The sequence below is a fragment of the Rattus norvegicus genome, chromosome 3 (assembly GCF_036323735.1).
Source record: "Rattus norvegicus strain BN/NHsdMcwi chromosome 3, GRCr8, whole genome shotgun sequence".
Taxonomy (NCBI): Eukaryota; Metazoa; Chordata; class Mammalia; order Rodentia; family Muridae; genus Rattus; species Rattus norvegicus.
The window spans coordinates 177,569,610-177,856,874 of NC_086021.1; the positions used below are offsets into that span (position 1 = coordinate 177,569,610).

The window sequence follows — 287,265 nt, forward strand, 5'->3', positions numbered from 1 at the left end:
AAATCTGATCAGTATGACTCTGTGAAGTTTCCAGAGCCTAATCACACCTTTTACAAGCACAAAGACAAAATTTTTCTCCCAAAATACTGTGTTCCTTTTATCTCCTTTTCTTTTCTCTCCCAGGGCATCCTTTCCCTTATCTCTCGCTTCCTCGGATCCAAGGTCCTTGGAAGGGCCTCTTTTCTTAGGTGCACCTTTTCTCTTTGAGCTCTTTAATCTTTTATTCCGCTCTGTTTCTGACATGCTGTCCTGTAACTCCTCTAATGCCCCTTGTCCTGCTATTACTGTTGGGCAGCATTTCTCATCTTCTAGGCACGACTTCTGACTGTGCCTAGCGGCAGCCGCAAAATCAAAAACCAAAAGAGAAAGAATGAGCGCTGCCAAAACGATAACAAAAGCTTCCACCGCATCTTCTAATAGGGGAGAGAGATGAGAGAGATCAAGACCAAACATGCCTCTCAGAGCCTACCTGTGTCCTGCAGTTCTGGACCCTCTTCGAGAGCGGAGGCTCTCCTCGGTGCCAGTGATGGTGAGGCGTTTTTCCCAGGTTTCGGCACCAAATATCGCGCACCCAACGTCTCGCCAGCAAGAACGACGCGTGGACACCAGGATCCTTCTGCAGCAAAGCGTTTATTGCATCTTGAAGAGGAGAGACCGGGGCCCAGAAAGGCGCTGCTTATAAAATCCTAGCACGGCGCCCACGCCTGATTGGTCGCTTACCCATGATCTCACTGGCACGCCCCGAGGTGGGCAAAGACTTGGAGCAAACACACTCTTGCACATGCGCACACAGCTAGTTTTTGGGCTGGCACAGCGGAAGCCAGCGCCATCTTGTGATGGCGAATGTTATTGAGGCTTTCCACAGTATAACTGTCACTTTGCTACTGTTAGAAATATTAGTGTAAATATCTGTGTCCTCCTATGGTCTTAGGGGATCCCTGGGAAAGTGTGGTTCCATCCCCCAAAATGGATCACAATCCACAGATTGAGAACCACTGATCTGCTGATCTAGAGTGCCTGGCCACCCAAGGTCCCCTCAAGTGTATGGGGTGTGTGTGGAGGGAGTGGGGAGGTGGTGGTTGCCTTGCCAGGTCTGCATGAAAGGTCAGCAAAACATACCAGAGATAGGCATGTGAAGGACAGGTCCTTCTGGGTGCCAGAAAGGGGCTTCTCTCCTGTCCACCTTGAAGCTCCACTCACCCAGTTGAGTCCCAAGCTAAGGTAGGACTGGAGCTTGTTCAAACTGGAACCCAGAGCAGCTGGGTGACATCTTGACACTCAGCTTCAGAGGTAATGGTTTGTATATGCTCAGCCCAGGGAGTGGCACTATTAGAAGGCGTGGCCTTGTTGGAGTAGGTGTGGCCTTGCTGGAGTAGGTGTGGCCTTGTTGGAGTAGATGTGTTACTGTGGGTGCCGGCTTTAATACCCTAGCTGCCTGGAAGCCAGTATTCTCCTAGCAGCCTTCAGATGAAGATGTAGGACTCTCAGCTCCTCCTGCACCATGCCTGCCTGGACGCTGCCATGCTCCTACCTTGATGATACTAGACTGAACCTCTGAACCTGTAAGCCAGCCCCAGCTAAATGTTGTTCTTATAAGAGTTGCCTTGGTCATGGCGTCCATTCACAGCAGTAGAACCCTAACTAAGACAGTAGTCCATAGCTGATCACAGGACTCAGATCTGAGTCCACCAATGAGCATCTCCCACTAAGACTGGCCAGGGGAGACTCTGGCTGGTAAATGCCACATAAATAATGAGGTAACCTATGCTCAGGTCATTGTGCCCGAGGAGTAAACCTGAGCAAACGTGACATGTGCAGTCCAGTGAGGGACACTGGAAAGGCTCAGAGGACCAACTCCAATGGCGATCCCAGTTCTGGCTCTGAGGGGAGCCTGTGAGTGTTTGTCAGTAGCTACCCCTTCCCTTCTCTGTAGCTTTCTGCTGGGAAACTCATTGGCCCCTCCCCTTTCCATCCACCCTGAGTTCTGATTGGTTCCTTCACAGAGTCCATTTTCTTGTGTGGTCATTGGTTCTCAAGCGTGACCTTGAGCAGTCAAACAGTGTGCCTCTGGTCTCTGGGATGGGAACCTGAAGAGGGACAATCTCTGGGTGCCAAGAGCCTTATGGAGGATGCTGGGAATGCGCAGTGGAAAGCGAGAGTCACAGATGGCTCAGTTAGAGTCGTGAGTGAACCGTGAGGCTTATGGGTCATCCAGCCTATCGAGATACGGCCTGGCTGTGTAGTCTAGTCTGGCCTCAAACTCACCATCCTCCTACTTCAGCCCCCTGAATGCTAGGGTGCCAGGCATGCACCACCACAGCTCCGAAGCTGGATTTTATTGTGCTTTCTGTGCACACAAAGCTGCAGCCAGGCGGCCATCGTTGACTACAACCCCAACGCCCCACCCCACTGCAGGTTTCTAGGCCACTGTCTGCTCTTCCTTTTGCCTCACAGAGCTGACAAGCCTCTTCCGTTGTGGTCTATGTGCCCAGCTTCCTGCCAGGGTCCAGGGCACCTCAGTGCCATTAATCACTGTTGGTTGGATTCATGAGACATAATGTTCATCCTCTGGAACTTTCCATCTCATTAGGAATGAGGCACAACGTATGACTCCAAATGAGATGTGAGACAGGCTGTGACCGGTGCCACCGGTACCTCCGTGGCAGTTAATGATGCCATCATCAATCCTCTTCAACTTCACCGAGGAAGCTTTCTCTTTCTTTTAAAAGGTTCGTTTATTCTTACTCTTTCACACAGCTGAGTATCTTGTCTTGTTCACCCTGTGCGCGCCTGGTGCACACGGAGGTCAGAAGAGGGCATCGGGTCCCCTAGAACTGGAGGTATAGATGGTCGTGAGCTGTCGTGTGGGTGCTGGGAACGGAACCTGGGTCGGCAGCAGCCAGAGCAGTAAATGCTTTAATCTCTGAGTCTTTGCCCTAGACCATGCAAAGCCTTTCTTGCTGTCCTAAGTGAATGGGCTTCATAGCAGGTGATAGACAAGCCCTGGAGAACCAGCCAGGGGCAGGCCCTTCGAGTGTGAATTGACATCATACAGGAAATCGGTGTGGCAGGCCCCAACGACGGGTGTATTAAAATACTTTTGGTTGCACACTGCAAAAAGAGAGTTTGCGGGTCTGCAGAGAGATGTCAATAGCCCTCGGCTTCTCTCGCTCTCCACCCAGATTCCTCTGTGATGGCTCCTAACCCCGACTCCGGCTCCCCTCTGCCTGGGAGCAATGAAGTTGCATCATTGGTAGGAAAGGGCTGTGCTTCCTCCTCCCTCCCTAGTTCAAACATCCGTCCTGGAACCAGCTTGTGTGGGTGTGTCAGGTTGGCCCAAGTTTAGGTTTTGGCAATGTACTTCCCAGCTGAGGTTGAGCCCAAATGCTAATTCCCAAAGACACCATGGCCACTTGCAGGAAACATAAATGGCCGTGGGCACTTGTATGTCAGAATCAAGGTTAATGGTGTCTCCATCGGTGAGGCTGGATGAGGCAATCCAAGCAAGGACGATGACTTTGTGGCACAGTGGCCCAGGTTCCCTGATGTTGTGGCTCTGCGCTGCCTGGGGCCCTCTTCTTACTCCTCAGTCAGCATAGCTTCTGTCCAGCTGCCGTTTGGGATGAAGGGTAGAGAGGAGAGGGGAGGAGGAGCACGTCCCCTCCCTTCATAGCCATCTGTGGAGCAGGATGTAAATCTCCTGGTCATTCCTGGTGGCTGACCCCGTGAACTCAGAGACCTACAGGGAGATGGTGGGGAGACACAAGGGGAATGAGTAGCCACATCTAACCCGAGTTCTGCACTGTAGTGGCCATTCCTGGCTGTCGACTTGACTATATCCGGAATGAACTACAATCCAGAATTGGAGGACTCACCTTTAATCCTGATCTTGAGGCTGGGAGACACAAGCTTCTGACCTGGATCTTGGCATGGAGATCTTGAGGCATAGTGACCATGAAAAGTTTAGGCCCAGGCAAGGTAGTGCACGCCTTTAATCCCAGGAGACTAAGGCAAGGAGATCTCTGAGTTCAAGGCCAGCCTGGGACAAAACAAGTCCCAGATCCAGGCGTGGTTGTACACACTTATCACTGGGACACACCTTCTATGGATGACCTACATAAGGACATTGGAAGAAGGAAGATGACCTCTTCTTCAACACTTGCATTGGCTTGCCAGCACACGTGTTGGAATCTACTTGTGCAGAAGACCGGCTGAAACAACCAGCCTCGTGGGACTGAGCAACTACTGGATTCTTGGACTTCCCTCCACAGATGCCCATTGTTGGGTTAGGTGGACTGCAGACTGTTAAATCATCATGGTACATTCCCTTACTATAGAGAGAGACATTCCATAAGTTCTGTGACTCCTGACTAATAATGCACTGTAGGCAATAGAGCTCAAAGAGAGGGGAGCTGGGAGTAGCTCAGGACAAGGGCCTTCAGTAGGCAAGACAGTGACAAGAGTCTGAGTCCCTGACTAGGACACTTCTCTGCTGTGGGTCCAACAAGGCCCAGGAGAACCCGCTTAACACTGGGATCCTGTGAAGGCCTCTAGCGAGGTCAAAGAAGGAATTAAGTTTCACAACATGCAACATCTAGGGTCTCATGAAAGAGATGGGGAGGACCTGGTCCAGAGAATTGAGGGGAACTCAGGGAGCGTGGCACCTCCAAATGCCTCCTGAGTGCCAGGCCAGCTTACAATCACAGGGGCAAGCTGATATGAGGAAGGGATGGAGACACACTCTGGGTTACGATGTAGCATTTGTAAGGGGAGCTTGCTGCTGGGTTCTCGGCTGCCCTGGAGCCTGCATGGGGCCCTCAGATACATGGTTTGTGTGGATTTTTCACTCCATTTCCCTGAAAGCTCTGGAGTTGCTCCAGGGCGTGAATATTTTCTTAGATTTTTTTTCTTTCTTTTTTTCGGAGCTGGGGACCGAACCCAGGGCCTTGTGCTTCCTAGGCAAGCGCTCTACCACTGAGCTAAATCCCCAACCCTTTTCTTAGATTTTTAAGAACTGACTGAAATGATAAATATCGGTACCCGGCACACAGTAGGTTTTATTTTTGGTTTGGTTTGCAGAACCTCCTATATACAACATAGTGTGCTATCAGACCTTTGTGAAAGAAAAGGTCTCAGTCTCTTTCCACGGAGTCGGGGCTGCTGATCCCCTGACAGCGCAGGAGGGGGGGCAATTGCATTGTTGGTCTCGATGTTTATGGTCCCCAACTGAATGCATGCTGTGCACCAAGTTCTGTGCCAGCCAAGTCCTTTCATGTCTTCTGACACTTCAACAGGCAGTGCCACTACTTAATAATTCACTCATTAATTTAAAACAGAAGCTGGCAAGGTGTGGTTTGTGGTCTGGACGCCCCCCCCCCACGCCATTTGTTTCTTTAATTAAATTTTATTGGCACACAACCACAGCCATTCATTCATGCACATACGTTTAATCTTCCTGCAACAGACCACATGGCCCACCAAAAATACATCCTTTCCAGAAAAAGTGCAGTGATTTAGAGGATGCATTCGAAGAACGGCTTCGTGTTAGGACTGAAATCACTTGGGGTGGGGAGAGGGTTATCTCCTGTAAGTCACTGTGGGGAAATAGAGGCTTGTTCTGCTGGATTAGATCTGGGCTTCAGGATGACCAGTCTGGCTGCTGCCTGGAGAGAGAGAGGCTAGGGGTGGAGGCCGGGGCTTCTGGGAGGATTCCGATGGCATAACCTGGGCTGGAGAAGCCAGGTTAGAAAACCACAGGGGGATGGAAGAGAAGCAGCGAGTGGCTACCGTATCCGTGAATTTAATCAAAGCTCTGACCTTGTTCCTGATAGAGAGTTTTGAGGATGAAGGACTCATAGCTATAGAGGCCTCAGCCTATCATGGTGGGAGGCCGAGGCTAAGCTGAGTTGATCAGTCCCATCATGGCTGACCTCCAGAGACCAGGGAATGTCAGAACCTGGCTGGCTGCCTTCTTCCCCCTCTTGCCGCACCGACCACAGGTGGTGATGCCCAGTGAGCAGGAGTCTTTTCTCTTCACTTAATCCTTACTAGAAATGCCTTTGTAGACATCCCAGAAGCAGTGAGCCTTGCCAATCTCCCGGGCGACTCTAAGTCCTCTCATTCAGACAATGAAGATTAAGTGTGGCAGTGGCCATTTGCCTCTCACATGGGCAGAGGGAGAGGGACCAGAGAAAGCACCCGAACTTGGATGTGATTAGAAATGCCTTTCGTGGGGCTAGGAAGTGAGGATGGGGTGAGGTGACATGGGAAGGAGGAGAAAGAGAAAGAAGAGAGGAGGAGAGCTGGTGGGATAACGATCCCCCAATTCCCCCCCAACACTACCTAAGACAGCGGAAAGATCCCAGTCCTGTTACGTTGGGGACTTTTGGGGGGTTTCTCCACGGGTGTGCTGTGCTATAGGGACAGACAGCGGCAAAGGGAGGAGGGAGGTTCTGATCTCTCTAGTCCTGAGCTATTCGTGGGGAAGCTCAGAGCTCTGCCTGTATGCGCAAGCCCCCATTCCTGGGCAGCTCCAGCCTTATCTTTGAGCATCCTGCAAGCCACAGCCAGAGAGCAGGGATCCAGCGCATTAGCTCAGCTCCTGGGGGGCCCCAGACACAAGACCCTGAAACAGGGAGAGAACTGTCTCTCTCACGTCAAAGGTCCCAGGAGAGCTGAGGCTGTCACTCTTGCCAAGGGTTGACATCTGTCACACTGATGAGACCTGTTTTGGTGTCTCACATCCCAGCTGTTTTGTGCTCTGCGGCATGGCTGGGGGTGGGGCTGGGCGCATCACCACGGGGCTGTGTTTCTGGAATTGGTTCCCTCTGTGGGCTCATATGAGCCCGTGCCAGCTGGAGGAGGACTGGGCTGGCCTTGCTGGCCCCTGGGGACCATTTTCGGGGTTCTTGGCTCCCAAGAGGCAGGCCAAACTCAACCTGGGACAGATGGCTGGTGGGCGGTGCCTGCGTGCTGGAGATGTTTGGCTCCTCAAAGAAGTCCGCTCGCTTCTCCTCCAGACAGGCACGCAGCCCAAGACTCACGTTTCTCTCCTGGGTCCTCACAGCAGGCAGCTTCCTCCAGAGGGAGGAAGGGCGCGCATGTTTTCTGGGACAAAGGTTCTTCTTGCTCTCTGGCTTGATCTGTAATTTTTGTGATCTTTTATGGCTGGGAAGAATGGTAAAAGCCTGAGCCCCCACCTCCCCCGGGCGACCCTCCGCCCCCCCCCCGCCCTCCCCCGCCCTACTAGCTGCTTCCACCTGGGTCTTGGTGGGTGAGACCTGTGCTTGCTCTGAGTGGGAACAATTGAGAAGCAAGTGACTGATTTTTGTCATATTACCTTAGGCACAAAAGGGAAACCTTTGGCTTCGGGAGGAATAAGGACGCCCAGAGAAGCAACTGTGAAGGCTAGGGTTGTGACTCTTGGCAGTGTGCTTGCCTGGAATGCACAACGCCCCGGTTTAATCCCTACAGCACTTAAACCAGGCATGGTGGCATAGTGGCTGGTGAGCCTTGGATGCAGGAGATTTTGTTTTAATGAATCGATAACCAGACAGATACATCAGCAGTGGTTTGGGAGAGAGGAGCCAGGAGAGATTGCAGTAGTGTGGTTAGGGAGCTTTGAGGGAGGCCAGGGAGGGCTTCCCTGAGGAAGTGACGCTTAAAACAAGAAGAGTTGGTTCTGGTCAGAGCGGGGGTGACGGGAAGAATGGCGAGCATGGTGGCCCTGGGGCTCAGGACTCCAGAAATGAGCAATGAAGTGGGCTGGTAGTGTTTGGGAACCCAGGGGACTGGGGCTGATTTTAAACACCAGCTGTTTACATGGTGGCCTTGGGCACAGAGGAGCCTCAGTTTGTAATAGTTACTGTATGAGTAACTGGCCACTGTCTGAGTTACTTTTCTATTACTGTGACAGAACACTATGACCAAGGCAATTTATGAAAGGAATCGTTGGGTTGGGCTTATGGTTTCAGAGGGCTGGAGTCCATGATGGTGAAGCAAAAATATGGTGGCAGGATCATCTGAGAGGTCACATCTGGATCTGAAAGCAGGAGGGAACACAGAGAACGGTACCAGTCTTTGAAACCTGAAACCTTCCACAATGACACACCTCCTCCAACCAGACCACACCTCCTCATCCTTCCCAAACGGTTCCACCAACTGGGGACCAAGCATTCAAACATGCCCATGGGAGCCATTCTCCTTCAAAACACTACAGTCACCCTTCCCTTACAGAGCGTTAAGGACAGAGATGAAGGCTCATGTCCCTGATCACTGGCTCCAGGGAGTTGTATAGGACTCCATCTTCTTGGCAACTGTCAGGGAAGAGGCTTGGCTCCATTCTACAGAGGAGGAAACTTGAGACTCAGCTTGGTGACGGAGTCTGTGTTTTAATAGCCTACACAGCTACTCACAGTCTCCAGGCCTTACTTTTCCCCAGCTCAGGGTGACCCGGTAACCCTAGACTGCTCCCAGCAGAACCCCAGGAGTAAACCTTAGCACCCCTTCCCTTCCAGACGCTGTTTTCCTCTCCCCGTTTCTATGAGTACACAGGCTGGTATTTCCATCTTGCAGCAGATGGAGGTGGGGGTGGCCCTGGGCACTGGGATGGAGCCGGCCCTGCTGCCAGGCTGGCGGCCCAGCAGATGCTCTCCAGCCCGGAGGCGGGGGAGGCACCGCCCACGTCCCTGCTCCCTCCTCTGAGGCAGTTTGGAGCAGGATGGTTTTCCTAGCACGTAAATGTCATTTCCTTCGTGCCTTCCTTTTTTATCCTTGAGATGGAATCGGCTGCTATCTCCAAATGCACATGCTGGCTTCATCCCGCAAACGCCACCACAGGCGACTCCTCCGCGAGGCTCCACGGCAGAGGACCTGTGAGGCAGAGCACTGAGGGCTGAGCCCACATTGCCACCGCAGGTGTCTCCTGGGTCCTACTGCATGGGTGGGTGCTTTGGTGGCTTTGCGTGGGAAATCCCATTCTGGGCACGGACTCAAGCTTCCCCAGATGAGCTAGGTTTAGGAAACGAGTCAGAAAGGGGCTCCTGGCATGGTGGGTGGGTCTGCCCAGCCCCTCTTGAAGATAGGGCTTCAGGGCCCTGGGGGGCATTTACTGATGGTGGCTGCCCCGCCTTAACCAAGTCTCTTAGGTGGGGAATGAGCCTGGCTAATCAACTTATTCTATCCTATAATCAGGTGGGTGATTCTAATGTAAGAAAAGCCGGGGCTGGGGATTTAGCTCAGTGGTTAGAGCGCTTACCTAGGAAGCCCAAGGCCCTGGGTTCGGTCCCCAGCTCCGAAAAAAAGAACCAAAAAAAAAAAAAAAAAGAAAAGAAAAGAAAAGAAAAGCCAAGATACAGCTCAGTGGGAAGAGCGCTTGCCTGGCTGGCATGAAATCCCGGGTACCATCTTCAGCATGGGCGTGCAACGCTAATGGAGACCAGTAGAGGGCGCCAATGTCAGTGAGGAGATAAGGGGACACATGACTGGAGGTAGAGAGCTGGAGATGAGCGCTCTGGAAAGGAGGACGACCCCACCTAGGCAGTGGTGACACCCTGAAGGTGGAGACTAGACCACAAAGCTCAAAATGTGCCTGGGGACCTAGCAAACTGACATCTTTCCTCAGACTAGCAGCTGCTGCCTCGCTCTCCTGTAATGATCTGTATGGAGGGGTCTGGAAGCTCGACTTCGGTGGTAAGGAAATGGAAGACAGATTCACAGATACGTGTACAAGAAAACTGGGGGTGGGGGACTCGGTGGGGGGGCTGTGCACACTCTGACAGAACCCCACCAGCCACCTCGACCTGCAAGCTGGAAGTGTACGGTGTCGAGTTACCTAAATTTGCAGGGAAGGTCTCTGTAGGGGAGTCGTCTGGGGATATAACGTCCCAGGGGAAACTGCAACTTCTAGTTTTTTTCCTACACTGGTTGTGGTGGTTTGAATATGCTTGACCCATAGGGAGTGGTACTGTAAGGAGGTGTCGCCTTGTTGGAGGAAGTGTGTCACTGTGGGGGCGGGCTTTGAGGTCTCCCCGATGCTTAGACTCTACCCACTGTGGAAGAGAGCTTCCTCCTAGCTGCCTGAGGATGTCAACCTCTCCTGTTGGTTTCCTTCGAATCAAGACGCACAACTCTCAGTTCCTCCCCCTGCTCCATGCCTGCCTGTACGCTGCCGTGCTTCCTGCTATGAGGACAATGGACTAAAACTCTGACTCTGTAAGTCAGCTCCAAGGAAATGTTTGCCTTTACAAGAGTTGCCATGGTCATGGTGTCTCTTCACAGCTACTAGACACTAAGACGCTGGTCAGTATCCATAAACACTGATAATTGGACCAAGGGAAATCTTACCTTTCCCAAGCCTGACCCAGGGGAAAGGCTTTGCCAATGTTCCACTGGACACAAGGCCTTGGTTGGTGACATGGGCCTGCCTGTGTCAACAATACATAGTCAACCAGGGATACCTTGGCTTCCATACCTGCCCTCCTCCCCTTCCTCTTTCCTTCTTCCCTTTCTTTACTCCTCTACTTGTTCCCCTTCCTCCTCCCCTTCCCCTTTTCTCCTCCCCTTTCTTTTTTCCTCCTCTCCCCCTCTCCTCTCTCCTCCTCCCCTTTCTTCCTCCCTCCCTCCTTCCTTTTCCCATCCTCTCCCTTCCCCTTCCCCTTCCCCTTTCTTCTTCCCTCCCTCCTCCCCTCCCTCCTCTTCTAACTCCCAAAGCTGGATTACAGTTGTGACAACTTTTCTAGTGGTAACAGGAAGCCAGGACAGCTGCCTGACCAGCTCTCCATCCCCACCCAGCCTGGTCCTTGTGCTCTGGGGCCCCAGTGCAGGCACGAGGCATGATCAACCCTGTTAGAACATTTGTGTCACTGTGAGTGGGCTTTGAGGACCAGTCCCCACCACCCATGTAATATACACATACACATACACATACACATACACATACACATACACATACACATACACATACACATACACATACACATACACATATACATATGAGCACGTGCCGTGGAACACATGTGAAGATGTGAAGGAAGGTCAGAGGACAATTTGCAGGAGTCGGTTTTCTCCTTCTGCCACTTGGGTCTTTGGTTCAGTGGCAAGCACCTTTACCTGCGGGGCCATCTCAGCAGCCCCCCAACCCCTTTTCTTTTTAACGGGCTCAGCCTCAGGTGGTTTGTTATAGCAATGGCAAATGCTTCCCATCTGGAGCTTAGTTGTAACACCAGGAGAGATGTGTAAATTGGAGAGGAATGGAGGGGCTCAGGAGGATGCTAGGGTGTGGCCACGGGAAACAGATTCACTCCAAGTTCATGCTTAAGACTTAACACGTGGTTTAGGCCGTGTCCTACTTTACCAATGTTCTAAATTTTCTTAGTATTATTTTTGCACATTTCAAATAAGGCAGAAAACCCTTGAGGCTATTGTTAACTATGAAATTCAGACCTGCATTTTATAAGGCCCTTCTTTTTATTGATTTGTTTGTTTGTTTCTCAGACAGCAGCGGCGCCCTAGTAGCTGAGGCTGGCCTGGAACGCAGGCTCCTCCTGCCCCATCCTCCTGGATGCTATGGCTATGGACATGTCCCTGGTGGAAGTCATTTTTCTTCCAGTACCAGCTACAGAGAGCCCAGGGCACTGACTCTGCACACCTGGGGAATGTGGACTCGGAAGCCAACACTGCCTGTCCCCACAGACCACTCACTGCTACGTTCACTTAGGAGTCTGAACTGCAGGAAAGGCGTAAATCTTTATAAATGTCTCTCTGTCTCTCTCTTCAGAGGCGGCTCACTGGGGAATCAAGGTTCCACTCCGGAGCTAAAGAGGAGCCGCAGGCAGCCAGAGCCTTCATCCGAGCTGCTGTGATCTTCTGCCTGATTCAATCAAAGGCTCCCTGAGGGGAGGTTTGATGCCAGGAATCAAATTCAAGTAGATGGATGGGGACCTCTGAGAATGCAGGCTGGGAAGAGACAGGGGTAGGAACTCCACCAGCAGCCACTAGCACCACTGACTGCTTGTTGGTTCTGGTGAATTCTTTATCACATTCTGTGTGTGTGTGTGTGTGTGTGTGTGTGTGTGTGTGTGTGTGTGTGCGTGTGTGCGTGTGTGCATGTGTGTGCACACTCATGTTCCCTGGCATGCTTGTGGAGGTCAGAGGACAATTTGTGGGAGTTGATGTTCTCCTTTCACCTTATGTGTCCCGGGGATTGAACTCAGAGGATCCAGCTTGGCCGCAAACACCCTTACTCACTGAGCCATCTTGCCGGACTGGTGAATTCTTGGGCCCTTATCCTGGCCAAGGACTTCATAATGGCAGAGCCCCTGTCTGAAGGGGGCTCCTGAAGGAGAGACACCACGCCCAGCAGCCCGCTAAAGTAACTGTGATCCTAACTGCATTGCGACTTCCAGAAACAGGTCTGACTGAGGAGGAGGAAGGTCGTTGTTCTGTTAGAGGTGATGAGAGAAGCTGAGGGGACGATGGTGGCTCTGGGAAGGGCTCTTCTGTGAGCCGAGAGGAAATGAAGAGCTCCTGTCTCGTTATCAACACAGGAACTTTCTAGATAGAGGGACTAGATAGTGCCCAGTCACTCTGTGGCTGCTTTGACTCTGGTCCCTGACATATTGGGTCTCAGTGTCTCACAGTTGCCCTGTGAGTCAAGAGGGTGGTGGCCTGTGGGTGTGTGTGTGGGGGGAGTTAGAGTAAAGATAGGGGAAAGAATGGGAGTGGGATCTATTGCCTCAGACAAGCAGATATTAGCAGAGTCTTTTCCAGAATCCCCAGACAGTTACATAGGGTCACTGGGCATCCTTCATTATGAAGTGGCAGAGCACCCAGCAAGGGACCAGTCCCTGTCAATCATAGCCCATGGCACAGGCTGGTCTCTTGCCCCAATGTGACCCAGCAGGACCTAAGATCAGGAGAAAGCAGGGATCAGCTCTCTGGGCCTGCAGAGAAAACATCACACGTAAGGGGACAGGGGCCTAGCAAATTAGACTTCAGCCTAAAGTACAACAAGGACACCCACAGCAGTGGTGGCTGTCCCTAGAGGGCCAACCCCAGGCCAGGCTCCCCTGAGAAGGTTGCCTGTGTGACTTTGTGGAGAGAAATCTGCACTTCCAGGCTGTGTGGGAAAGGTACGTTCGCCCTCTGGTGGCCACTCAGAGGAAGCGCGCGTCCTTCCAAGTATGGCGGTCCCCTGTCTGTGGTTAAGTGGCAGATCCACAGCCCTTCTGGGATCACCAAGGTTTGGGAGACTACAAATGCTGTAGCCTTAACCAGGCCAGGCACCTACTGTGTGCCGAGTTCTCCCACCTCTGCCAGTTCCGTCCCTCTTGTCTGTTCACTTTAAAGGATGGACCTGTTTGCCCAGCACCACCAGGACAGGAAGGGCAGAGTCTACGGCAACCTCTGTTGAGGCTGCGCATCCAGGCTTCGATCTGCAGGACCTCAGCCAGGGGAGGTTGCTTCCACTGTGAAGATTACTTCTTTTTCATTGTGTGTACATGTTTCTCTTCAGACAAAATGTCTTCGAGTTCTCTTGTGTCCATGGATGGAGTTCGGGGACCATAGAAACTGAATGTAAAAACCATCGTCTCTACACACTTTCCCTGTCTGTGCCCACCAGATGGGCAGGGATGTGGGGGCACCCAGAAGGCAGGAGGCTCCTACTGCATCCTCCTAGGCTAAGGAAGGGGTGGGGTGGAATTGGTTAGAGGATGTTTGTCCCCAAAGCTTGTCACTGTCCTAACTGACTTCTAATGAGCTCACATTCTGCATAAATCAGCTTTTGTTTAGATCTGGGGTTGTCTTTGTTTTGACACCTAATCAGGACATCTCTCTCCAGGTTGGCAGCCTGCTTTATTTTGTAAGAGGTTTTATTCTCCCTTCATTGTTGCTGTTGTTGAAAGGAGTTGTCAAAGTCGTGGTGAATGTTAGTTTCCTGTCCCCTGAAGTGTTACTTTGGTGTTGACTGCTCATGGTGGAGACCTTGCCCTGACTCCTTCAGGGGCCTTAAGACTGCCGGTCTGGAACTAGGACCACTCAAGGACAGACAAGCAGAAGCAACTTATGGGGCTGCATCCATGGTCGGGCTTGGGCCCAAGATGTTCCAAAAGATGAGACTTAATGACGGAACGACTAGCAACACCTCTAGGTTACAGGGGTCTCCCAGAAACCCTTGGCCTGGTCCAGGAGGACCCTGGCACATCTGAATGGTGTCTTCTGCTGTTCTTAGTCCTCTCTTCCCTCTACCACCCTCTCCAGACACCCTCCCCCTCCAGACACCCTCCTCAATCCAGACACCCTCCCCCCTCCAGACACCCTCCCCCCTCCAGACACCCTCCCCCCCTCCAGACACCCTCCCCCCTCCAGACACCCTCCCCCCTCCAGACACCCTCCCCCCTCCAGACACCCTCCCCCCTCCAGACACCCTCCCCGTTCCAGAACCCCTTATCCCGCCCCCTTCTCTTTAATTACGCACGCACTCTCTCCTCTTATCCTTATTTCTTTATTTCGAGACAAGATCTCATTATGTATCCCCAGGTGACCTCAAAATTGCAATCTTCCTGCCTCAGCCTCCAGAGTGTGGAAGACAAGTACATGCAGAATACCTGCAGCCCAGCCCTCCCTATTTTGATGGCTCCGACTTCCAGACCCACCACAAGCACCTGTGCAAATACAATCCCAGGTGGCCCGGTGACATCGCAGTCTACTTGAAGGGCCACGGAGCCCAGCCTGCACCACCTGGTCCCACTGCTTGTTGGAGCGAACACGGTTGTCGTGGATAAAGCTTCAGCCATCACTTTGTTGTCCGCGGCCCCTTTCCCTTCATGGCTGTAGACTGAGTCTTGTGACAGGACCACACGCTCCCTAAATCTGTAGTCTGCACTTTTATTAAGTGCCACATGAGGAACAGGCTGAGGCCCCTCCCCCATCCAGGAACCCAAAGCCTCCCCTGCGAGGCTGTTGAACTCTTCTGCTACCAGCTATGGTCCAGCCCCAGAGGTGCAGGGAAGCCCACTAACTTCCACACCCTGTGGTGAATTCCAAACCCAGAAAATGAAGTCACCAAGTATTGTCTAAGAGAGGGGAGGAGGTCATCCAGGGTCAGGTGGTCCCTGCAGGCTCCCCAGCTGGGAATTTGGCCAGCAGGCAGCCTTGCAGGACTATGGAGTTGGGGTAGAAGTCACTTTTCCTTTCTGCCTCAGGCCACCTCAGCAGCTGCGTGTCCAGAAGTCACATCCTTTCTGCTCACAAAATGCTGCAGTCCTGGCTGGTGTGACATTGGCCCATATTCTGTAAATATTAGCATTTTTATTCAAGTATTACTCTAGCTCCTTTAGCTCTGTGTGCTGGCCGCCTGTGGCTTTTGGACAGAAAGCCACTGATTGGCCTTTCCCCCTTTCGAGTGTTTGGAGTTGAATTTAACCCCATGAAGTTCAAACTCACCCAGGCACATCCTCAAATGCTGTTCTCCACCCCTCCAATGTCCTCCAATGTCCTGGTAAAGTTCACTCGCTTGTGGTATGCAGGAGGCAGGCAGGAGGATGTGTCCAAGTGCCTGTGTGTGGCAGAGCAGTGCTGGAAACCATCCAAACACAGCCACAGGTGACAGAGTGCCTTGGACACAGTGGCAGCCCAACCACAGACCAGCTACACACATTCCCAGAGGCAGATCCTAAAGATCATTTCAGATGGCATAGAGCAGAGAATGGGGGTCTCTGTGTGCTCACATACATACATGGGCATGCACATGCTCACACACCTGCACACACACATGCATGTACACACCCACCTGCACACACATGCATGTACACACATGCACACACACATGCATGTACACACATGTATACACCCACCTGCACACACATGCATGTACACACACATGCATGCACACACGTGTACACACATACCTGCACATAACTGCATACATATGCAGCACACACACATACCTGCACACATACATGTACACACACACACATACACACGCATGCACACACGCACACCCCTACACACACATGCTCTCTATGTTGAAAGGCAAAGCTATACTTCAGGACTTGCTTCCTCTATGGTGGGGAGCAGAATCCACTCACAGGGCTTTATCTGTCCTGCTTTGTCTCTGAATAAATCAACCAGGCCCAGACACAGTGGCACAGTGACATGGGGCAGTGATCTGTGAGCTGGAGGCAGTGAGACAGGAGGATTGCAAGTTTGAAGCTGGGAAGTGAAGGGAAGAAGGGGAGAGAAAGGCGAACCATGGGTACTAGGAATTCCCTGGAGCCCCAAGCAGAACTGAATTCTTTTATTTTTATTACGTTTATTTATTGTGTATGAGTGGGGGCTTATATGGGCCACACAGTGTATGTGGAGATCAGAGGGCAGCCTGTGAGCTCTCTCCTCCCACCAAGTGGGACCTGGGATCAAACTTGGGTTGTCATGTTTGGCAGTTTACCCACTAGCCTCACATCTCTCTAGAGCTGTGCTGTGTGGGTCTGTGGGAAGGAAGCCAAGGCTACCCTTCCGGGAGCAAGAGAGCACTGAGGTCATTTAGAGGGTCCACGCCCCCTCCCCCAGCCTGGGGACAAGGGAACTGTGGGACTTCCAAACCAAGAGCTGTCTCTAGAGCCAGGCATGGCGTGCCCATTTGGTCTAAAAGCACCTTTAAACCCAGAGCCTGGAGGCAGAAGCAGGCAGATCTCTGAGTTCAAGACCAGCCTGGTTTATATAGCAAGTTTCAGGTCAGCCAGTCCCAATCAATCAATCGATTAGCAAAAAAATAAGCAAACAAACAAAGTATTAGTGGTCATCATGAGGGGCTTCCTTGTACCAGAGAGCAAGCCAAGCTCCCACAATGCCCTGCATGGTGCAGGCTCTGTTTAACACCCCTAACCTCCTCCTCAAAGCTGCACCTCAAACGTTCCCTTTGAGTTCTGAGCTATGTGACGCTCCCTCTGCCACTTGGCACTAAGGGTACTTTGCTGTACCCTTAGCTCGGGTCTCTGTCCCTCAGGGAAGCCCCTGTGGACACCTGGAAGTGTCATCCTTAAGGCTCAATTCTCTCTCTCCTGCCCTGCCCACCCTCACTTGGAGCCGCCTGAAAAGATATCCACCCCTGGCCCATCTCCTGCACTAAAAGTCAGCTCCATTGACCAACAGCATTGGTCAGCAACGTTCAACATTGTGTCCTTGAGCCTAGGAGAGGGAGAGGCCTGGGAGACACTCAGTGAAGAGGGGGAGAACCCATGAACTAGTACAGCACCATGTTACACAGTCAAAGCTGGTCAGAGACTTGGACCATGGAGCCGGTTCCTAGGACCCACTTTAGAAAAACGCCAAATGCTCGCCTTCGTGCTGGGAGCACTGGGTTCCATCCCCAACCCTGCAGGAAGCGGGTGTGGTGGCTGCATGAGAGGCCTGCAAATGACAATCTCTGAAGCTTCCCTGTGGCAAAGCAGAGGTGTGCGGTTGGGGCAGGAGCATGGCAGTGAGGTAGAGTTATCCAGAAGCTGCCTGCCACAGCAGGGGGAAAACATTGAATCAAGACAGCCACACAGCTCATTCCTCCCCTGGATGGTGACAAAGTTCCACACTTGCCTGGGACTTTCTTCAGTCATTTTGTAGTACGCCTTCTTCCAGAAGGCTTGGCTATGTGGACAGGGGACACGACGATGCTGCTGCTGGTCAGTAGATAGGTAGGGATGTCTGTGACCCGGCCGGGTTGGCTTGGCACCAGATAAATGCAGCTGCCTGTGTGGTTGTGGGAGCTGGGCTCATCTGCCTGATTGCAGCATCTCTGACAGCCAGGAAAGCTATCATCATGGATTATGGCAGTCTCTGTGGCCATTCATGACCATGAAAGGCCGCATAGCTCCTGAGAGTCATCAGGAGAGCAAGCCGTTCTTGTAACAGCCTCACCCGCTGTCCCCTGCCCTTCCCCAGCCACCCACCCCGCAGCCACTCACCACACACACCAAGTCCCCTTATGGCCTCAACAGGAACAGGAAACAGAACTGGTCCTCAACAGTGCCCCCTAATGGTGTCGAGAACCAGTGCAGGCCTGGCTCCCTGCAAGCGAAGAGCTTGGTTCTCAATCTTCCTATCAGTGCAACCCTTTAGTACCATGCCTCATATTGTGGTGACACACCCCCCCAACACACACACACACACACACACACACACACACACACACACACACACCACACACACATATGGACACAGACACACCATAAAATTATTTTGGTTGCTACATCAGAACTATAATTTTGCTGCTTTTATGAATTGCAGTGTGTATATATGTGTGTGTGTGTGTGTGTGTGTGTGTGTGTGTGTGTATCTATGTTTTCCAGTGGTCTTGGGTGACCCCTGTAGAAAGGTCACTTGACACACCCCCAGGGGTCACAACCCTCAGGTTGAAGAACACAGAGTTAGGACAACTCTGAAACTCTAGAACTGACTCCTGCTGGGGAGAGCTCAGAGCCTCAGTTTACTTACTGAGCCCGTGAGAGCGATAGGGCAGTATCTGAAAGTCTCAACCATCATAAGGTATATGGTATAATACTTGTAAGCCTAGCTTTCCTGTTGGCTTTCGAGACCAGTTCTTTCTAAGTTGTCTAGACCAGTCTCGAATTCACTCAGTAGGCCTTAAACATGCAATGCTCCTGCCTCCGAATCTGGAGGAACTTGGATGACAGACCCATGCCACCACCATGCTTGGTTGTGAAATAGAATCAGGTCCATGTGTTGATGGTTTACTGGGTCCCATATTTTCCTCAGGCCGATGGGAGCCTGACCGTGGACTAACTGACGGCTCTTTCTGCCTTGTGAGTTATTTCTAATCCAGGCGTCTCAGCGCATGCGCCTCCACACATGTACAAGCTCCGGCATGTAGCGCTTGTGGTCGGACGATTGAAGTTACTCATAGTCCGAGCATCTGGAAAAGTTTAAATCTATCGCATCGTAGGCACTAGCGGGACCCGGCCAGATGCGTAACTTCCTGTGGTATGCTGCGACCCTCCAGGCAGGCCACAGCCTTGCGACACCAGGCACAAAGTGGCATCAGGATTTTCCACTAGACAGTCCAATTCTCTGGCAGCCAGCTTGGAGATCTTCTTATTCTCAGAGCCTTGGGACAGGTCTGTGGAGAACTGCCAAGTGCCTTGGGAAACCCAAGATGTCTGGGTTAAAGGCAGAGGGAGTCCCTCCACTCTCTCCCTGGGCTTCATCTGTCTCTGATGTCTCTTGGTTTCTAAACCTCCAAGCAGATTGTGAGCCAGCACACTTGGATGTATGGTTAGGCGCTAGAAAACAGTGGGCCTGTGGGAACTGGCTGGGCTCACTCTGGCTGAAAGCACAGGGGTCAGGGATCAGCCTTCAGGGGTCAGGAGTCAGCCTTCAGGAGTATGTCAGGACTTGCTTGCGGGGTGTGGGGATGTTGTACTGGAAAGTTGACTGTAAGGATCTAACCTCCCACACCTGCAGGAGTTGGAGCCTGGGGCTGGGTGGGGGATCAGCAAGGCCACCTGAAGGGACAGGTAAGAACTGGGAGGGGTCAGAAAAGGCTGGAGCCCTGAGGTTAAGCTCCTTAACTTGCCTGATGGCCAGCAGCCACCATCCAGGGTCTGCAGGAAAAAGTGAAGTCTGTCACAGAGCTCAGACGCTGAAGAAAGATACCAAGAGCTGAAAGGTGCCCTCACCTCTGTCCCTGCCAGTCAGTAAGCCAGCCCTAGAATGCCCACCTCTCCCAAAAGCTTTCCTTGGCCCATGCCAACCAGAATCTGTGCAAGGAAGAGAGTTCTGGAATCCTGATCCCAGTGACCTCACACCATCCTTGGAAGATAAATGGTGGGGAGTAGATTGGGACGGTCACTCCTGACTTAACGCTCACTTTAGATGTAGACACAGTGTCTGTAAGACAAGGACATGCTGTAGGAGGGGCCAGCACACCTAGGTCAAAGTGACTACCTGCAGTCTAAGGCGAGTGCCACCTGTCTGAGACCTCATGGTTTAAGTGGAATATAAACTGATCGCCCGCAGGAGGCTGCGATGCTACTCCATGGGAGAGCATGAGCAAGCATGCACGAGGCCCTGGGTTCGAATACCACCACTGCAAAGTCAAAACAAACGAAGAGACAAAACCTCACTGCCCACGGACAGTTTAGCTCAGTGGCTGTGCTATAAGCAATCGATCAATGAAGCAGTCATTTCTCAGCACTGTTTTCTAGATGTGGGGCTGGGGAGATGCGCTGGCTTGGTGGACAAAGTGCTTGCCGCAAAACTGTAATGGCGTGAGTTCGAATCTCCAGTGTCTAGGAAAACAAAAAGAGCCAGGTGTGGTGGCATGAACCTTTAACCCTAGAGCTGGGAGCCAGAGACTGGGGAATCTTCAGAGCCGGCTAGACGGCCAACCTACGTAACTGGTGAGCTCGAGGGTCAGTGAGAGACACTGTCTCCAAAACAAACAAAACAAACAAGGAGAAGGCGTGACATCTGGCCTCCACATGTGTGAATGACAGGTGATCACCCTCTCTCACCCACCCACACCTGAAGTGAATTGGCTGGAGCACCCAAGAAGCTGTGGGCTCAGCACAGTCGGAATTCTTACCAATTGGCCAACATGGGTGAATGTGTACCTAGGTGAATGGCTCTGCCCCTGGGGACCAGGCAGCTTGGGCAGGGCCACTCTGGAGTAGATATCAGGCCTGTGAGCTTTAAGCTGGCCAAGCCAAGGGTAGACACTTCCCTTTTGGCCTCTAACCCTTCCCAGCACAAGCTGCCATGTCTGTCTCGCCTTGCGCGGTGGAACATTCTGGAACTGCTGCGAGCTGTGAGTCTGTGTTCAGAGCCGTGGCCCTCTCTTTGTGTCTGTGACCATGAAACTGCAGCAGCTTCTCCACAGGCTGCCGTTCTTGTGGCTCACACTCCACTCATCTCCTGAAGGCTCTCCCAGAGCTTGTGACAAGTTGATAAGAGGACAACCATGGTGGCCAGCTTCCTCGATGGTCCTGGCCATCCTATCTCCCAGTGTCTGCTCGGCACAGGGATGGCCAGCTGAGGGCACTGGATGGTGAAGTCACATGCTCTCGATACGTCATCTTGCTCTCTTTGGTCATCTACTCGGAAGCTGTTTTCCACTGCCCAGTGGGGACTTCTAATCAACTGAGGATGTCATCTTAGAAGAGGACCCCAGCCAAGGTGACCCTTCTGAACACTGTGGTCCCAGGTGACAGGTTGGCCACGTCCTGAGACCCGGTTCCAGCTGCTTAGCTCATCGATCTCAGCCTCCTGGTTCAGAGGAACAGTGAGGTAACTGGCCGGGATTTGTCCTTTCAAGTCATGACCTTCCGAGGGCATTTGTTACACAGCAGTAGATGGCTAATACAGGAGTAACCAGGGCAGTGCCCAGACAAGGAGAGAGAGAGAGTGTGCCCAAGGAAGGAGTTGCTCTAGGGGAAAGAAAGGAGAGAGGACATAGTAAGGTGGGACTTGGAACTTCTTGTTTCTCTGCATGTACGCGTGCATGTGTGTTGGTGCATGTGTATGTGCTGATGCATATGTGTGTTGGTGCATATGTGTGTGTTGGTGCATGTGTGTGTGCTGGTACATGTGTGTGTGCTGGTACATGTGTGTGTGCTGCTGTATATGTGTATTGGTGCATGTGTATGTGTTGATGCATGTGCATGTAAATATGGAGGTCAGAGGTCAATGCTGGTATCCTCCTTTATTTCTCTTCACTTTAGTTTCTGAGACAAGATCTCTCACTAAATGTAGTTCACCGATGGGCTAACTGGTTGTCTATAACAGCCCTGGGATGACCTGACTCTTTTTTTTTTTTAAGATGTATTTATTTATTATCTAAGAGTACACTGTAGCTGTCTTCAGACACACCAGAAGAGGACATTGGATCTCATTATAGATGGTTGTGAGCCACCATGTGGTTGCTGGGACTTGAACTCAGAACCTTTGCTCTTAACTACTGAGCCATCCCTCCAGCTCGAGCTGGCTCTTTATATGGGGGCTAAAGATCCAAACTCAGGTCCCCTTGCTTGTACAGCAAGCACTTTTCCGACTGAGCCATTGTCCCAGGCGGTACTGAATTGTGGGCTGAGACAAGATCTCTTTATGAACCCTTAACTGTCCTGAAACTCGCCACATTGGCCAGGCTGACCCCGAACTCACAGACATCCTCCTGGCTCTGCCTCCCAGAGACTAAAATGAAAAGCATGAGACACCATGCTTGGTTCCCATGGCTTTCTCTTTTGAGACAGGATCTTCTCCTGGTAGCTGAGGTTGTTCTGTATAACCAACCCAAGCTTGCCTCAAACTCACCGTCCTCCTGCCTCAGCCTCCTGAGTGCTGGGATTACAAGCGTGAGTCACCGTACACGACAGAACAGTAATCAGCAAGGGACAGCCTTGCCGAGAAGGCAGAGGACAGCAGGTTAAAAGGTTGGAAGGAGATGGTGGAGGGAGAGATGTTGGACCACCTTCCAGGCAGAGGGGTGAGCAGGAACAAGGCCCTCAGGCAGGTATCCACAGCAGCACTGATCAGGGCGGAGGCCCAAGCGGGCAGAGTAGGCGAAGGGGCAGGTGTAAGATAGGAGGCCAGGGAGGAGCAAGGGGCTGTGCCCAGAGGTCCAGAAAACTTGGGTGATGCTCACAGATCTCATGAAGTAGGGTAGACACCATGCCCACCCCCCTTTGAGAGATAAACTGAGGCCCACAGAGATACCATGAGTTGCTCAGGGACATGGAATCCACATGTAGTGGGACCTGCCATCTTCCAGCTGAAGTTTGGTGGCATGGGACTATTTCCTCTGGAGAATCAGAAAGCCCCTTGGGCCCTGGGTCTGGACAAGGACCTGAAGAGTCCACCCTGAAGGTCAGGGCTTAGACGGTGCACTGAGCATGGCCAATGTCTCTGGCTGCTATGCAGAATAGGTTCAGGGTTCTGAGGGCAAAGGTCAACAATGAGGGACGCCTGGACCTCCAACAGCACAGGAATAGCCGAGACCCACTTGGCAGCCAAGTGTAGCAGCCTTGGTCTTAGCTGCCCACAGTCACACATGAGTCACCGCAGGCAGCCTGGTATGCTCTGCCTGGGACATGTTGTTCCTTGGGGACCACAGTCTATAGCCCCATCATGACTGTGGCCATCCAGACCCAGCGAGTGGAAAAACGCAGTGGTCTGAGGGAGGTCCTCCTGGCACAACTGCACGCTGCCCGCATTCACTCCGAGCCTCCTGCCAACCTCATGGGAGCTGGTGGGTTTTTTAAAGCCAGCAAAGCATTCTGGGGCAACCCGAGGCCCTGGCAGGAGAGTTCTACAGTCTGCCTTCAGTACAAAACCAGGGTATTGGGTGACATTGTTGAATGCGGTCTTAGTGCTAGACATGATGCAGATGTTCCAGCTGTCACATCTGGTCTTAACCACGGTGCCTCTGTGACAGTCCACTCTCCAAGTCAGGGAAACTGAGGTATCACGGGTTAAATAACAGGAGCACCGTTAGGAAGCAGATCTCAAACGAGTCTCTACAGCTCTGTAGCCCAGGCTGGCCTTGAACTTACGAGCCTTCTGCCTCAGCTTCCCAAATAGCTGGGAGTACAGACCTGATACTCCAGGCCCACCCATGGCTTTCACAAGGAGTGATACGGCTGTGAGCTGCATTAGGATACCAGTCTAGCCGCCCGCTCAGAAAACAATGACTTCCCTGGGTTTCCTTATTGGGCGTGGTGAGGGGTCGATTGTAGGAGGATGAGTGACCCCCCCCCCAGACAGCCGCACTATTGGAAAGCCTCACCCCAACATGGATGACGACTTTCCCACAGCTGCACAGATGGAGCCCCGCGCCCCCAACACTTGCACTCAGTTAACCAGCCATGCTCCGTATGATCTCCATCCCCCAAGGCCGTGAGAACAGGAGGCCACGTGCAGCTGAGGGAAGCGTGGGAGGAGCAGCTGGAACCTCAGGAGGTGGTCTAAGGACCCTCTTCCGTGAGGGACAGTCAGCCAGGCAGGCTGTAAGGGTCTCTCCCGGGAAGTCCACACGTCTGTGGTGACCATGGTGGTGGCTGTCCCCCTCAGAATCGGCTGTCCACAACTTCATATCTGAGTACACACATGAGGGCTAATTGTCATGTCCTTCTCTGGAAACAGAACCTTTCTTTTACTAACTCTGTGTCGTGTATTGCTACAAATATGGAGCACCAGCCTTTTTTGCAGGTGGGGGGGCAGTGAGGTGTGAGTGGAAGTCACCAGAGGGGGCCTTGGTAAAGCCTTCTATGGAGTGCCCCTGTCACTGGAAGCTCAGCCCTGGTGTTTCTTCTTCCTGCCTGGAATGCCGAGGCGATGGCTGGAGCTACGGCATTCATCTTGGGCAATGACGTCACTGAGCATGGGGCCTGTCTGTGTGGAGGATGAGTGTGGAGAATGAATGACATCACACTGGGAGGCGAGTGACATCACATTGGGAGATGATGACATCATATTGGGGGATTAATGACATCACATTGGGAGATGAGTGACATCACATTAAGAGATGAGTGACATTGGGAGGTGATGACATCACATTGCGAGATGAGTGATATCACATTGGGAGATGACAACACATTGGGAAATTACTGGCATCACATTGGGAGATGATGACATCATATCAGGACATTAATGACATCACACTGGGAGATGAGTGAAATCACATTGGGGCATTAATGACATCACATTGGAAGATGAATGACATCACATTTGGAAATGAATGACATTACATTGGTGCATTAATGACATCACATTGGGACATTAATAACATCACATTGGGACATTAATGACATCACATTGGGACATTAATGACATCACATTGGGAGATTAGTGACATCACATTGGGACATTAATGACATCACATTGGGACATTAATGACATCACATTGGGACATTAATGACATCACATTGGAAGATGAATGACATCACATTTGGAAATGAATGACATTACATTGGTGCATTAATGATATCACATTGGGACATTAATAACATCACATTGGGACATTAATGACATCACATTGGGACATTAATGACATCACATTGGGACATTAATGACATCACATTGGGAGATTAGTGACATCACATTGGGACATTAATGACATCACACTGGGGCATTAAAGGCATCACAGTCCTACTGTGTCAGAACTGAATACCTTCTACAGAGAGGAAATTGGCTCTTCACTCTTTAAGCCTGTGCTTGGGTGGTCTGCTCTAATCAAACTCCACTGTGCGAAGGTGCATGTCATGAAGGAAGATTCCTGAGGCTGTCCGGCCCACCCCTGAGGAACCGAACCCTGCTGGAGGCCACAGAAAGGAGCTAAGTCCCCCCTCTGTCACTCCAGGAGGATACACTGCCCTGGGAGTCCCTTGGAGAACGAAAGCATAGGTGGGCCCCACTTGAACCTTCCTCTTGTAGATACAAAGAGAAACCAAGTGAATGGCTTATGGCTGCTCTGCTTGCTGGGGAGTTCCTAGCCAATACAGAAAGGCAGGGTTAGCCTGTGTCAGGAGGGACCATGGCGCTGGGCCTCCATCCCACGATGGCAGAAACTTCGCCTCACAGACAGAGTGCCTATTGGGGAGTGTTTAGAATGTAAAGAGCAAACACACAGTAGGTGCTTGAGAAATGCACACAGTAGGCATGGAGGAAATATATTCTCCCAAAGTACAGTCAAGGAAAAATGTCAAGAGGGGAATTGTTAGCCCTTAGGGCCAGGGCAGGAGGCCTCTCATGGGGCCTAGGCTTCCTTCTCGGAACTCCAGGAGCCTCGGTTGACATTTCAGGGATAAGGCCAGCTATGCCGGAAGTGGCCCGTCCATGGCGCCAGGGACAGGCCACAGAACCAGAGGAGTCCCCGGGGACAGGGAGCGTGTGGGCAGGCCTGGGGAGGTTCGCCTAGAAGGGGAGCCATGGAGCCAGCCCAGGCACAGGGTGTGAGAGGGAAGGGAAAGGCAGCACCCAGAGATATCAGCCTCAGTGGTCAGGGGCCCCATGGATGATGGTGTCTTTCTGATGAGAAATTCGGGATCAGGGACACCTTGATAGCCTTTCACCTCTCGGTGATCTTGTCTAGAAAGCAGAGTCTATAAAACTCCCCCTGCGGAGGGAGCTGTGGCAGTTAAGGGAAATGATGCTTGGTGACACCTCCAACAAGACAAAGCAGGATGTGTGCCCATGCATGACCGACACCTGTGGTCGGTATGTCACCAGTGGCTTCTGTGCCATCTGCACGTGTGATCTCCGTACTATGCCTGCATTACTGTGAAATCCTGGAGGCCATCCTGTGTCCCCCAGGGCACCGGGGAGGGGTCCTCTCTGCCGACTGCTTCTCTCTGGCTATATCATGGAAAATAATAAACCACCCAAAGAAAGCAAGCCCAAGCTAGATGCCCTCCTCAAGTCAGCTGCGGCTGCCAGATGGCACGGTGCTCCTGTCAGAGACGGCCTCGGGGATAGCCTCTGCCCATTCCCACACCGTCCAGAAACAAGACACCTCTTGAACTGATTAAGTTGTGGCCAGAGCACCGTGACATCACTTGGGGTTTGGGTGTCCGTCTCGCCGCTGCAGGGGGATGGGTTCTGGTTTTGGAGGCGGGCAGGGGCTGCTATCATGCCTGTGGTCTGGAGTCATCACATTGCAATCAGGTTCAGTCAACTCATGTCACCGGTCAGGGTCCTGACGTAGATACTAATCCGTCTCGCATGTCCGGTGTCCCGTGCCAGTCACTGGGACTCATGCTCCTTCCTGAGAGGCCAGTGCTGATGTGACTTTTTACTGTCATTCCAAGTGTCCAGACCTGTGGATCTTACTTAGCTGGGGGTAATTGGCCAGTCAGATACCACATGGGGCGGGGAGGATGTGAGTACCTTCTCCTGTCAGGTGGGGGTCAAGGGTTTGACCAGGCAACTTACATGTCTGAGAGAAGGGTCACCCCAAGTACTGTGTGCATGGAGCGGCCCCTTGCTCATGGTTTGCTGCATGCTGGTCCTATTGTGCCAGGAAGAGGAAGATGGGATGAGATGCTAGGGTCCCCTTGAGGTGCCCTGGCAGATGCCAAGGTCCCTCGCAGACTCACATTCTAATGGAGGATACATTTTTTTTAAAAAAAGATTTATTTATTTTGTGTATATGAGCACACTGTCACTCTCTTCAGACACACCAGAAGAGGACATGAGATCTCATTACAGATGGTTGTGAGCCACCACGTGGTTGCTGGGAATTGAACTCAGGACCTCTGGAAGAGCAGTCAGTGCTCTTAACCACTGAGCCATCTCTCCAGCCAGAGGCTACAGCTTTTAAAAAACTTTATTATTCTTTGTGAATTTCACACCATGCACCCCAATCCTACCCATCTCCCCATCCCTCCCTACCCACCCTACTCCCTTGCAACCTCCCCCACAAAAGAAAAAAAAATCTCATGTTGGAACCTGTAGTGTGCCACAGGGCATCCCTGTGTTCACACTTCTTTGCTTGCAAACATTCATTGCAGTGAGTCATTGGTCTGGTTCAAGGACTCTGGCTTCTCTGCACTATCAATACTAGATCCTCACTGAGACTCCTCTCAGATATCCTGCTGTTGCCCTGTGTCATGGAGATCCTGCAGCTTTGGATCTGCAGGATTGGCCCCTTCAGGAGCTCATCCGTGGGGTAGAAGTTGAGGTGGGCCAACTCACAGACCTGGACCTGAAGCCTGAGAGGTATCTAAGCTGGTCAGCCAGCCAGCTCTCCCACACCCACACCACCAGGGTGAGCTCTCCCACACTGCCCCAGCAAGCTCATCCAATGCCTCAGCTGGCAAGGGCCAGACCAGCTCTCCCACTCTTATGACCTTGGGGCTTGCTCACTGCAACAGGGCCAGCTCTGCTGTGCTGCCCAGGTCAGGTGCAGGGCCTGCTCTCCCAAGATGCAGCAGGTGAGGGGCAGGGCCTCCTCTCCTGCTCTCACGGTCCCAGGCCAGTTCTCCCACCTGCCACAGGTAGCGGAGGGGTGGGTATCTCTCCCTTGTCCACACCATCACAGGACAGACAAGTGGCAAGACCATCCTCCCACACTCACACCCTCAGGGGCCCAGCTCATTCACAACTCCCACAACCAGCGACTACAGGTTTTAAGAAGTGGAGGAGGCAAGAGATAGAATGTAATTGTTAGAATGGGAAGTCAGGTCCCAGGGTTACAAATGGCTGCGAGCTGCCATGTGGTTGCTGGGAATCGAACCCCAGGTCCTCTAGAAGAGCAGCAAGTGCTCTTAACCCTTGAGCCATCTCTCCAGATCCTCAAGACATTTTCGGTTGCCATGCTGTGCGGGTAAGCATGTCCTTGACGTCAGCCAGGTTGAGCTAAGACACTGTGGGGCCCCTACATTCTGCCCAGGATGTCAATGGCATTGAGGCAGGGAGACAGAGGTTCAAAGAAATAGCATGTTGGGGGAGGGGAAGCGGATGGAGAAGGAACGGTCCTATGGCTTAGACCTCAGACAACCTTAGACCTCTGATTCTGTTAATACAGGAAGCCCCTTGAGGCTCGGATGCAAGATGCTCATATTCTGAGTGACGTGAACAGAGTCCCTCTGCAGCTGTCTGAGGGCCATGGGGACCATGGGGGCCCAATGGGGGCAGCAATCAGTTTGGGGGAGTGCTGGTCTTGACATGGCAAATGAGAGAGTGAGGCAGAGTTCAGAATTCAGATCCGAGGTACACTGAGAAACTGGGGGCCAGGAGATTTGCTAATGGAGATGGGGAAGGGAGAGAGGGAAGGAGGGGAGAGAGGGAGGGAGAGAGGGAAAGGGAGAGGGAGAGGGAGAGGGAGAGGGAGAGGGAGAGGGAGAGGGAGAGGGAGAGGGAGAGAGAGAGAGAGAGAGAGAGAGAGAGAGAGAGAGAGAGAGAGAGAGAGAGAGAACAGGTTTCAAAGGGCAGCAGGAAGCCTGTGGCTCATTCAGGGCCTCTGGTCCCTGTGAGGAGTGTGTGCTGTGACAGAGTCACCACGGAAGTCAGAGGAAGGAGAGGGTATGCATGGGTGACATGCCACGGACCCAGAGACTTTTTCAGAGGTTTGTAGCTGATGAAAAGGCAGCCGTCATCCTGGAGTAACTGTCACTTTCAGAGTCCAGCCGTTCGACTTCCAAATTGGCCGTGTTACGAGTACGCATGTGATTCCAATATGAAGAGTGGCCCAGGCTTCCAGAATCTTCCCCACAGGTGTGCTTCCCGTGCTGGGGGGAGGAGCAGCTTACTCTGACAGCCTACCCTTCCCCCACACTATTCAGAGATTCTCAACCATCTCTTTTCTTTGAACTTGGATTCTATAAATGAGGTCTGCAGGGACCAGGGGGCGGGCGCGCACGTGGGTGGGAGAAAAGGGGGTTCCACACTTGGCTCCACAATCCCTCACCACCCCATTCTTGGGAGTGTGGACTTCAGAATCCTGAGTGAGTCGGGCTGTAGGGGCAAATTCAAGGTAAGCGTGTAGGGCAGGGTGGGTGCTCTGAGACACCGCGGCATCTACCGATGCTCAGCGGATTCTAGAAAGCAGGAAACAAACAAATCTCCCTTCTGCTAGTGTGACTTCGCTTCCATGACAGCAGTCTCGTGGACACGAAGGTCAGCTGGGGCCATTTGTCTGTGTTCGTGCTGCCTGAGAAGAGCCACACATATAGTACCACCCAGCCATTCCACGGAAGGATTAGATGCTTTTGACTTGGTGCTTAGCAGCGGGAGCCCGCGGCATGTGAGAGAATAGTTAAAAAAAAAATCGGTTTTTGAGATTTTAAGTTTTCATTACCTAACAACATCTGAACAGCAGGGTGCCAAGCCAAGAGAAACCGGAAGAGAACAGAACTTCCGGGGCGGGCCAGTGTCCTGCATGGCACATTTTGTCCCACATTACCCAGGGGGCCCTGCGTGCTCCTCTTTCCATTGGCTGGAAAGTGAGTGCTGTCCTGTGCAAACCCTAAGAGCCAGAGTGGGGCCCAGAGCAGGGCCTGAGGGTGTGGATGGTGGCCGCCAGGCCTGCCCCTGCGCACTTTGCCCCCGGGAAGGAGTCTCATTTGTTTGCACCCCGTCAGTTAATCTTGCTGGTGGCGGCACCAGCAGTTATGGATCATATCCCAACGTTTTCTTTGGCTCACAGCCTCCTCTTGAAGGTGAAGTTTAGCAAGGCGCGCAGGGGCTCCTGCTGGTTCCCTGGGGTCCTGGTAGAGGTGTGCAGCATGAAGAAAGCTTACTTTTCTGACTTTTAAAAACAGCCAGGCCCATTCCCTCTCTAACTTAGCCTTTGTTTTTAAATGCAATTTAGAATGGGTCAGAGTCTTTCCCCTGGCCTAGCCTTTTCCTGTGGGCCTAGCTAACATCCTGGCACCTTGCCTCCCGGTGATCCTAGGTGGCTCGGCATCTTCCCTAGCTCCCCCTCCCCCACCCTTCCTCTACTAAGGCCCATCACCTTCCACTGTTGGGAGCTGATGAGTAAGCGTCCACGAGGGCTGTGTCCGTTCACCAACAGCTCCCTATAGCACCTTCCCTCAGTGAATAGTAGGAGAGGGTATGAGAGGAACCCAGGGTAAAAAGAACAGTTTGTCACATGCTCCAGAACAGACATGGATGGTGTCACCTTCTTGGGTTCCAGTGAGGAGGGGAGGAAGCTAGTGGACTTCTTGCTAGGCCATTTCTAGACTTCCTTCAGCATGGGCATTATCGTGCAGACAAGGGGAGGTTGAGCCTTTTTCCGTAATGAGCTTGAACGCCAGCTCCGCTATTGGCCTCCCTGAGCCTCAGTTTTCCTCCCTGTTAATGGGGTTCACAGGAGACTGTGGATGCAAACACGCACAAGTAGATGAGGTAAAAATAAGAACATTGAGTCCTGGACCAGAATATGCTCGACTCAGAGCCCTGGAACCTGGAGGCCCTCTGGTGGCCACAGGAACTTCTCAGATGATGCATGCTGTGCTCACACGGACAAGGCAAGTCCTTGGGCCTCTGAGTATGACCAACCACGACAGCACTGGGTGTCCACAGAGGCAGCTCCACGGTGGAGAACCAGAGAGGGCTTATTGTGAGGGACCAGCAGCATACTAATGTCAGAGCCGTGGCCACCACTTTGTGATTGGGTCCTTGATGGGAAGGGGTCCCAGGTGCCATGAGATGGGACAGGAGCTCTACTGAGTCATCTGGGCCCTGTCCCCAAGGATTCCTGAGCTCAGCAGCTCCTGAGACTCTCTCCCCAGCCCTCCATCAGTATCCCAACTCAGGCCTGTGATGTCATAGGAAGGCTGTTCCAGAGGTCTGTGGTGTGCTCAGGGGAGCCACAAATGAGGGGCTATTTTTAACTAGGAGAGAGAGGAGTGGGGGTTTCGCCTAGTGGCTGGAGAAACTTTGGCGTCATCTTAAGGTTGCCTGCGGGGCAAGGCTTTCCCCATCATGGCATCCTTCCTGGCCTTATAAGGTTTTCACGATTCAGGCCAAACAGTTCCAGGAGACTGGGGTAGCTCACTGGGGAAGGGTGCTTGTCATGCAAGCTTGGGGACCTGAGTTCAAATCCCTAGCTGGATGTGTCTGGAACTCCAGTGCTGTGAGGGGTGGAGACAGGAGGATGGCTTGAACTTATTGAATCTCTGGATTCAAGGGAAGATCCTGTCTCGAGGGAATAAGGACGTGATAGAACAAGACACCCCAGGTCCTCCTGTGGCCTCCACACACATGCACACACAGGTGCATGTACACACGTGTGCACACATGTACAGAAGCACTATACCTCTCTTTCTCTTTCTCCCCCTCTCTCCCTTCCTCACTCCCTCCCTGTCTCCCTCTCTTCTCCTCTCTCCCCTCTGTATCTGTTTCCTCCTCTCAGAATGGTCTGCAGCATCTGTCCCATTGGTCAAACCTTGTTCATGTTAACACATCCAGAGACAGATGAGGCCTCTCTCACACGATAGTATACCGCATACACTGGGGGTAATTCCACTGAAAAGAGAGGGAGGGAAGGCCTGTGGAGAGCAGTCGCCTCCTCTGCTCCAGGCAGGCAGAGGAGAAGAAATGGAGACCTCTGCCACAGACACAGAGCTGCTAAGGAAGAGCGAGCAGTCCATCCTGGCACAAAAGATGGTGATCAAGTTAGACGTCTGGAAGACAGAGGCGATGGGGGTCTCAGAGTGGAGAATGAGAAGGTGTAACTGAGAAAGCAGAACAGTCACGACAGAGACAAGTCCAGGAGTTCTAACCTTAGGATGATGAGAATTTCCAGAAGAAGAATCAAGGGAGTTGACCAAAGACATGCATGTTCACACATGCACACATGTTCACACATACAAGTGGATACACACAAAGACATGTACACATATACATACATGTTCACATGCACATGGATACAACAAACATGTGTACATGTGCATGCACATGCACACACAGGCACATGTACACACATGTGCACACATGTACAGAAGCACTCACACACATTCACATACTATGTCAGAGCTGGAGTCTTCTGATTTCTGTTCCACCCAGTGCCAGTCACAGCCCAGTAACAACGGAGAATAGAGGGCCCATAGTCACCCCTGTCTAAAGTAATCCTGTCACAAGTGGTCAGCTACATAGGACTGAGAATCAGCCTCTCACCAGATTTGCCTCAGCTTGAATGCCAGAAAGCAAAGACACCTTCCATGTTCTGAGGGAGAAATATTTTCAATGAGGGTTCTTACTGGAGCAAAATAATGGTGTTCTCCTCAGACACTGAAGGATCTGAAAATTCACAAGCCGTGTTGAGAGAGCTTCCCTAGCAAGTGTGTTTGTGTCCCCAAAAGCCACCTCAAAAGGTGAACTGCTGTGGGTGACACGTCCGTGGGAGAGGTGGAGGATCCAGACAGGAGCTTGGTTGCTCTCCCTTGAAGGTGAGGAACCACATTTCCCTCAGTGGGTCCATTCGCACCCAAATTCATCAGTGAATACTATTTAGTTGGCCCTTTGGCAAATGCAACTTTTTGGTTTTCAACTTTTGAGAGCCAATCTACTGACAACTCAAAGGTTTAGTTTTGCATTCCAGACCAGCACAGTGAGATGAGCAGCTGACAGAACATTTATTTACTTCTTGTAGGCTCTGCTTTGCTCTGATCACATGGTGCAGGCAAGAGAGACACCTCTGGCTTCCGTGAGTACATGCAGTTACGTAATGCATCACACACGCACATGCACACACACATGCATTCATGCACACACAAATGCACATACACATGCATGCACACACAAACACACACATGTACTCATGCACACACGCACACATATATATCACACATGGAAATGTACACACGCACACACAAATGCACACAATGCACACACACATACACACGCACTCGTGTACACACATGCACACACATTGCATGCGCACGTATCACACATGGACATATAAAAAGAATGTGTGTTTTTCCTCTTTATTATAAGGTGTTTCGCCCACGCATGTGATATTGTCATTGTTTTTGGAAACAGTTGCTTTTCCAAAATCAAATATTAATTTTACATATGCCGAAAGACCTCTGGGCAACAGAGAGCTGGAATTGAGGACTCTGGCAAAGGCTTTGTGGTGAGGTGGCACAGAAGTTTGGAGTCACCCCTAACAGCTACTTAGCCAGGTCACCCTCTGTTCTGTGGCTCAAGTGTCCCTCACTGTCTCAGGACCAGTTTCCCTGGCAAGGAACCATTGCAATGGAGAACCTTGGCAGATGTGGTGTTACAAGGGGAGCACAGGATGCCTGGGCAGTGACTGGGTTCGCCTGTCCCCTCCCAGGAGTAAGGGGTGGAAGGTGGGCCCAAGGACAGAGGATACTGCAGACAGTAAACCATCGTTGACACTGGTCAAAACACATCAAGGAGATCAAGACCATGAGATCTTTTCCACACTCCCCCTTTGACTGTCCTTTGGTCTGCAATCTTTCTGTCTCCTGGCACCTGGAGTTCCTGGCCATCACCCCTGTCTCCTGCCCTGCCTGGGGTCCCAGTGGGGCTCCCTCGGCATCTCTGTGAGTCATGCTGGGCTGCCTTCACTATCTGGGGAACCCAAGATCCATCCCCTAATTTGCTCCAGCTGTGTCTCTGTGAGGCTGAGGTCATCCAATCTGGCACAGGAGGAAGGCCCCGGCTTGTTGTGTCTTTGTTTCATTCAAATGGCTGGGACGGTGACTCACCCGGCTTCTCTCTCTAAACCAGGCCACCGTCCGGGAGCCGTGTTTTTGATTATAGACGCTGCCCTCAAAAATACACTCACATCACTTTTGAAACATCCTCCAGCACCACAGAACTCGGCTCTGATGGGGAAAGGATGGTGAGGGGACGGTAGCCACGGCTGGGGGTGTGCCCAACCACTGCCTGTGATGCAGTCCTCCTATGCTTGTCAGAGACTTTGGCCTGAATAAGAGTGGGGACAGTGACCCAGGCCAGTGATGGACATGATGATGATGGTGGTGGTGGTGGTGGTGATGATGATGATGGTGGTGATGATGATGGTGGTGGTGATGATGGTGATGATGGTGGTGATGGTGGTGGTGGTGGTGACGATGATAATCATGACAGTCATCATTACCATCAATATCATCAACATTGACCACCACACCAAACGCTCACTCTGGACCATGCATTATCAAGCCCTCCCGGGGGCCATGATCAGCCCCGAGGCAGAAGGTGGGAACCCATGAAGTGCAGGGAGTGAAGGTCGTGAACAGGTGTGTGAATGGGACATGTGGTCAGCAGTTCATGGGGGTAAAAGCTGGCAGGTAGAGGGTGGCTGGCTACAGAGAGGAGGGCAGCATAAAGGTTTGTGGAGAGCCATTACCTGTGTATGGGCTACAGCTTGGCTGTGACTGTGTCTGAGGAAATGAGTAGAGCAGGGATCAGTGGCGGCCCAACACCCGCAGGCTCCAGGACAGAACAGGGCAAACAGTGCATTCCCTCTCCAGACGGCCATGGAGAACAGAGGAGCATCCATCCAGGTGATGAGGGCTGGGGGCCGGGGACCTTCACTGGGAATCGGAGCTCATGCTGAGGGGGGAGCTGAGGGGGTGACATGACACAGGAGGCTTTGCTGGTGGTGCTTGTAGGGAATCTGTCACGTGCAGTCTGGTGTCTGAGTGGTGGCTTCTGTAGCTAGGCAGGAGGACTCAGCAGCCATAGCCTACCAGGGGGTGGTATCTCCTAGCACTGGTGACCCATGGCCCTCCACGTGGTGTCTGGGTATTGACCAGTTACCTATGGTTGGGGACGTCTCCATCTGAAAACAGAAAACCCAGGTGTCCCCAGGCCAGAACTACTTTGCAATACATCCTTGTGGAAAATTCCACAGCACAGAACTTTTGCACACAAAGGTACAAACAAAACACAAAACAAAACCGCTCCGTGCAAATTCCCTTCAGGCTGGGTGTATAAGTGTGCAAGAAGTTTGCACTTGGGGCTTAGATGGATGCCCCATTCCCAAGAGATCTCATTATTAATATGCAAATATCCCAGAGCCCCAGCAGGCCGCAAGGACGAGGGAGATTGCACTATTCCTTTCAGTGTTGGCCATCACAGGGGCCCACTAACTAGGGGCCTAAGATTCTCCCTGCTGGAGGTCCGAAGCCAAAAGCAGGGTATCCCCAAACCATGCTCCCCTCACAACAGAATGTCAGCTTCTTTAGCCACCCACCCCCTCTGTCATTTCTTAGAGATGGCACCCAGGGCCTCACGAGAGCCAGGCAAGCACTCACCCTCTTAAACTATCGAAGGCTCCCTTTGTTCTTTGAGACACGGTGCCCAGCTGACCATGAACTCCTTCTTTCTGCCTCAGTGTCAGAGGAGCTGAGAGGAGGGCCTGCAACACCATGCCTGGCCCTCAGTAGCTTGTGGCTGCGGAGTTCCTGCCTCTGCCTTTGTCTATGTCCCCTCTCTCCATTAGGCTGCTCATCATGGGATTTGGTTTGTCTGAATGACCCAGGAGGGCCTCCCCTGAGGCGTGTATCACACACCCAAGATCCCTTCTCCAGACAAGTCACCTCCGTGGGTCCCCAGTGAGTGTGGGGAGCAGGAGGAGTCATCATCCAACTCACTTCACACAGTGCTGTGCACTCCCCTTCTAAGGAGGGCAACTGTCACTTATTCAGCCACTCATTCACCCATTAATTCCCCTTCACTCATTTATCTTCATTCATTCACTCACTCACTCATTCATCCTTACTTACTCTTACATTCATTTTTATTTATCCATTCATTCATTTATCATCATTCATACACCTTCACTCAGTTGTTTATCTTCATTCATTTACTCACTCATTCACTCATTCATTCATCCTTACTCATTCATACATTCATTTTTATTTATCTGTTCATTTATCATCATTCATACACCTTCACTCAGTTGTTTATCTTCATTCATTTACTCACTCATTCACTCATTCATTCATCCTTACTCATTCATACATTCATTTTTATTTATCTGTTCATTTATCATCATTCATACACCTTCACTCAGTTGTTTATCTTCATTCATTCATTCATTCACTCAGTCACTCATCTTCACTCATTCATTCATTCATCTTCATTCATTTGCTTATCTTCATTCATTCATTCATTCACTCATTCATTCATCTTCACTCATTTGCTTATTTCATTCATTCATTCATTCATCCATTCATCCTCACTCACTCATTCATCCAGCCCACACTGATGGGGCTTCTATCATTTCCCATGTGTAAGGCGAGGCTCTGTGGGGGAGATGACCCTGGTGGTGACACAATGCAGATGGGCTGCAGGAGAAGACATAGAGGAGCTGGAGCAGAGGCGTGGCTCCTAGTTGGGGAGGGCAGAGTCCTGCTTTCTGAAGAGGTGACAGGCAGGCTGTATCCTGAGGGCTGGACAGAAGTAGCCACGGTAACAGTCTGTCCAGTACACTTTCCGTCTCTGCATGCCGGTGCCTTGAATGGAGCTCACACAAGACATGGCGAAGATGTCCCATGGACATGCGTGTGGAGTGCCCCATGCCCCACTGCCCATAGGGCCCAGCGTCTCTATCTAAGGAGCCGTCTGTCCCTCCTCAGTTATGGCACACTGTCACCAAGAGAGATCCAGAGCCCGTGGGTCAAAGTGTCTGTGCCCTTTAAAACAGAGTGAAAATCTAAAAGTTTTAATATAGAGTTTAAAATTTTAATTGTTTGTTTAAAAAGAGGAAAGAAAAAGAAAAAAATACACTGTGTAGACAAAAATAAAGCCTGTCTCTGAGGCCAGTGCAGGCTAGGTAGGGTCTGTCCACAGCCTTCAGGGCAGCAGACAGGGGCACAGGAGAAGGAGATGTTCATTCTAGAGAGAGGGAACTGGGGAGAGAGGTTGGGTGACAGCTGGGAACAGACTCTGGTGTGGTTCTGAAGTTGAAGCATGGCAGACGCATCAGAAGGACAAGGCTAGAAGACAGTGACAACCTGAAACCCCTCCGCTCCCGCTCTGCTCCCTGTGAGCCATGAGCAGTCCCTGTTGTCCCCTGAGGCTGTTCCACTACCCTCTTGGGTCTCACCTTTGAACTCAATGCCATTTCTTCACCAAGTGTCCTGGGGGTGAGAGTGACTCTGGGGACAGAACACACAGCTCTGGGATCCAAAGGGATCCAGGCCAGGAGAAAGGTTATCCTGTGGCTGGAACCTGAGGAGGGACAGGGCAGACCTGGGGAGCCTCTGTGCACGGCTCCCCTTGTGTCCCAGCTATCTCCTCTAGGGGGCAGCAGGACTCCACCAGAGGCCTTCCTCCAGCATCCCAGAGGCCGGCTGTCACTTCTCATCTAGGACTAGAGAGCCTCCAAGTTCAAGTTTAGCATGAAACGTACTGTCAGCACATGCTGGATAACCGAGCCCCAAGGATGCTTCTCTCACATTGGTGTGTGTGGAAGCTCCCTGACAGGCAGGCTTGCTGTCACTGTGGATCATAAGGCCTGACAGTGAAATCCACTTGGGGACACAGGTGTCTCCACAGACACAGAGGCTGTCCCTCACAGCAGGTCTGGAATTAGGTACATGGGTGTCCCCACAGACACGGAGGCTGTTTCCACATCTTGGGACTGGGAAGGAAGTCTGTTTTCAAGGTCACTCTTACGTTCTGCCAGAGACAGGTGCTGAGGCCGTCCATCCCCACCCCCTCCCGCAAACAAACTTCCTTGACCCATTTGTCTCCCCTGCTTCATTCCCTGGATTGTTTATGTGTATGTCTGTGGGGTGGGTATGTACTGGGGACCCAGCACATGCTAACCAAATTCTCTGCCACTGACCACAAGCATAGTCCTCTCACCAGTTTTTATTTTATTTTTATTTTTTTTTATAGATTTAGTTATTTATTATTTATGAGTACACTGTTGCTGTCTTCAGACACACCAGAAGAGGGCATCGGGTCCCATTACAGAGGCTGTGAGCCACCATGTGGTTGCTGGGAATTGAACTCAGGACCTCTGGAAGAGCAGTCAGTGCTCTTAACTGCTGAGCCATCTCTCCAGCCCCCGCCCCTTTTTTTTTCTTTTTGATTTCAAGATAGAGTCTCACAACGTCTCCCGTGTTGGTCTTGATTTCATTCTGCTGCTCAGGTTGGCTTTGAACTTCCAATCCTCCTGTCTCCGTCTCTGAGGAGATGGGATGACAGACCTATGCCTCCACAAATAGCATCCTTCTAGTTTTTAATGTGGTTATGAAGGAAGTCCTTGGTTGTGCTTCAGGTAAACCTTAAGGATGTCTGGGTCTCCCAGGCCACTCCCCCTAACTCCCCAGAGTGGTCAGGGTGAGGAGGTGGCTCAGCAAGTTTGGTGACGCCTCTCATCTAGCTGTGTGGTCATGGGGTGTGTCCCCTGAGCTACCTGCTTGCCTGGGTAGTGAGAAAGGCCTCCACTTCAGGCTGTCTATGAGCCTCAGTGACAGGCAGAGTCTGGTGGCGGCTGTACCTTCCCTGACCACTCACCCCTGTGGCTCCTTCTTCCATGATGCCTGCTGCTCATCTCCGTACCTCCTGGGCACAAAGACTATACCCACAGCTGTGTCCAAACCCCTGCTCTGGGCACATGCTTATAGTTGGTTCATATCTGTGGCACTCATGGATAGATGCGTCTGGACTTGTGGTTGGGGCATAGTAGCATCCATCACCTGACACCCAAGAGACATCCAGACCTTTGCCCCTGAACTCACAAGCTGACAGACACTGCTGATGTCTGAGCTCTCAGGGTGAGGGTGATCATGGCTATGAATGCAGGGGGTGGGGTTACAGCAGATGCATTCAGGAGGCGGGGCTACAGCAGGTGCATTCAGGAGGCGGAGCTACAGCGGGAACATTTAGGAGGGGGTGGGGCTACAGCAGGTGCATTCAGGAGGCGGGGCTACAGCAGGAACATTCAGGGGGTGGGGCTACAGCAGGTGCATTCATGTTTCTGGCGAACCTGACTGTCCCTCCCTTACAAACTGTGGGTCAGCTTCAGACTGGCCAATGGGGGCTGTGGTTCACAGCATGCTGGGCTTTTATGACATTGACATTACAAAGCTTGGAGTCTCCAACACTAGTCCTGAACCACATTCTACTCCAAAGGGTCACAGAGATCAAGCATGCTGGGCAAGTCTGTCTCTGAGGTCCCTGGGCGACAGTCACTGTGGTCTTCAGCATTTGTGATTTTTTTTTTTTTTTAGGTAATCCTATAAAGTAATGAGTTCCATTGTGACATCTTCCATGCATGTTCTTACTCGTTATATTTTATTCTTACTCCCCTTCCCCATTACCCTCTCATCTCTCCCTGCCTCTCCTCTGTGGACACCAATATCTTAAGCAGTCTGAGAAGTCGGGGGGCTGCTTTGAACCCATCCCAAAGACAACCAAGCCATAAACTTGTCTCCCTCAACATCCATGAGCGTGCTCCATGACACAGCCAACCCAATCAAATATTAATTTGTGCAACAATTGGAGTGACTGGGGGCTGCGGGTGTGGCTTAGCTGATCAAGTGCTTGCCTCACATGCATGAAGCACCCCCCCCCCGTGTTTGATCCCTAGACTGCATAGACAGTTGTGGTGCTGGGTGCCCCACATCTGTAATCCCAGAACTGACAGCAAGAGGATCAGGAGTTCAGCAAGAGGATCAGGAGTTCAAAGTCAGCCTTAGCTGCATAGTGAGTTTGAGGTTGGTCTGGGTGATGAGATGCTGGCCCAGGAAGAATAGAGGAACAGAGGGAATAAGAGGAGAAATTGGAGCGCTTGCCTAGTGAGCGCAAGGCCCTGGGTTTGGTCCCCAGCTCCGGAAAAAAAGAAAAAAGAAAAAGAAAAAAAAGAGGAGAAATTGGAGCATGTGGGTGTGGCAGTAGGTGGCGATTTGCACAAAGGCAGCAAGGCAGTTAAGGAGTTACAAACGCTGTGTTTGAAGGCCTAAGGAGCTGCTCACTTGTCCTCTGAGGTGAGAGGGTGAGGAAGAGAGGAGCCACTGGGAGGGCTGCGGGAAGTAGCTCACCAGGCAGATTGCTCCGGGTCTGTTCCTCAGAGAATGCAAATGCAAGGCAGTGACCCTGAGAAGGTGGAGGAAGAGTGGGGTTGTGAAGGGGAGGGGAGGGAAGGAATGAAAGGGGAGGGCCTCCGGAAGAATCCAGAGCAGAGGACACGGAGGAGAATCTGTACGTTTGTAGCACATTTACAGCTTGATGTTCCTCTGTAACTTCCAGGGGTGCGGGCAGGAAGGACAGCACCCTGGGAGACTTAAGCAGCCGGGGTCACGGGTCACAGGACAGCCCTGAAGCCCCCAGTTCCTGCTGGGAGGAGCAGAAGTTCAGGGAAGCCCCTGAGGTAGGAACGGTGGAGGGTCAGAGTATCCCAGGTTCCAGGGGTGTGCAGATTTGGATGCTAGAGAGAACACCGTGAAGAGCTGAGGTTCCACTGAAGGTGGCAGTCTGAGTGACGTCAGTGCTTGCATTTAGGATGTCACCTCGGACCTTGTCAGAAGGTCCTCTGGCCGCTTCAGACCTTCTGCTGACATCAGAAAATCTAGCAGTATCTTAGGAAGGCTCCAGGGTGACTGCTGTACCCTGAATTGAGAGACCCCCCAGTGTTATCTTCAGAGCGCAGACATTCTGGGTAAGAGGAAGTTGAGAAACAGAGCCGGGGTGTGGGAGGGACCCCTCTGATGATGATATCACGAAGCATTAGGCAAGAGCAGAGCTGGAAAAAGGACTCAGGTGACAATCCTGACCTGCAGTCCAGACAGGAATGGAAGAAAAACCACCATGCCTCCCCCAGAGCCCCAGGAGCCCTGAGGCTGCTTCAGAGCTGGCAGAGACCTCCCCAAAGATGTCCCCATAGTTCCCCAAACCCGTGGATCTTCCACAGGAAGAGAGTGTGAGTGTGATCACTGATCACAGGTGATTTGGAGAGGTACTCGGGCTGCCCAGGTGTGTCCTGTGTGATCATAACACCATCAGCCAAAGACTGGCTGCTGAGGCACGTTGCTGGCTTAGAAGATGGAGTAACATGGGAGCTCCGTTCCAAGGGCAGCTCTCTTATTTCCTAAGAGGCAGAAAGGGGTCCTCTCTGGAGTCCAGGCATCTCCACAAACCCCACTTCGGACTTCTGATCCCCAGAACTGCGACTGTAAATTTTTGACGCTTTAAGCACTACATTTTCTACGACTGTCTCCAAGGCCTGTAGAGTCAGGTGAGGATTGGGGTGGGGTAGGCTCGGGAGCTGCTGGATCTCAGTTAGAGGAGAGTGTGGGGTCTTCTCACCATGGGTTCTAGGAGGCAGTAGGCAGAAGACAGCATTTTAGGAAGGAAAAGATGCAGCCAGTAGCGTCTCTGGGACTCGTGGAAGAGGGGGAGGGAGAATTTGACAGCCTACTATGAGAAGGATGAAAAGCAAAGAGATGGGGTGAGACCGAGCCTTGGAGATGGGAGGCTATGGCGTCCAGGATCTCAGTTTGAGCTCTTAAAGGACATCCCAACTTAGTCTCGTCAGGGTGGGCCTCAAGAAGGGCCAGGGTTGTTCAGAAGACCCGTGGATACTCAGAGGCCCTGGGGACCACTGGCAGTATGTGCAGGGTAACTGGAAATTGAGAGCCTGGGTTTCTGGGAGCCCCTGAGGTTTCAGGGGCAGGCTGCGGTGTTGGCATGCGGCCTGCAGCGGGCGCTGTGGAGTCCCCGCCGCGGCCGCATCTCTCACCTTATCAATCTCCCTCCTTGGGGAAGTTCCAGTTTCACATTTGTCTGGTAAACAGCAGCTGGCTGCCCGCCCTACCTTTACCTGTCCCCTAGGAGTCATTGAGCTACAGCAGAGAGTGCTTTACAGGCCAGAGGGCCTCAGGTGACTACAGGCTGCCGGGAGCAGATGACGGCTTGGCAGCTCAGGGACCCGAGGGAGTCACATCGTTATTGCTTTCTGCAGTGAAGGGAGCTGGCTCTTGCCAGAAAACAACTGCTGTGCAACCAGAAATGAACACACCAAGCCCCACGGGGCAGAGGGAAGGCCTCTCTTGAGATCATTGTTTGGTTTTGAAAAAATGGGTTAGGTAGTAGGAAGTGATTAATTTTTCTGTGGCTGTCTGCTTCTTGTGCATGCCGAACGAAGCTGGTTATGATGTCTGTTTATTCATCCCCTATCCCCCTCATGCACTGATGTTAGCTGGGCTTGGAGAGGCATTCCTGAGCCCAGGCAAGCACTGCCCTCCTCTCCTGGGATCCACAAGGTGAAACAGTCAAAAAGCAAGCTGACACGCAATACCAGCGCTTTCTATGCAGGCAGGCGCACCCACACTGGCTCAGCATGCGGGACCTTGCGGCTGGGGAGGAAGAGCCAGGAGCGCTTCCGGAATTAGGAAGAGAGCACTTCCGGTACTAAGAAAGGAGAACCCAGACGGGGAGATGTAGTCAGAGAGCAGGGGAGGAAAGCTGTGTGAGTGGAGATTGGGAGGAGGGAAGATGGCTGAGCGTGTCGCCTAGGCTCCAGATCTAAACGCTAAGACCCATGAGGTGCTTTGCCTGTAGGCAGAAGGGGATACGAGGTGTCTTGAAACTTGGACTGGCTCTGCTGTGGACAGGATGGGTGGGAAATGTTGGGGGAAACTTGAGGCACCCTGTCATCCAGGCAGATGAGGGGAGGTCTCTGGGCACTGAGGGAGAAGGTGACAAACTCTTCAGAGACAGAGCGGCAGAACTTGCTGATTCATGGGAACTGGTGCCGTGGGGGTTCGGGGCGACCGCCATATTGTTCCTTAAGCAACTGTTTAGATGGGGTTGCTGCAGGCTGGTGGTGGGCAGAGGGAGGGGGCGGAGACCAGGAATCAGAGAATCTCAGGCATGTTAACTAGAAGTGCCCTGTGGCGGGCACAGTGAAGTGCAGTTATGCAGATGGATCCACATCTGGAATCTTGGAAAGGGGTCTGTACTGCTGTGTCCAAGGTAATCCTGGGGAGCCTGGCCTTATGTGGCCTTGTGTCACCAGGAGCCAAGGCCCTGAAACAGAGTCTTGTGGGTCTGCACTGCTCCTCGTGGGACGCTGGAGGGAACTTGGCAAATCTGTCATAGAGGTTCGGTTTATGGTCTCTGCAGAGTGTCATGATGTGCTGTGCAATTTCTGAGTATAGAACCTGCAGGGGATAAAAAGGAATTCTTAAAGAAGTCGGGCTAGGGCAGTCTCCTTGGCTGTACTTCTAGGTTGGGCCATGTACACACAACCCTACTTCTGTGTGCTACCAGGAGGTGGGGCAGGTGGGCTAAGAGGGTGGGAAAGTTTTGTCCAAACTTCATGTTTCCACCACAAAATGTCACCAGGGTTACAGGCCAGTCCCCTCCACCTCCTCATTCACTTTCATTTACTTGAGACTCTTGTGGTTCTGTCTTCTGTTAGAGATTCAACCTATGTGCTTCCTTCTGGTTTATGACCCCAAAGAGGCTGCACCGGCATCTGTCCTACTTTCTCCCCGAAGCCTTCTGAAGCCCCCACTTGTTACCAACCCAGAGCTATGCTTCCCCTGCCCTAATGCTGCTGCGTGTGGCAAGTGACCTCTGCAGACTGCTGTCACCTCAGGTGGCTCCAGTGTGTGCCTTCTTTACATCGTGGGAGTTTTGAAGAGTGGATAGTCTCATCTTTGGCTCTTATGGCCTAGTTAAAAAGCCAAACAAACCCAAACCCCTGTTACGTTTTTTCGGGATCTCGAGGTAAATGAGCTCCCAGCAGGGGCTCAAGGCTCAGTGATGAAGCCCAAAATCTGCCTGGTGAGGCTGTAGGAAACAGACAGCAATCATAAGCCAGTGTCTGTCAGAGTCCTGACACTTGGAAGGTGGCAACTATTGTTCCTGTTTCACATCAGGGGAAACTGAGGAATGGGGCAAATTTATGTGTGCCAGGTAAAGCTTGCACGGTGGTGTAGGAAGGCTTCTACTTTGAGTGGGTGTAGTCTTGTCCCTGTCCTTGGCTGCTGATGCTGGGCATGGAAGGGCTTCAGGAGTTGGGGAAAACTGTTATAGCAAATATTGTAAGGGGTACAGCCAGCGAGGGGTGTGAGCTGCTGGGCAGGTGCTGGGTGTGTGGTGGTGGAGGTGGGGGCTTCCTACCCGTTCAAACCATGTGATTCATTCTGGAGAGCATGTGTTAGTGGTGTCCACACCAGCTACAGGGAGCCATGTGCTCACCAGGAAACTTCTGGAATCTAGACCTTCTAGGTTGCGGGACTCTTTGAGGGCTTCTGGTCTAAGTCACCAGAGGGGCCTGGGACCTCTCAGGTTAAGTGTTTGCAGCCACAGGGACCTATACAACTCCTGTCAGGGTTTGGCATTCCAGTCCACATGGTCCTGCTGGTTGCAGGCATCGGAAGGGGTGGAAGTGAGGTCTAGAGCATCCCAAGTGCACATCGTGTTTGGGTAGAGAGAGCCCTGGAGGTGCAGCCCCCAGAACTTCAGAGCACAGCTCTCAAGGGTGGATGACAGTTGAGTAATATTAAGATTTTAAGAAATAGCAAACCCACCTTTCTTGGGTGCTTTAACTCTTAAAAGGAGAAAAGCTATTTTGAGGAGGAAGGTAGCTAGAAAGTCCTGGAACTTTCTGGAATATATGTTTTTAGGTTTGATTATGACATCCTCTCCTCCAGTAATTCTTGTTAAATGATCAAACAGAAAGTCCCTATCCCTCGTCTGACTGCTTCCAAATGACTTCAGGTACCCAGGGCTTCCTGGAAGTTGGCCCAAGACTGACTCTTTTTTTTCTTTTTTTCTTTTTTTCGGAGCTGGGGACCGAACCCAGGGCCTTGCAGTTGCTAGGCAAGCGCTCTACCACTGAGCCAAATCCCCAACCCCCCAAGACTGACTCTTAAGTCCGATCCTGCCTGTGACCCTAAAAAGAGGGGCAGATCATAGCAGAGACTGAATGGGGAGGATGGGGCAGATCTTAGTTGACCTTGAGACTCTCACTTGGGTGAGCCTTTCTGAGCCAGTGTTCCTGCAACACAGGGCCAGCGGACCCCTCCTGAGCTTATACTCCATGTACACCTACTGAAACTTCCCTTGCTGTCGGAACCCCACTCCTAAGGCCACGCTAACTCGCCCCCCAGAGAAGCAGACACACCCAAGTTAAAGTTGCTCTCAACTGTTTATTGCTAAGCTGTCATCATACAAGCTGTATAAAAATACTTTACATATAGCAAAAATAAACTGCATGAGACTGGAGATTAAAATCGTTTTTGCATAGGAATGTGATCTATTCCGACTCCTCAGACAGTTGGGATTTTCCCAAACCCTGGCCTTCAGACCCCACTGGGGCAACCTCCTGGAATCGGACGATTGTGAGACTCCTGTGAGGGCTGACAAATGACAGGGGGACAGGGGTTCTCTGATGTCTAGGATGCTCCCGCACAATGCTCTGGCCAACCAGAACGCTGGGCTCTTACTCACAGGACATCACTGTCTGCATCCAGTTCATCTAAAGCCTGAGAAAGCAGGGACATTTAGTCCCATCTGCCCCAGGGCTGCACAGAGACGGCATTAACCCTATGACTCCAGTTTCCGGGACTCCACTGCGATCTCAGAGGGGGCCTGCTCAGGGAAGCACCACTCTTAGCCCATTATCAGAGTTAGCTGTAAACAAACTGAATTAGACAAGAACGGTGGCCCTCTGTCAAGGCACGGGGAAGCTGGCTGTAGGGGAAGGTGATGGTGCCTTATTTAAACAGCTGGCTAGACTGGAGGAAAACTTCGAGTTCTGCAGCTGGCTGGTTTGGGTCCATGAAGTTGATGCCCAGGGTCGGGAGACACCAGTGGTGAGGATGTGTCAGGTTCCTCCAGGCTTCCCGGCCAGCAAAGAGCTCAGGAATACTTACCCTAGCCTGGCCGCCTGTGTGTCTTTTCTGAAGCGCCAGATGAATACAGTTGTTAAATAGCCCCGCCCCCTTTCCTGCCATGGTCTGTCAAATGCTGGGCACTGTGGTACGAAAATAAACCAGTTCAGCCTCCCTTAGGTTCTGAGTGATAATTAAAACACATTGGCTTCCGGCCTCTCGGTATGACGGTGTCACCGGCAGCGGGCCGTGGCTGGTGGTGTCTGGTGGTGATGAATGACCAGGCTGCTACGTGTGAACAAGCCATCCCAGGTCTTGGGAGGAACCAGCTTACTCTGTCCATGGCTCCGATGTGCTGGGAAAATGGTGGCCGTTCTTTGGGCGCTGCACATCGGTCACCTGTGAGGACTCCACGTGGTTGGCTCTGTCTGTATCGGTTTGCCTGTAGGATCTTGTCGATAGAAAGACAGAGTTCTGTGGCTTTAAATCACAACCACCAATTAAACCCTTTGTGCACACTTCTCAGGGACAGCTCTGGCTTGAGGACGAAGGAGTAGGCACCTTTCTCAAGCTAGGAAAAGATGTTCTCTTCTACAGAGTCTCCTCCCCTCCCATCCCGAGGTCTTGACAGGACCCGAGGTGAGTCTTTGGATTTGTTTTCCGGAATGAAAAAATAAATCAAGAATATACCATTTCTCTTACAGAAAATGAAGACATAGATGAGAAAAAGACATCTGGCCATTTATAAATATGTCCTAACTCCAACAGGGGGTGAGATATTTTAAGGGCAGATTAAAAAGCATCAAAATACAAGTAAGAAAATAGAATTTAATACCATACTCATCTGGGTGGATAGATATATGTCCCAGCAGTGGTGTCTTTGTACAACCAGGAAGATCTGTGGACTTTGACGAGAAAGCGTCACCTTTAGCAACACGGAACTGTCGGAGCGCCACCCTAACGGCACCACGGATGTGGCAAGGACACACTTCCACCCCTCTGACCCACGTGCGGTTCACTCGTCTTCACTGCTGCGGCATCTTCTCTCACTCGCTTAGATCAGACTGCATCTTCCCATCCCTCCCTGCGACGTTTCCCCTGGAGTCTGTAACTGACCAAACCTTCTTGATTGCTGTCTGCTGCTCATACACGTTCTCTGGCCTGTTTGTCTGGTAATAAATGCTCTCCTTCCTTGGCTGATGGGGGTATTTGTTTATGAGCAAGTAAGCTTCTGAGGCTATCGAGCTAAGACAGTATAAGGGGACGAGCACTGTACACATGTGCGTAAATGCACACACACACACACACACACACACACACACACACACACAGGTATAGGAGTCTTCCTCGCTGACACGTCTAGAAGACTAATGGGAACTGAGTTAGCCCTTTGTCACAGGACAAAGCCTGTGGACAGTGCAGCTGAGTTACCGACTACAATTGCAGGAAGGCACTTGGGTAAAACTTGGAGATATCTGAGGAAGGGCCTGATTCCCTCATGTGCAAAGTGTGGCTCTCGGCCAGGGCAAGTGCGAACTAATCACTCACCAAACCCTCATTACCCTTCCCCAGAGAAGCCAGCCTTGCTCCAGTCAGAAGCTGCTGTCCGTAAAGGGCCAGCAGAACGTTTCTTGTTTAGCAGGAAGTACTCAGAATCACAGAGGCTTAGTGCTCAACTTCTTGAGGACATTCTGGGTTCAAAGGAGAATTCTGCTCAGGTCTATGCATAGGGTCGGTGGATGAAAGCCCAGCGCTGCTGCTATGGGAGAGACACACTTTTCAACTTCAAGCTGAATCCTAGGCATGGGGTATCTGTCTGGAGAGGCCGCTATGGCTGGCCCAGCTCCCAAGATTTATTTTCGGGTGGCCTTGTCAAGAGAGCGAGTGGGGGTATAAGAAACCAACCATGGGGTTGGGGATTTAGCTCAGTGGTAGACCGCTCGCCTAGCAAGCGCAAGGCCCTGGGTTAGGTCCCCAGCTCTGAAAAAAAAAAAAAAAAAAAAAAGAAACCAATCATGGCTATTTAGTCACTGTGGCTTGCTTCTCGGGTCCTCTGCCTAGCAGACAAAGCCGAGAAAGTCACTTTACAAAGATGCCCAACAGAGATATCTGGGGAAAAGGCAGGGGGAGAAGAAAACTGCACCAGGGGAGGAAGACCATGAAGGACTGCCCAAAGCAGGGAGAGTGTGTGGATTCCACAGGACACACAACCTGGTCAAGCAGGGCTTGATCACACTAAGGCATACGCTGGCGTGGATCCACTTGACTTACAGCACATGCAGCGAGCGCTTTGCAGTCTATGGAGGCTTTAAATGGATTCAGGTTAAAACAAAAAACTGGGGTGAAGCCAGCACTTTCCTGCTTTGAGTTTAGGGCAGAGGGAGATTTCAGCCCCTTTGTTCTGTTTGGTGGTGGTCATGAAAAACACCTGTAGGTTTTGACTAGTTTTGGTGGTCTTAGCTCCTTAACAGTCAATGCAAGAACCCAGAAGAAGGTTCTCTTGACTTCTGGGTGGAGGAGGTGGAGAGGGGAACCTTCAGAAACATTGTGCTCAACAGGCAGCCCAGGCTGGATCCCACCAGAGGTCTGGTGCAGGCAGCAGGGTTAGGGAGTAGCTGGCCAAGAGGGAGTAGCTGGGTGAGAGGGAGTAGCTGGACGAGGGAGGGCGCAGCCGGGCAGCCTCTTTGGTTGGCTCTTCGAAGCAGAGGAAAACACAACAAAGGCCCAGAAGCTAGCAAACACGTACATGTGTTATAACTTAAGGCTGAGAAGGTGGAACAGGTGGTCCTGTCAGGGTCAAGGCAGTTTGACTTTGGAAAGAGAAAATTCAAAATGAAGCTTTGGTATGGCCCAGCTGGTGCATAGATGACTGTCCAGTTCAGCTCCTACAGAGACCGGGCGGGACTCTTGGGCCATGCGCTTTTGGTTGCTCTGTCTGAAGACCCTTCTCGATGGAGCCATGTCTGTGGGGTACCATGGTTCCTCCGGTTCTCCCGCCAGCGCAGCCCCCAGGTCTCGGGCTCAGCATCCTGGTGAGTTGAGAGTGAGGCTTTGGTCAGCAGGCAGTTGCTTTTCTTGTCCAGTCACCGTGGACATCAGCTAAGATGCTCTTCGAGAGGCAGCAGGCTCCCAGGCTCCAACACCAACTGCCTGCACTGCGCACGTGCAGTGTTCCAGTCAGAGACGGCGGGAGGAGACAGAAGGGGTCCAAAGTAGAAGGCGTCGTGCGATACTGTTTGCTTCTAGGTCTGATTTCGGGAGGGAGGTCCCGAAAACTCCTTCCTGATGATTTCATTAACTAGAAGAGGGGAAGAGAATTTTTAAAAAAAGACGTGAGCTGACACCCAGACTGGTCATCCAATTAGATGCTACTTTCTGCATCTTTCCTTGTGAAGATCATGTATCCATTTTAATACAAATGCCTACCTACACAGTGACGTACCGCTGTCCCACCCAAGTGTCCCAGCTTGCTCCTGTGGTAATATGTTCCGCTCTCTCCATTTCTGTCCCTTAGTTCACGTACTTAAGCCACTGTGGGTTACCAAACTGCTTCTGTGATTACCTCAAAGCACCTAGCATGTGAACCTATCACATCCGATGAGAAACAAAACCCCTTAAAACCCCAAATCCAGAGCCCTTTAAAAAACAGAGGGGGTGGGGAGCTGGGGACTCAACAGTCATAGCTAACTGGATGCCCGCTTAAATAAAACTTCTATTTTTTGCAGGCATAACCAGGGGTCCTCCAGTGCTCAAAGACTATGCATCAAGGCTCCTGGACTGGAGAGGTCCACAGAGGGGATTGGGAGCCAGTCTCCTTTCCCAGTCAATATGTGGTCCTAGTAGGAACTGTAGGCATGACGCCAGCCCCTGGCATGGAGAAGCGATCTAGCCTACGCCAACTGGGCGGCTCCTCTGAGGTGTGAGTTACTGAAATGAGGTGGGAGATCCTAGCACAGAGGATCTGGCCCATGGTTCCTCCTAGCACCCCAGAGATCAGCACCAGCACACACAGGAGGCTGTGCAGCCCATCCCCAGAGCAAATGTACATCTTTGGTCAACTGAGCCAAGCAAGGGTGCAAAGGGATCCCCTCCTCATGGCCGCGCCTTAGTTTCTCCTCTGAGCTGTTGTCTGAGGCTTTGAGATTGAAACAGTGTTTCCGGCAGAGAAGCCTCCAGAGAGACTGGCCCTCAATCCGGGATCTAGGAGGACTGAGGTTCTTCCTCCTGGGAGGCCCCTGCCTCAGTGAGTCTGTGACACCATGTCAACAGGGATGTGGGTTGGTACAGTTTTAAAGGACAGACGTATCCAGGTTTGTCTCTGAGCTGGACTGGCCCTGTGCCTCTGCTGGTCTGTGACTCAGGGTGGGTGCCTATCTTTACAATGAGACTCCCAGCAGCACGGTCATGTATCACCCTTCTGCTTTCTGTTACATTTAACTGGTGTGCTGGGGGTGAGGTAAAGGATGTGTGGTGGCAGGCAAGTAGAGCTCAGGGGACAAACCACTGATGTCTGTCCTCTCCTCCCACCCTGTGGGCCATCAGGCCTGAAGCAAACACCTTTACCCACCCAGCCGAGCCATCTCACTGGCTGTTTTTGCTTTTAACTTTTTGGGGGTGGGGAGATGGGTCGTGGACACGTATGCTAAGCACTTATGATGTAGACTATGCCGGCCCTGAACGACAGATGGGCAATCCTCCTGCCTCGGTGCTGGGATTACAGGCATGCACCGCCGAGTGGACTTGGAAGAGTTGCTGTGAAGATGCTAACCGTGGGGTGGGTTGAGTGAGTCTGCTGCACTGCACTGGACAGCTGATAGCAGTCACAGTCAGGAGCACACTGGCCTGCCCTCAGTGCTTTGCATGGGAAGGTTGGGCTCAGCTCAGTGTTCCTCAAGTACCTGCTGGAGTCAGGGTCGGGGTCAGAATGCCACTTGTGACATAACTTGATGGCGAGCTTGGCTGTGCTGATATAACCGTTACACGCCTCAGTTTCTCAACCTATAAACTGGATCCAAAAATATTACTGCTTCCTAGCCCTGTGAGCGTGGGGACATCATCCAGTGAACAGTTACAGTGCCCAGGATGGAACAGGTGTGGGCTTGCAGAACAGGTCGCCAGGTGTGTCCGGTATGTTCAAGAGTGAACCCTGGAACCTCAGTGTTACAAACATTTCCCAGACGTTAAATAGCTCTGCTAACAGGCCTCCGGGGGCTGGACTCGTAGGTCAGCTGACTGGACCATGTGGGAGGGGACTCTACTGCTGTGTTCCAGGTGCCAGCTTAGTCCCTGGGGACCCAGAATGCAGCGTGCCACCCCAGCTCTGCCCCTGCATCCCTGCCAGGGCCCAGTGAGCTGGTGGCCCCACAGCCCAGGTTTGCTAAAAATATGTTATAGGCATTGCTTTGGGCCCCGTGTGCCCTCACCAGGGGTCTGCTCCCTCACCAAGGGTCCACTCCCTCAGAGGAGTGTGGGACCGGAAGGCTGGAAAACCTCTAGCAGCCAGAGAGAAGTGGTGCTGCCTTCTCTTGAGGCAAGGTGTTTCCTACCAGTGGGAAGCTAGCTTCCAACCACATCTTGAGTATTCAGTCAGTGATTCCCATGTCAGGCCATTAACACTGGAGGCTGGTAAGTGAGGTTGTTACCAAGTTGAAACGCTTCTAGCAACCTCTCTGGTGCTGGCTTTTTTCCCCCCTAAAATCCCTCTTGTACCTCTGGCTATAGGCAAGAAACTTCTAGAACACATACCAACCAGATGATGGCAATCCCATTGTTCTACCTTAGGCTAAAAACCTGGGCTCCAAGTTCTGAGGGGCTCTGTTCAACCTCTTCATCCAGTGTCCCCCTCATGGGCCACTAGGGGAGGGGACAGCCCTTTGAATGTAGTCCATGATGCTCACGATGACTTTGTCCTTTATCTTCCCATTAGGAAGGAGAGTCCCCAACGCAGCCCTGCCACCACCTTCTTCCTCTGTCTTCTGTCCACCTTCCTCACCCTCTCTTCACCATGGTTAAATTCTCCTATTTCTAAAACCCCTGCTCTGGGCCAACCCCCTACCTGCTTTCCAGAGTCTCTCTTAGGATCCTGAGGTCTGTCCCTTTGTGCCTCACTTCCTACCACTGTCTGGGCATGCATGGTCCCAGCTTCCACCCTTCCAATGCTCACCACCAGAAGCCTCCGGTCCCCCACAAGGCTGATGCCATCCCTGCCTCTTCCACAGTTTATATCTTCCGCCCATGCCATCCACAGCCCGGACGGAAGGCTCCTCACAGCAGCTGTGCTTGCCGTCCTGTCCCTTCCTTTCCTGGCAACTTGCTATTGCCCTGTGTACCTGGCTGTATCCTGTACCTGGGATGTAGAAGTACCCAGTACTGGCATGGGGGACACAGATCTTCAAAAGGGATAGACACGTCAGGTCCCACGTCAAGAGTTGGGTATGGCTCCCAAGGGTGACTTGGAGGTCAGATTCTCTTTTATTTATCCCATGAATCCTCCGAATATCTCCCCTCCGCTAGCTAACCCCTTCCTCCTCCTACCTTGGACCATGAGTCCTCACATGGCCCTACCTGCTGTCCATATCTAACTTCCTATCTGTCCTGGTTCCAATGCTACCTGTTCCTGACCTCATCAGAAGTCAGCATGGAACCCAAGTCTCACAGATTGGGCCGTGTATAGAACTGTGTTGGGGGGCTGGGGGCTGTTACTGGCCTAGAAATCTTATCTACAAAAGAACGATCATTCAGATTTTCTGACGATGGTGGGACTATTAATTCTCACCTCAGCCCTATTAGCATAACCACTCTGTCGATACATGCTGTACAGGCTGGCAGTCTCTCACTGCCACAGGCAAAGATTTGAACCCAGAGCCCACTGTGTTAACTCATTGAATCTGCAGCCCTCATGGCTGGCCAAAAATAAATTGTTCTGTGAGGTAGAGCATTCACCTCTTTTTGTCTCTGGAGCCCCAGCATCCTTGCTGTATTTCGTGCAGGAAAAGGCCCGGTACCTTCTGAGTGAGAGTGGTCAGGGTCTGAAGCAGGTTGGTCTGCCAGGAAGCACCACATTCTAAGAACGTGGGTCGGGGGAGGACAGCCAGGCATAGAACTGCCAGCCCACTGAGGAGGACCATGTCTCTAACTTCAGTGTGACTTCAAGTCTGACCCCTGAGGCTGCCACCAGGAAAGATGGACAGATTCTAAATGCATCAAAACCATTGCATTTTCAGTATCACTGACGGTTGTTCATATACAAAGAGACACTAAGGACGCAAATCAATAAAAATGGCTACAGACATTAAAAAGCCCATGCCAGGGCCCAGCCGATACGTTTGGTAAAAGACTAGGTACTGTTTTCATATTTGTGGGTGCTGGGTCTTCTCTCAACTGTTGAGACAGCTATAGGCAAATCAGCATCGATGTATCTCGATAAAACTTTATTGACAAAACAAGATTGGGGCCGGATCAAGCCTCCCCACCATAGTTTGCCAATGGCAGACAGGTAAAGCCTACCTGGGGGTTCATCAATCTGGAGAAGCCAGAGCTATTACTTAAGAATTAACCTGGGTTGGTTTAGCGGTTAAAGTTCCAGAGCAGTGGGTCTCAACCTTCCTAACCCTGAGACCCTTTAACGCACTTCCTCATGTTATGGTGACCTCCAACCATAAAATTATTTTGTTGCTACTTCGTAACTGTAATTTTGCTACTGCTATGAATCGTATGCAGAAACGAGTGACCTGCAGCCCCTGTGGGAGTCATGACCCACAGGTCGAGAGCTGCTGTTCTAGATGCTAGAGTGGACTTATCCGAGGAATTCATCAGGACATTCAGGCATCTCCTCGCTGGCCTCCTGACTTTAACTGAGCACCAGGCTCTCAAACTTCAGTTTGCAGATGGAAGGTCACCCCTCTGTAGAGGTGCAAGGCAAGGGGCTCTCAGGGGTTCTGATTACCACCCACCCCTTTAGTCGCCAACTCTGGAATGGCACCTACAGGAAGGAACAGGGAGACCCTATTGTGTCTCTTCCAAACCTCATCTGTTTTCTACCACTGGGTCAAACTGTAGCCAGAGAGCCCCTCCTGCAGTCAGGACAGGAAGCTGGAGGCTAGATTCTGGGTCTGGAATGACCTCCCCATACCCAACCTCCAACTGGCTCCTCGGCTGTGCCCAGGTCAGGAAGGCATCCCATCTGCTGAAGTCCCGAGAGTCTTCTCTAGAGCTCTGGGCCTGAAGCACTGGCCTTCCCTGTCGCTCAACCCAGAGATGTTATCTGGGGACATAGTGATGGGACTTACTTTCTGCAGAAATGTCCTCACACCTTTTCTGAGTCCCCCATCCTGGGACGCCTAAGAACTTTCTAGAACATAGCCAGGCCATCCATGCAGGCTCAGTGGAAAGGACAGAATCTGTGATAGGTCAAGGGCCAGACCTAGTGAGGGGTCTGAGGGAGGCTGGGGGTTGGATCAACCGCCAAGTTCTCAGGCTCAAGAAGCACCATGCACCCTTGAGGGCCTCATCGATCTGAGCATAAAGTATCTGCATTTTTTAATCGGTCTGATTCCTGGGCCACAGTGGATGCTGGTCTAGGGAGGGCTGGTGCAGTGAATACCCTTGACCACAACGAAGTTTGAATCCTTGCCGTTAGGTGGGACGTACACCCCGCTTTCCCATAAAGGGCTCACTGTAGTGCCAGGATGCCTTTTTCTTCTGGGACATGAGGGTCTGAGCTGTCAGCTCCTCTGTGGACTTCTACTCACTATTTTGGTTGTGTTGTTGTTGTTTAGACTGTCTTTTCGAGACAGTTTCTCTGTGTAGCCCTGGCTGTCCTGAAACTCACTCTGTAGACCAGGCTGGCCTCAAAGTCGCAGAGCTCTACCTGCCTCTGCGTCCCCAGTGCTGGGATTAAAGGTGTGCACCACCACTGCCCAGCTTCTTCACTGCTTTTGACTGGGAATTTAGCGACTGTGCCAAGGACATCTGGACCTTGCCCAAGAGGTAAAGGGTGCTGCTTCCACTGAGAAAAAGAAATGGAAACCACCCATGGCCCAGCACCCGATATAGTGGCAACGTAATGGCCCAGAGAGCTCAGTGGTACCAGCTGTGACGTCTGGCTGCTCACATAGCAAGGGCATGGGAAAATCAACTTTCGCCTTAACCCATGGTGACCATATTGTCAAAGAGCCTACCAAGCTTGTCCCAGCCAGTCTGATTTGGCCACCTGACCCTTTCATGCAGCCCCAGAGGCCAGAGTCAGTGAAGCTGGATGGAGAGGGGAGGAGCCAAACAAGGGCATTGTGTACTCTGGGAAAGCCACACTCTCGCTCCCGGTCACGGGTCAGGTCAGTGCACATTAGCAATAACTTAAAGGCCAACCCCTTAAGCCATGGCTAACATGAAACATTTCCTGGCTGGCTTCCTGGGGCTTCTACGTAATTCAGAGCCCACACTCCTAAATGAAAGCTGAGTATGCACAGTATTGTCTCAGAACGACTGGCCCTGAAGGCCACTCCTGTAGGGTACAGGGGTCCCCCAGGACAGCATGCAAACCCTGGCGTTCACCCCACCCCCACCTCACAGACTGAGAATCTGGAGTTGTCCCACCCTCGAGAGCAGGAGGGACAGTTGGCCAATGAGAAAAGAGGGTCTCGGGGTTGGCACATCCTCTGTGACTTAACAGTGAGCTCAAGGTGAGAAAACACAGCTGGAGACCCCAGGGAGAAGTAGAAGAATCATTACCTTTCACTTTGATTTCTCGGATCAAAGACCAGTCACTCGGTCTCATAATATGTTTTGTATCCAGCTAAGGTGTGTGTCTATCAACTCTGAAAGAGATGTGCAAAACCGTTTTTGAGAAGAAAAGGAAAAGTTACCTTTGAACTCTATCATGCTTCCAATTTGTTTCCAGCTACACAACCCAGCATGGAACCTCACCCCTGGACTGGAGTTTCAGGCCGGTTCTGTATTTGTTACCTTAACTACCGGACCTGGATGAACCCAGCAGCTGAGGTCAGTGCGAAGCACTGAGCCCAGGGACTTTTATGCAAAGAAGGGGTGGCAGTCTCTGAGGCAAAATACTTGAGCAAGATGAGGGGTTGGGCATGCCTCTACGCAATACTGGAGGCCTCTTGCCTATCGCTGGGGCCTGTCTCAGAGACGAAATGAAGTTGGCTTCCTCTAAAGCCCAGAAAAAAGGAATCCCAGGAAGAACCCATCTACTGTGACATCCTTCTCCAAAGATAGCAGCTCAGAGATCAAACATACATTCCTAAAAAGTCCCCCAAAGTTACTCACGCCAAAGCCTTTTGCCCTTCAGAGCGATGGAGACCCCTGAAGAGGATGGGCTTGTCTTTGGGGTTTTTTGTTGTTTTGTTGTTTGTTTGTTTTTTAACCCAGCTGTTGTGTTCTCTCTTCACTCAAGCTTTCAGTGCCCTGTCCTCCCTGTCCTGTCTGGAGAGTTCACATAGGCCTGAGGCCCCTTTGATGCAGAGAACTTTGGGTTCTCTGAGGTCTTTTGTTTCCGGGAGATGGGGGTTCCCCTTCCCCTACTAAGCTGGAATCTACTCTCAAGGAGAGTTGGGACTCCCTGGGGCCTCATCCAAGGGAGGAGAGTTTTTCAGTGTTTACAGCCAGACTTCAACTTCCAGTGGAGGTGAGGTTGGTTCCCAGCTGACCTGGGACTGTAGGGTTCTTGTCTTTTTGCTCTCTAAGTGATGTGGGGACCCTGCCTCTCACCGACTCTCCTGAGATACAGATGGCTGCTATCCAGGGTTTGAGGCAGCTGTGACTGGCTTTCCCTGTCTGCTCCCCCAGAATCCAGAGCAAGCGTTATCAGGCCATTCCTTGGTTAAAATAGAATTCTCCCTCCAGTGGCCACATTAGCTGTTTAAAGCCCTGGCCAGCACCTCTGAGCCACACACTTAGGATGTCTTCGGTATAGCTCTGACTTGACACGGCTTCAAAGCGGTGTCTGGACCTTTTAACTGACTCCCCACATTCCCAGTGTACTCTGTTTCTGTTTTGATTTACTTTTTTCTTTTGAGACAGGGTCACATGTCTCCTAGTCTGGCTTCTAGTCCGTAGCTAGGAATGACCTTGAACTTCTGATCTGCCTACAGTGTGACCTTACGGGCATGTGTCAGCATGTCTGGTTCTAGGTGGTGCCAAACCCAGGACTTGCTAGGCAGGCATGTTACCAACATATCACCAACCTTGGACTTACTGTGGGAAATGCAGATGAACACCCTTGGCATTTGCTGACCCCCTTCCCACATTTCACTCGCCATAAATGTTCCTAGGTCCAGCCTAGAACAGACTAACAGCTATTACCTGGCCTAGGCTTCCATATTAGGTCCCTGCCTGTCTGCAAGAGGACCACCTCCTCCCCCACCGCTTGCTGTTCCTTGAAAAACAGGTCAGAAGTGCCACATGGCTAAGGGTTTCAGTGTGTCCCCATAACATCAAGCCAAGCAGCCCCGAGGGGAAAGAGCTGTCACACACATGGCTTCAAGGCCAGAAGAGAACACCAGACCACTTAGTGCTATACTCCAAAGGTCCTGCTTGCCTGCCCCACCTCCATGGACACAAATGCTGGCCCCAAAAAAGGGGAGCCTGTACCTCAGAATGACAGTGCCCCTCTCTGAGGTTTGTAAGCTGAGGCTTCCTGTTAGTGATAAGATTTCTCAGCTGCTCTTGGTGAAAGCCAGAGGCGGGAAGCCAGAGGCAGGGCCTCTCTCGGTCTGATGCCTACAACTCAAGTGGAGTCTTTGACTCCAACCACCCATCCCTCTGGGCTGCTGAAGAGCAGGCAGCCCCAACTGCAGCCTCTCACCTGGCTCAACGTTTGGTGGAAGCCCTGTTCTCAGGCCACGTTGCTGAGGCCAAGAAAGGAAGTGACTTTGTTTCTGCAAACCCTACAGCTTCCACCAACCTTTCTCTGGTATCTATGCACCAGCTCTGGTTCTAAGGAACCCCTTTGGGGTTTGAACCAGAGGCTGAAAACCCCTTTATCCGGAACTCCTGAACTGGGGAGCCTGCCAGCCAGGAACCAGCCCCGGGGACTCCCATTTAGGTTTGCCCAAATTTGAAAGACCTTCAGGATACCCCGGGTAAGGATGCTGTGATACCTTTCAGAAACTTCTGGAATGAGGGCACTGTGGCTTCTCCTATGGTCTCTCATGGAGCCTCAGTTTCCCTAATTATGTAACCTCTGTGGCATGAGCTGTGCTTAGCAATGATACCTATGGTCTTCTCATGAAGAGGAGAAGGGGGTCCAGGACCCTCTGAAAACTACCATTCTGCCTCCCCGAATGTTCCAAAAGGAAGTAGGCTCCGCAGACCCCTGTGAGGGTTCTGGCTAGTTCCTGGGAATACGGAGATGGGCATCAAGGGGCTTGTGTAAGAGCACCCCGCTATCCAGGCTGTCTCCCCAAAACCATTGGTCTTAGAATCCCTGCCCAATTTGGGGGTTCCTACAAGACTACAGCTGGACTCCACTTCTACCCACGAGCGCTGTGGATCAGACAGTCGAGAACTGGTTTGCTTAAGCTACAGTGATTTCTATGAACACAGAGTCAAGGATCCATCATCTGGCCAGCTTCCTGACTCCTGGGGCCACAGGCATATGTATGCAGAAGTCCCAGCACCTGTGAGAAAGTGCTCTCTCTCTCTCTCTCTCTCTCTCTCTCTCTCTCTCTCTCTCTCTCTCTCTGTGTGTGTGTGTGTGTGTGTGTGTGTGTGTGTGTGTGTGTGTGAGAATGAGAGTTGTGGAGCCAAAGGGCAACAGAAGGTTGAGGGAGGAACGGGCTCAGTCTGATGGCTCTAAGGTCCCAGTAGGCCTGGTAGAGAGCCTGCTCCCAGGACATTCAGATGGACTTGAAGCCTGGAAAGAAACACCAGGAAGTGCAGCCTCTCTGTCAAGTCCCGGGCTGAGTTCACCCCTCAGCTGGGTTCCTAACCCCTTGCTCAGCAGAATGTCTCCTAAGCAGGGACACCTCTCCTGTCAGTCAAGCGAGCATCCAGAAGCTTCTACGGCAAGCATAGCATAAGGCCGCTGCTGACAGAGCCGTGTGTCAGCTCCTCCCCTTCTCCGCTGTAGCCCACCCCAGACTCCTCAAGGAGACCGACTGTGAAGCGGGGACTGCCATATTGCCACTGCCCTGTTATCGGGGCTGATGCAAGAGGCTGGGTGTTCAGGAAGCAGCCATCCAAACCCACAGAGCGGCTGTGACCACAAACAAGATGAAGACATAGCTAACTGGGAAGCCATGATTCTCGGTGGGGTTGAAAGGCTTAGTCAAGGTCTGCGGCTCGACTTCTGAGATTGCATGTGTGCACGGGGTGGGATTGAGGCTGGAGGAGGGCGGCTCAGGCCTCCGTCTGAAGTAGCAGGTGGGGACAGAAGCAGTAAGAAAGCTCCTCCCCTCCCTTCCCCGTGCCCCTGTCCTCACATCAGAGATCACGCAGGGTCCAGCCTCCGTGGGTGAGATCCCCAACTGCTGACCCAGCTTCTAGAGACCTTCTGTCATAGGCCAAGTGACTGAGTAGTTTCTGACCCTCACATAGACTCACCTTCTAGATTCTTCTATGCCGTGCCACCACACACTCACTGAGTCCCCTACACACACATGGTAGTCTTAGTTACTACTACCAATGCCATGGTGCCCGCTTCCTTTGCACAGACCCCACCACATATCTCTGAATTCTGGGCATTTGGAGTCTTCCCTTTACCACAGGCTACTCCAGGCACAGGCGCCTCCCTCCTCCATTCTAGATTCATTAGCTGCCTGGAAAGAATCCACACAAGGCCTAGGCCCTATCTTAAGTCTCCTCTGGTGACAACCAGCCCTCACCCCTGTTAATCCTTGTGTGATGGCATCTGAAGATGGGGCCCTCCAGTCTGGGGATGAAGTTTAGGGACTGGTACCCTCCCTAGAATGCACTGAAATCCTAGGTTCCATGCCAAACCTCACAAAATCCAAGATGAGGCAGCCGTGAGGGAGCCACAATGCCTTCCCAAGAGACCCCAGAGGCAGTCTGTCTCACAAATGCAGCAGGAAGGCTTATCTGTAAACCAAACAGAGCCCCAGCACAGAGCCTGTCTATGCTACCCCGATCTTGGGTGTTTAGCACCCAGAACTGTGAGGGGATGGATGTCTGTGAGCTCTTGTTACACAGCCTGAGTGACTGCTACAGTCTCAAGAGGCCTGTTTTACCAAAGCAATCCCTCCACAGTGTCCTGAGCCATGCCCACCGGCAGGCTTCAAAGTTAAGAGGCTGCCTGCCCAGTACCACAGGGCTAGCCTGTGGCGGGATGGACCACAGGGTTAGCCCGTGATGGCGGGCTTTACCTTCAGATGCTGCCGTCTGCTCTGTCTTGCTTGTGGGCATCCCTGCCCATCTTTCTCTAACCCTGGCATCCTCACCGTCCTCCAGCTCTCTCCAGCTAACAGTCTTACTTCACAGCTGTCCGTCCGCCTCAGGGAGGGCAGATGTCAACTGTTCAGTACGGGGCCACACGCAGAGGGAAGGACTCGGGACAAGCATCACGGGGAGACCCTGCTCATAGCCAGTCTGCCAGGCTCCAAATCTGCCACGTCCTTTCGAGGGACTGTTCTGGGCCACCTCTGTAAAGGTGACAACAGGCACTCCTAACATCCGGCTTTGGATGGCATTGGTGGTGGCTAAAGAGCCAGCCAATATGATGTCACAGGCATTGAGGCAAAAAAGCCTATTTTTCACAGCCTCGAGCCTCAGTTTCCTTATCTGTAACATGGAAACCACTACAGAAGACAACCAGCGGGGTTGGGGATTTAGCTCAGTGGTAGAGCGCTTGCCTAGCAAGCGCAAGGCCCTGGGTTCGGTCCCCAGCTCCGAAAAAAAGAAAAAGGAAAAAAAAAAAAGACAACCAGCTCTTTGCCTATATCCGTCCTTAACATCCACACGGCCTTCTTCCCGCTTCTGAGGACCATCCCCTGGGGAGTATCTGTATCTTCAGAGTGGGAGGGTCCAAAGTACAAATCACATCCTGTCCCCACAGGCCTTCCCTGCCCCCATGGAGCACCAGCTGCCTCAGGCTGACCACGTGTGGAATAGAATTCTGAGTCACCGAGTGCTGCAAAACACGGGCCTCGGGCCTCGGGAAGCCAGCTCCAGCAGCAGCCTGCACCCAAATTACTTGCAAGGCCTCGGGGCTTCTGAGAAAAATGCCTTGTTCCAAACTGTCCCCAGCTCTCAGGATGAGTAAACGCAGCAGCTCTGAGCCTCTGATTTCAAGCGAGAGGCAGAGGTGCGAGCCAGGCAAGAGCTGCAGGGTGGGGGTGGGCAGAGCAGTTTGCACCAAGCTCCGAGGTGGTCAACAAACCACCTATCGTCAGCAGCACCAACCCGGAGAAAGATTTCCAGTCTGTGATATGCAAGCAACCCAGGACAGTGTGGTGGGGCCTGATCCAGCACCCTTGTTTCTGACCCATGCCAACCTGGCGCCTCCACTGGGTGATGTTTCTAATTAGCTAGAGCTCTGTGAAGGGGCCTACGGAGGGAGGAGTAGGGCTGTGTGTCAGGGATGCATAGAAGAGGCCACCCTGGGGGTGAACGGCTGGCCAGCCAAGTTCACCTTTGGAGTATGGAGAGAACCATCTCATTTGGGCCTTTGTCACCTTGGACATTTGTCACCCCGCCTTGTCCCATCTGAGACATATTAATGGAGCCAGTGTACGCAGATGCATCTGAGCGAGACCCTGGGCACATGCTAGGGCACATAATCTCCCTAAAGTGTTTATGATCTAAGGGTGACCTAATACCCCGTGTAGTTCTGAGGCCCCAAGAGCTACCTTACGGGGAGGGACACAGAAGACAAGACAGCCAGCTGGTTCCAGAACCCACAAGAGGTCTAACACGGCACCACAGCTCCCACGACGCTCCCTGTCTCACAGCCCATAAACAGTTCCTGTCAGCTGACACAGGGTAGAATGACCAGACAGAAACAAAACCAACCGAATGGCCAAGGCCCAGGGAGAGCCCAGCCTTGAGGAAGCCTCTGATAGGCCCCGTGGACCACAGGCCCATGGGGAAGACTGCATATCCCAGTAGGTGGAAATATAAGCAATTAGCCATGGCCCTGGATGCCAATCCCAAGTAGAACAGCGTAGGAGGATGTGAGGGCTCCTGAGCCTGGAAGTAACATGGTGGAGTCCCTCAGGGATGTGAGAGGAGAAAGACCCCTTCGCTGGCCCTTGAACTTGAACTCAGGACGGCTGGTGCGCTGTAAAAGCTCAGCCCGAGACCCAACAGTGCTGACCCTGCACGACGCGGTGGGGCCCTGCATGTCTTTCAAGCTGTGGGTGGCAGCGCGGAGGAAGGGAATAACCAGAGTCACATTAAGTGCAGACTTTCCAGAAATGAATTCAGCTAAAGGGAACTCCAAACCGCTCACCAAAAGACACCGTTTACCACACACCCATGAAAGCTGTGAGACCGGAGAGATGGCTTGGTGGTTAAGAGTGTATACTGCTCTCCCGGAAGACCAGAGTTTGGGTCCTGGTACCCACTTTGGGCAGCTTCATAATCTCCTGTAACTCCATCTCCAGAGACTCTGACGCCCTCTCCTGGCTCCTGTGGGTACCTGCACTCATGTGCATACACCCACACACACAAGTACAGTGGTCAGACAGTGGTATCGGTGGCCACTGTGACAGGGCAGAGCAGGGAGTGACCCGTGTCGGTGATGTAACCACATCAGCATGCACCACACAGCCTGAAACAACACCACAGGCAGGTGTCACCTGAGAAAGAATTCTGGGTGCCTATGCCAGGAGGCAAAGGCAATCCCAGGCAGTGCTGTCTCTAACAGCAAGGAGAAGCAACTGGAAACAGCAGCGAGACGGGTGAGTAAGCAGTGCAGTGGAATACTACACAGCTTATGAAAGGTGGGGGGGGGGGGAATTGCAGCAGCAACTACGCCACAGCCACCTAAGGCAGGGAGTAAAAGCGAATTCCGGGAAGCTTCAGAGAGAGGCTGCTTTCCAGGAGGGGTTCTCAGGCCGACCAAGCCGACTGTTCAGGTGACTGTTCAGAAACACAGGGAAACCACCAGCATGGAACTCAGGGTGCCACCTCTGTGCCTGGAGTGAGGGTGTGTTTAAGAGACCATGCTGAGTTCGGGCGCCATGCTTGCTGGAGGTCTGGTAGCTGCCCCTCGGATGGGGCAGCCTCGATCCCACCACAGCTGAGCCCGAGCGAGCTGCCCAGTGACAATACCACACACAGATCCTCCTGTGAGGGGCAGAGCCCAAACCACGGAAGACTATACACAGCACAAGGACCTCTTTTTTTTTTTGGAGACTGGGTCAGGTAGCCCTGGCTAGCCTTGGGCTCCCTATGTAAACCAGTGATACCAGTGATGTTGCTAAACTCATAATGCTTCTGCCTCCACCTCACCAGGACTGGGGTTACAGGGACCCAGGGTCTCCCACACTCTGTCAACTGAGCCATATCCCCAGGATCTTTCAGAGAGACATGACTGAGCCGGTTACAGCCAGCCAGCCTTCTTTAAACCAGTAGAGGGGCTCAGAGGTCAGTGACTCTGGTTTACATTTGTACTCGAGGGCTATCAATAGGAAGTATGTAACTTTGTAAGTTTGGTTCTTATAACATTTGTATTGTTGACAAAGCTGGTAGAACGCGCAAGACTCAGTCTACACACAGGACTCTTTTTCTGCCTGAAGCCTCCGGCACGCACACAGGAAGAGAGGGTAGGAAGTCCTTATTTAGATCCAACCAATGACAGGGGACAGAAAGACCTGCTCAAATCGGCCATTCAAACCTTAAAACATCAGTTTTGGTAAGGCCAGGAGTTCACAATGGCTCCAAATAAGTCCCGCACAAGCAGCCCTAACTGATCACCAAGGAAGCACGTTAACAAACTGACCTATGCTTTTTTAAATGGTAAATAATGGGGAAGAATTGGGGCATTCATCGGGCTTTCCCCTCTATCTGAATTCTCCCATTGTGGGCGCAGGGAGGTTTCCTTTTATAGACATTTTCCAGCTCACAGGAGAGGAAGGGATAGCTGGATGGGAACAGAGGTCACCCAGAGCAGTGAACCAGGAAATTTGTGGAGGAAGGCACCCCCTCGAAAGTGCTCCTAACCCCCAAGGGTAGGGGCCACCTGAAGCCACGCCCCTTGCAGTGAGGATGCACCCCTCCTGTAAGCTAGTCCTTCAAATACTTGAAAATCTGTCACACCTCTCAAAAGGAGAGGACCAGGTCCCGAACCTCCCCACAGGAACAAAAATGGTTGAAAGAAGCGTGGCCAGGAGAGAGTGCACAGGACAAACCAAGTTTCTGTTTCTTGCAGTAAAAATGGTTAAATACATGCTGGGATAAGCTCATCCTTATGAGACACTGGCAGCGGGGGTGGTGTTTAATGTAGAGAAGCAACAGTATGGTGTGGGGTAAGACAAACTTTGAACCAGGGCCACCACTCTCAGGCTGATTCAAATGCAAACACAGGATAAAATCATAAAAGCAAACATGACGGGCTGGGAGATGGCTGGACAGTAAGTGCCTGCTGTATAGGCACAAGGACCCAGAACTCAGGTAAAACGTTGGGACCCATGGGACCCGCCAGGCTGTACACAGATAATCCCAGTCCTGGGAAGAAAGATGGATCCCTGGGGTTTACTGGCCAGCTAGATCAGTGAGCTCCAGGCTCAGTGAGAGACACTGCCTCAAAAAAAAATAAGGTGACAAGTGAGAGAGAAGACTCAGTGTTGGCTCTCTCTGACCTTCACAGACACAAGGGTACATGTGCACATACATGCACACATGTGCACATACTTGCACACATATGCACATACATGTACACATGTGCACATACATGCACATATACACACATGTACGCACGCACACACACACACAGAGGGAGACAGACAGACAGACAGACAGACAGACAGACAGATTTTAAAAAGTCTTACCCACTTAAAGGTCCCCCAGGCATGAGGAAGAAGAAGACAGGCTAGAAGAGGCTGAGAGAGCTTTCCGGGTCCCCACCTATGCAGGCCACACCTTAAACAGTCACACAGGTCAATTATGCTTCTGAAGTGAATCTCACATTAAATACCTATGGGTCCCCCTGGGAACAGGACTAAGACCAGCCAAGCAAAGGAAGACCAATAGATGGCCTGATGCTAAGTAGCCTAGACCCCTCTTCCCCCATGATGCAGGTGGTGGGGGTGTGAACGTGGGAGAAGCTGCTGTCACTGTGCCTGGGGCCTGCCTGCCTTGACTCTGACTCCTGATGGTTGCTGGGTTGGAACGTAGACCCCCAAGTAGTGGATCCTTTGCTTTTCTGAGGGACCCTGGAACTCCATTTTTCTGTACAATTCCCAGCTTCTTTAACTCTGGCATCTAATCTAGGTATTTAAAACAAAAACACTGTGTGGGAGAGCCAAGCAAAATCTTCACGCTAAGTGCACCCAGGGAACACCGGCGGGCAGTCCACGTGGTAGGAAGACATGGAGGGAGCTGTTTAGTCAGCTTGGGATCAATTCATTTATAGGCGCCCAATAAAGCTGAGAATTTGAAAGACCCCAGCAACTCCTAGAAGTCTGTAAGCACCAGCGTCTGCAGTGGGCACCAGTGTCTGCAGTGGGCACCAGCGTCTGCAGTGGGCACCAGCCTGGACATTTTACAGGCACCCCACTACCATTAGCTCATGCAACAGAATGCCAATTTGTGGAGACTTTTGGGAAAACAGAGAGTAAGGAGTGTCCTTCCAGCTTCTCTGGGACAGCAGAATGAAACCTATATGTTAGTTCACAGCAGGCCATGGTCCCACCATAGACCAGAGCTGGATGCCCCACACTGGCTGCAACGTGACCCAGGGGCTCTCTGCTCTGCTCGCCTGTCCAGAGATCTAGTTTCAGAGCAGTGTAGAGGACAAAACAGACATCGGCCCAAGCGGGCAGGCTTTGCAGCTAAGGACCAGAACAGACACCCCTCCTGCCCAACCCCAAGGGTCTTCCCCTCCACCCACAGACAGAACGGACCATATGGATGGGCGAAGCAGGCCCGGTTCTTCCTTTATAAATGGTCTCAAGGTGACTGGATCCCCAGATCAATAAAAAATTAAAGAGGTGTCAAAAACACCGTGGAAAGGAGCCAAGTTGATGGTTTAATCATTCCCCAAGACCCAGGCCCTTCTCCAGGTGCTAAAACCAAGTCAAACACATATCCAGGGTAAGAGACAAATTTAACAGGACGGGCGAGGATAAAGCCCCAAGGCAAAATCCAAACAGCAGCTCTGTAGGATGGGGGAAAAAGGCTACAAACTCTTCACAAAAGGGCCGTAGGATGGGAGTTAGCACCCTGGGATAGCAACTCCACCGGCTAGCTGTCCACAGCGTATTTACTAATGGGGATGAAAGAACAGGAAACGCCACAGAAGGAAGATTGGGCTAACTTCTGGCCAGTCAGTTCTTAGCCTTCAGCCACGAACTTGCTTTGGGGGGTTTTACTTTTCCATAGAGCAGTAGGCTAGCTCTAGAGCCTTACATATGCATGCAAGATTACTTCATGTGTGGCTTGGGAAATGGAAGCCCATGTACTCCCAGTTTCTCTTGGAGTTGCTGTGACCATCTGTCCTGACACAAGTGAGGTGCCAAGTGGGTCCTGCACACAGGTGCTCACCAAGGCAGAGGGGCCTCTGCCCTAACAGGAATTGAAGTATATGGAGAGGCCTCTGTGACGTTTGCCAATGCTGAGCTATCTGCCCCTCTTGCTAAGCCGTCCATTTTGCCTGTGGTTGCAAGAAAGCAGCCGGGAGGAGGCGGCTGTTCAGCAGAGCCACGTGACTCACAGTGAAAGGCTCTGGTGTGCATGGGGCAATGGCCATTTTGGTTCTCTATGCTGGGCACTGGGTTCTCCCTGCTGGGTGCTCATGGGGGACCTGTTACTCTGGCTTAAAGCCTGAGAGGCCAGTCATTCTGGGACAGGCTTTCTGTGTCTTGGGGTCTCTTGACCTCCAAAGCCAAGGGCCCATCCTCTGAAAACACCTGCCCTGCAGAACCCCAGAGACAGGCAGAGCTCGCCTGAGGCTGGCAGCAGTGGCTGGAAGGTGGCCTCATCATATGAGCCAGCAGCAGGGAACACAGCAGCAGAGAAGACACAGAGGACAGTCGGGAAGGTCTAAGTGGCACAGAAGTGGACAGGAGGGGTAGATGAAAGTGCATTGAGGGACAGAGCCGAGCCACTGCAGGGAAAGGAGATATTCAGACCCACTTGAGCTCGGGTAAGTGATCTACAAACAGTAGCCCTTGCCAGTTCTGTGGGCTTGTCTGTGCACAGGTGGGGTTTTCTGAACCTGGAACTCTCTAAGGAGCCTTTTCTGATTTGACAAGAGGAAGTCTGGCAGGATGAGAGGGAGTCAGGCTAGGTCAACCTCAAGGCTCTTCTTAAAGGCCTAGCTTCTCTTGAGATCAGCATTGCTCAGAGGATATTGGGATAAAGATCATGTTGCCGGCCGCCACCACTGCCACTGCCCAGCCACTGCTGCTGCTGCTGCTGCTATTGGGGGTGGGGCAGAAGGATCTGACCAATGTGACTAACTGCTTACCATGCTTGTGGATCCTTGTCAGAGACATTATAGGGGGCTGGGGGATGGCTGGGGAGATGGCTCAGTGGGTAATGCACTGGGGAGATGGTTCAGTGGGTAATGCACTTTCAGTGCAAGCATGAAGACCTGAGTTCAGATCCCCAGTCCACATGTAAACAGAATACAATACTGTATGCCTGTGATCCCACCTCTCCGACAGCAAGATGAAAGGCAGAGACAGAAGAACTCCCAGGAGCTTGCAGACAGGTAGCCCAGACTACACAGCCAAGAACAATAGACCCTGTATCTGATAAGGTAGAAGGTGAGGAGGGACACCCAGGATGACGTCTGACCTCCACACACATAGTGCACATGTAAGCTTGGGCGCACACACACACACACACACACACACACACACACACACACACAGCACAGCACACACCTTCCTGGGAAGCTCCCATTTTTCTTTTTACAATAACCTTGAGATTTGGAGGCCATTTTCACCCACAGTCGGGGTACAGAGGCCAGACACCCAGGAAGGAAGCCTAGCCAAAATCTCTAGACTCAACAGGTCCCAGACTGAGATCAGACTCACGAACCAGAACTGGCCCTGCTTGCCATGGGATCAGTGTGTAAGGCACCCTGTCCTCCACGATCATGGCAGGAAGAGATCTTGAAGTGCCTTGTGCACAGAGACTGTATGCTGCTCCTCCCGCGGAAGGCAAAGGCAAGGAACTGGATCAGCAGCTGTTCGAGACCACACACAAAATCCCCAGAAGTCCCCAGGGTGAGTGACAGAGGCACTGGCATTAATTCTTTACAAGAAAAAGGGTGGAAAAAAACCTCTTTTTTGCAGGTCCCCAGCAGAGGGCTGTGATACATAAACACAGTCTGTTTACGATGCCCGTATCCCATGGCTCCGTGACTAAGAAAACAGCATAAAAGTAGAAAGGGATAGCTCGGTGGTACACTGCTTACCTAGCCGGCACAGGGCTCTGTGTTCAAACCCAGTACCCAGGCCCATACACAAAGCATTCTGTGAAGATTCAGGCTGTAATGTCGGGGCGACCCGCTTGTGCACTGTTGATTTTGGTGATTATTTGGCGATAATATCGTCCAATAATTAGAGTGGAAAATACTGTTTCCATCCACACAGTGTCTCCTGTTCATGCATTTCCTTTGAAGAACAACGGCTGGTGTTTCCCATACCAGGAGACTCTTGCTCACATGTATGCACAGCGTAGGCTATCCCCACAGGTCACCTCCAGGTTCCAGCCAGCACCAGACCACATCCTCTCACCCCAGGAGGGAGAACAACATCAAGGGTGTCTGCTGAGTTGGGCCCCAGCTCCTTCTGCCCCCACAGTCTCCTTCCTGTGGCTAAGACCCAAGGGCATGCTCATGTCCCCGGGGTCTGCGGTGGGCTTAGTGGTGGACTGACCTGATAACCCTCAAACCACAGTTCACCTGTGGCATCAACATGGCTCCCAGGAGGAGTCACCAGTGGTGAGAGTCCCACCGTGGCTTCGCTCCTGATGGCCACCCTGCGTTCACACTGAGGAAGTATTAGAGGTGACCTACACTCTTGTCCTACTTTGGCACTTTTTAGATGCACCTCGAACAACCCAGCTGGGGGAAAGGTTCTCAGCTCGGTTCCTTCCTCACCCGCCGGGGATTTGCCTTCAACCAAGATGGCTGTGTCCCTAAGAATGCTCCGTGTAAACAGGCAAACCTGGGAAGTCGCTTAACTCACCAACTAGACCACCCGCACTAAAAAAGGATCACTATAGGAAAGAAAGTGTAGGGCGACTTCTTTCCAGAATTTTCCATTTAATATTTTGGACGGAGACTGAACAGGAGCACCTGGAACAGATGAGAGCCCAAAGCTAAGGGAGAAGACCGTCAGCCTCTGGTTGTCCTGGAAACGACACATGAGCTTGACCCTCCCCTTCCAACTCTTGCTTCCCTAGCATCTGTTTCTCAGAGGCAGCCAGAGCCAAAAGAGTACCTAGATCACTGCTTCAGACAACCCCGAACACCACCTTCCACTCTGACCTCAAGGCCACCAGCACCTGCTGTTCCTGCTCCCCAAGATGCCCTTCGTTCAGGAGAGTACCCCGCCCCATGGCTGCCCTGCAGCCCTCAATCTGTGTGAATTCACCTATTTTCCATGATTCAGTCCCTTAGACATTGGCTTCTATGCCTATATCTGTCCTTATAACATAAGGATAAGTCACACAACAAAAATGTCCCACGTGCAAGGCTTTGTGCCCCATTCCCCATCCCATCCACCCAAAGCCCAGAGTAGCGCCTGGCTCAGGAGGCAAAAACTTGGGGGTCTGGGCATGAATGGTGGGAGAGATCATGGGTCAAGGACAGAGAAGAAGGGAAGGGTGAGGTCAGGGAGAGCTGGAGAGGGCAGGGAAGGGACGGGGAGGGACTCGGTTAGTAAACCAGCCACCCCGTGCAATCTGAAATGTCCACTATGGGGCTTCAGGAAGGGAGATGAATTCCAGAAGAGTTTACAGCCAGTAGAGTGCAGGTCAGTGTTTGCAGACCACATGCCAAGGGTGGATGAGAGAGACCCACTCTGCCTGGACTGTCACATTTCCCAGTTCAAGGAAACTTTTGTAAGCATCTTTAACCATCAGAGTGGGGAAGCAGATGAACTCTCAGCCCAAGGAGGAACAGGCTCAGAAAGGCAAGAGCATGCAGAAGTGCAGCCTATAAGAGAGGCACGTGGGGCTGGAGAGATGGCTCAGTGGTTAAGAGCACTGGCTGCTCTTCCAGAGGTCCTGAGTTCAAATCCCAGCAACCACATGGCGGCTCACAACCATCTGTAATGGGATCTGATGCCCTCTTCTGGTGTGTCTGAAGATAGAGACAGTGTGCTCACATACATAAAATAAATAAATAAATAAATCTTTTTTTTTTTTTTGGTTCTTTTTTTCGGAGCTGGGGACCGAACCCAGGGCCTTGCGCTTCCTAGGTAAGCGCTCTACCACTGAGCTAAATCCCCAGCCCCTAAATAAATCTTTTTTTAAAAAAAAAAAGAGAGAGAGGCACGTGGAGGGGCGGTTGGTCATGGCCAAGTCTGGAAGCACTGGGGTGTGGAGCTCCTTGGACCCAAGGGAGAGGCAAAGCAAACTTCTGAGGTCAATGCTTGCCTCTATGCAGAGACCAGGCCTCATGTCCACTGTACCCCTGATCACACACTGCTGGTATGTGGCTCATGTTCTGGGAAGCCAGGTCTGGCTTTATGGGGAGAGAACCCTTTGAATGACAGCTAGAAGGAGGGAGCCAGGCCCAGTCACCCTCAGGTAGACGGAAGCACGTCTCAAGTCCACCTGTCTACAATAAGCCCCAAACAATAGAACTCAGAACCCTGCACCGCAGAGGGATGTGGGGGACTGTTCCCCTGGGGTAGGACCAGGCCTCTCAGGAGAACCCAGAACCTTGGCAATCAAGGGCCAAACTGTGCCCACATCTCACCCTGAACAGCAGGCCACACTGAACAGAACCTATGGAAGAAGACAAGCCAAGCACCAAACAATGGAGAACCAGTGACACCTTACTGCCCTGGGGACACATGGCTCAGGCCCTGAGAGTTTTGGGGGGGGCAAGCATAAATGGAGACACCTGAATATAGCATTTGAAGGACCAGTGCTGGGCTTTGGGCCACACCTCCAGGGCTGTGGGATAATAGAGGACTGAAGACCACAGGAATGGCTCCCCTCAGAGTGTCTAACACATTCTGCTGTCTAGGAAGCACCAGGTCGCCTCCTGGTCTTATAGATTTTTAGTGTCAACCAGGACGACACTCAAGGTTCTGAGATGTCCTGCAACAACCAACCTTTTCACCTTTTAAAGCCACAGACTGACTGTTCCAGCAGAGGACTCGCACCAATTACGGGGTGGAGTTGGGGTGAGGGGGGACAGACACCGTGGAGAAGGTAATGAAGAAAAGAATCCAGCAGGGGGAGCCATCAAATCCCTGGATATCGGAGGGTTGAAACGGGTTGGGAATTGGGGGTTCACCCCAACACACCTGTGAACCTGCCTGTGTCTAGAAAGCCACCTCTGGAGGGCTCACAGGGCCCCCAAGCCCAGCTGCTTCCTCTGTAACAAGGGCCATCCCATCCATAGATCTGTGGAGGTAGCAGACACAGGTGACCACCTCTGACCCACTGAGGTATACACCCGAAGTTCCAGAATGAGCTATCATTCATCTTTAACACACAATGACGGACAAGGTGGGAAGGGGAGGGGTCGGCACATCTCTGCTCCTAGAGACCAAACCAACACCTCCCAGAGGCTGCTGGGAAGCACCTGCCCTGTTCAGACACTAATCCCCTTGCCTCCAATGGGGTCAGCCCCCCGCCTCCACATGTAATGGAATGAGGCTGGTTACACCTGGGGTTCTAGAAGCTTCTACCAGTGAGCTGGAGCTGCGGGCAGGAACAGTTGGCCACTGGGTGTTTCCTTCTCCATTCAGAACCCTTCGTCCCAGATTCCTTACATTGGGAGCTTCAAAGAGAAGTCTCCTCTACCTGTCCCACCCTCAGTGACTTCCAGGTACCCCTTGCTTATCTCTGAGAGCCCAACAACCCCCGTCACGGCTGCTCTGACGACTATGCCTCTGGTCAGGTTATGCACCCACAAGCTGGGGACCCCAACATACAAAGCCTTTTCCCATCCTCTTCCGGGCCCTGCCTCCCTCTCAGCTGAACTCGACGCAGAAGAAACCCGTTGGCACCCTCTATCAATGGTGTCTGTGTCCCAGCAGCATGTGGCAGAGCCCACAGCCCCCATTCATGTTCCTGATAGAGCCCCTTTCAAGGGTTGTGTTCTCTCCTCACTCTCCGCCCCTCCCTCGTGCACAGAAGAGGGCCATAAAACAGGATTTTCCTCTATGGGAAAGAAAGGAGGCTCCTCTCCCTTCCTTTCTGCCTTCCTGCCTCCATCTAGCCATCTAAATGTGGTCACGGAAGGAGTACGGAAGCGGTGAAAACAGACCCAGTTCATGACCTCAGGGGACACCCTGGGGGCCAGAACTCCCTTCGTTGGCCTTTCCTACCGAGTGACTTGAGGGGACACCCATGACTGTCAGCACCTACTCCCATGCTCCCGCAGGGAGACATGCGTGTGTGACACTAAATGTTACCTTATTCTCAGCCCTCAAGTTCAAAGGGGGATCCTGAGACCTAAGGGAGTGGCAGGATACCCTGGGGGCTTCCAGGATGAGGGACACTGAGCAAGCACAGCTTCTTACCGTCATCCAGGTAAGTCTGGTCCAGGTTCTGCTCCTGTTTGACTGTCACTCCACTGGGCAGGGCTTCCTTCTGGTCACTGACCGGGGGTCCGTTTTTGGCAGCTCTTTGGCTCGGGGCAGTCTGTTGTTGGATGACCGTGGGGTAGGACCCTGGGCTCAGCCTCTGACCTTGGTTGACGGGAGGCAGGCCAGGCCTGACAGAGCTGGGGCCGAAGTTCTCACAGTACATGATATGCTGGAACTCCTGGTGACCCCCACCACGAAGCTGCTGGTTGGTGGGTGAGTAGTGGATCACGGGTGAGGCCTGCTGGCTGGCCGAGGAGGTGTGTGGCAAGGTGGAGCCCTGCCCCTGCCCCTGCCCCTGCGAACCAGCATGCACCAGCACAGAACGGTGGGCATCAGCCAGACCCAAGGGTGCTGCCAAGAGGGACGGCTGCTGGTAGCCCAGCAGGCCTGGACTCAGGCTCTTGCTCCTCTGGTAGAGGGCGGCTGCGGGGCTCTGCTGCTGGTAGCGAGCATCAGGGGATGAGAGCCCTGAGCGGAACTGTTGGCAAGGGGCCATGGTGGCCACAAGACAGGAGGGGGACTCGGCCAGCATTGGGTGCTGTGGGTAATATGGCTGGCTCCCCAGGCCTCCGTGGGCGGGGCTGCAGATCAAAGACGGTTCATACTCATCGCTGGGCTCTGTCTTGATGGCGGGGACTGTGGGAGAGAAAAGCACGGGACTGAGGCAATCGTGGCGACCTGTGAGTGTGTGCTGAGGTTAGGAGAAGTGAGCCTGGCTCTGGGAAGCCTAGTGGGTGGAGCATGGCTGGTCTGTTTTCCTTGGGCTATAAGATCTCCCTGGGATTGTCTTCTGGTGACACTTGACCTTGGAATGCCCTTGAACTGCAGGCTTTCCCGGCTGTGGACAGGTGGAGGGTAGGCTTGACCTTACTGGAATCTGCACAGCCTTGTGTCTCAGGGTGGAAGCTGAGAGGAGAAGGCTTGTGGGGACCCCCACCTCCCCTTGACCCATCATCTCCCTGTTGTGCTCCCTCTCACTGGACAAGCTGACAGAATCTGGGATTGCTTGGAGACAAACCTCTGGGAATGTCTAGGGAGGGTTTTCTATTCGGGGTGAATGTGATCCCCTGATCGAAGGCAGCAACAGCCCATGGTCTGGGATCCTGGACTGAATGGAAAGGAGAGGGAGCTACACAGAAGCCTTCATCTCTCTGCTTCCTGACTGATGTGACGTGACCAGCTGCCTCACTGCTGCCGTGCCTTCCCCGCCGTGAACGGCTACATCCCCTCTAAGGGTCAGAGTGAACCTTTCACCTGTCCCTTAAGTTGCTTTTGTCAGGTGCCGGTCACAGCAGGGAGAAAAGCGACTGCCACCCTGCCCCAAATCCAAATCCACACTTAAGCATCACAGGGTCCGAGAGGGAGGGGCAGCTACACAAACAGGCAGCAGGTTGCTCCCAAGTGGGGCTGCCTGCTGACGGTCTGAGTCGAAAGAGACAAAACAGAAGCATAATTCTGACTCAAGGTCCTCAAAGTCACTTCGGAACATGCCTTTCAAAGGCCAGCATCTCTGTTCTGGACTACTAGGGACCTGAGGGTTGGGCCTTGCTGGGGTCCTGTTCCACCTGTCAAACATTGAGGCTCATCTCAGGGAGGCCTTGCTACTGCAGGCCAGGGGAGAACACACCAGAAAGAAGCCTTCTTGCTAAAGGGACTGCTACACATGCAGGCTGATGCAAGGCTCTCCTGCAGACTCGTGTACGGCTCTCCTGCAACTCTAGGGCCCGGGGAACCCAGCGTGTGCTTCTGACGGCAGGTCACTCACACCGGCCCTCACTGGCATCCTCACAGGAATTGCCCAAGCCTGCCCTGCACCCTGATGAGGCTGAGTCCACGAGGCCAGACACGTGGACCAGTCAGTCAGAGGACAGTGATACGCTGTGGGTTTCAGGGCTGGGATTATAGGATTACAGGCCAGTAAACCTTCCCTAACCTATTGGGTAGCAGCAGGGGTGGTGGTGGAGACTTACCCATGGGTGAGTTTTTTCACCCTTCCCCAGTTTACCCTGTGCCCACTCTAGTCACCAAACACATCAGTTACCTTAAAGTTTCGCTGGAACTACTCCATGACGTTAGCTCCACTTTCTCTGGCCTACAGAAGTTCATGAATGAAACCTGGTCTGGCTATGCCTCAAATAACTCCACCCCACCCGTGTGGGGACAGTCAAGGACTCTGAGGGTTCTAGAGCATGTCTATCTTACCCTGAATGTGACCAAACCCACGACAAAGAGGAACAACACGAGCCAACTGCTTAGCTGTCACCACCCAGGAAAATGTAGATTGGCAGCTGCCAATCAAAGAAGTGCCACCCCACACAAGCAAAAACAGTCTCAGAGGGAGTGAGTCCCTCGCCCAGGTAACTCAACTGGGAGCAGAGCTTGGGCGTCCTGAGCCCCTGACCCTGTGCAGGAAGCCAGGGAATATGTCTCACCTGGGTGGTAAGTAAAGTGCTGTGGCTGACTTCGTTTTCTCTTTCCGTTGATGACGTAGAAGTTCACTTTCACGGGCACCCGGATGTGCTTGTTCCGATACTCGGGGATCTCAACAAAAAGCATGTTCTAGAAGGAAGCAGTTGTCATGAACCTGACCACATGTAGCGTGCCCTGTATTCCCACCCAGATCTCAGGCACGTCCACCCAGCCCACCCTACAGCAGGCTGGCTGCTTTGAGCCCTACATTTATGGAGACATTTGACCAAAGGGAATTAAAGGTTTCATCCCGGCAAGGGAAGCTGGTCTAGCAAAGTGTGTGGCGATGTCACGGTCACACACCAGAGGGCCTGGGCTCTGAGTGCTCAGCTCAGGAAGTTCAGTCTGTACTTGCCTTGCCGAGAAACTCTGAGTGCAATGTGTGGAGGAGGGAGTGAGGGATGGAGATGGAGGAGGAGGGAGGGAGAGGAATGGGTGGTGGGGAGGGATGGTGGGGGCGGGGGAGAAGGGAGGGAGAACAGGGGACAAAGACCTCAGTGGGGACACTGAGCTCTCAGGTGGCTGTCTTGGAGGCTTACAGGCTGGCTCTTGTCTTTATCCACTGTAGCTTCCATCTCCCAAATCTGCTGCCCATCTGGAGAAGAGAACAACAGCCTTTGGACGAACAGTAGAAGCCAAGGATGGATTCCACAGACCCATGTTCTCCATCGTATCCCTTTAGCAATGCAAGCCGGTGTGTGTGTGTGTGTGTGTGTGTGTGTGTGTGTGTGTGTGTGTGTGTGTGTGAGCGCGCATGTGTATGTGGGTGCAAATGTGTGCAGGTGTGTGCACATGTGAGTGTGTATGTGTGTGTGCATGTATGCATATGTGTGTGCATGCATATGTGTGTATGTGTGGGCGCATGTATGCCTGGGGGGTGTAAGAATGGGTATATGTGTGTGCACATGTGAGTGTGTGTATATGCATGTGTGTACATGTGTGTGTTTATGTGTGTATGTGTGTATATGTGTGTGCGCATGTGTATATGTGTGTGCCTGTGTGATTATGTGTCTGTGTGTGCATGTGTGTATATATGTATGTGGGGGGGGAGAAGAGAAAGAGAGGGAGAGGGAGGGAAAGGGAGAGAGAGAATGTGTATGTGTGAGAGAGTTGGGGGTGCATACGTGTGTATATGTATGTTTATATGTATGTGTGTACATGTGTGCATATGTGTATATGCATGTTTATGTGTATGTGTGTATATGTTTGTGTATATACGTGTGTGTATGTATGTGTGTGAATGTGACAGAGAGAATGTGCATGTGAGAGAGAGTTGTGAGTGTAAGACAGAGAACTGTATCCGCATATTCTGAAGCTCCTTTGTTAGAGACTAGTGTTCCAGGAGAAAACTCAACAAGTAAAAAGTCGAAGCAACCACAGACTCCACCTTCACAATCTAGTCCAATCCAAATTCCTGTTTCTTGTCCTTAAAATAAAGTCATGTTCTCCATGGCACCCGATTACATTGGTCTCTGTGGCACCTTTTCGCTCTTTCCAAAAGGCCCTCAATCCCAAGGCTGTCTTGGGAGCCTCACTGTGGTCCTAGCTTGTTCTGAGTGTTACCATCCTCTGAGAACACGGTGGTTTAGCCATCCCTCCCAAAACTGGACCAAACAGGTGGCCTGAGGGTGCCTGACTCATGGGTCACCAGGAGGTGAAAAAACCCCCAAGCCACCCACACCTTCTCTGGGCTCTCATGAGAGTCATGAGAGCAGATGACACAGCTCTGCTAAGCAGTGGCTTCTCCTTCTCAGGGGCAGACGGCCGTTGATTCCCTGAGTCTGAGGCCAGCAAACAGGGCCAAACAAAACTCTTTATTTTCAAATTATAGATTTCTCTACTGACCACCTACACTGCCTGCTAGGCCATTTTCACTCAAACAAAACATTTCCACGAGGGCTTCCAGGGTGTTTGTGGAACGTGAGTGCTGAAGGATATTAAATGGTTTTATGAGAAAGGGAACATTCTCGAAGCTAGTAAATGCTCGGAAAGTGCTGAGTCAACGTCCAGTGGGTTCCTCGACACGGTAGAGACCTCACCCTGCTCACCACAGTGGGTTGTGACACAGAACACACCCCAACATCTGGCCTCAGAACCCCCTCTTTCTGGAGCTATGCTCTTAGTGTCTGCTGTGATCCCTTGGCTCCTCCAGCTCTGAGGGTTGGCCAGAGAACGTGGGCTGTGAGCAGCATTTGAACTTAGTGGCCTAGGAACCCCTCCATCCCCCCAAACTAACAAAAATCCTGTGATTGCTACAGAATAGGTGTGACTGGAGGTTCTCGCCAGAGCTCTTTGTAACAGCCAAGGGTCTAGTCTTGGACTTCAGTGAGCTGCAATTCTGAATTTGAACTCTAGCATCTATGTAAAAGGTCAGCTATGGCCACATTTGTGCCTGAACCCCAGTACTGTAGTGAGTGACAACAGGAGGCTCTCTGGGGCTTACTAGTGCCAGCCTAGTTCCAGGCTCAGTGAGAGACCTCAGCTTGAAAGTATAAGGTGAAGCATCCTCCTCGACTGTTGTTCAGGCACACACAGGCGTGCAAACCCACACACACACCATGCTCCCAAAGTAAGGTGGAGAAGGATAGAGGAGGACTCTCAATGTCAACCTCTGACCTCCACATGCACATATGCATGTGACCACAAATGCTTCACAATAACACACACACACACACACACACACACACACTAGAGGACACCAACCTCTGACCTCCATATGCACACATATGGATACATGTGTTCACAAATACATACATACATACATACATACATACATACATACATACATACACACACACACACATACACACAGTAGGATAGAATAGAGGAGGACACCAACTTCTGACCTCCATATGCACACATATGGACGCAGGTGCTCACAAATATACACACACATACATACATGCATGCATGCATGCATACATACATACATACATACATACATACATAATACACACACACACACAGATAGAGAACAATAGAGGACACCAACCTCTGACCTCCATATGCACACATACGGACGCATGTGCTCACAAATACATACATACATACACACACACACACACACACACACACACACACACACACACACACACAAAGATAACAGGGAGAGTCATTCTTCTTAGTTTTAGATCCCCATGGAAGGGACCAGACAGTCTTGGCTGTCTAACAACAGCATTGTAGTGATGGAATATACAAAATTGTCGTCAGCTGTAATGGCTGCTGAGGGGCCAGGAGAAGCCACTCCAAGGGCAGGAGAAACAGTGGCCAAACAGACACCAAAGGCACCTGGCCGATGCCATCAACACCCAGCTCTGAGGGTTGGCCAAAGAATGTGGGCTGTGAGCAGCATTTGAACTTAGTGGCCTAGGAACCCCTCCACCCCGCAAAAGTAACAAAAATCCTGTGATTGCTACAGAACAGGTGTGACTGGGCAAGGGCCCAAACAGAGCTAGTCAGGGTAATCCTCCTCCTCATGTGAGATGGGTCCAAGGTCACTGACAGAGGCCCAGGCTACACAGCCAGGCTCTGTGGGTTCCAACCCTGCTCGCTAACTGCGTCATGAATGCTGAGCCGGAAACCCACACCCCAGGAAACTGTAAGGGTTTTCCCTCCTGCCCAGCCTCTCAGTGCCTGAGGTTAATTCCACACGAGCCTCACTACTTTGAGGAGCACTTGGGAGGCTGAGAAAGGGGCCAGCCTTGCCTACAGAGTGACTCTCAAGAAATAGACAAAAAAAAAAAAAAAAAAAAAGGCCAGAGATGGAAGAAAGGAAGGGGTACAGTTGGGTGGGTTTCCAAGGCTCGCGTCCCTGGGAGGGCCAGACAGAAAACGGTCAAGAACTTTGAACTGAGACCTCACGCTTCCAGCCCGTCTTCCGTCCTTGGTTTGTGGCAGAGGAAATGCTGACCTGCAGAATGGCAGTGTTCATGAATGGGTATCACCATGGTTTATGACAGATATGCTCTTTGGTTCTCTGGATCCAGGAGAAAAGGGTGTGGCCGCCCACCGGGATACTGCCAGTAAGATCTTGGATACGGCCTAGAGAGGAATCAACTCAGCACCATCAGAAGAGAACCTAAGGCTCAAAGGACGTGTGTGTAAAAATACAAGCCATTAGCTCCCGTCAGTCCAACTGAATAGCAAAAGAGAGGCTTCCAGTAGACCAGCAGAGGAAGGCCACCGCTCTGAGAGGCTGAGAAAGGACATCTCTAGTCACCCCCACTGTAAATGGCCGATTCATGGGCCCCTCCTTGCCTCCTGCACCCCTTGACACTGCCACGGCTCTCAAGGGTCTGTATATTCCAGCTACTGTCCTGGCTACTGGAGGCACCTACCATTCTTAACCCTTAATACCTGTCCTGGTTCCAATGTCTCTTGTCCCTCAGATTCCAGTCTGCGCCTCCATATGCTATCCACCAGGCACGGCTGGCCTTTAAGAGTCCCAGTCAGAGAGCGGAGCACTGGTCACAGGGCTCCCAGAGGAAATAGCCAGACTAGAGCTGGCAGGATTAGGCACCTGGGCTGGACACACCCGTGTGTCATTCCACCTCCCAGAGCTTGGGTATCAGCTCCTGTTCTTAAGACGTGGGTGTCCTGAGGACGCCGCTGTGCTGGGCAGGGCCCTCTGGAGCTGGTGGGTGAGGGGTGTGGGAAGAGCGTGGGTGTCAGGGGAAATGCCCGCCCCACTCCAGTGGGCTGGGAGGCCTGGGTGACACACCGCCTAGAACCCTTTTAGGAAATGCCCTGCAACCGTGCCAACTCTCTGTCTCCTGCGGCACTCAGCCATTTTATTCCAAACTTTGTAACAAACAGACCTGGCCTGAAGTCCTTGCCTGCCCCAATTAGCTGTGTGGCCTTGGATGACACTGTGTCTCCCTGTCATCTCCTGGTGATGTATGGATCATTTCATAGAGCCTGGTAGATGTCCCTTCAGGGCTGTTCAGTTGGAACCCGCACGTTATCTGAAACACGGGCTCGTCTCTCAACACGAGTTAAAAGTGAAAATGCGGACATTTTAAAGCCAGAACCTCGTAGGGATTCTCTGTTTGCAATTATGAATGTCTACCTGCAGGGCGTGGCCGGAATCTACAAAGAAATGGCGCTGAGGTGGGGTCTCTTCCAGGACATGGCAACATGGCTCCCTGATGCTTTGCTCTGAAGAATGGGTCTTTTCAGAGGACTGGAGAGACAGCTCGGAGGTTGGAAGTACTCCCTGCTCTTGCACAGGACCCAGGTTCCATTCCCAGCACTCACAGGGCAGCTCCAGGGCGCCTAACTCCCTCTTCTGGCCTCTGTGGGTACTGCACTCACAAGGTGTGCATCTACATAACTAAAAAAACCCAAATCTTTAATACATAGAAAGTATTTTAATGGGTCTTTTCAAGCTGGGTGTCACAGCACACACCAGTAATCTCGGGCCTTGGGAAGGGAAGATAAGCATTCTTTGTTTAATGAAAAAAAAATGGTCATGGAAGGAACTCACAGCGACGGGCTGCCTAGATCCATTATAACAGTCTAGGCCAATAAAGGACAGAAGGACAAGAGGAGGGTTCCAAGGGTGGGTGTGTGGGCTAACGTAGAGTAAGAGGATGGGTATATGGACAGGAACGTAGGAGGATGGATAGATGTATGGGCTGGTGGGTGGATGGATGGATGGATGAATGGGTGGGTGGGTGGATAGATGGATGGGTGGATGGGTTGATGGATGAATGGGTGGGTGGACAGGTGGGTGGATGGATGGATAGATGGTTGGGTGGGTGGATGTGTGGGTGGATGGATAGGTAGATGGATGGATGGATGGATGGATGGATGGATGGATGGATGGGTAGGTGGATTGTAGGTGGGTGGATGGATGGATGGATGTGTGGGTGGATGGATAGGTAGATGGATGGATGGATGGATGGATGGATGGATGGATGGATGGATGGGTAGGTGGATTGTAGGTGGGTGGATGGATGGATGGATGTGTGGGTGGATGGATAGGTAGATGGATGGATGGATGGATGGATGGATGGATGGATGGATGGATGTGTGGGTGGATGTGTGGGTGGATGAATGGATGGATGGGTAGGTGGATTGTAGGTGGGTGGATGAATGGATGGATGGATGTGTGGGTGGATGGATGGGTTGTGGGTGGGTAGATAGATAAACGGATGGGTGGGTGGATAGATGGATGGATGGGTAGATAGATGTATACGTAGACATCAGTTATGCCAATACTGGGCAGTCCTTTGAATAAGGCATATCTATATTTTCCTAACAGGGAAGCACACCGGTTTTTATTAGAAAGCATCACAGTTTACAGGTCAGCGTGTGTGGCATGACACCGCCATCTTGAACATCTATAAACATGGTTGCTTGGACATAGGCAACTACAGGCTTTGGGGTGCTAGTCTGCATAGCACCCCACCTCAAAGCAAAACACTACAAAAGTCAGGGAGCCTGGGTTCAAGTCACACCTTGGCTGGGCTTAGCTGCGGAGACATTAGAGCAACGCCTTCCTACCTCCCCTCACTCATTCAAGACACAGGGACTAGGATTCGGGTTCTAACCTGCTTGCGTTTTAACCTTTGGTTTTGTTTGTTTGCTTGTTTTTGTTTTTTAAATCAACTGGTGTAACTTGGGCTGGCTTTCCAGCTCTGTTGTGTAAGTGAAGATGACCTTGAACTCCTGATCTCCTGTCTCCTCCAACATGCAAGGGTTGTAGGCATGTACCTCCACACCCAATTTACTCCGTGCTGGAGATAAAACCCAAGCCCTCATTCCTGCTAGACGGGAACTCTCTACCAACTGCGCTACATTCCCAGTCCCTTAACCTCGCTTTAACTGAAAAAAAAAATTCTCTTAGGAAAGACGTATATGGCATTCACCTGCTTACCCACCTGTCCACAGACACCCTTGGGTCCACAACCACAGTGACAGCTCAGCATAGACACTGGTTCAGGTGAGGTGGCACCGACACCGCAGGCCCCAGTCAGGTGTAGCAACAGGAATAAGGATCCTCCTGCCTTCCAGGGGTCACCAGAGCTCACGACAGAGACTCTCCTGGGATGGGGACCTTGCCTCTGCCCCCAACCCTCCTGGTGCTCATGGCCACTTCACCTCTGTCCCCTGCTCCTCATGACTCCTGGAGCCACCCAGCCTTCTCCAACCTTCATGCCACAGCGGTTGTAGCTTCTCTCACGGGGAAGGAGCAGGTAATGTGGGGCAAGAGAGGACCATACCAAACTCATGGGACTCAGCCCCCAGGGGACTTTCCGGTCACAGCCCAGTATCTCCTATTCCCCAGTTCCCAACCCCACTGCAGTTCTAGAGCTCAGACATGCTGGCCCCTGTGCAACACAGAGATGTGAGAGGAGAGGACTCAGTGCGTGGCTGCCATGTTGAGATGAAATGAAGGGATCTGGTCTTTGGAGCAGATATTTGGGGAAACTCCCTCGGTCTAAAGGGAACAGGGCATGGCAGCCAGCACAGAGAAGGCCCTTGTGGCCTTAGTCAAAAGGGAAAGAAGGGAGTCAGGGGTCTTGAGAAAAGAGGCTGGGGTAGAGAAGCCTTAGCAAGGCTGCAGGGAAAGGTGGGAGTGAGGGCTCAGCTTAGCAGACAGCACAGGCTTTGGGCGTCCTCATTAGGCAATCTCATCGGGGTGCACAGAGGAAGGAAGGGGGTGACAGAGAGAGGTATAGAGGGATAGATGGATGGATGGAGGGAGGGAGGCAGGAAGGGTTGGTTGGGGGATAGAGAGAGGAGGCAAGGATGGATGGATGGATGCATGGATGCATGGATGGACAGACGAGTGGACAGATGGATGGATGCATGGATGAATAGATGCATGATGGATGGATGCATGAGCGGATGCATGGATAGACAGATGGATGAATAGACAGATGGGCGGATGGATGCATGGATGGACAGATAAACAAGATGGACAGGACTAGGGATAGTGCTTGGTTCTCAGAGTCACTGCCTGTCCTGCACAGGTCCAGGGCACTGCTACCTAGTACTTCATAAACCGGGCACTCAGGAGGTAGAGGCAAGACGAGCGGAAGTTTATTGTTACTTTCAACTACACGGTGAGTTCAAGGCCATCCCAGGCTATGAGACCCTGTCTCAGACAAACAGACAAACGAACAAAACAGACGAGCAGAAGGAGAGAGAAATGGGGATGAGCAAAGGGAACAAAATGGAGGGAGGGAGGGAGGGGGGAGGGAGGGAGGGAGGGAAGGAAGGAAAGGAGAGGGTGGTGCCATCACTCTCGGGAGGAGCCAGACAGCTTTCAGGAGAACGAGGGCAAGCAGATATAGCGCTAGCGCTTGGGTCCTGAGCTGCCGCTGGGCTGACGCTTGTGTGGAGGAAACCCAAGAGTCAGTTCTCTTAGGAAACCAGGCCTGAGGCAGCCCAGCCCGGTGCTGCACCAGGTAAATGGAGGTGCTCAAGTCACTTTGGCCTGCATTTATGCTGGTTAGCTGGCTTCAGATGGTCCTTCTTAGAGCACGGCTCAGTCGGAAGGGTCGGGGATGACCCTTAGCTTAGGGCCTCATGGGGACACTGCCTGGACAGACTTAACAGATCTGCAGAAGCCACTGGATTCCTGCACCAAGCCTCTCTCCTGACCCAGTGGCTTGGTGGGGCTCATCCCAGGCCAATACGGCAGCACTTCGTCCATTTCCCAGTATCCACTTGTCCCTCTTCCTGTCCACACTTGGGGAATCACCACCTCCATCAACTTCCCACTGCCTTGGGGACAAACACAAACTCCCCTCTGTGCTTACAGGTCCCAGAAGAGATCTCTCCGATGCTTCTCATCCCGGTGCCCACAGTGCCCATCCCCATCGCCGCCAGGCTCCTGTAACAATCCTCTGTCCTGAGACACTCTTCCTTACAGTGTCTGTGCATCTTTTGTCTCCTCCTGTAAGGTTCTTCTGAAGCCATTTCTTCTGGAAAGTACCTGATCTCTCACTTCCCAGAGTTGCCAGATTTCCCCGATGAAAGCAGAGGCTGTCCAGTCATACTCAGACTTCGGGCATCAAGTTCTACTTCCTACAGCCATGCATGCCTCTCTCGTCACTAAGCAGCTCACGGCTTGTCTGAGGGTCACAGGAAGCTAGCATCCTGCACACCCAGCCCTGCTGCAGACTCTGGTCCAGCCTATAAACAAGCCTGAAGTATTCCACTCCCAGGGCAGAAACCTTATCTGTCATGTGCTCTTGACACGCAGTAGGTGCTCAATAAATGCACAAAGGGAGGTGTGGAAGCCCTGGAGGCCAGACTAGTGGCAGTCTACTTTGCACAGAGGCTCTTTAAGCTCTGCCTCGCCCCGACCACTTTCTGCAGTCTCTGTCCTCAGAGCTGAGCCTCATCTATAGACAACCGCAGGTTGCACACACTAGGAGCCCTGGGAACCAGGAAACTGGGGTTTGGGGCCCTGCCCTCCACTGCTCAGTTCTGTCACCTCAAGGAAGTCTGTGGACCTCTGTGTGACTCAGCACCCCCATTCTTGGAGGGGGGAAGGGAGGGGGCTGCCATCACTCCAGCACTGCTAGGCCAGGACACCAGAAGTCTGAAGGCTCTCCATGGGAAAGAGGTCCACTGGGCCAGGAGGGACACTTCTAACAGCCAAGAAAGCCAATGGTCCTGCCTTGTAGACTCCATGTAGCAAGATCAGAACTCCAAGGCACCCACTGTGTGCCTATACATGTAATCTTGATCTCCTGTTTACGTTAAAACACCATTGTCCTCATTTTAGTGTTGGGGAAACTGAGTCCCCAGGTATACAGCAGAAGACAAATTGGGTATTTTGATGTATACTCCAAAGCCATGGACCTGCAGGGTGGCTGGCTCACTAGGGCTTTTGGCACCAGCTCTCTCTCTCTCTGTCTCTCTCTCTCTCTGTCTCTCTCTCTCTCTGTCTCTCTCTCTTTCTCTCTCTCTCTTTCTCTGTCTCTCTGTCTCTCTGTCTCTCTGTCTCTCTCTCTCTCTCTCTCTTTTCTTATTAAGTGTTTTCCATTTTTGATGGTTTTGGACAGGGTATTGTTATGGAGTGCAAGCGGGGTTAGACCTTGTTTTGTAGCTAAGAGTGGCCTTGAACTTCTGGTCTTGCCACCTCCAGCTTCTAGGTAAGGGCTGGGGTTAAGGTTTAGCATCCAGTATGATGCCCAGACTATTGATCAACTAGTGCTGGGGACGGAAGCTGGGGCTTCACAGGTGCTAGGCAAGCACTCTACCTACTCAGCCACATTCCAGTTTCCTCTTCCCAAGGGCTGGGGTGCGAGGCATCCACCACGATGCCTGGGCTCTGCCCATTCCTAAGGGTGCAAACACTCCGACTCAAGCTGACCAGGAAACTCCTTCCTCTGTGGCCTCTTCCCAGAATTCCACGGGGAATGAGGATGGCGGTGAGGACGCACTTTCTCCGAGAGAGTGGCCTGGGAGTGCAGGGTAGGTGGGAGAAGGAGCAGCTTGAGGGCCTCGGGAGACTGACCTGTGCGAAGAGGCTGGGCCGCACACTCAGCTCTCTGAAAATAATGTGTTTTCTGTCTCCGGCGAGGCCTCAGAACGGCTGTCTGGCCTCTGTCTTTGGAGGCGGTTAGAGTATGGCACTGGCCTCCAGTGAGTCACTGAGGGCAAAGATCCCCTGAATCTTAGTCATGCCATCCAGCCTGGAGTCAGTACTGCTCAGAGAAGCCCACCCCCACCTCCGGGCCCCAGGAAGCCACACCCCACATGACAGAGAAATAGGTGCAGGAGGGGGTGTTGAAAAGGTACCTGGGATTCCCTCGTCACCCCCGCTCACGGAAGAATTACTTACTGAGCAAAAATGTTTCAAACTGTATTTTAAGCGCATACACGATTCTATTTATTAAACAAAGCCCAAAATGATATAGCCTCTGGGAACCTGGGAATAATAAAGTGAGTCACGGCTGGCCTCGGTGACTCAGTGGGAAAAAGGGAATTCCACCGCCCACGCCTCCTCTTGAAAAAAAAAAAAAAAAAGAATCAATTTGCCTTCCCGACAGGTGATGGGAGCCTCTGCCATCAGACCGAGCCAAGAAAACCATCCAACAAACCGAGGAACCCGCTTCAAAACCTTTTAGTTGTAGAGTTGAGTAATTTGATGTGGGCTTGCGTCCAGCCTACGCCCCCGCGGGACACAGAGAGCCCGGGAGTGGCTTGGCCAGGGCCAGGGGCCTGAATTAAGAAGGACTTACCAGCTGAAGAATTCCAAAACCCTGTATCACATGGAGGAACCTTCCAAAACACTGGATCACGCCAGCCTCGAGAGTCGCCTGGAGTCATGGCAACCCTGTCTCCTCAACCACACGGCTTGTGTTTTTGTGTCCTTAGATTTTTTCCTGTTTTGCAATGTTTTGCTGGGACCCCCGACTCTGCTCAGGGCCAGGGGCCAGGGGCCAGGGTTCCTAGCAAGGGCAGGAACGGCCTGGCCTCCCAGCCTGACCTTCCCTGACAGGCTACGCATCGTTTATTTTTCAGAGCACACAGGAACAGTACTACCCTCTTGACTTCTCTTGGACGTGACAACATGGCACACCGTAGGGTTCCAGATCTTTCCCCGGTTGGGGGGGGGCTAACCCAGGGTGTCTCTGGTTTGATATCGTTGGACCTCAGTCAACTCGTCTGTAAAATGGGAGATAGTACAGCTGCTTCTCATGGCGGGAGGGACAACGAAGGGGGACACTGCCTTCCTTCAGCACAACACACATGCACACTTAGCAGACATAATGCTACCATTGTGAGTGCAGCAGCAAACAGCGTATTATCCCTGCTCCCCAGGAACCGACAGTCGAGTATGGGAGCCAGAGGTCCCAAGAGAGAGGAGATAGACAGGTGGAACTCTGAGTGCCACCTGAAGAATAAAGAGTATCGAAGGGACAGGAGATGACATTGGGTTGAGGGGAGGGGCGGTTGAGCCACGAGCATTTGAACACGAACGCCTCTCGGGGGAGAATGGCTTCCGTGTAAGAGGAGACACGGTACTCGAGGGAACAGGGGCAGAATGTTACAGAGCCAGCAGCACAAGCGAAGATCCTGGGGCAGGAAGGAGCACGGAGCATCTGAAGACAGAGCGAGCAGGAGGGTTTCTCTGCAGCCGGGAAAGCCAGGGGGAGAGACGGTCAGCTGAGATCAGAGAGATGGGCAAAGGCTGAGTCTCACAGGTCCCTGCAGGTCCTACGAAGAATTAAAAATAGGACCAAAACTCACAATAATCCTTATTATGAATGCTGCTATAAATAGAACCGCGCTTTCCAAAACACGGGGCTCTCCTAACTCAGGCACCCCGCAGCCCCCCCATCCCACCCCACCCCCGCCTTGCTGTTTTTCCACCTCCTCAGCTGGTCCTCCTGATGGAGAGGAAAGTGCCAAGCCCGTTTTAGTGGACAGCTATAAAAAGCATACTGAGGCTCCCGGTGCTGATGACCAAACTCTGGGGCTAAGATTAGCCTGAAGCTGTCACCTTTCCTAATGGGAACAGCAGCTGGGATTCCCCTGCCTTGGAAAACTTTGGCCACCCCACCCTACATGCAGCACCCACTGGCCAAGTGTCCATGGAGATGGACACAGGACTGGTTTTGGAAAAACCAACTTTAGCTACACGGATCCCCCTGCAGGAGGTAAAACCTCAGGGTCAAAAGAGCAGACTCTGTGCCTTGCAAATATTAAAGTTCCCCATCAGGGCTGAGAGGAGCCACACGCCCATCTCAGGGAAGCCCACTTCTTGGGGGGATACTTGGGGTGCCTCAGAAGCCTCGCTGGTCCCTGAGATCCTGGAGTTAATGTGAAAGACTCTCCCCAGTGAAACCGATACCGTAATCAACAATTCAGCAGAACTCAGGGTTCTCCACCACTACAACCCGGTTCAAGTCCATGCTTTGAGGAAGGTGAAGGGTCTTAGAGCAAATCAACCCTGGTCTGAGCTTTCATAGAGCCTGCAGGCAGACTGCCTGGACTTGAGACTTATCCCTACCATGTACCAGCTGTGTGACCTTCATTAAGTTATCTAACCTCTCTGTGCTTGGAGTCTCAGCTCTTGAACTTGGGGGAAAGTAGCTCATTTGGAGGCCTATCGGACTGCATAACCTAAGCATAACCTAAGCAAATGCTTAGAGCAGAGCAGAGTGGCTATTGCTTTTGACCATTTCCTGGCTTTCTGGGTGAACTCCTGTTCTTCCATTGAGGAGTGCAATGGTAATGAAAAGAAAGAAAGGGTTTATTCAGCTTCCGGTTGTGGGTCAGAGTTTAGTGTCCGGGGCTTGAGACAGCTGGTCACCTAACATCCATAATCAAGAACAGAAACAATGGGGTTGGGGATTTAGCTCAGCGGTAGAGCGCTTGCCTAGTGAGCGTAAGGCCCTGGGTTCGGTCCCCAGCTCCGAAAAAAAGAACCAAAAAAAAAAACCAGAAACAATGAGGGTGCTCATGCTGACTGCTTCTTGTATGCAGGTAGCTTTTTTTCACTGCTGTGCCTAGGGAATGGTGCCACCCACGAGGGGCTGTATCTTCCCACATCAAGACATTTCTCTGCAGACCTACCCGTCAACCTGTTCTAGACAATTCCTCATTAAAACTCCATTCCTAGGTGAGTACAGGTTGTGACAAGTTGACATTAAAAAATAACCATCATATAGTCTGACTTCACAGCCAGGGACCATGCAGCTTACAGCCCCACTCCCATCTCCCACTCTTGTCCAAGCCAAACCCACACACGGACAACATGTGCCTCACAGAAGGCATGTGGCCAGAGCTCTGAGGAGGCTGGAGGGCCACAGAGACAAACCTACATATTCTATAACCACAAGCTGTGATCTCAAGGCACGTGACTCCCATACACCCCCAACTCCAGGGGCAGGACTAGCGTTCCAGTTCACAGGCAAAACCACAGACGAGGTTACATACCATCTGAGGTTACAGACTGTCTACAGGTGAGGACCCTGGCCTTGACATTCAGCTCGAGGATGCTGAGTGAGATGGGAAATGTGTCCTGCGTATTCCCACTGGCTCACTTGACTTTGCAAGGCCAAATGGTGAGGCCACGGTGTGGATGGTTCTAGAAACCAAGAGGGCTGCATAGCTGCTAACAGCACTCACTCATTCAGCTTGTAGTTCATCAAAGATACTGACAGAGACACCAGAGCTGGCCAGACGGCTGCTCCCAGCAGGAGGGCCTCAGTAGGCTCCACCCACCCATCCTTACTTAGCTCTTTCTCCCTGTCAACACCGTGTCACCTTGGCCATGAGTGACAAGCGTGCTTATCTTTTTTTTTCTTTTTTTCGGAGCTGGGGACCGAACCCAGGGCCTTGCGCTTGTTGGCAAGCGCTCTACCACTGAGCTAAATCCCCAACCCCGCGTGCTTATCTTTTTAGTTTGATGCTTTAAGGTCATGTTTGTCTGGCCATGCCTAAGGACAGTGTTCTCATCCTGGAGATGCATCCGACCCAGAGAAGGTACTGTCTCCTGCACATCTACAGTTCGTGTTGATCACGTGCTCAACTATCTGCCAAGGCACCCTACCTCTTTACTGGGCTGCCATGCTTAATACTGTCAATGTGATGAGATCTAGAATCAACTAAGAGACGAGCCTCTGGGTGTGCCTGTGAGGAGCGATCTAGACAAGGATGATTGAGGTAGGAAGACTCACCCTAACTGCCTGAACCTGGACACTAGCCCTCTGGACTCTCTGCCTCTTGATTTCAGATGCAATCTAACCAGCTCCCTTGTGACAGGCTGGACCCTTAAACCGGGAGCCAAAGCAAGCCCTTCCTCTGTTGTTTTTGGTAAGGCCTCCATCACAGCACTGGGAAATGGAACGAACACGCATGCCTGGACTGAATAGAACCGTGTCTCTAGCTCCGTGTCACAGTCTCAATAGAAAAGATCTGATCTCATAATGCACTGTGAGGTCCTACAGTGGGATACACCACATCCGCTGATAGCCAGGTTCTGGGGAACTAATGAAGCACCCACACAAATGTTCACGTAGGAGGAAGCACAGTTGAACACAAAATGTTTCCTTGTAAGCAGAGATTCATCCGGATGGCAGTCCTGTGGGTAGTGGCTCAGCCCCTGCTCCCTGCCTGTTCCCTGCTTAGCACAGGCACACCAGACAGGAGAGGCAGGCAGGCTGGGAACATGCTCTGCTCACAGAAGACCTACCACTCTTATCCACCAACGGTGTCAACTGGGTCTGGGGAAGGACATGACCTTCTCCCGCCATGGGGACAGACTATGTCATCAATTTTACTTTCAGTTCCTACCCCAGTGTGTCTCCTGTGTCCTCTGTTCCCCCACCCCCCACCCTGGGACACAGATCCCTGAGATCACCACAGCCATAGCCCAGACCTCAGGCTTCTCACAGAATTTGCTCTGCTGTCTCCCTGCTACCGTGACAGTCATGGGGCTTTTCAGAACCTGCTTGCTGTTCTCCCTGTCCCCACTGGAGGTCATACTATGGGTCATCTAGCCACGGGATTTTAATAGAGACCTCTGCAAGTAGCCAGATTCTCTCTGCTGCCCCACTCCCAGACACCTCACCTTTGGAAGATGAGACCCTGGCTTAATCTAAGGAAATCCACGGTTCATCAGACCCAACACTCACATTTCCAAAAGGGGACCCACATCCTAGAGCTTAGCGTCTTCCCACTGCTTCTCCTGTGCAGCAAACCTCAGTGACAAAGTGCCCACTTCAGGACGACCTTGGCACTCAAGTGCCTGCCTCGTAGCTAGCTGCAAAGCACCCAGTTCTCCTCTTAATAATAGGAAAAGGTATTTTTAAAAATGTTTTCCTATGTGAAGAAAGAAATCTTTCAAGACAAAGTCAAGGTGGATGAGAGAGGGCAAGTTTAGTCTCCATGGAAACACCCAAGGACCAATTCGAGTATGCCACCCACATTAACAGTGACCTGCGAGGCTGTGGATCACTGTGGGGTTAGCCAGAAGAACGGGAAATTACCCAATAGGCTGGAGTGTGGTGTGGTGCTCACTTCTGTCTAGCTCAGAGAATGGAGAGCAAGTGAGAAAGCCACTGACCTGTAGTCTTCTCCATGAACACAACCTTGGACTCAGCTGTGAAGTTCTGGCCCGTGAGGATCATCTGCTGGCCGCCGTAGACCAGGCAGCTGTCCATGTCTTGTCTCTCCACCATGGGCAGCTCGTGGGCAGAGCGCTGAGCTGAAGGCAAGAGGAAGAGAAACAGCATGACCCAGAGAAATCCAGAGTTGCAGCAGAGAGGTGGGAACAGAGACCCAAGTGGGCATCTCCAAGCGTCACACCTTGAAAGAGCAATAAGCCCCATAAACCAATGTGCAAGAATCCAGGGTAGATATGGCTGTCTTCCCTGCGGAGGTGAGGGGTGGCAGAAACAGGATGGACTAGGGCCTCATTCTCCTTTGTGCAGGGATGGGCACAGTTGATCCCTCCATCAAGGTCTCCACTGCTCAGATTGCTTCTTCTTATACCCTCCAACCCAGACTCATACCCCCCATGTGAGTTTAGGACACTCCAGCAGAAGTGTGTTAGTGATTCTGACCATAAGCCATCCATTCCTGCCAATTTCTAGAACTTCTAGAATATTCTATCTCTCCCTGTCTTTCTCAGACACATAGATAGGTACATAGATACATAGATACATACATAGATACAGACATAGATACATATAGAGACATATAGATACATACATAGATACATAGATATATACATAGATACATAGATAGATACATAAAGACACATAGATACATAGATAGACAGACAGATAGATGATAGACAGATGGATAGACAGTGTGTGTATCTGCCTGAGGTGGAACCTAGGTCCTCAGGCATGCTGGGTAAGCACTGTACTCCTAAGCACCTCTGAGGAATCTTAGGTACCTCTTAGTTACCATCTTTGAGCTTCTGTGCTCTCCTGGGCTCTGCTCTCCACCCTGTGTGAATGGCCCCTCCCTCACTACTTCAGATCCTATTTACTCTGGCCTCCTTTGGGAGGTCTCCTGGGCCACACTTCCACTTCCTGGCCCCCACCCCACTTTCTCCCATGCTCCCTCCTGCTTAGCCCTTCTCTGGAGAAAAGCTGGCTTTCGGGCACCCCATGTAAGCTTCCTTAGCCCCAGGAGGTGGCTGAGTGTGGGAAGACAGGTCTCTCCTCTCTCTGCTGTCCTTATCTACAATGCATGAAAGCTGGTCGGTTGGGACAGGCCTGCACAATGCATTCAAGTTCCCACAGCAGCCTTCAGAGATGAACAGCAGAGCTATGGACAGATTCCTGCCTGGTTGAAATGGGAAACCCCGGAAGCAGACCCAGCGCCCAGAGCCACCCCTCAGTCCTATATGGAAGTCAGCCTGCAGGAGACTGAATAGGGCAGGTGGGTCAGCAGCAAGAGGAGATCTAGCTATAGCCAGGTCCCGTCCACTCCCATAGGCCCCTCCCTCCGCCCACTCCCGTAGGCTCCTCCCTCCCTTCTCAGCCCTGCCTTCCTGGTGAGTCAGCTTGTGCTCCTGGCTCTTCTCCTAGAGCTGAGGGCTGGGCAGAGGGCCAGGTCTTTCCATGCCAGGGCCCCTGGACCTCCCCATCCGGGAGCTGGGAGCCAGCCGGGAGCCTGAGCAGCGGCCTCGTGAGGCCCAAACTTAACCCTTTCCTTCCAAGTCGGCACACATCACCCTCTTCCTCTGTCCTCAGGGCCGGGGGAGGCGGGGCGTACTGGTCAGGGGATGAACTTAGGGACTCCTCAGGTTTCCACCCACTTCCCAGTGGCTTGCCTAGCCCCGTGGGGCTGATGCGCTCCTCTCAGAGCAAACACCACATCCCAACACCATAGAATCTGTGGGCTCCAGGATGTGTTGAGGGGCGGATAAAACTGCTAATTCCTCCCACATGAGCATGTTATTAAGCTGTCTTTCAGCGTGGGAGCCCCTTGGCTTTCTAATTGAACTACTGCTAAGGCAGGTTTACTAGCAGTGAGAACAGCAACTACACAGCCGGCTTTTCAGAATCGCCTTTGATGGAGCTGGGGCGGAGGGCTAGGGGCTGCTGGCGCTGGAGAGGCCAGCAAGAGCCACCCCTCCCATTTTGCAGGTGGAAAACCTGAGTCATGGCTACTGGGGAGACCAGCCAAGGGCTTGCAGCCAGCCAGGGGGTGGGGGTGGGGTGGCAGAGCGGGGCCAGGCCAGGAGGGGTGGGAGCCTGCTGTGAATCACACTGAACTGCACAAGTGCAAGGGCCTGGGGCAGCCTCCTCTCCTAGCCACCTGGGTACAACTGCTATCTTCTTCCCAACTGCTATCTTCCAAAGGGGATGGAGTCTTTAATAAAAGGATAAGGAGAGCACGCCAGCTTCCTAGAAGCTTCTGTGTCACATGCGTGTGAGGTGTGGCCAAACCTTCTGAATGGGACCTCAAGAAAAAGGCGTGCGCCTGGCTCCTCCCCGGCCCCAGCCTGACACCCCATTGGACTTCTGAAATATAGATTCTCAGCTTCCGTGTCTCCTACCTCAGGACTGAACCCTTCTTTACTCTGGGCTCATGCCACGTGCTGCTTTAGGATTCAGCAACACCCTGAATCTCTCATCTCTTCCCACTGGATGCCAGTAGTGCTCTGCCTACCAGCGGTGATATCCCAAAGTATACGCAGACATGCTGCTGTCTCCTGCAGCAGGAGGGACACAAGGTCACTCCTAGCTAAGAGTAACAGAGGTAGACATTCTGACTTAAGGAATCTGAGGGTAGGACCCCAGCTGTGATTATTAATTAAGCAATCCTTATGGTCCCAGACGGCCACAGTCACCACAATGTCCCATCTCATTTCTGTGGGCAATAGAAGTCCTATGTCTGAGAGTCTCCTCTGTGCCATGGTAACGGTGGCCGCTTCCCAGGTAAGCTTCGTACAGACCATATGTACTCAGGAGATATGGTTAGAACATAGCTGTCAAACCATATCATCTCAACCAAAATGTCCAGAGTGGATACGTGAGTGAACAAAGGGTAGTATGCCTATTTGGAATATTATTCAGCCAGGAAAAGGGAGCAAAGTGCTGACACCTGGACAGTCTCCTTCTATATAAAAGGAATTAGGCATGAAAAGACAAATGTAGTGTGATTGGAACCACGTAGCCTGTGGCGGTACACAATGACCTCTTAGTGACCTGCAGTGTGCACTTCTGTTCACTATTTGGCACAGTACGGGGATGGGCAACATTGTTCATTGCGTGCTCAGCATGCTGGAATGTTCAGGGCTGAGATCGGCACGGGCTCAGGGTGCAGCTTCCTATGACATCAGTATGGCCTGGTCCACCAATGGTCTCTGATGCTTGTCAGGGGCTCCCGAATCTAGGGTAGGTTTGCTGTCTCGGAAAGGGGTGTCTCAGAATCTGCAGTGACATCAGTTTGAGGCAGTGCTTAGTAAAAGTCCAGAGAAGCCCAGCCACTTCCTGGGGCCCCATATCTGCGTACCTTAGGCAGAGGCCAGAGGTGTGCACGCTACCTTTCCTCCCACGTGGCTTATCACACACTGTTCAGGGCTCAGTTCCACATTGCAGAGGCCACCTGAGGACAGGGAGACTTCTCCCAGACAGTGCCTCAGTCCTTGGAGAACCCCTTAGCGAAGCAAAGCGATCCAATTAGCTTCCGAGAGGAACTGAAGAGAGGTGAGTGGCCGCTGGAGCGACCCTCCTGGGGCCCACAGCTCTGCCTGATGCAACTTCCACCAGCTACTACTGCTAATTGGAGCAGCATGCAGGACCTCAGAGAGCTCTCAGGAAGTCCCTGGCTCTCCCACAGCTCCCATCAGCCCCCAGAGCTCCCACAAGTGACTTAGAGATTCCAGGTCACCCAAACCTTCCTATCTACAGTTCTCTATGCAAACCCTGCCTGGGTTCAAATCCATCCTTGTGAGCTGACTCCAGCTTGGGGACAAAGCGGACCCTGGCTCCTGCTTATGCTTTCAAGTGGCCCCAAGCCTCTGGATGCTGCTCCTGTCCTGTTTCTGGCACCTCATAAATTGTCTCGGGGTCCCATATTTTTACAAGCTCTGAATCCACCGGGAGCGGCGGCTCACTTTTCCCAGTGCCAGTGCTGACCTGCCGCCAAGCAGTGAGCACCTCAGAGACTTTGAGGGAAAACTCACGAGTCCTTTCCCACGCCAACAGGGGTGAGTGGCCAAGGCCATACATACTCTGCCTGGGAGCCTCTGGAGGGACACAGGAGAGGCTGGCTGGGAGGTGTCTCTACAGAGCCAGGGTTCTGTCAGGGTGAGACAATTACTACCACAGGGGGACCTTGGGTCCTGGCAGGTCGTGTGTGTGTGTGTGTGTGTGTGTGTGTGTGTGTGTGTGTGTGAGTGTGTGTGTGTGAGTGTGTGTGAGTGTGTGTGTGTGTGTGTGTGTGTGTGTTTATATTGTTTGATGCACACAGCACTAAGTGGCGAGGCTCTTTGTCAGCATGAGGACGCTGCAGCATGCCGGCAGAGCTCCAAGTCTAGCTCCACGGTATCTAGCACTGGGTCTCAGCAGATGAGCCTTTCTTCCCACACTCGTTAGCTGCCTTTACTTTTATTGCTAAATATCATGAGCCTAAAGAACAGGGATTATTCCCACTCTAGAGTCAAGGACTCTGCATCAAGGGACACACTTGGAAGCTTGTGGGTAACGGGGGCAGATGAAAAGGATTCGGACCCACACTTAAGGACTCAGCCCCTGGGAGAAGGGTCCTAAGGGAAGCTATTCCCAGCACAGGCCAGAGGTGCTTTCTGCCTCCTTAGTGATGGCCAACTGGCCCAAACTGGCCTCCTCTGACTACGGGATGCCAGGGCCCTGACTTGGAAAGGCAGTCTGGTACGGAAGATCCAAGCTGGGCCAGAAGGAGCTATCCAGCCCCAGCCTTGCTGTGACCACTTACTGGAGGTTCTCCTGTAATGGGGACTGTCCATGTGCCCACCAGGGAGTAGGTGTCACCACATGGCCTTGGAGGCTTCAAGCTCCTCATGAAGAAAGGGGGACAGCACATACCCTGCAGGGAGGTTCCTCTCCTTGCCATCTCGTCCACACAGCACAAAGTCTAGACTATACTCTCTTCTTTTTCTTTCTTTCCTTCCAATGCCACGGACATATTCAAACATCTCTACTTAACAAGACTCTCCCTCGGGGCTGCATGAACCTCACTGATAGATTCCAAGATCAATGAGGGGCCCAAGGCTGCTGAGACAGAGGAGAGAGCTGGGGCTTTGGCCCCTTCTTATGCAAGCTAGGGCTACAGTAAGCAGCCAGTCTTCCAGAACCTCAGCCTCGGAGGGGATGGACTCTGAGCCACAGGCCTGCCTGGGTCACTGGTGCATGTCTGTGCTCAGCAAATATGTCCCAACATCCCTGAGGGAGAAAGCGAGGGCTAATGAGGTCCAAGAGGGACCGCTACCTGCAAGCCTGTGAGGACACTATGTGCATTCATTCCATCAAGGGCAGCCCTGCCTGCTCCCAGGAGAGGGCCAGCGAGGGGAGAGGAGGAATGCCTTCCAGCAGGAAAGCTACCTGGGCTCGTGCTCCCAGCAGAACAGTTCTCTTGGCAACTTTTACCAAGCTGCCCACTCCTCCCCCAGCTGGTAACCCGGCTCCTCCTGAGTGGCAGGGTGTGTGGCCCCATTGTGTTTCCCCGTGGCACCTTGTGTTTGCCGAAGGCTCACATGCACCTGCTGTTTCCCAGACTACGAGCTCTGTGATGCTGTGCTAACAGCCAGGGGCAGGGCGAGTCTGCTTCCTACTGCTACAGGGACTGTCACAGGTGACCTGTCCACTCTGGACCCATCACGGCGGGAGAGAGGGCTACAGCTGTGACCACAGCCATGCTGTTATGTGAAACACGTGTTCATACCCACAGAGCACAAGTGGGGCACTATAACTACTCCTATTTTACAGATAGGGAAACTGAGGCATGGGGCATTAAATAACTTCCCTGGCACTAAGTGGTTAGTGAGGCTGGATTTGAACCCAGACCTCTGGATCCAGAACATAGACTCCTAACCACTATTCAAACTCTTCTCACCCTCCTGTGGCCCCTGGTGTTGCTCAAAGTGGTCTTGGGCCACTGCTGACAAGTTTCTTGGGAGGCAGGCCTGTGTGCCCTCTCCCAGGTGCAAATTTTATTTATTTATATACAAGGTCTCAAAGAAGATACTCAAGCACCCTGTAACGAGAGACTAAAAAGTACAGAAGCAAGAATATGTGACACCCAAGGACCCAGCAACACCTTCCCTGGGTGTTTATCAGGAGAAAGGAAGGCCTTTGTCCACACAAGAATGCTGGAATCCTTCTCCTAACACTCACACCGCCGGGGCAGGCCAATACCCACTGCTGGTAACTAAGCCATTGTATCCCTACAATTGAACACTGCTCAGCCATCCATGAGGGTAAACTGTTGAATCAAGCAGTAGCAGGACCCCAAGGTGCACAGCCTGTGCACGCATTCCACTCAACAAAGTCACAGAGCAGGGGACATTCATCACCAGGGACAGGTCGCAGATCGGTGACTGCCTCTCTCTGGAGCTTGGGAAGAGGAAGCAGTTGAGGGGGGTGACAGGGACCTGACAGGGCCAGGTGCTCTGTGTCTTGGTAGGAATGGTGGTGACGTGGGCGTATAAGACAGTGTATGAGTGTGCTTGTGTGTGCATATGTGCATGCGTGCGCACATGCGTGCGTGATATACGTATTTAGTCATTGAGCTAAATGACACCTCAGTGAAGCCTACAGTTCCTTAATTACACCTCGGTGGAAATGCATGTGTCAGAGAGACAAGCCCATACCCACCTCCCACTCTGCAGAAGAAACAAAGTGAATTCATGTTGTGCCCTGGGTGGGCAGGGCTTCCTGCACAATCGCTTTAGGTATTTCCTGAAATGTGGTTGTGAGGATGAATCTGCAGGTTACAGAGAGAATCTGCAGAACTCAGACAGTCACAGACGGGAGGCTCTGCACAGGTTTCTGATGGGACACGGATGGGGAGGCTGTGCACGGGTCTCATGGTACCTGCTGCCAGGACCTGCAGACACCGCCATTCTGTTTCATGGCCCACTGGGAAGCCTTGGAAGGCATCTTTCCCTCACTTCCTCAATGTCCTAGACCAGTCCTGGTGACAAGCCTTGCGAATACCTGTCCTGGCCTTGCAGGAGGGATGTTAAGGAGTGTGACAGTCAGTGCCCAAAGAGGGATCTGAGGCTCAGGACACTTTCTTCACTGGGAGCATGTGGGCAAGGAGTTGGCCAACCAAGTAAAGGGCAGGGAGTGGGGGAAGAAGGTCACAAGTTTTCTGTGCCTTAGTTCAGACACATGGCAGCCTCCCTAGAAGTCTCTATTCCAAGACCATACCCTAAGTAGGACAGAGTGTACGCGTGTGCTTGTGTGTATATATGTGCATGTGTATGCACATGTATATATTTTATGTGTGCATATGTATACCTGTAAATGTGCATATTTACATGTATAGACATATGTACATGATATATGTGTCTATATGTGCATGCATATATGTGCATGTGCATGCATATATGTATGTAGGTACGTGTATATGTGGTATATATGTATGTGCATGAGTGTACATGTATGTGTGTATGTGTATTTGTATATGCATGTATATATACACTTGCTGCATGTAAGCATGTGCTATTATATGTATTTTCACATATGTATATTAAGTATACATATGTCATCATATACATGTATGCATTACTACAGTTTATATGTGTATATGTATATGTGCACGTGTTATATGTATTATACATGTGTATATGTTATGTGGGTCATTTGTGCATGTACTTGTGTTGTTTATATAAATGTTTGCATATGTACGTGTGGTTTTTACCCACACATGATTCTATGGTTCAGTCAAGTCTGAGCACCTGCCTGGAGCAAGTAACTGTGTTGAGCAGTCAGCAAACAGGAAGAGGAATGGGAGGAAGACTCTGCCACTGGGAACTGTGGGGCGTCTGGAAGTGGAGAACCACATCAGAAAGGGCCGTGGCTGAACAGTGACCGCCCCACCCCCACCCCAGGCTGCGCCTGATAACCGGAAGGAGCTTTTTCAGAAGTAAGGTCTTTGTGCGTGTGAGCAGGGTAAAGATGGATGAGATCATGTCCAGGACTGGAGAGGGGTCTAAGTCCTCACCCATGACAGAACTGAGGGGGACACAGCAGCAGATGCAGATGACAGGACCCCAAAGAGATGAGGCGAAACCTGAGCCATGCAAACACACAGAGGCACACAGGAGAGCCGTGTATGAGGTGTCGCCCTCTAACCCAGCAGTTACCTCATGACAGGCTTCTGCCCCACATCTAAGGGGCACACATGTCTCAGATGTAAGCTGCTGCCTGGCATCCGCTCAGAGAGCCTAAGGAGCTAGCCCGGGGCGAGGCCACACCCTGCCGTACTGTGGAGGAAGATTTGCAGCTGAGACCACTGAGCAGAACCCTGGGAAGTGGCCGGATGCTGAGAAACATGGGTGTCAGGACATGTAGCATGAGCTGTGGCCCCTAAGGCTAGGATAAGACAGGAAAAGCCACAACAGGCATCAGGGCCACTATCCAAACAGCGGTGTCCCTCGCATGGTGAGAACATGTCATTGTTCTCAAGCTGGGGCACGGGAGGCTCCTTTCCAAAATAAATAAGTTAGCCTTGTAAATACAGGCCAGCCCACTCTGTTTTCCTTACCAGTTCATCCTCCCCAACAGTGTGTCAATTAGACAATAAATATTTACCCTCCACCGTCTGCGTCCACGGGTGTGGGTCACTAATTGTCGGTATGTGTTCACTATCTGCCTACAGGCTAGAAACCAAGACAATCAGCCCAGTGCGAGCTCATAGAGTCTTTCATGGGCCAAGAATATAACAAAGTGGGCACTCAAGCCAGTGGACCTGGAAGTGAGGGACAGTGGTGGGCTAGCCACAGAGGGTGACTACACCAAAAGGAAAGGAAAGGAAAGGAAAGGAAAGGAAAGGAAAGGAAAGGAAAGGAAAGGAAAGGGAAAAGGGAAGGGAAGGGAAAAGGGAAGAAAAGGGAAAAGGGAAGGGAAGTGAAAAGGGAAGAAAAGGGAAAAGGGAAGGGAAGGGAAAAGGGAAGGGAAGGGAAGGGAAGAGGGAAGGGAAGGGGAGGGGAGGGGAGAGGAGAGGAGAGGAGAGGAGAGGAGAGGGGAGGAGAGGAGAGGAGAGGAGAGGAGAGGAGAGGAGAGAAGAGGCATTGTAGACGCCAAAGAAGATGTTTCACGGAACTAGAATATTTGTGATTCCAGCTTTGCTACTACTGAGTAAAAGGGGTGAATCACTTTACCAAGAAAGGCTGGGCTCCCTGGTTCCCTTATCTGTCAGCAGGAGGAAGGTGAGGTGGCTGAAACCAGTGGGGAGCCCGCAGATCTGCAATGTTCAAAGGATTTCCAAACGCCCTTGCTGAACGACCTTACAGAAGGCACACGTGGTTCACAGAGGCTCCCGAAGGCCTTAGGGTGATGTCAGACACGACTTGAGGAGCCCAGAGAAGCAGAGAAGACACACATCCTTTCTCCCTACCCTGCAGCTGACCAGGGTCCCACAATGAAGGTGAGCTGCCCACCCAAAAGAGGAGCCCCGTGAGCTCAACACCTCCAAAGATCACGAAGAGTCTGTGTTTCCTTCTAGAATGATCCTAAGACATTCAAAATCAAACAGGATAGGGCGGCTTCTGAGACCAGAGAACAGGGGTGAGGATGTGGCTGTCACACTTTGTCTCGCCTTCCCTGGTGGTGGCTCTTGTTTCTCAACTCGACACAGACTCACTAGCACCCCACCTTTGTCTGAATGAGCTGCAAGCTCCGGCTGGCCCTTCCCTGGTCTCCATCAGACCGAGCCCGAGTACTGCCTGTGTAGAGGCCACTCTCTGTCCTGGCTTTCACACCGAGGGGTCAGGGGTCAGTTCTGTACTGTATCAGAGCACGCGGTCCTGGACTTTTCCCTCTGTTCATTCATGGCTCACCACTACTGATAAGCAGGAACTTCTCATAGGTTCTGCCTGGCCCTCTGATTATCTTCAATTTGCTGCCACTTTTAATCAGTAATGCATGTGGATATTTTGGGTGAAGACAGAATCCAGGGCTTCCTGCATGCAAAGGGCAGACTACATTTGAGCCATATCCTTCCCTGACTGTCATTTTCAAGCCAGAAATTGTGTTTTTTTTCCCTGTTTAATCTTTTAAAATCAGAATCAGCCATCCAGACCATGTTCCCATGATAACTCAGGCTGCTGACAGCTCACAGATGCCCTCTGAGAAGGGCGGAGTAGCCTCTGGTCCCCAGTCTCCGCTGCACCCTACTGTCTCCCCACCCCCACCCCCATCTACTTCTCTTACTTCTGCTTCCATCGCTCTGGCCACTGAAGGAAACGGATATAGAAGGGCAAAGAGAGCTCCTTCCGCACCCGGTATATTGAGGATTGAGATGGACTCGAAAGGAGTTTAATGAGAAACACCATTACACAAAACCACCTTAACGACATAAACCAGCATAAGCAGTTTTTAATCTCTGAAACAATGCTTACCTTCCACCCTCCCTTAGTCTTTTTAAAAGAATGACTGAACTTTCAAAAGTCTAACAGATATCTAGCCCCAGGCACAGACCTATAATGCCAGCAGCTCAGGAGGCTAAGGCAAAGGGACTGAGAGTTCAAATCTAGCCTGGGCAACTTAGTAAGACCCTCTCTTCCTTTAAAAAAAAAGTGTGTCTGTAGACGTGTTGGAGAGGTAGCTTGGTGGCAGAGCACTTGCCTGGCAGGCGCGAGGTCCTGGGTTCAAATCCCCAGTACTTCATGCATGTATACACACATGCATATGTGTGCAAAAGTAAGCTTTGTCATGCATTGCAGCAAAACCCTGCTGAAAATGCCAGAAGCTCACAGCAACTGCTTTAGAAGCCTGGCAGAACCTAGCTCTGCGTTCTTCTGCTCAGCACCTCCCCCAAGAACTTTTCTTTTATACCAGGCTCTAACATTACATCCATCTTTAAGGTGGGGCCTTTATCTTCACTAAATTATAAACTGTTACTGCTCTGGGGATGCGCGACACATGGCATGGCCCCTGGCCATGACCCTAGACAGAACTCAGACAGCAGGCAGGGACAGGTGGAAGGCTGGTGTGGAGAACTATTACTGTCTGCAAGGTTCTAGGGTTCCAGTCCCAGCCCCATCTCTTCCGGGCACAGGTACTGGATACTCAATCTTCCAACCTGTGAAGTGGGTATAATGGTCCTAGCCACTGACCTGGGGTTGGTGTGAGCACATGGCTAGCTGCTTTCCATAGCATCTGCAGAGCCACAGCTCAAAGCCGATGCCACGTCATTGTGAATCTCATTACGTGGAGGGAGGATGAAAAGAAGGAAAGGGATGTGTGCTCTAGGAACTGACTGCAAATGTGTCCATGCTTCTGAGTACCAAAGCAGCATTTAAACTTTTCACATCTTCTAAACAAAGCCATCGACGCCTCTTATCTCCCACCACTTGTCCTGTTTTTATTTCCCAAGAGAAGTCTCCACAAGCAGACAGAAGCAGAGATCAAAACCTCCCTGGGTGCACTGTCTGCTCTTCTGTCACCACAGTCCCGTGGATTCCTGCAGGCCACCTGCCCAGGGTGGGTACTCATGTGTGGCCCCTTTCCCCCAGCCCTGACTTACAGCACTCGATGGGGTTGGATGCAGCCTGCAGGGAGACGATGCGTCCACTGGGCTCCGGGATGTGCACACGGAACACAAGGCGCACACGCGTGTTCTTTCTGCCTATGTCTGTCTCACCCTTCCGCAGCTCGATGTCAGCGTTTCGGAGCTTCAGGATGCCTGCGCAGTCGATGCTACACAGAAGAGAGTCCAAGTCATGAGAATCATCTCACTGAGCAGAAAAAAAACACCCACAAACCCACCTAAGGTGGTCAAGCAAACACCTCCTCTGGCCAGACATGGAGGGGGCGCTGCAAGGTCCTCCTGGGCATTACTACCTGAAGGGTATACCAAGATGCTGAATTTAAGGAAGAAAGAAAGAAAGAAAGAAAGAAAGAAAGAAAGAAAGAAAGAAAGAAAGAAAGGAGGGAGGGAGGGAGGGAGGGAGGGAGGGAGGGAGGGAGAGAGGGAGGGAGAAAGAAAGGGAATGAAGGAAGGAGAGCGGAGGAAAGAAGGGGAGGAAGAAAAGAAAGAAGGAAGGAGAGGGAGAAAGGAAGGAAGGAAAGAGAAAGGAAAGAAAAAGAAAGGAAGGAAAGAGAAAGAAAGGAGAGAGAAAAGGGAAGTAAGGACAGAGAGGAAGGGAGAAAGGAAAGAGAGAAAGAAGAAAAAGAAAGAGAGCAAAAGAAATCTCACAGCGAGCTTGTATAATCTCCTGAGTGGAGATTGCTTCTCTAGGGAAAATTTCATGTCCGTGCTTCTATTCTCAAAGGCACCAGCAAAACTCAGGAAGGGCAGCTGGTAGAACTGGCCAGGGCTATTCCACAAATATCAGAGTATCTGTGTCTTGAATTTAACAAACAAGTTACAATCGACCATTGCTAGGGGACGCTGGCATGAGACAGGGAAGAGAGAAAGAGAATATGAACCCCAGTGACAGGGACAGTACAACCAGTGCCCTGGAGTTCTCACACTCTCTGTAAGCTGGAGTTTATTTCCTCATAAAAGGTTCTTTGAGGCTGACCCATGTGTGCCATGTGGCCAGTTTAGCCACAGGTATAAGTGCCACATGAGTGGCCTTCTGTGTTGTCACTGAAATTTTTCTTTAGGTCCCACTGATGTTTGTTTTGGGGTTTGTTTTTTCTTGTTTTTTGTTGGGTTTTTTTGTTTGTTTGTTTGTTTTGAGACCAGATGTCATGTAGCCCAGGCTAGCCTGGGACTCAGTATGTAGCTAAAGATAGTTTGAACTCCAGATCTCCCTGTCCCCATGCATACCCCCAAGTGCTAGCTAGGACTACAGATGTGTGTCACCATGTGCGGTTTTCAAATAACACTTCTTAAATAGAAAAACCAGTTACTTCAAGATCGGGCAGTGCCAGAAATGGCTGTTGTGGTCCCTTCATAGAGATCCCCTCAACCCTGTCCCTCGGGCCCCGCTCGCTTTCCCAAGAAGCCCCACCACTGCCCAGCCTTACGTGGCCCGCATGTTGTTCTTTGGCTCCAGGGGGATCTCCAGGACCTTGGTGTTGCCCACAATCTTCTCATAGCTAGTGGTTGTCACTGTTTTCCCAGTGATCCTGTGTACTTGGTAGAAGGCGTGTGGCTTAAGGATCCGTTCATCAGCCGTCCCGATGAAGATCTGAAGCCCCAGAGGCTTGTTCTCCATGTAGCCGTGGAGCTAAGGGAGGAAACAAATCTTTACTATGCAGGGTATGGCTGCTGCAGTCTGACTATCGGAGAAGCCCAGAGAAGCCTGTGAAAGGGTGTGTGGGGTTGCTGTGTGACCTGGATGTATGCATGACCAGAAGTGGGGACCTCCTCTAAAATGGATGCTAAGGGATCAGAGAGAGGGATCGGTGGGTGTGATGGTTTGCATATGCTTGGCCCAGGGAGTGTACCAATGTGTGGCCTTGTTGGGGGAAGTGTGTCACTGTGGGGTGGGCTTGCAGACCCTCCTCCTAGCTGCCTGAGGATGTCAGTCTGTTCCTGGCTTCCTTTGGGTGAAGATGTAGAACTCAGCTCCTCCTGCACCATGCCTGCCTGGGTGCTGCCATGCTCCCACCTTGATGATAATGGACTGAACCTCTGAACCTGTAAGCCAGCCCCAATTAAATGTTGTCCTTTAAACAACTTACATGGTCATGGTGTCTGTTCACAGCAATAAGACCCTAACTAAGACGGTGGGCAAGGGCACTGGCTGCTCTTGCAGAGGACTCAGGTTTGACTCCCAGCATCACACGGAGGCTCACAACCATCTCTAACTCCAGTTCTAGGGGATCCTATCCCTTATTCTGGCCTATGCAGGCACCAGGTACATATGTGTCATGCAGGCATACACACAGGCAAAACACATGTGTACATAAAATACACACACACACACACACACACACACACACACACACACACACACACACTGGACTTTTAAGCAGCCACAAGAAACAATCCAAATCAGAACATTTGTGGAGAAACTATGCTTAGCTACTGGCAAAGGGTCACCGAAGTGAGGACGAAAACGACCTGAAAACAACCTGAAGATCCATTGGCAGGTCACAGTACCTATGGGGGAGGGACTCATGAGGCCTCTTCCCTCTTTGAGTATCTGCAGGAAGTTAATGGTACTTGAGGAGGGAGAGGCCTTTCTTCAGTGGTAGAGCTGCTCTAAGGTGCCTGTGCGCCATGTAAACAGCACTACTAAAACTCCCTGGGCACTCAAAATAAAGCAAATAAATAAAGCGACACGGAAGTGGGAGGGGCTAAGTGGGAGGAGGGTGGTTGGGAGGAGGGATGGGAAGAGGTGTGGGAGGAGGAGGGGTGGGGGGAGGTAACAAGGATGGATGTGATAAGATGGGGGTGTAGGTAGGAGGCCATAATGAGAGTAATTAGTGCATATGATCAACATGATACAATGATACAACAATGATACAAAGAAAACATGTCTGAGGAGAGAACAATATGAAAACAAACATGGTGAAAAGTATAACTCCGTTATAGTGTAGGGGAAAAGGAAGGAGAAATGGCGGGGGAGAAGGCAGAGGGGGGGAGAGGGAGGGGAGGGGAGGGGAGGGACGGGGAGAGCGGGGAGAGGAGGGAGGGAGGGAGGGAGGGAGGGAGGGAAGGAGGGAGAGAGAGAGAGAGAGAGAGAGAGAGAGAGAGAGAGAGAGAGAGAGAGAGAGAGCGCGCCAGGCAGTGATCCTTTGATCCTAGCACCCAGGAGGCAGAGGCAGGCAGATCTCTGAGTTAGAAGCCAACCTGGTCTACATAGTGAATCCCAGGACAGCCAAGGCTACACAAGAGAAACCCTGTCACCAAGGAAAGGGAAGGGAGGTGGAAGGGAGTGGGGACCTGCAGACACAGCTCTTGTTACCAGAGGTCACCAAGGCCACCTGGGAAGGTCTGCAGACAGGACTCACTTTTTACATGACAATATCCCAGTCTACAGATTGACTTTATACTTTGAAAAAAAGAAAGAACAAGACAGTGGTGCAATCAATCAATCAATCAATCAACCAAGTCAAAGTGAATTAAGGACCCGAAGAAAATATCCGTTAATGCTTAGCAGACCAAGGTCAGCCTGTGGAGTATGAAAAGACTCTTGAATGTCCACAAGGAAGGCTGCTGAGATTGAGTGTCACCTCCAAAAGGCACCCCTCACTTGGTGTTACCCTCATTAGGAGCTTAGAGTGGCAGCCGACTGGCCATTATGCAACCTGGAAAATCCTCACGCACGGGGGAGACACGCACAGGCAAGCTATAGGCAAATAAAAGCACACACAGTGTGCTGCACACACACACTGGCCTAAGTGATGGGCTCAGACAGTGCAGCCCTAAGTGGCATATATTCCATGGACAGAACCCAGAAAGTCCAACATACGTTGTTGGGGGTGTTAGCATTTTGTCTAAGCTCTGTCCCAGTTACCTGGTTTGTCCAACCAACTATAAAGGGGCTGTTTGCCTCCTCCTCCTCTCTCTCTTGCTCTTGCTCTGGCCTTCCTGTTCCTGCTCTCTCCTCATTCCCTTCCCTCCTCTCTCCACGTGCTCATGGCCAAGTTCTTCTTTTCCTCCTCCTCCTCCTCTTCCTCCTCTTCCTCCTCCTCCTCCTTCTTCTTCATCTTCTTCTTCCTCCTCTTCCTCTCTCTCTGTCTCTCTCTGTCTGTCTGTCTGTCTCTCTCTCTGACTCTGTCTCTGTGTCTCTGTCTCTGTGTCTCTGTCTCTGTCTGTCTGTCTCTCTCTCTCTCTCTCTCTCTCTCTCTCTCTCTCTCTCTCTCTCTCTCTGTCTCTATTACCCTCTCAACTCCCCTCCTCATGCCCTGCTGTATCAACGTGGTTGATCCCTCAGTGGGAAGGGATGACTCAGCACGGGCCCAGCCAAAGAACCCCTTACCCCCTTACTCCATACCTCACCACACATCCACCAAAACATGTTGCCCTCTTATTATCTTTTTATAAACACACCAGGTGGTGGGGAGAGCGACCAGAGAGATGGTTCAGTGGGCGAAGGCACTTGCTGCCATCCCTGATGGTCTGAGATGCTCTCCAGGACCCACAATGCTCACGGAGTTTCCTCCGACCTTCACAAGCAGCCTGTGGTTTGTAAATAATTGTGTGTGTGTGTGTGTGTGTGTGTGTGTGTGTGTGTGTTTTAAGTGGAAAAGGTCAAAACCTACAACTTATAAAACATTTCTATTTACACATCCACAGATGAAGAGAAAGGGATGTGGGAAGATGCTTGCCACACAGACCACACTGTTACCCCTCCCCCTGCCCCCGGGGAAGAAGAGGAGTCCAAGATTGCAGAGGTGACCAAAGAGGATGGTGACTTCATTCCCCATGGTACAAAAGAAATACAATACAAAAGAAATAGTAGGTATACACTAAATAACAAAAGACAACGACACATCCAGACTTTTCCCAGCCTCCTACCCGATTCTTCTGCTCCTCCATTCCTATATTGCAAATTGAAGAAGCCATGACAAGGGACAAGTCCCTGGAACCCTGTCCATCACTTTCCAACCAAGCAAAAGAACACAGAAAGGCTCCAGGGCACAGTCTAGAGTGACATTGCTCGGTGCAGAGAGCCATCAACTGCACTCGTGTACAGTCACAGCGGACACGGCCTGAAAAACACAGCCTGAGCCACCCAAGAACGAGGTCTCAATGGAGGGGTTACCCGGATCTAATTGGTCTGAGGGCACGTCTTCAGAGGAGGGCATCTTTATTGCAAATTGATGTAGAAGGGCCCAGCCTCCTATGGGAGACACCATCCCCTAGGCTAGTGACTGATGGCTACATAAGAAAGCTGGGCAAGCATATGCCTGTGAGTGAGCTGGCAAGCAGTGCTCCTCTGAGGCTTCTGCCTCAAGCTCCTGTTTAAGTTCCTGCGTTTCCCTACTATCTTGCTTTCCGTCCTGCTGTTTAAACCCAAGGCGGGGGAGGGGGGAGATTTGGGCTAGCAGCCACCACAGTGGCCAGTGTGACTATCAACTTCCACCCATCTTACCATAGCATTCTATTGAATGGTATAGGAACCAGGGCTCTGGTGCCCCTGCTAGAACCCACACAGAGACAGGTTGGTCATGGGGGGTGGCCTGCCTTCCTGCCTGCCTGACAGGCTGACACCCACATCAGTGACAGGAGTGGCAGCCCCAGGCAAAGGTAAGATCCAAGTCAAAGCCACTTGTCTGGAGGTCACCCACGGCTCTCTTGATGGCACAGAGGGAAGGCCCACACCGAGAGAAAATTGCTTCTTGTTGTGAGGGCTCTGCGTGGGGACCAAGATAAGGGTGTTTTCTAATTGGCTTCCCTGGTTCATCAGGGGTGGTAAACAGGGTCCATGGTGCCAGCAGAAAGGCTGGCAGGGCAGCCGTGTTGATGCCAGGCTGCTTCCTCTTCCCGTGACAAGAGTAGAATGTCACGGTGAAGGACACATGGGGAACAGCTGGAAGGCATGTGCTAATTGAGTCCAGCCACTCCACTCGGTCCCCTCCCTTGTTGGCACTCCAAACCAAGCCTCCATTGCGGTGCCTCTCTCTTGGGCCTCTGTCAACACAAGCTTGCCTCTTCTGGTCTTTCAGAGAGTAGTTGAGTAATCTTTTAAAAATGCAAATCAGATCCGGGCACTCCCGGCTTACAACCCTCGGAGGACTTCCTGTGGCCTCAGACTAAAGTCCCAACTTAGCTGCCACCTGCATTTTCCCAAACCCCAGCACCAGCCCAACCTTCTCCCTCCACCCTGCTGTGTTTCTGGTTCCCCCTGTTGCCTCAGCACACCGAGCTTATTGGGACCTGAGAGCCTTTGCACAAGCCATTGTCTGTCTCTGTCGTCTGGATGCAGATTTCCACTGTGTTTCTTTTCCAGATAAACGACAAGTTGATCAATGCTCAGGGCTCCCATAGCCCTGTGAGAAGCAACCGCCCAATGCCCCGGGATCAGAGGCCAGCTAAGACCACTTGTGTCTCCAGTCTCCATAGGAAGAGTTTCACAACAAAATTGGCAAATGTTAATTGGAGAGGTACATGCGTGCATGCGCATGTGTGTGTGAGTGTGCGTGCATGTGTGTGTATGTGTGTGTAGGTGTGTGTGCATGTGTGTGCTTGCATGCATGTGTGTATATGTGTGTGAATGTGTGTGCGTGTGTATATGTGTGTATGTGAGTGCATGCATGTGTGTGTGTGTGTGTGTGTGTGTGTGTGTGTACAGCAGGGGACCTTGAGTGTCATTCTCAAACACTATCTTCTTTTTTGAAACAAGCTCTCTCCCTGGCCTGGAATTCACCAAGTAGGCTAGGCTAGCCAGTCAGCAAATCCCAGAGGTCTGACTGCCTCTCCAGCACAGGGAGAGGGTTTCCTGGGTTCTAGAGATCAAACCCAGGTCTTCTCACATGCAAAGCAAGCATTCGATCTGCTAAGTCATCTGCTCCCAAGAGAACCTTTTTTTTTTTTGAAGAACACACTTCCTATCATGTCCCCCAAACTGTGACCTCTTTACCAATGTCCCCATTTAGTCACACACTCATCTCTCCATGTGGCTCACGCAGCCTGAGTTCCACAATCAGGGGGCCTCTCGCACCCTGTCGTGAGTGTGGGTTGGTGCGACTTTCACCTTCAGCCGTGACGTGGCAGCTCACGGTGCAACCTGCCTCCTACCAAACACAGCACTCGGTGGCTCACACACATCAGACATCTCTACCGGAGACGCACCTATTCTGCAAACGAAGAAACTAAGGCGTGCTATGGCTGAACAGTGCACCCGGTCAATATGGGTTTTAGAGGGCAGGGCCAGCGTGGAAATCTATATTCCCTGACCCCGCCAGCCAAACTCTCCACACAGTGGCTTCTGGTTCATTCATCCAAGTCTCCAAGTAACAGATTGCAGGTCCTCAGGGGAACAGGGGACAACACCGGTTGTGCTCTTCCTGATGAATAAGAGGAGATGGGAAGAGAGTCGGGGAGGGGAGGAGGGGACCGAAGCAGCTGGAAGGAACCAAATGGTTCTTCCTTAAGAGAGATGGCTGAAGGTTGGGGATTTAGCTCAGTGGTAGAGGCCCTGGGTTCGGTCCCCAGCTCTGAAAAAAAGAAAAGAAAAAAAAAAGAGAGATGGCTGAACGGGGCATGGAAACCTACCACCTATGATCCCAGAACTCAGGAGAAAGAAGAGAGGGGGATCAAAAAAAAATTTGAGTCCAGCCTGGGCTACCTAGAGATATCTCATTTAAAAAAAAAAAAAAGACACTGGAAAGTAGCTTAGTCGGTAAGGTGCTTGCTGTACAAACATGAGTCCCCGAGTTCAAACCTCAGCGCCATGTGCAGTGGTAACCACAGCCCACGGAGATAGAGACAGGGGGATCCCTTCTTGGAACTCATACCCAGCCAAGCCAGCGTAACTGAGCTGGTAACCTCCAGGGTCAGTGAGAGTCTGACTCAACAGAAAACAAGATAAAGGGGAGACTGAGGAAGATACCCAGTGTTGACCTCTGACCTCCACACCCACATGCACACACGTCCCTTCCCGTCCACACCTACAAAAGAGATACCACTCTCTTCTTTTGGGAAGCCATGAGCATCTCTAGGAATGGAAAGCAGCCATCCCTGGCTGACGGGGAAGCCTGTTACAATGGGCAGAGCACGGCTTTCCAGAGCATCAAAATCACGTGCGTGGGTCAACTCCAGCCCACTTTGTAAGAGCCGTGGGAGTCCACAATAGTAGCTCGATGCTCCGATTAACAAGGGGTTTTTTCACTTCATACATCCCTTCCGAAGGCCCATTAGATGGCCTTCATGGGCACCTGAGCTGACCCAGGGACCACTGAATGATAATTCTTAGACCCCTCAGAGGATGCCACTGACGGCTCAATCACAGACCCCAACGGCGGAGCCAAAATACAAGGGCAAACCACAACAAGCCGGGACTGCTGAATATCAGACACCGACGCCAGCTACCCCAGGGTGGCTCAACAGCCAGGGGCATGGGGCCATAGCAAGAGGAGTAGCCGGGTAAGAAATGTTCTGTCTCGCATGAGAACATAGCCCCTTTGCTGGCACCCAGGGCCCTCCTACTCCCATGGTTCCTCTTGGAACAGCAGCCTTCCCATCAGCTCCCTGCGGGTCTGAAAAGAACTGCGTGTGACCGCTCACCACCTTCTCCCAGCAGGGAGTTACTGGGGTCTCACAAATCCAAGTTCATATTCCCAGACAATGTTTCAAACTCCACACCACAGGGACACGTTGCCACATCATTCAATAGTAGTTATTTCCAGAGGAGAGGTCTTGTGGGTGGCCCAGGGCAGTCAGGCCACCTCCAACCTGCTAGGTGGAAGGCTCTGGTGGCCTTGGTGGGGAAGGAGGCTCCACTCTCTGGGGCCCACATTTCTGCTTGTGTGAGACCCCAGGAACTAACAGTTCCAGCATAGCATGTGTTTATGCACACTCCGCCGAGGTCTTAATGCATGGGTGACGCATGTCCGTGCTGCGGCCTCTGGTAGCTCCATAACACACTTTTCCGCTAAAGTGGTAGGACCAGCAAACTGCAGGCGAGGGCGCGAGGGGTTAATAATCTGTCTGAGCCTTGCCCTGCTCACTGGGCTACTTGAAAATCAGTTCGGAAGAGTGGGGGAGTTTTTGGAGACTGGACTTTTCGTCACCTGTTCCCATAGCAGCTCCTGGGTGAACCAGCCCAGCTCGACCCAAGGAAACTGAGCGCTGTACCGGATGAGTGTCGCAATGCGTGCCCTTGCAGGAGCTGCTGGTAGAACCATGCATGGGAGAAAGCAGTGAGCCCACTGCGGATGGAAGTGAAGATGGCCAATTTGTCTGCAGCCCTGGGGAGCATGTGCATGTGTATGTTGGGGGGTCCTCCCCTGCTATACAGTAAGACCGGATCGCATATAACCTCAGGCTGGCTTTGAACTCCTGATCCTCCTGTCTCCACCTGCCAACTGCTAGGAGGGGAGACATATACTATCACACCCAGCCTCTTGGCAGTTTTAAAATACACACTGTATTATCAATGACAGTCACCGCTCCACTCAACAGATCTCTGAAGCATTTTCTTACCTAGCTGAAAATGTGTGCCCTTCTAGGCCTTTCTCTGGTTTGGGGATGTGTTTTACATAGCATTTCATCTAATGCTCTAGCATGACTGTTATAGGATGGGAGTCCGCACTGGCAGCCCTAGGAAAGATACATGCTCAGGTTCAAAGTCCCCCATCAAGGGCCTTCGTCTTGCCTTTTCGGTGCCATCAAGCTGAGAAGTCCCAGCCGGCGCTGGCGTAAGTCGAGGACCACATCTGTGCTGGGAGCTGGGTGACTCAGCCCTGAAGCGTGGGGTTGATTTTCAAACTGGCGACCGGCCAAAGGAACTGTTTTGAATTTGCCTCAAATCAAACGTGAACAATGTTAAGTAGCATTTGTGTGTGTGTTGAATCTGGACTATTAGGACAACGGTATGTCCTCAAAGCCTGCACTCTGCAAGAGAGGCCCCCGGGGTTGTTTTATTGCAGTCCCCAGCCACTGGGGCATACGGGTAGGAGATTTTTACCAACGCAGACAGACCCCAGCTCTGAGGGTCATTTTGAGTATGGGAGTCACAGCTAATATCCGCCACCCAGACCCTCCATTCACATGCACACACTGATGCAGACAGACAGACAGACAGACAGACAGACACACACACACACACACACACACACACACACACACACACACACACACCAGACACTCTCTTCCCTACTCGGCAACAAGCCCTGCATACTCAATTCATGAACTCTATTTCAACGAAGCCCCTTCTCTTTCGCTCCCATTGGATCACCTCAGAGCCCCGCCCATCCTAAATGCCACTCAAATCTGCCACCTGGTTCTCAGATCAAAGAAGCTGCTGGACTGCCTTCCTGCCATCTCATCTACCACAGGGGTGTGACTAGAATGAGCTCTACTACCTTTGGCCAGTCACTCTTCCACCTAAATCTCTCAAAAACAGATGCCTCACTTCCATCGAAAACCCAAGCCTTTGGCTCAGGAGACCCACAGGCTTGCACAAAGACCTGCCTTTAATACCAAGAATCCACAGTTTGAAAAGCCAGGTGTGGTGATTAGGAGTACTCGTGACCCCATTGCTGGAAAGGGAGAGAGGACAGATCCCCGGATGCTCCAGCCAGCCCACTTAGCTTAGTCAACAAGCTCCAGGCCAATGAAAGAGCCTGTCTCAAACAGCATAGAAGCTGACTCCTGAAGGATATCACTTAATTTTATCCTCAGGTTTAAATGCTCACCTGCCCACACAGGAACACACACACACACACACACACACACACATGCACGCACGCACGCACACACACACATATACACACATATATACATACATGCACACATATACATACATACACGTACACACACATGTATACATACACACATATACACATACATACACACATACATAGATATACACTTATATACACATACATACATGCACACACATATACATACACAAACATATACACACATACACACACACACACACACACACACACACACAGGGGTTGGGGCAAAGTCTCCATTGTGATTCAGGGACATATGAGACCCTCTTCCCAACATTCTCCCTCCTTCCACACAGCCACAGTGATCTTGAAACAAGCCGGGCTCATGCTCGTCCAGTACCTCAATGCTAACCTCCCCTACTGCTGGGATGGCTGTCCCTACAAACACACTGTTCTCAACCGCACCCCACAGAGCGCCGCACCCTCCACGGCACTCTACCCACCTGCTTGGCGTCACCTCACCTACCACCCACCTGCATCCATCACCACCCCAAATAACAGGGTGTGTTCATTTCATCTCCTTTCCTCCCCCACTAGGACACTGTCCCCAAAGGTGGCAGCTTAGCTGTCCCGTCTCATCCTCCGCAGCTTGCCCAAGGTCTAGAACACCCCCTCAGAGCTCAGATGTGATCCTAGTAGCAGGTGAGGGCAGGTGGTGGCCAGTGACTGCCGCCTCCCCAGCCCTTCCTTTAACATAAAAGATAACTGCCCTGGCTACAGCGACCATTGTGTCCCACAATGCATCTCACTCAGCACGGGCAGGACCAGGCTGGTTGGACAGCTGGTACCTGCCCTGCCCTGTTCCCAGCGGGGGTGACAGCATGTCCAGAGTACAATGAAAACAGGAACGGTTCCCACCCCCAGTGCACAATGGGTGCTACAGACTATGGCCATCCTGAGGCTGGCTGGAGACCCCAGGGACTAGGGGCCCCAGGGAAGGATACATTTTGATACATTTTGAAACACGCCAGAAAAGTGATAAAGAGAACAAGAGAGTGTCTGCATAGACTCAAAAGCAGTCCATGTCAGTTTCTCTTCTGATTCTAAATTAAGAGTCAAGTCTTTCTACATTTCTCACACTAGCTAGCGGAAATTAGAAGCAGACTCGGTGCACAGTGAACATGGGCGGGGGCTAGCAGCCCAAGGCGGCAAGATTCGCTTCCAATCACCATGTCCATGAACAGTGGAGACTCTGAGCAGGGTATGTGAGATTTATGGGGCTCAGGCCAGAGGCAGCTCTGTTGCCCCACTGCACACAGCTCCCAGGGGCCTCTGGGTGCAGCCCCCAGGTTAGGGGAACACTGCCACACTTCCCTCCGGCCTCCACTTCACCAGCTGCTCTCCAGGCCAAGAGATGGCTTTGTCTGCAAGCCTTCTGGAAAGCAATCTCTGGGTGCCCTTGGGTTTGTGTTGTTTTGAAGCCAAACCCATCCTTTTCCTGGCTGCTTTCTGTATTTCTCTTTGCCTAAGAGCCTGCAGGGTCCATGAAGCATCAGCCCGTGGATCATCTGGGTCAGTTTACTGCCAGGCCTCAGTTTCTTCATCTATGAACGGGACTGACGAAAGGGCTCAGAGAGGATCTCGTGAGGTCTGTGGGAAGCTCCTTCCTGACACTCAACACATGTGACATTCTGCTCAAACTCCTCATCCACTGGTGGCTGGGAGATGTTGGGCTTATCTATCAAATTTCCTCTCCTCTGGTCTCTGTAAACTTGAAGATCACTCCTAGTCAGTTCTAAAACACACTGTCCTTCGTGTGCATTTGGATGACAATCCAAGACCTGCATGCAGCCTGTGGAAACTTGTGTGGCCCACTCTTCCCTGTCACCCCCAGCTTCAGCCTCTCCCCATCCTGGTCTGTCCTTATGACTTCTTTGCTGCCCCTTAAACAGGTTGAGTTTCTCTAACCTCAAGGGGGCTTTGTACATGTTCTCCCCCACAGCTTCCTCTCTTCCTCCTCTGGGTCTTCCCGTGGCTGTCCCCACTCCATGGCTGTCCCCACCCCAGTCCTCCATCTTTCAGGAGCCACTCAAATGCACAGATTCCTGTTACTGTAATGAAACACTCGAACCAAAAGCAACACAGGGGAGGAAAGGGTTCATTGGCTTACGTAGTCCACTACTGAGGGAAGTCAAGACAGGAACCTGAAGGCAGGACCCCGCCAGCTATTCCACAAAGTCTTCCTTCTGCCCAAGGAATGCTCACTCACTCACAGACAAGGAAGCATAACAGAAACCATGGAGGCTGCTGCTTGCTGGCTCACATGCCTGCTTCTGCTCAACTAGCTTTCTCAAAAAGTTTAGGATCACCTACCTAGGGAATGGTGCCACCGTCAGTGGGCTGGGTCCTCCTACATCGATCAATAATCAAGGCAATCTCCAACAGATACATGCACGGGCCAGTCTGATCTGGATAAGTCCTCAACAGAGGCTCTCCTTTCAGATGACCCTGAGTTGTGTCCAGTTACTGGGTAAAGCTAACCAGAGATCAGGGCCTTCTCTGAGGAACCTAGCTAAAGCAGAGGTTCCTGACATCGCACAGCTTAGTTCCTTCCTGGCAGCAGCAAGTTTTAATTATGCATTCATCTACTTCCTTGGGTAGCACCTAGCACCCGTACGTGCGCCGTACGAAACTGCTGAAGGACGGAGCAAACAGACCCGACGTGGAATACGATGGCCACTCTTGACTAATACAGAGAGTGACTCATCTTCCCGAAGTCTTGAGAAGAGCTTTATTCATGTCTGGGAGAGTCCTACGTTTGCAGACTCTCTAACTAAATTCCCTGCTCTTTGGATCAGTCTGCAGGAATGTGTCTCTCTGTCTCCCTGGGAAAGAGACAGATCACACCAAGCCAGTTACACCAGGAATCAGGAGAGGAGTCAAATGTAAGGCTGGAAAAATGAAGTTTACAACCTTGAGCCTGAGTCGAAAAGACAGCAGTTTGGCAGCCCCAGGGAGGTGGTGAGAGAAAGGGGAGGCCAAGCCAGGCCTACAGCTCACATGGTCACCAGAAGGCCAGATAGGTGGGGAAGTTCCCTTTAAACGTAGCTCTCTGGTATTGTCTTGTGCAGGATCCTGGCCTGACACTGAAGGGCAGGGGGACAACTGTCTACTCTACACAGGTTGCCTGGGTTGTGAGAAGACAATAAATAAATAAATAAATAAATAAATAAATAAATAAATAATTTAAAAAGAGGAATATATTTCCTGGAGGGGAAATTAAGGCATGCAGAGAACTTTCAGGAACCCCCCATGAAAGCCAGGCATGATCCCAGCACTCTGGAAAGTCAAGGCAGGAGTTCAAAAGCAACCCAGGCTACACAGCCAAACCTGTTCTCTGAATTTTCCCCTTCAAAGAAATGAAAAGAATACCCATGCAATTATCTGAACATGCTCCAAGGAGAAGGGCTAAGTACGTGCAGGGTAGCCCACGGCAGCTGTGCACCCCCAACCCCAATGACACAGCCCCTCATAACTCCACGTAAACGCTTCACCAAAGATGGGACATCTGGGCAAGTCATAAGAGCTGGCCTCTCATCTTTCATTGCAACGAAAGCTGGAAGATTCTTCCCCGGGCTGCTGGAGTAGCAGAGGGCTGGGCTCATGAAATGCAAGCCAGGGCTGCGCCAGCTGGCACCCTACCATGCTAAGGTGAGATGTCCCCATCCTTTGCCCCTGTCCCCACCAAAAGGCCAAGCCGTTCTCTCTGGAGCTGGACCAAGAATTCTGACTCATTTTTGCCACAGAGGAGGGAGAGGGAGAGGGAGAGGGAGAGGGAGAGGGAGAGGGAGAGGGAGAGGGAGAGGGAGAGGGAGAGGGAGAGGGAGAGGGAGAGGGAGAGGGAGAGGGAGAGGGAGAGGGAGAGGGAGAGGGAGAGGGAGAGGGAGAGGGAGAGGGAGAGGGAGAGGGAGAGGGAGAGGGAGAGGGAGAGGGAGAGGGAGAGGGAGAGGGAGAGGGAGGAGAGGATGATGTGTAACTTTCTGTATTCTATTTTGGGATTTTTAAGATCCAATTTCTTGGGTTGCAAAGGGTGGGTTTTTGGAGGGCTCTGCGCAAGGCACAGGTCTCTGGAGCTGGCTAGACAGGCTGAGACGCTTGTGTAGCAGACCTGGCAAGGCGGGCCCACTGGAAGATCAACAGATCACATCAGCCTGAAACAAGGAGCTAGTTCTTATAAGGCCTTGTGGCCTGGCTTTCATTCACCAGGGATAGAGGCTGGGGGCTGGCCGGTGTGAGTCACCACTCCACTGGAGGCTGCTCAGCTCATTCACTCCTTCCTCCATTCAGCAGAGACCTGCACAGAGGGGAAGGAACTGCTGCCTTGCCGGGTGATTCACATGGCGTTTTGGAGTGGAAAGCACTTTGGTCTGCTTTATGCTAAGATTCATGCTCCTCTGTGGCCAAAGAAGTCCATGGCTAAGGGACTGTCAAGTTCCTAGCCTCCTAGCCCAGGGTGACTACAAGGTGAGGCAGGTAAAAGTCTTGCTTCCCACAAGAACCCCCTCCTTAGAAACCTGCATGGATGGTGGGATGGATTCCCCTCGCCCAAGCATTATTTTGCAACAATGTAGCATCGAAGATCTAATGTTCTGCATGGAGCTCCGAGGAATCATTGAAGCCATTGGCAGCTGGGAAGAGTGGATTATCACGAGTCCAGTTAGGATCTGGGAGGACTTCTCAGCCTCATCACTGGGGACAGACTGATCATCCTCTGTTGTGGGGCGCAGGACCAAGCTTGGCAGCAGTGTGTGCTTCTTGAGACATTAGATGCCAACGAGCCTTCCCCAGCTGTGATAAACAAAATATCTCAAGATGCTACCAAGTGTCCTCTGGGGACAGAGTCATCCTAGTGAGAGCTAAAGACTCTGTTGGATCAACAGCCCTGGTCTACTGACAGCAGAACCCTTATGCGACATGGCCTACCTTCTCCCGACTTGGACATCCTCTCACTGTCCTATGCTGGGCATGGGCCCCACTGAGAATCTCTCTGCCTGGTCCCATGCCTCCAGACTCACAGTTTTCACAGCCTCCAGAGGGGTCTGTCTTCTGAAAGTCAGTGAGAGTATATGACTCCCTACTTAAAACTGGCCACGTGGCCGTCTGATGACAAGAGAACCAATTTGAATCCCATGCTTGGTGAGGCCTTGCTAACACTGCCTCTCTCTCCAGCTCTACCCACCCTTCTCCCTTCCAAAGCCGGCCATATGCATCTCTCGGCTGTTTCTAAAACATCCTTGCTCTCATGCCTCAGGGCCTTTGCACCCACAATGCCTATTATCTAGAAGATGCCTGTCCGGACCTGACCCCAATCAGACTTTTTACACTTGATCTTAGCCAAAAGGCTGAGAATCGATCCAATCAGATTTTTTGTAATCATTCAGCTGCATCTCTAAATGGGCACATCCCCAGAGGGGACTCTTCTAAGAGCCCCAAGAGAAATGTTTTCTAAAATTCTGCAATGAAGATACACTTCTCCTCGTCATAAGAAAATCTGCAAAGCAACTCAGGCATCTTACTAGTTCTTGGAGCGCCAACCTCGAGAGAGCCCATCTTTATGGTGTGCTTGCAGAGGTAAGAACTCTTTCCCGTGTGGGTGTAGAAGAGGAGGCCAGGGTTTGGCTTTGTTCCTCTCTTGACCAATGTAACATGGTGGCCATGGAGAAACAGCACTCACTCCAGAGGAAGCAGGGGTTTGGAGATGTCCTCCTACACGGAGGAGACTCTCAGAGGTCTCAGGTGCCACCCGTCACCAAGATCTTTCCCTAAGCCTGTCCTGCATGCTTACCACAGCCCTCTTGACCCTGAGCTGTGAAGACTCAGTAAAACTTGAGTCTAAGAAAGGCCCTGTCGGGGTTGGGGATTTAGCTCAGTGGTAGAGCGCTTGCCTAGCAAGCGCAAGGCCCTGGGTTCGGTCCCCAGCTCCGAAAAAAAGAAAAGAAAAAAAAAGGAAAAAAAAAAAAAAAAGGCCCTGTCAACTGTGCCTTCCACAGTATCCATGGCGCTAGCCGTCACCACCTCGAATTCTGTTTTATGTGTAATGGTGACCGAGCTAAGAACCTACAGTTCTGCAGGAGCCTGCATTCCTTGCACACGAAGGCAGCTGTGCTACTAGACAGGTCCTTTCCACGGCTTGGAATGTGAGTGTGATGGCCACAGCTACAGCAGCTGTTTTGGTCCCATGACGTGACCATTGATAGAATAGGATTCCTGGCGACTTCCTAGTCCTTAGCTCTATAGACACACTTGCTATTTTGGGTGTCTAGACAGCTGTTATTTGGGGTTTATGGTTGATGTGGCCAAACCTAAGCCCAGATGAAAGGTCCATCACCATGGTGACATGTCCTCCAGGCTGAAGAAGGTTCCCAGTTAAAGACACCCAAGGTGCACAGGGACAGCAGATGCCTGAGAATTGTCTCTATACATGGCTGCCAGTGCACATCTGCCCCCCAAAGAGCTTTTAGTTTGTTTTTGCTTTTGAGAAAGGGTCTAACATAGCCCAGGCTGGCCTCAAACTCACTATGTTGCCAAGGATGACTTTGAACTCCTAATCCTCCTGCCTCTACCTCCCAATCGCTATGTCTACAGGTATATGGAGCACCATGTCTAGTTCCTGAAATGCCGAGAATAGAACCCAGGGCCTCCAGTATGCTAGGCCAGGTCTCTACCGACTGAGCCACAAGCCCACAAAGGGCTTCTTTAAAGCACTGTCTCTAAAAAGCCAGACCTGAGAGTCTCCCAGAAAGATGCTGCCATAAACGGCATTGGATGCTCGTGCCCAGACCCAGAGCAGGACCGACACCCCCCTCCTTGTCTCCTTGCTGTCTCACTAGAACTTTCCCCAGAAGGTGGGAAGTGGGGAGAAGGTGGCTGTCTGACCCTCATGGGGGTGATGATGGCGCTCACTGGAAATAAAACTCCTGCTTACTTTCTGTCTGGTTTCCGAATTGCTTTTTCCTGGTCCTACGGTGCCAGCCCTGGCAGCTTTGCGACAATTTAAAATTCAAGGCAACTAATGTTTGCTGAGTAGCAGCGTCTCGCCGCCAGCAGCAGGGCCACGCTGGGGGAAAGTGTGTACAACGGTGGGGGCGGGGTCTATAATTAACCGTAATAACAGCAGCGGCTGTCGCATACTGAGGGCCTGGCAAAGGCTGCATGCTGTCAACTCCCTGGGTCCTCAGAGCAGCCCCAAAGGGACACTGTTAATTCATACGAGAGACTGAAGCACAGAGAAGGTGGGAAGTTCGCTCAAGATCACACAACTGAGAAGACAACGACCAGACGTGGGACCAAACAAACTTAGCTTCATAGCCCGTTCAGTGACCGTTACCTTGACAGCGGGATCAAAGTTCACCCATAAGCAGCCAGGACCTCGATCCCCGGATGTCAGTCAATCCCCGGCCACTATTATGGTCTCTTACTGGAGTATTATTTAATCTTTGATATTTTTTCCTATCTTGACTTGCAGAAATTATTTAAAAACAAAACAAAACAAAACAAAAAAACCCTTCTGCCACCACTGGGAACAGGACAACTAATCACAAATCAAAGATGTTCACAAAACAGATGTACCAGGGCCAGTGAAACGGCCTAGCAGGTAAAGGAGCTTGCAGCTAAGCCTGAGGACCTGAGTTCAAATCCCAGGACCCACATGGTAAAAGGAGAGAGCCACCTCCTAAAAGCTGCCCTCTGACCTCCACATGAGGCACGCATGCACTCCCACAAGCATTTACACACACGTGTGTGTGTACAGAATGAGCAAACAAGTGACACATTTTTAAAGCAGTGACAAAGGTGTTATTGATGATGATGGGTAAAAATGCTGACGGACACATTATCTAACATTGACTCTACCCAGTTCATAGAATATCAGATTGGGCATCCATCTCGTAAGGTGCTACCTTCGAGTGTATCTGGGGTTGTGGAGCTGCACACAGTGGGACCTTCACACAGTGAGACCTTCATATAGTGGGAGCTGCACACAGTGGGAGCTGTACACAGTGGGAGCTGCACATAGTAGGAGCTGCACACAGTGGGACCTTCCCACAGTGAGACCTTCACATAGTGGGAGCTGCACACAGTGGGAGCTGTACACAGTGGGTGCTGCACACAGTGGGAGCTGCACATAGCTGTAAGCCACTCTCCTAGATACCAGTGGATCATCACCAAGAGAGTTAAGAAACCTGCCTGGCTTGCCTCACACTGGGGTGCTCAGCAAACCAGTGCAGAGAGCTAGACGGCTCTGCCACTGAGCTGTGACTGCAAGAGGGAACACACGGCCACCATGGACTGGGAGGAGGGGTAAGAGAGGCTGGAAGAGAAACCTGCCTGACAGAACAGTTACTGTACTTTTCAGAACTGGTGCTGGCACTCCCCCCAGGCTGTCTGTCTGTCTTCCCTGTTGTAGGGTGTGTCCATAGGGTGGACACTGGGAGTTGGGGCAGGGGAAGGGCTGAGATGTGGAAGAGCTTACCCACTCCCGTGGGGCTTGTTTCCAACTAGGAGTCATTTCCCTGCCTGTGGAGCAGGAAGAGAAGCATGGCTCCCAGTACTGAGGTGGGAGAGCTGAGACAGGAGGATTGCTTCAAGTTCAAGGACAGCCTGAACCTGACTGATGCACTATCCAGCACAAGATCCTGTCTGAACAGAAAGGAAGCTACAGTTTACCAAGTCACCTGGGCCAGTGCTTCTTATGGTCCCCACCCCTAGGAGCCCCCGCCTGACTCTAACTCCTCTCACTGATCCCCCTGTGCAGACTTGGACCTGCGGATTAGGTCCTCATCCCTGAGCACGGGCCGCCTCTGCACAGTGAGAGGGTGCATGTGCGTGAGCGAGCCCTGGCGTGTGGCAGGCACCGGAGACGCAGTCATCCATCACCCTTCTCGTTGAAATGTGGGAAAACAGACCCAGGCTGGCCCCTGCTAACGAGAACCAAACACAAAGCCCAGCGCAGAGCCTTCCTCTCCCTTTTCCCTTTTCCGGTCTGGAACCAGCCACAGGCCAAGATAAGGGGCTGTGGTGGCAGAGGGGTTCAAAGGCACCGCTGGAAGCAGCAGCACCCAGAGCCCAAGGGCCGGGCCAGGCGCTTGCTCACTCCCTCGCTAGGAAGAGCTTTAAACTCACTGACACGCAACCCAAGGAGGAAGCGCCTGGCCAGAGGGCGATCAGCTTCCTTAGGAGGCTTGCTTTCAACTGGCTCCAAGTGGCATCCGCACTGTCAGCTGCCTGTCAAGGCCAGGGAAGGCCTTTCATGTTCCCCACACCCCCGTCCTCCACGGTGCCTTGTGAGCACGGCATAGTAGCATCCATGCTGGTGTTGGCAACTGGCTTTCCTGGTCCTGGTGGGTGTGAATTGCTGGGCCTCTGATAACCCACACGGCTTCTGTAAAGTCACTGAGCTCCTCTGTCCCCAGCTTTGTCACCAAAGAAGAGTCTAATGGGAGCAGAGCCCACGCCACATGCAAATCTCAACTGCAAAACAGGGGCACAGGCTGCAGGCCTGGGCCATCACACAGATGCTCGGCCTGTGTGCGTGCGAGTCAGACGAGAGGTATGGTGTTCCGATGGCAGGGTTGCCAGGATTCAGTGCAACCTGTGTAGACACGGCATGTGGAACGAATGCCAGCACACAGTATGTGCTCAATACGTGTTCTCCTTCTGCATTACTACGGTTACTCCTCATGGGCCATGAGTGAGTTTAGAATGAGAGTTCCATCCGAAGTGCGAGTTGGTAATAACTCAGAGAAAAGCCTTTGACTTTGCAGGCGGGGACCTGAGAGTGTCTTGGCGGGGTAGGGGGGAGAATGTGATATTCCTCGTGTCATCACAGGTGAAAGGTCTCTCACCACTCCAGGAGTTCTCTATCCTGTGAGGATGCCCCACTGCCAGAGCCTCTCCCTAGGCTGCGCAGAGGCATGGTCACCAGGCCCAGTGCCACCATCAACCAGCTGCTTCTCGAGGGAACGGAGTGATAGAAACAGGAGAGTTCTGCTCATGCACGATTCTGCCACCCATGCTGACCTCAGCCCCAGGCCCCCACGCAGAAATATCCCCACGCAGGCCCTGGATGGTAGGAGGTTAGCAGAGAATGGACCCAACGCACACTGCCTCCAGCTGCTGACACCGTTGGGCCTGAGATTTGGGAGGCTAGAAAAACACCAGCCACCGCTGGGCTGTGAGCGTATGGGGTAACACAGTCACTGCCTGGTGGACTGTGGGGACAGCTAGCAGGGACAGCTCCTGGAGAGAGTTCTAAGAGCTCAGTTATCCTTCTCCTCAGGACTATCATCAAATTAACCCCCTCCAAACCATCAACGCCCCTCAGTGTACCCATTGGCCTTGCTGTAGGCCCCGGCATTCTGACACAGAAGAAGCCCAAGACTATGGCTGCCTTCACCCCCAAGAATGAGCCCTACACTACACACCTCATTTCTATCACAGTCCAGAGAGGCCGAGGGAGCTGCCCAGGGCACCCAGCACAGAGGAGTAAGAAGCAGTCTGGCTGTTCAAGGCAAGTTCAGGCATGGCTGCTGCCGCAGCTTCTTCTGCACACTCAGCTTGGCCATTTTCTCTTTCCTGGCAGTGGAGATCAACCCCTAGAAGTCAACCCCTCTGCTGTTAATTTGTTCACCATACTTCCCATGTGACCTCTCTCACCCCACCTCTGCTTCAAGTAACCTGCAAGCTCCCTGTGTGCAGCTGACCCTTGGTAAACTCTTGTCTGAGTAAAGAAATGTTGCCATCCCTGGCCAGAGATGAAAAGACCATGGAGAGGAGAGAGGGTAGCATCAATGTCCTCTGCAGTTTGGCTGGAGTTGGAGACAGAATAAAGGGTCTCCCACTACAAAACATCACTCCAGCCAGCTCTGACAGGGGACTCGAGCTTCCCAAGCCAGGATCCACAGCCGGGTCGGAAACAAATCACAGCATCTTCCTCCCTGGGTGCTACACTTCCCAAGTCACAGCATTCTACAAACCACTTCCACACCCAGGGTCCAAGGCCGCGCACGCAGGCCAAGCCTGCCCTCACCACGAAAACTGGCAAACCCATCAAAAATAGATCCAAATCGAAAAGGCAACAGAGAACAAGTCCAACGACAACATTCTTCGTGCACATACATGGTACGTGCATGTATGTGCACATACATGGTACGTGCATGTATGTGCACATACATGGTACGTGCATGTATGTGCACATACATGAGGAATGCTTTGGGGTCACTCAGATGTCTCTTTTGTCTTGGGTGTTTTGTTTTTTTTTAAATTTACTATCACTGTGTCTTCCAGAAAGGCCTCAAACTCCCAGCAACCCTCCTGCCTCCGCCTCCCATGTACTAGATCAGAGCTGAGCACACCATCCCAACACAATATGAGGCTGCGTGTTTTCCTCCCCATGATTCCTATGGGAAGTCCCTGGCCTAGTCCTTGGTCCTTCTTCTTGGTTCCCGCTCAGCAGCCCACCTCATGTTCCCTAGGTACAGTCGCCATGTCCAGCTTCAACTCGCTCTGCTCTGGGCTTGCAAAGGCAAAGGGGAGAGTGGGGAGGAGGGGGTGCCTCAGAACAGGAAAGGGAGATGAGATGGGGCAGCCTGCTCCCTTGTTCAGAGCCAGGCCTGGGACCCCAACCCGAGCCCAGCCCTAAAAGCATTAGTTCAGAGTTAAAGTTAGCCACACGCAACATCGAAGCCCCAAGGGGAACTCGGAGCTCAAAGACAATGCTCCCTTTGACTGTGAACCGCAGGGGAACACCCACGGCATACTTCTCGATTAAAAAAGGAAAGTGAAAAAGAAGGTTTTTCTTCCGTCTTCTTCGTCTTATAAAACTAACTTGTGCTTAGCCCATGAAGTCACAACTTCTGCTAGCCTCAGGCCAGCCCGAGGCGCACTGGCCACAGAGACAAGGGCCCTGAGAAGACTGGTGATGGCCTGGTGAACTGACGTGCCCCCATGAATCATGGCAGTTTCCTTCCTCCGTTTCCTTCAGCACAGGAAAGCCGCTGAGGGCCAGCCTGCCTCACACGCCTAGCGCCCAACACCCAGGGCATGGTGCATCCGAGGCTGAGGCAAACAGGGCCTCCTAGGGCCCCCTATGAGGCTAGGGGGACCCTCAGTTTGTGCCTCACATGCCGGATTAAATGCCGATGGTGTGACAAGTGGGCAGATGATGGGTGCAAAAACAGAGGGATAGAGGAAAGGCCAGGCTGCACAGTGACACAAAAGCAAAGACACAGAGGGTGACAGGGGAGCTGATGGGGCAGTCACTGGATGGCACAGACAAGGAGCAGGGCCCACCTCTCTGTCTCCACCTCCAATGCCTGCCGGTTGGGTGCTAACCTGAAGTTGCACAGTAGCTGAGCAAAGGCTGAGGGACTGGGCCCCTCCCTCATCTACACGCATTAAAGCACACACTGTACTGTGCCTCTTGAGTAATTGCGTCGCACGGTTACTGTAGCCTGAATCCACCGAGTGGCTCCTTGGGCTGCTGAGACCTTGGCTCTTCCAGTGTCTCTGAAGCGTCACAGCAAAACTCACGTGGAAACCAAAGCTCCTAAAGTATTCCACACAGTGCCCACCTCGGCAGGAAGTCGCCAGGCAGCATCCTTAAAAACCCCTGTAGCTCCTCCCACTGTTCTCTTTCCCTTTCTTTTTTGACCCCTGACAGACTCTTGTCAGAAGCGAAGGTCTAATCCAGCCATCCTCTCCCATCTCCTTGTTCTAGGGAGGACAAGATCAGACATCCTTCGGGCTCTCTGTCAATAGCACTCACTCCTGCCGTGACACTAGCAAAGACACAGTTGATGTCATTTAAATGAGGGGACATCGCCCTGTGCTAAGATAACTTTATCTGGAAAGGCAAAGGGGGGACACACTCGGCTAAATGAGTTGAAGACCTCTCCCCCAGAAGGACACATCTCCGGTGCTAACATGAACTTGGGCCCATAGGCTCTCTCTCAAGCAGCCTACGCCTCTACCACGTTCTCAGGGCATGCGTGGCCACACCCATCGTGGGCATAAGGAGTATCTAGCATAGGGCTGGGGCATGTGCAGGACTTAATCAACACTCACTAGGGAGCGGAAGCTTCCAAGAAGACAATCCTTGCCCTGCACAATGGCCAGTTGGTACACTGCACCCACACACCAGACTCGGGCAACCCTGTATCCCTGTACCCCTTTCTGATGGACAAAGGAGGGGTGCAGGAGTATGGCTGAGCAGGTGTATAAGACTGGCTTAGTTGACATGGATTGGCTTGGGAACAAACAGAGGCCAGGTTTGCTGAATGCTCCTGATGCAGGGTTTCCCATGTGGCCTTTGTCAGATGACATGATGGCTTTCCCATGACTATCAGATGGGAATATGGGATTCCAGCAGAGGCCGAGGAAAGAGACCAGGGGAATGTGAAGCCTCTGGGATTCCTGCTAAGTCCTTTAGACACCCCAATGCTGCAGCCTCTGATGATGATGGTAAGGACCATGGATTCTACCTCAGGGCGGGGAGGGGGTGCTCTAGAAGTGGCAGCCAAGGCCTCCAGCAGAGGAGGCAGCCACCCAGGTTACAGGGGAGGCTCTGTCCTATGCAGCACCTCCGTGCTTGGATTCTCACCAGGGCTGTGCAGTTCCTCCCCGAAAGGAACCAGTGTGGCCTGTTCTCAGACCCCTGTAAAGCTAAGCTCACTCTCTCCAACTAGCTGTTGGGGAAACTGAGGCCACAAGAGGCCTGGTTCTTCTCATCATACTGTAGAAGGGTGGGTGGGATACAGGCAAGCCCCACATGTATGGAGGCACAGGTCTACGGTTACCATTTGAATGTGGGACAGCCTGTGTCTAATAGTATCTATTGGGGAGGTGGGAATTTCAGAGTCAAGCAGAAGCCCTGTAGACTCCCATGTTCTTTTCCAGGCCTAGACATGCTGGGAGCACCCAGCCACCCACACCCAGGAGCCTACATCGCCCTGAGTCTCGGTATTGTCCCACTGTGCTTTTGCCAACTTAGCGCAAACCTGGACATACCTGGGAAGAGGGACTCTAGAGAAAATGCCCCCCCTCAGATTAGCCTCAGGGCATGCATGTCTGTGGGACATTTTCTTGACTGACGATGAACATGGGAGGGGCCAGCTCACTGTGTGTGGTACCGCCCCTGCAAAGGTGGCTGTGAGTTACAGCGGGCTGAGCAAACCATGGGGAACGAGCCAGTAAGCAGAGTTGCTTCATAGAGAGCCTGCCTCCAAATCCCTACCCTGAGTCCCTTCAACGAGGGAATATCATCTGTGAAATGAGGTAACCCTCCCTCCCCACCACACTCCAAGCCAGTTTCGGCTGGCGTTTTTATCGCACCAGTATAAACCTACCTAAGACACCCAGCCTACACTTGGGAGCAGCCTCTGGCCAGGCCATCAACACCGGCAGAGCAGGAAGCAGCATCAGGGAGACAGCAGCCTCCATCCAGCCTGCACCCTGACAACCTGGCGAGGACAGATTACGACTGGAATAGACCAGTTTCTTTACTGAACTTTTCAAATAGTGAAGCCCTTGAAGCCACCAGGAAAAGTACCCCCTGTAGTTTTATTTACAGATTTCGATTTCTTCTTTGTGACCCAAGAAGTTAGGTTCCCAGGCTGGCCCAAGAAGTTAGGCTCCTGAGCTAGACCACTCAGAGATCGGCTTGTGGCTCACCTACTTCCTGTGTGACCTTAGGCATGTTACCTAACCTCTCTGTACCATCGAGTCCTGCCTAGAAACACCAAGAGGCTTCTACCTCTTAACAGGGGAAGGTCTCTGAGCGATGCCCAGCCTCACGGGTCAAGCACCATCTCCTCCCCTCACGGTATCATCAAATACCCTAAGAAACCTAGGGCAAAGCCAGGAGCTAAGCCCAGGAAGGCATGCGTAAACACAGGGCATCTGGGAAAGGGACATCAGCAGCCTCCACCAGTTAGGACGGGTGCCCTGCAATTCTTTATGTTTTCCTGTGTATGTGAGGGCTGGGGACAGAGCCCAGTGACATCATTGCTAATCACACTGGAGAACCCAGGTTCAAGCTCTAAACCAACAAAACAGGGCGGCAAGGAACACGCACATATGCACACATGTGCGTGGTTACGTAAAAAACATTCACGTGTGTGTGCACACATATGTCTACAAATATAGAGGAATCACACATAGGTTTACAGCTATGTGTACACATATGTGAAGTTCCATAGGCATGTGTGCTCATGTGGACACACTCAGTATCCCTTCTCACTCTTTACGCTGGCTGGGGGACAACCTAGAGCCAAAGTGCCCTACAGGCAAGATATAACTCTAAATCCAGGTTCCCCAATGGAGGAGGCTTGCTCCCTGACCTCCTGCGATTGGGTTCACATCTGAAGCCTGGGGTGGTGATGGCAATGTCACAACACCATTTGGGAACAAGGGTAGCAGAGGTTCCACAGAGCTCAAGCTAAGGACAGGACTGGCACTGGTCTCACAACTGTGTTACTGTGAGTCAGAGTTACCCGGTGCAGGGTGGGAAGAGAACTCTAAACCACCTGTGGGAGCCTGCACTAGTAGCTCTATCCTCCAAGGCTGCCACAGAGGGAAACTGAGGAGCACCTCAAGGTGACTCCATGTTCCTATACTATGTCACGTTCATTCGTTTAATGTCTGCAGGGACCCTGAGAGGGCAGCGTCAGTGTCACCCCAAGGAGACCCGTGTCAACCGAGAGGGCACAGACTCCTGGGAGCTCCCACATCCTCACCTGTAAACAGGGCCAATGACAGCTTCCGGGCGGGGGTGCAGCCTAGACAGGGTGCTTGCCAGTGAGGGTGAGGCCTTGGCCCAGCGTGCTATTGCAGATAAGACGCTGCTCCATGAGGAAGTCCCTCCAAGCTCCACTGATTGCTTTAGTAACAGAGAGGAGATTGCAGCCCTGCCCCAGCCAACACACAGATATAAGCCCACCAGGGTCCACCAGGGGTGCAAAAGGATCATCTTTGCCATTCATAACTGTCCCAGAACCCCTGAGAAGCCATCACTTCCACTGACCCACCCAACCTCGCTGTCTAGTTAGTGGGAGTTGTTGACAGAGCTGGCGCCACCCAAGTCAGCTTGGAGACTCATTCATGATACCATGAGAAAATGCTGCCTGTTCAGCCTGGGCCTCAGCTGCTAAACCCACAGAGCATCTGGAGGCTCGCAAAGGCCAGCTGAGGACAAGAGAGATAGATTTGCAGATAACAGTCACTATCTTCTCTCTCCGTTTCTCTCTGTCTCTCTCCCTGTCTCTCTTTCTCTGTCTCTCTGTCTCTCTTTGTCTCTGCCTCTGTGTCTCTCTGTGTCTCTCTGTGTCTTTCTCTCTGTCTCTCTGTCTGTCTATCTCTCTGTCTCTGTCTCTGTCTCTGTGTGTGTGTGTGTGTGTGTGTGTCTGTGTGTGTGTGTGTGTGTGTGTTCTATGCACCTGAGTGTATGGGTGTGCATTCACATGTGTACAAATGCAAAGGCCACAGCAGGATATCAGGGCTTTTCCTCCATCACTTGCCGTCCTGAGAGAACCTCTTACTGAATTGGAAGCTCACCATTTGGCTACACTGGCTGGACAGCAAGCTCTCAGCGCCCTTTAGTCCCCACCTGTGCAAGCTGAGGCAATAGGTATACACAGCCATTCCCAGCGCTTTACATGGGTGCTGGGGATACGAACTCAGGTCTTTCCGTCTCTAGACAGATGGTCTTTCCTGCCACTGAGCCATCCCCTTAGTCAATAGTCACTCTCTTTTTTTTTTTTTTTTTTTTGGTTCTTTTTTTTCGGAGCTGGGGACCGAACCCAGGGCCTTGCGCTTCCTAGGTAAGCGCTCTACCACTGAGCTAAATCCCCAGCCCCAGTCACTCTCTTTTGAAGGACTACTTAGCCAGAGGCTCCTTCCCCAAGGCTCTCCAGGGGAATACAGAGACAAGGCAGAGAGATTCCTGGTACAGTGCCCAATACACAACCAGAAGGGCAGCCCTGTTAGCTGTTGCAGGAGAACCTTCTAGAAATCTGCCCCGACTCATTCATGTCAGCCCCCACAACTAGAGGTCCCACGGGTAACCAGATGCCACCCCATATTTCTCTTCTGTGCCTAGATCATTTCAGAGCCGTCTGGGAGCAGCAGATGTCACCACTTGGAGGGAGATCAACAAAAGCCAAGCCAAGCCCAAAGCCCACGCCAGACCTCTGGGCTTCCCTTCCCTTCCCAGAGCTTCTTGCTACATCTATTAACTGGGACTGAGTCTCCCAATGCTGGTGAGTGTGGAATCTGATCCTGTATGCAACTAGAAACAGCCAGATGCAGAGGGCCAGCAGCACACGGAAGGGTTCAGCTGTGTCCGTGGCCGTCTCACCGAACCTGAGGCTCATAGATTGCACTAGTCAGCAGGCCTCAGGGACCCTCCAGTCTTCTCTGCATCCCCAGGTCTGTCACTTAGAGGGCAAGCACGTGCAACCACCCTGTTGCCCTGGAGATCAACTCGGGTCTTACGTAGCGAACGCTTTACCACTGCGACATCTCCCAGCCTTCACCCATCTGTGTGTGTGCACGTGGTACTGAGAACCAAAGGGCCTCCCATCCAGCACTGAGCTGCATCCCAGCCCCACATCCTGATGCTCTTGACAAGAAAAAGCAAGTCTACAAGATGAAGCCCCGCCCTGCCCCCGAGCGCCATGAGCTACACCTAGTACCTCAGAGCCAGCACCCCTCACCCCACACACCCTGCTCCCTTTCCTCTTCTTTCAGTTAACAGCACAGCCCTAGCCTTCCGATCCCTCATGGCCACTTCCAGCCATCACCACGGCCTGGGTGACATCAGGCAAGTTGCTCCGGTGCTGTGCTCCACTTCTGCTGTCTGTAAAGTGAGCATAGTAATCCTACCACCTATGCTCCAGGGTGTCACCGCAGACTAAATAGGTCACCGAGGAAAGCTCATAGCGAATGTCACTCTTAGGATGACACACGTGCTCAGCTCTCCCTCAGGGGAACAGTGAGTTCTCCAACGAGCTGGAAGCCTCTACGCTCTGCCCAGACCTGAAGAAATGGGGGACCCTTGGTCTTCTTAGAGAGGCTTGAGACACATCTATCCTCCCCTGGGTACTCTTTGGGGGAGGAGCTGAGTATAAACACACGCACACGCATATGCAAGCACACACGCATGCACGCACTTACACACTCATGCACACACTTGCACACACACACACACACACACACACACGGCCCCACCACTTTGGGGGTAATCATCACAGCCAAAGAAACCCCCAAGCAGGTCACATAGCCACAGGCAGCCAACAGATATCCTAAGCTTAGGCTGTACACTCAGTAATTTTTTATTAAATTGTTAATGTCACAAGAGGACAGGCACAGAGGAGAGGAGAGAAGGCAGGACTTGCGGGCAGCTTCTCCTAACAGGGACTCCTCATTCACACGCCGCTCCACCCTACCTTTCCCCATCCTTATCCTCTGATAAACGGGCTGGGTCGAGTCACACACAAGGCGCCTTCCCACATACACAGAAAACAAAGGAGTCTGCCTGGGATGGACGGGACGCCGTCACCTTCCACAATGGTCCAAGAGCCAAACACAGGGATCCTTTCTACAGTTAACCTGACCAGGAAAACATGCCACGGGGTACACGTGGAGGTCACAGGACAGCTTTTGGACGTCACTCCTCTCCTTCCTACACATGGGTCTAAGGGCTGGAACTCAGGTTATCAAGCTTGGCTGCACCTGTCTGCTGAGCCGGCTTACCAGCCCTAGCTTTTCTCTTTATTGGGTTTGATATTGGCTCATCTCTGTAGGGACAGAGACTAAGGAACTTATGAACAAATAGTCCCCAGCCACCTCAGGACATACACACCCATCCCAGACTCTTCTTCTGTAGTCTGAGCCAGAGGAGCCTATCCCCCAACCCTCCCCAACCCAGCTGAGCCAGCCTTACTCCCCTACCCCACAGCCAGGGCCCCATGAGCCTCCACAGATGTTAGCACACACGTTCTACCCCAGCAAATGACCATCAGTAAGACCCACTTCCTGTCACACATCTAAAAAGGAAACAGGAAGTTGTGAGCTCACAAACTTATCAGAGAGGACCACACACATAGGGCTGCCTGGGGGGCGCTGTTTATCCCTTAACCTCACCAGGGAAGGGGACTCGGCTGGCTTTTCTCCCTTCTGCACAGCTTCAGAGTGAGTGACGGACTGAAATCCAAGAGATGATCCTGGAAGCCTCTAGCAGTCTGAGAGATTGCTGGCTTCCCCAGCCTCCTGACAGGCGGAACCACCTGAACCTGGTGAGCTTGGGAGCTGCTCCTGGCTCACAAAGCTAAGACCTGCTGCCTGAGATGAGAGGACAGCTAGAGTCCTGAGAGAGCCCCATGCTTCCTCCAGAACTCTTGACTCTAGATCCTACAGGTGTGCTAAGATTACAGATATGCACAGCCACGCCCCATTTAGTAGTGCCAAGCAAAGGTGGAGCCCAGGGCTTCGAGACCGTAAGGTGAGCAGTCTACAAAGCAGCCACATTCCCGGCCACAAAGATCCCCGTTAAAATCTGCTAAAACGTGAAGCGTCCCACATTTCACTTTATAGCGGGCACGGTCTGTTCAATACAGTTTTAAATTATAATCCACCTAGTGTCTTTGGAAGAAAATGAACATCCCCGAGACATCACTTTGAGAATCAACAGGCCAGAAGAGAGGTGTGAACTTTGGGGGCAGAGCAATAGTGTTCCTCCAGACTTATCATCCAGCCACTCCCTTTCTGGAACTGTCTATGGCCCAGCCCTAGATGAACAGTGTCAAGGCCTCACTGAGACCTAGAGCTTCCTCTGACTCTCTCCTGATCTCTGCCACTATCATGTCTACTCCTGTTTCTGAGGCCAAGCCGAGCCCAGCTTCTCACATGGCTTCCCAGTCACGGGTCTCAGCACACAGTGGTAGCATGATCCTCTGGTCAGAGTCTGTCAGAATCCTCACAGAGAACAGGACTTGAGTTCCAATGAGCTGGCAAGAGGGTCAGAGCCAGGACAGTAGGTGACGTTGTAGAGTGAGTACAGGGAGGAGGCACAAGCACCAGACTTCTCTGTGAGACAGAGGTCAGGCTAAACTGTCCATGGATGACAAGCAAGGTCCTGAAGCAACCATTACTCTGTCGTTAAACGGCAGTGACCTTGGACAAGTTTTGAGACCTCACCCTGATGAAAATGGAATGGGTCTCATGTGGTAAGCACTTCTGAAATGCTCATCATTGTACTGAATGTGAAATCTGGCTGTTGGGTTCCTGTCATCCTGAGAACCCAGAGCCTTGCCTGGTATCCAAGAAATAAGCACTAACAGACCAGTGAATGAAAACAGCTCATGCGCCGAGACACACAGAGCCCTTCGAAGGAGTCTCCAGTCCCCTTCCTCTTGCTCCACATGGAGGGCGAGAACCTGAGTTCTGTGTCCTCTTCCGCATCTTCACCCCACACCCCAAAACCCTAGTCCTACACCCCTTCCCTACCCTCACGTTCCAGTTACACCAGCCTCTTTCTGCTCCTCCTCTCAGTGTTCTTCCTCCCGGGACCCCCGGGTACAAGCTGCACCCTGCCCACACCCCCGTGTGCCTTGTCCTCAGCCCCAGCCCCTTCCTCAAAGAACTCCACTGACCTCTGCCCCGGTCACACCCACCCCTCTGTGTCACAGGCCCAAAGGGCCAGGAACTTCTCCTCACTATCTCTTGACACGATTAATCCATCCACCACCCTCAAGATCATCGCTGTCTCCCCCTCACAAAAGAGGCACGACTCCTTCCCGACTCTCCCTGGACTCAGAGCCAAGCCCAGCAGATGGCACAGGTGTAGGGCAAGCCCCACAAATTAATCCCGTGCTGGATGGACTAGGCAAAGCCACTCCCAGGCCCTTGCTTTCTGTCGGGCGTTCTAGAATTACCCTCTGGTCCTTCCTCCACAATATGCAATCTCTCCCTTTCTCCTCGCCTGCCTTTAGTGAGCTTCTCTATCAGGACCCAGTCTCCCAGCAAACCTGCAGGCCAGGGTCCCCTCCTCAAGCAACTGAGCCATGCCAATCATAACAGACTTTCTTCTTTTTAAAAACAGTAGTGTTAGGGGAGGTTAAAATAGCTGGTAGCTGAGTAGCTCTCCGGCCACAGAGACTCAAAACTAAAGGTCACAAAGCCACCAACTGTGGGCGATGACAGCACATAATGGACTGTGGCCCTGAAGGCAGGGATGCCCATGAGGCAGGTCCCTCCGAGTTTGCTTCCCTTCCAGGCCTGGGGCTAGAGACCAAACGGTGTGGAGCCCCCCCCCCCCCCCCCCCGAGCCAAAAGGATAGACTTCAGCCCCTCTGGCTGCTGCAGCTGGAATCCATGGAGTGACATCAGAGAGGAGGTGGTTTCTTAGGAGCCATGGCCAAGGGCTGTGCAAGCACAGAGAGAGTCATGATGGGGACAGCGGGGGACTTAAGAGGCTACAAGCAGAAAGGGACTGACCCCCTCCAGCTCACTGGAGTGGCGCTGACCCACCAATCATCCAGAAGTGAGGCCTTGGAGTCAGGACATCATCATTCAGTACCTTCCTATCTAGTTAGGACCCCAAACCAGAGCTTACCAAGATCCACCAGATCAGACTGCCCAAGGTACCCTACAAGCAGCGAGAAGCAACTGAGGCTTCCCGCAGACGCCCCCTAACCAACCAGCTATACCATCAGCTGGCACATGCTCAAGGTGGCCAGCCGGTACTTGGGCTGACGCCATTAGAGGAAGACAGCAAAGTCCAGCATACACTGCCCTGTACATCAGCCCCAATGTCAGAGCAGAAGTAACAACCACAAGATACATAAGAAAGGGGAAAGGGAGGCTCAGGCTTTGGGAAAGGAACCTGGGTCTAGGGCTGCCAGGTCAGAGAGCAGGCTGTGCCAGGTTTGTCATTTTTCCCCTTCTCCTTGGCATATATTAATTGTACAGAACAATGGGCTTCATTACAGTTTTGTTATGGCCATGTAGCAAATGCTTTGATCACAGTTGGGGTTCCTGAACTAGGGGAACACACCCAGTGCACTTGGGGAGAATTTTAGCGTTTGGGGGTTGTTTGCCTTCTGGTCTCTACTCCTGTGTTCCTGTTTTATACTTTCTAAGGAAGTTTCTTCTTTCTTTTTTTTTCTTTTGGGGATGGGGGAGATACAGGGTCTCTCTATATAGCCTTGGCTGGCCTGGAACTCACAATCCCCCTCAAAGACGCTTAGAAATGCAGTGTCCAGGTCCCTACCATATTGTAGTTCCGCTGTAACATAGAGACAAATAAACAGTTACAGTGTATAGAAGATTCTGGTGAGTTGAGCTGTGTGGGTTCACACAGCGGGAACTTAGACACCTGTCTGTGCTTTGTAGCTAACCAGATTATACAATTTGAAGAATGTTTCAATTCAACTATTTTGGAGGAGAAAAAAAAACCTGAATTTCTCTACTTACTTATACACATCTCAGGTTTACTCGCAAGCCACAGACATAAAAAAATGTTTAGGAAAAAGCGAGCAGAGAGGCTTACAGCTCTAACAACTCTGCCACATTCTAGCAATCTCTCCATCACAAAGAAAAAGCCAGACCATCTTCCACAGGAACATCATGTTTCCTCACCCCGCCCTTGAGACTTCCCCCCAGAATGCAATTCTGCACTAAGCTCTTGATGCTCCTCTCAGGCTTCTCTCTCTCTCCGAGGAGTAGAAAGCAGAGGTATTTTCAGTCTCACGAACAGCAGCAAGGAGAGTGAAACTCCTGGTGACAGCATAGAGCACAGAAGTAAGAGAATTTGACTCCATACCTGCACCACAGGGTGTCCTCCTGTTGGGGCTTTGACAGCGCCACGGCTGCCCTCTGTCTCATAGTGGGCTCGGTGATGGGGCTTGGGCTGGACCTCAATCCGAAGCTCATAGGAGCCCGACTGGTTGGAGAGTGGCCACTCTAGTGGTGGGAGGGATGCAGTCACGGGGATGCTGTGGGAAGAAAAGACCCAGTCATGAGGACATAAAACCAAATTAGTCTGTATTTACACTAAATGTAAATGGCCCCTTTTCTGAAAACTGTACCCAGGGGTAAAGGAATAAAATGCTGAGTGTCGAGGAGGTACAAATTGCCCCCTCATGGTAGGGGAGCTCTTCCGAAGGCAAAGCCCCCCCCCCCTTGCTCTCATCTTCATCCTGATGAAGGCAGTGTAACTGGTTCCATGGGGGACGGGGATGAAGCTAATTTCATTATGTGTTAGTTCCTGCATGTTTCCAATGGCTGTGATGGCTTCTCTAAAAATTGTGAAAAACCCAACCTTGATCTCTAAAACATCTCTCTACCAGAACTTTTCCTTTTCCAGAGGGCAAAAGTGAGTTTGGAAGGCTTCAGTGGCAACTTGGAGTATGCCACTACCTCCCCAGGGGCTAAGTACTCTCTTAGGCTCAGTCTCCTACAGTCAGAGGGTAAAGAGACTGGGCCTCTATGTCTCATTGTCTTGATTAGCAATGCATTTGGGAATGAGCTCAGGTCCACTCATGATCACTAACTGATGGGCCGCTGAGTGATGGGTCCTAGAAGCACAGAGGGGAATGTAGTTCAGGTATGGATGGACCAAACTACGTGAACCCCATGTGAGGGGTAAAGGAAGATCATGACTAGAGTCCCATACCAAGTGCAAATCCCTGCCCTAACGCCTACTCCCCTGTGTCTGTGAGCAGATGCCTGCAACTCTCTAGGCCAGTTTCCTCAGCCGTGAGGATACTGAAATCCTATGAGGAGCTTAGCATCAGGGCAATCAATAACGATTAGCACTAATCGTTTTCCTTGGAAAATACACACACATGTGTATAGGCACACACCACAAACATATATACACACCACATGTATATGGGCATACATATACACATACCACTCACATATACACACATAACACATACATGAAACATGACACAGGGGGCTGGGGATTTAGCTCAGTGGTAGAGCGCTTACCTAGGAAGCGCAAGGCCCTGGGTTCGGTCCCCAGCTCCGAAAAAAAAAAAAAAAAAAAGAAAAAAAAGAAACATGACACAGATACCCATGGAATACACATATACCCACACCACACACATTCTTCTTTTTTTTTTTTTCGGAGCTGGGTACCGAACCCAGGGCCTTGCGCTTCCTAGGCAAGCGCTCTACCACTGAGCTAAATCCCCAACCCCACCACACACATTCTTATACACACAGGTACGTGCCCACATACACCACACGCATATACATACATGGACACCCACATCACACACATGTACAAGGACATATGTATAACACAGAAACATATACATATAATGTGCATGTACATATACACACAACACATATGCATGTACATGGACATACACATATGCATACCACATACATGCATATGTAGATACCACATGTACATGGACACAGATATACACACACCACACATACATATACAACACGTGTACTGTGCATACACATGTACCTGGACATATACATACATACCACATACATACACAAGTTCATGCACACATACATATATGTATACACACATATGTGTGCATATACATACACCTTATAGCACACATACACATACATGCACATATACATACCCACATACCACACATACACACACACACACACACACACACACACACACACACACACACATCATTTTCTATGGACTCTTTGACTTGGCTATGGTATCAGATGCAGAGACCACACTTCAAGGGAAGGTTTTAAGTTTCAGCACCTAAGAGTTCAACCTTAGAGTCTCAATGCTGTCCTGTATATCAACAGCTACTCAACATGGGTAAGAATTACATCATTATAGAGTCGACCAAGGTCTGGAAAAACAGCCCAGTATCTTCCTTTTGCACCTCAGAAAATGTTACCTAAGATCACAGGGCGAGACACAGACTAGGCTCCAACTCTAGTTACTTGACCCCAAATCTAGGACACACACTTGTCTCCACACTGATCTTGTCTAACCAACTTATTCTTAAATGGGTCTGAGAAAATCTCACCATGGCCTAACATTGATAGGTGGGAGGGAGGGAGGGAGGGAGGAATGGATGGATGGATGGATGATGGATGGATGGGTGGATGGATAGATGAGTGAATGGATGGATGGATGGACAGATGGATGGATATGTGGATGGATAGATATGTGGATAGATGGATATGTGAATGGATGGATGGATGGATGGATGGATGGATGGATGGATGGATGGATGGGTGGATGGGATAGGTCAGTGGGTGGGTGAGCTCCATGCATTGGTGGCTAGATGGATGAAATAGGTAGGCAAACGGATAGATGGATAGGTGGGTGGGCAGATAAGCAGTTTTACTTCATAGACTCTTGTATTCAAAGGTTCTCTGAGGTGGCACATGCATGAGTTCCCATGGCACCTCCTGATTTTCACACATGGCCAAGACCATACAAGGGTCAAGCTTATCCTTTCCCATTCAGTGCAGCCTGTGAGGGGCTGACAGGCCCAGCCAGGCTTCGCCAACTCAATTCAACACTGTGCTTTATCAGGTGAGAATGCTTCCCTTTGCTAAAGAAAGCACTGTGTGGACCACACAGAGTGACAGTGACAGTCCAGGCCTCCTGTGCTTCATATGACAGGTTGGGCAGAGAGGAGAGGCAGCACACGTCTCCCTCACTCAGCTCTCTCCTTGGCATCCAAACGAATATTTTTAAAAGTGCCAAATAGGGGTTGGGGATTTAGCTCAGTGATAGAGTGCTTGCCTAGCAAGCGCAAGGTCCTGGGTTCGGTCCCCAGCTCCAGAAAAAAAAAAAAAAGACAAAATAAAAGTGCCAAATAACCAACCCAGGTTCACACAAGGAAGAGGCAGGATGCCACACAGAGTCCGGCGGGCACACAGCAGGGCCCCTATTCATGTTACTGTCGTCCCTCTACCTGTCATCAATCTCCTGGCACAAGGCCTGTCGGCAAAGAAGTCCTTCCTAAAGGTCCCCTGGGTGACCTTTAAAGCTCCAGAGTGAATTCACCTCAACTGTCAACTTCAGCTCTAGAATCACCCGGGAGACAGACCACTAGGTGTGCCTGGGTGATCCTGACAAGATTAATTAAGGTGGGAATAGTCACCCACTGTGAGAGGCACCATCCCCTAGGCTGGGATCCTGGACTGTTTAAAAAGCTCCTGCCTCTGACGTTCCCAGCACGATGGACCATACGTTGGATCCGTGAGCCAGAATAGTCTTGCTTCTTTACTTGTATCTGTCAGGGTGTTTCAGTCAGCAGCAGGGAAAGGAACTAAGACCCCCTGTAAGAGCATAACAGAGCTGCCCTGCTCCTGAGCGCTTACTTCATACAGGCTCTAAGCCAGGCCTCTGACTTGTGTCCTTTTACCTAGCTCTTGATGAAAAACAAAAGTCCGTAAGAGGTAGGTACCGCTATTCCTCTCATCTCACGGGAAATGAACAAAGACCCAAAAAACGTGTTCGCACAAGTGCAGGGGTTGAGGTAGGGGAGCCATGATTGATTAGTGATGTCTGCTCTGTCGTAAATGTGCTCAATGAGAAAACCGTAATTGTTTACTAATGTCTGTCTCGGGCACAAAAACAGGAAGGTGGCACAATGCCCACGTTCACACAGGCAACGAGCGGCAGAGTCAGGACACACATTCAGTCCTCACACAGCCCAAAGCCGCTAGGCTGTGAGCCACACCCATTGTTTGGCCCGTCTGGTTCTTATGCTATTTGAGGATTGAGCTGTGCCATTTGCTGTTACTTGGGCTTCCTCCTCACCAAGCACAGTCTAATGGCAGGCACCAGATGCCCTCACACACAGTTCCTCTTAGAACGAGGAAGCAGGTGTTACATACCGAGGTTTGCTCCAAAGTGGCAGGCTTACAGGCCTGTTTCGGCTAGTTCACAGCTATCTGCTCCTTTAAAGGAATCCAGCACATAGTATGGACTTTATCATACTTGCTGGGTGACAGAGTAAATGATGTGCCCTAGGGGGCAGCCATCATGCGTAGTACACAATAACATCCTCACTACCACCTGCTGTATCAGAGATACATTTTACAGATGTACCCATTTTACAGATGAGGAAACTAAGGCTTGGGGAAATGAACATCCTTCCCAGGTACTTATAGCCAGTAAGTGTCATCTATGTGACAAAAATCCATGTAAATAATGGGAAAACCAGCTCTTAGGGCACACTCGGGCATGGACAGCTCTTAAAGTCCCACTCACCTGCAGATGGGAATGGCCGGCACCAATTGCTTGGGCCAGGTGGGTGGTACCAGCAGGATGGACTCTGGAGCGGAATTCCTCCTCTCCTCCTGCTCACACGGCCCCAGGAACTCCACAGCAGGGTAGATGTGGCGGGCCAGGCCTGCCTTGGATGGAGCAGTGGACACGGGAGTTGGATCAGGACTGGTCTTCCATATCTTAGAGGGGATCCCGCAGGGCGAGTCGGTGGCCAGGCTGTTGAGGGCATCCATGAGAACAGCAGAGCCGGCCGTGGGGGGGTACCCAGCGGGGATGCCGTCGTCCTGGGGTGCCACGTGAGGCGAGGGCTGTGGCGAGGGGCTCCGGGAGCGCTGGGGTGAGGCTGCGGGCAGAGGGGCAACCAAGGCCTCTGCGCACGAATGCCTCCGCTTGGCACCGGGTGAGGAGGAGCGGGATGCCGGACGGGGCACGGGCGAGTGTCGGCCCAGGCAGCTGTCCTCGGCGAGGCTGGTTCGAGGTGACATTATTGGAGAGGTTCTGGGGGAATAATGAGCAGGGATGTTTTGAAACTGGGGACACAGGTCGTCGGGCCCGGCGTTATTGGGTGAGACGCAGGGCGAGGTGTAGGGGGAGAAGGTGTCAGAAATGAAGCTGGCAGAGGAGCCGCTGCTAGCGGGGCTCAAGCAAAGCGGCTCGCGGTAGCCCTCGAAGCCGGGCACGGGCAGTGTGAACCTCGGGCTGGCGGCCATGCCGGCCAGAGCCAGGGCCGGCTGCTCGGGGGACAGGCCGGCATCTCTCCCACGGAGGGCCCCCCCTGCCTGCATCAGTTCGTGGGATGGAGTGATCTCGATCCGAGGGCTCGGGCCCGAAGCCCCTGCTGGCTTGGCCGGGCTCAGAAAGTTCTGGAACCCTATACTATCCGACTCTCCGAACCGGCCAGGGGGCTCGCCAGAGAGACTGGCGAGAGGGTTGCATGGCTTGAGGCCATAGTCCAGGACATCATCCGGGTATGCGAGTCCGGAGGGTGAGCTGATGGCCTTATGTGCGATCGGTTCTTCTGGAAAGAGAAGGGGGAGGGGGTCTTTAAGCCTCTAAAACAGAACTGGGGAGCCGAGTCACAGTCATGGGTGGGCGTGGTCTCCTGTCACTGGTTGGTTTTAATACCCCACCATGCCAAACCCTGAGCTTGCCACAAGTAAAGTGAAGCCACTTGGTCCTAAATTCCCTCGAGAGAGTCCACAACTACAGGCATTGGCTACATGAGCCCTGTAGCAAGCTGAAGTATGGAAGATAAACTGGCCTAAGGGTCTCCAAGCTGAGGCCTAAAATCACTCAGAAAGGAATCTTAGGAGCTGGAGAGATGGTTCGATCCGGAAACTGTCACGTGAATATGAGGAACCAAGTCTGATCCCCAGAGCCTACAAAAAAGTCCAGGAAGAGGCAGAGACAGGGTTCCCAAAGCTCATTGGCCAGATATTGTAACCAATTCAACAAACTACAGGTTCAGGGAGAGACCCTGTCACAAAAGATAAGTGGAGAGCATTTGAGGGAGACACCCGACATCAACCTCTGGTCTCCATATGCACACATACATATGCACATGCATGGTATACACATGTGCCTGCATCAACATGCTTGTGCACATGGGCACAAAGAAAAGACCTTAAAGTGGATTTGATATTTCCCATAGCTCACAGGACCACAGACCACCAACTGAAGGAAAAGTACCCCAACTGGGTTATCTTACCCTCTGGGTCTCCTCCCTCCCAACTGGGGTTATTTCACGTCAGTGTGGGTCACGACCCCATTACTAGAATTTGTTAACTCTCCAGGGCTACAGGTGACCTCATTTCACATGTATGATGTGGCCTCAGGATACAGAGGAACAACACGGAATCTGGGGTCCACGGAGTCTGCGTTTGAGATGTCTGCACCCACGTTTCTAGAACCAGGATTCCCTCCTTGCTCATGTCCCTTCATAGACATGGCCCAGGTGGGGACAAGAGTCCCCCAAAGATATGAAATTAGCAGACACAGAACTCCTTGAAAGGATCCCTTTGATTCCCCCAAAGTCAGGATCATGGCTATAGAACCCCCCAACCATTAAGGGGAGGGATACAGATTGGCCTAAATACCTTTGGAACAGCAGTGGCAATTTTGAGTTTCTACTGACCCATCTCAAGGGCCCACCACAGACAAGAGGGTCACTCCAGTAGACTGTTACTCTGTCACCTCATTCTGTCCCTTGAACCGCAAGCCTAACCCCTTACATTCCTCACTGGGGAATTTCTCCAGAGCCACCAAGGGACGCTAGTTCCCACCACCTGACACCAACTCTTTCTCCAAGGCCCCACTTCTCCATCTGTGATGAGTCAGCCTTGGCGCCTATCCCAGCCGCCAGCAAATCCTGACCTCTCTGTTATCAAGACACAAACCAGCACCAGCATTCCCTGCACACGTGTCTGTCTTGTCCCTTCCCCCTATTCTCTCTCAGTTTTCCCAAATATCCTCTGACCAATGTCCACTCTGGAAACTGTCCTTCCGTGCTTCCTTTGGTCTTTCGGCTTGGTCATCATGTGGCCTGTCTGTCCCTGCCACCAGCCTGTCTCCCCACTCCACCTGTGTCCAGTATCCCTCCCCCCCCCAAGCAGCTCAGAGACAGCTCCACTAAGCGCTTTTCAAACACTTCCTGCTCAGCGTTCTTGAGGAAGCTCTTCCCTCTTCTCCCTTCTCTCTTCTTAGGAATGTTTCCCCTACTCCATGTATCTGCTCTCACTATAGCTCCATAGACTGCACCCCAAAAGATCATCTCCAAACCCTGCCCTGCCACCTCTCCTTTGCACTCTCTACCAGATCCCCCCACACACATCTGATATATATGTGTATTTAGTGAACTTGTCCTGCTAAATAAGGGCCAGGCAAGAAGTCCCCGCCCAAGGGCCGGCATTTCGTCTGCTGATAAAGTTTTATTGGTACACAACCATGTCTATTTATCCCTAGAGTTTGCTCCTTCACTGTAACAGGAGAGCTTAGAGTTTTGGCAGGGTCTATACGAGCCACAAGTCTTAAAACTTTTCCTCTCTGGCTCTTTATGGACGTTGGTAGTTCTACTCCACTTTGAGTTCACAACCGCTGTGGGACAGCATTGTTTGCCTCGCACCCACCACAGTTCCTGCCACTGTCCTTCCTCACACAAACATCTGTGAAGTGACCTAGAGGATTAATAAAAGAATCATACCCAGTATCCTGCAAGCCAGGAATAGGTCTCCTGCTCTGGGGAGCTGGGGTGGGCACTCTGGTGATCTTTGGTCTCTGTGTACCTTTTCTGGACCTCCACAGAAGAAGGGTACGCCAACTTAGCTGAATTGACCTCAACATGCCCAGATGGTGCCCCTGTTCCAGATGAAGGCTCCCAAAGGGCTGATCGCCGCTCTTAGCATGAAAACAAATGACTTCACTTGGGCCAACATGGCTGGGGTCTGTTCTACCCACCCTCGGCTTCTCTTCTCTCTGGATTCCAGGCAAAGTGAGGTTTGGGGGAAGCACCCACTTCCTCCTGGCCTCAGGACTTCGCAGTTTCTATTCCCTCTGCCCCAGCAGCTCCATTCACCCAGGCCCACAAGCTCTGCCACTGTCCCTTAATAGCTCGCTCCCCCAAGGGGTGCCTGCTCTACACCCTGTATGTCCCCCAATTCTACCGAAGTAATCGTGATATCAGCTACTGATTAGCGAGCCTGCCCATCTCCTGACCAGAGATGCCATGAGAATTCTCCTAAGTCCTACTGAACCTCTGTCACCTGGATGGGAGCTGGCACAAGGTAGGCCCTTGACAGAGGAATGCCAGCATTCCCATGTGTCCCATGAAAATCGCACGGGACCCTGACAGCACTCCTCCAAAATGTCACCCCCTGACCTACAAGGCAGAGGGCATCTTCTGTAGAGAGGGTGACTAGATGGGTAACATCCCAAGAAATCCCAAATACATCCCAGAGCTCCGAGCAGCACTCTCAGAAATGCATCCCGTAGGAGAGGAGCGAGCCTTAGGTTAGTGTCTGCAGCCCTGGGGCTGTCGGAGGCTCTAGTTCATTCCAACAGTAACATGCAAAAATCCTTCTCACCGGACACCAGTGACCACTGAGATTCGGTAGTAAAGACAGGGTAAAGTGGACACAGGATGGGCTGTCTAAAAGAGGAGGGGGCACACGTGTGGGGAGGGTGTGCACGTGTGTGTATGTGTGCACACCTAGGCACACACAAAGCCAGAGGAGGATGTCAGGTGTCCTGCCCCCTCACTCTCTACCTTATTCCCTTTGAATCAGGGTCTCTCACTGAACTTTGAGCCAGCCTGGTGGCCAGCAAGCGCCAGCCATCCTCCTGTCTCTGCCTAACCGAACTGGGGTTACAAGAGTGTGTAGCCATGCCTGAGCCAAACTCAGGTCCTCGCACTGAACCATTTCTGCAGCCCTGCTAAAAGGAGACTCTTTGGTTTCTGTATTATGCAGAGAAAACAAACTCAATGTCGCAAACCTAATTAGCCTCTGTGGAGCAGGTTGGGGGAGGTGGAGGTGACATGGAACATGACACATGACGACGGAACTCTGCTGACTGGGCGGGAAACAGAACTTACTCCTCGCTCTGCTGCTAAGTGGCTAGCGGCAGAAGAAAAGTCCCCACCCACTCCAGGCCCCACAGACTCGCTTAGACCAGGACAGAGGAAAAGCTCGTCTGCGTCCCTTGGCGCTTTCATTCTCTAGCTTGGGCTGCAGAGCTGGGGTTTACATTGTGCACGGGTGAAGGTGCGTCTGAACTTGAGCTGCTGCTGCTGCTGCTGCTGCTGCTGCTGCTGCTGCTGCTGCTGCTGCTGCTGCTGCTGCGTGTGTGTGTGTGTGTGTGTGTGTGTGTGTGTGTGTGTGCCCGAGCGCGCGCGTGCACATGCCACTTCCAGGCAGGTAGCACAGCACAGATGTCTAACATAGGAGCCATTAAGCATCAAATCCGTGTTCAGTGATATTCTGAGAACCCATTCTCTACAAAGTGACCAAACCAGACACCAGCCCCATACAGAGATTCCAGTCACACTGGAACATGCCTCAGGATGCTGTGAGCAATCCAGACCTGTCCAGCATGGACACGCATCATGGGGTGTGGTAGTGCCCAGCATACCAGCACTTGGAGGCTGAGGCAGGAGAAATGTGCGCACGTGTGCTCACATACACACACACACACACACACACACACACGGCCACATACACAAACATGGGACACACACAAGGCACACACACTTACACACTTGTGCACACACACATACACATGGCCACACACACAAACATGGGATATATACATACACACATGGGTGCACATTTGAGCATACACACAAGGCACACACACACAACACACATACACATGTGTGCACACACACATACACACACATGGCCACACACACAAACATGGGACATACACTGCACACACGTACACACACATGGGTGCACACGTGGGTGTATACATACATACATACACACACACACACACGCGCGCGCGCGCATGCACGCACACAGCCTCAGAACCCCAAGGATCAGCCAAGCCCTCAGAGCCTAGCACTGCAGTGTTTACACTGGTTTAACCTACCCTGGTGGCAGTTTTCTTTCCTTTCTTTCTTCCCCCTCTTGTCTCTCCCCAAGTCTATAAATGTTTAACAGCCAGCAGGGGTGGGAAGGTAACAAAGAGCTTTTGCTTTCTCTGGGATTTGACAGCAAACCTCACAAATGGCAAGCCATTAGCATCTTTCTGAGAGTGGCTGGGATCCTCACTCTTGGGCCCTTTGGCCTCACCTGCCCAGAGCCCAGATAGAAGCCAGCGTAGCTCAGAAGCACACCTTGATGCCAGTTTCCTCAGGAGGTTTCCATAAACCTCTGCATCTCAGCTGTAGGCAGCATTGCTTGTGAACATTATGTGCGTACCATGCCTGTTCCACTCTACCCTTTCCTTCTTAAAGTGTGTATGTGTGAGTGTGTGTGTGTGTGTGTGTGTGAGTGTGTGTGTTCACAGAGGCCGCCAGAGCCTCCTGAAGCTGGCGTTACGAATGGCTGTGAGCTGGCAGTCGTGAATTCAATGGTCCTCTGGAATAGCAGCAAGTGATCTGAACCACTGAGCTATCTGACCAGCCCCACATCTTAATTTTTATTTTGAAAGGAATGGTCTACATTACTCCAGGAGGCTGAGGCAGGAGCATCACCTAGTTCAGGGCCTGCTTGAACTACAGAGTGAGTTCAAGGCCAGCGTGAACAATTTAGCAAGACCCTGCGTAAGAGGGCCAGGCGTGAGAGAGCTCAGTAACGGAATACTTGCATATGGGAGGCTGTTTCATATGTAGTGCTACCCGGGGGTGAGGGGTGACTACATTCCAGTGGATCATCTGGACAAAGGTTCTAAGCCCTCATTTCATACACACCCCCACACTCACATTGCTTTTTCTTTGAGGTATAATTTGTGTGGCAGGCAGAGGTGAACAGGCTTTGTCAAACTCTAAGCACCTTGGTTTGCCACCACCATTGAGATATAGCATAGGTTCTGTGACCCTGCAGTGTGCCCATGTTTAGGCACACAGGCAGCAGAAGGGAGCCCAGGGCTTAGGAAGGCACTCAAGGGTTGGGAGCACTCCTCTGAGACACATTCCTACCAACTCAAGGAGAAAACAGTATCTAGGAGAGAGCTCCTGGAGCTGGAGAGATGGCTCAGTGGTTAAGAGCACTGGATGGTCTTCCAGAGGACCCAGGTTCGATTCCTAGCACCCACATGGCACCTCATAACCATCTGTAACTCTAGTCCCAGGGGGGTCTGACACTCTCTTCTGATCAAAGACGCTAGGCTTGCACAACACAGCCATGCATGCAGGCAAACACCCATAGACACATAAAGAGGAGATAGCTCTCTCTATGCGCCATGCACTCATGGTGGGACACTCATGGTGGGACACTTCCATGTCACCTACCATGAGAGATGCCTGGCCTACCCTTGAGAAGGAGGAAGGCAGGAGCCATAGCTGCTCTGGATTCTCTATCTTGTCCTCTTTCTCAACACACACACACACACACACACACACACACACACACACACACACGTGCACAGTGCACACATGCATACGTACATGCACATGCACATGCACACACTTGCACGTGTTTGCTCACACACATGCACGTGCACAAAAATGCACACTTGCACATGCTTACGCTACATGTTTGCACACATGCACATACACGCACATGCACATACATGCACAGTGGGAGTGCACACGTGCGCACATGCACACACACGCACATGCACACATGCATATATGCATGCACATGCACACACACTTGCATGTTTTTGCTCACACACATGCACGTACGTACACGTGCACATGAATGCACACTTGCACACACTTACACATACATGTTTGCACATATGTGCACATGCATGCACATGCATGCGCATGTGCGATTGTGCACATGCACGCGCGCGCGCGCGCACACACACACACACACACACTTCACAGTTGCTGTTCCCCTTGCCCAGAATCCCCTCCCATACCTCCTTTTTCTGGGCCACTGTCTGCCTGACTAACCAGACTAGACTACAGTAGCTTCTAAGCTCAACTCCTAAAGAGTCCTATGGTGAGGTCCACTGACATGGTCACTGATTTGTCCCTCTACCCCAAGAAGGTGAGTGCAGGGATCAGGTAGCTAGCTAAAATACTAGGAATGGACCCACACTGGAGTCAGCACATGACACAATCCATGGCTTTTAACCCTCACTTCTACATGAGCAGCAGGGACAGCCTGCTCGCCCTCCACAGACAAGAAAATGGAAGCATTAGAGCTGGCTCCACCTACCCCGAGACCTTCCTGGGAACCAATGGGGCATGCCCACTGTGGGCTGGAGATTCTGGCCCACTCCAACCCAAAGATACTCTGCAGCAGGGGCTGGTGTGCATACGGCTGAGTTATCCACTCCAACAGCTGGCCACCCAAATGCCCTCCTATTTTTCAGGATCCACTGAGGCTGAGGCTTGCGGCTCTGAGCTTCGAAGCTTCAACTGTACTTCCTGCCCTCTGAAGAGACTCAGTCTGCCTGAAGCATTGCCTATGAACCACACCCTGGAACCTGAGGAAGCATCCTTGGCTGCCCTGCCCCCTCCGTAGCTGCTCTGCACCCCTTGCTCACGCCTGGTCCCTCTGACTCCCCCAGAGCTTCAACTGGCCATTTGGTTCTATGACTGACACCCAAGGGTCGCTCACAAATACCATGCTTTTTGCCATGGGGTCCTGGGGCTCACTCAACATCTGGACCCTGAGAATTCTTGGGGAGTCCTCTGCCAATTTTTCTGAAACTGCAGGAAAAGACTGGCTGCTTACCTACAAGGTACCCAGAGGCCAGGCCAGGCTACCACTAGGAAAAGGCTGTTCACTGTGTTCAAAGAAGTCAGGACACCCCTCCCCCTCCTTGTGTGACCTGCGTACACTCTGCGTCCTCATGAGTAACACCACAGGTTAGGCACCAGGGCAGCTCAGCTACTGTACACAAAGCCCCAAATACATATAACAGACACTGGGTAAATCTTTTTAACAATTCTGACCTCCCCTGCTACGGTTTCTCCGTTTGGTTTGACAGTGAGGCACACGCTAGCCCCAACTTCTTCAAAAGCGTTCTGTAAAAGAGGAAGGAATTTTTCAGAAATAAAATAGACCGGTCAGCACTTGAAGAATTCTCTTGGCACCCCAGACTGTGCAGACCTCTGGAAGCGTGTGAAGCAGCTAGAGAAAGCCTCCAGCACACGCTCCCTCCTGTGACTTGTGCTCCTCACTCCCTTCCCCCCAGCTGCCGGGGAGCGAAGCCACTAACTTGCACTGAACTGTTAGTGACTCAGTAAGCCGCCTGTCATAACAGAAGTGTTAGGAGTCAACACACCTGTGCCATTTGCTTTATACCAAAGACCACCACACACAACCAACACAGGTCCGTTGGCTTTTCTCACAAGAACGCTATGAAACAGGTAATATCGTTTTCCCAGTTTTACAAACGGGGAAAATGAGGGTCAGAGAGGGTGAGTAATCTGCCCAGAGTCACAGAGCTTTGAAGCTGCAGAGCCAAGGTGATCTGATGTAACCTGGCCCCTCCACACACCCCCACAACCACTACTGAACCCCTATTTCTCGTGAAAGAGGCTATTTTTGGAATGGTGATACCTTAACTATAACCCAAAGAAAGGAGGGGCCCCCAGGACTGAACCTGCTCTGGGGACCATTGTTGGCCTGACAACATAAGAGCCCAACACTTTTCTTCTAGAATGTTCTTTTTTCTTTGGCTAGGGGAAGAGTTAAAATCACACTCTAGCCACTCAGTGGTCTCTGCCAGCTTTTCTTCCTGTGCCTCCTGCCAGATGGGTACTCATGCTCAAGAATGGACCCATGCTCAAGGCCAAGATGCCACTGAAGAGCAGGCACACACACACTGGAGTCCCTGTATTTGTGAAGTTGAGGCAGGAGGATTTCCTGGAGTTTGAGGCCAGCATGGGTTACATAGTGAGCTCCAGGCCAGCCTGAGATTCTGTTCCAAAAGAAAACACACACACACACACACACACACACAGAGAGAGAGAGAGAGAGAGAGAGAGAGAGAGAGGGTGTGAGAGACAGACAGACAGACAGACAGACAGACAGACAGAGACAGGGAGGAGATGGAGAGAGGAACAGCCTGGACACAAGCTTTCAAGTATCTAAAAGCACAGGCAGGCAGAATTTTTAGGAAGTGGGATATAATGATAAAAATAGGAAGTTTACTAGGCCTGTAGGAAGTGCCTTGTGGGGAGGGGACACAGCCCCACAGTGGGAGGAGTTACAAATCTGGGTTGGGGGGGGTCCCTGTCCCAACTATTCCAACCCTTCACCCTTCATGAGCTCACATCTGAGGTCTAGCTCTGGGGCATCATGGTCGCGCACAAGATGCCATGCCAGCCAACACATTGGCAGCAATGAGAAGGAGTAGGTTCTCTGTCTCAGGACTTCAGGCCACCCCCTAGACTCCTGCACATGTGACTGCAGGAGCCCCGTAGCAGGCCAGGAAGGCAGCGGATTTCCCATTTGCCTGCCTTCAGAGTCTACAGGGAGAAGCACTTTCAAGAGTCACCAATGACCTTTAAGTAATGAAGGGGGGGGGCTCTCAACAAATTTCCTCTAAGCTTTCAGTCCCCTGTCCCCCTCCCTCACTGCACACAGAGGACAGTGATGACTGGATTCCCCATAAATGAGTCATGTGTGCGAAGGAGAGGATCCAGGTTGTCACACCCTTTATTCAGAGGTGACACACACAGACAGGGCCCTGAGAGTTGAGAAATTCCACCCAGACCAGCGGGTCCAAGAACACCAGAGAAGGCGAGGGGACGTTTACCCTCTTGTCTCGCCAGCATAGAGGTGCTGGCAGAGGCCGCCTGGCACTCTCTCATCTTTGCTGACCTTGTCCCAGGGAAGACAGCTGTCTGCCTTCACCAGACAGAGGCAGCTTCGGCAATGCCTCCAAGTCTGCCACCAAGTCAGGCACCTACTTGAGAGGGCAGGGGACAGAACCAGAGCAAGGAGTCTAGCAAAGCAGCAGCTGGTAGGATGCTCACAAAAACACAGCGCATTGGGCTGCATCAGAGGCCGAGGGGCAAGTGCAGCCTGTAAGCCTCAAGGTCTCCTTTCAGCAGAGGGCACCAGGGGCCTTTTAGCAGTTGAGGTATTTTGGGGTCCTCCTGCCTTCCAGGATCCAAGTCACCTGCTTGCTGTCTAATAGCTGGTGTTCACTAAGCCACCAGCCTGCATGTGTTTCTTTCAGAAGTTTATAACAAGCCGGCAGGCTGATATTAACAACACCCCTCTGATAGAAATAGTGAAACTTCGTTGGGGATTTAGCTCAGTGGTAGAGCACTCGCCTAGCAAGCGCAAGGCCCTGGTTCGGTAAAAAAAAAAAAAAAAAAAGAAAAGAAAAGAAAAGAAAAAGAAAAAAGAAAAAAAAAGAAATAGAGAAACTTGAAGTTCAGGTACAGGGACTCTCCCAAGGTCTCACACACACACACACACACACACACACACACACACATACACACACACACGCATACACACGCGCACGTGCGCACACACACACAAAGACATCACTGATGTGGCGTCACATAGTTATGACGAATAGCTACCTCAAGCTTTATGCGCACGCACATGCGCATGCGCATACACATGCGTACATGCCCAAGATAGTATTGCTGCCCTGGGGACTCCTTCCCCGGTGCCCAGCAAATAACTACACCATCTGAACTCTCTTGTCCTAGACTGGGCCTGGCTGGCCTTGAATTTCACATAAAACAGGGTCACCCGGGCAGGGATGAGCTCAATGTCAATCCTGGATTCTCCTATACGGTGCTTCGTACGTTTCTTTCTCAGAAATGGGGGGAGGGGTGCTGCTTCCTGTGAATAGCCCTTCGTTTCCTTTCATCAGCCACCCTCACTCCACTTTTAAAGACGAAGGTTCCTGGAGAACAAGCCTGAGATCTGAAGATCTGACAGGAGAGCTTCCTCAGCAAAAGGAGTAGGGAAGATTCGGTCAGAAGTATTCACCAGAAATAGATTTCAGATCATTCTCCTACAGAAACAGGACCGGCCGCGACACAGCCTACCCAGGCCACCCGCGGGAAGGGATGAAGTTAGACAGTCAGTGCCTTCTCTGCAGCCTCTGCCTAGCCTAGCCTCCTCCCAGACGGAGCCCCTCCACTCATTCTCACTCCCTCAAAAGCCTGTCCTGCAAGCAAACTTTCCCCTTGGTGACCATGGATGGGGCCAGGAAACCCTCAACCAGGGACTCCGACCTACCTTAATGACAGGCCATGTCTTAGTTATACTCCTCTTCACCCCCAACCCCATATAACAGGAGTGCCATGTTCCCAAAGGTGGGTACACTTAATCAGTGCCCCCCACACACACACACACCTGGTCATTAAGACATTCCTCCCAATCTACCCGGCAGAGGTGACATCACCCACTGTGGATTTCAAACCTGCAGCCCACCTTCTGAGGATTAGGCAGGCAAACACCCCCCTTCCCTCAGCCTTTAAGATGATCGCTGCAAACCATTCAGGCTTAAAGGTTTCCCTCAGTGAGCAGCCCCCTTCTGCAGGCATACGGCAACAGGTCTGTTTTGATAAGGCCTTGACTAATCCCAGGAGTCGCAGGCCACTTTCTTGCCTTCTGAAAGCTTGCTCAGGCATAGCTCAATTAAAATTCACAGGGAAGGGCTTGCTAGGAGAAATGTACTTTATTAACTAAAACAGGCCCTTTTCCAAAGCCTTAGATTAGAAGGCAGACTGGGCCCCAGTGCCCGCTCAGGAAAAGGAACTCCCCCTACCCCAACTCTGCCTCCAGATCAGCCTGCTAAAAGGGAGCGAGAAAACACATTAAAGGTCCAGGGCGCAGGGCTTTGGAAGTAAACGCCAAGGGATGTGGAGACGGCTCAGTTGGTAAAATGCTTGCAGAGTTGAGCCTAGCACCCACATAAAAAAAGCCAGGCATGGTGACGGAGCCCCCTCATAATCCTAGCAATGGAGAAGTGAAGCCAGGCAGAGCCTCGGGTTTGCTGAGCAGCCAGCCAGTCTAGCTAAACTGGTGTGTTTCCGGTCAGCGAGAGACCCTGCCTCAAACAAAACAAGTCAGACAGGTGCTAAGGAAAGACACCCAAACACGCATATGCAAAGGCACTCATGAGCACACACACACACACACACACACACACACACACACACACACACACACACACCACATGCCAAGGTAAAAATAAAAACTTCACTGGATGGTCCATCTAGTAATATCCACGGCATAGAGGATGCCCTGAGGCATGACCTTAGTTCTTCAACAGATAAATAGTAAGAAAATTGGCTGCTTGGGATTTTCAAAAGATAAAGGGAACAATGTTTGAGTCAATCACTCACAACGCAAGGATCTTTAGGGCTGGGTGCCAAAAGATAAAATTACATTTAATTTAAAAATTAACATCAAGGGGCTGGAGAGATGGCTCAGTGGTTAAGAGCACCGACTGCTCTTCCAGAGGTCCTGAGTTCAATTCCCAGCAACCACATGGTGGCTCACAACCATCTGTAATGGGATCTGATGCCCTTTTCTGGTGTGTCTGAAGATGGATATAGTGTACTCATACACATAAAAGAAATAAATAAATCTTTAAAAAAAATTAACATCAAAAACCCCTGGGAGACAAGTAGTGAGGCGAACACTGGATAGCTGACCCAAACTACTTCAGGTTTAGCAATGACTTTCACTGGCTGCTTGTGTCCTTGCCTTTCCCATCCACAGATCCAACCAGCTGTGCATCAGAAATATCAGGGAGGCATCATCCGCGGGTTGGGGGTGTGGCTCAGTTTCTGCCGCGTGGCCTACCATGCAGAGGCCCGAGGCTCCACCAGCAGCTTTTCATAAGCTGTGTGTGGTGGATGATCTTAGCTGTGAATTTGACACACCTGGGAAGAGAAACCTCTGGAAAAGCTGCCTGCATCAGCTTGGTCTGTGAACACATCTTCTTCTGGGCATTTTCTTGATTGCTAATTGATGTGGGCGGGGCCACCTCTAGGCCTGCGGGCCCGGGCTGTATAGGGAAGGTAGCTGAGCAAGCCAGAGTGAGGTTTCTGTCCTCTGTGGCCTATTTCCACTCCTGCCTCCGACTCGTGCTGGAGCTCTGCCCTGTTTTCCCTCAGTAACGAACTATGTTCCGGACACGCAAGTCCATTCTTCCCCCGGGTTGGTTTTGGTCAGTGTTTTATCACAGCAACAGAAAAGCAAACAAGAACACTGGTTCTAGAGGGGCATTCCCATAACCCCAATACTTGGGAGATCAAGGCAAGAGGATCAGAAGTTCAAGGTAATCCTCAACAAGTTTGGAGCCAGCTAGGTAGGGCCATGTTTCAAAACAAACAAACAGAAAAACCCTGCTGAGCACTGGAAACATCATTTTTGCTCATTTGAAAGCACCTCCTTTAAAATGAAAGGTTTTCGTTATTATTATACGTGTGCGCGTGCGTGCGTGCGTGCGTGTGTGTGTGTGTGTGTGTGTGTGTGTGTGTGTGTGTGTGTGTCTGACAGACCACACATGGCAGGTCAAAGGCCAACGTGCAGGAATCAGTTTTCTCCTTCTACCTTGTAGATTTCTGGGATCAGTTCAGGTTGTCCCTCTTGGCAGCACGCACTTTTATGAACTGAGCTGTTGTGCTCATACCTTTTTTAGTTTTTAAATTTCCATGTATTACCAGTGTGAGCTCTGATATGCGTGTGTCGGTCAGAGGATAACATGGGGCCGTCACTTCTTTCCTTTTGTCACGTGGGTCCTGGGGATGGAGCTCAGGTTGTCAGGTTAGCTCAGAGCCGGCCTTTCCCCACTGCACCATCTATCTCCCTGGCTCTGAAGACATTTGTTTTTAAATCATTACTAACGCCAGGGGGAGTGGACTCTGTACTCTCTATTCAAGAGTTTGGACACTGGGGGCCCCAGAGTCCAATTCCCCAAGAGCAGCCATATTGATTTTTCTCAAGTATCTTTGGGTTTTTTTTTTGTTTGGCTGGGAGGTTTCAGTTTTGGTTTTGGTTTTTCAAGACAGAGTTTCTCTGTGCAGCCCTGGCTGTCCTAGAACTTACTCTATAGACCAAGCTGGCCTCGAACTCACAGAGATCCACTTGCCTCTGCCTCCCGAGGGCTGAGATTAAAAGCATGCACCACCAATGCTCTGCAGATGTCCGTATCTTTAACACCCTCTGATCTATTAACTGTACAACACTATGAATTATAGTTAAAGTCGCTGAGGGAGAAGCCATGGGATGGGAGACATGGATAAGAAGACCCCTTCTACCATGGCCCCTTACTTTTGCATTTTGGGGGAAATTTAGTAACAAAAGGGCAGAGGGAAAGTCAAAGGCAGTTCCCCTCTACTTCAAGTGGAGTACCACACAGCCTGAACCATCCCAGCACAGCGCAGTCTCCAGGCAAGCCGGATGCCCTCACTCTGTTTGGAGACTGTTAGCAAAACTCCAACTCAAAGGGTGCAGCAGCTAGGGAAGTGAGCTGGTCACACTCCCCGTGCTTCTCTGGGAGCCTGTACTAGGGAGGGAGGAAGTCCCTTGGGGGAAGCCACAGGGCACCCATCATGGAGCTGACTTCTCAAGGCTGTTCCTTCCTGGCTCAACACCTGGGAACAAAGAGCAGCCTCCTGAACTTCCCAGACACAGAATGGGGAGCAACCACAGAAGCATTTGCAGCCCACAGGGGTCCTGGGCTGAGCAGAGCCAGCAGGGGTCTTTGAGTCAGAACCAAACAGGCCCCTGTGTTTGCTGACTTGCTCAGGCACCCTGTGGTCATGACAGCCGAAAGACACTACCCCCCTCGTGGCTCACCTGCTCTTCTGGTTAAAGGCACATCACAGCCTAAGGAAGGGGCTCTTTTCCCTCAGGAGTCAGCACGCTTAGGACAGCCCAATTTCTCAGGGCCCAGCCATCACCATCCATAGTTACAAAGCTCAGGTCGCTGGGGCAGGAATTCCACACCTCACCGACCCCTCACTTGGGCCCTAATGGGGCCATTGTCCTCACCAGCCACAGCACAGATAAGAAACGCGAGCCAAGAACCAAAGTCATGTGGCCTCCAGCAGCCCAGGAGACCTTATAGCATCTTTGCATCATCCGACCGGGCAGCACTGATCGGTTCGCTGCAGGCCTGGCATTTCTGCTCAGTCGAGAGTCCCAGATAGACAACGAGTCAAGCCAGGGCTTTTGGGGTTTATAGATGGTGTTCTGACTTGCACGGTCAGAGGGAAGAAGGGCTCGGGTGCCCCCCAAGAAGCACACGTGACAGAGAAAGAAGCAAGAACAGAGGCTGGGAGGTGTGGCTGCTCTCCACAGAGTGCTGGCATGGCTTGCACAAATCCTGGGGCTTCCATCCCTAGTGCTTCATAAACTGGGTGTAGTGGCCTGTCGTCCCAGCACTTGGGAGGGGAAAATAGAAGCATCAGGAGTTCAAAGTCATCCTTGGCTACAGAGAAAGTTTGAGGTCAAGCTGGGCTGACTATATGAGATGAGAGAGGAAGAGGGGGAGAGAGTGGAGGGGGAGGGGAAGGTAAGAGGGAGGAGGGGGAGAAGGAGAGGGGAAAAGGAAGGGGAGGGAGAAGAGGAAGGGAGGGGGAAATGGGAGAGGGGGAGGGGAGGGAGGAGTGCGGAGGAGAAAGGGGGGGTGGGGGGGGGAGGTAGAAGAAAAGGAGAGAGAAAGAAGCGATGAAAAGTAGGAAGAGGAGAGGCACTGAATCCCCCTTACATCCTGTACTTTTTCCAATCCTATTTTGCTGGTGAGTTCAGGCTCGAGAGTTCAGGCCTGTATACCCTCTCATCCCACCAGGTCACAAACAGGAACCGTCACTCATGGGCCTATTGGATACCTATTGGAGGCTGCAGCTATGGGATGCTCTGGGGACACTTGGCTGTGTGCTGTCAGGCTGAATGCACACAGAGCCTCCGATCCCAAGGACCCACTGCTCCAGACACAGGAGACTGCTCTTCTTGCCCTTAGCTCATCGCCTTCTGGGCTAGAGAGCTCTGAAGCCAATGCTGCTGCTTTAAGGGTCTGTGTGCCTCTGTTCCCCATGGGAACTTAGCAATAAGGGACAGTGAGCTTTTTAATTTAGAATGACGGGGGGGGGGGGCGCACAGGACAACTCCAGCCCTACTTCCTCTCTGGTCAGGGATCTTCTCACCTCTCTTGGGGCACCTAAAGACCACGTTCGTCCAAAGCAGGTTCATTAAGGCCTGTCCTTAACTCAACACAAAGGCCAGCATCTCTGACTGTCACGCGTATCCAGCAAGCCAGCTTACTTAGTATACAGGCCTATTTTTAGTAGCACCAAAAAAAGCCACTTACTTTATCACAGCACCTCACTTGTCCCCATTTGTTTACCGGGCTGTGTCCCATGCTGGTTCCAGGGTAACCAGGCAAAAGCAGGCAACAGGTCCCATTCATCTCCACGCCCACTGGGCCTGGCACCAAACCAGCATGCCACGTGTTTGCTGGAAGGATGCGGTTTTCATTGTGCCTGCCAAGGGGTTGAGAGCAGGTATTCTCAAGCTGAAGTGCAGGTGACACCAGGGACTGGTCCACGACCCCCTCAAGAAATAGTGGGAAAAGCCCAAGGCAGTGGGAGTTGGGAGAGGTCCTGCCCTGGGGGCCACAGGTGGATGGTTTGTGCATGTGACATACGTGTGTTTGTGGAGCCAGTATATGCGTGTGTGTGTGTGTGTGTGTGTGTGTGTGTGTGTGAGAGAGAGAGAGAGAGAGAGAGAGAGAAACACGTGTGGTCTCTGTGATTTTCATCAGCTTTTTGAACAGCGTAACCCAGCAGTGTAAAGACCACAGAAACAGACTCTGAAAAGCATGGAGCAATGCTCAGAGGGAATTTGACCTCAGAGAGACCCACTGAGGCAAACCGGTAGTGAGTACTGCCACACATCTGTCCCCAACACAGCATCCAGATGGTATGATACTTCTGGAGGTGACCAGAGAATTCCAAGTTGGAAGGAGGAAGAGTCCACTGAACCCCAAGCGTGCCTAAAAGAACTTTAAGGAAAGGAGCCACCAGCACATGTCCCCTGCTGGATTGGATCAGCAGCCACCAGGACCCTAGTGCCCTAACTCTCCTTTCTACTCAGGATAAACTTGGACATCTCACCCACTAGCAGGGAAGTGAGAGTTGCTCTTGAAACATCTCCAGGCAAATGAATGTGGAAACGGGGTCATTTCTTAGATACAATTACCCACACTGACTCCTGTAGAGACAGAATAAATAGAGCTGGTGGGGTGGCTCTGCGGGTCAAGGGGCTTGCCACCAAACCTGACCGCCTGAGTTCAGTGCCCGGCACCCACGTGATGGAAGGAGAGAATTGACCCCCATGGGTTCCTCAGCATAGAAACCTAAGGCCACTGCACACATGAGAACATCACAGATAAGCATCACTCAGGAATATTGCTGGAAAGGGCCTTAGGGTACGATCAAACCTGTATTACCGCCACAAGAAAATGTACACAGTGGCCAAGTAGGGTTTATACTGGGAATGATGAGTTTCCTTACAGTATATACTTATATACTTATGCTCAGATGACCTCTTATTGTATCAACCAATGCGCAACAGGTCTAAGAATACGATTATATTTTAATCATAGACACTCAAAAGACACTTTTCTGCCAACCAAGTTCTGTTCCTAGTAAAACTCCCAGGAAACAGGAACGGACACCTTCAGTGTATAACATACCATCTAGATCCTACACCAGCATTCAAGGGCCTCCTGCCAAGGTCAAAAGCAAGGTTGTTCTTACAGAGGACCAGAGTTCAGTGCCCAGCATCTACACTGGGTGACTCTCAACCAACGGAACCTTCTAGTTCCAGAGGTTCCAATGCCCTCTTCTGACCATGCTCATGGTGCCCGTACCCACACACAGTTACATACACAAGCACACGGCTAAAAATAAAATATTATCCAAAAAAAGGCAAAGATGGCTACCATCTCCATTTTCATGCCATCTACTGGAGATACCAGCCGGCGCACTCAGAGAAGACAAGTCAAGAGAGGCCTGAGAAGGGACGGTGACAGCGTGGGCAGAGCTTGCTCTTTTCTCCCTGGTACCCTCAGGAGCTAACATGGTAGGTGAGTAGGAGGTCGGCTGGGTGACTGCCTGGGGAATGGCTTATGCTGACCACAAAAGCAAGGGTTTAAGAAATGCTAGAGACAGGGTTGGGGATTTAGCTCAGTGGTAGAGCGCTTGCCTAGTAAGCGCAAGGCCCTGGGTTCAAAAAAAAGAACCAGCTCTGAAAAAAAGAAAAGAAAAAGAAAAAAAAAAAGAAATGCTAGAGACAAAACCCACTGGGGTTGAGTTCAGTGGTTACACTATCCGGCAGAACTATCACTTCAACCGCTTACAAATAAGCAAGTCAGGGTCCCAGGATGTCAAATGACTTGCCCTAGCCCATTACCCCTGTCTTCTGTTCCTCGCTTGCCATAGCCCCATGGACCAAGTGGCTCCCATCCAGTGGAGGAGCAAGAGGCCTCCCATGGTAGTTCAGAGCCTAGGCTCTGACTTCAGCTCTGCCAGCTCTGCCCTTTCCAGAAACTTACTCCACTTTAAGGCTACTAAATAGGCTCTCTCTCTCTCTCTCTTTCTCTCTCTCTCTCTCTCTCTCTCTCTCTCTCTCTCAGTGAAAAAGTGTATGCCTTTAAGTTCTCCTCTGCAAACTGGGAGTCAAATGCAGAACCTGCCTGTGGGCATGAGAGGTATAGGAATTGCTGCTGATCAGGCCTCCCCAAACTTCTCTCCATGCCTTTACAAGTTTTCATACAGCATCTGTCTCACTGTGGACCCTTTTCCTGCTGTGGATTCTGCCAGACTCATGGCCAGCGAACTTAAGGTTCACCACCAGGATGCTATCATCCTAGACCAAGGCCTAGAACCAAGATAAAGGTCTGCTCAGCTCTTGGGGAGTCCTACCATGAAGAAATAAAGAGGGGGTGACCTCCAGAGGGATCCCACAGCTGAAGTAATTCCCATCTGCCTCCTAGGGCTCTGAAGTTCCTTTGTGCTGCTTACCACCACCCACACTTTCCCAACAGATTCCCAGAGCGGCATTGGCGGCACCCGAGCGTCATTGGCCGCACCAAGCAAGGGTCTCACCTGGTGACTTTCCTAAGAACACAATTTGGAAAGGAGTCTCTGGAGAGAAGAAATTCACTTCCCCTGAGGGGAAGGTCAGGTCGACAGCAATGAATCAGGCTGACAGTATGAGGAGGAGAGAATGGCCCCACACTGCTGTGATCTCCCAAACATCTCTAGCCCTAATCTAACCATGAGGAGAACATCATAAAAACATAAAAATAAAACAGGGTGCCCTGGGGTTGGGGATTTAGCTCAGTGGTAGAGCGCTTGCCTAGGAAGCGCAAGGCCCTGGGTTCGGTCCCCAGCTCCGAAAAAAAGAACAAAAAAAAAAAAAAAAAAAAAGGGTGCCCCAGGCCTGTGACCTCAGCACTGAGGATACTGTGGCAGGAAGCTGTCTAGTTTCAGGCCAGCCTGAGCTACAGGATACCCTGTCATAGAAATAAATTCAAGAGGCCGTGTACAATGTATCGATAGCACCTATTTCTTACACAGTGCTTCAAGGCTGTTAAACACACGTGGACTTCCCTCAGTGACAAAGTATCAGTACCAAATAGATACACCATGCTGACGTACCATGCCCGTGGCAAGGGGGAAGGGGTGCTGGATATATGGAAATTCTGTGTTGCCATCACAGTGTTTATAAGTGGGAAACGGGAACCCCCCCAATAAAGTATATTATTAAAACAACAACAACACGGGCTACCAGGCTTTCCCGTGGTCATTAAGCTACCTACCCATCTGCTGCTGGCCACTGAGCTCTGCTTGCCAAGAAAAACTATAAAAAAGCACCTCCCACCAGATTTGGCTTGGAAACTATTTCCCCGGAAATCCTCACCCTCCACCCTCACCCAGAGAGAGAGAGAGAGAGAGAGAGAGAGAGAGAGAGAGAGAGAGAGAGAGAGAGAGAGAGAGAGAGAGACTGTGAAACTGAGAAGGGAGTGTGAATTCCCTGCCAGATATGACTTTAATCTTAATGAACACAGAGCCTACTGGTGTGTGTGAACCGCTCACAGATTCCTAACTGTGTCTTTTCAAGGGAAGCCTGTCCCTAGAATGGAACTCTAAAACATGAACACTGACTCTTCCACGACTACTAGCACCTCTAGCCAGAACACCAAAAGCAAGTCCCTCCCCAAAGGTTGTCCATGAGGACCCTGCTGGGAGAAAGGGTTAATGCCACCAGGACTCTGCAACTCCCCAGCCAGCACCACAGCCCTTCCTACATAGGTACCAGGCACCAGATGCCAGCAAGCCTGCAGCCACTGAGGCATCTGGAAGCTGCCAGAGGCTTCCCCCTGAGCCTGCCATAAGCAAGGGCTGGGCTGTCAACATCAGGAAGCCTGGTTAGGTTTTCTTGTCTGCTCCCAGACAACAAGTTTTCTAACCAGAAAATGTGAAGCTGGTCATAAAGCCTGCTGCTTCTGACAGATGCTGTTAAATACTAGAGTGACAGGGGCGTTGCCCAGTCCCCAGCAACAGGGGACAAATGAAGGCCCAGAAATAGCCGGGCCTCCTCTCCCAGGTGCCCCATCCAGTAGAACATGGGTGAGGGGGGCTGGTGAAAGATCACTTAATAACCTGGTCCACCTGCGGTGACTGGTAACCTCGGAGAGGAAATGGGCCGGTCTCCTGGCACCAAAGGCAAACCACCCTTAAGCATGAGACACAGCCTCTTCCTTAGTTTCAACACAAAGTCCCCAACAACCGGCTCCCAGGATGCCACAGAGTCACTGTCTCACAGCCTCAGGAGTAAGATTGTCAGGCTCAACTGCAGCCTCTCTGACATCCTTGGGCACACGCCCCTCTACCGACTCCACTCTCAGAAAGCAAAAACATCTCTTCTACTGCCTCTGGGCTATCCTGGGGAGCTAGCCATTCTTTGCTAAACTGACAGCGACCCTCAGGAGGAACTGGAAAGCTCTCCCTCAGGATGATGCGGCCACTTCAGCTCCCTCCCTGTCACCAGGGCAGGGGCAACCCCTGCTGCAGCCTCCAGGAGGAAGCCCTGCATCGGGTGCCTAGGCCCTGTCCCCGCCAGGGCTCTAGGACCAGGCTTGGGGAACCTCCACCGACCTTCGATAGGGTTCAGATAGTCATAATCGAAGAGGATGGAAAAGTCCAGCTCGTCTTGGGAACTGCCCCCGGGCTCGTGGCCGGGGCCGTCCCCGCCGTCGGGGTCGGACTGCGGCTCCGGGGCGTCCATGGCTCGGGGCGTTCCGGCTGCGGGCCGTGTAGGGTTGCGGTGCCCGGAGGAGGCTGGCGCAGAGCAGGGGTCACCGTGTCTGTGGAGCAAGCCGGGGCCGAGGATGGCTCACGGCACACTGGGTCCTGGATGCGTCCGGGGAGCGGGTGGCGGAGCGAGCTTCCTGCTCAAAGCACCTGTTGCAGCCCGGAGGGGGCGGGGGCGGGGACGGCGGTGGCTGGTGGGGCGGGGCGCCGCCCGGACGGGGAGGGGCACAGCCCGGTCTGGCTTGAGCGACAGGCCCAGGCAACTTCTGTTTCACCTGCTACTGTCTGACCCAGGGTCCCGCCAGAAGCTGCTACCCGCAAGCTCTACCTTAGGACCACTCGCTGAGCCTTTCCTGATTCCTTTCCTTTGCTGGGGAGAGGCACCCTGTCTTCTTGGGCATGCCCACAGTTACGGCTCACGCCAAAATGTCTGGCTCTGATTTGCAGGCTCCGACCTCAATTGACCAGGCCTGAGCCACCTACCACCGTGTGCCACCCAGCATAGAGGAGCCACTGTGACCCTGTTAGATTAGGGATAAAGACCATCATCCCTTTTGACAACCAGAAGACTCAGCAAAGGCTGCAAAGGCTTTGGCGCCAGGGGGAAGTGACACACGAAGAGTTTGATTGATGACGATCTGGGGACCCTGTCCTGGTAGTGAGAACAGGAAGTGGTCTGGTGTGTGGGAGGCAGGGCTGACAGGTAACCTGTACATCCGGCTGATGTAAGATGTAGATTACCAGGCTCCTCCCCGTGGCTCTTGGTTTCATAAGGCTGGATTCGAACCCAGGAATATGGAATTTTGACCAAGCCCTCAGGGCAGAGGTTTGGGATGACTGCTGAAGAAGCCAGGGTCATCCTCCAACAAGCCTTCCAGCTTACAACCTCTCCAGAGCAAGAAACAAGGTAGCAAAGCCTTGCTGAGCAGTGGTCCCCGATACCCGATACCCCTGCCTGACTACAGTCACCAGAACAGCGTTTAAAGGCCAGGCCCCGGCTGCAACTGTAACCTCAAGAGAGGAGGTAAAAGACTTAAGGAAACCGAAGATCAGAAGTCTGGTTGGGTGGGGCCCTCGAGTCCTGGTCTCAACGCAGACTTGATGAGAATGACTACACTCCTGCATGGCGGATCATAAGAAAGGAGGGCAGAGGGCAAGCATTCTTCGGGGGAACCACTTCTCCACGGGTGGATGTCTGCCTCAAGCTACCTGCCATTGAGCTGGGTGTGGTTAGGCATGCTGAGAATCCCAGCACCTGAGACAATAGGATTGCTTCAAGTTTGAGGTCAGCCTGGGCTGCAGAGGGAGAGAAACCCTTGCCACCAAAACCAAACAACTCTCACCATTCTTTTCAGAACTGTTTGCTGAGTAACTGCCGCAGGTGCTGAGATGCAGGCTATCCCCGCTGCCCTTGTCACAGGACACACATGCAGAGGCACAGCTGCGAGCATCTTCCCTAACTCCTCAACACACCACAATCCAGTGGAGACCGGTTAAAACATCCGGTTTCCGAAGCTTCACCAGGCACCAGTTAAATCTGGGCTCAGGGCTTTCAGCAAATGCACTTACAAAAGCAAGCAAGCAAACAGACGCTTTCACGCTTCCAGATGAGAAGCCACCACTGCAGGGGCTTAGCTCTGCACAGTTCCAAGTTCCAGGCTTACAGAGCACCTTCTAGTTGTCAGGGCATAAAGGGGCGTTGTGGTGGGGCCATCCAAGTGTCTTAGGGGTGGGGTCTCCAGCCAAGACCTTGATCTCTAGAAGGAAATGTATCTTCTTCCCAGGTCCTTACGACAGGGGCCCGTGGTCAGACTCTGAAATTTGGCCAAGGAAACACAAGAGAACCACTGTAGCAGGGATGAGGGAGCTCTCCAGTCCTCAGCCACCCCCACCCATCCTTTGCTAACCCTCGTTCCTGCCGCTGGTCCTCAACCTCCCTAACGCTGTAGCCAACACTTTAATACAGCTCCTCATGCTACGGTGACCTCCCAACCGTGAATTTATTTTGGTTACTACTGCATACTGAAATGTTGCCGCTGTTATGAGTCATAACAGAAGCAAGCACCTTAGGTCGCCCCTGCGAAAAGGGTCTCTCGACATACTCAAAGGGATCATGACCCGTGGGTTGAGAACGGCTGCTCTACCCCACTATGACTAAATGCTTCTGGTCAAGTTGGCATCGACTGCCTGTGCCTGCCCAGGACCTGTCTTCCTTTATGCTGTTAACTGCTCCCCTAGGCTGCTCAACTGAACCCAGGGCCTCATGAATGTGAGGCAAATATTCCTCCACTCCACTACACCCCAGCCCCCAGGGAGCCACTCTTAAGATAATCTTGGTAGAAGTGCAACACAATTGTCCCATCGTACCTGTCAAGGAGGAGAAAGAAAGACCCAGAACTGGCCAATCAGAGAATTTTGTCTCCAAAGACCTATGAGATCTACAAAGGTGGGGTCCATGGCCACCTTTTACATAGCTTTATATATGGTGGGTATATACATGAATGAAGCTGGGAGAGATAGTTGAGTAGAGTCATGATTGGATGAACAGATGGACAGATGGATGGGTGGGTGAATGAATAGATGGGTGGTTGTTTAGATAAGTTAATAGATAGATAGATAGATAGATAGATAGATAGATAGATAGATAGATAGATAGATAGATGGGTGGCTGAGTGGGTGAATGGTTGGATAGCTGGATGGGTGGGGGTGTGGGGGTGGGGGCAGATGGGGGTGGATGAATGGGTGGGTGGATGGGGGGGTGGATGGATGGATGGGTGGATGAGTGGATGGGTAGGTGAGTGGATGAGTGGATGGGTGGATGGGTGGATGGGTAGATGGGTGCATGGGTGGATGGGTGGGTGGATGGGTGGATGGGTGGATGGGTGGGTGGATGGGTGGATGGGTGGATGGGTGGATGGGTGGATGGGTGGGTGGGTGGATGGGTGGATGGGTGGATGGGTAGGTGAGTGGATGGGTGGGTGGGTGGATGGGTGGGTGGGTGGATGGGTGGATGGGTAGATGGGTGCATGGGTGGATGGGTGGATGGGTGGATGGGTGGGTGGGTGGATGGGTGGGTGGGTGGATGGGTGGGTGGGTGGATGGGTAGGGGGTGGGGGATGGATGGTTGGATGGTTGGATGGATGGAGGGACTGATGGATGGATGAGTGGATAGGTGGATTGGTATATGGATAGGTAAATGGATGGCCAGCTGGATGGGTGGAGGGAGAGAGGGATGAATAGATGTCATGACTCTGTATGTATGAGTTTCCCTTTAACTATCCTCCTCTCTCAAGCCAAACCTAAACTAAACCTCTATGAGGCTGCACGCCCAACCGCTAGGACTGCCCTCCAATCTGATCTCACTGTGCCCAAGAGCAAGCCAAGCTAATGAAGGGAAGATGGCTTCTCCACTGGCAGAGTGCTCCCCATGTGCCAGCAACGGGAACAGCCAGACCACACTCGCCATGTGGGACGCTAACTGGGTCGTCCTCCAGAAAAGCAGGTACCTCCTCAGACCTCTACACCAAAGCAGAGTCATTACGGGGAGGGCTCAGGCCAGGCCCTGACCCAGAGCAATGTTCTTGTTGGGGCTATGGGGCAAGGAGGCTTTCTTTCCTCAGGCCTACCTGGAAGGCTAGAGCCTTGGGCAGGGGAAATGCATACTTTTAATTCCAGAATAAATAACCAAGCTCTTCGACTCAGGGCAGAAGACACGGCCTTTACAGGTGGGGAGGCAGCAGGTGGGGTGGGACAGAGGCCTTGACGGAGCGTCCCTGGCTCTGCTCTTGCTCTGCAGCTGATATCCCTGTCAAGAACTTTTTCATGTCCCCAGCCTCCCCAGCAAAAGCACAGTGGGAAGCCAAGGAAGTCACTGGGTTTGAAGCTAGCGGCAAACTTGGTGCTGACTGAGCCAGGATGCAGGAATCCAGCTCGATCCTGCCAATACTGGCTCCCATTACAAACCGACAATATGGCAGAAGGAAAGAAGGTATGGCCACCATCATAGGAGGGAACTTGGGTGTAAGGGAACTTGGAGAAGCTTTCAGGTCCCTAAAACTGGGACCACTGGGTTGAATAGAAGTGAGCCACAGATTATTAAGTATACGCAAAGGCCCCGAGGCAGGAGAGTATGAAACATTGGGGGAACAGAAAGAAGACTGCAGGGCCGGGTGACAGCCATAGAGCAATCCACTGTGCCCAGCTCTGCCTCTGGTCTCTCCAGGATACGCAGGCTCAGGTGGCCCACCTTGATATCTACGAGAGATCTCAAAATGAAGGTCTCAGAAACCAATACCTGGTGCTGTGTTGCTTTACAGATCCCCCTGTAATGATCTCCCACTCGTCCACCAAAACTCAGAGTGGTCCTGCTTTCTCTCCTCATCCCATGTCCAAACTCAAAAAACTGAGGGCGGTGGGGTTGGGGATTTAGCTCAGCGGTAGAGCACTTGCCTAGCAAGCGCAAGGCCCTGGGTTCGGTCCCCAGCTCCGAAAAAAAAAAACAAAAAAACAAAACAAAAAACAAAAAAACTGAGGGCGGCTCTTTCTCATATGTATCCCAAACCTCACCACCTCTCGGCCACTCCATGATTCTTCTTCCTGCTCATCACCCTAGGCCCCCTCTCCTCCCTCCGGCATCAGCACAGCAGCTTCCTGTCTGGATCTGCTTCTGTGTGTGCCTGAGCATAAAGCAACAGGAAAGGTCCTTCTAAAATATACGTCTGGCCCCTGCAGGGAGGGCTCTGTGAGTAGGAGCCCTGTTGCTGTTGTCAAGGACCTGAGTTAGGTTTTCAGCACCTAAGTGGCTGCTCCCAACCGCCTCTGGTTTCAGTTCCAGAGGATCTAGTGCCCTCTGGTGGCCACTCTGCACACTGCATGCACACGGGGCACATACATACGTTCAGGCAAAACACTCATACACATAAAAATAAATCTTAAACACACATAGTTGGGGCTGGAGGGGGGGTATGGCTCGACAGTTAAGAGTGCTCGCTGCTCTCGCCAAGCACCTGAGCTTGGTTCCCAGCACCCATCTTGTACAGCTTACAACCGTCTGTAACTCCAGCTCCAGGGACCTAATGGCCTCTTCTGGCAGGTACCCACAAACCTATGCACAGACACACACATGTAATTAAAATACTTTAAATGTTTATATATACATGCATGCGTGCATGCGGCAACCCTCCAGTGGCTTCCTGTCGCGCTTAGAATGCAGTAGAAAAGCCAAGTTCTACATCAGCTACCCCAGCTGTCTTCAGTGTCATGCCTAGCCACCCTCTCCCTCTCCTGCGATTTCTGCCAGTGAATTTGATCTGGAAAATGCCCAGGATGACCCAGAAGTCCCCTCTGATGCTGCCTTTCTTTGGCTATGTCTTAGCTGAGACATCACCTCCCCAGAGAGACTCTCTCTGCCTGTCCCCAGAAGGAATGACACCCTAGGTACTCTCTGTCCCTTCTCGAGCTCCCTGCCTCACCTAGCCCTGACCCTGCAGAACATTTGTGTGAGCATTTATTTTATCCCTTTGTCCCCATTCTTAAACTCGGAGGGCAGGGGCAACGGAACATCTTCATTTGAGTATATCAGGTAGCCAACTGTAGTGAACAGAAACATAAGATGACTAGGTAAGTTTGAACCTTCCACAGTTAATCCTTCTTTAACATAGGTCCTTCATATTGCGGGGGGAGATCATTATGTTCAAATTTTTCACTGCTTATATGGAACTCAAGGTTTAGGTGTGGGGATGTTCGCCTGTGTGCTTGCGTGTGGGGGCCGGTGGACAGCCTCAACTATTTCCTCTGACACGGTCCTCCTTTTTGGTTTGTTTTGAGACAGGGTCTGTCTCTCACTGGCCCGGAGCTTACCAAGTAATGCTGGGCTGGTGGACCACTGAGTGCTAGGGATCTGCCTACCCACGCCTCCCTACTGCTGGGATTGCAAGCAAGCACACAGCACTATGCCCAGAATATCTTTTCTTTTTTTCTAATATGGGTTTGGGAGTTGATCTCAATGCCAGGGGGCAAGCATTCTGTGGACTGATTTACCTCCCAAGCCACTGAGAGCCTTGATTCACTGGCTTCCTGGGTCTTTGCCTATGTCCTCAGGTCTTCTGTGTCCCCAAGAGATAAAGGACCCAATGCTTCCCCCTGGGGGACAGATGAGGGACAAACTATGAGAAAGGCCACTCCCTGGTTGGCTGGTGTGATGGCACAGGACTGGTAGACTGGAGGCTGTGACAATAAATGTCACTTTGCAAGTTTGTGCCATGCCCCAAGCATAGGTGTGTGACCTGTTACGGTTTCTACAAACATTTCATCTGATCTGATAGCTCCAGAGACACACTGCATGTAGTGTTTATAAAAGAAGGGAGAACCTGTCCCATGGACAGGGAAATAGCCTGCTAGGCTCATCAGAGGGTCCCTGAGAAAAGTAACCGATAAAAATAACAATAAAATACAATAAGTAAGGAGCCAGGGATACACACACACACACACACACACACACACACACACGCATACAAACACATACAAACATATACACACATACACAAATGCACACACGCACACACACATACACACATATACACACACATACACAAATGCACACACGCACACATGCACACACACACACACACACACACACACACATGTTTCCAAACTGACCTTCCAGAAGGCCAGTGGCTCCCACAGGTACAAACACAAATGTCTCACCAGGGCCAGTACCGAAGGCTAAAGAAGACCCACCTGACTCAAAGCCCTGGGTCCCATTACATCTCTTCCCAGAGTATAGAATGCTGGCCTTTCCTGTGCCTCAGTTTCCCTCACTGCCAACCGGAAGAGCAGTCAGCCTCATCCTTCTGGAGTGTGACAGACACAGCCACCAGCATCCCACACTTGGGAGGACCTTGAACATGGCTCAATGCGCAGCTGTTAAACTCCCACTAACCTTGGAGCAGGACGCTGTGAGGTTTCCGTCTGTGCGCTGTCTGGTCCTGACTGCAGTGTCTAAGGAATAAGTCATAAATCCTGGCCACAAACTTCACATCCTGCCGATGGCCTCCGTGACCACTGACTGCACAGGGCAGAAGCTAAGCACCGTAAATCCAATCAGAAAAGTAGGAGCCCTCTCCTCTGGATCCTCGAAGCAATCACTCCTCAGCTTCAGCGCACGCTGGGATTCACACTGCTCTACCTGCTAATAGCTCGACTTACTGACATTTGGCTCACAGGTGGAGGAAAGGGATCAGAATCACCAGGCAGAATGATGCACGCCCATAATCCCAGCACTCCAGAAGCTAGGCAGGAGGATTCCAAGTTTGATGCCAGCCGGGTCTACATAATGCGTTTCATCTAAAGATACATTCCTAGACTGCCACCCTCAACAAATCAAAATGCGAGAGATGACAAACCCCTAGTACTTCAACTATTTTCTTTTACTAGTACTTAGTGTGTGCACACACACCGTGGTGCCCATGTGGAGGTCAGAGGACAGTTCTGCAGAGTCAGCTCTTTCCATCTACCATGCAGGTTCCAGGAATCAAACTCGGGCCCTGAGGCTTGGCAGCAAGCACTCTTAACCTGGAGAGCTGTCTCACCACCCTTAAACTATGTTTTATGCCTTGTTTATCGAAACCGAGATATATACGAAACAAAGGCCTGCATGACAAACTCCTGGGAGTCAGAGAGGAGTGAGAGGTCCGTTTGGAGACGAACTGGACTCTGGGAAATGGGAATACAAAGATTAACCGCGCTGCCTCTCCTCGAAGTCATTGTCATTTGGGCAGATTATTGCAGGATTTGGGCATTTGTTTTCGCTTTTAAAATGCCACATTAACTGTGGCTCATCGTGGTGACTGGGTTTCTCGCTGTGCTCTGTGTCTGGCCCTGGGAACGACTTGCTCCACAATCAGGCAATTCCACTCTCAGGAACTATCTCCTAGTCACTGGAGCCAAGTGGTTTTCCTTTCCTCGGTGTTAGGGCTTCAGCCCAGGCCTCACACACACCAGGCCTGTACCACTGAGCTGCATCCCAGTCACTGGATTTGTGAGACAGGGTCTTGTTTTGTGGCTCCAGACTAACCTGGAACTCACAATCCTCCTGCCTCAGCTCCCCCGTACAGGGATCACAGGCTCGTGCCACCACATCCAACAATCTGTGAAGTCAGGGGGTGATGGGGCAGGTGCTGAGCCAGGGACGTCAATGTCGGGGCACCACTGTCAATCTCAGGGCACCACTGTCAATCTCGGGGCACCACTGTCAATCTCGGGGCACCACTGTCAATCTCAGGGCACCACTGTCAATCTCGGGGCACCACTGTTTCCCCCCAAAACAAGGCACACTGTGAGCATCCTCTCCATCCTCTCTGCTCCCCACCTGAATTTTCAATGTACTTTATTTTATTTTATTCTTTTTTTTTTTTTTGAGACAGGGTTTTATGTAGCCCAGGCTGGCCTTGAACTTGCTATGTAGTCAAGGATAGCCTTGAACTCCTGGTCTTCTTGCCTCCACCTCCAGAATGCTGGAATTAGAGGTGTGTCCTTGTGTCCCTGGTGACTGGGTGATCAATCCTGAGAACAGCTTTCTCTCGAAAGCTAGCTAAGCCCTCTACGAGTTGTGTCCCCCTATGCAGCCAACAGACTTCACCTCTGTACTGCCTATTTGCCATGTGAAGTCCTCTCATGGCTGTGGGCCTTTTTCAGATTCTCTGCAGTCCCTGTGTGACCTGGAAATACAAACATCTCAGCCTTCTGCACCCCATCTGTTCGTCTCTCTGCCACATCACACACACACACACACACACACACACACGCATACACACACACATACACACTCACACCATATATACCACACATACTCACACCATACACACCACACATATACCACACACACACATATACACACACACACACTCACACACACACAAATAATGCAAAAATGACAGCAAGCACAAGCGCCCAGCAGACAGACCTAGTCTGAGGGCTTCAGACAGGGGCTCGATTAGACCCAGGAACACCCTGGGTCTTATGATAACCATCATACCATTTCCCACATCAGGAAGCTGGGGCTCACACAGATGTTCGGGACCTTGGTAGCCAAAACAGAAAGCATCCATACGGAAGCCCACAGTGTCTTGGAGTCCACAGTTGGAGAGCCATGGAGCAACCAGCTCATAGGCAGGGAAGCACTCCTCCTCACCATCTCTCTCCTCCATCCACATTGGCTTCTGCCCCCTGCCTGAACTTATCAATGGCTTCCCCAGCAACCACTCTGACCCGGCTCCCGGCCTCTCCTTTCAGCCCGTGCTGGCCTTTGAGATTAAGGAAGCCACACACCCTGCCGCTGAATTTTTCCCTGTGGCTCTGATGGTGAACTTCAGACCCCTCACTAGGTCCTTCAGGACCTGTCCCGGCACACGCACATCTGTGATTTTAGCTTCCATTGTCTTCCCCTCTGCCCTTTTGCTGGGCTTCAGCCTGGCCACAGATGACCCTGGCACACAGCCTCCCCGGGGGGTAGCCTTTGTGGGCACTGTTCCTCCTGCTGGGCATGTCCTTCTCTGCATATTTGTAGGCAGAGCATGCACCATTCAGGGCTGAACAAAAGCCCACATCCCTGGGGAAGAGGAGGTGTCCTGGCTGAATGAAGAACCTACTACTGGCAATAACTTTCTCTGCTCTCTCACCAAAAACAAATGCGCAAGTCTTCACTTCAGATGCCTAGGGGTCAGGACTCATCAAGAAGAGTTCTTTGCAGATGTGAACAGGTGAAGATGGGACCATTCAAAAGCTAAGGAGCCCGAGTTCCCGGGGCTGGGGCCCTTGGAAGGGCGAGCACCATTTCACTAAGGCACAGTAAGACAGAGTGCAGGGATGCAGCCACCAGCCACAGAAGCCAGAAGAGACCACTAAGGTCCACACTGAGCCTTCAGAGAGCGTGGCCTGTCCGCCCCCGATTCCAGACTTCTGCTCTTTAGCGCAGTATACAGGGGCTTCTTCCTGTCTAAACAGCACTGTGTGACGACAGCTACAGTAGCCACAAGGAGCCAGTCTAACCAACTATAATGTGTGCACGCATACACACGCACACGTGCATTCATATGTACAAGTGCATGCAAATGTATACATACATGTGCAGGCAATGCACTTGTCCCAGAGCACAGAGCAAACTCTTGCCCACTGGCGCCATATCCAGCATGGTTAACAGAAAACGGACGGGTCAGCTGCTCTAGGGTGTGTGTGTGTGTGTGTGTGTGTGTGTGTGTGTGTGTGTGTGTGTGTGTGTGTGTGTGTGTAAGGGGGCTATAAGGTATCTTCTTCTTCAGTCACTCTCCACCCTATCTTTTTGAGACAGGGTCTCTCAGTGAACTTGGAGCTTATAGTTTCCGGTATCCGGTTTCTGGTTTCCGGTTTCCGGTAGATCGGCTGGGAAGGACCCACCTGGCTCCACCCTCTTCTACCCTGGGCTTACAGGTATGCGCCTCTTTCCCAGCCTTCTTATGTGAGCCAGTGCTAGGAATCCGAGCTCAGATTTCCATGCTTCTACAGTAAGCTCTTCACACACTGAGCCATCTCTCCAGCCCATGGCAGCAGTTCCAAATACTGCTCAGCTCAAAACCGAGGCACAGGAAAGTGGGGTTTCTCGCATAGGAGGTCACACAGCTCTTAAGCAGCAGATGTGGGTTGCACCTTGTGACCAGCACTTGGGCTGTTGATTTTCTGGGGTATCATAAATTGCTCCTGGGGTCCCGGGAGACTCACAGAGTAAGAGGCCTGGCCCTGCCTTTCAGGGGCTTCCACGCATGATAAGAAAATCGCTTCAGAAATTTCGAGTCTGCTCTGGAGAGCTTCCTTCTATAGCATTGAGTTGTGGGAAAATAGATTGGGCTGTCTGGGAACCAGTCATGGAGGGCTCCTGGCAGTCCCCTGTTCTGAGCCTCTTTGCTGGACACCTTCCTCTATTGGCAGTGAAAATGTCTTTTATTGTCCTGAGAGGCAAGGCTAGGTGAGGCACCCTCTCTGTCTGCCTCAGTTTCCCAGCTCAGACAACATTGATAATGCCTTTTCCATTATCTCCTTCCCTTCCAAGATGTGTCAGAGAACATCTTTGGGTTGGAGAAAGAGTCCAGAGCCAAAGCCTACGTTATGTGTAGGTCGATGGCATTCAGAAGTCAGGATGGTGTCTGCCAAGACAGCCGAGCCTGTGGTTCAAGTTGACTCTGCCACTTTCTTACTGGGTAATCTTTGGCCGGTTCTCTGTGCCTCTCTGTGCTCCTCCAGGGAGGAGAGGACAGCACACATCAAATACAGGCTCGGAGAAAAGGAAAAGACGTTGTAAGTCTAAGGCAGACAGCCCCAGACAGCTCTGAGTCAACACAAAGTTAACAGGGACAGTGGTGGCTCACCCAGGGCCAAGCCCTGCACTTCCCCTTGTGTATGTGACTTCTGGCAAAGCTGGTCTCTCTGTCCTCACCCATCAGATACCAACGCTGGGTATGCGCTCACCGCATGTTAAACAGAGCTAAGTCTTGTATATGCATGGTTTTGTGTGACGCGCACGACAGCCCTATGAAGACTCTACTGTCATTGTTCATGTTTTGCAAATGAGGACATTGGGGCTTCTGAAGTCATCACATCTTAACCCAATCTGTGTCATTTCAAAGCTCCAGTAAGTTTCTAAAAGACCTTAAGAGGTCTAGGGGACTGTGGGTGTGGTTCAGTCGGTGAAGAGATTGCCTGAGTTCAGTCTCTAGCACCCCATATCCCGGGTATGGTAGCTCATATCTGGAGGTGGAAGCAAAAGGTCAGAAGTTCAAGGTCACAAAAATAAATGTGAGGCTAGCCTGGGCTACGTGAGGCCCTGTTTCTAAAGAAGGGGGCAGGGTATGATCTAAAGAACATGTGTTGGAAGAATTTCAGCTGAGGTCCAGTTTCTGTACAATATCACTTATTAGTTTCTATCTTTGATGTAATAGAAATTGCAGCCGGCATTCACAGAGCATCCGTGATGAGAAAAATTATGGCTGGTGTTTGTTGGCTCCCACAACCCCTCCTGATAAAAAGCCTTCTTAGTGATTCCATTCTACAGATGAGGAAATTAAGACACAGAGAGGTGGACTTAATTTCCTGATACCCCACAGCCGTGATGTGGCCAAACAGAAACCCCAACCGGGGCAGAAGTCCAGGAACCAGGGACCTCTCAGATAACACTGACCACTCCCCTTGCACATCTTCAAGCTCCCGTGGGGCTTCAGACCAACTCTGCACCGGCAAGTTTACCCATTCTCCTTACCATGCAAATATTTCCATCCTGTGCTCTGGGACTGCCTGTCACCATGCTCCCTGGGACTCTAAGGGTCTCATCCAACAGGCACTTGAGCTTAACGGTGCCTTCGTTGTTTTCTCTGGGGACCTCTAGGCAGGGGAACAGCGATTGGCCTATCTCAAGCCAGCTGTCTGCAAGGCCTGGAGCTGTTTTCTGTGTGGTTTAGTGCTGTGTCATGTTTTGCAAGGATCAGTCTGATGTCGTGCATCCTGCCTATACAAGCACAGTGGTGTACACATGGGTACCATTCCTGTGCACTTGAACACAGACCGGGGAGGGGTTGTGGGGTGGGGGACAAGGGACATGTGTCCTTCCAGACCTTAGCAAAGAAGCAACATTCCCAGCCCAGAGAAGAGAGCTACAGTAGCTGCAGGAAAGCACAAAACAGAAGCCAGGTTTCTCTTCTGAGTTCTCCGTGTGTCCCCTCTCTTCCTCCCTTATGGAGCTAAAATCTGGCATTTGTCTGTCTGTGCTGTAGTCCTGTCCACCCTCCCCCTCGGGTCAGAGCATCTGTCTGTCTGTGTCCCCCCCCCCCCCCATCAGAGCGTCTGTGTCTTAGCTTTGAATTGTTCTGCAGTAAAATCCACTCCAAGACCTTGACATAGTCATGGCCTGCCTGGGAGCATCACTCTGACACCTGACATAATATTAGCGCTTTTTTCTCTTGACATTATGTCACTGCACCAATGCCATTTAGGCAGAGGACAGGATAGACTGGTACCAGAAAAAAGATCCCAAGCGCTGGCAGGATCTGGCTTTCAAAAGTCCCGCCCTACTAAAACTAAGCTGAAGTTAGAGGTGGCTAAACGCACCTTTTACCGAACCGGGATGGGGCTTGGATCCGGCTCTCAGCAAGAGCCCCCCACCCCCAGCTTACTTGCCAAAACTGTCATTAGCCTCCTCCCCACCGCGCCCCCCAGGACTTCAGTACACCATGCAGAGCACAAAACCTACATTCAAGTCAGATTTTATGACACGAGGCTAACTCCTCCTACACGGATGTATTCCGCTTAACCCTTCAGCCCTTCCCATTTGGCGGTGCCCCTTTCCCTCCACACAGGCTGGCCTCCCAGAAACCATCCAACAGCTTCCACTTTAAAGACCTGATTTCTGACTCCCCAGCCCAAACCCCTCAGAATCCCAACCAGATGGGCTAGATTTCATATCATAGTCCCACTTATTAACTCCCTCCCGTAAGAACCAAACTGAACGGCTTCAAGGTTACATCTAAAGGGAAGAAGATGGAGCAGAAACGGGGACGGTGGGGCGTCTGTGATCCCTTTGGCAGAGCAAGCTCATGGTGCTGTAAATTGTGGTGGGGGAACTGGAACAGCCCTCAGACACATCCCCAAAAGGGGGAAGAAAATGGCTTAAATTGCTTGAATGGCCCAGAGCATCTGTTGATGTAGCTACTAGAAAGTGAAGTCTTTCTGTATTTTAAATAGCAAAATGTCAAGCCTGTGTTTAAAAAAAAAAGGGAAAGAAAAGAAAAAGCTAAATAATAAATAATGATGATGACAAGGACGGTGGCCTCTGCTGTCAAAGCCGAGAGCAGCAAGAGAAGCCAGCGGTTAGCACCGAGACCCCCTCCTGGTGTCCCGCCACACACACACACACACACACACACACACACACACACACACACACACACACAGGGAAACCTGTCTGGAGACACTTCCTAGAATCACCACCAGCGACGGCCAGGATGTGCGCGTGCGCCCCTGTTTCGCCGCATCTATGCTTCTACCTGCGAGCGGGGACAGCGTGGGGTGCCTCCCGGAGGGGTAGGGGTAGGCAGCAGAGCGAGGATGCGATGCGAGGATGCGGGAAGGGATGCGGGCAGGGATGCAGGCAGGGATGCCAATGGCGGCGCGGTTACCTCGGTCCGCAGACCCCATGGTGCGGAGTGGCTGGCGGGGGCCCGGCCTGCGCAATGCGGAGCGCTGCATCTGGAGGCGCCGGACTCAGAGGGCTGGGGACCGTGTGCTGCGATCTGGCGGAGTGGCGCAGAGGCTGCAGCGCCCAGGCTCCGCTCCGGGGCTCTGGCTCCCCGTGCTCCCGCTCCTGTGCTCCTGCTCCGGCTCTCCGTGCTCCCGCTGCCGTGCTCCGGGCTCAGGCTCAGACTCCCCGGGCTCCCGGCGCTCCGCGGTCGCTTACTCCAGCGGCAACGCGACTTCCTTCCCCGCGCTCCGTGTTTATAGGCTTTCAATGCAGTAAAATAACGGGATTCCCTCACTGTTTCCTCCTGTTTACTCAGCGCCATGGAAACCTCTGGATCCCGTCCATCTCCAAAACTAAGGGCTTTCCTGAAAACTTCACACTCAGGAATCCATGACGTCGCCTCCTCCGCAGCCAGCCAGCTCCGTGGCTCCTTTGGCCGCCAAGCACAAGTCCCTGATTGTTCGGGGCAGAGAAAAAGTCAGGGAGAGGGAGGCGCGCAGGGGTGGGGGCGCGGCCCGCCAGGCCCTGCAGGAGCTGTGTGCAAACTCGCAGACAGCCACCGCCTCCCCGCTGCAGCCTTGCCTGAATCCAGCCTCCTGACACCCCACTTTGTGAGCGGGTGCCCCTTGGAGAAAGCTCCCCAGGATTTCAGCCAGCACCCCCTGGGTTGTCCAGGACCCAGGGGTGTCTCCTTAGGCCCTCAGTGCCTCTGACTGCCCAGATTCTTGAGTGTTCAGGGATGAAGAGGAGCAAGACGAAGGAAAAAGAAATAAATAACAGCGCCTGTGCCAACTGTCCAAGATTTTTTTTCCCCTCAAAGAGTTTATTTTTAGATTCATTTAGAAAATCCAAGGTTTCCAGTATTACTCGGAGGGTCCAGCAATAAGGCCGAAAAAGAGTCGCCGAAACCAGGCAACGCGTGTGTTTACGCATGCTGCGCATAAACAGGAAAATAGAGGAGAGGGATGTCGGGACCTCTGCAGCCTCAGGATGAGATGTGGGGTGGCACACGTGGCTCCCACCTGGGTCACGGTTGGAAGGAGCGGGCTGAGCTGCAGCCCACAAGACGACTGGGCTGGGTTTCAGCCCATTTTGCTTTTCCACCTGCGTGTTCCATGGGAATTTCTGGGTTCAGAGATAAAGCCAGCCTTGATAGGCACATTTGAAATACTGTTGTGGGCTCTGATAAAGAACTCCGGAGCACCCAAGGCTAGTGAGTCATCACCCCCTCCCACAAGAGACGTGAACTTCAAGAGATACGGATTGGGGGAGCAGACTCCGCCCATGGGACCACTTTGTTTTTCATGCATTGGTCACAGTGGCTCCTCCAACCCCCTACAGCTCCCAGAGTGACCACCAAGACCAATTAGAACCCTGCCTGAGAAAGCCCCACCTCACTCCCCCATAGGGGACTCTCTGAAGTCTGCCTGCATCCAGGTGGACCTTGGCAGTATAGCTTAAGAAACCGTGTTCCAATCCCAAAGAACAGCCATGCCTGTCTACCTACTACGTGCCCCCTAAAAAAAAAATACTTGCAAGGAAGTTCCAAGTAAACCAAGTCTCAGAGCCACCAAATTCTTTACAGCTACTCTGTAAGCACCCATTATCGGGATGGCTTTTGGAGGCAGGAAGGGCCAGCACTAATATGCAGACAGTGCATGGGTTCATGCTCAGCAGAGCCGTTGAGGAGCTCTCACTCCTGAAGCCTCCATACCCATCACCCACAACAGAGACAGGACACCCATCCTAGCGTTCCCAGGTTGCAGGACTTTCAGGTTTAAAATAGAGAAAGTTCCAGGCAGGTTGGTAACCACTGGTCATCATACGCACTAATGAGACTTCATTTCTTTTTTGCTTCTAACCGTGCATAGCTCCCACAGACAGGTAGTACACTGTGGGAACAGGTCTCCCAACTCAGGACCTATGGTGCACCAGGTCTCAGGTGAAAAGCACCTTTAAATCCCCACTCACACATCTGCAAAGTCATACCTAGCAACTGGGAGCGGCCAGCCCTGCACGGACCAACATGGCAGCCACCAGCTACACATGGCTGAGATGAATGTAACTAATGATTAAGTAGTGTGCCGCAGTCAGTTCTCTGATGTCGAGGGCCACATCGCGGGTGTTCAGAAACAGGTGGCTGACGGTTTCCTGCACCAGACAGCAGAGCCACACTCATTCTTCCAGAAAGTTCTCGTGGGCAACATGGCTCAGACGCTCTGAAAGGTTCCCCCACAGCTGCATTTTCCTCCTCTTCATATTCCCACACAGTAAAGTGGAGACGCTAGCAAGGTTCACCACCCAGAGCTGAGCTAAGACTCAAACGAACGTGTTTAACGGGAGGACAGTGAGGCGAGTAATAAATGCTAAAAATACATATATTTAAAAGTTAATAAAGCTTTCCCACGGTCAAGGCGTGAGCGGTGACGAAGCAGGGGACCGGGCTTGTCTGGCTGTCTGCAAGTGTTAGCTTGAGGCCACTCTTCCTGAGACCAAGCCAAGCCAGTGAGCTAAAAGCCTCTTGTGAGACCCCGTCCTCGCCAGAGGCTGACCTCTGACCTGGCATGCAGGAGGCCCCGGGTTCCAGCCTTAGCAATCGATCCTACTCATTTTATTTTTATTACACTTACACCAATATGTGTGTGTGTGTGTGTGTGTGTGTGTGTGTGTGTGTGATGGTACACATGCAGAGGTCAGAGGGCAACCTGTGGACACCTGTTCTCTCCTTCCATCACGTGAGTTCCAGGATCGAACACGGGCCATAAGGCTTAGCAGCAAATGACTTTGCCCCCGAGCCATCTGGCCCACCCTCGTTCCTTCTTTATAGTTATTAAACATATTTATTTTGAATTCTTAAGGCAGGATCCTCACAGCCCAGGTTGGCCTCCGACTTAGAACCCTCAAGCCTCCACCTCTTTAAGAACCGAAATTACAGGTGCGGGCTACCACGCCCATGCGAAGCCCTTTAAAAAAGGGGGGGGGGGGGAGAAAATCCAGTTCCTTTAGTATTCCTACCGACCGTGGTATTGTGAGCCCCACTTACAGATGAGCACATCAATACTCCAAAAGCCCATGTTCGCACAGCCGGCCCCAAGGTGACCCCAACTCTGGCAGCTGCAAACCCATGTTCTTGGCTCGGCAGCCCCTGCCTCCCGAGGCCTCCCTGGGAACCTCCGCCTCTGTGGCCAGCAGCAAGGCAGGAAACCAACATTCTGGGCCTCCTCTGGTGGACTCATTATCGGGGATAATTTTAGACTCGGGTCCCACCCAAGCTCAGGCCTTGGAGGCGAGTCCCCATCTCCACAGGTGCCTGGAGCCGCCAGGAGTGGGGGACGCCTTCTGGAACTCGGGAGAATCAGCCTTAGCCACGTTTTTTTATGGCCTTCAGTCTGTCACGGTTAAGCATTTTCCCTTTTTAAAGCCCAATTAATACTACCAGGCTGGAGCCTGGGCCTAACAGCTGAGTCACCCAGCGTGCCCTCATGAGCCGCGGCGTTAGGCCTCTCCGAATCTCTTCTTGAGTTCCTCAGACAATTTCTTTCCTTTCTTACTGCCAGAGCGAGAAATATTTTGTCCTTTTGAACTGATCCACCCACTGTTTTTCACTTCTGCAGCGCACTCCCCTTTGCCGAGGGGGTGCTCCGAGGGGGGGGGAGCTTCCGCCCACTAAATTATCCAAGAGAAGTCCCCAAAATAGAGCCTCTCAGCTGGATCTGGGACTTGGCAGTGTGTGAGGGGAAAAGGCAGGGAAGAAATGGAATCAAAGCAAAGAGAAGGGACCCAGGTGGCCTTAGGGCACACCTGGGCTCTGGAGACGATGAATCCCTCCGGACCTTTTTCTTAGATGCTCCCCCGCCCAACAGCCCTTATAAACAGACACGCAGGTGTTTCTGCCAGCATGCTACTGGCTGGCACTGCCCAGGCTGGGCATCTGTGCCAGGACTCGGGGCAGCTCAGATGGGGCCCTCCCTCACGTGTCTCCTCACTTGCTGCATGCAGAGCCTATATGCTCTCTGCGCATGCCCCAGATGGGCCTGTGAGCTTAGGGGCCAGCCTGTGCATCTATCAAACAATAGACACTCAATGCCCGCTGTGCCATGGGCACTAACTCATTGAAACCTTCAAACTGCCTCCTGGCAATCATTTTGTCAGGCAGAGAATGTGGCGCAGAGAGGTACGAGAGACCTTATGCTCAAGTTCACATGCCCAAGCCAGTAAATGGCAGAGGTGGGATTTGAACCCCAGCCACTTAGCTCCAGAATGTACATCCTTTTTACCCACCAGGCTCTTCTGCCTCCTCGATTGCTATGAAAAACACCCCACGAAAGATCCCTGTGTTCAATCATGTGTGATGTTGCTGATGCTCTGGGATCCTAGCTCTTGGGAGGCAGTGCTGTGAGTTCGAGGTCAACCTGGGTTACGGGGTAAAACCCCAATTCAGAGCAATAACAAAACCAAAGATTTCTGGGCTCCACAGTTTCAAGAACCTGGCCATGACTGGGAGCTGGGACGGGGATAGGGCACGAATGGAGACAAGGAGGGATTGAGAGATGGGCCGTGTGGATTGTGTGAGCTCAGACATATCAGAAGAGGTGGGCAGGTAGGCCCAGTGGCAGGGCCTCCTTTCCTATTGAATGGGGTGAATCCCCTAACTGTAAACATCTTCCAAAGACTTCTCAAGTCCCCATACCTGCCCCTGCCCCGTGTGACCTCCTTCCCAGGGGCTCTGTGGAGTCTTGAATGCTTCTGCTGACTTCTGTCCCTTCCCTGGAGTCTCTCTGCATGACCAGTCTTTCTGAGACATCAAGTATTCACAAGACCCCATGCTCAGGCCCCAACCTCAGGTCATAGTCACCTTCAGGGTGAGTTTCAATCCCATAAAATCCCTCTAGAAACTCTTCCTGGCCCCAGCAGCCAGCCTGGTGACCCAGAGCTCTGGACTTCATGCCACTGCCCTGTGAATATACTCACCGCCCCTCCCCTAGGCTCCCTGTGGCTTGAGGCTCTCCTTTCTACACTTCTCTCTCTCTGGCCACCTCAGCCTCCACTGACCCAGGTCACCCCTGCACTGATCCTTTTAAACATGTGCTTCCCTCTCCTGTCAAGCAGGCCTTCAAGGAAGAAGAGACCAGGGTTAAGCGTGCTGGGTATACAGTAGGTGCTTAATAACATCAGCGTACAGCCATTATGCCAGGATAGCCACCAGGCAAAAACCCAGTTCAACCAAATATTCCCCTGCCGGTAGCCCTCCCTCGCTGCTGAGTCCCCTTGCCAGCCTTCTTGGTGTCTCCATTCTCATGGTCAGGTCCTGCAGGCAACTCGTGTGGGGTGAAAGCAACCCGGCCAGGTCTTTAGAGAGGCCACCTGCCAAGAACCACCCTGAGAGGTGACAGCAGTCACAACAAGGAGTCATCTCAGGAGGGTCCTGGGTCACCTAGCCTGTGAGGCACAAACTTGTCCTTTAAGCCACCAAGTGTAGAACAAGTCACAGAAAGCTACCATCATGACCTCCCAGGCCCTGGACTGTCCTCCATCTGATTGTTTGTCCCCTCTGTCCCATCCTGTGCCCCACTCCAGTCCTTGCCTAGAACACTTGCTCTCTCATTTCTGTGGCTGGATTCTTTTAATGCCATCTCATGATTTGGGGGAGAGTGAGACAGAGTCTCTCTATGAAGTTCAGGCTGGCCTTGAACTCCTGATTCTCACAGTCTCTCAAGTACTGGCGTGACAGGTGTGTGTCACCTCACCCTGCCTCAGCATTATTCTGTGACATTCTTCCACGGCCCTCTCTGAAACGTGTCCCCCTGAGCTGCAGTACAGCCAGCCCCCGATCCTTGTGAGGCTCCACCCAATGCCGTGAGTCTCTATGGCACTTTGGCTTGAAGTCCAGATTCACTTGTGTCTAGTCTGTCTGCTCCACCTTCCCGCAAAATGTCAGCTCCCCCAGGCCGGGGCTCTGGCTTCACTGCCTGGCTGTGTCCTCAGCACTGGGAGAGAGGCCTGGCCTATGGCCTGCCTCAAAAATGCTCGTTGAGTGAATGACAGAGGGCCAGCTTGTCTCGTCTGTTTTGTTTACTGGTCATGAGTCATCTTCCCACCAGACTAGGAAAATAGGGGCCTGTATGTCCTCCTCGGGGCTTGGCGAGACTTCTAGAACGGGTGGTCCCTGCTCTGTAGTCCTATCTCATGTCTACCTCAGAGCAACTCTGGCAGGCTCTCCCAAGCCCGCCACACACAACTCATTTAAGCCTTTCATAACTCTCTCAGATGAAGCCTCCTATGAACCCACCTATTGCCAGAGAGGAAACTGAGGCACAAAGCCCCAAGGTCACCGAATGGTAAGCAGCAGACCGTGAGGATGTGGGCAATCTCGGTATGGCTCCAGAATTACACTGCTGAGGCCAGTGGATATTTGTTGACTGAATAACTGACAGCCAGCTAGGCATGACTGTGTAGTCAGCCACCTGCTCAGCTGGTTGCAGGGGACCCCAAACATCCACGGCCCAGGTGTGGCTGGGTGAGATGCTCCTGGGGCTGGCAAGGAAGAGGGAACAGGCGGAGGCTGTCCCCGGGGGAGGACTTCCCCAAGCCGTGGGATGGAAAGGTTCACCTCATCTGGAAAGAACTCCCCGTTCTGTGGCTGCAGCCTTGAGTGAGGTGTCTCCCCAGCCCACTCCTTGCAGGACGCATTGTCTTGCTTTTAATAGTTCCTCTAATCTGCACTTGGAGCGGCTCCTGACTGACTATTCCCAAAATAATCCTCGGTGCCACTTTTTCCAGCTCGAAAATTCTGAATATTGCTACCCTCCCCATCAGCCACCGGTCCCAGGGTCCCCAGGCAGGAATGCGACCCAAGGGAGCTTGCCGAGGGATCTTGGAGCAAGCCTGACTGCCCCTGCCAGATCATGGGCTGCTGACTGTGAATTCCCCCCTCCACAACTCCAGCCTGCAGAACTGGGCTGGGACAGCCCGCCAGCGGCAGCCCTCCCTCGGAATGCCCCGGGCTCCCCCTCTGAGAGATGGGAAGATTTTCCTAGAAGCTGGAGACTGCTGCAGAGCTGACGTGGAGGGAAAGGAAACTGGCTCGTGGTCAGCCTGCCTTTCTCTATCCTGCCGTGGGCAAAGGAAAATGTTGATGGGGGAATCTCCTTTGCAGAGACAAGAGACTTGGTGGGGGGCTACAACGGGGCCTCATGTAGCCCAGGCTAGCCTTTAGCTTGCTACATAGAGCTATGGCTGACCTTGAACTCCTAATCTTCCTGCCTCTACCTCCCTAAGGTTGCAGGCGTGAGCCACCACACTAGGTTTTTGCAGAGATGGGAGCTGAACCCAGGACATTGCTATGCATGCTTGCTTAGCTTGCAGTGGAGACAAAGCTCAACAGGGATTTCTTAGACTGAGGTGTCTAGAACTGGAATTTCATTTTTTGAATATTCGGTGCTCTGTGGAGCTTGTGTGTGTGTGTGTGTGTGTGTGTGTGTGTGTGTGTGTGTGTGTGTGTGTTTTCATTCAATAAACATCCTGGCACACCTCCAGGAAGCTAGGCTAGACTGGGGATGCGGCCGTGAGTAAAACAGGCAGCGGCTTGGCCCTGCTGAGCTGGCAGCCCAGTGGGGGACACCCAGAGGAAACACACAAACATTGAAGACACCACTGTGCCCAGAAATGGCCACAGAGGGGAACAAGAAGACAGAGCAGACTGAGAAAGAGGTGGCCTCAATCAGGGGGTCTGCGGGGTCACAGAAGCCGAGCTGAGCACTGCCGTGTGAGGCCACGGCACAGACCATGCAGACATCCAGGGGTGCATGGCCTGAGGTTGAGGAAGTTCTCTCAGAGGCCAGGAGCAGCATTCGCTCCTTCATTCACAGGATGAGTTCCCCAGGTGCTCCATACAGTGGGAGAGAGGGGTCACAGGCAGCACAGTGCAGGGTTCCGCTGCCTGGGGAAGACTTGGGGAGCCTCCCAACATGTGGGGTGGTGCGTAGCCTGGTGATGGGGGTAAGAAGTTCTTGTCACAAACAGTACCACCAAGCTTTCTTATGCAATCACACTGTAGTTTGATTTATTTTAAGCATTCGGGCACATGAACCTGTTCAATCCTGAGCCTTAGAAAGAATAGGTAACAAAAAAGGCCAAATGAGTTGTCCCAGGTCGAATGGTAAAGGAACAAGAAATCCTTCACTCTCCCTCCACTCTTCCTGGTAAAGTAGGATTTGATGGTAGGAGCCATTTTGGACCATGACGTAAAAAGCACGTGAAGGAAAGCAGAATAGAGGTTCTTTGGCCTCTGGTGATCATGGAGTCTCCATAGCAACCCCGAATCTCCTGCCCAGACTCTGTTCTAAGAGAGAAGTAAATAACCAATTTGTTTAGCCCACTGCCATTTGGGGACTTGACTAGGACCATTACGTCCTCGATTGCACCAACATGGGTTTTATCTTAAGAGTTCCGGGGAGGCATCGAGGAGAGTGACACTGAAGGATGTGATCAGACATGCCGGTGTCAGGAAGGCAGTCAGAGTTAGGGTTCAGTCTGTCTTCAGGGAGGCTGGCCTGAGTAGAAACCCCAACATTGGCTCTCCCTAGGTTTTGGGCCCATTTAACTGGTGTATGCCTCAGTTTCCCAGTCAGCAGAGTAAAAATGCTACTATCCAGGTAAACAGGCACATTGGGGGTTCATAATGGGGCTTCAGATAGCACAGGCTAGCCCAGGAGATGTCTAAGCGGGGAAGTGCTTGCTGTGCAAGTACGGGGGCTCAGGTTCAGAACTCCCTACAGCACCCACTTAGCAAGCCAGGCATAGCTGCTCATGGGTGTTACCCCGTGCTGGGGAGGCAAAGACAGGAAGACCCCACCGCTGGGGTTCCATGGCCAGCCCATCTAGCTGAATCAGTGAGCTACAGGTTCAGTGAGAGGCCCTGTCTCAAAAAAAATAACAGGAAGAGTCATAGAGGAAGGCACCCGACAGCGACCTCTGACCTTCACCTGCACACACACAGACTCACGTGAACACCTATTTACACTACCGCCAACATCTATCCCTTTCCCACACACAACGAGGTGCCTACTAGGCGCTCAGAGGTCAGGGAATGTGGGCTCATGACGTGTCATGACTGCAGAGCTGACCAAGCCTGCCCTGAACCCTGCTCTCAGCAGTTACTTGGGAGAGCCCGGCACTTCCACCAGGCCAAGGACACAGCCCGAGGTGACCCTGGATAACACTACGCAGAACCTGGGGCACCTGCTTACAGAGGGAGGCATGGGCTGAGACCAGGCCATTTTGCAGAACACTGTCTCTGTAGTCTAGCCCAAGATATTGTTACTGGAGGGAGCCACACAGAGGTGGGCAGGCACCTCACTGAGCAGCGTGCTGCCTCCCCACGGGCCCGTGGAAGATAAGAAGCCATACTTCCCCAGGATGCACTCGGAACCTCCTGCCAGTGCCTCTACACTTGGCAAAATATTGCTTTGTGGAGCCAACCCTGTTTTTCCATTAATGAAAGTATTTTTGGGCTCCCAGCAACAATGAGTGACTGTTACAAAAGACGTAGACCCTTCCAAGGTAAACAGAGCCTTCCCCAACCCAGGCTGGCTGCTCAACCACTGAGCTGGGTGCAGCTGTTCTGGGCTCTGAGCCCTATTGGGGTCTGCAAGGGCCAGCCTGGGCCTCCTGGTCTGATGAAGACCCAAAGCCAAGATGAACTATTTAGGGTACCCTGGGATTGTGAGGGCCAACACTCTACCCCAGCCAGTGCCTCCAGTTGACTGGTTAATCCATACACATGTGGGTTAAGGTCTTGGTCTGACCCCAGCACTCCCTGACAGAAAAAGACTAGTTTTTCTCCTGTGGTAGCACAAACCCACAAAGCAACAGACATGGAAGAAACGTCCTTCCCCTCCCTTCTGATGAGTGGATGGATGGGTGATGGATGGTTGAGTGGGTGAATAGTTGAGTGGGTCTGGATGGTGGGTGGGTAGATGGGTGGAAGGATGGGTGGGTAGATGATGGATGGATGAGTGGGTGGTTAGATGGATGGGTGGATGGATGAGTGGGTGAGTGGGTGGATGGGTGGATGGGTAGATGGGTGGATGGATGGACAGGTAATGGATGGGAGGGAAAGTGTATGGATGGGTGACTAGATGGATGGATTAGTGGGTAAGTGGGTAGGTGGATAAGTGGGTAGATGGATAGTGATTAAAAAGAAGAGTCAATGGGTAGATGGATGGATAGATGGGTGAATGGATGGGGGATGGATGGATGGATAGATGAATATGTGGGTAATGGATAAAATGAAAGGCTAATGGGTTGGTGGATGGATTGATCAATGGATGGGTGGATTGGTGAATGGGTAGGTAGATGGATGGGTGGTAAGGATGAGAGGAAATGTCAGTGGGTGGGTAGGTAATGGATAGGTGGAAGAATGGATGGGTAGATAGGTGGGTAGTGAGTGGGTGTGTCCACGAGGGGACAGGTAGGTAGGTGATGGGTGTGTCCATGAGGGAAGATGGGTGGGTAGCTGAGTGGGTAGGTTGATGGGTAGGTGCACAGGTAGATGGATGAGTGGGTGATGAACGGATGGAAAGATTGAGCCTGTGTGTTGATGACCATATTAGCAATCTCACACAGTAAATCTCTCACTTTGAACTCTTAGGGAAACAGTAAACACTCATTCTCTCTGCAAGTCAGCCCCAGCACTGCTTGTTGAACTGAGGATCCTATGATATACTGGAATCAAGATGGCAGCCAGGCAATGGGCCTCTGTTGCTTGAGTGTGCTCACAGCATGGCAACTGCTTCTCAGTGAAGGGAAAGAGCAGCCAAGTAGGCTGAGACTTGACCAATCATGGGGGTCTCTCCTAGCACATCCTGCTCCTTAGGGATGAGTCGCTGAAACGGGCTCCCCCATGGTCTCCGGAAAGGAAAAGTGACCAGCAACTTACCAGTGTCATTTCACATCACAACAGCAGCCCCTAGATAGACCAGAAAAGACACCCTAGACCCAGAGTATGCACCAAGAAGGCAAGGCCCATTATGTGAAAACCTGGAATCATCTGGACAGTGAACAATCAGACCTGCGCTGGCAGGGAGGGTGGTGATCACCTGAGAGGGTGACTGGGGGCAGATGTGCTGTATTGCCTCTGAGATGGCTGTAAGGACACAGGCCTTTGTGATGCCCATTACTTTGTCTGTGAACTAGAATTTAGGAGAGTTGGTCTTTTAGAATACCAGTATCCTGGCTTGGGGGGGGTATCAAATATTCCCTCTTATTTCTTTCTTGTTTAGCTGTGCTGAAGATGGAACCCAGTAGGTCTAACACGTTCCATCACTAAGCCACGCCCCCATCCCCTTCAGGAAGGACCCTACGCAGCTGCTCTGCCATTGAGCCACGCCCCCAGCTCATCATTGGAGATTTACAGCGACCACTCTAGCTCGGAGCCACACCCCAAGGCACTCACTGGGAGATTCTAAGCTGAGCTACAACCACCTTGTCCTCTTCTATTTCTTCAACCTAGTCCTGAGCTCCTACAAATTCTAGCCCACTGCCTGTTTTTTATAAATAGCTTGTTGGAACCCAGGTATGTGTTTGTTCACAGGCTGCTGTTCTCATGAGGCAGTAACAAAGTGGGAAAATCAAGAGGTAGCAATGGCGCCCGTGTGGTCAGAAACAAGCACTTAGCAGCTGGCCCTTCCCAGAGTGCTCACTGACCCCTGGCTCCGGAGAGCTTAAGGCCCATTCAGATGCATCTGTTTTGAGGGCCGATCCATGCCAGCTTCTTAATCTCCTCCTAAACCAGCCCAGCTCCAGCCCATGTGTGGACAGCAATTTCTCCCAGCAGGGGACAGATGTGGGCAGATCCAAGTCCTCCCACAGGGTCCCACGACAGCCCCATTTGGGAACCATTTAACGTGATCTTACATGTGCCCACCCTTTGATGTAGGAGCCCTGGGCCGAGCTGGGAGATAAAGGAAAAGGGCCTCGAAGCAGAGGGGTACTGGCAAGGGGCCAGGCGGTAGTTTAACAGAAATTCTGTTTGCCTGCTTGCAACTTCTTTTCTTCCTTTATCCCCATCTCCACCCTGTCACCTCAGAGCAACCTACCAACCAGGTTCTCGAACACTGGTTTTTGTATCAAGTGCCCATTCGGTATGTGGCAGATATTATAACCCTGCACAAGAGCGAAATGAACTAAAATACATGGTGGGATCCTCCTCACGAAGCCGTGGGCTCCCTCCCAGCTGCCTGCCTAGACTTAGAAGTCCAGGCTTGAAGAAGGCGACGACCAGGCCATGCTCCTGACAGAGGGGGTTTTGCCTCTTTGTGTAGTCATTGTTTTCGTCTCAACTCCATGCCCCTTCTATAACCCCTGCTTCCAGGTTTACTAGGACACAAGGCCGTTCTGAGACCCTATTTAAGGGGTTTAGGAAAGGCTGACTCCACCCCTTCGGTCTTAGCGAATCAGAATCCAGAGTGACTGGCTCCAGCCAATAAGAATAATCAGCCCTGGGGTTGGGTATTTAGCTCAGTGGTACAGCACTTGCCTAGTAAGCGCAAGGCCCTGGTTCTCAGCTCCGGAAAAGACGAGAGACAGAGAGACAGAGAGAGAGAGACAGAGAGAGAGAGACAGAGAGAGAGACAGAGAGAGAGACAGAGAGAGAGACAGAGAGAGAGAGAGAGAGAGAGAGAGAGAGAGAGAGAGAGAGAGAGAGAGAGAGAGAGAGAGAGGGAAAAGAATAATCAGCCCTGGGACTGAGGACGAACCTTATTTGGCACAAGATCATTTCGTGCGTAGGGGTTTATTTGTCTCGTTTATTGAGACAGGGTCTTCCTGTGTCGCCAAGGATGACGGTGGCTGCTCTGCTTCCAACTTCCCAGTTCCCATATTACTGACGTGGGCCTTCTTACCAGGCTGAAGGCATCCCTTGTTCATTTTTGACACTTTTCAATGGTGATCTGTGACTGAGTCTCGGCACGAGCATATCTGTGCAATGGTTGGGATGTATCATTATACATCACTATGCACATGAACGTCCCATTTAACTAGATGCCCCGGGTTCTACCCAGGATCCCACCAGTGTGGACCATGTGTTCAAACTTGAGCTCAAGCTCAGCCCAGCCCTTCAGCAAAGGTATAAGGGTTTCCAGGGCTCTGTCACCTCCATGATCCAGAGGCTGTCTGGCTCAGGACATGATTTGCCCTCGGTAAGGACTCGGTCCCAGCAATAAATATCCAGGGCCCGTAGGCTGAACAGACGGCTCAGCGGTTAAGAGCACTGGCTGTTCTTCCAAAGGACCTGGGTTCGAATGGCAGCGACCATATGACGGCTCACAACTGTCTGTAACTCCAAGATCTGACCCCTTCACACAAACATACATGCAGGCAAAACAGCCATAGACATTAAAAAAAAAAAAAAAAAGATTCGGGACCTGGCCTCACAGTAGGAAATGTCTACATGGCCACCCTGTGGCTTGGCTCTTAGAAGACCTCACAGGTGCAGGCTCAAAGCCTGCGCTCTAGCAGTCTTCTACAGGGCAGGAGGGCCAAGAGAAGGCCTGGCTCTCTCAAGTTAAGACTTCCCACACAGCCCCTGGGGCCTCTGGCTAAAGGCCAGGGCCTCTGAGCCATATGTCCCATGGAGAAAGGGAGGAATCTGCAGGCAGCAGAACAGAGGACTCCTACCCCCAGGCTGGGAAGATCCAGCCTCAGATAGCTTGGTGGAAGCTCAGGTCACCTAGAGCAGGTGCCTGCCTCCCACCTCGGGCTCCCTGGCCTTTCCCAGGCCCTAGTCCCGGTGGCTCTTCACTTCCTGGCTTCTGTTTTGTTTTCTTGTTTTTCTTTTCCTTTTTTTTTTTTTTGAAAAGTTTCCTTTGTTGTTACCACTTAAAGTAAATAAATAAATAAAGCAAACGAACAAAGAAGCATCTGGAAAGCTTTGAGGGGAAGGGCACCAGCTCTGAGGGCCGCCCAGCCCTCCCCTGGGTCAGGGCCCTGGAGCCTGGGATTCCCAACTGGCCCCCAAATGGGAGGCTCTTCTGTTCTCCCAAAAGCCAACTTCCCCTGGAGGGGAGGGGCGCTCCCTAATCCATCCTCTAGGGCTGCTTACACACACACACACACACACACACACACACACACACAACCACCCCACCCCACCCCACCCCACACCCACACCCCCACCCCCTGACCAAGAGGCCAGTAGATTCTTAGGACCTCCTACCTCCTGCCCAGGGCAGTCAGGTCCGCCTCCCTTTTCGACCCTGGAAGTGGATGTTCTAGATCACAGTTCCACCCATGACCTGTCCCCAGTTCCTGCACTCCAGGCGGACCCTCCCTCCTCCTACGGCTCCCATCACAAGCCCACTCCCCACTGCCCAGCCACCCTCCGTGGCGCCCCACTGTCTCCTTTCAGGCTACTGGGGTCTATTATTTATGTTTCCCAGCATGCCTTTCTTTCTTAGGGGGCGGAGCATGTAAGCCACTTTCTGTGCCGTTCTTCCAGGTATGGCGCAGGGAATCTCAGGTATTCAGCTCTGGGTTCTTGAGGTTTGGAGGTTTACTCAATCCAGCTCCTAAAGTGGCACTTCGATGAATCCGGGCAGGAGCGGCAGCGGGTCACTGTCACCCCACGAGAAGACGCCACTTAGGAAAATCCGTGTAGAAGAACCAGATGAGGCTATCATTTCTTGCCCCTCCCAAGTCCCTGGATGTGGCTTTGCCTAAAGCTGGTTCTACCCATTGACTACATCCCTGACAGCCAAAGGATTCCTAATGGCAACAGCCCTCCCTCCACAAGGGGGTTTGCCTTGCTTTCCAGCTTTACTCTGACCTTTTCTCACACCTCTAAGAACACTGCTTCTTGACCAGTGAGTAGAAGCCGCCCTGTATTCTGACCCCTGTGTCTTTTGTGAGTGCCCTACTCATGTGACAGATACGCCAAGGATGACCTCGAACTTTTGATCCTGTTTCTCTACTTTCTTGAATACCAGGAGTGCCGGCCCGCACCATCACCCCAGGTTATGCCGTGATTGAGGTGGAGCCCTGAGCTTCGCGCACGCTAGGTAAACACTCCACCAACCACGCCCCACCCTTGGCTGACAAATCCTCCCTGAAGCCCCTGTGATTGAGGACGTCACAGCTTGCTCTTATATCCCTCCTTGTGGACAGGCGTTGGGTGGACGAGCGGCATCACCGCTTAGCTCTGTCTGGGCAGTGCCTCCCCTAGCAGACCTCGGGTCCCTCTGGACTCCCAGCAACCCAGCCTAGTGCTTCAATACGCATGCGCACCATGCCCTGATTTGAAGCGGGCATTGTGCCTGCTGCAAGTTGGTTACCCCCTCTTCTTGCATCAACGCCCTGCTGTTCCTCTATGGCTTGCTCCATCTCACTTTCCCTAGGGGCTGTAGAAAGACCTTCACTGCCCTGTGGCTCCTCAATGTCGTGTGACCAGGAACCCCATGGTGACTCGGATTGGATGTGTAAACAAGGCCTTTGAATCCACACCTAGAGGTTTGCTGACACCACGGGGGGGGGGGGGGGGGGAGGGACAAACAAAGCAGTGAGCTCCGGTTGCTGATGGGGTTGGGGCGGGGCGGGGCGGGGCCCCAGAAAGCAGCGGATAGAAACCCAGAACCAGGAGACAGTAGTACCCCTGATACAGCCATGCCTGAAGCTGGAAACGGCTTTTTGCAGAAACTAATAAAACCCTCAGTGGTCCTGCCTTCTGTTTGCCTGTACCGCCTTTGTCTGCCGGCATACGCTCTAAGTCTTCATGTGTGTGTTAATTCAGAACATATATGTATGTTAATTCAGAACATACCTGGTGGTCACTAGTTGCTTCCTTATCACATAACTGTGGACAGGGCTGCTTCTCAGCCTTCTCACGAGCCCTCTCCTACACCCCAAACTCTTACACCACCTGATCCACATCCTAGCGAAGTCTCCTGCCAACAGCTGGGCCTCGGAATACTTCGGGTTCCCTTGAATGCATAAACTAAGTATTTTGTGTTTGTCACCCCTTAAACTGCAAATTCGATCAGACCAGATAGCATCAGGTTGTCAAGGGCCAGCACAGGGTCTCTCCCACACACTCAGGTGCTCATCGGACAGCCACAACTCAGGAACCAACTACAGGGATGGGGAACCAGGTTTCTCACGTGGCTGAAGCAGGTGCAGCATGGCTGGAAGCTGGTCCGCTGGCTGAGTTCAGAGACACTCAGCTTTGAGAAAGACCTGGACAGACCCCTCCTGTTCCTGCAACTTCCCTGCACTGTTCGAATCGTTGAACAAGATCAGAAAGCCCTACCCAACCGTGATTCATTCCCCAGGACCCTGACCACGCCCTGAAGCGAATGTCAGATTTCACACATTTAATGAACCCCATGCTTGAAATCTGTGACCTGTAAAATCTGATTTACACCGCCATTAAAACCCTCCGTGTCTACAAGAGAATTTGAGACGTATGCTGTGTGCGCAGAGAAGGGGCCTTTCTTCCCCCCAGCTCCCCGAGACGTTAATTCACTGCACGGCCTAGAAATATTCCTAAGAGCCTTATTTCAATTACAGAATTTCTTTCGGCACCTCAGATTTACTTGCTCCAGTTTGCAGCAGGTTACACAGGAGTAACAAAGCCCGACCACGCAGCCGTTAGCCCCGTGGAAAGCAAGTGGGGTGAAGACTGAGGGGAACTACCCCGTGAGGACAGAACACAGCTCACCTGGCACAATAATTAAACCACGCCTCAGCCAACACCTCGTGGCCATGGCGGGGCCGCAGCCTCCTTGATTTATTGCTGGTAACACCTGGCGTGGGTCCACAGTTTTGTCTCTAGGTCCACAGTTTCATTTAGACTCTGTAGTTTTAATTCCATGGGGGATGGGGTTGCTTCACGGCTGGGTGACCGGTGACCTCCACTCAGCCGCCCCAGGGAACCGTGAAAACACAAAGCAACTCTAAGTAATATTCTAGAATGAAGATCTTGGGGGCACCTGGACGCCCTTTTCCCATTGGCTGAGGGTTCTGACCTCGATCAGAAGCAAGGCCGCCCCACGGCCTGCCCACTCTTGCAGAGCTGAACACTAAGGGCCACCCTGATTGGTCCACGATGTATCCCAGCATTGACCAATGAGTGGCAAGAGGACTTTTCAAAGCCAATCGGGCTGGTCAAGTGGCTCAACGGGTAAAGGAGTTTGCTGCTTAAATCAGAGTTCAATTCCTTCCCGAACCCAATACAGATGGGAAGAGAAAACCAACTCCACAAAGTTGTCTTCTGACTTACACATGCATGCCATGGCACACACACGCCCATATTGCACACACACAACAATAATAATAATAGTGATAATAACAATAACAATAATACATTTTTAAAGTTTTCAAAGCCAGGGGCTAGAGAGCTGGCTCGGTCATCTTGTAGAGGACAAGATTTCAGTTTCCAGAATCCACATAGCAACTCACAACCGTCTAGACCTTCCGTTTCAGGAAACTAACACCCTCTCTGACTTCTGCAGACACCAGGCACACATGTGGTGCACAGACACACATGCATCCAAAAGAGCCACATACAAAAAAAATTTTTTTAATCTTTAAAAATTCATACTTTAGAAAAATTTTCAGAGCCAGTGAAAGGAGCGGCTTGTAAGAATGTGCCTTCCTTTACCCAAGGTTCTCCCCAGGGATTGGGAGAGCCACTAGCCGCAAACCCAGCGGCTGCTTTTGACAGGGTGGGGACTGGAGCCTATGAGACCGCAGGCTGCTGCAGACTTCAGTGGCAAAGCCAGCGTCACCACAACAGGGGACCAGAGCATCCTTCATCTTCACCCCTAAGGGAAAGCAACCAAGCTCTTCAAGGACCCTTAGTCTATGGCAGCTGGTCTAAGGGGAACTGCTAATAAAGCCCCTTACCATGTGACCCAAGCCTCAGATTCTCACACTCTGAGAACAATCCCAGTGGGGACAAAAGAGTCTCCAGGGTCTGGCTGTGGGGGAAGGCACATCCCCTACCTGCTTCCCCACTGGTCCTTGCAGCCTCTCCCTCCTCCACAGTCCCAAGCAGGAATTCCTGTTGCTCTGGTGCAGGTTTCTGCTTTATGCAGCCAGAGCTGCGACCAGTTCAGACGTGACATGTGTGTACTGTAGCAGGCATACGGTGACCACCAAAGAACAATTTACTGGATCACTGGCTTGCTCACTCAGCAACCTGGCTTATACAGCTCGGGGCCCAGCTGCCTAGGGATGGCACCGCCCACAGTGGACTGGGCCCTCCGACATCAATTAACAACCAAGAAAATGCCTCACGATCTGATGGGAGGCAATTCTTGAGGTGAGGTTCCCTCTTCCCAGGTGTGTGTCAAGTTGACAGCTGAGACCAGCTACATCTTAGTGGACGATGACACCCCAGGACTCGTCAGCATCAGTCACAGTGTGACTTTCTAGTCCTTAGTGCTCTGAGTTCTCCTGACCCAGGACAGTAGCATAGTCCCTTTGCCTGGACACATTCCTCATCTCCACGATACCCCTCTGATATTGCTAAAAAGCCACTTCCTCTGGATTGTCCCCAATGACTACCAAGTCTTAAATAGCCTCCCCCATCCCCTACCCCAGACTCAACCTCAGTCTCCCAGAGGTACTCTGACGTCATCTTGCTGTGTAATTGCTATTACCTAGTCTATTTTCTTTCTTGGTGTCACATCTACTGAAGACTCACTATGCACTCTTGCCCCTAGACACCCAGAATCCCAAATGTGTGTCACCACCATCTTCACATCTCCGTGAATGATGCTAAAGCCAGGTGTCCCCTGCAAAAATCAAATGAAGGGGTTTACCAGGAAGTCACAGGACTCCCCAATGAGGTGGGGAGGTTGAGGATGGCCACTCAGAAGGAGAGGCATCTGGGCAGAGACCTGAGGGAGGCTTGCTGCCCTCATACCCTTCAGATGCTCTAGCCTATGGGGGCAGGGCTAGAACTCTCGCATTCCCAGAGCCTGGAAGCTTCTCTATACCCAGAAGCCTTCAATAATGCTCATACAGTAAGTGCCAAGCATTGACTTCAGACAGCCCAGGGGCTGTCCTCCCCGGAGTGACGGCACTCCGAGGTGACTCACAGTGCGAGGCATGTGTCCCGTCCCGAGGTTGGCTCTGTTCGTAATTAGAAGGTGGGAATAGCCACAATGACAGCAACTACCAAGTGTGGCAATCCCCCCAGGAACCATGTTGGGTATGGAGGCAAAGATGGGCCCCAGAGAATTCTGGGAGACAGCGAGATGGAGCATCACTGATGGAATTTCTCAGCCTCCTGAGACATGCCAAGAAATGCAGCTGACTGGCAGAGGGGGACGTGGCAGCCGTCACCAGCGGCCTTGAAGCTGTGCCAGGGGATGGTGGGCCACGGAATGCTGCTAACCTCCCCAGCACTGGTCTTTACCTCAGAGAACACGGACCCTCTTCAAACCACTCTGTAGGATGAGCATATTCATGCAGCTACAGTGGACAGTGGGGCAAACTGGGACCCACAAGCCAGACAGAGAAGCAAGCGGATCCAAATTAAAACTACCGGGAGACACCACAGCATGGCCTCTAGGGTGGCCCAGCTCCAAAATATGAGTGATAAAGAGGATGAGAAGAGAAGCTACAGGAAGGGGTGTGTGGGACTCACATCTGAGAACATCTGTACCTGGAAGCCAGAACTCTCTTGACACTTGACAGTAAGAAAACAATCTGGTTCTGGGGTTTGGTTTTGTTGTTTGTTTGACAGGGGATCGTCCGGTTTGGAACTTGCCATCCTCCTGCCTCAGTCTCCCAAGTGCTGAGAGGACACCATGTCCGTTTACAACGTTTTCAATGGATGAAGGAGACACCTCATCAAGGGAAGATCTGCATGGCTTTCAGCTGAGAACCAAAGGTGCTGCATTTTCTTCCTCAGGTAACACACACCTGTTAGGATGGGTGGAAACCAGGGCTTTCTGGAGCAGCGTTGTTGAGATGTCTATATCCACACACCATAGGGTAATATGTAATATGTAAACCGCGGTCAGTAGTTTCGGGCAAGCTTACAGCCTTGTACAGTCACTGTCACCGCAGAGGAAACTCAGTGCCCATCCACTTCCCTTGATGACTGGCTGCTTCTTTCCACGGATCTACCTCTTCCGACACATCATGTAGTATACGCAGGTTCTTCCGCGTCTAGCTTTGTCTACTCGCATTGTTTTCAAGGTCCCTCCCTATATAGAATGCACCATGTTTCATTACTTTTCATTGCTGAATGGTATTCCATTGTATGGACATACCACATTCCATTTACCCTTTGGTTAGTTATGAAGACTGGCATCATTCCCACTCTAGAGCTCTTACGGATATTGCTACTGTAAACATCTGCAAAAACCTTTCTGCATGGATGTGATTTGGTTCCTCAAGGAGGGCCATTAACTGCTGGCTCTATGACAACTCTGATTTTATCCATTTAAACTATTTCTTAGTTCACAGTACATGACTTCGATCTCAATGGAACTGCTATTTATTTAAAAAAAAAAAAACTCTGCCAGGCTCTTTCACAGTGGCTATTTGCACTCCAGCCCAGCCACATGTCGGGAGCTAGGCCCTCTGGAGCAGCTCTGAAATTGCCAAGCTTGTAAAGTAATGGGCGCATCTCACACCCAGGAGCAGAGTGAGAGTCCTCACTGCTCCACATCCTTGCCAACACTTGCCACGTCCGTTTCACTTTAGCCATCTGTGAGTACAAGGTGGCGTCCCACTGAGGAGGGGCAAGCCATTTCCCCCTGTGCAAACCCAACCCCCTCCCTACTGCAATTGGCATGGAAACTCATCAAGGGTGTGACTGGCCTAGATCCACTGTACACACTTGGCTGCATCATAGTACTAAGTACTAACTTTTTTTAAAAGTTGAAAACAACTGAAAATATTGTCAAAATTTTTGAGCTCCAAGAGCGAAGGGAACGTCTTTGGCCAGGTCGGGCCTGTGTGTTCTAATATCTCCAGTATATGAACACCTCCAGTATATGAACATACAGGAAAATGTCAGTTGTACTGCAAGGCTCCTTGGACCCCCATATCCCCTCCTGCTCTACTACTGTTCACCCACCTGCCATCCCTGACTACCTCAGAAACTGGGCCTCACTGAGTAAGGCTGCATTCCCAACCTTATTGCAATCTAGGTGTAGCAATGGGGTCATTTGACCAAGGCGTTGGCAGAAATGACCCATGGCGGAGACTGGAAAAGGTCCCACATCTCAGAGAACACCCATTTCCTTCTCTGCTACTGAACCGTCAGAGACTCCCACAACCATATCAGATCACGAGGCTGATGGCCTGGCTTAGGTGTCTGTAGTGGTCTGTGTGAGAATGGCCTCGCTACACCTGAATGCTTAGTCATCACTCAGTTGAACTGTTTGGGAAGGATCAGGAGGTGTGACGTCATTGGAGGAAGTGTGTTACTGAAAACAGGTTTTGAGATATCAAAAGTCCACTCCAGGCCCAGTCTCTCTCTGCCTGCAGCTTGAGGATCAGGAGGTAGCTCTCAGCTACTTCAGTAAGTTGCTGCAGTCATGGTGTCTCTTCACAGCTATACAATCATGACTAAGACAGTTTCCAGTGACAATCCAAACCTGCCCTGCTCCCACGGACTTCCTAACACCAGACTTCTTTTACATAAGACATGTTCCAGGTCACTTCTGTTGCTGTGATAAAATACCTTGGCAAAAGGCAACATAGAGGAGAAAGGGTCACAGTTCCAGGGGAGTCCATCACTGAGGGGAGGCCAAGATAGGAACTCAAGAGGCTAATCGGTCAAGAGCAGTGGGAAATGGGTTACACTCATACTACCCAATTGCTTGTTTTACTCAGCTGGCTTTCTCCATCTTACATAGTTCAGAACCTGCTGCCTAGGGAATGTGCCTCCCATAATGGACTGGCTCTTTCCATATTAATTAACAATCTAAACAATCCCCCATAGACATGCCCACAAGCCAACCTGATCTGAACAATCGCTCGGCAAACCTCTCTTTCAGGTGGTTCGAATTTGTGGCAAATTGACAGTTAAAACTAACCAGCCCAGGGAACGGGTCCCGTCTGATTTGAGTGTGTTGTTAGGGAATTTTCTATGATGTCACGGCAGGTATCTTCCTCTTGGGTATGTCTTCTTTTTTTTTTTTTTTTTTTTTTTTTTCCGGAGCTGGGGACCAAACCCAGGGCCTTGCGCTTGCTAGGCAAGCGCTCTACCACTGAGCTAAATCCCCAACCCCTTGGGTATGTCTTCTTAGTACTACCTGAACTTGTTTTGCCTTCGATGTTTGCTCATCTACAGTGAGGCTTGGGATACCTGCTCTGTGAGGTGCAGGTGTTTATGGGGGAATGAACCCTGCAGGTGTGACATAGGACAGAAAGGTAGAGCCCCACTCAAGCTCCTTCGTCCCCCCCCAGTTCCTGCTCTCAGTTCCACAATGTAATGCCTGAATCGCATGATTTAAAGTAGTCGCATGGTTTCCTGCTGTGTATATTTCACTAGACTTCATAAACCCCAAACTAAGCAAAGGAATAGCCCTCGGGTGTCAGGGAGGTTTGCGGAGTCTCTGCCCTGGGTCAGACACTAGCGGCTAAAGGATGACCTGGGATCCAGTGCCCCTGTCCCCTTAGGGAATCCAGGAGCAGAAGTTAGAGACAGAGCTACCGTCCCCGTGTGGGCATCAGCCAATCCGTCCCCATCTCGCCTCTCAAACTTTGGAATTTATTAAACTCAAGCAAATTCTGCCTTCTGTTTTATTAATGAATGTTTTAATGTAGAAAAAAAAAACGAAAAACTTTGAAATCCTTTTCCAGTTTGATTATTTCCATGCGGTCTCTCCCAAAGCCCTGAGTACACAGATTCTTTGAAAGGCAACTTTTCTGTGGTCACATGGGCCTCAGCCCTGCTGGGGACTGTGCCCCAGTTGGGTGCCCAGACAGCCCAGCACACCAGAGGTAAGGAGGCATCATCTACCTTGGAGCAAAGACTCTCGACCACAGGCTTGATAACCTGCAAAGCAAGGCAGATGACGTTCAGAGTCCCAGACAGATAGAAGCCAGTTCTGACAAAAATCACGGAGCTTTGGGGGACGCGGGGGTGGTGATGTCTCTGTCTACCCACTTGAGCTATCTGTGAAAAGACCTTGGCGTGTTTACACCTCTAGCCTTGTCGCCACATTGCTGGCTCTTAGAACGGGTGAGGAATCGAAGCTCAGAGAGGTCAGGCAACAGGGCCCAGGTCCCTCAGATAAGAAGTCAAGGAAATAGCTGGGGTTCTATCAAGCCCTCCTGACCTCTGACCCTTGCCCTTTGCCTCCTGCCCCCAAGGCCAGTGTGCCCCCAGTATAACACTGATTTATTTCCTTTATACCGCTAAGAAGAAGTGTTGTATTGCGTGTGTCTAGGGAGCGGGGCACACTTGTACACATAAGCACACACATTCACATGCTTCTGGGTGGCCCCAGCAACACCGCAACACCGGTGTCTTCTCTATGAGACAGGTCTCTCACTGAATCTGGGGATTGCTGATTCTCCTAGGCTGGCCGGCCGATGAGTCCTGGAGCTGCCACCTTCTTCTGCCCTCCCCCACAGCGGTTACTCCACGTCTGGGGCTGCTGTGCACAGACAGCTCCTACCAAGGTTCTGGGGGACCAAACGCAGGTCTTTAAGCTTGCACGGCAGTCACTTTGCAGACGGAGCCAGCTCCCCAGCTCCAAGGCAGGGCTTTGGCTGGCGTTCCTTCCATCAAGGCTGCCCTAGAAGAGCAGGAGGCTCTGTGTGCGCTGGCCCAGCTCTCGGAGGCCCTGGGCCATTTTCTCTAATGCGCCTGCTGATGAGCTGCCTGGCAATGTTATGCTAAGTTATGCGCATACAAAGTGCCATCTTAGATTCTAATTACCAGCAGCGTCTTTGAAGGATTCCTGCCTCATTTCCAGGGCAATCACCCACCTCAGTGTCTCTGGCTGATGAGCTGCTCCGGGCCAACCGACTGCCCGGCCCAGCCCCCTGTTGGAATCCACAGGGTTCTGGGTGTCATTAGCGACTCCGATTTGCCTCTTTACGAATCTGTTTCATATATAAGGACAAACGAAGACACATTTCTGCCCGTCTTTAGGACACTCGCCGCATTCTTCCCGCAGCCCGCTCTTCTTCCTTCGGGGAGGGAGGGGGGATCTGAACTCGGCCTAGGCGCCGGGAGTTCTGACCTCACAAGGCTTTGCTCTCGAAACTTGACCCAAATGAGCACACTGGGGACAGGGGCACAGGGGTTGGGGTGTTCCTCTGCATGCCCTTCCTACACACCATCCTTAATTCCGAGCGGCTGATCCTCTGCATCACAACTTGAGAAAGAAGTCACCTCAGCCCCCTGCCACCCCGGTTGCAGGCTGAGCAAGGCTCTCTTCCTGTCGCTTACCTAGAAAGCAAGTACATGTCTCTCTCTTCAGAACCCTCGATTTCAGAGTCAGCCAGGCTGGCGTGCAACACCCGGTATGGGCAGGACAGCCTGCAGAGATGGTCTCCTGTGAGCCCCCTGCTTAGGGGTGTGGATGGGACAAGGGGGGAAGAAGGAAACCAGGACACAGCTCAAGTGCAGAAGGCTATGTCTATAATGATGTAGACCTCCTTGGCCTGAAGGCCAAGTTCTGTGGGCCCCATGATTCTCTCCTACTGCGGGCCTTTCCGACATGCCTAGTGCTTCCTACCCCAGGGCCTTTGCACATCACTGACGGACACGCTTCCCTGCAGGGCTTTCCATGGCTCCCTTCTTGCCAGGTCCAGGTAGCTGATTCCCAGCAGCCCTTCTCTGTCCCTCATCACGTCCCATCCATTACACTTTGCCTAGATCTGTCTTCTTTACTAAGCCTCATCTCTACTAAGTACTAGAATTGCATGTCCATGGATCATGTGCCTGTACACACACACACACACACACACACATACACGCACACACATACACACACACACATACTCACACATACACACACATACACACACATATACACACACATATATACACATACACACACACATATATACACATACACACACACACACACACACACACACACACACACACACACAGAAGAAATGGCGCCATCCCTCCAAGAACAAGATCAGTGTTACCTCACACACAGTAGGTGCACTATCCACACAGGGTAGAAAAACTGTACCAAAACTTCAGCATAATTTATCCACCCTCCGCCCCCTTCTCTACTTTATGCCAGACTTCCCAGTCTTCCTCCAAGGGAAGATCCTCAGGGGCATAATCCAGCAAGTCAGTCTCAGTCTCTCAGTCTTTCTCTTTCTTTCTCTCTCTCTCTCTCTCTCTCTCTCTCTCTCTCTCTCTCTCTCTCTCTCCCCTCTGAACTCAGAACATCAAGTTCTTCATATGGACAGATAGAGCCCATAGCTAAGAAAGGGTCCTGGCTTGTGCCCAAGCCCAGGTCGTGGGTGACTTCATGGTGACTCAGTTACCCTGAGTTCTAGGGGATTCTGTTTCAGAATCAAACCTCAACGTGGAGAAGCGGGAGGAGCTCCGCCCTGGCACCCACTCCAGCAGTCGAGTCTATAAAGATGCTATGGAACAGGTCACTCACAAAAGGGGGGTGGGGGCGGGGCAGGGAGAAACCCCAGCCCTGTGCTTTGAAGGAAACCCGATCTGGTACTTCGTGATCCTCCAAAAATTCACCAGCCCCCCGAAGTGCTGAAACTGCCCCTCCAACCGCAGCCACATGGGGATGAAACCAAATCCCACGGAAAGATTTGACTTTAAAAAAAAATTATACAATGTTTGGGTGAAAAAAATTGGGGAAGTAAAAGGAGGTATCAGAGAAGGGGGGAAAAATAACCGACTCAACTTTTTCCCAGAGCCCAGCAGGGTTATTTCTGTCTTTTAATGATAGATTCCCCATGGCTTCTAGGGTAGTTTGGAGAGGCGCGAAGGCGGGGCCCGCTAGGTTATGTAACCCATTTAAGTCAGAAATTAGCAAGGCCTGAATGAATCCTGTTACTGTATTCCGACTTCTGGAAGGCCTGGGGCCCGACGGTTCTATTTTGAGGTGAACCAATCCATCACTCCTAGGTCACCTCACAAACACCACCGGGCCGCCTGTCACCCTGCAAAGTTTCATAACAAAAACAGCTGAAGTGCTCAGGGTATCGGAACATTGTGTCTCTAAACCAAATCGCCCCGACGGGGAGTTGGCATGGCTGCCGGATGCCAGTGGCTCAGAAATGCAAATAGTTAATACCAAATTAATATTCACCGTGGCCCGTACCCTCCCCTCCCCTTCCCAGCCATATATAATTTTAACGACGCTAAGCACAGCAAAATAGTCTATACACCAACATGAAAAGAAATGTCTGTTTTTAACGCCACCAAATAAATTCTGGACGCTTGAGGGAAGCGGCTGGAACTTGGGCAGCGCCTCGCAGGGCATCCAATGACTGTCAGTCCTCATGCGCCCCCTGGTGGCTGAGATGTGCAGGGGCAGCCTGGACAGTAGTATCCCCTTGCAAGTGGGTCCTGAACTCTTCACCTTAGGTGCATGGGACCACTTTGCCCAGGGCAAACATGACAACAGTTAGGTCACCATTTTCTATCTGACACATAATGAAGAATGCCCTTCCCGGGACCATGCTGCTGACTAAACTGTCTGGCCATCTGGATATTAGAACGCACTTCCACAGAGGGCCGTTTTACATTGTCATACAGGCGGCAACCTGGCACGAGCCCATTAAATGAGGCTGTGCAAGTTCAGCAGCCTTGTCATTGGAGGCTGGGGACAGAGTGTGGGGTGCCCTGTGTGCCCTGACCTCTGCCTCCCAGGAGCCAGGAACTATTCACCAGCTAAGCCCCTGGAGGGTATCTTCTGATAATGTCTCACAGCTTGCAGGGACATAGTCTCCCCTGACTGGAGACTGGATTATGCTAATGAGATACCAAATTCTTTGTTTATAAACCTCCTGTGTATGAAAACAGAAGCCTGCTCCTGAAGCTCCTATCCTTCAACAGAAAACAACAACACCCAAAAAACAGAAACCCTGTCATGTCACCTGTTGAAACGTGAAGCTTTGGACTTTTTCCTTCATTCTTTTTTTTATCCACCAGGTTTGAAATCTGCTCTGTCACACAGTGAATCATAGTGTAGGGTAAGAATTGATGTGCATGGAACATGGTGGTACACACCTTTGATCCCAGCACTTGGGAGGCAGAAGAAGGTGGGTCTCTGTGAGCTCGAGGCCAGCCTGGTCTATAAAGTGAGTTCCAGGCCAGCCAGGGCTACACAGAGAAACCCTGCCCTAAATAAGTAAATAAATAAATAAAGCAAGCGTGTGTGTGTGTGTGTGTGTGTGTGTGTGTGTGTGTGTGTGCGCGCACTAACTAGTATTTGAATAGATGCAGGTGCGTGTGCAGACATGTGTATGTGTGCATCTGTGCGTGCAGACCAGGAGCTCACGTCCACTGCCTCCCTCCATGTTTTTACTTTATTGAGATAAGGTCTCTTACTGAACCTGGAGCTCACTGATTCAGCCTGGCTGGCCAGTGAGTCCCAGTGATCAGTGTCTGTCTGTGTCTGTCTGTCTCCATATCCCCAGTTCTACAGTTATGGATGTGTACCGCTCTATCTGGATTTTATGTGGGTACTTGGGGTTTGAACTCATGTCCTCAAACTTGCACAGCAGCTGTATCCCCAGCCCTCCCAAATAACTTTCTAACTGGGAGAAGTTATTTACGTTTGTTTGGCCGTGAGAGAGGCACACGACAGAAGCAGGGTCAGACCTGCCTCATGTCTCATCACCTATACAGTAAAATGACCCCCAAAGGCAGAGAGAACACGGGCTTTATTGGACAGCAGGAACAGGCTGCGCTGGCAAACAGAGAGGGATCGCCCCGACACTAAGCCGATCACACACGTCACCACAGAAGCAAGAATTCGCAGCGTCTGGATGTCCCTGCTAAATAAATGGAAGCACACTGAGCTCAAGTGTCTCCAGTCAGCAAGAAATGTCCCAGTGAGCACCTAGTTCATCCCACACACGGCAGTCCGCCGAGGAAGGCGTGAGGTCCTGGGTGAGCGAGCCTGTGGTTCCCCAAACTCAGTACTGCTATTCTAAGTACCACTGGCCCATCTCACCCACAAACACAGCAGTGACTGACACAGCCCAGCCTGCACCCAGGAACCTGCTCTGAGCACATGGAGACAGCAGGGGTGGAGAGCAGGAGAGGCCCCCATGATGTGACCTGAGCAGGCCTCTGGCTCTAGGTTGGAGTGGTGACCTAGTATCCTAGTGGAGTCTCCTTCCACAGTGATTCCCCACCCTCCAAGAAGTGGATAAAAGTGTTGAAAATAACCCAAGATCATAAAGCCAACAAGGGGTGAGAAACAAATTATACTGTGCTTATGCAGTTCCCTCCTTTCTTTCCCAAGTGAGAAGAGACCTGAGGGAGGCGGGATCTGTTTGTGTTACGCTCGCGGGTGCACGTAGGTACATATGTACGCTGGTGCACATGCATTTGCGTGTTTGTGTAGAAGTCAGAAGTCAGACTCCGTGCCGTCCCCCTAGCTTTCTCTCACTGGGACCTGGAACTTGATTACTGGGTTGGTCTGGCTGGCCAGAGAGCCCCGGGGATCCTGCTGTCCCCAGCGCCCAGATGTATGAGTACGCATCACCATGCCTGACTTCTGTGCTTCAGCTCAGATACAGGTCCTCACACTGACCTGCCCAGTTCCCCAGTCTGAGAGGCAGAATTTTAAAGGAATGAAAACCAAGTATTTTGGAAATACTGCTCTTCCAGAGGACCCAAGTTTGGTTCCCAGAACCCTGTAATTCCAGCTTCAAGAGATCCAGTATCTCTGGCCCCTTCTGGGTACTTATATACATATATACACGGGCATGCACACGCGTGCACACACAAACACACACACACACACTTAAAAATAATGTGGAAAAGAAAACCAACTATTTCTGTAAACACTGGGAATGGTATCACTGACTTACTCAAGTCAAATGCCAAAAAGAGTTCAAAACAATAGCTGTGGGTCTTTGCACACATGTGCATGTGTGTCCACGTGTGTGGAGATCACGAGACAACTTTCAGGAGTTGTTTCCCTTCTTCCACAGTGTGGGTCCCAGGGATCAAGCTCGGGGTGTCAGGCTTGGCCGAAGGCACCTTTACCCACTGAACCATCTTGTTGGTCCAGGTAGGGATCCTTGTTAAATGGGATGAAGCAGAAGAATGTGTAGATTTGAAATTTTGGCAAGAGTTTAAGATGCTGTCCTTGAGGGAGCCTCTCTCCCACCTTCCATTCCCACAGGAGACAAAACAAATCAGAACAAAACTACAGAGGGGAAAATAAGCATGAACTTTGCAGTGAGTGCAAAACTCGAAATACATTAAAAAGCATCGGACACCCCCCAAATTTCAGGAGTATGGGAATACAGATGTTGGCAGAGAGGCGCTGGTGTAGAGGTGTGGAAAACCAGCACAGAGGCTTTTCCCAGTGGGGAGTGAGGCTAGGACCTGTGGAGCTCTCAAAGGTGAGCCCATCTTAGTCTGGTAACAGTCTGCTCTGTGCTCACAGTGTCCCTAAACAGAGACAGGGTGTCCCTGCTTGCCTAGTACCCTAACAACTCATGTGTGTGCACGAGCTCTGAGCACAGGTATGAGATGGACGTAGGGATTGACTGCTTTCCACATCTTGAAGGAGAAGAGAAACTAAGGAAAAACTGCTTGTCCTGCCCAAGGCCATCATCATAACTAGACAGATAGAAGGCTCTTCTCAGAGGAATGGCTAGGGCCGTCTGGTGGAGCTATTCGTATTCCAAAGGGAGTGACTGCACCCTGAGGCCCTCTGACTTCAGGTTAAATGCTGTGTTGGGGACATGGGACCCTTGGTGTTCCCAGGCGAGGGTGTCAGTGGAATATAACAGAAGCTCACTTCAAATGGATGGACCAAGGAAAAGGCCTAGAGAACCCTACTGTTCAAAGGCTGCAAACACAGGCTTCCACCTCTGCTCTTTTGCCATCTGCTCTCTGGGTTCTTGGCTGAATTCAGAGTGTGGCAATTCAAAGTGTGTGGGAAAGAGCTGTGCTCCTTTGGTTGCTACCTGGCCCCTGTCTCTCCAGGTCTGAGGAACCTATATGACACCATGTTTACAAGTCCTCAGCTGCTCAGGGACATCTATGCAGTGGTGCTACCAAGCTGCTCAACACATGGAAACCCTGCGGGGTTTCGGTCCTTCATGCTATTGACCACCTCCCAAGAGAATGGGGCCTCACGGGGGACATCGTCCAGTATCCAAGATGTCAGGCATCAAGTGAGGTTTGAAGTGCTGGGTCCATCCAAGGGAGGAGCGGCGCCCTCCAATTGACAGAGGCAGGCCATCCTTTGTGCAGGGCTAGGCCCAGGTTTGCAAACACAGCATGGATTTATCTGAAGACTTCCAGTTTCCCGGGGCGACTCCTAGGAAGACAGCTCGGGACACTGAGCGAGACACCCTCCACCCTGAGACACGGGGTTGGCTCCACCTCTCTCAACACTGGGGTGACAACCTCGTTCCTGAACCGTCTGTCACTCACGTGTCCTGACCCATCTTCCCTGGACACCTCTGCTCTCCACAAGGAATGGCTACAGTGGAAGGGAAAACATCACCAAAACACAAGATCTTTAAATGAAAAGAAGGGAGGTCAAGAGGTAACTGGACGTTTTTAAAAGAAGAGCAAGATACAGGGTCCGATGTCCAAGGCGCCAAGCCAATGCTGGCCGTGCTGGTGAGGAAGACCCAACTCCTGGCTTCCCCTCAGCCTCCTCCAGGGAACTGCTGCCCATGAAGGAAGGGCAAGCTTAGGAGAAGCCTCAGCCTGTCAGCTGGGTCCACCCTCTGTGATTCCCCATCCCCTCAGGAAAAGGGCTGCTGGGGAAGAGAAGGTCCTAGGGCCCTGACCTCTCCACCCCGGCTTCAGAATATCTGAGTCACAGTCACCATGTTGTCTAAACAATGAACAGAGCTCTTATCTCGCTGTCGACACATTAAAGGGCTGTCCGGCTGCTACTTCAACTTAGAGCAGCTCTGCTCAAAGTGTCCACACCCGCCACTGGCTGTCAGCAGTGGGGTCACGCCACTGGGACTGTTTTATGAGGTGGTAGCGATAGTCGACTCAAGAGCGGCTGCAGGCTGTCAAAGTGGATGGAGCCCAGTGTGCAGCCACCAGCACCCTCTCTCCCTTCTTCTTAGCCTTTCTTCCTCATGCCAGGGGTCCCTGCAGCTCCATGGGTGGGGCTGTCTGAAGGGACTCAGCTTCTCCCTTCTGAGAGGAGGACTTCAGGACAAATCTTCAAATCGCACCCTCTTCCTCCTCCTCCACCTACACAGACAGCGTTGTGTTTTTACTTTTGTGTGTGTCTGTCTGTGTGTGTGTGTGTGCATATGTGTGTATACATGAGCATGCATGAATTTTGTGTGTGTGCCTGTGAGTTTTGTATGTGCATGTGTGTATATGTGTGCGTGTGTGTATGTTCATGCGTCTATGTGTTTGCGTGCATGTTTGTGTTAATGTATGTGTATGTGTTTTTGTTTGTGTGTTTTGTTCATGTGTTTTTGTACATGTTTGTGTTTATGTGTATTCATGTGTGTTCATGTGTGTGTCATCACAGCAGTTTCACTACAAACCCTGACTAGCCTGATACTCACTAAAGAGTGAAGGCTGGCCTCAAACTTGCAGTAATGCCCCTGCCTCAGCCTTCTGAGTACTGAGATTCCAAGCATGCACTGTACCCAACTTCTGAACTTTGTATTTTCTGAAAATACTTTTTCTATTTTGGAAATAGGGTTAATGGGGCCCTGGATAGCGGACTGGAACTCCCTCTGTTTGAATTAGCCTGAAACTCACAGGTCTGCCTGCCTATGCCTCCCGAGTGCTAGGATCAGGGAAGGCAGGCACCTCTTTAAGGGCAAGAGCGACGTGAAGAGAGCATCTGTGGTAAGACTGTTTAAAAATAAAAAGTCTGCAACCTTCGAGACAGAGACTTTATCACATGACAAGAGGTTCAAACCATAAAGAAGCTTGCACAGTGACCCACACAAACCTCAGACGGGCCACCCAGTCCCACATCTTCACCCTCAATTCAGCATAGCACCCAAGGTTCTGACAGGTACAGCTCTCAGGTCCCTCCCTCCCATTCTGTCAAGTGTTACAACCCCGCTAGGTGCCCAGTCTCGCCTCGGTAAAGCCTCATGTGCCAGCTGTGACTGCGCCATCCACCTGAGGTGGCTCATGCGCCTGAACTTGACCTCCTCCAGGGAGAGCGCAGAGACCGGAGGCCCTGCTGCCGCCTTGCAGCTTATGAAGTGAGCTTGGAGTAGCTGGGGGGGGAGAACCGTCTCCGCAGGTACTTGAGGACGTAGAGGGGGAGACAGCTGACCAGGGTGATGACGGACACCTTCCAGAGGAACGACAGGGTAGCAATGAAGTAGACATCTGTAAGTAAGAAGATGGTCGTGACAGGAGCGTTCTGCAAAACGTACACGAGGCCACCAAACAAAGCATTCTGTGTCCCCTGTCCTATGTTCTCTTCTGCAGAGGGCCTGCCTCTCCCCTCTTCTACCTGCCCCCCACATCTGGTGAAATGTTAACTTTCAATAGCCAGAAGAAGGCCCTTCCGGAAGACATTCCCACAGGTGTTTTTGATTCTAAATGACAATTAGTTTCTTCTGAGCCCCAGAGCACAGAGAGTGACATCCGATGCATGGCTCTGCTCGTCGGTGGCTGTACAGGCTCAGTGACACCACAGAAAGTCAGGAGAGGAATCCCCAGGGCTGGGTGGGCAGAGGCCACTTGGTGAGATCAGGCTTGCTCGGAGCAGGGCGCTCTGTCCAGTGCTGGACATGGAGAAGTCGGGAGCTTTGGGGAGCTTGGGAGTGGGGGAATCTGTGGACGCCACACAGGGCATTCGGGGACAAGCCCTTCCTAGTCTGAAGCACAGCGTGGAGGGAAGATGTCGCCAGTGAAGCACCTACTATGTGCTGGGCTCAGGACCCACTACTGTACCTTTTTCATCTTCCTGTTCAACTTCCAAAGCCACCTGAGGCTCCCCAGGCAGGGACCACACTTCCGCACTCCCTCAGACCCAGACCCTCAGGCACATAGTTAAGTGCTCAGGAAGCCTCTCTGAACAGACACCAGTGTCTGTCCACTAGCCTCCCTTTCCAAGGCGATGTTCTGTTTACCTTCACTGGAGCTGGTGGGGTTGGGAGAAGAGCCTGTGGCAAAGGCGGAACTGGGACAGTCCGAGTATCCCAGTTCTCCTCACGATGCCCCCTTCAGTGCTACCCATTAGCTGTGTCTGCTGATGACACTGAAATTTAATGCAGGGTTTCCCTGCCCTGGTGGTGGCTGTCTCCCATGACCCTCCCAAAGGCCACTGGCCTCCTGCGGGCCTCCACATTTCCCTGTAACCAACTGGAAAGTCTGAAGGGGTGAAGCTGCCATAGGAGTGGGGGGCAGGGAAGAGGCCTGGGAGCTAAGCTGCACCCAGGGGCGTCTGAGCCCATTCAGGTCCTACTCGAACCATCTGGAGGGCAGACTCTCCCCGACTGGCCTTCTGGGATGACCCTGGCCCCTGGGACTTCACGGCCCAGAGGTCTGAGTCCGCCCTGGCTGAGTGGCAAGGGGACCCAACAGAGAAAATGTTGGGCTGCTGGAACTGGATCCACTCCAGAACTGTACTGGGGGGAGCTGGTGACGGGTCTGGGAAAGAATGGGACGGAGCCAGCCTGGTGGCTCGCCATGCATGGGTGAGTACTGGCCAAGCTGACCCAACCTTGAGGTGTCCTAATGCAGGCCTGAGCTCAGTATAGAGCAAGCATGGGCTGGCCCCTCGGGTCAGCATGTCTGTTGCTGTCCCCCAACTGTCCAAACTGCCCCACACTTCCCTTCCCAACTGTCCCTATGCCCATGCTGTCCCTGCTCCCCAACACTCCCCTCTACAACATCTGTCCTCCCCGTCCATTTACCTGCTGTCCTGTGCTGTGTCTCCTCTTCCCCGTGCCCCTCCATACTGTCTAATCTATGAACTCCTGGGGTACAGTTCGCTTGGGTCCCTCTCACCTCACCCTCATTCTCTCTCTGCATCTTGGATCCCATCAGCCTCCCGTGCCCACAGGGTGTTCCCATGTGTCCTACACCTCTGACCAGAAGGGGCACTTGTCCTGCCACCGTGGCCCAGGGCAGGCACTCCTAGTGTATCAAATGGGCGATGCCCACTGCTGGGAGCTGGTGTCACAGCTCTTACCCAGCCATGACAGGAGTAGTTCTCATGGAGCCTATGGTGGCCCCTGAAGAGCAAGATCAGGACTACTGAGGCAGAGGAGAGCTGCCTGGGGCATGATCAGTCCAGGTTTCCCAGGTGCTATTGGGCCACACTGCCCTCACGGGCACAGATGCAATTTCTGATTGAGGTTTCACAGGAACCAAGGGGCTCTTGACGCAAAAAAGTAAAAGGAAGGAATAAAACTTTGAAAAGTCCAGCTTAGCCAGGAGGCTAACGAGGCTCCATTGCCTTGGACCCAGGAAACTGCTGTTATTTATCTCTGAAGGCGTTCTAGACCCTGGGGACAGCCACTGGAGAGGTGCAGCAAATACGGCCATCTCTTGTCGCACCAGGGAAGCGGGGCAGGGCACAGACTCTCCGCAGATAGACTCCTCGAGGGCTCTGGTCCTCAGGAAGAAATGAACCTTGTGGCCTGGAGAGAGGGCTCAGCGGTTAAGAGCACCAACTGCTCTTCCAGAGGTCCTGAGTTCAAATCCCAGCAACCACATGGCGGCTCACAACCATCTGTGATGGGATCTGATGCCCTCTTCTGGTGTGTCTGAAGACAGCCACAGTGTACTTATATAGAATAAATAAGTAAATCTTTTAAAAAGAGAGGAATGAACCTTGTTTTCATAAGCCTACACATGCTCTCTGTACGTGCCAGGGAGATGGGCAGCAGCAAGCTCTGAGATTACACTTGCTAGATTTTGCTGATGAACAAACCACAAGTCTGTGTATGTCCAGCACAGACGCCTTTGCATTCACATATTCTGGATGAGCAGTGAGTCAAATCTGAAGGCATGGAGCCCACAGACAGAGCGGCCCACTGTGCTTGATGAGTTCATCAGAGACCCCCTTTCCTAAGCCAGCCGGCTCCGTGGAGTTCAAAAGCAGGCATTTCCCAGATGTGGCAGCGCACGGCTTCAATCCAAGCATTAGGGAGACAGAGGTAGGGGGCTCTCTATGAGCTTGAGGCCAGCCTGGTCTACACAGTGAGATCATTTCACATAAAACAAGAGAGGACACGTCTGTCCTGAGGCTAAGGTTTGGTCGGGGGTCTTACCGATGAACTCGTGGAGGAACACCAGGGAGGCGATGTAGCAGGCCAGGCTGAGCAGCTCGGCCACTGTCATGAGCCAGTGCCACGTCTGGATAGTGAGCGCCACCATCAGTAGCTCGGTGAGGATGAGTGACGTGAAAGAGATAGCCACGATGTGTACAAACTCCGACTCGAACAGCAGCAGCGCCCCGTACATGATGGTGCTCCCTGCAAACACCACAAGCACCGATGTGAGGGGGAGGGGTGTGCCTGCTACAGGTCTGACACCCAGGGAGCTTCCTAGTCCGAGGCGAGGGTGGGAGGGGCAGGACCTAGGGACAGAACTGCACTGTCACCTGGACAAGGGACTCAAACAGTAAAAGGAACTGCCAGGGAAATTAAACACCAAGCTTCCTTTTTTTTTTTTTCTTTTTTTTCCGGAGCTGGGGACCGAACCCAGGGCCTTGCGCTCGCTAGGCAAGCGCTCTACCGCTGAGCTAAATCCCCAACCAACACCAAGCTTCCTAAGGGGCTGTCTTTATGTTCATGGTCTGTTTGCTTTTGAGGTGGGTTTCATGTAGCAGAAGCTAGCCCTGACTTTCTGATCCCCCTGCCTCCACCTCCCTTGTGCTGAGATGTCAGGTGTGCACCACACCTGGCTCACGTCACGCTGGGGATTAGATCCAGGACTCCCTTTGTGCTAGACAAGTGCACTGCAAGAAAGCTGCATCCCAGTCTGTGACCGCCTTTACAAACACGGTGAGGATGCAGGGGGTGAGGATGCAGGAGGTGAGGATGCAGGGGGTGAGGATGCAGGAGGTGAGGATGCAGGAGGTGAGGATGAAGGAGGTGAGGATGCAGGAGGTGAGGATGCAGGGGGTGAGGATGCAGGGGATGAGGATGCAGGAGGTGAGGATGCAGGAGGTGAGGATGCAAAAGGTGAGGATGCAGGAGGTGAGGATGCAGGAGGTGAGGATGCAGGAGGTGAGGATGAAGGAGGTGAGGATGCAGGAGGTGAGGATGCAGGGGGTGAGGATGCAGGAGGTGAGGATGCAGGGGGTGGGGATGCAGGGGGTGGGGATGCAGGGGGTGAGGATGCAGGGGATGAGGATGCAGGAGGTGAGGATGCAGGAGGTGAGGATGCAGGAGGTGAGGATGCAGGGGGTGAGGATGCAGGAGGTGAGGATGCAGGGGGTGGGGATGCAGGGGGTGGGGATGCAGGGGGTGAGGATGCAGGGGATGAGGATGCAGGAGGTGAGGATGCAGGAGGTGAGGATGCAGGAGGTGAGGATGCAAGAGGTGAGGATGCAGGGGATGAGGATGCAGGAGGTGAGGATGCAGGGATAAGGATGCAGGAGGTGAGGATGCAGGAGGTGAGGATGCAGGGGGTGAGGATGCAGGGGGTGAGGATGCAGGGGGTGAGGATGCAGGGGGTGAGGATGCAGGGGATGAGGATGCAGGAGGTGAGGATGCAGGAGGTGAGGATGCAGGAGGTGAGGATGCAGGGGATGAGGATGCAGGAGGTGAGGATGCAGGAGGTGAGGATGCAGGAGGTGAGGATGCAGGAGGTGAGGATGCAGGAGGTGAGGATGAAGGAGGTGAGGATGCAGGAGGTGAGGATGCAGGAGGTGAGGATGCAAGAGGTGAGGATGCAGGGGATGAGGATGCAGGAGGTGAGGATGCAGGGGGTGAGGATGCAGGGGTGAGGATGCAGGAGGTGAGGATGCAGGGGGTGAGGATGCAGGGGGTGAGGATGCAGGGGATGAGGATGCAGGAGGTGAGGATGCAGGGGGTGAGGATGCAGGGATAAGGATGCAGGAGGTGAGGATGCAGGAGGTGAGGATGCAGGGGGTGAGGATGCAGGGGGTGAGGATGCAGGAGGTGAGGATGCAGGGGGTGAGGATGTAGGGGATGAGGATGCAGGAGGTGAGGATGCAGGAGGTGAGGATGCAAGAGGTGAGGATGCAGGGGATGAGGATGCAGGAGGTGAGGATGCAGGGATAAGGATGCAGGAGATAAGGATGCAGGAGGTGAGGATGCAGGAGGTGAGGATGCAGGGGGTGAGGATGCAGGAGGTGAGGATGCAGGGGATGAGGATGCAGGAGGTGAGGATGCAGGAGGTGAGGATGCAGGAGGTGAGGATGCAAGAGGTGAGGATGCAAGAGGTGAGGATGCAGGAGGTGAGGATGCAGGAGGTGAGGATGCAGGGATAAGGATGCAGAAGGTGAGGATGCAGGAGGTGAGAATGCAGGAAGTGAGGATGCAGGAGGTGAGGATGCAGGGGGTGAGGATGCAGGAGGTGAGGATGCAGGGGTTGAGGATACAGGAGGTGAGTATGCAGGGGGTGAGGATGCAGGGGGTGAGGATACAGGAGGTAAGGATGCAGGAGGTGAGGATGCAGGGGGTGAGGATGCAGGAGGTGAGGATGCAGGAGGTGAGGATGCAGGGGGTGAGGATGCAGGGGGTGAGGATACAGGAGGTAAGGATGCAGGAGGTGAGGATGCAGGGGGTGAGGATGCAGGAGGTGAGGATGCAGGTGTTGAGGATGCAGGAGGTGAGGATGCAGGGGGTAGAAGGGAGGACCGCTTGTTGTCTTTTGATTGATATATGATTGACACAGCTTTAAACATCAAAGAAATGTCTCCCTGACAGCTTCATCCCCTTCAAACTCCTGAGCCCTAAACATTTTGACTAGTCACCCATATGGATCAAAACAGGAAGGACCCAAGCCAGCAGTCATGTTCACTAGTAAGTTACTGTGCCCTAAAAAAAACACACACACACACACACACACACACACAAACCAGAATTCTGAGAGGAGAGGGGAGAAAATGAATGCAAATGGACAGCTTAGATATTCGTATATAAAAAAAAAAATCACCGTAAGCAAGTCCTTCTTGGATTTTTGTCTGTTTTAGTTTTGGTGTGTGTGTGTGTGTGTGTGTGTGTGTGTGTGTGTAGATGTGTGCAGCATGGTAGATGTGTGGGGTCAGAGAATAATTTGGGAAGTTGGTACTCTTCAGTCACGTGGGTTGCAGGGATGGAACTCGGGTTTGTCAGCTTGGCTGCAAGCTCCTTTACTCACTGAACCTTCTTGCCAGCCCATAAGCGAGCACTTTGTTAGTGGACCTGGGCATGTCCATTTATCTTATATTCCATGTGCTTACCCAGCGGTTAGGACTCAAAACCTTTTGTGTTTGAACATTTCTGGTTAGGGCCGGAACTGTTCAGGCTTCTCTCTGGCTTTACCAAGCCAAGAAGCAAGCGGGCTGTGCTGCGGACCCCTGCTGTGCTGTGTGCCCTGCTCTATCTTAGGTCCGCTTCTCTCTCCATAACCGCCCCTTCCTTTCAAAGTCAAGGTTAAACAAAGGACAAGTTTGTTCTCCACTCTGACCTCACCTTGATAGATGCTGATTAACACCCAAATTAAGAACGTCTTGTAGGACAGTGGCCGCCCCTAGATGAGAAACAGGAAGAGCACAGGTTACGGCAGAGGCTGGGGCTCTTTCTATCACCCACTACCAGCTTTTATCACAAATACCCCTAAAGCCCCCATGTCTCCCCACCCCACCCCGGCGGTGTGGAATAACCATGCCACCTTTCAAAGAGAACCCAGGGTCAGTATACACCTGTCCTGTCAGCTATGCTAAGGACAGGAAAGCAGGAGGGTTGTGGGTTCGAGACTAGTCTGGGCAAGTTATCAAGATCACTGGGAAAGAAAGCTGGGGTGGGGCCTTCTTCAATCCCAGCTCTCAGGAGACAGAGGAAGGTGGATCTCTGTGAGTTCCAGGCCGGCTATGAAAGCAGCGTGGCGTTAGGTCGCTTGCCTAGCCTTCTCGAGGCCCTGGGCTTGTACAGAACAAAACCAAAACAGCCGGAGGGAAACCCCCCCCACCCCCACCCCCCCCCCCGCACTGCAGACAGGAAGCCCCTGCTTCTCTCCAGGAGCACGGCTGGCGGCTGCAGAGCGGGTCTACAGATGCTGGCAGTTCACACCGGCCAACCCCGCAGAACCCTACGCCTTCCACCCCAAAGAAAGGCCGCCCCTATGCCTCTGCCCATCAGACAGGAGGAGCAAAGTGAAGGAAGAGGAAGAAGGGAAGGCGGTGGGAAGAGGTGAGGGACGGCGGGGTGGAAGTGGGGAGCCTGCGGAACCTTGAGGAGGTCCTTGTAGAGCTCAGGATACAACATGGCAACTTCTGACTTCACGTCTTTGTCCAAGACCAGGGAAAACACGGGAAACATGGTGTAGATGGTAGAATACCTGGAGGGATGGTCACCACAAGACACTGTCACCATCCCACCCATGTGGAAGGCACCGCCTTCCTCCTGCCCGCCCGTCTACTCCAGCCTGTCTATGATGCCCAGCTCTTAGCACTGGAGACTCCAGGTATAAGATAGAGGTCGGAAGTCACATGTTCTAGTCTCTGTCACTAAACAAGAGAACTGTGCGTGTTACACACAGTGCCAAGGAGAGCGGCAGGATGGGGGGAGAGGGAATAAGGTGTGCGTGTGGTGTGTGGCGTGTGGTGTTTATTCGATGTATGTATGCATGTGTGTATGTATATGTGTGATATGTATATGCGATGTGTGTGCATGTACATGTATGTAGGTGGTGTGTGTATATGTGGTGTGTGATGTATATGTGATATATGTATGCATGTATGTATATGTGTGGTGTGGTGTGTATATGTGATGTGTGTATACACTGTATGTATGTGGTGTATATGTGGTGTGTATATGTGATGTATGTGGTGTATATGTGGTATGTATATGTGATGTATGTGTGTGTGATGTGGTGGATGTGGTGTGTGTCTGTGTATTGTGGTATGTGTATGTGGTATGTATGTATGTAGTGTGTGTATGTGATGTGTATATGTATGTGCGGTATGTGTGTATGTGTATATGTAAGCGGTGTGTGTGCGCATGTGTGGGGTATGTATATGTATATGTGAGGTGTGTGTGAGTGTATGTTCGTGGTGTGTATGTGTGTGTGTACAACTATGTGCCCCCATTTGGTGAAGGTGCATAAGTATTAATTCAAGGGGTCTCAAAACCAGAAGCCAACGTACCACGGAGACTTCCCACGTCTCTCCCTGTGGGATGTTTTCGGGATGACAGAGAAAGTGAACTGCCTGCCAGCAATGACTTACCCGATGATCAGGAAGCCTTGGTAGAGAGGAACGGATGCAAAGTAGAACACGGAAGAGAAGACGGCCTGTGTGAAGGAGGGAGCGGTGTCACTGAGAGTCATGGGGGGTGGTTAGTGGGTGTCACTGAGAGTCACCAGGGGAGCGGGTGTCACCAAGAGTCATGGCACTGGCCTCACCCACGTACTATCATGTGCCTGTTACAGGGGTCCCTGCGCCCCTCACAACACCCTAGGCGGTCTGGACTATTCAATCATCCCCATGAGAGGCCCAGAGAGGGTCAGGGGCTGGCCCAAGAGCACACAGCTCAACTGTGGGAGGCCAGAGGCAGAAGCGAACACCCACAGCCAGACTCAGCCTCTTCTGTGAACGTGATGTCCTGTGTGCTGGGGTTGGGAAGGCCACACCCAGGTCCTGAAGTCACAGCAGGCCCTTTGGGAGTCAAGCCAGGTCCTACTTGAGGAGCCTACGTTCCCAACAGCTCAGAATTACAGCTTGCGAGGCGTGTGCCCAACAGGACACTGAAGCCAAGCTGGGGACACAGCTACCCATGTTTCCATAGTGGCCATCTTAGAGGTCAGGGTGGAAGACACTACAGTTTGGAATTTGGAAGAAATTGTATTTGAATTTATTTTTGCAAGGCTCAGGATCAGACTGAGGCCCTCGTACCTACTGGGTGAGCATGCGACGCCATCACCGAGCTGTGCCCTCAGGCCACACGTAAGAAAAAATGTTTTATCAAAGCATGTGACTGACTAGTGTTTCAAATGAGAAAAGGCAGTAAGGACTTTTAGCAGCTCTCACTGAGTGTGTGCTTCTAACTTTGGCAAACAGTGCGTGCTGGGAAGACCTGCTGGGGAGGCCGAGTGCTTGCTGATGCCTCCTAGATCCTAACATCTACACATTAACAGAGGGCTGTGGTTTCCAGGTCCTTCCCCATAGGGCAGCAGGTCTCAACCTGGAGGTCACGACCCCTTCAGAGGTCCCCCATATCAATCTTTGCATTGTGATTCCTAACAGTAACAAAATTACAGTTATGAAGTAGCAATGAAGTAACGTTATGATCGGAGGTCACCGCAATACAAGGAGCTCTACTGAAGGGTTGCAGCATTGGGAAAGTGGAGAGCCACTGCCCCAGTATAAGCCCAAGGAATGCTGGGAGTGCTGAGTGAAGGCTATTTATAAAGATTTAGCCGGGCCACGTAGAGTGGTGCACGCTGTGATCCCTGCATTTCCGAAGCGGAGGCAGGGAGATGGAGGGGTCAAGGACAATCTCTGCTACATAGTTTGAGGCCAGCCCAGGATGTATAAGACTCAGGATCAAAAACCAAACCAAACAGAAACAAAAACCAAACATAAGACCCTTAGCACCAAGAGAAGCTTTGCGGCAGGCGGAAGTGCCTCTCCCTGCACTGAGGAAAGTCCGCTTGCTGTAGTACTGCTGAGCACCACAGCCCCTGGCAGCCTGGCTCCTCAGACACACTTTCACAACCTCACCGAGGGGGAAGTCACCTTCCGGCGGCTTCTCATCCGGCTGCACTGCACGGACGTGCAGACCCGGAGGTTATTCTGTACATCGGCCTCAGAGCCCCTTCCCATACACCAGTCATAGAGCCTACATGTAGACAAGGGTGCTCACAGGAAATAAATACACTCGGTCTTGTTCATCAGAGATCATCATGGCAAGGTGCAATGTCACGGCCAGGGGCTAAAGCTCCTCACGAGCACAGGGAAGGGGGCCAGCCTCGCTTCAGAACCTTCCAGAACCTTTGGGTGGATGCCAACGGGAATGCCTAGGTACTGCAGATGCTGGCCCAGCTGTCTGCTTTTGTGTATATGCTCAAGGACATGATCATTAATCTCCCAGTGATTAAAACCACAGCCCGGCCTAGGCCCGTTGGTGAATTAGCATAACTGTCTGACTGATGATGAATTAGCATAAATTACAAAGACAGATGCAGCCTGGAGATCCACAGCAGCTGTGTGGCTTTAGAACGTCTCCCCCTTTCTACACTAGGCCAGAGGGGAGCATGTGAGGCAGGACAGGCACCTCTTGCATGGTGAGCCGCCTTCCACGTACGGCCACACACCTTTCCTACAAACTACATTTATGTGTGCGTGCAAGCATGCATTCGTGCCTCTATTTAGTGTGTACACACACGCCTACGTGCCTGTGAGCTCTCTACAGACTGGGATGGAGGTCAAAGGGCAACCACGGGAGTCAGTGCTCCCCTCCTACCTTGTGGGTCTGGGACTGAGCTCATGTCATCGGACTTGGCAGCCTGACCCACTCCGATATCTCCCCCAGGCTGCCTAATGTTCGGGAAATGCCCTGCTTGGGTTTTACCGATGATGGTGAAGGTGCCTTCAGCTTCAACTCTTGTTTTCTGAGTACCAAGTTCAAGGAGGCAAGGCAGATCCTACCACTTCACTTCACTGGGGGTGGGGGTAGGGTGTCAGCTCCTGTAGAGGGGCTGGGGTAGGAAACCCTTTTCCTTCGAGGTTTGAGTCTGAAAGGCAGGCTGTGTTGCAACCTCCCTAGGATGAACGGATCTCACGCTGATTCAACCTCAGTCTTTCCACCTGTAAAATGGGCTCAGCTAGTGTGAAGCCGACGAGAGATACCGACTACACTTCGCCAATAGCCAAGGGTAGAGGATGCACGGGAAAGGGGAGTTAAAACCAGGGGTGGTGGCATATGACTGTAGGCTGAGGCAGGAGGAACACATACTTGCTCACACGCTAGCCTGGGTAGTAACCAGTAAATAGGTGCTTTGTAACCCGAGTACGGCAAGACCCTGTCTCAAACACATTTATTCTTCTGATGTGGTCGTCACTCCTCAGCCCTTGCCTGTGTACATGGAAAACAGGAACCAGAGCACTCATTTGACCGTAACCCCACCTCTCCCTCTGGGGAAGCAGTGGTGAGGTGGGGGAGCCCAGCTAAATGCTGTCGGCTGGAGATTTAGACTGGCCAGGTGGGGGCCCGCACTAAAACCCACTGTCCAACTGCTGGGCTCTCCATGACAATGACTGTCACGAGCACCTGGGCACAGGGCTAACTGCCGCCCACCTGGGCAGTGGGCCCGTGTGCACCCGTGGGGAGGCGACTCTGGGCGGTACCCTGGTAGCGCACCTGCATGGTACTGATGCAGAGGCTCCTGTGGATGACGAACTGGCTGAGAGCCGCCGAGCGCTTGTAGCTGTTCCGGCCGTGCACCATGAGTAGCCGGCCGAGATGCTTGAACTGGGTGATGGAGAAGTCCGCGGCCAGCGAAGCCTGCTTTCCTTCCTGCAATCCGCACACAGGGGTCAGGACGCATTTCTCTTTTTAATTGAAACAACAGGACATGACAAGGAGACCTTTGAAGACATGCAATGAGGAGACTCTCTGGTTTCAGGCTGCACACAGTTGGTGGTCCAAGCCAAATTTGATTTAAAAAGAGGAATTTACTTAAATAGGAAACATACTAAATCACGGATAGTTGTAATTTGGAGGTCAGATGAATCTGGTATTAAGTTCGCCCTCCCACCCCTCAGTGTCTAAGAGAAGAAGCAAAAAAAAAAAAAAAGCATCCAATAGGTGCTTTGTAACATTTGGGGCCCTGAAGGGTAAAACGCAGGAAAAGCCTGAGGCCAGTCACAGTGGCAGAACATTCTGGAATGATTCTGCATGCTCGCGCACGTGGAGACAGCTCACAGCGCACACAGTGGCGTTCAGGTTTTTAAAGGACAGGTGTTAGACACAGGTATGGATAGAAGGGATGTCGGTGCCTAACCACGAGACCAGAAGATACAACGCCCCCACCCCACCCGTAACACTCTTGCCACACGGGCCACTCAGAGTGAGCTGACCCAAGGGTCTGACGTTCTGAATACCTCAGAAACATCAATGGAGGGCTGGCAAGATGGCTCAGCAGTCAAGAGCCTGATGATCAGAGTTTGAGCCCCAGGACGCACATGAGGGAAGGAGAGAACCGAGTCTCACGAATCGTCCTCTGACCTCCTTACACGCTGGGCCATGCACACGCATAAGCACGTACTCACATCCAAATAAATAAGTAAACGTAGTCTGTATCAATGGCATAAATATCAAACACTCCTCAAAAAAGAGATCAGAGAAGTGTTTTACATTAAAGAAGATTAAAGAGACACGAGCGCACGCTAATATGGGGAATTCGGGGGCCTTGATTATTTCCTGGAGCTTCTTTTGTTCTTTAAGCTACAAAGACATTTTAGGGACAATTGGGCAAAATGCCCATGAATCATTAGGTCAGCATTACATCTGAGGCCTGGGGGTGGGGTGGGTAGGAAGGTAGAGCACAGCTGCCATGCTGATGCAGGGGGATGCTACTTCTTAAGGTCCCTGCTTAGTATTTAATGTGGAACGTGTGCAATCTACTTTCAAAGGGCCCAGAGGAAGAGAAAGTGGACGTCAGGGCAGCAGAAAGGAAGGGAAGGGCGATGGAGCTCACTGCCAGACTGCAAATTTCTCCAACAAAAGACATTTAAAAATATGTATAATTAGAGTGTGTGTATATGTGTGTGTGTGTGTGCATGTATGTGCATGCATGTGTGTGTGTGCATGCATGTGTGCATGGGTGTGTGTGCATGTGTATGTGTGAACAGGTGTGTGTGCATGAATGTGTGCGTGCATCCATATTTGTGCATGTATGTGCGCACGTGTATGTACTTTGAGTGTACAGCTATGCATGCCCATGCATATCCATGCTGTATGTGTTCTCAGGCATGCATGCATGTGTACGTGTGCATGTATGCGCAGTCGAGTATGTGTACTTGAGTGTACAGCTATGCATACCCATGCTCCCTCCGGCGTAGGACACCGAGTATCTCCCTCTCCCTCTCCGTGCACTGACACAGGGCCTCAGTGAACCAGAGCTCTCGGGACCCACCAGTCTCCATCCCCCAGGGTTAAGATACAGGTGCACCCAAACTTGCTCCATGTTTTATGTGGGTGCAGGGGATGTGACCCCAGGTCCCCGTGCTTGCAGCACAAGCTCTCTCACCATGGAGCCACACCCCCAGGTCAAGGAGGCGCTTTTTCAAAACAGAAAGTCACAGCACTGAGTTTCGCTGGGCCGGGAACAAAGACTTTAGGCCGGGCCCCAGCTCGGATCCCCAGCATCCAGGGTGAGTTCCGGTGCGGTAAGCAGCATGCTGTGCTGCTGAGGACGGTTCCCATGAGCCCCGAGGTGGTGACTTAAAAGCACAGGCAATACGAGATTTCAAAACACAGTGATAAAATGGAGTGAGGGTTAGAAGCGGGAGCTGTCCCGTCTGCTGAAGGAAGGAATCCGAGGTAACAGATGAAGCGAGCTGAGTGATGGAGTGGGCGGTGTTTTTAATTTAGAAGTATACAGGGAAATGATATACACACATGGGTAAAGTCTGTGTAGACGGTACCCATGACAAACTCCCAGCACCAGCACTGCACAGAAAGGACTTCTGAAGACTACCCAGTGCTGCTAGTTTGGTGCAGCTAAGAGGCAGCAGGGTGAGCCCAACTTAAATTATTTATGTCCACTGTGCTAAGTACTGTGCTAAGTACTCGCTGCTTTTAACCATGAGGCCCAAAGGAATCACAGCGTAGCTTTTAACAGAAGGGAAAATGTTTGATTTGTATATAGCAACCAATAAAAGGATTCTCTGAAGCACAGGTGTCTTTAGAGATCTGTTTTATCTTTAATTCTTCGTGTGTGTGCATAGGGGCTGGGCGTGTACTCGAGACCACGTGCGCCCTGAGGACAGAAGAGGGCTCCACATTTGCTGGAGCTGGGGTTACAGGCAGCCATGGGTGTGAGCGGCTAGGTGTGGGTGCTGGGAACCATAATGCAGCAGCAGCAGCAGCAGCAGCAGCAGCAGCAGCAGCAGCAGCAGCAGCAGCAGCAGCAGCACACACTCCTTTTGGTTTTCTGAGATAAAGTCTTGCTCTGTGAGCTGCGGTTGGCTGGGACTGGCCACAACTTTCTGGCCTCTATGCCATGAACACTGGAATTAGAGATGTGAGCCACCACAGTGGGCTCAATTGTGCTTTTTTTTTTTTTCCTTTTTCTTTTTTTCGGAGCTGGGGACCAAACCCAGGGCCTTGCGCTCAAGCGCTCTACCACTGAGCTAAATCCCCAACCCCTCAATTGTGCTTCTTAAATCTACACTTAAGAAATCTGTACAGGGGGGCTGGGGATTTAGCTCAGTGGTAGAGCGCTTACCTAGGAAGCGCAAGGCCCTGGGTTCGGTCCCCAGCTCCGAAAAAAAGAACCAAAAAAAAAAAAAAAAAAAAAAAAAAGAAAGAAAGAAATCTGTTCAGGGCTGGAGAGATGGCTCAGTGGTTAAGAGCACTGACTGTTCTTCCAGAGGTCCTGAGTTCTAATCCCAGCAACCACATGGTGGCTCACAACCATCTGTAATGAGATCTGATGCCCTCTTCTGGTGTGTCTGAAGACAGCGACAGTGTATTTATAATAAATAATTAAATGAAATCTGTACAGATTCTGGATATAACGTCTCCCCCAGGAGTGTGGTGGGACAAGCCTCAGAGAAGCAGGAGGATCAGGAGTTCATGGTCGCCCTCAGAGCAGCCCAGGGTACGTAAGACACTGCTTCAAATAAAAGAATGAAAGAAAACTGATTAGGACCTCTCGCGAGGAAGGCAGAGTGGACACCCCAAACTCACCTTGCCCTCCACGCCCACGCCGCAGTCTGATTCCTGGATCATGCTGACGTCATTGCCTCCGTCCCCTGTATAGCACACAAGAGGTAGGAATGTGGAGATGTGAGAGAGACGGCTCACACATGGCGTTCTCAGAGTTACGATCCATGTCCTCCTGTCCTTCACAGAGTGTGGCCTCTGCCCTGCACAATGTATCCGGCCATCTTCAAAAGGGTGTGTGTGTGTGTGTGTGCCAGAGACTGGGTTGCCAGGCTCAAGCAGTGGCAGCGGCCAGCATCTACAACCACGCAGGCCTCCTCTCAAGAGGAGTGTGCATAGCTACTGCCGATGTCCCCAGTCACACATGGGTGAGAAGGCTGCCACCATCTTCCCCATCCTGCTGAGGTGCAAATGAAGGCCCAAGAGGGTAAAGGAAGCCACCGAAGGGATAACCTGTCAGTGACCATCAGGTTGAGAGAGAGTTGAACCCGGATCTGAACTTCAGCATGGGGTCTACACCTCTCTGGAACGCCACGGCCATCTGCCACATGCAAAGACCCTTCCCTTTAGGCACATTCGTCTCCTTTCTCTCAAGGGACAGACTAACAGGAGCCACAGAGGGGACGCTAGCATCTGCGGCCTAAGCCGAGTCTGAACTCACAGCAGCAGGACTCAGGCATCTTGTGAAAGGTAAGCTCAGAGCATCTTCAGGACAGGATGTCTGTCACAGGAGTGGGCCAGCAGGGCAGGGCCTCAGGCGACTGACTGCCACCACCCAAGCAAGCCTGACCACTGCCCGGGCAGGCTCCTCCTTCCTAGGGGCGCCTCCTACCACCCAGGCGAGCTTACCTACTGCACAGGTGAGCTTTCCGGTGCGTTCCTGGAGCAGCCGAACGATTTGGGCCTTCTGGGTGGGGGCACAGCGGCAGCATACCACGGCCGGGCACTGGCAGGCCAGCTCCATGAACTCATACTCATAGTACTTGAGGCAAACCTGGGCAAGAGGTGAGGGCGTGAGCAGGGGTCGGGGGTCAGCCAGTGCTGCCACCTGCCCGCAGCCGACAGCAAGGAGAGGTACCCCACTCATCAGTGCCCAGCGCTGACCTCCAGAGAGTCTCCAGAGATGACCAGGGCACAGTCGTGCTTCCTGCGGAAGGCGTTGAGCTCCAGGTGTGCCTCCCCGCGGTTGGTCACCTGAAAGGGGACAGAGGTGGAGAAGGTTCAGCTCCCTGGAAATGGCTGAAAAAGATAACACTGGCCTCTAAGAGCTGGTGTTGGGGCAACGTCCTTCCGTCCCGTCACCAGCTAAAGGATGCTGTGGGCCCGGGAGCCTATTGTATAACTCTAATCCTTTGCCCCTTTCCAAGGACTAAAACCTTCACACAGTCTGATGGGACAGGGGTACCGTGAGGACACCCTGAATTTACTCTCAATCTGTCACCTCCAGGGAGACTGAAGCCAGGACATGTTGATCCTGTCAGGAGTTGTTCAACCAGAGCAGCCCTGGGGCCCAGGCATCTGTATCACTTTTTTTTTAAACCATTTATTTATTATATGTAAGTACACTGTAGCTGAATTCAGACACACCAGAAGAGGGCATCAGATCTCATTACAGATGGTTTGTGAGCCACCATGTGGTTGCTGGGAATCAGGACCTTTGGAAGAGCAGTCAGTGCTCTTAACCGCTGAGCCATCTCTCCAGCCCCTATATCGCTTTTTACCACAGATGCTGCTACAGGCTTTGGCTGGTGTGCTTGGCTACTGGCAATACCAAAAGCAAGTCTGGGACCTAACTTTCTTCTGGTCCCCAAGGCAGAGCACAACCACTGAACAGGGTCAGAGCACGGCAGAGTTCAAAGCTGCGTGGTGGGAATTCCACAGCGCTAGCTGAAGGGATGGAGCTTGCCTGGGTCCCCTAGCCCTTCGGTGACCTACACAACCATCCGAGGGCCCCAGTGGCTGTCCCTCCTCCCTCTAGAGGCTCACTCCAGGTTACAGGACAAACACAAACATCACCCCGCAGGGCCCCAGCACAATGCTTTACCAGTCGGAAAACATGGATGTCTTGGTTTCTGGTCACCAGATGTGCGTTCTTGGCTGTGCACGTGGCTGTCTCCAGCTTGTCCCCTGTTAGCATCCAAACCTGAGATCACAGCAGGCAAAACGTCCTGAGGGTTGGGGCTCTGAAGCTGGCCTGTCCCTTGGGGCAGTAAGGCTCCCAAGACCACCAAACACCCAGGGACAGCCCACCACAGGGTTGGGGGGATACGGGTAGTGGAGCAAAGCTGATTGACGGAGAAAGAGCCAGTTGGAATGGAGTTGGGGGGGGGGGGCACAACTATCATCCTAGCACTCAGGAAGCTGAGGCAGGAGGATTGCTATGAATTTAGGGCTAGCCTAGGCTACATATCAAGAACATCCACTCCCTCAAAAACAAAACCAAACAAAATAAAAGTAAACTATTGGCAGTAGACGCACTGGTAAAATGTCTGTAAACCCAGCAGTCAGGACAGAGGCAGGAGGGTTGTGAGTTCAAGACCAACCTGGGCTGCATCTCAAGAGACTACCTCAAAGAGCAAAACAACTGAAGTGACCTGCTACACAGCGCCTGGCTTGGTGCCGGGAAGAGCGTGAGCAGTGAGGGATGACCAGAGGGATTACGTTCTGGAAGAACGGACTATCTGTGCCCCCACAGAGCCTGTCTGTCATGGGAAGACAGGAGGGATCCAGAGGGAGGCTCATGGTCTTAGGTCCCTACCTACCTCCCTCTGGTCCCGACTGGTCCTGCTGGTCACTTCCTTACAAAAAGCTTGCAAGCTGGTGCATAGGTGCTCATCCACAGGGAGACAGACAGACAGACGACAACCACGCATGCACACACGCACGGTGTGAGGCCAGCCCACCACCCGGTGTCTGCTTGCTACTGTGGGACCACCATCTCCTCGCCCGTCCCTGTTCTTTTGAAGATTTACTTTTATTTATGTGTATGAGTGTTTTGCATGTGTGTAGGCCTTTGAACTATGAGTGCCTGGTGCCCCCAGAGGCCAGAAGAGGGCACAGAGTCCCCTGGGATTGAAGTTAAACTGCTATGTGGTTGTTAGGAACTGAACCGGGGTCCTATGTAGGAGCGGTCAGTGACATCTGGGACCCCCAAATGACAGTGACCCCATAAGATTACAATGGAGCTGAAACCCTCCTGTCACTGAGTGGCACAGGAGCCAGTGTGATGTCAGGATCCAGCACACCCTAATGGGCACTAGTGCTACAGTGGGCACATTTACTGCCATCCGTCATGTGTGGCGCTTACTAATCGACTGTGTAAGAACACAGCTTAAGTGCCGTGCTCTGGTCCTGTTAGAGCACCTAAACTTTACAGAGAGTTTCCTCTGTGGCCAGAGGTAGTAGCTTCATCCATCTATGCTGTGTCTACTGACAGGAAAGGCAGGTAAGAGCGTCTGCTGTGTCAGCACCACAGAGGAAGCTGTGTATAGCCCTGCATGCCTAGAACCACAGTGCTGGGCTCAGGGGAGTGGCAGAGACAGGAGGGTCCCTGGGCTTGCTGGCAGGCAGTCTGCCTCCAGGGTCAGTGAGAGACCCTGTCTCAAGAGAGTAAGGTGGGAACTGACTGAGGAAAAATGCCTCAGTCCTCCCCTCTGAGTCTACATACTCATGGGTACATGCACCACACACACACACACACACACACACACACACACACACACACATACACACACACACAATCACACACAGACACACACACACATACACACACACACAATCACACACAGACACACACACCACACTCACACATGCACATACACACACACAACACACATACATGCACACGTGCATGCAGACACACATGCCACACTCATATGCACATATTACACACCACACACACACACACACACACACACACACACACACACACGCACACACAGGCTGGAGCTGGGGCTCACTGGGTTGAGTGCTTGCCTAGTGAGGTCCATCCCCAGGACCGCATAAAAAACAGACACACAGGTACAATCCCAGCACTCAGGAGAAACAGGGAGGGTCATGAGTTTGAGGTCAGCCTGGGCTACATAGGTCCTCTGAAAATGACCTGGACCTTCAGAATCAAGTGCACTCTCAGGCACTCCCTCAAGGGCTCACAGGTCCTCAGACGCCCTCTACTGGCCCTGCGGAATAGTTGTCTGGATTGTTTCCACCCTTAGCAGCTTAATACAGAAGTTTCTCTGCTCTTGCGGGCTGGGCGTCCCTTTCACATTGGGCCAGAGCAACAGCCAGCCACTAGCCGGTCATTCAGTTGAATCACACTGTGCAGTGGATACAAGGCTGCTCGAGGGACTAGGAGACAGGTGCCCCTGACCTTCAGGGAGAGGTCCTGCGGGGAGGCAGCCAGGAAAAGCTAAGACATTCCCCCAAGCCAGGCCATCAGCGGTGGGGCGCTCTGGTTTCCCCTCCCGCCTTCCACCTCTTCTTTCATTTCTTTGATTTATCCCAGGCTGGCCCTGAACTTGAGATCCTACCACTTACTCCCACGGGCTGAGGTACCAGGCGTGCGGTACCAATGACCGGCTTTTGGCTCTCAAAGTCTCGCAAAGTTTTTGCTCTGCTGCCGGGTCACTGCCTGCCGAGCTCTGTGTTACGGGCAGCCCTACCTTGATGCCGGCATTGCGCAGCGTCTCCAGCGTGGGCCTGACGTCGGCCTGCAGCTGGTCCTCCACGCCCGTCAGGCACAGCAGCTCCATCTCCATCTCCAGGCTCTCGATCACCGTGGCCACCTTCAGAGAGCGGTCATGTACGCTCAACTTGGCCTGGACGTAGCGCGCCTGGGGAATGGAGAGGGGGAGGCTGCATCACTTCGGGCAGCACCACCCTGGGGTCAGCTGGGCCTCTAAGAGGTGATCACCAGTCTCCTGAAGATGACAGACCCCCCCCCCCCAACCTGACCTGCTCACTCCCTTTATCTGTGAAGCCAAAGGGAAGCCCAGCCTCCCTTCACGGGGCTGCGTGAGCAGTCGCAGCATGTATGCATGGAAGACACCCGATATCCGATGCCTTCCAAACACACTTGAGGGACAGGGACAAGCCAACTGCTGGGGATGGGCAAAAGAACCTAGAAACCTATCCCTAAAGTGCCCACGCCCTGGCACTCATGAGTGTCTCTGTGGGCCAGGTACCAGGGACACAGGCGTTAGCCAGGCGAGGTCCTTCTGCTGGGACGAGAGAAACAACAGCAGGACAGAATCAGAGCTCTATCAGAGGACAGTCTCAACCTGCTTATTTTATAGCTCAAAAGTAGTCGGGTGTCTCATGGTTCAAATCAGTCGTCTCGACCCTCGGGAAGCTGAGGTGGGAGCATCCCAGGCCAGCCTGGGCTATAAGCAAAACCCTGTCTCCAAACAGTAATGAGACAGCGGCAGGGCGGGAAGTGAAGGTCAGGTGATCTGCTTTCAAGCCTTCTGACACAGGCTGGTCGCACGAGAGATGAGCGGGAAGTGACGGATAAAGTGAAGAAGGGGGCCCCATGTGGAGCTAACGGCGTGTGCAAAGGCCCCGAGCTAACGGGGAAGCTGGTGTGTTCACAAAGACCAGGAGGCCGGAGTGGCAGAGCGAGAAGCTGTGTCCCTAGGAGAGGGGACTAAGGAGGCGGGTCGGGGATGCAAGGCGAAGGTCTCGAGAGCCACTTACTTCAAAGTCTTGGTACTGCTCTTCTGTGAGGGACTTCTTGGCCACCACCAGCACACGCAGTCCCTCCCGGGCCATGTTGCCACACTGCAAAGAGACGGTGATCAGCCGGGAGCTGTGCTGAGGCTCAGGTCAGAGACTGCTCTGGGGAAGTCGATCACTGCCTTCTTTCCCCTAGAGCTGTAGTCCCCAGAGCCAAGCTTCCAGCTTGGAAGGGCAATGGGAGACTGAGCCTTGTACATGCATGGGTTTTCTGTGGTCAGCACGGTGTGTTCAAAGCCAGGATCCACGCTGTATGGTTACACATAAGCATGGCTGGCTGGCTGGCTGGCTGCCACTGCTCCTGCGTGCAACCCCAAACACGGTGCCACAGCACACGTCAGACGGGCTGACCATGATAAAGTGCAGCCCCATGGGAGACACAGCTGGGCCTGCCGTTCATCAGGGTGCCCCTCCTGGCCCTGTGGGCATCTTGTCTGCAATCCCCCAGGATGGGTGTGAGCGCTTGCCTGAAGCTGAGGGTGGGTGTGAGCGCTTGCCTGAAGCTGAGGGTGGGTGTGAGCGCTTGCCTGAAGCTGAGGGTGGGTGTGAGCGCTTGCCTGAAGCTGAGGGTTAACCTGCTAACATCCAAGGGAGGCAGTGCTGCAAAGACCCCCTCACTGGCCCCTGTAAGGTTCAGCTTCCACAATACAGGCTCCCAAGACCCTTCCTCAACTCACCTCCTCCTCCAGCCAGTCATTGTACTGAACAATGCCAGCCATGACGACGTCCGCTCCCTTCATGTAGAAGGTGATCTCCCCTGTGGACTCATCCTGAAAAGAGGGACAGGAAGTGAGGAGCTTGCGGGGGGGGGTGGGGGGGGACACCAGTCCCCCGGGTCTCGTTCGCTTTCTGTGACAGGCGGTACGCACGTCGCTTTAAAGAGCCCCATACTTTTAGATGGTTTTTGCTTGTTTTTTTTTTAATACATATTTTTAATTTACTGATTTTGTATGCATGGGTGTATGTCTGAGTACTACATCTATGCCTGGTGTCCTTGGAGACCAGAAGGGCACACTGGGTCCCCTGGGACTGGAATTACGGACGGTTCTGACCTACATGTGGGTGCTGGGGATTGAACTCGTGTCCTCTGGAAGAGAAACCGATGTCTCCCCAGCATCCCAGAGCTTTTACACTTGGCCAAAGATAAAACATCAAGAGGGCGGGAGGGGTAGCTCGCTCGGGGGTGGGGCAAAGGCCACAGAAGGCAGACGCAAGCTCAGCTGGGAGCATTTGGAAAATGGCTAAGTGATAAAGCAAGATCAAAGAGAGCCCAGACTCTGTTTGGGAAGCTGTTGCCGACTAGAACTACCCACACGCACGCACGCAGAGGCTTGTTTCAATTGTACCCGTGGGCTGTGTAGCTCGGCGGGGACGGACTGTGCTCCATAAACAATAGGAAGACAGAATACACAGATCCGGGTCCTGCACAGCTCAGCACAGTTCGCTTTCGGGGGTCACCCTGGACCTAGCAGGATGGTAGGCAGGGATGGGGCCTCCACCAGCAGCATCCAGGAGTGGCTCCTCGTGACAACACATCTCTCCAAACACCAGGAAATGTCCCCTGGGGAGACATCCAATCTTTCCACCCTGAGACTGTCATCGAGGATGCGTCAGGTCCCATTCCTGGCTATCCTGGACTCCTGTGCCCACAGGTCACAGACTGGACACACCACAGAGCCCGGCATGAGAAGGACAATGCCCTCTCATATCTTGGTTCCCCTGACTCTAAGCCTTGACAGGCATCAAACACTTGGGCTCACACCCAGATTCACGACAGTCGAGATGGGACAGACACCATCATCTGCCACAGCTCTGTGGGTAGGCTGCAGAGAGGCCCTGGGTGCCGCCCACATCCCAGAATACCCAGGATGGCTGCAGGACGAAGAACGCCATCATCTTTCCACACTTCAGCAGCTGAGGTCAAGGTGCCGGCTCTCAGGAATGCTGGAGGGCAGAAGGCAGGGACACTGGCCGTGAAGAGAGCACGTACCAACACCTTGTGCACGTCTTACTACACGGGAAAGCCCCACAGTGTTGCCTGCAAAGTTGCCTCTGACTGAATCACAGGAGCTCAGGAGAGACCCTGTGGGTGAAGGGCTTGCTACAACCACAAAGACCTGAATTCGGATCCCCACAATAGATGTGAAAGAAAGAAAGAAAGAAAGAAAGAAAGAAAGAAAGAAAGAAAGAAAGAAAGGAAGGAAGGAAGGAAGGAAGGAAGGAAGGAAGGAAGGAAGGAAGGAAGGAAGGAAGAAAAGAAGGAAGGCAGGCAGGCCAGCCATGAGGACTTGGGGCTGCAGTCCCACACTAGGAAGGCAGACAGTCCTGCTGCTTGCCGGCCAGTCCTTCTGAGCGAGATGATGATGATGAATGATGAGGTCCAAGTTCACTGAGAGAACCTGTCTCAAAAACGAGGTAGAGGGCAAATGAGGCCGGTAACGGGCACCAGTCCACGGCCTCCACATGAGTGCACGCACATGTGTGCACACGTGAGCACATTCACAAAGAAGATGGGCTCCCCGAAGTTAGCTAAGGGTAAGGCTCCCCCTTTTAAAAAAAAAAAAAAAAAAAAAAACCAACAGGGGCTGGAGAGATGGCTCAGTGGTTAAGAGCACTGGCTGCTCTTCCAGAGGTCCTGAGTTCAATTCCCAGCAACCATGTGGTGACTCACAGACATCTGCAATGAGGTCTGATGCCCTCTTCTGGTGTGTCTAAAGGCAGGGACAATGTACTCATATAAAATAAATACATCTATGAAAGGAAGAAAAAAAAAGAATCTTGGAGTGCCCTTTAACCACAGTCCAGCTATCAGAGCAACACCCGGATTCACTCTCTTCCTCCAGCCAAGCAGAGGCATCTACACTTTGTGTACGGTCAACTGCACGCTCTGCCCAGGAAGGATAGCCCGCAGGCCAAGAGAACATGAAAGCAGCGTCAGGAGTTTTTAATCCCTTCCCCTTCCTGAGAGTGGTGCTTAACACCAAAGCTGCAGGAAAGGTCACCCCCACCCAGCTTCCTCTACCAGAGGGGCTCTGGCCAGCTCCACCATTCGGTCCAATATAAATACGCCAGACATTATCTCCTCGGTGTGAGTCATCCCCTCCCACCCAGTTCATGCCCAGTTTACCGTGTTCCCATACTGTGGTGAGACAACACCATAAACACACAGAGGTGGGCTGCTCAAGTTATGTTGTCCTGTCCCCTCGTAGCCTATCTGGCACCTGGTTACAGGCCTCATTGATTCAATGGCAATGGTGTCCTCTGGCGGTGATCCACTCCACGAGGGAAGCAGGGAGTTGAACGGGACATCTTGTACAGTGAGGGACACCCAGTTCCTTCTGAGAGCTGTACAGAAAAGTCCAGGAGCAGCAGGCTTCCCTGACCTTACCTGACCCCGCAGGAGGCATGCTCTCAGACAGAGGAGGAAAGGGGGACTGTGGGAACAGGCTGTGAGCACACGGTGAGCTTCTCACACCAGCCTGAGAGGCTGGACAAGCAGATGACATTAGCCAGACACAGTTGGAGGCTCACGCCTGTAATCCCAGTTCTGAGAGGTGGGAGGCTGACACAGGAAGGTTGCTGGGCCCGTGAGGCCAGGCGGGGATCCAGTAGGAGATTTCATCTCAAAGGAACTGAATGGAACCTGTCCAGCAGGCACCGGGACAGTCATGGGCATACAACGGGACAGTCACAGGTATGTGACAGGCCCGTGACTACAGCACAGAAGAAGATGGATTCTCAGGTTCTGTATGACACACACATACAGCTAGGTGCCACTAGATGCCAGCAGCATCCCCATTCTTGGATTGTGACAGCTGTAAAAGTCGCAAATGTCACTACAGCGAGAGGCACTGCCAGGCAAGCAAGCATGGCATGGTCAGTACAAAGTAAAGAAGCCATCTCAAAGCCGGCAGTGGAGGGACAGGCAGGCGGGGGTGAGACATGAGCTCATTAGCAGGTATTTTCCAAACGCCAAGGCATCCTTGAGAAGATATATGCTCCTGGCATTATTATTGATAACCAAAGATGAGAAACAGCCTATTCAGAAGGAGAAGTGGGGACCAGCCAGATGATTCAGTGGGTAAAGACACTTGCTACCAAGGCTGACAAGTTGGATCCCTAGGACCTGCACAGTGGAAAGAGAAAACCAATGCCCACAAACTGTCCTCTGACCTTCACAGGTACGCCATGCAGTTTTTTGTTTTTTGTTTTTTGGTTTTTGGGTTTTTTTTTTTTTTTTTTTTTTTGGTTCTTTTTTTCGGAGCTGGGGACCAAACCCAGGGCCTTGCGCTTCCTAGGCAAGCGCTCTACCACTGAGCTAAATCCCCAACCCCTGCCATGCAGTTTTAAAAGAATGAACATTCACGGTTAATAATCTAAAACGCACAGGCTGGAGAGAGGGCTCCACAGCAAAGAATATTGCAGCTTTTGGAGAGAACTCTGGTTCGATTCCCGGCACCCACATGGTGGCCCACAGCTGTCTGTAACTCCACCACCCTCTTATAAGCTCCGAGGGCACCGGGCACATTGTATACGTTATGTAATTGCGAGCAAAACACTCTCACATGCAGAATAAAATACACCTTCTTAAAAACAGAAAATATCTAGAACAGATGCGTATGCACGCATGTAATTTAAAAAACAAATCAAAAGAAGTAAATGAAACAGAGGGGTATCTTCCCATCAGAACTCCATGTACACACACATTAAAATCAGCAAAGGTGTCTTGATGGCAGAATAAAATGCCTACTGTGTGCATACACATAGACACATAGACACACGCATGCACGCACATTTTAGTAAGGAGACAGCGAGCTAGCTTGAGATAAAGCTACAGGTTAATTTGATCAAACATATATTGGTATCTACACTCATGTGCTTAAGAAAAAGACTGAAATGAAGGCCTTTTAAAAACTGAGTGTTGATTAGGATGACGGTGATGACATCTAGGCAGGGTGAGGGCTGTGCTATCCTCAAATAAAAGCCAAGACTTGGGAAGCCAACGGGACTCTGTACCTTGCGTGGGAGGACACGGCCACTGCTCACAGAGTATGATACATGTCTGGGAACGAGATTCCGTCACAGTGAAAGGAAGGGCGGTGTGTGCGGCTCTGTTTGTTCTTGGAGTGGGCCGTTGGGGACTATCTGATGAGTCAACTCTCAAATGACCTTGGCAGAGTCCACGGCCCTTAGAACTTGAAAAATACTGGCTGGAACCAAGTGAGAGTAGCTGTGGGCAGCGCTGACTAACTCCGGGAAACACCCACCATTCAGTGGCTGATATCCTCGAGCTCAGACGTGTCCCGGAGCCCCAAGGGTCAGGCCAGGTGCAGTCAGGCCTATGCTATGCTATGCTGTGCAGCTATGTGGGAGAGAGCCACCCTGCCTGACATTTCCCAAGGACATGTGTCCCACAGGGTCATAAAGTCCCAAGTGGCATCTGGGATCTAAGTCAGCTCAGATGAAACAGGACGTTTCAGAGCACACCCACGGCGTGTCAATGGGTCTACAGAGAAGCGGGTCACAGAGCCACTGCATCGTCATGGTCCCTGGACGGAAGCAGCCCCGTCCCCAGCCCCCTGGAGATGTGCTGGGCCCACAACTCGCTCTTGTCAAGAGAGCAAGGCTAATGGGATGGCCCGTCTCCTCTGAGATGGCTCCTGAGGGTGGCTCCCGGCTTGCTCACACTCTCGATAAGGTGAAGCCAGCTGACGGGATGCTAACCCAGGGAGAGGCCCACAGAGCAGTAGCGGAGGGTGGCCCTCTGTGTAACTGTCAGCAAAGGACGAAAGCCCCGTACTGCAGCCCACTGAAGCAGTGGGTAAGTGAGCCTTGTCCCAGCCTTTGAGACACTAAACCAGAGGAGTCCCCTACCCCGCAAGCTATACCCAGCCTCCTGGTCCTCGGGACCTGTCAGAGAACACAAGCGTTGTGCTTTAATTCACCTGTGGGGCAATCTGGTAGCACACACAGTTAACACAGCACCCCAACTCGGACCGAGGGCCATGGGCTTCTCCATGTCCTTCCTGTCCCTTCTAGCTCTAGCATACACTTGGGAGCCTGGCAGCCCGGGGCAGAACTCTGACCTATGACCTCCCTGTGTGAACTCGGGCGCTCTCCTTCAGGCTCTCTATGCCTCTGTTTCCTCTTCTGTTGAACACAAATCACACGACTAACCTGTAAGCTTATGGTAAGTGAGACCTCAGTCAGCTTACGTCAGGCCTGCCTAGCCGCTACCCGTGACTGTTATACTGTTGTTCCCCTTACCGTGCCGCCTCACTGTTAGAACCACCCTAATGGCCATCACTCCTGCTGGATGCTGACAGCCTCTCTCTCCCACTGCTGATGGCCGCCTGGCCACAAGCCCCCCACCCCCACCTCCCCACCCCCGAGATGCACCTGCCTCTGCCTCCCTCACTCGGGGACTTCGAGCACACTACCACACCCAGCCTTTTCACAGGGGTTGTGGGGATCAAACTCATGTCTCTGCACAGTGAGCACTTCGTCTACTGAGCCAGTCCCCGGCCACAAGCTTCAGAATTCTTTGTGCATCAACAAAACACACCACGAGCAGAAGATTCCCCACTTGGTTCAGTGTGTAGTCAAAATAAAATGACACTTAAAAAAAAAAAAAAAAAAAAAAAACGCCTAAAATCGCCTGAGGGCTGCTGTGCGCAGTAAGTGTAGGTGAAGTTCACTTTAGCATTTGGGGATCGTCCCTCAGCTAGCCTAACATCTAAGGCAAATGTCCCATGCTGGTCACGGATATTCTGTGGAAAGAAGAGTCAACGCTTACAGACATACAATGAAATACTACACAGCCACAAAAAAGGAAAGACCGGTATACACAATAAAATAAATGCACCTTGAAACCTGTTGGGGAGGGGGAAGCAGAAGGCCATATACTACACAATTCCTTTTGCAGGAAGTGGACAAAACAGGTAAATCCACAGGAGCAGGAAGCAGACTGGTGGTGGCAAGGAGCTAGAACAGTAAGGCAGCTTGACAGTTGCAGGGTTTAATTCTTTTTAAAAGATTTATCTATCTATCTATTTATATTTATCTGTGAGTGTTTTGCCATCATGTATGTCTGTACAACATGTGCATGCAATGTGCTCAGAGGCCAGAAGAGGGCGCTGGATCCCTGGAACTGGAGTTCCAGATGCTTGGAGCTGCCATGTGGGTGCTGGGAGCTGAACTTGGGGACTCTGGAAGAACGGACAGTGCTCTTAACCACTGAGCAGACCCTCCAATCTGTATTCTCTCTCTCTCTCTCTCTCTCTCTCTCTCTCTCTCTCTCTCTCTCTCTCAAACTATAGCAGCTTTTAAATGATTATGGAGGTTTTTTTTAAAGATTTATTTATTTTATGTATGTGAGTACACTGTCGCTGTCTTCAGACACACCAGAAGAGGGCATCAGATCCCATTACAGATGGTTGTGAGCCACCATGTGGCTGCTGGGGTTTGAACTCAGGACCTCTGGAAGAGCAGTCAGTGCTCTTAACCGCTGAGCCATCTCCCCAGCCCCAATGGTTATGCTTTTATCAGTTATTCTATGCTCTGTGATTGTTTTCTTGCACGTTTGTTATTGGGAGGCAGGGTCTCGCCCTGTATGGCACACTAGTCTTAACTCTACCGTGATCTCCCGCTTCGGCCTCCCAAGCCCTGAGTCGCAGATGTGAACCCGACTGAGTTTTATCTATGAAATATGGGAGGCAGGCTGGGGGGACAGCACCTGCTCTTTCCAGAGGACCTGAGTTCCAAAGGGAAGGGAGAGAGAGGAAGAGGGAGGGAGGGGAGAGGAGAGACAGGGACTGGGAGTTTGACGTGCTTTTCGTATGTGCAGTATGCTAGACTCCCACATATCAGAATACACAGACAGGGGTTGTGGATTTAGCTCAGTGGTAGAGCGCTTGCCTAGCAAGCGCAAGGCCCTGGGTTCAGTCCCCAGCTCCGAAAAAAAGAAAAAAGAAAAAAAAAAAAAGAATACACAGACAGTGAGCAAAGGAAAACTATGAGGACCAACAAGCTGGCCCAGCGGGTCAAGGGGCTTGCTGCTAAAAGCCTGACGGTATGAACCTGAGTCCTGGGATCCAACTCCTCCAGGTTGTCCTCTGACTGTTACACACAGAGTATGTTCTTCCCTGACTCCTGCTCATACTTGTTAAATAAATTTAAAATGCACTTTTTTATGACTGAGAATGAGAAATGTCTTACTGAGAGCTCCTGATATGTACACGATCGGTGCTTCACAGCCAGGCGCGCCGTAGGCTGCTGGCTGAACTGCTGTGCCCACCAAAAGGGCTCGTTTTCTTCCTGAGCAGGGAATCACACTCCCTCGATAGCCTGGGTGAGGCCCCAGCAAGATGTAAGGCCCCCGATGCACACTGGGAGGTGGAAGAGGACGCTGAGGACCGGACTCACCCGCACGATGATGCCCATCCGCTTGCTCTCATAGGTGAACGGGAAGACCTGCAGGATGGTGAGATTCAGGATCTGGTCACCAGGGGTCCTCAGCTGCATGGAGGACTGGTCTCGACCCACAAGCGTCAGTCCCACGCTTTCTGTCCACTGGACCAGAGCCACCTGGAGATAACAGGGCATGGAAGGTCAGACACCCAGCATGTGAACACCGAAGGAGGAGGGAACATGGGGGCAGACACTGCCCTGAACCCCATAACCACACAGTTATCTCAGGAAAGCTTTGAACCAAGCCTGCTACCTGTATGGGCAAGAAAGGGCAGGGTGTCCGGGGGGGAGGGGGGTCTGCACCCCTGGCTGCTCTTTGGCTGGCTACACTGTCCATGAGACAAGTTCTAGTCTTTAGTGGGGGTGGGAAAGGAAGAGAGTGCAACCGTCTGGAGCATTTGCGGCTATCTCGACTTGCAAGGAGAGTCTACTGGCAGCCTGGAAGCACAGCCCGGGTACCCTGATGATGACTGCACACATGGCACAGCCTCCCAAAGACAGAGCCAGGGAGGACCAGTCCACCAGCCAGGAACACAGACTCCCAAAACTCCACGGAACTGCCCACAAGTGAAGGAGAAGTGGCAAGGGCCAGGCCAGGAGGCAACCTATATCTTATCTGAGTCAAAAGTCCAGGGCACTCAACTCCTGGCGGCCATTCCAGTCTCCCCGAGCCTCAGGCAGGCCAGATCTACCTTAACAGACTCACAGGAGGCCCAAGGGAGAATGACAACCCCAGGCCAGTCAGAAGCCCTACCCGAATCATGTAAGTCTGTGTCGCTGGGACCCACTGCCATGATTAGAAAGTTGATGGTCTCTGAAGCTGAGAAAAAAAATCGCTTCCTGCATTTAAGCCTACATCTCCAGGGTCCCAGTATCTACTGAAGACCAGCCTTGTGGACTGAATAATTACTGGGTTCTTGGACCATCAGTGGGGAGACAGCCAGCTGGACTAAATGGATGGGAGCCTGGGAGCCATTCTAACAAATCCCCTTTCCCTATAAATGTATCCAGTTCTGCTGGACCATTCTAACAAATCCTTTCTATATAAATGTATCCAGTTCCACTCCCCTGGAGAGCCCTGACTACACTTACAGCCGGGAGGGAAGTACACTGGCGACAGGATCTGACAGGAGCCGGGTGGCTGCGCTTCAGACTGATCTGATGTCTGAGACCTGTCAGACACCTGTCTGACCTGCAGAGCCGGGCTGTGACAGCTCCACGCTAAAACTCACAGCCACTCCACTGCTGGCAAGGCACAGGCAACAAGGCAAAGGGCTTTCCAGGGCTGGAGGTGGCTGGGCTGGCAGAGTGTGTGCCCCGCCCAAATGTGTGAAGCCTTGGTCTTGAGCTCTGGCACTTCATAAACTAGGCATGGTGGGCGTGCCTGTAATAATCTCAGCAGACAGGAAGATCAGAGGTTTAAGGCCAGTCGCTTGAGGGAATCTTGGGCTGCATGAGAGCCCGGTGGTGAGGAAGAAAGGTGTCTAGCTTCTCAAAAAGCTTAGTCTTAAGGGGACAAGTCTTTGGAGAGGGTAGACTTGGTAACTGGTTAAACTAGGAAAGGAGACACTGGGTCATCTGGTGGACACTTGGTGGCCCACTCAAAATAAGAGGAACCAATCTTAACTGTCAGACCCTCACTCCCTCAGGGTTTGCCCTCTGCTGAGCCTCGCTGATGCATGTGGAAACTTTGGTTCTTAAGAAAAAAAACACCTTGGCCTTTGCTGTTTGGCCAGTGGGCGGTTGTTTTCGTCCCGAGAGCGTAAAGTCGTTTTTCCACTGTTCTTGCTGAGTTTTACCCAACTTGGGGTATATATACTACGTGAACTTCAGTAATGCTTTGGCATTCTTGTAGCACGAATGACCCGAGTCTCTGTCTTTTGTTAAATCCCCCAGGCCTACGCCCAGTTCTTGGTACCGTGGTGGCTCGGGCGCTGTCAAGTGGAGGTCCCACCGAGATCAGAAAAGAGAGGAGGCCCTGACGGGATCGGTCCAGGAAGCTGGCCGGCAAAGTGGAAGGAACGTATTGGGCAAGTGGCACAGAGTGACAAACCAATGGCAAGTTTAGTTCTCAGTAAGTAAAAGGGTTGCGCCATGGGAACCTCGAGTTCCACATCGTGGCTAACAGATCAGATGGTAGCTCTGCTCCAACAGCAGGGGACAGCCAGATAGTGTGCTGTGAAGTACCTACTGCTTGCTTAGAATTGTGGGGTGGCTGTTAGCTGCACCCCAACAAGTATCCCCAGGAGTCATGGATCAGATCGCACAAGACTAGCTCAGGGGAGGTCAAAGGTCAAAGGATGGTTTCCCGACTGCATACTGGTTTGCAGAACCGGAGAGTCAAACCCATGTGTATTCCTGAGTTGGCTCTCCCAGGGATCCCAGGCAGCGCTGCCCACCTGTGTGCTCCTCATGGGGCTCCCGGTTCTGCTTCTGCCAGGTCTGTTCCACACTGCCTGGGTGTCACCCTGGCTGACCGTTAGTTCCTAAGAAGGACCATGCTGAACCTCAAGTCTGAGGTTCCTGTCTACTCCTCAAAGTCTCTATACTTAAGTAATTTCAAGCAAGTGAGTTCTCAACTTGCAAGATCCTACCCTCAGTGAGGGAAAGGAATGGCTCCCAGGTTAAGAGAACTTGAACCAGGTTCGAATCCCGGCACTCACGTGGCCGCTCAGAACCATCTGTAACTCCAGTTCCAGGAGACATGGAACCCTCTCTTCTGGCCTCTTTGGGCATTGAACACACATATGATGTGGACGTGCATGCAGGCAAATGCCATACACATTTTTTGTTTTTGTTTTTTTTTTTTGGTTCTTTTTTTCGGAGCTGGGGACCAAACCCAGGGCCTTGCGCTTCCTAGGTAAGCGCTCTACCACTGAGCTAAATCCCCAGCCCCACATTTTTTACTAAGAGAATTTACTCCTATCTTTAGACATCTTGACTCCATGTCTGATCCAAACCGGACATCAGATCTTAGGCTTGGTTTCCATTTGTGGATATCAGGTCCTCCCAGACTGTGGAGGGCTCCCAGAGACTCAAATCAGAAACTTGGAGAAACAAGACAGCGTGAATCCCGTTTAGAAGAACAGACGACGGGACCGCCTCAGAACACCCTCCCACAGCGACCCTCAGCAGACCGGAGGCTGACAGGCTGGACCTGAGGCTTCCACAGCTGGCAGAGCAGACACCATGCAGAGTGTCAGTATCTCAAACTCAAACTCAAACGTCATCACATGCCCACACATCGTCCTGGTCCCCAGTCACAAACTACCAAGAACAAAATATCGTCCCTTCTCACAGCCCAAACACCAGAGGGTCCCAATTCTGTTCCTGAAAGAAGATGAGGTGCAAAGGACCGAACCCAGTGAGCTGCAGAAGCAATGATGTCATCACGACAGTGGAGCAGAGCCCGGCCCCGCCTCCCCGCCTACCCCCTCCACTTACACAGGGTCCCCACGCTTGTTTTGAGTATCAGTGGTCATGGACAAGCAAGGCTTTCTGGGTTGAGCTACCCCACACACGGCACCACACAGATTGTAAGAAGAGTCTTCCCCAGGGAGAAAGTGACAGGTCTCAAAGGGAGATATCCCGGGTTTCCCTTGACTTATGGCTCGGAAAAGGTTTACACAGTGCTATATCCCAGCCACCATGGGCCACAGAGCCTTGGTACCTTTGAGGTCACACCAAGCTCAAGCTACATGGGGCACTGTCTCCAAAACCAGAAACGGTTCTGTAGTCAGAAGCCAAGTGCTGTGAGCAGGAGGGACCGAATTGAGAAGGCCAGGCCTGGGGCGAACGCAGATAGTCAGGGCCACACAGACTTGTGCCTCCGGTCCAGGGAGGAAGGAAATGGCGTGGCTAAGACCCTCCCCAGCCAGGGTTACCTCATCTGGGCTGGATGCCTGGTACACACGGCAGGAATCCTCAAACTGCTTCTCAGCCTCCGCCTGGTCGGTCACGCCGTTGCACTCATACACAGGTGTCACGTTGTGGCAGAGCGCGATGGCCTTCACGGCCTCGTGGACCCGGCTGCTCATGGTCCTTCGGACTTTGGTGGTGACTGTGGGGCCCTTCTGAGCCGGTGGGTCCTGGGACGGCTGTGGAGAGGAGCAGAGAGACAAAGGGTCTGGACATGGTACGGTACTGGTAGTGAGTGTCCCCCTCCTGCTGTTCAGCCCGTAGGACTCTTGGCTTCTCCATGCTTGGGACCCTGGGTTCATCCCCAGTACAAAACAACGAGGCAACCAAGCAAGGTGGGAAGTAATTGAAGGAGACGCTGAGGTCAACACACACACACATCACGTGGTTTAGCGTCGGACTGGCCAAGCCCATCTCTCCAGGCTCCAACACCATCTTCCCTCCCTGGTCCACTCACACTGACAAAGTTCTCCCTACCTTGGAGCCTCTGCCCTTCTGCTACCCTCTGCCTGCAATCCCGTTCCCTCTGGAATTCTGCAAGAGTGGCCTGCCCAGTCCCACCACACAGGTCTGCATTTGCAGGTAAACTCAGAGAGGCCCTAACGCTCTCAGCCCCATCCACCCCTCACAGCAGACAATGCTTGCCATTCCCCTGTGTCTCCATGTCTTGTCATCCACCAGCCCCAAGGACAGAGGCTATCAGTGTGAGTTCATCATCATTGTATTCCCAGCAGCCAGAGCCAACAGGACAGGACAGGACTGGTGTTGCCAAAAGAATGAGTAAACAAAGTATCTACTTCTGCACTCAGGCACAACACGGTGTCTGGAAGCCCTCAGTCCCATCCCCATCATCCCATAAAGTGAGGTGTGATGCACCTGTCTTCCCATCACTGAAGAAGTAGAGATAAGAGAATCACAAGTTCAAGGAGGCTAGCCTGGGCTACATTAGCCCCAATCTCATGTAAATAACAAGTGTACAAACAATCCCTAGGGCAGGGGCAGGGAGAGCTCTCAGCACGATTCTCCTCTAGGACAACTAAACACTAAGGCCCAGCAAGATGGCTGAGTGGGTCAAGGTGCTTGACAACAGAGGCTTGATCCCCAGGAACCTACAGAAAGCAGAGGGCAGATTCCTGAAGGCTGTCCTCTGACTTCCACACATGTGCCCTGGCACATGTACACACATGTATACTGCACACAGATATTAAACCATTGTCCTGTGACCTCCAAACATGTGCCCTGGCATATGTACACACATGTATACCTCACACAGATATTAAACCATTGTCCTGTGACCTCCACACATGTGCCCTGGCACATGTACACACATGTACACCACATACAGACAGATATTAAGTCAGTGGCACTGAGCAGCTCAGAGTCACCATGCTGGACCAAGGGTTGCCCATAACAGCTAAACAGAAAGCTAGGAACGCTTATGGGGTTCCTGGATCCCACGTTCCACTGAAAGCATGTACACCCAGCAGGATAAAAGGCATGTGAGACTTTACAATGCATGATGCTTAACACCTATGACACATGGTTCGCCCAAACCAAGAACACATGGCCCAAAAAAACAAGAAGGTGGCATCCATTTAAATTTTAATACTATTTTTAGTAGTGGCTGTTAAGACTCCTTGGATAATTAGACAATCACTAAGTTATTCTGGTCACTGTGCAGACTCACAGCGCTCTGGCTTCCTGCTCTGTTAACCTCTGGTGTCAAGAGCACACCAGTTGCACTTCCAGGTCAAAGGGCACAGCGTGGTAACAGTAATTAGAGTGAGGGATCAGAACTCCAGCTTCTACAGCTCATTAGCCGAGTGCTTTTAATTATGAAGAGTTTTAACTTTAAAATTATCCGGGGGCCTGAAGGTTTGCAGAGACGCTCCCTCTGCTGGAGATGACACTCTACCGGTCTGTAATTTACGTCCTAGTCAATGTGTGTCACGGAGCTGCCGCCAAGTCATACTTTCAGTTTTGCCCACAGCCCTCGGCACCTGGACTGGATTTACTTCAGATCAGAGTCAACAGTGAAGCCTCTGGTGAGGCAACCTCTGGGGCTGGAGAGCGTGAGCAGGGAAGGCCAGGGCAGGGGCTGAGTGAGGAAACTCATCAGATCTCAGGGTGCGAGGCTACCTCAGTGGGCGCAGCAGATCCTGCACCGGAGTCAGCACTTCTGCTACAATTCGGGAAGAGGGATGACTACCAGCTGTCGGGGGCTGTGCTCTGGGAGACCCTCCCAAGCCAGGCCAAGAGAACCAGGACAGCCGGAGTCCCACGGAGGCCGCCAGCCCCAACCAGAGAAGCAGTCCTCCCACAATCAGAAGGTATGGAAGGCGGCAGACCATGCAGGCCACCTCCATTTCCTACCTTCCCACACCAATGTCCTCTCCACTTCCCGGTAAGATGTCTCAGGGTAGGGAAGAAATGACCGTGAGGGGAAGGGAGGCATGAGGGTGCATGCCACAGCATGGGTGTGGAGGTCAGAGAACAGCTTGTGGGCGGTAATCCTCTCCCTCTACCACATGGACCCCAGGGATGCAACTCAGGTCTCATCGGGCTTGGTGGCCGCGACAGTGTGTGTGTGTGTGTGTGTGTGTGTGTGTGTGTGTGTGTGTGTGTGTGTGTTATGTGTATAGTGTATATGTGTGTATATGGTACGTATGTGTGTGTAGTATGTTAGTGTATATGTTTATGATTTATGTTTGGGTGGGGAATGGGGAGTATATGTGTGCGTATGTTTGTGTATTGTGTGTGTTTCAGTGGGTGTGTTATGTGTATATATACGTGTGTGTGTGTGTGTGTGTGTGTGTGTGTGTCAGAACAGCTGCACACCCTCATACGGAAGAGTTTCACTCCTCTGACCGTGTTCATTGGAAGCCTCTGCCTCACAGACCCCTTAACCCCCACACATTTCTTCTTGCTTTAAAAATACCAAGGGAAAAACAAAAACAGACACAGCACATAGGCATGGGCGAAAGTTCTTTCTGACCTGGAGAAAACTCCCCAGTTCCAATCATCCTACGGATGGAGAAAGGCAAAAAACACCAGTGTGCGTGCGTGCGTGCGTGCGTGCATGCATGTGTGCGTGTGTGTGTGCGTGCGTGCGTGCGTGCATGCATGGACACACACGTATGCATGTACTTAAAATATGTGTGTCTTGAAACATTGGAGGAGCTGGTGAGGTGGCTCAGTGGGTAAAGGTAGAGGCCGCCAAGGCTGCCAACCTGAGTTCCATCCCTAGACCTCATGGTGGACAGAGAACCGAACTAATGCCTGCAAATCAGCCTTGACATCTACGTGCTCACTCCCCACCCCCAAAAATATATAAACATTTTTAAAAAATTTAAAGTGTTATTGTGTAGGTTTTAGATTATAGTTCAGTTTTTGTAACGGTATTAATAATCAAGCCGGGGGACTTCCTCCTCTCTCCCTAGCCTGTAGGAGTTTTACCTCCTGATGAACTGGCTGTTTGCTTCTGTTTGCTTGGCCTTGTGGTGATAATCTAGAGTTTCCCTTCCACGGTGTTTGAGACCACCACTCTCTTTATGAGGCACACTTAGCTACAACCGTACTCTTTACGCTGCTCACCTGAGCGCTTGTAAACCTCCGCCTGTAACTGGACGCGCAGAAGATAAACAAAGGTAGGATCCCGGCTCCTTCTGCAGGAAGGACGAGTCAAGGACTGCACCTGACCAACTCCCGTCTGATAAATTCCACGGAGGTCTTAGGGTCAGGCTTGCAAGTCTTAGGGAGAGGTCAGTGTTGTGTGAGTTTTCGAGGTGGGCTGTCAGGTAAACACACACTGGCCTTCCCTCTCCGTGGCCCGTGTATCACTTTGTGAACACTGCCTTGTGGCCGGCAGGTTACACACCAAAGCTCTCAAGAGTAAGGAGAGACCGAGCCTCATCCGGCTGTGCTCCGGTGCCTGCTCTGCCCTGCGTGGTCACCGGGTTCGCCTGCTCAAACGGGTGTGCAGCCAACAACCAGGGCTTCCAACTCTGACTCGCATTATCTGGTTTGGGGCTGCAAATGCCACCCTTAAAGACTGAGGAGGCTCAGCACATGTGGCCTGGTTCCCAGAGCCCACAAGAAGAAGGAAACAAGACCAAAACCAGCGGGATGGGGAGGCAGCGTCAGGGGGACCACAGTAACCTCAAGGATAGGCTGGTCTACACTGAGAGTTGCTGGCACCCAGGGCTACAGCGAGGCCCTTTCTAAACAAACAAACAAAGCAAGCCAGCAGGACAAGGCCCCAGGAACAACGGACATGCCGCAATTCGCCAGTTCTGGTGACTCCTAAGTTTACTAAAACTTGCTGAATTGGTACCTTTCAACATGGTTGAATGTTTTGGTATATAAAGTCTATCTCAGCAGTCATTCAAATATGCAAAGTGGCTGAGCAAGCAGATCTCTGAGCACAAGGCCAGCCTGGTCTACATAGTAAGACCCTATCTCAAAAACAAACATACATACATACATACATACATGTATACATAACATACATGTATATATAGGAAGTCATCTGAGCCTGTAGTTCAGTGGGTAGAGAGCTCGCCTAGTACATACCAAGTCCTGCGTTCAATTCCCCAGCACTACATAAGCCGGATGTGGAAGTACAGACCCTGTAATCCCAGTACTTGGGCGTGTATGCGCGGATGAGGCAACCATGGGCATCCGTGTTCAGGTAATGAGTTGTGGCTAGTCTGGGCTAAGCCAGTTAGTTAACACCTACGGCCACGGGCAAAGCTTTACCTGGGTGTAGATGCTGAAGATGTGACTCTGCACTTCGTCCATCGAGTCCAGGCCGTAGGCCACCGTACCCAGGTGCAACCGCTTGAACACCATCTCGTTCTGAGTCAGGGTCCCTAGGACACAAGAGGCACGTGTATTCCCTCCTCTCTCTGAGAGTCAGCGTCAAGTGCTTTCCTCACAGAGGAGACGGGAGAGGGACCTACTCTTCTTTTGAAAAGAACATCCTAGTTTCGTGGGGAGAAGACTGTACCCACTCCCTGGGGCTGTCAACCAGGGTGCTTGACTGTTCCCTGCATTAAGAGGGTGGTGGCGTATGGCATACACTGGGCCCATCAGCCTGGGCCGAGCAGAAGAGACACTGATAGGTGGGCAGACACACGTGACCCCCCATGCCAGCCCCACAGACACTGCTCTGGGGGCCTGGTGCTGACAAGCCTGAAGCCTTGCCATTTCTCTCCTTGCTGAGTCCTGCCTTTGAGTGTTATGGGTCAGGAATAAAAGAACCCCAAAGGCTCGACTGTGGAGGGCGTGGTCCCCAGCTGGTGGCACTGTGGAGGGGTGACGGCTCAGGAGGGCACTAGTTTTATCGCTTTCTCCATGGATTAGCCGCTGCTGGGTTAACACTGAATTGGGGTGGGGGAGGGGGGTCCTCCACCTGGTATACTTCTGTCAACTTCATACAATCTAGAATCACATGGGAAGAGAGTCTTGCTAAGGAACTGTCTAGATCAGGATGGCCCATGGGTATGTCTGAGGGGACTGTACTGATTACTAAATGACACAGGAGGAACCAACTCACTATGGGAAGCACCATTCCCGAGGCAAGGAGAAGAACGCCAGCTGAGCGCTACGAATACCCGTGTGTGCCTGTATTCTCTCTGCTCCTGACTAGATGTGCCATGACTAGCTGCATGGAAGTCCCCGCCTTGGTTTCCCTGCCTGAGGCTGTGACCTGGAACTGTAAACTGATCAAACCCTTTCTCCCCTAAGTTGCTTTTTGTCAGCATCTGACATAGAAACAGAAATGAAGCCTGTAAAAATAACAGTAATTAATAATAATATTAATCCACTTTTCCTTCCCAGCCTTGCTCCCAGAAGGACAACTCTGAGACGAATTATTTATTAATGAATGCTTGGCCACAAGCTTTGGCTCCTTCCCGACTGCCCTGTAACGTATTTAACCCATATAAACTATTCCGTATGCCACAGTTACCTCTCCCTCAGTAGCCAAGGCCACTTCCTCCTTCAGGTCTTCTCAGCATCTCCTTCTAGTTTCTCCAATCTCTCCCTGTGTCTCCTTATTCTCTATTTCCCAGAATCCTCTCTTCCTGCCAGTGTCCCGCCTCCTATTTTCTGCCTCTCAGCTCATTGGCCATCAGCTTGTCTATTGACAGGTGATGCCTATAAAAGAGTCTACAGAAACCAAAGCGGAAGTTTATCTTGTGCCTGGATCCTTTCTCTCTGCTTCCTTGTGTCACCACAGACCTAGATGGATGGGGAGTCAGATGTCCAGGGACAGGGCCATCTAAAGCCAGGAACCAAAATAAAGCCTTTCTCCTTTAAGTTTGTTTTCTTGCTGAACACGCCGGCTGTACCACACGGGTGTCCACCGCTGGCACCAAACATTCCCTCTTCATCCAATAGTGATGGGGGAAGACAGCGGCCATCACCTCTCCCACCTCTAAAAGGAGGAGCTAGCTGACTGGAACCCCACCCACCCGGCTCCTGCTGCCCCTAAGAAGGTATTCACCTGTCTTATCTGTGAGCAAGTAGGAGATCCTGCCCAGCTGCTCGGGGATTGTGCTGGAACGGACCACAGTCCCGGGGATTTTGGAATCCCTGCGAATCACCCAGCTGTACACGATCTTGCCCATGTCCAAGTTCACACGCAAGCTGGGTTAAGAGAGAGCAAGAGTTAGCAGAACATCTCTAAATCACACAGATGGCAGCATGCGTGAGTGTGCACATGCGGTCAGAACCCCACAGAGAAGCAGAAGACTTCACAGGCCGCACAGCCATTCAACACAGAAAGAGAAGCTTTTCCTCTACCTTGCTGGTCCTTGGACAGGTGAGACCCTGAGGGGTGACAGTGCTTGGGCCTTGTCTGTCCCCAGCCCACGCTCAGTGTGCTGATGCCCGCCCTGCCCCAGCTCACCTGATGGGAATGATGTTGGAAAACAGAAGCAGGAAGCGGATGATCTGCAGGTACCAGCGGCCGGCGAAGTGCTGCAGAGCCACCATGACCAGTGACACCACCACCAGCGCACCAAACAGGATCTTGGTGAGGCAGTTCACCTCCAGGTCGAACAGGCCAATCTGGGGAGGAAGCAAAGGCAGTGGATCATGGTGCAACCCATGGCCTAGATGGAGAGGAAGTCTGACTTCCGTGAGCCAGCTTAGAGAACGCCATCACTGTAACAACTGCCTGCCTGGGGCTGGGATATAACTCGGTTGCTGAGTGCTGGTCCAGCATGCACAAAGCCCAGGGTTCCAGTCGAACGACAGGAAATGTCTGTGTTTGCTATCATGTGTCTCAAAATGCAACAAGTACCCCAAATCCATAACGTCATAAAAATACGGCTCGGCAAAGGGCTCAGACTTCAATCAGCAAAGGTGTAAGAGTGAGCTTGACTGGAGGCTGGGGACATAATCCATTTGCACAGACCTATACGGCAAACCTTTTCACAGTATGCTGCTTTGTTTTGTAAACAAAGTCTTGCTCCTTATAACACAGGTTGGCCTTGAACGCTCTCTAGCCAGTGATAGCCCTGAACTCCCAATCTACCCCTTCCACCTTGGGAACGCTGGGGTGACAGGTTTGCACTCACACCCAGCTTGCAACACAATGACGGAAAAGACAGAAGGAGACTGGGAGGGTCACATGTGTAAGAGGAGAACAAGATGAAAGATGTGCTGTGTGCTGGCACTCGAGAGCACACACACACACACACACACACACGCACGCACACACGCACGCACACACACACATACATCTGACAATCAGCTTGTGAAAGGCAGATTTTGAACTCAGTCCCTCCCCACCATTTCCCCCCCCACTGTGTGGATCAGCACATGCTAGTCTCACATACCTTACTTCTGGGATCGGAAGTATTCATGACACTCCGCAGCTCTCTGCCAGTGTAGAGAACGACACCCACAACCGTGCCTGAAAGGAGAAATCATGCCCAAATGAAAAGGGGGGAGGGGGAGGCAGGGAGAAGTGGGGGAGGGGGAGGGAGAGAGAGGGAGGGGAGAGGCAGGAGAGGAGGGAGGGAGGAAGTGGGGGAGAGGAGAGAGGGGAGGGAGGCAGGTTGTAAGCCTATCCGGCAGGCTTGAGGACACTTTTCCCATCCAGGAACATTGAAGACACAGTGTTTCTATGGCTACCTACAGCTCTGGGCAGGGCTGGCCTATGGAAGCAGCGCCCTCTAATGGCGGGTGGGTCACGGGGCAGGAGTTTATCTCTTGTGCCTCTAGCCTTAGAAGCATCCACAAACACCTAGAACATTCCTGTCTGTGTGGAAAACCTAAATGCGCCTCCCTCAGTTCCTGGCGCATTCTCTAGTCCAGTTCTGCACATCTACCAAACTTGGCCCCTTAAAGGAAATTCCTCCCTGGAATTTCCTTCCCCTCCCCCTCCCCCATCTTCCAGATACACCAAGCAAAGCCCTCACTCCCTCTAAGAGGAAAACATATTATAGAAGAAACACAAGCAGCAACGTGTGTACAAAAACACTCAACCAAGCGCACTCTCAAAGGTGACTGTCATCTGGTGTTGGCCGGAAAGGGGAGAGATGGGACACGTTGGGGGCTAGCGTGTAAAGTGGCACCATCTATTTTGACAGAAATTTAGCAGCACGGTCCAAGTGCGACTAAAAATGTTTAGAGCCAGATGATAGGGAAGTCAAGAACCACCTCCGTCAAGGTGAGAGGAAGATGCTACAACACCACCCACCCAGCAGAGGAAGGGTGTGGAGAGAGGACACCGGTGTGAGCCCTGTCAGAGCTGAGGGCAGGCATCCAGTGAAAGCTGAAGGTGGGGAGAGTTAGGCCTGCTGGGAAAATCTGAAAATGAGCATCGAGTTGGCAGAGGCAAACTCCTGCCTCTCCCTTCCCTGCCCCTCCCCTTCCCCTCCCCCTCAGGGCCACCGTTGCAAAGGGGTTTAAAGACATCTGTGAGGGGGCCCCTCTCCACGAGGCAGGGCTGCAACAGGACAAAGAGCAGAGTCTAAAGTGCTTGTGCACGCCTGCAGTGAGCCACAATGAGATCCTCTCAGAGGCTCGCAGATGGCTGGGCAGGGGGCTCTGTGCGCGGTGCTCAGCAGATGGCCTTCTTTGGGGAAGGAGGGCACCCCACCCTCAGCCTGCTGCTGGAGCAGGTGGTTAGACATCAGGATCTCAGCCTGAGCCAAGCTGAGGTGGCTCCTCCTATCCTACACAATGTCCCCCTGCCTGGACACCCAAGCCCAAGGGAAAGGACGTTAAAAAGGTGCAGCACCCAAAGGGTGTACCCCTATTCCAGCCAGTTATGGGGGGTGTCACTAGCATGACTCCAATCACCCAGCAATTCCATGAGCTTGGCACCAAAGTTCTGTTCCAACAGACTGGAACCCCTGCTCTGTGTGGCTATGACCCAAGGGAGAGGCACAGTTAGGAGGCCACTGCTGTGCCCCATCTGGTCCCCAGCATGCCTTCCAGAGCAAGTCAGCCATCATCTTTTTATTAAAGAGTTTCTGTTTTAGAGATAAGATCCCATGTAGTTCAGGCTGCCCTCAAACTCACTCGATAGCTAAGGATGACCCTGAACCTCCAATCTTCTTTCCTCTACTCCCAAGTGCTGGGATCACAGGTGTGCACACCACATCTGTTGTATGTGGTGCTGGGGATCAAACCCAGGTCCTCATGTTTGCTACGAAAGCACTCTGCTGACAGAGCCACATGTCCACCACTGAGACCATGGCTCTAGCGGCATGGCTGTTCCACACAACCCTCTCACGTGTGCCCTGCACACGATCCAATTTCTGGCCTCTTTCTGTGTCCTCTCTTTCTCTTCCTGCTTCTTGCTCTCCCTGTAGCCGGCAGTCAGTAGTCCTGCTGATCCCCTCAGCCTACCCTTGCTCCACTGAGTTTCCAGAAGGCAGTGATCCTGCCTGGTTCCTGGGTTATTTTGTATCCCTTTTATTTCACAAAACCAGACACATGCCAAGCTCCCAGAGGGAAGGTCTGAAATAGCCACAGTAACTCAGCATTGCTACAAAATATCCCAGCATGCATGGATCTGGGGTCAGAGCGCATGAGCCAGCTTGCAGACCAGGTGGGCATTATCAGACACAGGGCATAGAGCCCGCGAGTGACTGTGTGCTGGTCACGTGCCAAGACAAGATCACACCACAGACTCAGGAGACAACCCACAAGCCAGCCCTTTGTTATCCAGTCTGTGAAGCAACAAGCTAGAACTCGGGGCTCTGAAACACACGAGCTGCACAGCCCTAAGACTCCCCGGTGCTTTCCATCGCCTGGCAGCAAATATCAGATTGCCATGGCAACTGTATCCTCTGCAGATGGATGGTAACTAAGGCAGCTGGACATTCGGTGCAACCTGGCGAGCTTTCCTAGTCTTTAAACTGGCACTGGGTAACAGTGGGCTAGGCAGCATCGGGGCAGGGGTTCTACAAGGGACACAGTAAGAGACTCCCTTGCAGGCTGAGTCCAGCGCCACAGGGAAACGGCCTGCGTTCAATTCTGTGTTCACGCCACAACCTGAACACAATTGTCTACCGGGTGGCATACAGGAAAACTGAGGCTGATGAGGAACCTGGGAAATGCCCAGTTAATACTCACTCTAAACATTCGCCTGCTGAAGGCCCGGCAGGCAGTACACTAGAGCAGAGAATGCCTGCCTGCTCTCTCTTCCCCATCAACAAAAAGAACAGATCACGAGGTCCCATGAACTGCTTGAATCTGTCTCCAAGATCCCAGTGTGTCTACACTCTTCCCGGGAGATGGCGCTCCAAGGCTGTGTGACCCTGAGCAAGAGGTTTGCCCACTCTGAGATTCAGTTCCATGGTCCATTAGATGTCTTTATTTCATTTTGTAAAACCAGGACTAGAGAATAGCAGCAGAGCTCTGTAAAGTGGCTGCTCTATAAAAAGTCTATGACACTGACTGTCTCCAGGCAACAGAAACTCAACAAAGGCCTGCAGAGTGGGGGGGGGGGGGGGGGACGGGAGGGGGGCATGCTAGACTGTCACTCTGCCCACCTGCGATGGATCCAGGAACCACACAGTAAAAGGAGAAGCCCTGAGCTGCCTCTGACCTCCATAACATTACCAGTGTGGAGCACGCTGCTCCTAATTCAATTCCCAGCACCAACATGGCGGCTCACAACCATCTGCAATTCCCAGACCCAGAGAATCTGACGCCCTCTTCTGGCCTCACCTAGCAAGTGTCTTTTTAAAAACAAGAAAAAAGAAAAAAGGAATTTGAAGAAATGAGTAAGAAAAATATAAGGACTATGAGGAAAACTGTGCAGAAACAAAGATGGCTGAACCCCCAGGCAGCTCTGGAAATGGCAACATTTGTTGCGGTTTTTTGTTTTGTTTTGTGATTTTTGCACTGGCTGTCCTAGAATGCACACCAGGCTGGCCTCCAATTGACAGAGATCCCCTTGCCTCTGACTCCTGAGTGCTGGAATTGATAATCTGGGCCAACAAGTCTGACCTTGGTTTTATTTTTAAAGACAAGGGCGGGAGGGGAGGGGAGGGGAGGGCTGGAGAGTTGGCTCAGAGGTTGAGAGCTCTGACTGCTCTTCCAGAGGTCCTGAGTTCAAGTCCCAGCAACCACGTGGTGGCTCACATCATCTATAATGGGATCTGGTGCCCTCTTCTGGCACGCAGGCAGAATACTGTATACATAACACATAATAAATGTCCTAAAAAGAAAAAGGAGAGGGGGTTCACTGTAGCCCAAGCTAGGCTTGAACTGGTAAGCTCCAGCCATGGCCAGGAGAGCTACTGTTGTTAAGGATAGAAACAGAGCGTCGGGCTGCAGAGATGCTCAGGGGTTAAGACTGCCTCTCATGCAAAGGACCTGAGTTCTGTTCCCAGCGCCCCCTCAGGTGGCTCTAACTGCCTGTGACTCAGCTCCAAGAGGGTGGATACCGTTTTGCTCACATATCCACAATTCATGTAAATAAAAACTGCAAAGGAAAGAGAATCTTAAACTTAATCAGTTCAATCATCAAAGCATAAAAACATCTCAGGGTCACAAGGATCCACCAACAGCTTCAAAGCAGAGGCCTCTTAGGATCACGGGAGCAAAACAAGGGCCTGGGGGGGCTCCTGGGGGAAGGGGGATGGGGTGGGGGAAGGCAGGGAGGACATGGGCTGCTGCATGTCCTGTGAAGCCCAGGACACTGAGGCCAGGCCTAGGAGGCCCAGGAGGACAGACTCTTCAGGACCAATCTCTACTTCAGGAAATCCAAGGGCCTTGCAGACTGTGGTGCTAATACAACCTTCCTCTGGTGTTTTCAACACAAAGACCTAGCCTTCCCAGCACTCTCCTGCCTCTATCCCAGGGTGGAGAAGAGAACAGTCTCCTCGGACACGGCTTCCAACCAGAAGACCCACACCGCTTCAATATCTGGTACTAGGACGTCAACCGAAGTGACGATTATGAGCCTTTCCCAAGTGGATGCTTTAGAAGGCCATGGGCCATGCTAAGACACGGTCAGATGTCACCTCAGGGCCCCGGAAATGCTGGACCAAGTGGGAAACTCCATTTGACGGACAGCTCATTTTCCCAGATGACAGGTCACGAATCGAATTCCAGAAGGACTGTCGTCCCTGATCAAACTGCTCCCACACTGCTTGGCCAGGTCTTACCTGAGGCTATGACGGTGCCGGCCCACAGCGTGTTCTCGATGCTCAGGCTCTCGCTGATCGGAGGGTCACTGTCTTCCTGAAAAGACCAAACACACATTCGCTGAGTCATCCCTCACTTTCCGCGGGGATGAGGTCGGGGACCCCCAAAGACATCAACCTCCCCCGGTGTTCAATGCCCGATAGTACTCAATGCCCAATGGTGCACAAATCCTTTCCACTAAGTGGAGGGTTTGGTTTAGAGCTATCAGGGGTCACAGAGGCTTGTCCAGCATACACAAGGCCCTGGGCTCCATCTTTAGCATCACACAAGTAACACACACACACACACGAGACACACGACACACACACAAGATTTATTTTTGCCAAGAGTGTTGGTGCAACTTTGACGACAGAGGCAGGAAGATCTCTGTGAGTTTGAGGGCAGCCTGGTCTACAGAGCAAGTTGCAGGGCTACACAGTGAAACCCTGCTTCAAAAAAAGAACATAGGCCATTTAGCTTTTGTTCCAAATTTTAATATTTAGAATATTTATATTCTAAAAGATAGCAAATTCAAATTTACTTTCTGTTATCAAAGACTTGCAAACAGTTTAAATTCAAAGCTGGCACAGAACACGGGGCTTGGTTTCTTTGTGATCTGTTGTGACAGGCTGGCTATGAACTCACAGCGGTCCTCCTGCCTCAGCCTCCTGAGTACTGGGCTTGTAGGGACATGCTAATACACTGCTAGCACAGAGGATCTGCAGGACAGAAGAGGACCTGCCCATCTGGAGAAGACAGGGGCTGTGTTTAGACATAAGCGCTGAAGCAGATGGCAGGCAACACCTGCTGCCATCAGAGAACTCAGGCTCAGAGCCAGGAGAGCACTCCAGCTGTGCAGTCCCCACAGAGAAGCCACTGTCAGACTTCAAGGTCTGGTAAGAAACCTCAGACAGATACAGCACTGTGCAGCCTTGCGCACTGTCAGCTCCACTCACCCTGGTGAAGGTCCCCAGGAAGTTGTGAATGTCGATGTTGGGCTCTTCAGCATACACATACGACCGAATCTGCAGGAGGTCCTGTTCCGGAGGAAAAAAACACATCATTAAAAACAGTAGCCAGGAGCCAAGATTTCAAAAGCAAACATATTGCATTTCCCAAAAAGGCGCTCATGCTACAGAGCACCGGAAGTGAGAAAACCCTCCCTTGGGCCGGTGTAGGAGTTACCTCGTACAAACCCCACATTCCCTGTGCAGACATCTGATGACCTCACCTACCCAGCCCCGGTTACATTGCAGTGAGCAGCCAGGGCCGAGGACTTAGGCGGCTCAACCCCTGACCTTCGTGGTGTCTCATCCCAGCGGAACCACCGCTCCCTTCAACAAGAGGACAGTAAGCAGCTCCTGTGTGAGGTCTGAGAAGGACTTGAGAGCCTCACATCCTTTATGATGGTGACTAAAACCAGACAGAAAATAACAAGTGCTGGCAAGGACGCAGAGAGACAGCACCGCCTGTGTGGGCAACAGCCTGGGCTTCCACAAGGTATTCCACAGAAAGTTACCACAGGCTCCCAGAACTCCATTCCTCGGTGCACCACCAAAAGAACCAAAGGCAGGCCCTCAGAGAGACGGGTGCTCACCCCTGTGTATTACTCATGACCTCTGAGAGGGACAGAACAACCCAATGTCTGTCACGGAGGAGTGGATAAACAAACGTTGGACACCCTCTCTGTACATGGCACTCCAAACAAGGAAGTGACCCTGCAGCAGGCTGCACACTAGGTGAACCTTGAGCACACCGCCCTGAGCGAAATAAGCCAGTGTCACACACTCTCACACAAAAGACAGCACATGATTCCAGTCGCATGGGGGTCTCTAGAGTAGTCAGAGACAGAAGCAATGGCGCCAAAGGCTGGAGCGGAAGGACATCAAGAGTCTTTGGAGATGGATGGGACGCTGTCACGTTTCCTCAGTAATGGGAATGTGTCTAATGTCCTTATATACGGGTTAAGATGGTAAATTTTAAAGAGAGAGGAGAAATGTGTTTGTGTATGTGTGTGTGTGTGTGTGTGTGTGTGTGTGCACATGCACATGTGCATGTGTGTACACCATGTATGCATGCCTACAGGGGCCGAAAGAAGGTTTCTAGGAACTGAACTCGAGTCCTCTGGGAAGCAGCAGGAGCTCTCAGTGGCTGACCCATCTCTCCGGCCCCCAAGGTAAATTCCGTATTATATGTGTTTTACTTTTTTTTTTTTTCAGACAAACAAGGACTCAACTTCCTGTAAGAAACAGGATGAGAAAGGCGAGTGGCGGGAGAGCTGCAGCATGGAGAAGGCAGCTGGGTGAGACTACAAGGATGGGGAGGGCAGTTCTGCCCCTTGAAAACAAAGAATACGGGGACCGGGGTGTGGGGGGGGACAGGAAAAGGTGATGGGGAAGGCCAGAAGTAGCCATTCTCCATAGGAAGAGGGAGTTTATTAGATCTATTCTCCTTATTTTGTAAGTGCATCTCCAGATGGGACATGTCTGTCTGTCTGCCTGCCTGCCTGTCTGTCTCTGTGTTGCTGGATATTTGATCACACTGCGACTGTGTTATTTACTGTATTATCTGTGTTTTTTACGGTTTGTTGCTGTGGTGTTCAGTGTTTTTCGGTGTGGCTCAGCCCTTGCACACACTTTAATCCCTGTGTCTGAATGAAGGTAAAGTTAGTTTGTAGAAGGAAGCACCCATGTTTGAAAGTGATGTCAAATTGAGTGGCAAAGTGACCACTCAATCAGAGAAAGATCTGACAGAATAGGATGTGCCCGACTCTCAGGAGGAGAGGACAGGTGCAGAGAGGGAGAAGAGAGAAGAAGCCCTCTTCAACCAGAGAATGAGGAGTCAGAATTAGAACAGATTGCCAGGGTTAGTATGAGGCCAAGCAGAGCAATTCAGTAAGAAACTGAGAGAAGCCAGGTTGAATCAGTCAGCTTGGAAAAGAGTTTGAGCCAGGACAGCTGAGTTGACCCAGCTAGACAGAGTTCAGAAAGGCTAGAAAGGGTGAGCATATTCAGTTCAGAGGCAGAAAACATTCTAGGCCTAGATAAGATTGTGTGGAGGCTAGAAGTCTCCAGGACTAGGTCTGGGATGGAGGCAGTAAGCCTCCAAGATGGCATTTACTTCGAGCAAATTAAAAGGTAATTTTACATGTCCATCCATCTGTCCATGTCTGTCTATCTGTCTGTCTACATACACACACACAGAGACACACACGCATACACACAGTGACCGCCTGTAGGAAATGAGTCTCTCTTTGGACCCTAGGGATGTAAAGAATGACAGCAAGCACCTTACCACTGAGCCATCTTGCCTGCCTGCTGGGGATTTATTTTAAACTCATTGTCTCAAGCTTTCGCTGCTGAGATCTGCTCTGAGAACTCAAGTTCCTGGCCTTGGTCAGGCACCCACTAGCCACAGGTACAGCCTCGCACACTCAGCCACCATCACTGACTGTTCCTGTAGCCTCGCTCTCAGCGATCAGTCAGCTGCCCATCCCAGCTATGGCCCTGCAGACTTGGTGCAAGCCAGAATCTCAGCTCCTTCACAGAGCCATCGCTATAACACTTGGCCCGGGCCTCTGTCCCTGTCGTGTGCCCAGAGCCAGCACTGCAGCCCAGAGTACATTAAAATAAGATGTAGAAAGGGCTGGGTCCCACACCTGCCCTGGTGGCCCTTACGGTCATCATTGTGCCCAGCTGTCCCTCACACGTATTCATCTGATGTGGCTTCTCCCTCTCCTCCTCCCTCTCACCTCTGTGAGAGCATGTGTGTACCAGGTGCACACGTGGAGGTCAGAGGGCAGCTCTCTCTCCCTACCCTGTGGGTCCCTAGATTGAGCTCAGGTCATTAGGCTTAGCAGCAAGTCCTTTACCTGCTGAATCATCTCACTGGCTAACTTCTTCATTTTAACAAAAATCTTTAAACCAGACCAAGAGCCAGGCTCTTGCAGGCTGAGGCCACCCGCTAGGTCCTCTACGGGCCAGGCAAGGCACAGTGGTTGTGTTGCCTACAAATCATGGCTCCTGCCAGGAGCTGCTCTGGGGTCCCCCAGCGTGACCTCTGACAGATACTTCTTTAATTTTTCTGGTTTTGTGGTGCTGAGGACCAGGTCTGAGGCATATACATATGCAAGCACTCTGCTCAGGGCTACCCTGACTCTCACCCCTTGGAAAGCTTCTTCCTACCCGCCCCCACTTGCTATTTCAAGGGGACACATAAATGGTATATAGGGGAAGGGAAACAAGAGTTCTCCTACTGAAAAGGTATTGATTTGTTTGTTTATAGATTTACAGACAGGACCTTACATAGCCCAGGCTGACCCTCAACTCACTATTTAGGCCAAGGATGACCTTGAACTCCTGATCTTCCTACCTCTACCTCCTGTGTGCTGAGATTTGAGAAGTGGGTCACCATGCCTACTGTATGTGGTGCTGGGAATCGAACCCAGGGCTTCGTGCATTCCAGACGAGCAGTCCACTCCTTAATGACAATCCCAGCCCAAGCCACCTTATGCTAAACAACACACGTGGAATACAGCCCAGTGTAGTCACCTAGCACATGGGAGACACTGGGCTCAGCTGAGAGACAGAGAACTAAGCAAACCGAGCTACGGAGTTATAAGAGGTCTGTGGATGCAGCTCAGGGACAGAGCACCAGGCTAAAATCTTCAGGGCCCTGAACATGATTCCTAATACTGGCCATGCCTGCCCAGTGAACACAGTCCCTAATACTGGCCTGAGCCTGCCGAGTGCACACACGTGTAAAGGAAATTGATGCCTTGTGACAGTCTTGCCGGATTATACAAATGTAAAACACTAATAATAACTTTTTAGTGATCTCTGTGACAATTTGAATGATTTAAGACTGGGCATGCCGGCACTTAGGAGGCTGAGGCAAAGACAGAAGGGTCAAGAGTTTGAGGCTGGCCTGCACTACAAATTACAATCCTGACTTAAAGCAGAAAAGAGAAGAAAGGAAAAGAAAAGAAAAGAAAAGAAAAGAAAAGAAGAGAAGAGAAGAGAAAAAAAAGGAGAGAAAGAGAAAAGAGAAAGTAAATAATTCCAAAACAACCAGACTTTAAGAGGACTGGGGACGGCAAACAGCAACTGGAAGGGTCTGGTAGCCCCTCAAACCTTTGGGCAGGCTGCCCCAGCCAGGAGACACCGTGGGTCCCAGGACTGATAAGAAGAAACCTAGAGAACTCCTTGTACTCTGAGCTGGGAAGGGACCCACAGGTCCTAAGGCACACATCCCTAAGCACTAAGAGAGACCTGGGAAGATCAGCACCGCTTCACAGAATCCCCTCTGGAGAGAAGACAGGGTGTCTGGGAGAGGCTACAGAGCAGGGCTTCTTCTCACTGCTCCCCTTGGCCTGCCTAGGTTCCGTTCAGTTTTTAATCAGGAATAGACTGGTGAGTTGCTGGGGAGACTGGCCCTGCCGGATTTCTTCACTCCTGATAGAATTCTTTTCACTCTTAAAAATAAAACGGAACAGTAGACCACTGCTCCTCGATTCCCCAGGCACAATAAGGCGATTACTGCCTCCTGAAGCCAGAGCCAACAGCATCTTATCTGTTTTTAATGTCCCCAGAGCAGGCCTGGGCCAGAAAAAGGGCAAAGTAATGTCTACGAAACCGGGAAGCGCCTCGATCTGAGGCTCCAGAACACTGCCTGCCATCTTTACTTCCGACCCTGGCACCAAAACTCCCGGTCACTCCAAGGATCGGGTTCCTTTCTCCAGGGAACTCCTACCAGGAAACAGATCACCCTCTCACAGGCAGGGAGGCTGCCCGGGCTCTTGGAGCACAGCCAGAAACTCACTCTGGCGTTTCTCATTTAAAATGAACTGAATACGGACATTTGTGACCAGTGAGTGTGGAGGACACGTTTATCTTCTTGGTGACATCACTGAGATGAGGCACCTGTCCCTCCTCTCCGCTCTGAGACCAGCAAGAGTAGCGTTCCACTTAGCCATTCCCGATGCTCGGGAAAGCTGGTCTCTGAACGGTTACACTGCATTTGGCATGGAGCAGTGAGAAGGCTCAGTACGTAAAGGCGCCTGCGGTCCATCCCAACAACGTGAGTTTGGGCCCTAGGACCCGCACGGTAGAAAATGACAATTGACTCCACAAGTCCTCCTATGACCTCTACACATGTGCTGTGGCATGTGGGCATGCACGCTCGCACACGTGTGTGTATACAGGCAAAAAAAATTAAAAACAAAGGAAGAAAAAAAAACAATACTAGGTAAACCCAAAATCAACACAGGCACACATAGGTTAGGAGACACCTGTGCACGGAGCCTGTGTGCTGGGCCTGCCACGATAACCCCTGGGAAAGGGCATCTCTCCTAGAGGAAACTACAATCTAAGGCGGCCACACACTTGAGCAAGGGGGAGGGGGTGGGGGTGGGGGAGCCACTGAGGTCAGAGGAGAAATGGCGCACGGGGCTGAGGGCAACGGCAAGTCTGCTGCGTCTTGGTCAGTGTTCTGTTGCTGTGAAGAGACACCATGACCATGACCAAGGCAGATCTTATAAAATGAAAGCAGCACTTAGCTGGGGGGAAGAGGTGGGGACATTGGCACACATGGTAATGGAGAGACAGCTGGGAGCCATATCTCATCCCAACCCATGGAGGCTGAGAGAGATTGGGCTTCTCCAACAAGGCCATGCCACTCCAATAAGGCCACACCTCCTAATCCTTAACCTCAACCTGCGAGACCTCTTTAGGGGTTGTGTATAAGGTTTCCTGAATATCAGATACTTACATTTACGATTTATAACAGTAGCAAAATTAGTTATAAAGTAGCAACGAAGTAATCTTATGGCTGGGGGTCACCACAGCATGAGGAACTGTATTAAAGGTCGCAGTATCAGGAAGGCTGAGAACCACTGATAAACTTTTTTTTAAAATATATGTGACTAAACTGTAGCCATCTTCAGACACACCAGAAGAGGGCAACAGATCCCATTACAGACGGTTGTGAGCCACCATGTGGTTGCTAGGAATCGAACTCAGGACCTCTGGAAGATCAGTCAGTGCTCTCAACCTCTGAGCCATCTTTCCGGCCCTGATATAGACACTCTTAGCAAAAGGAAAGGCCTTTCCTTACAACCCAGCAAACTGGCAAGGTCACTCTCAGAAGTGTTCACTCCTCCTGTGGGGATGGGGTGGCCTTTGGTACAACCAGGTAAGTGGAATCAACAGGGGCTCCAGGTTCTCCAGTTCCCCTCCAGCCCCACTTCACATGCTACCACCACCACCGCCGCCGCCGCCACCACCGCACCCCTGCCTGACCTCCAGGTACATCTGAGTGTGAGAACCAGGCTGTGATCTCGTGGCCAGCATACGGTTCTTAGAAACGCTACTCACCGCAGCTGTGGGGAGCCTCTGTGTGCAGGCCACGGGGAGCCGAAGCTTCCAGTCTGTCTCTCCATCCAGCTGATCTGTGCGCAAGAAGCAGGACCCTGTAGAGAGATTGGGGCAATGTCTGACGTCTGCAGTTCAGCTGTGGAGCTGGGATTCCCTCAGCAGCTCTGGGCAGTGCCTGCTGTAGTCCTTGGAGAAATGGCCCGCCAATGACCAGCGACTCCAAGGGCAAATAAATCTCTGCTTCCCACCCCCTCTACGAGGTCTGGATTCAAATCCTCTCAACCACTCACTCCCTGTAAGATAGGGTTAGGCCCTTCACGTTGTACGTTAAGGAAAGGAGAGACATGCAGCCCCTTCTAACAGTCCAGCAGGGCGAGGGGACAGTGGCCAACACAGCGTGGTCACTCCAGGGTTGTTCCTAGGTAGGGGTGCAGGAGTTCCCAGACCCCTCATCAGGACTGTTTTGTCAATTACTGGCTTTGTATCTCAGAGCCTCGGGTTCTGGGGAGAGTAGGAATGGAGCCGGTAGGAATCTCCAGGGGTTTTACAGTGGCTAAAAACCTGACTTGGCTGAGGACATGGCTTCTGAAAAACCCATGCCAGGGCCTGCTCTCGCAGTAGAGTGACCCCACTAACACAGAACCTCTCAATCCACAGTGCTTCAGAATCCCACGTGATTGATAGATGACTGATTTAGAGACAGCCTCCGATACCCCAGAGTGGCCTTGAAGTCACTACACAGCCAAGGACGACCTTGAACTTCTGATCCTCCTGCCTCCACTTCCTGAGTGCCTGGTTGACAGGTCTGTCACCCAGCCTGGTTCTGTGCACAGCTGGGGGTGGAATCCAGGGCCTTGGGTCTGCTGGGCAAGCATTCTATAAACCCTAAAACCCTACACGCCATCCCTAAAGCCCTACACGCCATCCCTAAAACCCTACACGCCATCCCTAAAGCCCTACACGCCATCCCTAAAGCCCTACACACCATCCCTAAAACCCTACACGCCATCCCTAAAGCCCTACACGCCATCCCTAAAACCCTACACGCCATCCCTAAAGCCCTACACACCATCCCTAAAACCTTCTAAGAAAAGCTCTATACAATAAAACTTCGTTTCAGACATAAAATCTCAAGCCTGCAGCATTTGTGGTCCCACAAGGGACGCTGCAGAAGATAGGCTTGCACATTCTAGGGACAGGCACCTTGGGCGTGTCATAAGCTCCTGGACAGCGGGTCAGACAGGAAGTGAGTCCAGGTCATAGACACGCAGTTACTTCCAAGCCTGAAGAGCCTTCCGGGTCACTTCTATGCACGAAGGCTGGGGAGAGGCTCCAGTGGGTAAAGTGCTTGCTGTGCCAAGTGGAGACCCAAGTTCAGATCCCCAGAACCCACATAAAATGGGATGTGGAGGGTCATGCACTCTGACCCTTCTTGCTTTTAAGAATGGAACGGAAGCAGAGACAGGGGAAGTTCCAAAAACTTCCAAGGGCTGAGGTGGAACACAGAGAACCATGTGAGTTTTGTGTATGATTTTTTGGCCTTTTTTAAAGTCAATCAATCAATCAATCAATCAATCAATCAATCTCTATGCAATCCTCCTGCCTCCGTCTTTAGAGAGCTGGGATTACAGGCATAAATTACCATGCCCAGCTTCACGGTGCTGCTATTAAATGTTTGCTACATCTCTTTGCTGTTGTTCTGTGGGGGAGGGTGTTATTCACAGTGCAGAGGCGTATGTGGATGGAATGACAACCAGTAGGGATTGGGTCTCTCCTTCTACCACGAGGGTCCCACACTTTGCGATCAACAATCCTGGAGATTGGGGTTGGGGATTTAGCTCAGTGGTAGAGCGCTTACCTAGGAAGCGTAAGGCCCTGGGTTCGGTCCCCAGCTCCGAAAAAAAGAACCAAAAAAAAAAAAAAAAAAAAAATCCTGGAGATGAACGCCATACCTGCTCAACCCCGTCGCCAGCCAAACTTTTTGTTTTGTTATTTTATTCTAAGTTTGAGGTTTTGGCTTGAGACGTGGTCTCACTGTAGGTCCCCAATGACCTGGACTTGCTACGTAGAGTCTGGCCTCGAACTCCCAGACTCTGCCTCCAAGTGTGGGATTGAACCGTATGACACCATACCCAGGCAATTTTTCTGGCTTTGATGACCGAAATTCATGGGCCTACAAGCACCCCCAAACACTCTGAGTTGGGAAGAACCCGTCTACAGAGATGTTCCCGTTCGCCTGTGAGGCCCCACAATGACATCTACCCTGTGATCCTTCCTGTCATGAGCTTACCGTTTTTCTCTGATGTCCTCAGGAAGATCATGTCAGCAGGCACCCGCTGGTTCTGGGAAAGGAAAGGAAACTGGTTATTTTGACAGCCACAGGCAGGGTCCCCCCCTGTCCACTGTTCTTTTAGGCCTCAGTCATGGCTAGGCAGAGGGCTGCTTTGTCTGCAATCGGCAGGACCTTGCTCGCTCTTAGCCCTTTACTAATGACCCAATAACGAGTCATCGATTAAAAAGAATGCCTGTTCCTGGGGTTCCTGAACCCTGCCTTCAGCTCTGGAACCTGCAGCCAGAGCCACCCCCAGGCCAGCCCTCACCCCCATCTACATGCACGGAAGGCAGACCTGCAAGCACCCTCTACTGCCTCTGCCCCCTCCACAGCTGGCTTTTCTCCTCTCTCTCGTGTGTGCACATGTGAGTATGTGCTCGTGTGTGCGTGTGCATGTGCGTGTGCATGCATGGAGGACAGATGTCCTTGGGGTTTTGTTGCTGTTGTTTGCCTTTTGTCTTTTTGGGGGGTTTTGGAGATGTGATCTGTCACTGGCCTAAAACCTGCTATGGCACCCAGGGATCCACCTGCTTCTTCTTCCCCAGTGCTGGGATCTTTTCACACAAACTTCAAGTCCCCATTCTGGTGTGGCCATCACTTTAGTGACTAACCCCATGGCCCTGTCCTCTTGTTTGGCTTGCAGCAGGATGTCAGGAAGTAAAGTTGTGAACAGTAACTAAGGTCAGGTGTGATGTGTAGGCCTTTAATCCCCACAGAGGCAGGCGGATCTGTAAGTTCCTTGGTTTACACAGTGAGACCTCATTTCAGAAACATGTAATAAATAAATAAATATAATTAAAAACATGGGGGTGGGGCAGCAGCAGCCTATGCCTCTGTGCTAGGAAGGAATATGACAGAGGGGCTCTGTCCGCACGCACTCCAGGTTCTCTCAAGTTGACCTTGAGTGCTTGGACTTAACCATCTATCGAATCGGCACCATTCAACTCCAACAGAAATGGGGTAAGACCGGTTTTTTTTTTTTTTTGCTGACCAAATATGGTCTCCAGACTACCCAGACCCCACCCCCAAACCTCTCACCTTCCAAATGCAGACTGTCAGTGTCTCTTCAAGTGACAAACGTTAACACAGACATTTTACCACTCTCTGCCCCTGCTCCCCATAAAATGGCTGGCAGACCCCGTGAGTCAGGACACACAGGTTGACAGTGTGACAGTTAAAGGCGAGTTCAATAAATATTTTTAAGTGTCAATGTGACAAGCTGTCTTATAGAAAAGACATCATCATTAAGAGGGGGGGGGGGACACGGAGCAGAAAACCAAAACCATCCCAGCACACGGGTACCTTCGGGAAATCTTTCTGTGTTTGTCTCTCCCACTTCCAATGCTCCAGCTCCCACTAATGCCCAGCCCCTGAGAAGTTTCCAGGTTCAACTCACCTTTTCCACAAGGATGAGATCTCCCACCTGGATGTTTGAACTCTTCACCTTCACGGTCCCTGCAAAGCAACAGACCAACACATCACTGTCTTGGACCATTTAGATTCTACTAGGCAGCAAAGCACGCGAGTGCCCACATCCCTCCTCTGTCTCGCTAGGAGGAAGTCTCCCTGCGGCTGCAGTGGCTTCTGGAAGCCTGGTCTCCGCTTTAACAATGCACCAGGAGAACTAAGGCTCTTGAGGAAAACTGGGCTGCCCCCGCCATAACTACCATTTCTAAATCAACCAGTAATGGAGTACAATTATTATTTACCAATAAGTTACATAAATCATCAAGATAAAATGTACATGACTGAGGAGACAGCTCAGTGGGTAGAGTCCTTGTCACACAGACATGAGGACCTGAATTCCATCCCCAGAACCCACATAAAAGCTAGAAAGACATCTGCCACTCAGAGCAGTTGCTGTTCCCTCAAAGGTCAAGTTCACTCCCTACCACCAGTCATCCCAGCTCCAGGGGGATCTGGTGTCCTCTTTGGCCTCTTCCATCACCTGTAAATCTCTGTCCCTGTCTCTGTCTGTCTCTGTCTCTGTGTCTCTGTCACACACACACACACACACACACACACACACACACACAAAGCCTAAGCCAGGCATGAAGCCTGGTGCTGCACACCTTTAATCCCAGCATTTAGGAGCTAGAGGCAGGTGGATCTCTGTGCTCGAGGTTAGCCTGGTCTAGAGAGGGAGTTCCAGGACAGCCAGGACTCCACAGGGAAACAACAACAACAACAAAAAGCAGGTATTACCCTCCTTTGCCTGTAACCCCAGCGCGGAGAGACAGCAGAGCCAGGAGTTCCAGCTGTCATCAGCCAGCAAGCTGAACCAGGACTTGCTCACCAAGCCAGCTTAGCTACCTCACTAAGCTCCAGGTTCAGCAAGACCCTGTCTCAGGAGAATCCAGCAGTGAGAGCAGAACCTGCGGTCCTCCTGCACACACTCCCCAAACACTAACCAGAGCTCGCCTCCTGCGCACACTCCCCAAATATCATCTGGAGCTCACCTCCTGTGTACACTCCCCAAACACTATCTGGAATTCTCCTCTACAAAACTTCTAAACCCTGATGCAACACGGAGGACCCCAAATAGCTATGTGGTATTGCTGGGAGGAGGGCAAGATCAAGCCTGACCCTGTTTAATACAAGAGTAAGCACTGAAAGCCAACAGCAAGAACACTGCGGCACAGAGCAGAAACAATGTATCACTGAGGCTCCCCGCTACACCACTTGAGTTCCAGATCCAGATACACAAGATAGAAGGAGAACCAGTTCCTTCAAGTTGTCATGGTACCTGCGCGCACACCCACACACACGCACACGCGTACACACACGAACTGCTTTTTCTTTTTTCCTTTCTTTGAGGCCATGAATGGTGGTTGCCAGCTTTTTAATACCAGCCCTTGGGAGTCAGGAGGCAGAGAATCTTAGTGAGTTTCAAGACCAGCCTGGGCTACATTGTGAGATCCTATCTTAAAATAAGCCAAAAAAAAACTCTGATTGAGGGTTAGACCATTCCAGAGATGAAGAAATTACAGGTATGGGGCCCAAGAGAATTTGAAATGGAGAAATTAGCCTGACCCACTCTTCCTCCTCCACCAGGGGGCACCAACAACACCAGGCAGGGAGGTTTAGCGCTCTGGTGGACTACAGACTTAGGGCTGGGACTCCGGTATCAAAGCCTCAGTGTCACACAGGTATCTGAAGCCCTGCCCTCGGCTCCAGTGAACTCTTCCTCAGGAGCTCATCCCAACTCTACCAAACTTAAATTTACAGTCTTTGTGTCATTAGCAGATATATGCCACTGGTCTAACTTTAATGACCACACCTGGGTTCAGATCTTCGCCACCAATGGTTAAGCCTAACTTCCTGCTAAACCGTCGCCCTGGATCTGTGAGCTTGACAGAGAACAGGCTCTCACAGGCTTGACAGGGATTCCTTCTGTCAACATTGAGATCTAGTTCTAAACCCTTCCCACCTTTTCTTTTTACAATAAGCACAAGGTAGACTGTTTTCCCAACTAGAGACAAATACATATAGACATATTTTTACACACACACACACACACACACTATATATATATATATATATATATATATATATATATATATATATATCTGAACAATTTTAAATGCCCAGCCCCACAGTCTTTTCCTTCCACATCCAGTCCTGAATTATGATCAGTGTATTTAAACTCCCTCGGGCCATCTGCTCTACCCTCAGCAAACCCTTTAACCCAGCATGTCCGCAGTTACTAGGTCTTCCCAGCAGGTTAATCCTTCACTGCAAGCGAGCCTACTGTACCTGGCCCAGCCAGCAAGAACTCAAGTGGATCAGAGGGTCACCTGCATTGCTTAACCAGGGACTGTCACAAGGGGGTGGTGGGGAGAATGAGCCACAGGTCAGCAACTTTAAGAGACCCCCAGATAGGAGAAACGGCTCATCCATGAAGAAACTGGCTGCTCTTCCAGAGGACTATGGTTTTATTCCCAGTACCCACATGGCTAACTCCATCTGCTAACTCTACCATGTTAACTCATGGTTACCCATCTGTTAACTCCAGTTTGAGGGGATCTGACACTGTCCTGTCATCCACAGGCACTGCATACATGTGGTGCACAGACTTACATGAATGCAAAACATCCAATAAAATAAAACAAAAAATACATAACGAAGAGATCCCTAGAGCCGCACCTGTTACACCAGCACTGGGGCCAAGCATTGAATGTGTCCTTCCCACCTCATCCATGGTGGGTGGCGGTGACAGAGGTGTGTGTGTGCGTGTGCATGTGTGTGTGTGCATGTGTGCATGTGTGTGTGTGCGTGTGCATGTGTGTGTGTGCATGTGTGCATGTGTGTGTGTGTGTGCATGTGTGTGCATGCACATGTGTGTGGAGGCAGATGACAACTTTCGGGAGCTGGTTTTCCCCTTCTGCTCTATGAGTTGTGCAGAGAGGACATAACCTGTTTGGCAGCAAGAGCCTCTATCCATCGAGGGCCTCACCAGTCCCATTTCATGAGGCACTGAGGGAGGAGGAGAGAGGCCGGCAGTCTTCAGTGGCGGGGACAGAGACGATTTAGAACCCACAACCCCTAAGCAAGTGTGGAGCACTGCCTTCCAGGAAGGAGGGAGACAAGAGGAAGAGCACAAGGGGGAGCAGAGGACGAACGAGAGGCAGAGAAACAGGAGCCCAACGCATGAGAGCAGCCAGGGCAGGGGCTGAAGATCCTTACTGGAGGGCCAGCAAGATGGCTCAGTGAGTAAAGGTGTCTGCTGCCAAGCCTCATGATCTGAGTTTGATCCCAGGGACCCACATGGTAGGAGAGAAGTAACTCCTAAAAGTTGTCCTCCAACCTCGGTACACACACACACACACACACACACACACACACACACACACATTACACACACACATACACACACATGTACATACACATTACACACATATACACACATACATTATATACACAAAACACAAATACATACTAATATATACACACACCAACACACACACAAACACACACATATACACACTAATATATACATACACCAACACACACAAAAAACATATATATACACATACATATTACACATATACACAAACACACAAATACATACCACACACATTACACACATACACAAATACATACATTATATGCACAAACACACAAATACATACCACACACACATTACATACCCAAACACAAATACATTACTACACACATACATACATATCAACACACACATTACACACAAACACACATATATATACACACACACTACCCACATTACATATATACACATACAGTATACACATACACACAAACACATGTAAACACATTACATACATATACACATACATTATACAAACACACAAATACATACATACTACACACACATTACATACACACATATACATACATATGTACACACCAACACACACATTATACACAAGCACACACACACAGCTCTTAGTTCTTAAATCTGACCATGGGATCGTCACTGTGTTTTGTTCTGAGCCCTGACTGTTCTACAGCTGGCTCAAGAGGAGACAAAGCTTCCTCAGCTTCACCCTGAGAAGTGAAGACCCAGAACCCACCCTTTCCCCTTCTGGGACCCTATACCCAGCATCCACCGCTAGGCCTTAAGACTCCTCCACACACACACACTTATTATGTATTTATTCATTGTGCGTATCTGTAGGTACTTGTGTGCCACAGCATGTGTGCAGAGGTCAGAGGGCAACTTAAAGGTGCTGGCTTTCTCCTTCATGTGGACTCTTAGGGCTGAACACAAGTCATCAGGATTGGCAGCAAGCCCCTTTACTCACTGAGTCAGCTAGCCAGCCCCAGGCTAGTTTTGTTTGTTTGGATTTTTTTTGTTGTTGGCTTTTTTTGGTTTTTTTTTTTCCTTCAGTGTATTGTTGGAGACTCCCAACAGAAGCTGGAGTGAGATTCTTGCGAAAGTGACATGGAAAATTCTCCAGACACAGTCCTGATCATTAACCAGCTTCTGATAAATCCACCCCACCCACTTTCACCAACTCAAGGCAGCAGGCTCCCAGTCGGCGTATAACAGGGGACAAACAGCCAATGAGCACAGCTGTTTATTTCCACAGCAAAGCCCCCCCCCCCCCCGAGCCTTTCATAAGCAAACCGACAGGGCTGAGGCGGCCCTTCATGGATGACAGCCCCAGAATAAGAGCAGCCTGTCTCTGTGGCAGGGAGACGCCAGATGTTTCCCCGGACTGAAGCAAGTAAAGGACGGAGAGATCTGCACATGGTCCACACCACCCCCACCCCCAAAGAGGGAAAACCATCCTTAAACAAATTCCAGGGCACCGGTCTGCAGGGGCCTGGTTTCTGACCCTGAACACCTCGAGTTACAATTCTATTTTTCATGATGAGCCCAGGGCAGGGGCTGCTGTTGTGGGCCGGCCTCGGCGCCCTGGCTAATGGATTACTCTCTAATCTAACTGTGGCAGTGACAAGCTGTAAATTCCACTCGTGTGTGTGTGTGTGTGTGTGTGTGTGTGTGTGTGTATATTTCCTGGGGCTGACATCAAAACACCTCTGAGGGGGCCAGAGTTCAGAGGCCTAAAGGTGAAGTTTTCATATTCAAATGGTGGCAGTTCCAAACCAGGAAAAGACTCACTTGAAAAACAAGTCAAGGTTGGTTGGTCATAAAGTACCTCTGTTTAAACCAGTTAAGAACCAGAGAGAGAGACAAGAGAGACAGAGAGAGAGACACACACACACACAGAGAGAGACACAGAAAGAGACAGAGAGACAGAGACAGAGAGACAGAGAGAGAGCGACTGATTTTAAATATTATTAAGTATATTCAGGTTGTAAGTTATAGAGACATTTCAATAAATATATCTACCAGTTGACAATATCCCCAAAAGACATATAGGCTAACGGCCTGGGAACAGGAAGTAGCTTTTGCGAGAAATCAGCAGTGCAGCAGGGCTCCTGAGGACCCGTGGGGAAAGATGAGAACTCCGAGTGATTCTTTGCCTTCCACGGTGTGCTGGGCACGCCCACAACCACACGCACAAGAAATAAATACATTCGTGTAATTTGAAAAGATTAACCGTGGGGGCGGGGGATTTAGCTCAGTGGTAGAGCGCTTACCTAGCAAGCGCAAGGCCCTGGGTTCGGTCCCCAGCTCCGAAAAAAAGAACAAAAAAAAAAAAAAAAAAAAAACATGAAAAGATTAACCGTACCATTTTAACGTGAGATGTTCGGGGTTTTCTCACCAAACAGTGGCTCTATTTACCAATGAACTACAATAAGGACTGAGAATTAGCAAAGAAAAATTTCAAGTATTGCTCTTTGCATCTGTGTAACCTCACGAGAGAGTCTGTGGTAAGTCCATCTTAATAAAACTCAACTGAGGAGCTGCTGGCCTTACTGGGGTGGGGGTGGGACAGATTCTTTCTAGGCTCGGGGAACAGCATCGGGGAACAGCATCGGGCCCAGTCCTGAAGGATCTTTGAAGGGCTTTCGATACCTTAACATCAAGAGGCCAATCACCAGCCGGCGACATGGCTCAACTGGTAAAGCACTCGCCATGAAAGCCTGACAGCCTGTGTCCAACACACACACACACACACACACACACACACACACACAGACTCACACACCAGACATAAGTAAATAAAATTAGGAGAAAGAAGTCTGTAGTGATTTGAATAGTTTTGGCTCCCACAGACTCACGCACGTGTTTGAATGCTTAGGCCACAGGCCCACACTATTAAGGGGGGTGCCCTTGTCGGAATAGGTGTGGCCTTGTTGGAGGAAGTATTGTCACTGTGGCATGGGTTTGGCCAAGCCTTCAAATCAAGATGAAGAACTCTCAGCTCCTCCTCAGTCATGCCTGCCTGGATGCTGCCATGCTCCTGCCTCGATGATGATGGACTGAACCTCTGATCGTGTAAGCCAGCCCCAATTAAATGCTGTCCTTAGAAGAGCTGCCTTGGTCATGACACCTGTTCACAGTGATGGAAAACCTAAGACAAAGTTTTAGGGGCTGGAGAGATGGCTCAGCGGTTAGGAGCACTGACTGCTCTTCCAGAGGTCCTGAGTTCAATTCCCAGCAACCACATGGTGGCTCACAACCATCTGTAACGGGGATCTGATGCCCTCTTCTGGTGTGCCTGAAGACAGCTACAGTGTACTTATACATAATAAATAAATAAAACTTTAAAAAAATAAAATAAAAAATAGGAATTGACACTGGGCAGAAGAGATGGCTCAGAGGTTAAGAGCACTGGCTGCTCCTGGAGAGGACCCTAGGTGATTCCCAGCACCCATGTGGGGACTCAAACACCTGTAACAGGTTCCACGCAGTTCCAGGTTATCTGTGGCCTCTTCTGGCATCATAGGCACTGCCTGTACATGGTGCACACACATGCACGCAAGTGAAACAACACACATAAACAACAATATAGCCCAGTGAGGTAGCACTTGAGAAGCACATGGGGGTAGAGCTATGTGAGTTCAAGGCCACCCTGGTGTACACAGTGAAATCCTGTCGGTGGTGGTGGTGGTGGTGGTGGTAGTGATGATGACAAGTTTTAATTTAAAAACACATAAATTCACATTCAGTCTTTAAACACATCTGTATCCTGAAGACAGAAAAGCAGGGCTTCAGTGACGATGAACTGAACAAGCTCCCATTAAGAACTACACCCCTTCACACTGACTAATGGCAGTGGAGCGGGACCCCTAAAGGAAACACTCAGTTAGAAGGGAGCACCATTCGGCAAAGCATCAAGAAGACAAACACAAGAGACTCAGATAAACTAAAAGATGCGTCTGCAGAGGAGGATGAGCTCTCTGGCCCTAGGCACTCTGCAGCTGGGCTAACAGTGCTCGCAGGAGCACACAGAGTAGGAGACCTGAGGGAGGCAAGAGACGGAGAGAGGAAAGGGACACACTTAGTATCCAGCGTGACTCTGTGTGCAGGGACATGAGCCTCTGGCTCTGAGCTAATGGCTTGCCATCTGCCCAGATGTCCCCAGCAGGAGCGAGAGGCTACTGTGCTCATTATGTTTCTGCTTGCACTTTCTTTCAAGGCTAATTACCTCAGCTTCATTTAGCCCTTCGTGGCAGGAAGGCAGGCCCATATGAAGAACTGGGTACTCATCTGTGAAAATCCAAGTCCCAGCCCCTGTCTCTCACGCCCCTCATAGGCACATAACCCTCTCCAGCCCTTGTCTCTCACCCATCACATGCACCCCTCCCCTAAGAATCAAATTTAATATAGAAATATAAAATTAAATTTAAAAGTCGAAAGAGAAATTCATTTGCTTGGCCTTTCCTGACCCAAACTGAATCTTCTGTTGCTGTTCTGCTCTCCTATTGTTTGAGACGAACTAAAATCTTTTTGAGAAACTGGCCTCTGCTGGGCCACCTCCCTCACATCTCTCTGGCCTCATTTCCTGGAACTTCGGCACCCTTGAACACTGCTGGTTAAAAAAGACAGTGTTGGTTTGTCAGGGTTTCTCTGTGTAGTCCTGGCTGTCCTGGATCCCGCTCTGTAGAACAGGCTGGCCTCAAACCCAGAGATTCAAGGTTCGAGGTTGTCCCTGAGGCCAACCCAGGCTATAAGACCCTGTCTGAAAGTAGGTAGGCAGATGATTGATTGATTGATAGACATTGTGTGTGTGTGTGTGTGTGTGTGTGTGTGTGTGTGTGTGTGTGTGTGTGTGAGAGAGAGAGAGAGAGAGAGAGAGAGAGAGAGAGAGAGAGAGAGAGAGGTGGACGACCATCCTGAAGATGACTCCTGGTTTTATTCTTTGGCCTACACACTATGTGCACTGTTGTGCACGCACACACACATGCATGCACACATGCACACGCATGCACACACACACGCATTTTAAAGCCTGAGATCTAGAGGCCTCAGTAGCTCTAGCATTAGGGCTGCACACTGGAGCAGCTGACCTCATCATCATACACACCAAACCCTCCCTTGCCTCCTGCACAGTGGTCCTGCCTCTAGAGGAGCCTCATCTTCAGGCAGGCCTGGGTTGCAGCCCCTCAGTTCTGCCCTTACCTCATCCTGCTCTCTCAGACACCGTGTCTCCCTGCCATCCTAGAGCCTCAGCCGAAGCCTGAGCAATGGGTACGAAGAAGAAACTCTCCCTCCCGTCCCTCTCTCCCCCACTCACCCGAAACAGCTCCCTCCTTGGAGTCACTTAAAACAGCAGACAAGGCCTGTACCTGGTGCCTGGCTGGCTATGGCTGTGTGGGACAGTGGTGTCCCAATTCCCAATCTGGACATCTTTTCAAAACATGCCACTGCCCCTCTCTCCCAGTGGCACGCTCACTCAGGAATTCACGGAAACGACCTTCCCAGAGGCTCTGGGCCTCACTGGGTCTGCCCTATGCTCAGCCTGTTGCTATTTTTGAAAACTCTTTTTTTTTTTTTTTTTTTGAGACAGAGTCTTATCTGGCAGGGAGCTCCCCAGGTAGATCGGGCTGGCCTCAAACTCACAGAGCTGGAGACAAAGGCACGTGCCACCATATCTGGATTTTTTTTTTACAATTCCTTACCAGGGCTAGCTGAGCATACATCTGGTGCAAGCATGAGACTCCCATTCAGAAGGTCCCATACTGGGTTCAACGCTCCAAGAGAACCATCCTGAAACTCCTTTTGTTTTTCCAGGGCAAGGAGGAGTAAGACAGGGTCTCCCGTGGCACAGTTTGGCTTTAAACTGGTCTTGAACTTCTCATCCTCTGCCTTCTAACCACCATACCCAGTTTTGTTTTGCTTTTTAAAATCAAGGTCTGCCTGTTACTCCAACTGGTCTTAAACACCTAAGCTCAAGGAATCCTCCTGCCTCCCAAGAAGTTCAGTGTTGTGGATTGGTTCTAATGTTATTTGTATTAATTTGACCCCCCAAATCACATGGGAATCTGCACGTCCAGAGGGTGAGGGTCCGTGCCCCCAGTTGGCTCTAATTGGTAAATAAAGTGGCCAGCGGCCAATGGCTGGGCAGAGACACAGAAGGGATTTTTAGATTTCCCAGGCAAGAGACCAGGAAAGGAAGGAGGTTTTAGAATTGCCATGAGGGGGAAGCAGGAAAGTAGGGTTTGAGAGATGGAGAAGAGGGAGCCAACAGCCAACAACCAACAACCGTGTGACGAAACCTGGAGGGTGTGGCCTGAGAGGGCTGCCCGATTTAGAATAGAGTGTAGTAAGTAATAATTCAGGAATATTGGAGGGGAGAGTGAGTGGGGAGGTTTGGAAGTGCCCAGTCGTTGTGCTGTTCAAGGCATGTTAAAAATAAGGCCGTGTGTGTGCATGCGTGCCAGCGTGCGTGCGTGCGTCTTTCATTCATGAGTCCAGAGCACTCTGGCACAGCTACCGGCAGGGAGCTTAGAACAATTTAACTCACCACCACTCCAGCTCGGGCTGTAGGGTTAAGAACAGCATCTGCCTAGATTTCCTTCAGGTCCGGGTACCACACCTGTCTATGTGGCTTGTCTCTGAGCTCTCCTCCACGGGCTTCTGTTCTGGGTGCCTATTCCCTAGAGTGTGATGCTATATGGGAGCTGGGGCCTAGCTGGAGGAAGGATCACTAAAGGCTGGCCTTGGAAGGTGACATCTACCCTGGGCCTGCCACCTCATGTTCTCCTCCTGATCCCCCAGGATATAAAGATGCAAACAGCCACATCTCACACGCTCATGAAAGCCTTGTTAACCTTTCCCGCCGGGAGAGACGGCAGCTCTAAGCCAAGGTCCTTCTTCCCTCTCCTCAGTTGTCTCTGTCAGGTAATTTGGTCAGAACAACACAAGTCACCAATACACCTGCCTGTGAACCACTCTTCCCCCTCCCCTCCCCCCACACGCACACTTTTTGTTTGTTTGTTTGTTTGTTTCTTCAGAGACTAAATCTCACTGTATAGCTCTGCCTAGCTTGGAGCTCACGATATAGCTCAGGCTGGCCTCAAACGCAGAGCTCTATCTACCTCTGCCTTCCAAACACTGGTACTTAAGGCGTACGCCACCATGCCTGGCCAAAACTGGATCTTACAAGCGGCCCAGGCCAGACTTGAACTCCCTACTGAACGACCTTAGCCTCCCAAAGGTGTGAGGTACCTCACAGGTGAGAGGTACCACAGTTGGCTGAAACCCTCACTTAAATCTGACCACAGGTCTTGTTTTCCTTCACCATGTCCTCTGCTGTCTTGTGAGACTCAGGGTGGGAATGTCTTCCAGCCTCAAACTTCAAGTCCCTTATTTCCTCACTCACACCTGAACCCCACTCACCATCCACAGCACAGCCTTTGCTCAGCTCACACCAAGACTCCACACGAGAGAAACATTTACAGCAATGCACCAGGTGGCATCTATGTGAGCCCTGGTGTAGTCGCAGCTGGCAGGACCTGTCCACGAGGCAGGGGCAGGGCAGAGCTCAGGCCTTGGAGCCATTACTGCTGATGGTGAGAATCCTGCTAAGAAGCAGGGAAAGTGTGTAAAGAGGGGAAAGCGAGCCAGGCACTGTGGCACTGCCTCTAATTCTCACACTCTGGAGGATGAGGCAGGAGAATTTTGAGTTTCCTGACAACTAGAGCTACAAAGTAACACCTGTTCTCAGAAGACCGAACAAGCCAGACGTGGTGTGGTTTGAGAATGGACTCCAAAGGCTCCTGTGTTTGAAAGCTCGGTCCCAGTTAAAGGAACTGTTTGGGAAGGATTAGGAGGTGTGGCCTTGCTGAAGGATGGGGGGGTGAGCTTTGAGGTTTCAAAAGCCCACACCAGGCCCAGTCTTGCTCTCTCCATCTCCCTGCCTCCAACTTGCAGATCAAGTGAGTTCTAAGTGGCACGTCTGCCTACCAGCTGCCCCATCTCAACCATGGTGACCACGGATTAACCCTCCGAAACTGTGAGCAAACCCTCAACTGAATGCTTTCTCCTCCCAGCAACAGAACAGCACCTAAGACCCCAGGTAGGCAGCATATGTGGGGCAGAGGCAGGGGGATCTCTGTGAGCTGTAGGTCATCCTGATGCACACAGTGAGTTCTGGGACAACTAGTACTATGTAAATAAAATAAAATAAAAATAAAAAATAAAAAAATGTAAAAAGCAAGGGGACACATGCAGACACAAAGGGATCAACAAGGGTGAGAGAGGACAGAGAGAGTACTGGAGATCAGTAAGATGAATACATCACACGGGTGTGGACACGTAATAAACCCCCCCCATGTTGAATAAATACAACCTAATAAGACTTTAATACTTGTATAAAACTGACCAGGAAATGACATCCAGTGTGGGTAAGTAGCATGGCCTGGAATCTACTAACCAAAGTCTGAGCAGTATGCTGGGTGTGGTGGCACATGCCTTTTACTCCAGGCCTCCAGAGGCAGAGGCAGAGGCAGAGGCAGAGGCAGGTGGATCTCTGAGTTCAAGGCCAGCCTGGTCTACAGAGAGAGTTCCAGGTCAGCCAGGGATACACTGAGAAACCCTATCTCCCAAAACAAAAAGCAAACAAACAGGTTGACTATGGGGGACTCCATGACAAGGGAAGTCCACAACAGACACGGCTTTCATTAGGTTGCCACCACACTGGGTGGGGATTTGTGGTGATGCAACTGCCTGGGGTTGAGGGGTCGGGGGTCACCCAGGCTCCTATAAGTAAGTAACTATCACCTGTGCTCAGAAAGCAAGCCCAGATAAACTCACTGGGATTTCCCGTGATGAGGGGGTCACGGAGGTGGCCCAGCGGGTGAAGGCACTGGCTTTGGCTAGGACACTCACTGGAAGGAGCTGCCCTCTGGGCCCGACTGTGCACACCCACACGCATGACACGTCCTTAGTGGAAGGAGATCTGAGCGGGGACTCAGGTGCATTTGCTGGCCCTCGACAGCAGTGCTGCCTTGGAGGAACCATTAATTTAACACTGGGGAGGACCGGCTTCCTGACTTTCCCCTCCAGCGTCTATCAGCCGGCTACCCCTGCCTGGATCTCTTTCCAGGCTCACAGTTTCTTGGGAACTTCCGAGACAAACTGCAGAGAGCCAGGGCCTGGGCTAATGCTCAAATGTGTTTTCCCTCTGCTGGTGCCCTGGTGTGGCAATGGTGGCTGGGGACAACAAAAGGACGCACGTTTTCACGCTAGAACCATCTGCCAAGTCTTCTTAGCATCTTTTCAGCAGCTGGGCGAATCAAAGCAGGAGTTAGAAACCGTGCACAGGGGAGGGGCAAAGAATCATTCACCAGAAATATGGAAAGCACAGGTCGGTGGGAGCCTGGCTGGCTGAATGGAATCTGAGGGCCACGCTCTGAAGAGAGCCACTGTTTACCTCTGATGCCTTGGTCTGTCGCCGAGGGTCTGACTTTACCCTAAGAACGTGTTAGCAAGATATACGAAACCCCAGAAAGAGCCCTGAGGAGGGCTCTTCTGACCCGCCACATGGAAAGCCACAAGCTCCCTCCTCTGTAAAGACCTTGGGCCTAAATGCGGTGGCAGTGCCATCTGAAGGGGTTTCCAATCTAACTCAAATCTCTCCTCATTCCAGGGACCTGAGCTTTTCAGACCACCAACTTGAAAAACGACTTCAAACAAAATACAACATTTCCTAAGCATGTCACCCCAACGTGTTTAAGGGAGGAAATTCTCCTGGGGTCTCTGACTCCCAGGGACAGGCTGCCTGCCAAGCCCACCATTCCAAAAAATAAAATCTCAAAATCTCTCAGGCATCCAGCTGATCTCTTTCACAGCTCAGGGTTTCCTGAAAACAAGACCCTTTGATTGGCTCTCTCCTGAAATACCTCTCCTTGGCCTAGCGGGTGGTGGCTGGGCTTTAATCCCAGCACTTGGAAGACAGAGGCAAGTGGATCTCTGAATGCACCCTGGTCCACAGAGTGAGTTGTGAGTTCCAGGATGGCCAGGGCTACACAGAGAAACACTACATCAAAAAAAAAAAAAAAAAAAAAAAAAAAACAAAAAAAAAAAAACAAACCTAAAAATTAATTAACCTCACCAACATCCTTTCTTTGTAGAGCACACTTGAACCTGCTGCTGCAGTCGGAGCCACTGGCTAAGATCAAGCCTGGGCTTCTCCAAGGTGAATGTGGGTGGGGTTTTGAAGTTCTGTCATTTAAAGGTGGGTCAAACAGCTCAGTGGGTCCCTTGGGTATCCACTGAATGGGTACAACTTCTATCTTGGAACCAATACATCAGGAGAAGAGCCCTGACTCCTATAACATAACTTGTCTTCCAAACACACACACGCACACACACATGCACTTTTTAAATATAATAAAGTTGAGGAGACTGGAGCTGAGGTGGCTCCAAGCTCAAGACTACTGGGCTCCTGTAGAGGTTTTAGCTCAATCCCAAAGGCTCAGGGGACTAATAGCGATGTGTGCACAGGCACACGTGCAGGCAATACACATACCCAAACACAGAGGGTAACAACTTCAATTTAGGGCTGGAGAGATGGCTCGGCGGTTAAGAACACTGACTGTTCTTCCAGAGGTCCTGAGTTCAAATCCCAGCAACCACATGGTGACTCACAGCCATCTGTAATGAGATCTGATGCCCTCTTCTAGTGTGTCTGAAGACAGCTACAGTGTACTTATATACAGTAGATAAATAAAACTTTAAAAAAATTCTAATTTAAACAAAATTTTAAATATACAATAAAATTAAGGTTCCTGCACATGAGATATGTCCAGTAAGGGGTCAGTAATGAGGGACTATTTGGTCACATCTCTTTGGGTGCAGACTTACAACTGGCCACACTCCCAGATCACGGGTTTACGACGCCTGCAGAGGGGCGTGTCTCCACAGGTGCGGCTGCTGCCACTGTGTAACCCTTAAGCTGTGACACTAACTTTGAAAGGTGCTCATTAATTTTTATGTTTGTTTGTATGTGGAGGCCAGAGAACAGCATCGAATATTGTTTCTCGGGACCAGTCCTTATTTATTTGCTTGTTATTATCCATCCATCCATCCATCTATCCATCCATCCATCCATTCATCCATCCATTCATTCTTGTATGTGTGTTTGCCTGCATGTATATGTGTGTACCACATACAGACAGTGCCCATGGAGGCCAGGAGAGGGTGTCAGATTTCCCGGAACCGCAGTGACAGGTGGTTCTGAGATGCCGCACAGGTCCTGGGAAGCGAATCTCTGTAAAGGCCCTGTTTTCGGTGCTGAGCCATTTCTCCAGCCTCCACCCTGTATTCTGAGACAGTCTCTCACTGGCCTAGGTCTCGTCTATTCAGCTAGGGGAGGAGGTCAGTAAGGCCAAGGGACCCACCTGTCTCCACCTTCCTGACCTTGTGGGGTCACAAGCACATATATATGATATAATATGTGATATGTTATATGATATAATAATAATCACTCCTAGAGTTTTACATGGGCTTTAAGGCACCAACTCACGTCCCCCGGCAGGTCACTGACTTGCCTATTTCCCCCAGCTCCTAAAAGATGGGGCCAGCAAGTAGGCTCTGCAGGAAAAGGTTTCTGTCACCAAGCCTAACAACCTGAGATTGATCCCAGGGACCCATGAGGTAGAAGAACAGAAATGGTTCCTCCAAGCTGCCCTTTGACCTCCACATGCACACCATAAGACACTCAAGAGTCTCCCCCATACTCCAACACACGTGCAATAAATACATATAAAATTAAAATACAGCTGTTCAGGGATCACATGACCAGGAAGCACCTTCCCTCCCTCTCAGCAGGTAAGGTGAATGGAAGGGGGGAGCCATCGAGCCAGATGCAGTCCAAGTTAGCTGACAGGACTAATTCTCAGAGCACAGTGCGGGTGGCCTGAGCTTGACCTCTGGTTATCTGAGCAGCTGTCCCAAGCCCGGACCCAGGACCCTCCTCCCCCAACCATCTGCAGCACGTGATAAAAGTTCTAAGCATGCCGGGAAGCTCGCCTCGTGACGTGAGCCGGCTGTAGATCTGGGAGTTCATCTCCTTGTCACGAATATAGCATCGGATCTCCTCCACTGCCTCACGGATGATGGTGACAGCCAGCACAAAGCCCTGCGGAGAGAAGGGACAGGGGTGAGCCCTGCTGAGACCAACCATATTCTGCTCATTCATACTTGGGACGGAGAGTAGGACAACAAACCAACCTCCACCTGTGAGAGCTGAGTCTGTCTTTACCCTGTTACTCAAATCTAGAGCCACACCACAGAAAGCAAGGCCGGTGGGAAGGCCCTGCCGAAAGAGTGGGTCAGAGAGTTGACAGCTGAATGAATGCCCGGGAGTCCTGACTGGGCTCTGCCTCAGTGCGATCCTGATGGTTCCTGAACTGCAGCCTAAATGCTAAGAGTGGGATGCCCAGGGCCTGGCGAGGTGGTGGTTAAGAGCACTGACTGCTCTCCCAGAGGTCCTGAGTTCAAATCCCAGCACCCACATGGTGGCTCACAACCATCTGTAATGAGATCTGATGCCCTCTTCTGGTGTGTCTGAAGACAGCAACAGTGTACTCACATACATAAAATAAAAAGTTTTTAAGAGTGGAATGCTCCAGTCTGTTGGCTTAAGAGCGACAGGTCCCTGGGGTTGGGGATTTAGCTCAGTGGTAGAGCGCTTGCCTAGGAAGCGCAAGGCCCTGGGTTCGATCCCCAGCTCCGAAAAAAAGAACCCAAAAAAAAAAAAAAAAAAAAGAGCGACAGGTCCCTTAAAAGACCGCTGCTCAGGCCCCAAAGCCCAAGGAATGGGAACGAAGAACCTTCTGTCTGTCCACAAACCCGAGACCAACCTACTCACCAGAGGAACCCAGTAGGTGTAGAGAGCGCCAAGTCTCATCTCGGGGACGAACTGGGAGCAGGCGAGAAGCAGGAAGTAGAAGTTGAAGAAGTATCTGAACTGACTGAACAACACCTGGGAAGGAGAACGGGGACATCGGCATCCTCTTCTGCGGATGGTGGAGCTGGAGGGGTGGGGAGGGGGCACCCCTGCAGAGAGTGCATGCAGATGACGTGCTCCACGCAAAGTCTAGACAGTTCTGTGCGGTCTCGGAAGGCAGATGTGGGCAACAGAAGCAACGGCTACACGGGCTGGGGGTGTGGCTCAGTGGGTATTGTCCACAGCTGTCATCCCAGTTCCCATCCTGTGTGCTCCCCTCGTCCCCACCCCTACCCTGCCTCCTGCACACATGATATCTGGGGTCCCAATCCCAGCACAGCATAAGCTTGTACGTGTAGAGGTCAGAAGGCACCAGCAGGAGTCAGCTCGCTCCCCCCCACCCCCGCCCCGTGTGGGTCAAGCTTGAGTTGTCAGAATTCAGGCAGCGAGTGCCTCCACCCACTGGGCCACCCTACCTGGCACTCGCCGTAGCAGATCAGGTTTTTATGTTTGTTTGTCTGTGTTCCTTGAGTGCAGTCCTGGCTGAACTCTAACTCATAGAGATCCCCTACCTCTGCTTCCAGGGATGCCCACCATAGAAATTTTTCTTTCATTTTTAGATTTATTTGTTTTATTTTGTGCTTTGCCTGCGATGTATATCTGAGTGCTACATGCGTGCTCGGTGCCCATGAAGGCCAGAAGGGGACAGTGAATCTCCCGGAACTGGGGTTTTGCATGGCTGTGAGCTGCTAAGTGGGTGCTGGGAATTGAACCCAGGTCCTCTGCATGAGCAGCCAGTGCTGTTAAGGGCTGAGCTGTCCAGCCAGGCAAGGCCCCCTCTCCCCACAATAGAATTTCAACAGCACAATGGAAGGCAGGGGAGATAGGATCTGTCAGCATTTTATCGTGGATGGGGGAGGGGCCACCCCTCTCTGAAGAGCTCTCAGGTAACTAAGAGTTGCTGAGAGAGGGAGAGGCACTGGTAAGATGTCCCAGCTCCTTCCTGTAAATAACCCTAATGAGGTTAGTGAGTCACCGGAAAAAAAAGGAAAGAGGACTGGGAGGAGAGAGGATTCTATCTGGGGACAGGAAGAACCGGTGGGAATGAGAGGGAGATGAGAGAGAGGGCAAAGGGGTGAACGGGACCAAAAGACATTACACACATGCACTATATATGCTGTGTATAATATGTGCTAATTTAAAAACAACACATGGCCAGGTGTGGTGGTGCACAGAGCAGGCTTTTGATGCCAGCACTTGGGAGACAGGCGGGCGGGTCTCTGTGAGGTTGAGGCCAGCCTAGACTACAGAGAGAGAGTTTCAGGTCAGCCAGAGCCAGAGCCAGAGCTACACAGCAAGTCTCTAACTCCAGAAAAGAGAAGAGAAGAGAAGAGAAGAGAAGAGAAGAGAAGAGAAGAGAAGAGAAGAGAAGGAAGAGAGAAGAGGGAACAGAAAAAAGATAAGAAAAGAGAAGAGGTGGGGCTGGGGATTTAGCTCAGTGGTAGAGCGCTTGCCTAGGAAGCACAAGGCCCTGGGTTCGGTCCCCAGCTCCGAAAAAAAGACCAAAAAAAAAAAAAAAGAAAGAAAAGAGAAGAGGAAAGGGAGATCCCTTCACACTGCCCTAAATTCCCTGAGCTATCCTGCACGCACTCTGCATGGAGAGGGGAGAGGGGAGAGGGGAGAGGGGAGAGGGGAGAGGGGAGAGGGGAGAGGGGAGAGGGGAGAGGGGAGAGGGGAGAGGGGAGAGGGGAGAGGGGAGAGGGGAGAGGGGAGAGGGGAGAGGAGAGAGGGGAGAGGGGAGAGGAGGAGAGGGGGAGAGGGGAGAGGGGGAGAGGGGAGAGGGGAGAGGGGAGCGCTGATAACTCAGCGTTGATAACTACCACCTCTCCTCATTCCTGACCTCAGCTAGCTCCTGCTTGCCCAAAGCAACCACCAATCCTTAAGGGTTCTCTGGAAAGTCAGTTGTGCTGGACGGTGTTTTGCTGGGGTAACAAACACGTGAAAGAGTGTTTTCCTAAAGCAGACATGGATAAAAAAAAAATAAGTCTGACTCGTGAAGGAACGTTCAGCTGAAGCCGACACAGGAGAGAGGATGTCCTGCTAAATCACGTGAAAGGACACGCGATGAAGGATTCTTTGCTAGCGATGCATGTGCACTGGTCCGCCTTACACTGTGTAGCTGAGCTGTGTTTGTCGGGACTCCATAGAGAGAAACGCACCAAAAAAAACCTTCTGGTGGTGTGCTGCAATTTCTTGCCAGGCTGATTGACAAAGAGATGTCAACTGAGACAGACACACGTAGAGGCAGACACGTGGAGGACACGTGGTGTTTAGAGGGTGTAAACGGGACTCACAGTGATGGAGGCCGAGCTTGGCTCTTGTCGAGAGCTGTGCAATGCCTGTCGCTCTTGCCGAGGCTGAGGCCTGGCTGTCCCTGCTAGGACGTGCCACCGCGGCTGATTTGTGTTTGCTGTCCCGACTCGACTAAACTGGACTGCTGCTGTATCCATCAAGTGTCTGCGGGTGGATGGAGCTGCCTCTGCTGACCTTTGAACTAAACTGCCGATTTTCAGACAACACAGATAGGAGCTGCTCCAAAGAACCTTTCCAAAAACAGGTCCACTCCCCACCCCCCATCCTTTCTTTCCCACTACCTCTGGTGGGTGGTGGGCTAAAAGGGAGGTTAAAAATGTTTAAAAACGGGGTTGGGGATTTAGCTCAGTGGTAGAGCGCTTGCCTAGCAAGCACAAGGCCCTGGGTTCGGTCCCCAGCTCTGAAAAAAAGAAAAAGAAAAAAAAATGTTTAAAAACCATCACTAAAAATAGGTTTAGGGGCTGGGGATTTAGCTCAGTGGTAGAGCGCTTACCTAGGAAGCGCAAGGCCCTGGGTTCGGTCCCCAGCTCCGGAAAAAAAAAAAAAAAAGAACCAAAAAAAAAAATAAAAATAGGTTTAAGGGGGTTGGGGATTTAGCTCAGTGGTAAAGCACTTGCCTAGCAAACACAAGGCCCTGGGTTCGGTCCCCAGCTCCGAAAAAAAAAAAAATAGATTTAAAAAAGTTAGAAGTTGGGCTGGAGAGATGGCTCAGCGGTTAAGAACACCGACTGCTCTTCCAGAGGTCCTGAGTTCAATTCCCAGAAACCACATGGTGGCTCACAACCATCTGTAAGGGGATCCGATGCCCTCTTCTGGTGTATCTGAAGACAACAACAGTGTACTTATATATAATAAATGAATAAATCTTTTTAAAAAAAAAAAGTTAGAAGTTACAGACGCTCATCAGTGGTGATGAGTCTGTCCATGGCTTCAGGTTCATGCAGGACGGAGGGCAAGTGTTAGGGCTCTGGAAACATTTGTGGGCATGTGTGTTTACATGTTGCCGTGTGTGTGCACATGTGTACAAGTGTGCAGGGAGACCAGCGGTCAACACTGGTGTCTTCTGCAATCATTTTCTCCCTCTTTTTTTTTTTTTTTTTTTTGAGACGGGTCTCTCAGTGTCCTCATCATAGCTCAATGACTGGTTAGACAAACTGCCCACTGAGTGAGCCCCAGGAATCCCATCTCCTCCCCAAATGCTGGGATTACAGCTGTGTGTCACCATCCCCTGGTTTACCTAAGTGCTACACATGCAAACTCAGGTCCTTATGGTTGTACCAAGTTCTGTCCCCAGCCCTCCTCAAACATTTATTTATAAATAAATAAATAAATTCCTTCTCTTGATGGTAGGATTAAACTTTTCTCTCTGTACTTTTAGTTCGCATACCTCCTGAGACTCGTCCCCAATGTTGCAGTGATGCAGAGAAACACCATGAGCCCCACTGATGATCTGTTCTGCCATCCTGACTCCTGACTCTAATGCTGTCTCCAAACGGTGAACCAGGAGTGGTCCTGAAGACAGGGACATCCCTTGCTGGTGCAGGTCAGGGAATAGGAAGGGTCAGTGGTGAACAGAGCAGAGAGAACACTCGGGACCTCTACCACAGGGACTAGAGTCTGCTGAGACTGGTGAGCCATGGTGGAAAAAGAAAAACGTGGCTGCACCTACCCCGGGAAGAAACGTGAAGAAATTGTACTTCTGGTTGTTGATGACATTTCGAGGGTACCGCTGGTCCCTCTTCTCGGGGTGTCCCAACCAGACAGTACGGGGCCTGGGCTCCCCTCCACCGCAACATCTCAGCCACTCACAGCACCTGTGGGAAAGATAAGACCCACAAGATCAAGGCCACGCCCATGTAATTTTAAA

The 287,265-nt window shown here is 51.7% G+C and overlaps 2 protein-coding genes and 2 long non-coding RNA genes across 17 annotated transcripts in view; 2 read left to right on the forward strand and 2 right to left on the reverse strand.

Moving 5' to 3' along the window:
• The first annotated feature begins 42,314 nt into the window (after nucleotides 1-42,314).
• Nucleotides 42,315-47,480, forward strand: LOC102554533 (uncharacterized). 3 transcript variants are annotated; one of them, XR_001837376.3, is made up of 2 exons: nucleotides 42,315-43,413; nucleotides 46,988-47,480. It is a non-coding gene; the product is annotated as an uncharacterized LOC102554533 (long non-coding RNA). The 3 variants fall into 3 exon arrangements; XR_005502735.2 differs by having other exon boundaries at nucleotides 42,315-42,984; XR_010065471.1 differs by having other exon boundaries at nucleotides 42,315-42,907.
• On the reverse strand, nucleotides 45,580-177,884 carry Nfatc2 (nuclear factor of activated T-cells 2). 7 transcript variants are annotated; one of them, XM_017591799.3, is made up of 11 exons: nucleotides 163,152-163,492; nucleotides 141,356-142,391; nucleotides 136,946-137,117; nucleotides 104,797-104,999; nucleotides 103,346-103,518; nucleotides 91,716-91,856; nucleotides 76,213-76,268; nucleotides 75,637-75,763; nucleotides 73,139-73,840; nucleotides 56,013-56,098; nucleotides 45,580-49,581 (listed from the first exon to the last, which is right to left on the reverse strand). In XM_017591799.3, the coding sequence occupies exons 1-10, from the start codon at nucleotides 163,279-163,281 to the stop codon at nucleotides 56,055-56,057; spliced, it is 2,784 nt and encodes a 927-aa protein (XP_017447288.1). In that variant the 5' UTR covers nucleotides 163,282-163,492; the 3' UTR covers nucleotides 45,580-49,581; nucleotides 56,013-56,054. The 7 variants fall into 7 exon arrangements, with proteins under 7 accessions (XP_017447288.1, XP_038961071.1, XP_038961070.1 ...); XM_039105143.2 differs by lacking the exons at nucleotides 56,013-56,098; nucleotides 163,152-163,492 and adding an exon at nucleotides 177,503-177,884 and having other exon boundaries at nucleotides 141,356-141,871; XM_039105142.2 differs by lacking the exons at nucleotides 56,013-56,098; nucleotides 163,152-163,492 and adding an exon at nucleotides 177,503-177,884.
• LOC102554478 (uncharacterized) lies at nucleotides 173,618-178,356 on the forward strand. Its single transcript, XR_352858.4, has 2 exons — nucleotides 173,618-173,771; nucleotides 177,881-178,356. It is a non-coding gene; the product is annotated as an uncharacterized LOC102554478 (long non-coding RNA).
• A 31,237-nt stretch (nucleotides 178,357-209,593) lies between these two features.
• The window catches only part of Atp9a (ATPase phospholipid transporting 9A (putative)), a 107,229-nt gene continuing 29,557 nt past the window's right edge, over nucleotides 209,594-287,265 (reverse strand). For all 6 annotated transcript variants that reach the window (NM_001427018.1, XM_039106727.2, NM_001427017.1 and 3 more), the window contains exons 2-28: nucleotides 287,068-287,212; nucleotides 282,948-283,061; nucleotides 282,107-282,215; nucleotides 266,630-266,688; nucleotides 265,192-265,243; nucleotides 262,902-262,996; nucleotides 256,485-256,565; nucleotides 255,510-255,585; nucleotides 250,716-250,792; nucleotides 249,782-249,942; nucleotides 249,377-249,519; nucleotides 247,627-247,739; nucleotides 242,835-243,047; nucleotides 238,906-239,067; nucleotides 231,159-231,251; nucleotides 230,443-230,526; nucleotides 229,410-229,580; nucleotides 226,793-226,891; nucleotides 225,853-225,942; nucleotides 225,598-225,742; nucleotides 224,773-224,837; nucleotides 221,218-221,373; nucleotides 218,085-218,149; nucleotides 217,087-217,195; nucleotides 216,331-216,388; nucleotides 212,956-213,159; nucleotides 209,594-210,058 (exon numbers count right to left, since the gene is read on the reverse strand). In NM_001427018.1, coding sequence (NP_001413947.1) covers nucleotides 209,922-210,058; nucleotides 212,956-213,159; nucleotides 216,331-216,388; nucleotides 217,087-217,195; nucleotides 218,085-218,149; nucleotides 221,218-221,373; nucleotides 224,773-224,837; nucleotides 225,598-225,742; nucleotides 225,853-225,942; nucleotides 226,793-226,891; nucleotides 229,410-229,580; nucleotides 230,443-230,526; nucleotides 231,159-231,251; nucleotides 238,906-239,067; nucleotides 242,835-243,047; nucleotides 247,627-247,739; nucleotides 249,377-249,519; nucleotides 249,782-249,942; nucleotides 250,716-250,792; nucleotides 255,510-255,585; nucleotides 256,485-256,565; nucleotides 262,902-262,996; nucleotides 265,192-265,243; nucleotides 266,630-266,688; nucleotides 282,107-282,215; nucleotides 282,948-283,061; nucleotides 287,068-287,212 — 3,076 coding nt within the window. In that variant the 3' untranslated portion in view covers nucleotides 209,594-209,921. The remainder of the gene's footprint in view (nucleotides 210,059-212,955; nucleotides 213,160-216,330; nucleotides 216,389-217,086; nucleotides 217,196-218,084; nucleotides 218,150-221,217; nucleotides 221,374-224,772; nucleotides 224,838-225,597; nucleotides 225,743-225,852; nucleotides 225,943-226,792; nucleotides 226,892-229,409; nucleotides 229,581-230,442; nucleotides 230,527-231,158; nucleotides 231,252-238,905; nucleotides 239,068-242,834; nucleotides 243,048-247,626; nucleotides 247,740-249,376; nucleotides 249,520-249,781; nucleotides 249,943-250,715; nucleotides 250,793-255,509; nucleotides 255,586-256,484; nucleotides 256,566-262,901; nucleotides 262,997-265,191; nucleotides 265,244-266,629; nucleotides 266,689-282,106; nucleotides 282,216-282,947; nucleotides 283,062-287,067; nucleotides 287,213-287,265) is intronic.

Bases quoted from the DNA above. Each gene is read 5' to 3' on its own strand.
- Nfatc2 (NM_001107805.1), bottom strand. From the start codon at position 163,281: ATGGACGCCCCGGAGCCGCAGTCCGACCCCGACGGCGGGGACGGCCCC. The intron at 105,000-136,945 runs GTATGGAGTCAA...TTCCTCCCTTAG, and splicing joins GAGGACACCCTGTGGTGCAG to CTCCACGGCTACATGGAGAA. The intron at 91,857-103,345 runs GTAAGTCAGGGC...TCTTGCCTTCAG, and splicing joins ATCCAACCCCATCGAGTGCT to CTCAGCGCTCTGCCCACGAG.